The sequence below is a fragment of the Ranitomeya variabilis genome, chromosome 2 (assembly GCF_051348905.1).
Source record: "Ranitomeya variabilis isolate aRanVar5 chromosome 2, aRanVar5.hap1, whole genome shotgun sequence".
NCBI classification, from domain to species: Eukaryota; Metazoa; Chordata; class Amphibia; order Anura; family Dendrobatidae; genus Ranitomeya; species Ranitomeya variabilis.
In genome coordinates this window covers 332,533,719-332,822,076 of record NC_135233.1, presented here as the reverse complement: position 1 = coordinate 332,822,076, position 288,358 = coordinate 332,533,719, and the positions used below count along the sequence as shown (strand labels likewise).

Here is a 288,358-nt window from a genome sequence, read left to right as displayed (position 1 = left end):
TTTTGGCTCAGACATAGGACTGTGAACAACAAAATCCTGAATGCTTTGCACCCTTGCAGCAAGATGATCCACACTAGAAGTCAGACTCTGAATATCCATGTCTGCGGCTGAACTCAAAGCCACCCAGAGATTAAGGGGATGAGAGAAGCTGGACAGACTGCAGCAAAGGGAGAGGAAAAAAAAAAATTGTACTCAGGACTTCTCTTATCCCACTTCTGCGATGCATTAAACACTTTTTGGCCTGCTGTACTGTTATGATCCTTTGTGGCTGAGGATCACAGAATGGACTAGCTAAGTTACTGAACATAGAACAAGCTCTAGGGAGGTGGTTACTGGACTGACCGCAACCTGATCCTAACAAACACACTAAAGGTAGCCGGTGAACGTGCCTAAATTCCTGGACGTCTCGACGCAGCCTGAGAAACTTGCTACCCCTATAGAGAAAATAAGACCTCACTTGCCTCAGAGAAATGACCCCAAAGATATAGGAAGCCCCCAACAAATAATAACGGTGAGGTAAGGGGAAAATACAAAACGTAGAAATGAAAACAGATTCAGCAAATGAGGCCCACTAATACTAGATAGCAGAAGACAGGCAGGGAACTGTGCGGTCAGTAAAAAACCCTATACAAAATATCCACGCTGAGAATTCAAGAACCCCCACACCAACTAACGGTGTGAGGGGAGAAACTCAGCCCCCTAGAGCTACCAGCAAGCAAGGAAATCACATATTAGCAAGCTGGACAAGGACAAGTAAATAACCAAAAAACATATTGAACACTGATGAGCAAAAAATAACCAAACAGAAAACTTAGCTTCTCTTGGAGAGACTGATAGCGAAGGAATTCAGGAGAGATCAAAATAGCACTGAATACATCGACAGCAGGCAAACACTGAAAGTCCAGGTGAGCTAAATAGGAAACCAGCTAACAGATAACGAGACAGCTGATCCAGCCTCAGACCTGCAGAATGACACAAAGAGCCACCAGAGGGAGCCCAAAGACAGCACTCACACAGTACCACTTGTGACCACAAGAGGGAGCCCAAAAACAGAGTTCACAACAGTAACGGGTCAACTGTTTGGAGCGGCTCTGAGAGAAGTGAAGTCCTGGCCCGCTGCAGATAAGAGAACTGCACAGCAGGTCTTTGCAAAGCTTAAAACCACCTTTGACACCCGCACCGCTACAGAAATTAAATTGACATTCTATGGGTGCAAGCAGAGGCCGCAGGATAGCTTACGGGACTATGCCCTTAATATTCAGGAGGCACTGCGGGCAATCAAGCAGGATGATCCAAACAGCATGCAAGATGAGGATAAACTCTTAAAGGAGCGGTTCATTGAGGGGCTCCTGTGCAGTCACCAAAGGGCCCAACTGCACCTCCTGGCCATGCAGAATCCTGACCTGACCTTTGTGCAATTTAAGGACAAGGCCATCCAAGTGCTACAGGAGCGACAGCTCAGCCGTGCAGTACTTCCCAGGCGTCAAGCCCTCACGTACCACCAGGAGGTGGCGCCAAATGCTCAAGTTTCTGCCGAGGCCGATGCCCAGATCCTGGAAGACGATTCCCCTGCAAGACTATGCCTCCAGATGCAGGAGCTGACCAAGAGCATTGCTGCCTTAGCTCAGACTGTGCAGTCCCTACAGAAGGCCCCCAAGGAGAAGATCAAGCTGGCTTCCAGACCGGAGCATGTTCCCTGGCAACGACAGAGGAGGATCCCACAGACCAGAGGCAGAGACGATGATCGCTTTCATCAGGATGGACGACCCATCTGCCGCCGCTGCAACCAGGTGGGCCACCTTGCAAGGTACTGTCATTTAAACGAGCAACCCCTGGGGCAGAGGGCCAACCCCCAGGAGTAGGATGACCAGGCCCGCAAAACTGGAGAGCCAAGTACATTGGAGGATGACCTGTTCTCCCCATTGTAATCGACGGTATTCCCATGAACACTCTGTTGGACACATAGTTCTCCGGTGACAACTATGCCTTACATCCTTTATAAACGTTATTTGGAGGACACCGACATTACTCATGGCCCTGATGATGATTTCACCATAATAGCCAGTAACGGTCAGCCATTGCCACAAGTGGGGTACAAAGAGGTCACCATTAAAGTGGGGCGGGTAGAATTGAGGGCCCAAGGAATTGTAATTGTTGATATTGACCGACGTGAATGTAACCCCATGATGACCATTGGTACTAATGTCATAGAAAATTGTCTTGCAGAGGTTATATTCTTGTTACAGCAGGTGGCAGAAACAGCTGGTTACAGTGAACAACGTGCCCTGCAGAAAGAAATCAGAGCTCTGATGCAGAGACAGCAGGTAGAACTGACTGGTGGAGAAATTGGCCGTGTCACAGTGAGTGATTCAATCCCTATTGCAATACCCCCCAGGAGTGAAATGTTTAATGATGTACTTTGAATAAAATTGAGGACAAAAGGAAGTTGGAAGAAAGATACAGTCTAGCCTGTAGTGGAGGTGAAGCCTGTTCTGCATTTCAATAAAGTGAACCCGTAGGGGTTAGTGAGTCCTCCAGAGAGCCATAGATAGATGGTTAATAGACTTTGCACTTAGAGAAGAATAAAGAAATGTTAATTTATTGTTGAGATAGCACTTAGTTTTTAATAGGTAGAATACATGTATGGGTAATTGGTTCTAAAGATAGATAATAACTGTTTTCAATCTGCCTTTTGCACAATGTAAATATGTTCTTGTTTGTAATGTTCAAGTGTCCTCACCTCCCATAAAGGGAAGCACTGTTAAATTAATTTGTTTACAGCTTTCCAAAAATTTTGTATGTCTTTTGCTAACATGCATTGTTGTTCTTCTTTTCCCAGTCCTGGAGTACTGGATTTAATGGGGGGGGGGAGTGCAGTGCCCCAGAGTCCTGGTTGCTGCAGTAATGTTGCTCTTCCACCAGGGGGAGTGATATTACGTCTGATGGTATTAAAGGAGTTCACCTTGCCAGGTATCACAAGTCACACACTACACTTCACACTCCAGTCCACCAGGGGGAGCCTTGCTTCTATCTATTAGGGCACTCCTCACACACGGGTAAAACTGGTGGGTTGGATAGGAAGTCAGTCAGAAGCTGCCTGGGTTTGACCCAGGGAGGACCTGTCAGACAGACAGGGGGAAAAGGAGGAACATCTGAGCTGCAGACAGAGGGTCCCTGTCAGGGGTGGAATCCTGGCAGAGGCCTAGCAAGAGATAGAAAGCTACGGAGCTGCGCCTGCCCCACGTGCAGCAGCAACCTAAGAAAGGACACGAAGAGAAGTGCATTGTGGGGAGTGAGAAGCGAAGTCACAGCACAATGAGATAATACCGGGAGGATTTCTGCCCGAAGATCGGCAGCCTCCTTCTGAGGCGTGTAGCCGGTGGCTGGAACACCGAGGGAGTAATTGACTCTACACATTACTTCAGAGACCAGCAGGACAGTCAATTCCAAGTTGGCTGCCAGACCATAATACCTAAGAAGACACGGTGGCAAATTGTGGGGGTCGGGGCGTCTCTAGGGTCCCTACAAACAAGCCCCAGGCTATCCCAGTCATACGGGTTGTCCTATCCATACCATCTGGGGGACAGAGAGGAAGAAATAACAACATCCAGAACATCTACAAGAGTTGTGAGGACCTTACCGAGAAGCTCAGCAGGGAGGTACTACAACACACAGGCGCTAGTAGGAAGGCTACTGATTTCCACCTGGACAAGGGGACTCTGGAATTGCTTTCAGACCGACCGGACTCTGCCTGCCCTGTCATCTGGCTCTCCGGGCTGAGGATACCATCTGAAGTCTTCAGTAAACAAGGTAAAAGACTGCAAACCTGTCTCCTCGTTCTTTATTGCACCTTGCCCATATATAAACTCTTTTACTGGACACCCCTGAGGGCCACAGACCGGGTCAGCCACCGTGACATCCCCCGAACCGGAGGACCCGGTACGAGTACCCCTTTGCCCTTAATGTGGGGGCGATCCACACACATTATTTGAAGGAACGCAACAGGGAGGTGGTACCAAACATCTTGGAAAACTGACCACAGATCTTCTGTGGATGTTGCTTAGGTAAATCCTTCTGTCTCTTCATGTAATCCCAGACAGACTGAATGATGCTGAGATCAGGGCTCTATGTGGCGGTATCATCACTTCCAGGACTCTTTGTTTTTATTTGTGTTGAATATAGTTCTTAATGACATTGCCTGTATGTTTGGGTTCTTTTTATTGCTGCAGAATAAATTTGGAGCCAGTCCCTGATATAAATAAACATTGTATATCTGCCTATATTACTCAGCATTGAGGACAACATTAATCTTGACCAAATTCTCAACTCCATTGGCAAAAATGCTGCCCTAAACTTACAAGGAACCTAAATACTTCTCAATCATGACTTCAAGTGACATGTGAAGCTCCCCTAAAAAGCCATCTGAGGTGCCAGCTGCCTGAGGTGGCCACTGCCGTTACCCATCTTAATAAACACTTCATGCCCCGGCCTAAACATTCACAGTCCAGTCTTGCTTCATTTAAATTCTTGCGATCACATCAGTATTTGCAGAGCAGAATCGTTTTGCATTAAGGAGAACATACTAATTAGTGAATGATTTAAGAGATCAGTTTGTTAAAGGGACTCTGTCACCCCCTCCAGCCGTTAGAAACTAAAAGAGCCACCTTGTGCAGCAGTAATGCTGGATTCTGACAAGATGGCTCTTTTAGTTATTGGTGCAGTCAAAGCAAAAATAAAGCGTTTTATAATTTCGCAAAAATACCTGTCTTTAGCCATGGAGGCAGGTCTTAACCCCCCTGTTGCACACGCCACACTGCCATCATTCAAGGCTTCTTCGGCGCCGGGCGCCGCCCCCTCCGCGCTGTTTTCAAATCAAATGCGGTGCCTGCACTGTTTTGTTCTGCCTGGGGCAGTCGCAGTGAGCGGTAACTACAGGTCACCCTGCTTTCCTTTCATTCCCCGGGGGTTTTACAGGCACGAGCATTGCTTTAGCAGAGCTCCTGGCTGTTAAATTATTTAACCCCTTCAGATGGATTTACTTCGTGGAACTTGACCTGAGCGATGGAAGGTATGAGATATTGTTGTTTTTTTATTTTTCCTTTGTTACAGAACGAGGGTCTTCAGGTGGACTGCCAGTATAATAAAATATTACAACAACCTGTGTATTTATTTCATTAAAATACTTTTAAATAATGTGTGTGTGTTTTATTAACCATTTCGTACTATTGGATTAACCCCTTCCTGACATCGGACGTACTATCCCGTCGAGGTGGGGTGGGCCCCCATGACCACGGACGGGATAGTACGTCCAGCGCGATCGGCGGCGCTCACGGGGGGAGCGCGGCCGATCGCGGCCGGGTGTCAGCTGCCTATCGCAGCTGACATCCGGCACTATGTGCCAGGAGCGGTCACGGACCGCTCCCGGCACATTAACCCCCGGCACACCACGATCAAACATGATCGCGATGTGCCGGTGGTGCAGGGAAGCATCGCGCAGGGAGGGGGCTCCCTGCGGGCTTCCCTGAGCCCCCCGCAGCAACGCGATGTGATCGCGTTGCTGCGAGGGTCTTACCTTCCTCCCTGCCTGCTCCAGACCCGGATCCAAGATGGCCGCGGATCCGGGTCCTGCAGGGAGGGAGGTGGCTTCACAGAAGCCTGCTCAGAGCAGGCACTGTGAAGCAGCCTGCACTTCTCTCAGATCGGTGATCTGTCAGAGTGCTATGCAAACTGGCAGATCACCGATCTGTATTGTCCCCCCCTGGGGCAAAGTAAAAAAGTAAAAAAAAAATTTTCCAAATGTGTAAAAAAAAAAAAAAATTCCAAAATAATGAAAAAATAAAAAAAATATTATTCCCATAAATACATTTCTTTATCTAAATAAAATAAAAAAACCAGTAAAAGTACACGTATTTAGTATCGCCGCGTCCGTGACGACCCGACCTATAAAACTGGCCCACTAGTTAACCCCTTCAGTAAACACCGTAAGAAAAAAAAAAAAAAAACGAGGCAAAAAACAACGCTTTATTATCATACCGCCGAACAAAAAGTGGAATAACACGCGATCAAAAAGACAGATATAAATAACCATGGTACCGCTGAAAGCGTCATTTTGTCCCGCAAATAACGAGCTGCCATACAGCATAATCAGCAAAAAAATAAAAAAGTTATAGTCCTGAGAATAAAGCGATGCAAAAATAATTATTTTTTCCATAAAATAGTTTTTATCATATAAAAGCGCCAAAACATAAAAAAATAATATAAATGAGGTATCACTGTAATCGTACTGACCCGAAGAATAAAACTGCTTATCAATTTTACCAAACGCGGAACGGTATAAACGCCTCCCCCAAAAGAAATTCATGAATAGCTGGTTTTTGGTCATTCTGCCTCACAAAAATCGGAATAAAAAGCGATCAAAAACTGTCACATGTCCGAAAATGTTACCAATAAAAACGACAACTCGTCCCGCAAAAAACAAGACCTCACATGACTCTGTGGACCAAAATATGGAAAATTTATAGCTCTCAAAATGTGGTAACGCAAAAAATATTTTTTGCAATGAAAAACGTCTTTCAGTGTGTGACGGCTGCCAATCATAAAAATCCGCTAAAAAACTCGCTATAAAAGTAAATCAAACCCCCCTTCATCACCCCCTTAGTTAGGGAAAAAAAAATGTATTTATTTCCATTTTCCCATTAGGGCTAGTGTTGGAGCTAGGGTTAAGGCTACAGTTAGGGTTGGGGCTAAAGTTAGGGTTAGGGTTGGGGCTAAAGTTACGGTTAGGGTTTAGATTACATTTACGGTTGGGAATAGGGTTGGGATTAGGGTTAGGGGTGTGTCAGGGTTAGAGGTGTGGTTAGGGTTACTGTTGGGATTAGGGTTAGAGGTGTGTTTGGATTAGGGTTTCAGTTATAATTGGGGGGTTTCCACTGTTTCGGCACATCAGGGGCTCTCCAAACGCGACATGGCGTCCGATCTCAATTCCAGCCAATTCTGCGTTGAAAAAGTAAAACGGTGCTCCTTCCCTTCCGAGCTTTCCCGTGTGCCCAAACAGGGGTTTACCCCAACATATGGGGTAGCAGCGTACTCGGGACAAATAGGACAACAACCTTTGGGGTCCAATTTCTCCTGTTACCCCTGGGAAAATACAAAACTGGGGGCTAAAAAATAATTTTTGTGGGAAAAAAAAAATATTTTTTATTTTCACGGCTCTGCGTTATAAACTGTAGTGAAACACTTGGGGGTTCAAAGTTCTTACAACACATCTAGCTAAGTTCCTTGGGGGGTCTAGTTTCCAAAATGGGGTCACTTGTGCGGGGCTTCTACTGTTTAGGTACATTAGGGGCTCTGCAAACGCAATGTGACGCCTGCAGACCATTCCATCTAAGTCTGCATTCCAAATGGCGCTCCTTCCCTTCCGAGCCCTCCCATGCATCCAAACGGTGGTTCCCCCCACATATGGGGTATCAGCGCACTCAGGACAAATTGGACAACAACTTTTGGGGTCCAATTTCTCCTGTTACCCTCGGGAAAATACAAAACTGGGGGCTGAAAAATAATTTTTGTGGGAAAAAATTTTAGTTTTATTTTTACGGCTCTGCATTATAAACTTCTGTGAAGCCCTTGGTGGGTCAAAGCGCTCACCACACATCTAGATAAGTTCCTTAGGGGGTCTACTTTCCAACATGGTGTCACTTGTGGGGGGTTTCAATGTTTAGGCACATCAGGGGCTCCCCAAACGCAACATGGCGTCCCATCTCAATTCCAGTCAATTTTGCATTGAAAAGTCAAATGGCGCTCCTTCGCTTCCGAGCTCGGTCATGCGCACAAACAGTGGTTTACCCCCACATATGGGGTATCAGCGTACTCAGGACAAATTGTACAACAACTTTTGGGGTCCATTTTCTCCTGTTACCCTTGGTAAAATAAAACAAATTGGAGCTGAAGTAAATTTTTTGTGAAAAAAAGTTAAATGTTCATTTTTATTTAAACATTCCAAAAATTCCTGTGAAGCACCAGAAGGGTTAATAAACTTCTTGAATATGGTTTTGAGCACCTTGAGGGGTGCAGTTTTTAGAATGGTGTCACACTTGGGTATTTTCTATCATATAGACCCCTCAAAATGACTTAAAATGAGATGTGGTCCCTAAAAAAAAATGGTGTTGTAAAAATGAGAAATTGCTGGTCAACTTTTAACCCTTATAACTCCCTAACAAAAAAAAATTTTGGTTCCAAAATTGTGCTGATGTAAAGTAGACATGTGGGAAATGTTACTTATTAAGTATTTTGTGTGATATATCTCTGTGATTTAAGGGCATAAAAATTCAAAGTTGGAAAATTGCAAAATTTTCAAAATTTTCGCCAAATTTCCATTTTTTTTGCAAATAAACGCAGGTAATATCAAAGAAATTTTACCACTATCATGAAGTACAATATGTCACGAGAAAACAATGTCAGAATCGCCAAGATCCGTTTAAGGGTTCCAGAGTTATAACCTCATAAAGGGACAGTGGTCAGAATTGTAAAAATTGGCCCGGTCATTAACGTGCAAACCACCCTTGGGGGTGAAGGGGTTAATAATGGATAGGTGTCATAATTGACACCTCTCCATTATTAATCTGGCTTAATGTCACCTTACAATAGCAAGGTGACATTAACCCTTCATTACCCCATATCCCACAGCTACACGGGAATGGGAAGAGAGTGGCCAAGTGCCAGAATAGGCTCATCTTCCAGATGTGCCTTTTCTGGGGTGGCTGGGGGCAGATGTTTGTAGCCATGGGGGGGCCAATAACCATGGACCCTCTCTAGGCTATTAATATCTGCCCTCAGTCACTGGCTTTACCACTCTGGCGGAGAAAATTGCGTGGGAGCCCACGCCAATTTTTTCCGCCATTTAACCCTTTATTTCACAAGCTAAAGTGCCCACATTTTGCACATACACACTACTAACATTAGTAGTGTGGAATATGCAAAAAAAAAAGGGATATGAGATGGTTTACTGTATGTAAACCATGTCTCATATCCTGTCGGGTTTGGGAAGGAGAAATGAAAAGCCGGCAATTGAATTACCGGCTTTTCACATATCTCGCGCTGAATTAAATATAAATACAGTATATATATATATATATATATATATATATGTGTGTGTCTCAATGACATATATATATATATATATATATATATATATATATATATATATACATACTGTATATATGTTTTAACGAACATTTGAGCACATAAATCCATTAGATGTCGGTTTTGCAAGCCTGCGAGAAAATCTCACAGTACGGATGCCATACGGGTTACATACGGAGGATGCCATGCGCAAAATACGCTGACACACCCTGCCTACGGATGACATACGGATCACTATTTTTGGAACATTTATGCGTATTACGGCCGTAAAATACAGACCGTATTTTCATACGCTGAGTGTGACGCTGGCCTTAGGAACAGATCCAGCAGCAATCTGTTGATAAAAAAAGTTGTGCAGATACAAATCTTTATTCCAGTGGAAAACATTATTTCAACTGGATCCATTTTTTAACTTTGAATTCTGTGGAAAACAGATAAGTTAATTAGCCATCTGTTTTTCTCCCATGTCAAAAGAATCCATCTTTTCTGTATCCGGCAGCTAACTTCAGTGTGCCAAAACGGGCAGGGTATGATGTCACTGCTATGCACTGCTCGTGACTGGCATGAAGCTGCAGGTTCCCCCCATAGGTGATTGTGTCAACAGGCACCCTCCAGCATGAGCAGCAATCTTTAGTCCCCTGCTGTCAACCATTATAGAAATACTTCATAGGTGCATGCATTGAGGGAATGTGAGGTGAGGACAGTGTCGGCTGTAACTGATGGAGTGCAGGATATATGATTGTCTATCATACTTTTGCAGTGGTGCCATTTTATCTGCCTTGCTTATTTTATGCTATGGGCCATCAGTTTCAAGCACTAGTAGTGACTATAGTTCATGACTTTTATACAGTTTTTTTATATAATTTTCAAATAGCTAAACGAAGATTTCCAGTAATGCTGTAGTTGAACTAGGAAATAATTCAGTAATATCCCCGATTTGTTGTGTGAGCAGGACACATCAGACATCCTGGTAGGAAAGGCTCATGAACACGTCAACCTCTCACTGTGTTCCAAATGGAATTCTACAGTAAGAAGCCTCTGGGGAAATAGTGTGCCATTGAAATCCATTGATCTCTGTGCCGTGTCCAGACTGATAGCATTGATAGATATGTGACACAAGGGTCATTAGAACACTTCTTACGTCTGTAGACGTCTTGGTGTTTGTTCCGCTAACCTCCCGTTCTAACTTATGAACAAAGCATCATGTATACAGTACATTCATACATGTGTATGATATCTAAAATAAACTTCTACAGACTATAAAACATTCTAGTACCCCATGGAAAATCCATATGTGTTGCTTTTGGCATGATATGAGTACTACGTGGTGGGCACATTACTTTGCCACACCTTTATCTCATTGTTTTTAGCTTAAAATGATCCTGTTGTTGAGAGTAATACTGCGGAATATGTTGGCGCTATATAAATAGAGAGATTATATATATATATATATATATATATATATATATATATATATATATATATATATATATATATATACACTGTATATCCCGATTCCCAATTGCATAGGTACCTTTTTGTTTTCCAGTTTTTGGTGTTTTGCGCCTTTTCTTTTTTGCACCAAATTAATCTTCCCACTTGCGCTTTTTTAAGTCTATTTTTATACTAGCTGTTTCCAGCCAGCTAACGCTCGGCACGCTCATTGCTTTCTAATTAACGCTGCTAGTGATTAAACTAAAGTAAATAATGACAACATTCAATAGCGCTTACGCAGGTGGTAAATTAACTTAAAATGAAGTTAATAACAATAGTGTGGTAATGTGTTGGGGGCGGGATTATGTGTGGTGATGTGTTGAGGACGTGGGATTATGTGTGGTAATGTGGTGGGGGGAGGGATTATGTGTGGTAATGTGTTGGGGGGTGGGATTATGTGTGGTAATGTGTTGGGGGGCGGGATTATGTGTGGTGATGTGGTGGGGGGCGGGATTGTGTGTGGTAATGTGGTGGGGGTGGGATTATGTGTGATGATGTGGTGGGGGCGGAGCTACTGTGCAGGGGGCGGGATTAGCGAGTAATCACGATGCCTCTTATATATATAGATGTGTTGTGTTGCCTGATTCTTTCTTTTTTTAGTTCACCACTGTGGGCAGGGTTTCCCAATATTTTTCCTTGATACATCATTGAGGTTTTTCCAGAAGTTGGTCTCAAATGGCTCCAATCACTCATTGGAGTTTTTTGTTTATTTTTTGCCAGGGATTTTTGCAAATGTTTGGTGACTTTTGAAAAAGATCTGACCTTTTTGCTCTCAAAGTTGCAAAGTTGCAACTTTGTGCAAAATTAATTAACCGCCTGCAACATTCTGATGAATTTAGTGCAATAAATATCACTGAATACCATAAGGCAACATAAGAAAAGGGACTTAAACCCCCCAGCAAATCATGAACCAGTCTCATACTGTACACATATAGGGGCTCAATTCTTGATTACATTTGTGCCCTTTTTTGAGTAGTTTTTCCTTTTTTTCACGCTGTTTTTTGTTTTGCATTACACTTTTTCCTTTAAGTTGTGCTAATTTTATTTTGGAGTCTGTTTTCTACTTGTATCTTCTTTTTTCTCTTTTAGCCATTTTGGGCATGTTTTCTGGAATCCACTTTTAGTCCTCCTCTGTTAAGTGATTTTTTTTTTTTGCTCCAAAAAGGGACCCAAATGTATAAAACAAAAAATAAAGTACATTTTTTATTTTGAGCAGAAAGCTTGCACTCGTATGCGCCTGTGTTTTGTTGTTTCAATACAATCAGCGTTTTCTCAGAAGGAGATTATCATTACAGGACAAATTGACACTTCCAGAGTAAACTGTGATTCTATCATAACTGCTGCACCCACTAAACTAAGTGATACATTGCTGGAATCGGCGTCTTTGTCCCTACATTATGATGCTGTCAGATTACATAACAAAAACCCACAGACAGTTTCCCTTCAAGATTTGTATGTTGCTTGCCCTTCTTAATGAAGTAAGGAGTCAGCTGGAGAAGCTGGAATAGGATGCATCAAATGTATTAAGAGTTATGCTTCTTTATGAATTTGGCGCACCTTACAAATGGCGCCAGAAACGTTACTCCAGGCAGGGCTGACATACGTTTCTGGGATAATTTATGCAAATTTTGATTAATTTGAAGGGCAGACTTTGCCTCTCCCCAGTTTCTACTGCCATCTAGAAGTAGAAAAGTTCTGAAAAGGTTTATCTTGAAGCTTCTAAATACTTAAGAGGACTTCTATCTATTATATACCATAATACAGGTGTTCTGCCCTTCCTAATGAAGGACAGGGGTTCGTCCAAGCATTAAAGTTTCACTGCTATAGTTTTGGTTTTGCTGTGTTATAGCACCACCCAGTGGTGGATAAATTTATTACCTGTGTTTTTCTTAGTAATCATTAGAGTGTTGCATTCTGGGTTGCACCAAAGCATCATGGGATAGGGGAATCCCCCATTTTTCTCTCTGTGTATTTTCCTGTACACTCGTGTTAATCTGCTGTGTTGGAACTACTTCACTTACTTGCCACCCTGGTTAGTTTATCCGGTAAGATTGCTATCCCTGTTCCTGCAATATAGTGTTCTATAGAATGTGATTACTGTATAGCAGCTAGTACCTGGGAAATCTATTATCTGTGAGTTACTGTATGTAGTTGCATGTAGAAGTTGCATCATCCTGTATGCTTTCCCTGCTAGTTATAAGTATCAGTTGTGCTGTTATTTGCCCAATACTTACCCAAATCATTTGTATTCTTATAGTTTTACCGCATTTCAATACCTGTTACCAATAAACAAGTTAGACTACAGAGAACGGTCTGCTTCTTTTGGAAGACAGAAGTGGTTTATGCTGTATGTTGGATCACACACCGTATCAACGTGTATGAAGATAGAACAGTAAAACGGAAGCTAGACGCCGGGATGACAGTAAAGGGAGGCTAGACGCCAGCGATAGCAAATACCACTTACGCAGCCGCTTGTACCACACCGCACTGCCTGCAGATACCGCAGCGGCCGCCATACAGTCACAAGTACCAAGAGTGCAGCCCACCAAGCACCACACGTCTCAGTCCACGCTGAAGTCACCCCTACCCGCTCTGAGACATCCTACAGCCTGCAAACGGACATAAAATGTCTGCAAGTCAAACATCTTCACTCAGGACGAGGTCCCAAACAAGCCGCTCTAGCAAGTCTTCCTCGAAAAGGTCTGTCACCCTCGCCCGAGCGGAAGCTGAGGCGGCAAAAATAAGATCCTCCTTCGCCGCACAAGAGATGCAGTTAAAGTTAAGACAAGCAGACCAAGAAGTAGAAAGCGCTCGCCAAGAAGCAGAAAGAGCCCGCCTGCAAGCAGAGCAAGAAGCAGAAAGAGCCCACCTGCAAGCAGAGCAAGAAGCAGAAAGAGCCCACCTGCAAGCGACCTTAGAAAGGCTTTCCGCTGAAAAAGAAGCAGCAGCCGCAATAGCCAAAGCTGAGTTCTTAGAAGCCGTGGAGTTTCCTGAATCTGAGCGTGACAGTGACGTACGTGGACCAGACCTTGATCGTCAGGACCCTGCTCAACGCGTCTCAGAATATGTCCGCCAACATCCCAAAATAGAAGACAACTCTGATCCGATACACCAACCAGCCTATACAGATTACCAAAGATCCTTCCTCCAAACACCGTACTGGAAGCAGGAAGGTATACTGCGAAACGACATTGACCACCACTACCGTCTTACGGAACAGAAGGTACGGCCTCTGCCCAGACTGACAGGGACACCCTTCGCCACTGAACGGGTTTATACAGACTTTCCTAAGCCAGAAGCTCCTACCAGGTATGAGGATGCACCACATACACCGCATGACAACAGCACACCAGCTCACGTTGGCACTGACTCAGCCACTATGAACTTTGCAAGGTTCTTTACCCACCAGGAGCTGGTGACCAAGGGACTTGTAAAGTTCACTGATCGAGCTGAAAGCTACAGAGCATGGCGAGCCTCTTTCCAGAATGTTACCAGAGACTTGCATCTTTCCAGTAGTGAAGAGTTAGATCTACTGGTTAAGTGGCTTGGGAGCGAGTCAGCTGAACACGCCAAAAGAATCAGGAACATTAACATAAAGTACCCACACACAGGACTTCGTATGGTGTGGGAGAGACTCGAAGAATGTTATGGGTCAATAGAAGCTATAGAAAATGCTTTGTATAAATGAATTGATGATTTCCCCAAGATAGCAAATAAGGGTTATCAAAAGCTCAGGGAACTGAGCGACTTGTTAGTGGAGGTACATGCTGCTCAGGCAGAAGGTGATCTACCAGGGTTGGCATTCCTGGACACTGCCAGAGGTGTCAACCCAATTGTCCAAAAGCTCCCTTACAACTTACAAGAAAAGTGGGTCAGTCACGGGTCCCGTTACAAACAGGCTCATAAGGTACCATTTCCTCCTTTCAGGGTGTTTGTAGACTTTGTTGCTCAGCAGGCTAAAGTTAGAAATGACCCTAGTTTCGATTTCCCTATGTCATGTACCACTGCCTCTGGTGTAAAACCCAGTAAAACACCAGTGGCAGTCCACAAAACTAATGTTACCTCCACAGGTTTTCCTTACAGGGCAAGTAAGTCTTCTCCAGAAGAGGACAAACCGCAGGATCTCAGCAAACACTGCCCCCTACACAAGAAACCTCATCCTCTGCTAAAATGTAGAGCCTTCAGGGAGAAGTCTCTAGAAGACCGTAAGAGTTTCCTAAAGGAAAACAAGATATGCTTCAGATGCTGCGCGACAACCTCACACTTCGCCAAGAACTGTGAAACCAGTGTGAAATGCACAGAATGTAGTAGTGTGGAGCACAACACGGCCTTGCATCCTGGACCACCTTCAGGGGTATCATCGCGAGTAGAAGAGTCTGCCGAAAAACAGATGGACACTGACATGGACACCCCAGTGGTCACCTCTCAGTGCACAGAGATCTGCAAGGAACTCGTAGCAGGAAGATCCTGCTCAAAGATCTGTCTTGTCAGAGTATTCCCAGCGAGCCAACGGGATAAGGCAATCAAGGTATATGCAATCTTGGACGATCAGAGCAACAGGTCTCTAGCTAAGTCCTTTCTCTTCGACACCTTCAACATTGCTGGTCCCGGCTCTCCGTACTCCTTGAAGACATGTGCAGGTACTGTCGAGACAGCGGGGAGGAGAGCAACTGGATTCAAAGTAGAGTCTATGGACGGTCAAACCTGCTTATCCTTGCTATCAATACTGGAGTGCAACCAGATTCCCGACAACAGGTCTGAGATACCTACACCAGAGGTAGCAGCTTATCACACCCACTTGAGATGTATAGCTCACCTGATACCAGAGCTTGACCAAGGAGCTCCTATCGTCTTACTTCTCGGAAGAGACATACTACGGGTCCACAAGGCTAGAGGACAGATCAACGGCCCACAAAACGCCCCATACGCTCAGAGACTTGACCTAGGATGGGTCATTGTGGGGGATGTCTGTTTGGGTGGAGCACACAGGCCGACATCAGTCAACAGCATGCTCACCAATACCCTCCAGAATGGACGCCCGTCTCTCTTCCAGCCATGCGAGAGCAGTTTCCTGATTAAAGAATTGCCACACCACACCCCTCCACCTTGTCCATTAGCTGATCCTTCCTGTGAAGACCATGCATGCGACGGTGAGCAAAATCATATAGGGTGCACAGTTTTCCACAGGACAAGAGAAGACAACCAGGTAGCAATGTCCATAGAGGACAGACTGTTCTTGGACATCATGGAGCGAGAGATAGTAAGAGACGAATCAAAGAGTTGGGTCGCACCTTTACCATTCAAACCACGGAGGCAACGCTTACCCAACAACAGAGAACTTGTCTACAGTCAATTTGTCTCCCTTACACACAAACTGCAGAAGGCACCAGAAACAAAACAACACTTCTTTACCTTCATGGAGAGAATATTCCAGAGTGGCCACGCAGAATGTTGCACCTGTACTTCAAGATTCCGAGGAATGTTGGTACTTACCTATTTTCGGCGTGTATCATCCGAAGAAACCAGGTCAGATAAGAGTGGTATTTGACTCAAGTGCCAGATACGAAGGTGTTTCTTTAAATGACGTCTTCCTGTCCTGTCCAGACCTCAACAACAGACTTCTGGGAGTACTTCTTCGTTTCCGCAAAGATGCAGTAGCATTTATGGCCGACATACAACAGATGTTTCACTGCTTCCTTGTTAAGGAAGAACACAGAAACTACTTGAGGTTCTTCTGGTACCGCGATAATGACCCCTACAAGGACATCGTGGAATATCGTATGAAGGTACACATCTTCGAGAACAGCCCTTCCCCTGCTGTCGCTATCTATGGCCTTAGACATGCAGCCAGAGAGGGTGAAGCAAAGTATGGATCGGATGTAAGATCTTTTGTGGAAAAGGATTTCTATGTAGATGATTGCCTGAAATCCACACCCACAGAGGAGTCGGCAGTCAGTCTCCTGAAAAGGGCACAAGAAATGCTCGCTTCATCCAATTTGAGGTTGCACAAAATTGCTTCCAACAGCCAGAAACTAATGGCAGCCTTTCCCTCTCAAGATTACTCAACCGATTTAAAAGACTTGGATTTAAGCACTGACTCCCTTCCCATGCAGCGGAGCCTGGGTTTACTCTGGGATTTGAAAAAGGATGCATTCACCTTCCAGATCAGCGAAGAAGAGAAACCCTTCACGCGTAGAGGCGTCCTGTCCGTTGTGAACAGCTTGTACGATCCTCTGGGATTTGTAACCCCTGTGACTATCCAAGGTAAAATGATGTTGAGAGACTTCACCCGAGAGACGTCCGATTGGGATGATCCGCTTCCCAGCGAAAAAAGAGACTTGTGGGTAAGATGGAAGAACTCTTTAGAAGCCTTGTCAAGTCTCTACGTGGCACGACCATATGCTTCTGTGCCATCAACAGAAATCAAGATGCAAAGGCTTTGTATCTTCTGCGATGCCTCAACCAAAGCAATTGCGGCAGTGGCATATTTGAAAACAACTGACATCAATGAACAATGCCACGTAAGGCTTGTTATGAGCCGGACAAAACTGGCCCCACTCCGTGAACACACAGTACCCAGACTGGAACTCTGTGCAGCTGTGCTAGCAGTAGAGTTAGCTGAGCTTATCTCGACAGAAATGGACCTGGAAATCAAAGAAGTCGAGTTCTACACTGACAGCAAGGTAGTGCTGGGGTACATTTGCAATGAAACTCGTTGCTTTTATGTCTATGTCAGCAATCGGGTGCTAAGGATCAGGAGACTCACCGAACCTAAACAGTGGCACTATGTGTCCACAAACCACAATCCTGCGGACCACGCAACCAGATCCGTTGAAGCAAGTCACCTTAAGGACACGACCTGGTTTACTGGCCCTACATTCTTATACCGTTCGACGCCATACATGGACGAGTCAAAAATCTTTGAACTGGTAGATCCAGAGGCAGATGAGGAAATCCGCCCTCAGGTATCCGTTCTACGTACGGTGACTAAAGACAATCACCTCAAATCCCACCATTTCAATAAGTTCTCAACTTGGAACTCGCTTGTTCGTGCCCTCGTTTGTTTGATTCATGTGGCTCGGTCCTATAAGTCAACGTCACCCGCCATTCAGAAACCTTGCAAGGGTTGGCATCACTGCAAGCTTGCCTTTACCGTTCCAAACATGGAAAATGCCAGACCATTGACTTCGCTTTCTATTGACTCTGAGGATCCAACCATTCTCACTCCTGCCATGTTACTTACTCAGAAAGCCAGCGTTCTCAGCGCTCTACCTGGAGAATTTAGCAACAAGGACCTTTACAGACGGCAACGGAGACAAGTCCAAAGTCTCTCCAATACCTTTTGGGACAGATGGAGGAAGCAGTACCTCTCCACCTTACAACCAAGGAAGAAGTGGCAGACCGACAGACCAAACATCAAAACCGGTGATGTCGTTCTCATGAAAGACAGCCAGTCTCACCGTAATGAGTGGCCACTAGGCCTCATCACTAAAGTTTTCCCAAGCAAAGATGGAAAGGTCCGTAAGGTCGAGGTCAAAGTAGGCAAGTCCGGGGAAAGTAAACTATTTCTCAGACCGGTGGCGGAACTTGTCTTACTGTTTTCGCCAAAGGAACCTGTAGGTGGCATCGGTTGATGCCAAGCGGGGAGTGTTCTGCCCTTCCTAATGAAGGACAGGGGTTCGTCCAAGCATTAAAGTTTCACTGCTATAGTTTTGGTTTTGCTGTGTTATAGCACCACCCAGTGGTGGATAAATTTATTACCTGTGTTTTTCTTAGTAATCATTAGAGTGTTGCATTCTGGGTTGCACCAAAGAATCATGGGATAGGGGAATCCCCCATTTTTCTCTCTGTGTATTTTCCTGTACACTCGTGTTAATCTGCTGTGTTGGAACTACTTCACTTACTTGCCACCCTGGTTAGTTTATCCGGTAAGATTGCTATCCTTGTTCCTGCAATATAGTGTTCTATAGAATGTGATTACTGTATAGCAACTAGTACCTGGGAAATCTATTATCTGTCAGTTACTGTATGTAGTTGCATGTAGAAGTTGCATCATCCTGTATGCTTTCCCTGCTAGTTACAAGTATCAGTTGTGCTGTTATTTGCCCAATACTTACCCAAATCATTTGTATTCTTATAGTTTTACCGCATTTCAATACCTGTTACCAATAAACAAGTTAGACTACAGAGAACGGTCTGCTTCTTTTGGAAGACAGAAGTGGTTTATGCTGTACGTTGGATCACACAACGTATCAACGTGTATGAATACAGAACAACAGGTACCTTCTAAAGTTGTAGAGGGTCCTTTAGACCCCTTTAGGTACCAGGACACACTTGGGATTAGCACCTTTGCACTCTCTGATTTACTGAGACTCACACATATCATTGATGTATATAAAACCCAATATGTCTTCAGATACTTGTATCTCACAAGCTGCTTTTAAATAATAAGCCCAAAAAGATTTTACTCTGAGATTTGTTCTCCGTCCAATCTCAGTGAGTAAAAATACACAATAACATCAACCACTTCACTTCCTTCCAAATGAACAGATGAGATGCGGGGACGGTGAGGAATCATCTGTGTGTATCAGGTTGATACTCGTGGCTTATTTCAGGAAGATTACGGCGACAGCTCAGTAATGCGCCATTCTTGTCCCATCAATATATCTCTAATGATGTATTTTGCTGTGAGCTCCATATTCCCTACATGAATCCTCCTCACTTAACGTTGTATGATGAAAAGCAGGAGCGGCTTTAAAGATAACTGCTGTTTTACAACGTGCTCCCAATTAAGGACTAATGGTTCACAAAACCCGAACATATATTTTAGATGGCTGACAAAAGTAACATCTGTCGGAATGACTAATGGCACATAAATTATGCCGTTTTGACGTAATATTGGAAATATTAAGTACCGGTATCTTAGTTTTCAAAAGTTTCTGTATCATACAAACTTTAAAATGGACAGTAACAATTTGAAGTGTATCATGTGCAAAATATAGAATGATTTCATAACTTGTAACCGTCTATATTGAGCAGGAGAGGATCAGTATTTAGGTATTTAGCCAATGTTCATGGCACTGCGCTGCAAGCATGGGGGGAAAGGCAAATATTGTGCCCAATCAACCACTAATAATGCCCCCCATGTGACCTTTTTAAAAGTATGCCCACTTAGTGCCACCTTAAAAATTACTGATTCTCCCTGAAAGCCCCCTTAAAAAGTAATGATGCCCCCTGATTACCCTTTCCCTCTTCTTTGTGCCACCTAAGCAGGGCAGGTTCAGGCGAGGAATGAGATTATGCCATTGCACTGTCAATTATAGGATGGGATATACTCTCACAAATAACAGAGGTATTCACCAGGGTGTGAAGAATGGGGGAAGAAAATAAGGCAGGTAAGGATGAGGAATTTCCAAGCATACAAACCAAGCAACAGTAGAACAATAAACTTCTCCAGCTCTCCAAACACCAGCTCCTCACTCTCCAGGTCTATCTAGCAAGTGCTAACTCAGACAAGGATCTGGTCATAAGGCCTAGCTTTTATAGGAGAGAGGAGTGGCTAACTGAGCACAGCTGAAAGCAGGGATTTCCACATGGTCGATAAACCCCTGCCCCGCTAAAAGAAAACAAACACATTTAATACACTGGAGAAGTGCTACTTAGCGGAGAAGCAGGAGCCATCAGACGCTGTGGTCTTCTGGCACTGCTTGGTTGTGGTAACTCCATGACATGCACCATCTGTGTCAGGTGGGACACTGACATCTTGTAAGCTTGTGGCTAACAGGACAATGATTGGAGGGGTAGAGAGACTATGACTCCCTGCTCTACCACAGGATCTAACATTATCAACATTATGTTGCGCTGATATTGGCGCTCGACTGGAGATTAGGGGACCCTGGCCCCAGGTTTTGGGCATGAACATTACACCAGATATTAGGTGCTAATGTAAGGTGCCAGAGGGCGGCTGCCATGGTCGAGCTTCTGTTCAATAATGCCCTGCCACATTACCGTGTCTCAGTCACAGTGTGCTGTCTAATGAAGGGTGCGTTACACTCACTTGAAAGCCACAGGGCTCTGCTGTTTTCCATTCTCCATCTTCAGGAACAGCTGCATTCATATTAGTGGACACCCATTCAGTCCCACAGTATATCCAAGATCCATTACCTTTCCCTCACTCTGTTCCACATCCATCTCCTGCTGTACAAAAGGGATCAAGGTGCTCTCTATAGCACATGTATCGAGTTGTTAGCTCCAGTCGTTGCAGTAATGTCCATAGGGAATCTTGTAAGATCTCAAACTGCCCAGAACACTTTGTACTTTCGTCTGCTATCAGCCCACTGCACCTTAAACTTCACCCCACATATTTTTTTTCATATATTTATTTATTAGGTTAAACAAGCCTAAAAAGCTGTTTAATAAACTCCACATGAAAGGCATTAAAGGGTACAAGTTTATAATATGTAGAGGGCTTATGAAATTATACATCTGCAGGACATCTATCTATTCTATGTATCTATCTATCATCTATCTATCTATCTATCTATCTATCTATCTATCTATCTATCATCTATCTATCTTTATCAATCTATCTATTCTATGTATTTAACTATCTATCTATTCTATGTATCTATCATCTATCTATATCTATCTATTCTATGTATCTATCTATCTATTTATCAATTTATCTATCTCATATCTATCTATCTATCTATCTATCTATCTTTTCTATGTATCTATCATCTATCTTTATGTAAAATAGCTTCATTATTTTTGCCAACTAGCCTTAAGTTACATAGAGTAACATAGTATGTACAGTAAAAGATGATGTTAAAATGCATTGCATATGGATTGCATACTCATGTCATACAGATGCTAGGCGAGAAAAAAAATGCAGACTAGCATAGCACACGTATGACAAAATGTAAACCATATGGATTCCACTCATCCAACTTTTCAGGATGAACGTTGCAGTGGTTTTTAATACTGTACATTGATATGCGTGAACCCAAACTTTGTGTCTTTTGGTGAGAGCAAGCTTCGACAACTTTTTGAAAAATTGCGTAAGTGACACAAAGTTACTAGTTGATGACCGGAGTACATTTCTTACCCTAGCACACTATAGCGGCATCAAGTACCAAATTAATTTGGACATACAGGTAGGGCTTGTCTTAAGAAAGTCAATGCAATTATTGGTCAGTCTCCACAATTCCTATCTAGCACTGGGACAAATATTAATAAGGTAATGAGAGTGGATTAGCGTTGCAGACTTCCCTTTGTCTCCCCCTTGTAATTAAGCTAGTTGGGTGGACTGCTGTTTTGAAAGCGTGCCTCTTCCAACTAGAAGGATTCTGATCAATTGTTTCTGTCGCTCCTCTTGTTATTGTATAATTCCTCATTGTTCTTCTGATGTTGTAGGCATTTCCTTGCCTATTATTTATATGACGGCAAAACCCTTGCTTTTATTCCAAAATTGATTGCCGCCATTTGTGCACCTGATGTTGTAGCGCGAGCGAACTGCCGGAATCTGTTTATCTATTGCTACTATCAAAGGTCCTGCTGCTTCGAGTGATTTACATTTATGAAATGCTGCTAGAGAAGAGCATTGTTATTTGATGAACTGAGACGTACAAGCATTCAAAATATGAACAAATCATTTACAGACGCACTAACACTACTGCTGAAATTGACCTATTTTCCCTCAAATAGTGTGACAGCATATTCATCATCCTTAAATCATCAACTCGCGCTGAAGTGCAATGTGTGTGGGTCCCCGGCATTTGTTCTCTTCAAGGGCCTGATAATAGAGTTTTGCAACTGAGTCAGCAGATGAATGATCAGTGGAATCCATGAGACAAAGGTATAGCTTTCCTGATAGCCAGGTATAACAGCACAACAAAAAATATAAAGAAAAAAATGACTAAAAGGAACACAGTATATAACATAAGCCAGGGCTCACGACTGCTCTCAGTTATCACTATTTGCATTTTACTCGAGAGGATAAATTAATCAGAAAGTCTTTTTCTACTACTCTGAATCCAACATTGAAAAGAAACTTCTTGGTATCAACAGTCTTCTGTGTCCCACCTTCTCCATCTAAAGGACATGAGATGGGTTGCCTGGCTACTTATTTTTAGGGCTCAGAATGGTGCCAAATAATAAAATAGTAACACGTGCCCGTTTTATTCAATCACTGACTACAACGGTGATCAAAACATTTCTGCCATAGGAAGTTATTGGCTGCAATATCCATACGTTATTCAAGACAGATCAACAAGTAATGAGCCAATCTCAGTTCTTCCTGCTCCATCTAGACTAGACATGTGGATATACTATGGTCAATGGTTATGTATTACCTGGTTAGGTTGATCCTCAAAGCCAACTACAAGGTAACTACAATGGGTGCAGGGGTTGCAATCGCATCTGGGCCCTGGAGCCTAGGGGGACCAAAAAGTCCCTTTGGCCTATATAAAAAGACCAATACTATTAAAGACTTGCAATAATTGGTGCTTTTGCATTTGGACCACAAGCTTCAATTTACACCACTGCTCAAAGCTTTTAGTATAGATGAGAAGTTCTAATGCAGCATGGACACTTGGCGTTGGTGCACCATGATTCCCTTTGGAAAAGCAGAGGCATAGGTAACTGGAGAAACCAAACTTGAACCAATGGAACCAATGAATAGAAGTATAGCATTAAACACAGGGACGAGTGTTTATTTCCACTAGTTGCACAGTACTGAAAGCAAAACTAAAAGCATAAAATCCCTAGCCTTGCCCAGGCAATAACAAAACAACATAGACCCTGGCTACTTAGATGCCGCTCAGTTAGCCCCAGCTAAATTCTAGGGAAGAATACCTGCATTACGTGGTACCACGTGGAACATTACATCTACAATATGGCCCGCAGATGCCAGCTCCTATTTTCACCTGGATGTGCGTCCGATGACGCACATTCAGCTGAAACGTATTGTGGTGCAGAGGCCTGCCGCCTCCCTACACTGCAATACACACTACCTGCCAATCAAAGGCTCACAGAAGGGGATACTGCACATCGTGGGAGTGGGAGGGAAGGTAAGAAGAATCTTTTTTTTTCTTTCTTTTTTTTAAATATTCTGTAAAAGAGCAGCAGGATGGAGGAAATTACTACTGAAAGGGGCCCAGGATGGGGAAATTATTACTCAAAGGGGACTAGGATAGGGGACATTATTACAGGAAAGGGCCCATGATGGGTGTCATTATACCAAGAAGGGGCATAGTAATGCTAAGAAGGGGACCAGGATAGGGGACATTATTACTGGAATGGGCCTTGGATGGAGTCACTATGACAAGAAGGGGTCCAGGATGGGTGACATTATAACAGGAAGGGACACAGGATGGAGGACATTGTTACAGGAAGTGACCCAGGATGGGGACATTATTATTTGAAGTGGCCCAGGATTGGGGACACTATTACAGTAAGGGACCCATTATGGAGGAGGACATTAATACAGGATGTTTGACATTACTACATGGGGGGGACAAACACATACAGTATGTCTTGATAGGATCTAGTAATTGAATGAATATAAGTTCAGCACTCCTAAGAGAAGCAAACATTTCGGTTTATGTACAATGGGCAATCCAGAGAGGTGAAAGTCTATTATTCAGACCTTCATCATCCAATAAGTTGCCTAGGAACATAATGTCAAGCGCAAGAGTATGCCAGCAATGTCCACCGCTATGAGGAGAGTGAAAGCGCTACAATAAGATCTAGAACACTACATACATCTGTCCACTGTGCAGGTTGGGGCCCAGATACAAATTATACACAGGAAGCATGGTGTATGGGGCACATTCCCTAATTCCAGTGGTGTATCTTACTAGGCTGCTTACTGCAGTTTTGGTAAAATCACAGTTTTATCTGCTGCAGATTTAGCAGTTTTCCGAGTGATTGGCTCTGTACAACCCCGCCCACTGCTCTGATTGGTTGCTTTTGGTGTACACAGAAAACTTCCAATTAGTGGTAGGGGCGGGGTTATACATGAATGTGGTGAACTACATAGCAACTAGACCTCTAGAGATAATTTCCTGCTGATAAAACTGTGATATTATCAAAACTACAGCAAGCAGCCCAGTAAGGGTACCGTCACACAGTGAAATTTTCATCGCTACGACGGCACGATTCGTGACGTTCTAGCGATATCGTTACGATATCGCTGTCTGACACACTACTGCGATCAGACATCACGCTGAGAATCGTACGTCGTAGCAGATCGTTTGGAACTTTCTTTCGTCGCTTGATCACCCGCTGACATCGCTGGATCGTTGTGTGTGACACCGATCCAGCGATGTGTTCGCTTGTAACCAGGGTAAACATCGGGTAACTAAGCGCAGGGCCGCGCTTAGTAACCCGATGTTTACCCTGGTTACCAGCGTAAACGTAAAAAAAACAAACAGTACATACTTACATTCCGGTGTCTGTCCTCCGGCGTCTCAGCTTCTCTGCACTGTGAGCGCCTGCCGGCCGGAAAGCGAGCACAGCGGTGACGTCACCGCTCTGCTTTCCGGCTATGGTGCTTACACAGTGCAGAGAAGCAGAACGCCGGGGGACAGACACCGGAATGTAAGTATGTACTGTTTGTTTTTTTTATGTTTACGCTGGTAACCAGGGTAAACATCGGGTTACTAAGCGCGGCCCTGCGCTTAGTAACCCGATGTTTACCCTGGTTACCCGGGGACTTCGGCATCGCTCCAGCGCCGTGATTGCAAAGTGTGACCGCAGTCTACGACGCTGGAGCGATAATCATACAACGCTGCGACGTCACGGATCGTGCCGTCGTAGCGATGAAAATGGCACTGTGTGACGGTACCCTAAAAGAATCAGGAACTCTGTCTCTAAACCATCAGATTAGGTATCTCCATTTCCTTTTACAAACTGAAAATATTGGCTGCTCTAATATACATTTACTAATAGGATGGGATGGAAAACAGGAATAAGATCACCTACACAATATTAGTGAGTAATATCTTCATATATATATATATATATATATATATAGTATTTTGGAGCGTGATCACAACAGAACAATTAGAAGTGTGTTTCAGATCTACATGTAGCACCGATTGCCAAGTAGCTGAGTAGCTGAGATGCAAAGTAGCATCATTAGCATACAATAAAAGCATGATTACGGTATACTTGGTCAGGTACCATCATCTCCAAATTGGATTCATTGTCTATTTTAATGATAGATTCAAATTAAAGTGGAGTGGTGACCTGGTGAGGTGCCGGGTAGGATGAGAATTGGCAGCGAGCAGCAAGAGATTTATGTATGAAGCTTAGAAAGCTCATTTTAATGATTTTTCATAGCCATTCCTTCAATTTTGCAAATAAATAAAATGCATTTAAATTTATTAAAAACTGTTTGTGTGCACTGTATGGCGGTATTATATCCCAATAGACATTATTATACAGCCCCGAAACGTTTTATGTAGTCTATGGCAGTAGCGGTACACAGCGATATTATATAAGCCCAATATATCAATATTATGTCGATATTGTATAACAGCATTACATGGACAGTGGTGGATCATATCATTATCTAGCTACTAATGATGAGCGAGCGTGCTGTGATAAGGTGTTATCCCGCTATGCTCAGGTGCTAATCGAGTGTCTCCAGCGTGCCTGAAAAATATGTTTGAGTCTCCGCTCCTGCATCTGTTGTGGCTGTCGAAGGCTAAGAGCGGAGGTGCGTATGCTTCTTTTTAGTTGACTGATGATTCTGACCTCTAATGGCCAGAACTAGACTAAAATAATACGATTGGATGCTACTCGCCCTACCTGGTTCTGCCACCCTTATGGTCTCTGTTTTCTTGTTGTAACGGTGATGTCAAGACTACAGCTTACTTCACCGCTGCTGCCAATCACTAAGCTCAGCAACTCTGCAGATGTAGACAGCATGTGCTGTTGAGCTCAGTGATTGGCTGCAGCAGTGATGCACGCTATAATCATGGTGTTACTGCTTTAGTAAAATTACAAATGAAGCTGTTACTCACCTTCCCCCCAGCTTGAGCTACACGTCTCCATCTGCACAGGCGACGTCACGACTACAATTAATAGTTCAGCCTATTGATTCGGCCCTCCACAACAGTCCCAGCGTCTCATGTGGCCCCTTTGGAAAATGTATTCCTCACTCCTGCTACAGAGAAATATTATATAAAATAAATGTTGATTGTCCATGACTTTATGATAAATTGACAAGAGAAAAAAAACCTGATTGTGTGGATAAATAGGTTTGTTGGAAAGGGTTCAGTTTAGGCATGTTTTATAGATGTCGGCACATCCAACGAGTTTTCCCAGTTAAGTCGCTTAAGGAAAACATAGGCGGTCAGTTTCTTGAACCCGCTTCGCTGTCGTTCTTGCTCCACCACTTTCATCTTTTACTTTATACTGTCAAGGAAGCCACCCAAAGAATGATCAAGTCACTTTGTTTAACCATTTCAAGGTTTCTGAACCCTTAAGCGGTTAAAAGAGGTGATAGAAGACAGAACATGTGCACAGCAATGTTGTTTTGACATTGCTGTGGACTATGTTCATTTTCCGAGGCACATTTGTAGAGCCTAATCACTTGGATTCCAGTCGGAATCCGTCTCATTAAGATGCTGTGTGCACAGAGCCTTAACTTGTATTTTACGCATTGAAATCCCTGGTGTTTGAATGCATATTAGTCCAGGAGGCGGTCCTACTTGTGAGTGACAGCTCTCTCTGCATCATACTATAGGGAAGACTGTCAATCACTGATTAAGACCGCCTACTGGACGCCTATGGATACAAACATATAAACAATATATAACTCTGATCAGCTCCTCCTGCTCTAAAACATCCTGCCTGCAGATAAGAGACCATTTTCAACTTGACAGGTTCTCTTTAATTCAATTTCCTTTATGACATAGACATTTTTTTTCCCTGGAAATGCAGTATGATAGTCCTGTTGGCAAGCATGATAATATCCCTGCGTTTTATGTTCATTTTTCTGCACAACTCTTATATTTTTAGAGATTATTTATATATTCCTTTCTTGTTTGGTGAAGTCCTATTCTCTTACATCACATGGATTACATGATGTACGACCACTAGCGTTTAGCGAGCGTGCTCGGATATAGCGTTATCCAAGCATGCTCCGGTATTATCCGAGTATCGCGAGGGCTTGAGTAATATGTTCAAGTCTCCACGGCTGCATGATTCTCGGCTGTTAGACAGCCTCAACAGATGCAGGATAGTCTAACAGCCGCGGGGACTAGAACATATTACTCGAGTACCCACAATACTCGGATAACACCCCAGCTTGCTATATCCGAGCATGCTTCATTAATGGCCACCCTTGTGTTGGTTTCCCCGAGTAAGTCTCCGTTCACATTTCCATTGGAGACTTTGTCAAAATGCCTTCCGGTTTAATGAGAAGAGGTTGCCAAGAGCACAATTCTTCTTCAAACTCGAAGGATACCGTAAAGATCCAAATGACGGACACGACAATGGAAACCAACAGTCTTATAAATCAAAGAGCTCTGTCATACAATGGCTCCAGCACAGTCTTATGGTTTCCACTATAAACAGAAACCATGATGTAAGTGTGAACACATTACATTTCTAGCAGAGCAAATCTAACCATTCGAGCCGATATGTACGTCCCAGTGATTAACTTTTCTTAACAAACCAGTGAATCTCATCAATAAAGCTTGACCTGGATCTCTCATGTTCATTCAAGAGCAAAACCGAACAGAGCTTTCAATTAGATAAATTTCACCTTCATGTAAAAATGATAAAGTTCAATTTGAATGGTAAAATGATCAATGAAAAATTAATCAGTGAGAGGGAAGATGAGCTACTGGTGTGTACTGGAAATGTGTGGATAATGCGGAGAGAAGAGAAACCACTTTCACAGCTCAGTAGTCGACTACTAAAATATTTCTGTTGAGGCTCTTTAAGATACTGGGGTAAACTTGCTAGCCACTTTAGAAGATGGGAAAATCACTTTAAAATAAAAAATAACAATAAATACAAATATACTGTTACAGCGTATGGACATCGCAGAGGGTGGTCCACACATGAGGTCCCCTCTGTTGGGCAAAGAAGAGAGTGTCTAGAAAAATTAGCTCTTGGAAGACTCAACATGTTCAAGTGATATATAAACAGCCATTGATTTGAGTATCATGTTATACTGTATACTCCCAAAAACAGCAGCAATCTAAAGCTTCTCTTACACAGTATAGAAAAGGGATTGTCCTAAATGTGGCTTATCCCTAAAGAGGACCTGTCACCGGGTCAGTTCTTGCTTTAATTTTATTCCTGCTTATCCCCTGTGTAATCCATTTTTTTTAATTTATTTATTTATTTTTTGCAAACCCGCAATACAGTCCTACAGATATGAGCCATTTGTTGTTTTTTTTTGGTTTGGTGCTAATTTTTGTTTTATTTACGTGGCTCACAGGGTAATAATGCAGAACAGCCTAAACACATGCCCCAGAGGATCCTGTAAGCACCTCCCCTTTGGAAAAAAACTATAAAAATTATCACTAGATAAAATTACCCATATCTCTGGAATCAAATGATGAATTTACCAAAAAAAAAAAGTGGAACAATCAAGGGAGCAGCAGAAAAAAATACGATAAAAATCTGGAAACTTTTCACCTGGTGACTGGAACGTTTTAAAAGGACTGTTTCCTTTTAGTTGACCCCTAAAAGACTGAAAAGCAAAATTAAAAATGAAAGCGCTGCAACAACATACAGCATCTTTCTGGAGGACCTGTGTTGTGCTACATAAGCTCGCCTTGTATAACATAGAGCCTGGCTTAAGAACCTTTTCTCAGCTGCTTTGCTACTCAGTCTAGAAGCTTAGTCTGTGGGTCGCATGTATGAACTGGCTCCTGGTCTCTTAAAGGTCGAGCACATGCCAAACAGTTTTTGTCTCCAATAATGACTATTCTCTCTTGTTTCTTAAGGGCAAAGCAGCCTGGTTTCTGTGGAGTGCACAAGTGTTAACTTGTTTGGTTGGTTTTGACCCAGCTAGTTTTTCGAACACATACTATTTTTTGCAACTCTTTTGGGCCGCGACCTGTTTCTTGTTTGCACTGGACTAAAAGTGTCCTGTCCTGTGCCCATCTGACCACGACCCTGACCATTTTCTTTGACTCCATTGCCAAGAGAAATCATTCAAGCTAACTACCTGGGGATCTTCTGTGGGGAAGTCTTGCAGGGGATAAGGGTCAAGAACGTACTATTTCTTAAACTCTGGTCCTTTATTTTGCCTTTGCGAAATCCAGTAGGTTAACATCATCTTCAGTTGACTGCTTAGCGAAATGACCAGGACTCTCCAATAGAATATCATTGTTTGATGCTAGACCTCCAGTGCACCAGGTATGAATACTAAACACAGGATCATAAATCACAGGACACGGATCAACCAGGGACAAGATATTTTACCATCGGATTAGAAGGGATCATGCACTGCACAGTTTAATGTTTAACGGTTCTACATCAATGCTCACTGCAGCATCAGGAGGTGAGTGCTGACGATGATGTTAGGTTGGTAGATGCCTGCTAGGACTTGTGCACAATCGGAAGTATTAAGCACATGTCTGTCATTTTGTGAAGAAAAAGTGAGCGACTCTGGATAAGCCTGTAATGATTTATGGGATTGACACTGGATATTGCATGAGGTCAAGGGGCACAACCTTTTCTGACCTGAATCCCACAATGGATTAATATCTGAGACCTTTATAGCCTATTGAAAGTAAATGTCTAATCGATGCTGCTTCCACTTCTAAGACCCCCAACTATCATGTAAGTGGGGATCACCTTCTCCCTTAATTGCACTGCAGAACACACTACTCATACATATGGCATGTGGCTTTCTTCAGCATAGTTAATTTGAGTTGATGAAACAGATGTGCGTTTACTAGTCTCATAAACTACGATGAAGATTGCTACTCTCATGTATGGCCACTTCCCCACCTCAAAAAATTCTTTCTAAAGTACTAGAGTCAATCCCGAGTTTCTACACAAACTGTATCAATGCATCCCTTCTCTTTTCTGGAGATGTAATTCATCACAGGGGTTCCATTTTTGCTTATCTTGGGATTGCACCCTAATCAAGTCATTTTGAACAAACATGCAATTTCTGATTAAGCAGGTTTTTAACTTAGAGGTATCTCTAGAACCCAAGCTTTACTTATCTTCAGGGCCAGGGTTAGGGGCAGGCAGACCAGGCAGCTGCCTAGGGCCCCCGCTCCTCCAGGGTGCTAATAGTGGCACATCACGCGGCCGCGGTGGGGCCCGGCGCCGTGACACCCCCCCCGCATTGTGCATTCGACTTATCGGCATCATAGATGCTGATACAGTTGAAAGCAGTGATGGAGGAGAGAGTGTCAAATGACATCACTCACCCTCTGCTTCTGGCTCAGTGGGTGCATAATGATGTAACGCCATCATGCGCCCCAGTGAGCCAGCAGTGGAGCTGGTGAGACCGCAGCAGACCCTGGAGCAGCGCAGGGAGCGGGGAGGAGAGGTGAATATCGTATATGTGTATATGTGTACTGTGTGTGCGTGTGTGTGTGTATATGTATGTGTATATATGTGTATGTGTGTACTGTGGGGGCTGCATTATACTATGTGCGTGTATTGGAGGGTTGCATTATGCTGTGTGTGTGGGGGGAGCTGCATTATACTGTGTGGGGGGTGCATTATACTGAGTGTGTTTGTGTGGGGGGCTGCATTATACTGTGTGGGGGGAGCTGCACTATACTGTGTGTGTGCATTATAGCATGTGTGTAGGGGGCTGCATAATACTGTGGGTGGGGGGCTGCACTATACTCTGAGGGGGCTGCACTATACTTTGAAGGGGCTGCACTATACTCTCAAGGGGCTGCATTATACTCTAAGGGGGGCTGTGGTATACTCTTAGGGGTCTGCATTATACCCTTGCAGTCCTTCAAGCTCATGAAAGTCACACAAATATTAAATATAACTCTAATAGCACCACAACTTCATTCACCAATGTTATGCAACATATATTTGTATTTTAAGTTAATTATTTATTTGAATATCACTTTAATTTCTGTGGGTGACAAAACTTTTGTCTTGCCAAAATCTGACCATTCTATGTCCTTTAACTGATCAATATTTCTGCATTGATGCCAATTTATTTTCTTAATCTAAACCACATTTCGGAGGGTTTCAGCTTTCAAAAGAATAATAATTTATTCAACTAATGGATGAATTTAACGTCAGGTTTTAAGCTTTTATTTACATAAAATGGATAAGCCACATAACTTCTGTTAGGGAGTGTATATGCTAGGATTAAATATATCAGGCATTTTGGATACTGTACTGCTTTGAACGATAACATAATTGGGATACCTTTTGGGTCCTTCTCACTATTTAATATAACATACAGTATGAGTTTTTCTTTACAATAGGTCATCTACTCCTCTCTACTTTCCATCCTTTCTACCCTCCTTTCTTCCCTGGCCTCATTGTCTCCTTGTCAGTCTGTTGTACATCTCCTTTTTTTCACTCTCTCCTATAAATGATCTACCGTATTTATTATAGGATTAAGACACAATTATTTCATAAGACCTGTTTAATGTTTTGTCACTGAAATGACACAATAACATGTTTAATTTTCTGTTAAAAAAATAAGATTTTTCAATAAAGATATCAATTTATAAAGTGCCCACAAGGGTGAGGACAATTAGCAGAGGTGGTAATCTGCGCTGCCGATGTAGGATTCAAGATACCAAAGGACGCTAAGTGAATTTGCAGATGAAGCAGTTGGTAGAAGTTGGTTCAACTTTAAAACATGTAGAGAATAAACTGCTTGGTCAAATTCTCTTAGCGTCCTTTGGTTTCTTGAATCCTACATCGGATGCACAGACTACCGCCCTACTTGATCCTCAGTTGGGGGTTAAACAGCCCTATAACGGAGCAGCTCCCTTTCCCTCATCTTGATCTTCCTTCTCAGGATAAGATCCTATTGCTCTTGGTGTCCTTTTTCCACAGGGGTCAGGAGACTTGCATTCTGCTAATATATGGAGGGTCCAAAGATGGCCATATAGCATACTATCAATGTAACACCGGCGTCTCCGCACTCTGCCTCCCTCCCCTGGCAGAGACCCCAACTCTCTCACCCCCGTGTGTTATGATCCTCAGTGGCTTAGGATCACAAATCTAACCAGCTAAGTCAGAGATAATAGGACGAGCTCTGGGGATGTGGTAACTGGACTGACCGCAAACCTGATCCTAACCACACACACTATAGGTAGCCGTGGAACGTTTCCTGAAATCCTAGACGTCTCTTCACGGCCTGAGAAACTGACTACCCCTAAAGAGAAAGTAAGACCTCACTTGCCTCAGAGAAATAACCCCAAAGATATAGGAAGCCCCCCACAAATAATAACGGTGAGTTAAGAGGAAAAGACAAACGCAGAGATGAAACAGGTTAAGCAAATGAGGCCCGCTAACACTAAATAGCAGAAAATAGCAAGGGATCTGTGCGGTCAGTAAAAAACCCTATACAAAAATATCCACGCAGAGAATGCGAGAACCCCCACACCAACTAACGATGAGGCGGGAGCAACTCAGCACCCCAGAGCTACCAGCAAGCAGAGATATCACATATTAGCAAGCTGGGCAAAACTCATCATATTCTAGGAAACATATTGAACACAGATGAGCAAGAATAAGCAAACAGAACTTAGCTTCTCTTGGAGAGACTGATAACGGATGTAGACAGGAGGAATCAGAATAGCACTGAATACAACGACAACAGGCAAAGAATGAAGGACCAGGTGAATTAAATAGGAAACCTGACTAGCAGATGACGAGACAGCTGATCCCAGCCAGAAACCTGCAGAATAACAAAAAGAGCCACCAGGGGGAGCCCAAAGAGAGAACTCACACAGTACCACTCACAACCACAGGAGGGAGCCCGGAAACAGAGTTCACAACAGTACCCCCCCCTTGAGGAGGATTCACCGAACCCTCACCAGAACCCCCAGGGCGATCAGGGTGAGCCACATGGAAGGCACGAACCAAATCGGCCGCATGAACATCAGAGGCGACAACCCAGGAATTATCCTCCTGACCATAGCCCTTCCACTTAACCAAATACTGAAGCCTCCGTCTTGAAATACGAGAATCCAAGATCTTCTCCACCACGTATTCCAATTCTCCCTCAACCAGCACCGGAGCAGGAGGCTCAACAGAAGGAACCACAGGCACCACATACCTCCGCAACAAAGACCTATGGAACACATTATGGATGGTAAACTTTGCCGGGAGGTCCAAACGAAATGACACAGGGTTAAGGATTTCCAAAATTTTATAAGGACCGATAAAAAGAGGTTTAAACTTAGGAGAAGAAACCTTCATAGGAACATAACGAGAAGACAACCACACCAAATCCCCCACACGAAGTCGGGGACCCACACAGCGACGACGGTTAGCAAAGCGCTGAGCCTTCTCTTGTGACAACATCAAATTGTCCACCACATGGTTCCAAATCTGCTGCAACCTATCCACCACAGAATCCACCCCAGGACAGTCAGAAGACTCAACCTGACCCGAGGAAAAACGAGGATGAAAACCAGAATTACAAAAAAAAGGCGAAACCAAAGTAGCCGAACTAGCCCGGTTATTAAGGGCAAACTCGGCCAATGGCAAAAAAGTCACCCAATCATCCTGGTCAGCAGAAACAAAACATCTCAAATAAGTTTCTAATGTCTGATTAGTTCGCTCGGTTTGGCCATTCGTCTGAGGATGGAAGGCCGACGAAAAAGATAAATCAATGCCCATCTTAGCACAAAAGGAACGCCAAAATCTGGACACAAACTGGGATCCTCTGTCAGACACAATGTTTTCAGGGATGCCGTGCAGACGAACCACATTCTGAAAAAATAGCGGAACCAAATCTTGGGAGGAAGGCAACTTAGGCAAGGGCACCAAATGGACCATTTTAGAAAAACGATCACAAACCACCCAGATGACAGACATTCTCTGAGAGACCGGAAGATCCGAAATAAAATCCATGGAAATATGCGTCCAAGGCCTCTTAGGAACCGGCAAAGGCAAAAGCAACCCACTGGCACGAGAACAGCAAGGCTTAGCCTGAGCACAAATCCCACAGGACTGCACAAAGGAACGCACATCCCGCGACAAAGAAGGCCACCAGAAAGATCTAGCCACCAAATCTCTGGTGCCAAAAATCCCAGGATGACCCGCCAACACCGAAGAATGGACCTCGGAAATAACTCTGCTGGTCCATCTATCTGGGACAAACAGTCTCTCTGATGGACAACGGTCAGGCCTATCCACCTGAAATTCCTGTAACACCCGTCGCAAATCTGGGGAAATGGCAGACAAAATTACCCCCTCTTTGAGGATACCAGCCGGCTCAGAAACTCCAGGGGAGTCAGGCACAAAACTCCTAGAAAGAGCATCAGCCTTCACGTTCTTCGAACCAGGAAGGTACGAGACCATGAAATCGAAACGTGAGAAAAACAACGACCAACGAGCCTGTCTAGGATTCAACCTCTTGGCCTACTCAAGATAAATCAAATTTTTATGATCAGTCAAGACCACCACACGATGCTTAGCTCCCTCTAGCCAGTGTCGCCACTCCTCAAATGCCCACTTCATTGCCAACAACTCCCGATTACCAACATCATAATTTCGCTCAGCCGGCGAAAATTTTCTTGAAAAGAAGGCATATGGCTTCATCACAGAGCAATCAGAGCTTCTCTGTGAGAAAACAACCCCTGCTCCAATTTCAGAAGCATCAACCTCGACCTGGAAGGGAAGAGAGACATCTGGCTGACATAAAACTGGAGCCGAAGAAAACCGGCGCTTCAGCTCCTGAAAGTCCTCAACGGCCGCAGGAGACCAGTTAGTCACATCAGATCCCTTCTTGGTCAAATCCGTCAAAGGTTTAACCACACCAGAAAAATTAGCAATGAAGCGATGGTAAAAATTAGCAAAACCCAAGAACTTCTGAAGACTCTTAACCGATGTAGGTTGAGTCCAATCATGAATAGCCTGGACCTTGACTGGGTCCATCTCAAAAGAAGAAGGAGAAAAAATAAAGCCCAAAAAGGAAACTTTCTGGACTCCGAAGAGACATTTGGAACCCTTCACAAATAAGGTATTGGCACGCAGGACCTGAAATACCATCCTGACCTGCTTCACATGGGATTCCCAATCATCTGAAAAGACCAAAATATCATCCAGATACACAATCATAAATTTATCCAGATATTCTCGGAAGATGTCATGCATGAAGGACTGAAACACAGAAGTGGCATTAGAAAGTCCAAAAGGCATCACCAAGTACTCAAAATGGCCTTCGGGCGTATTAAATGCTGTTTTCCATTCATCGCCCTGCTTTATACGCACAAGATTACACGCACCGCGAAGATCTATCTTGGTGAACCAACTAGACCCCCTAATCCGAGCAAACAGATCAGACAACAATGGTAAGGGATACTGGAATTTGACTGTGATCTTATTTAGAAGGCGATAATCTATACAGGGTCTCAACGAACCATCCTTCTTGGCCACAAAAAAGAATAACGCACCAAGAAGGGAAGGGGAGGGGCGAATATGTCCCTTCTCCAAAGACTCTTTTACATAGCTCCGCATAGCGGCATGCTCTGGTACAGACAAATTAAACAGTCGTCACTTAGGGAACTTACTACCAGGAATCAAATTTATAGCACAATCACAATCCCTATGAGGAGGTAGGGCACTGGATTTGGGCTCATCAAATACATCCTGGTAGTCCGACAAAAACTCAGGGACTTCAGAAGGAGTAGAGGAAGCAATTGATACCAAGGGAGCATCGCCATGAATTCCCTGGCAACCCCAACTCAACACAGACATTGCTTTCCAATCCAGGACTGGATTATGAGCCTGCAACCATGGCAGACCCAACACGACAATGTCATGCAAATTATATAACACAAGAAAGCGAATCGCCTCCTGATGTGCAGGAGTCATACACATGGTCACTTGAGTCCAGTATTGAGGTTTATTCTTGGCCAATGGTGTAGCATCAATTCCCTTCAATGGAATAGGGAACTGTAATGGCTCAAGGATAAAACCACAGCGCTTGGCAAATGACAAATCCATCAGATTCAGGGCAGCACCTGAATCTACAAACGCCATAACAGAGTAAGATGACAGAGAGCAAATCAAAGTAACAGACAAAATGAATTTAGGCTGTACAGTACCAATGGTGACAGATTTAGCGAAGTTTTTTGTGCGCTTAGAGCATGCTGAGATAACATGAGCTGAATCACCACAGTAAAAGCACAACCCATTCTGACGTCTATGATTTTGCCGTTCAATTCTGGTCAGAATCCTATCACATTGCATAGACTCAGGTTTCTGTTCAGAAAACACCGCCAGATGGTGCGCAGGTTTGCGCTCCCGCAAACGCCGATCAATCTGAATGGCCAAAGCCATTGACTCATTCAGACTCGCAGGCATGGGGAACCCCACCATAATATTTTTAAGGGCTTCAGAAAGACCTTTTCTGAAAATTGCCGCCAGGGCACACTCATTCCATTGAGTAAGCACTGACCATTTCCTAAATTTCTGACAATATACCTCCGCTTCATCCTGACCCTGAGAGAGGGCCAGCAAAGCTTTTTCTGCCTGGTCCTCAAGATTAGGTTCCTCATAAAGCAATCCAAGCGCCAGAAAAAATCGCATCCACATTAAGCAATGCAGGATCTCCTGGCGCCAGTGAGAAAGCCCAATCCTGTGGGTCGCCACGTAACAAGGAAATAATAATTTTAACTTGCTGAGCAGGATCACCCGAGGAACGAGGTCTCAAAGAAAGGAATAACTTGCAATTATACTTAAAATTCAAAAACCTAGATCTATCACCAGAAAACAGCTCAGGAATAGGTATTTTAGGCTCTAACATAGGACTATGAATAACATAATCCTGAATGCTTTGTACTCTTGCAGTAAGATGATCCACACTAGAAGTCAAACTCTGAATATCCATGTCTACAGCTAAATTCAGAGCCTCCCAGAGATTAAGGGGAGGAGAGAAGCAGGACACACTGCAGAGCAGAAAAAAAAAAAAGAATTGAACTCAGGATTTCTCTTATCCCACTTTTGCGATGCATTTAACACTTTTGGGCCTGTTGTACTGTTATGATCCTCAGTGGCTTAGGATCACAAATCTAACCAGCTAAGTCAGAGATAATAGGACGAGCTCTGGGGATGTGGTAACTGGACTGACCGCAAACCTGATCCTAACCGCACACACTATAGGTAGCCGTGGAACGTTTCCTGAAATCCTAGACGTCTCTTCACGGCCTGAGAAACTGACTACCCCTAAAGAGAAAATAAGACCTCACTTGCCTCAGAGAAATAACCCCAAAGATATAGGAAGCCCCCCACAAATAATAACGGTGAGTTAAGAGGAAAAGACAAACGCAGAGATGAAACAGGTTAAGCAAATGAGGCCCGCTAACACTAGATAGCAGAAAATAGCAAGGGATCTGTGCGGTCAGTAAAAAACCCTATACAAAAATATCCACGCAGAGAATGCGAGAACCCCCACACCAACTAACGATGAGGGGGGAGCAACTCAGCACCCCAGAGCTACCAGCAAGCAGAGATATCACATATTAGCAAGCTGGACAAAACTCATCATATTCTAGGAAACATATTGAACACAGATGAGCAAGAATAAGCAAACAGAACTTAGCTTCTCTTGGAGAGACTGATAACGGATGTAGACAGGAGGAATCAGAATAGCACTGAATACAACGACAACAGGCAAGGAATGAAGGACCAGGTGAATTAAATAGGAAAACTGACTAGCAGATGACGAGACAGCTGATCCCAGCCAGAAACCTGCAGAATAACAAAAAGAGCCACCAGGGAGAGCCCAAAGAGAGAACTCACACAGTACCACTCACGACCACAGGAGGGAGCCCGGAAACAGAGTTCACAACACCCGTGGCCGTGCACTGCCTCATCTGTCTCCTGCTGCTTCTGCCCAGGGTCTGCGCACTACTTGCAGATCCCAGGGCACTGTGCTTAGGGAGTGCGTGGTCCCACCCTCTTAAAGGGCCAGTGCACCATCCTAAAGTGTCATCAGATAATAGCTGGGAAACACTTATTACTTAAGACTTGGCCCTATCCTAGATCTCGTCATCTCTAACAGACCGAACATTCAGTGTCTCCCTCTCCCACACCACCTTCTCACCTCGCCCCCTGTCTGTCGGTGTTCCCTGTTGTGAATTTGCTTTTTGCTCCCTCTAGTGGTTACTAGTTTTTTGACTCTGGTTTTTCTGTCATTCCTTTTATCCGCACCTGGGTCGTTAGTTAGGGGTGTTGCTATATAAGCTCCCTGGACCTTCAGTTCTATGCCTGGCAACGTAGTTATCAGAGCTAGTCTGCTGTGCTCTTGTCTACTGATCCTGGTTCCAGTTATATCAGCTAAGTCTGCCTTTTGCTTTTTGCTATTTGTTTTGGTTTTGTATTTGTATTTTTGTCCAGCTTGTTCCAAATCTATATCCTGACCTTTGCTGGAAGCTCTAGGGGGGCTGGTGTTCTCCCCCCGGACCGTTAGACGGTTCGGGGGTTCTTGAATTTCCAGTGTGGATTTTGATAGGGTTTTTGTTGACCATATAAGTTACCTTTCTTTATTCTGCTATTAGTAAGCGGGCCTCTCTGTGCTAAACCTGGTTCATTTCTGTGTTTGTCATTTCCTCTTACCTCACCGTCATTATTTGTGGGGGGCTTCTATCCAGCTTTGGGGTCCCCTTCTCTGGAGGCAAGAAAGGTCTTTGTTTTCCTCTACTAGGGGTAGCTAGATTCTCCGGCTGGCGCGTGTCATCTAGAATCAACGTAGGAATGATCCCCGGCTACTTCTAGTGTTGGCGTTAGGAGTAGATATATGGTCAACCCAGTTACCACTGCCCTATGAGCTGGATTTTTGTATTCTGCAGACTTCCACGTTCCTCTGAGACCCTCGCCATTGGGGTCATAACAGTTTGCCAGGCCAGTATTAAATGTTTAATGCATTGCAGAAGAGGGATTATAAGAAAGAAGATTCTGAGTTTTTTTTTTTCTTTTTCCCCTTTACCTCAGAGTGGCTATGCTTGCTGCAGACATGAATGTCCAGACCTTGATTACAAGTGTGGACCAGCTGGCTACTCGTGTGCAGGGCATACAAGATTATGTTATCAGAAATCCTAGGTCAGAACCTAAAATACCGATTCCTGAACTGTTTTCCGGAGACAGGTTTAAGTTTAGGAATTTCGTGAATAATTGTAAATTGTTTTTGTCCCTGAGACCCTGTTCATCTGGAGATTCTGCTCAGCAAGTAAAAATTGTTATTTCGTTCTTACGGGGCGACCCTCAGGATTGGGCTTTTTCGCTGGCGCCAGGAGATCCGGCATTGGCTGATCTTGATGCGTTTTTTCTGGCGCTCGGTTTACTTTATGAGGAACCCAATCTTGAGATTCAGGCAGAAAAGGCCTTGCTGGCTATGTCTCAGGGGCAGGACGAGGCTGAAGTGTATTGCCAAAAATTTCGGAAATGGTCCGTGATGACACATTGGAACGAGTGTGCACTGGCCGCTAATTTTAGAAATGGCCTTTCTGAAGCCATTAAGAATGTTATGGTGGGTTTTCCCATTCCCACAGGTCTGAATGATACTATGGCACTGGCTATTCAAATTGACCGGCGGTTGCGGGAGCGCAAAACCGCAAATTCCCTCATGGTGTTGTCTGAACAGACACCTAATTCGGTGCAATGTGATAGAAAAACCGCAAATTCCCTCATGGTGTTGTCTGAACAGACACCTGATTTAATGCAATGTGATAGAATCCTGACTAGAAATGAGCGGAAAATTCATAGACGCCGGAATGGCTTGTGCTACTACTGTGGTGATTCTACACATGTTATCTCAGCATGCTCTAAACGTATAGCTAAGGTTGTTAGTCCTGTCACCGTTGGTAATTTGCAACCTAAATTTATTCTGTCTGTAACTTTGATTTGCTCACTGTCATCTTATCCTGTCATGGCGTTTGTAGATTCAGGTGCTGCCCTGAGTCTCATGGATCTCTCATTTGCTAAGCGCTGTGGTTTTACTCTTGAACCATTAGAAAATCCTATTCCTCTTAGGGGTATTGATGCTACACCATTGGCAGCAAATAAACCGCAGTATTGGACACAGGTTACCATGTGCATGACTCCTGAACACCGCGAGGTGATACGTTTCCTGGTTTTACATAAAATGCATGATTTGGTTGTTTTAGGGCTGCCATGGTTACAGACCCATAATCCAGTCCTGGACTGGAAGGCTATGTCAGTCTCAAGTTGGGGCTGTCGTGGTATTCATGGGGATTCCCTGCCTGTGTCTATTGCTTCCTCTACGCCTTCGGAAGTTCCGGAGTATTTGTCTGATTATCAGGATGTCTTCAGTGAGTCTGAGTCCAGTGCACTGCCTCCTCATAGGGACTGTGACTGTGCTATAGATTTGATCCCAGGCAGTAAATTTCCTAAGGGAAGACTGTTTAATCTGTCGGTACCTGAACATACCGCTATGCGTTCATATATCAAGGAGTCTCTGGAGAAAGGACATATTCGTCCGTCTTCTTCCCCTCTTGGTGCGGGATTCTTTTTTGTGGCAAAAAAGGACGGATCTTTGAGACCTTGTATTGATTATCGGCTTTTAAATAAGATCACTGTCAAGTTTCAGTATCCTTTACCGCTGTTGTCTGACTTGTTTGCCCGGATTAAAGGTGCCAAGTGGTTCACCAAGATAGACCTTCGTGGTGCGTACAACCTTGTGCGCATTAAGCAAGGTGATGAATGGAAAACCGCATTCAATACGCCCGAAGGTCATTTTGAGTACTTGGTGATGCCTTTTGGGCTCTCCAATGCGCCTTCAGTTTTTCAGTCCTTTATGCATGACATTTTCCGGAAGTATCTGGATAAATTTTTGATTGTTTATCTGGATGATATTTTGGTTTTTTCTGATAATTGGGATTCGCATGTGGAGCAGGTCAGGTTGGTCTTTAAAATTTTGCGTGAAAATTCTTTGTTTGTCAAGGGCTCAAAGTGTCTCTTTGGTGTACAGAAGGTTCCCTTTTTGGGGTTCATTTTTTCCCCTTCTGCTGTGGAGATGGACCCAGTCAAGGTCCGAGCTATTCTTGATTGGACTCAGCCCTCGTCAGTTAAGAGTCTTCAGAAGTTCTTGGGCTTCGCTAACTTCTACCGTCGTTTTATCGCTAATTTTTCTAGCATTGTGAAACCTTTGACGGATATGACCAAGAAGGGCTCCGATGTAGCTAACTGGGCTCCTGCTGCCGTGGAGGCTTTCCAGGAGTTGAAACGCCGGTTTACTTCGGCGCCTGTTTTGTGCCAGCCTGACGTCTCACTTCCCTTTCAGGTTGAGGTGGATGCTTCGGAGATTGGGGCAGGGGCCGTTTTGTCGCAGAGAGGCCCTGGTTGCTCTGTTATGAAACCTTGTGCCTTTTTCTCTAGGAAGTTTTCGCCTGCCGAGCGAAATTATGATGTGGGCAATCGGGAGTTGTTGGCCATGAAATGGGCATTTGAGGAGTGGCGTCATTGGCTCGAGGGTGCTAAGCATCGTGTGGTGGTCTTGACTGATCACAAAAATCTGATGTATCTCGAGTCTGCTAAACGCCTTAATCCGAGACAGGCCCGCTGGTCATTGTTTTTCTCCCGCTTTGATTTTGTTGTCTCGTATTTACCAGGTTCAAAGAATGTGAAGGCCGATGCTCTTTCTAGGAGCTTTGTGCCTAATGCTCCTGGAGTCGCTGATCCTGTTGGTATTCTTAAAGATGGAGTTATCTTGTCAGCTATTTCTCCGGATCTGCGACGTGTGTTGCAGAGATTTCAGGCTGATAGACCTGAGTCTTGTCCACCTGACAGACTGTTTGTCCCGGATAAGTGGACCAGCAGAGTCATTTCCGAGGTTCATTCCTCGGTGTTGGCAGGTCACCCGGGAATTTTTGGCACCAGAGATCTGGTGGCCAGGTCCTTTTGGTGGCCTTCCTTGTCAAGGGATGTGCGGTCATTTGTGCAGTCCTGTGGGACTTGTGCTCGAGCTAAGCCTTGCTGTTCTCGTGCCAGCGGTTTGCTCTTGCCCTTGCCTGTCCCGAAGAGACCTTGGACACATATCTCCATGGATTTCATTTCTGATCTTCCGCTATCTCAGGGCATGTCCGTTATCTGGGTGATATGTGATCGCTTTTCCAAGATGGTCCATTTGGTTCCTTTGCCTAAGCTGCCTTCCTCTTCCGATCTGGTTCCTGTGTTTTTTCAGAACGTGGTTCGTTTGCACGGCATCCCTGAGAATATTGTGTCAGACAGAGGATCCCAGTTCGTTTCCAGGTTCTGGCGATCCTTTTGTAGTAGGATGGGCATTGATTTGTCGTTTTCGTCTGCTTTCCATCCTCAGACTAATGGACAGACGGAGCGAACTAATCAGACTTTGGAGGCTTATTTGAGGTGTTTTGTCTCTGCTGATCAGGACGATTGGGTGACATTCTTGCCGTTGGCTGAGTTTGCCCTTAATAATCGGGCTAGTTCCGCCACCTTGGTTTCGCCTTTTTTCTGCAACTCTGGTTTCCATCCTCGTTTTTCTTCGGGTCATGTGGAGCCTTCTGACTGTCCTGGGGTGGATTCTGTGGTGGATAGGTTGCAGCAGATCTGGAATCATGTGGTGGACAACTTGAAGTTGTCACAGGAGAAGGCTCAGCGCTTTGCCAACCGCCGCCGCGGTGTGGGTCCCCGACTACGCGTTGGGGATTTGGTATGGCTTTCTTCCCGCTTTGTTCCTATGAAGGTCTCCTCTCCCAAATTTAAACCTCGTTTTATTGGGCCTTACAAGATATTGGAAATCCTTAATCCTGTATCTTTTCGTCTGGATCTTCCTGTGTCGTTTGCTATTCACAATGTATTTCATAGGTCCTTGTTGCGGCGGTACATTGTGCCTGTAGTTCCTTCTGCTGAGCCTCCTGCTCCGGTGTTGGTTGAGGGCGAGTTGGAGTACGTGGTGGAGAAGATCTTGGATTCTCACCTCTCCAGGCGGAGGCTTCAGTACCTGGTCAAGTGGAAGGGCTATGGTCAGGAGGATAATTCCTGGGTGGTCGCCTCTGATGTTCATGCGGCCGATTTAGTTCGTGCCTTTCATGCCGCTCATCCTGATCGCCCTGGTGGTCGTGGTGAGGGTTCGGTGACCCCTCACTAAGGGGGGGGTACTGTTGTGAATTTGCTTTTTGCTCCCTCTAGTGGTTACTAGTTTTTTGACTCTGGTTTTTCTGTCATTCCTTTTATCCGCACCTGGGTCGTTAGTTAGGGGTGTTGCTATATAAGCTCCCTGGACCTTCAGTTCTATGCCTGGCAACGTAGTTATCAGAGCTAGTCTGCTGTGCTCTTGTCTACTGATCCTGGTTCCAGTTATATCAGCTAAGTCTGCCTTTTGCTTTTTGCTATTTGTTTTGGTTTTGTATTTTTGTCCAGCTTGTTCCAAATCTATATCCTGACCTTTGCTGGAAGCTCTAGGGGGGCTGGTGTTCTCCCCCCGGACCGTTAGACGGTTCGGGGGTTCTTGAATTTCCAGTGTGGATTTTGATAGGGTTTTTGTTGACCATATAAGTTACCTTTCTTTATTCTGCTATTAGTAAGCGGGCCTCTCTGTGCTAAACCTGGTTCATTTCTGTGTTTGTCATTTCCTCTTACCTCACCGTCATTATTTGTGGGGGGCTTCTATCCAGCTTTGGGGTCCCCTTCTCTGGAGGCAAGAAAGGTCTTTGTTTTCCTCTACTAGGGGTAGCTAGATTCTCCGGCTGGCGCGTGTCATCTAGAATCAACGTAGGAATGATCCCCGGCTACTTCTAGTGTTGGCGTTAGGAGTAGATATATGGTCAACCCAGTTACCACTGCCCTATGAGCTGGATTTTTGTATTCTGCAGACTTCCACGTTCCTCTGAGACCCTCGCCATTGGGGTCATAACAGTTCCCCAAGGCTCAGTCCTAGGGCCCCTGCTGTCCTCCATCTACACCTTCGGCCGGTGACAGCTCATAGAATCCCACGGTTTGCAGTATCATCTCTATGCCAATGACACGCAGATCTACCTATCTGGACCCGGCCTCACATCCTTACTGACCAAAATCCCACAATGTATGTCTGCTATTTCAGCTTTCTTTTCTTCTCACTTTCTAAAACTGAACATGGACAAAACAGAATTCATCATCTTTCTCCCATCTTACACTGCCCCTCTACGAGACCTATCCACCAATGTCAATGGCTGCTCTCTTTCCCTAGTCCCGCATGTTCGGTGCCTTGGGTTGATCCTTGACTTTGCCCTCTCTTTCAAGCCTCATATGCAAGCCCTTGCCTCCTCCTACTCAAACTCAAAAATATTTCCCGGATCCATGCATTCCTTGACCATGAAACCACAAAAACGCTAGTGCACGCCCTTATCATCTCCTTCCTCGATTACTGCCACCTCCTACTCTCTGGACTCCCCTCTAGCACTCTGGCACCACTCCAATCCATCCTACACTCTGCTACCCGACTAATCCACCTGTCTTCCCTTTATTCCCCAGCCTCTCCTCTCTGCCAAGCCCTTCACTGGCTTCCTATTGTCCAGAGGCTCCAGTTCAAAACCCTAACTATGACATACAAAGCCATCTACAACCTGTCTCCTCCATACATCTGTGACATGGTCTCCCGGTACTTACCTACACGCAACCTTCGATCCTCTCAAGACCTCCTTCTCTACTCCCCTCTTATCTCCTCTTCCCACAATCGCATACAAGACTTCTCCCATGCTTCCCCTATACTCTGGAACTCTCTACCCCAACACATCAGACTCTCGCCTACCATGGAAACCTTCAAAAAGAACCTGAAGACTCACCTATTCCGACAAGCCTACAGCCTGCAGTGATCCTCAACCTACTGAACCGCCGCACGACCAGCTCTACCGTCTCCTAGTGTATCCTCACCCATCCCCTGTAGACTGTGAGCCCTCGCAGGCAGGGTCCTCTCTCCTTCTGTACTTGTTTTGCTCATGTTATTGTGCTTGTCTATGTCTGCCGCTTCACAAGTAAAGCACCATGGAATAAATGGCACTATAAAAATGTATAATAATAATAATAATAATAATAAAAATACAACTCCACCTGATGGGAGGTGCCTGTGCAACATTGCATACTGTGTCTCATACATTTGCTAGTTCTCAAGTCACAGTGCTTGTATTCTTGTATATCTGCCTGTCTATCAGCTGTGCCCACCTGCCTGCTTATCAGCCATGCCTGCCTGCCTATGAGTCATGCCCGCCTGCCTATCCGCTTTGCCCGCCTATCTATCAGCCCTGCCTGCCAATCAGCTGTACCCTCCTGCCTGTCTACCATTCTGGGTCTTTCCTGCCTCCTGTCCCTTGGTGGTCAGCTGCCATCAACCCGAGGTCAGTCCTGGTGTAGCACCTTGTCCCGCTTCCCTCCTCACATCATGGTATCGTCTGCCTCTGTGCACTCGAGGTCGGACTTTGTGAGCAGCATAGTTACGCCCATGCAGGCTCTCCATGGATCACAGCACACACCACCGTTGCAACCAGTACTTATTTATTCCTTCATCAGAGATACCTTTCACTTTTTTTTTCTAAATTTGCCTTCCACTAAAAAACCCTTAGACTTCTGCAACAAGAATACAAAAACTGGTGAAGAACTATGTATGCACTATAGCACGCCACCTATTCTTCCCCAAAACTTCCAGCATGATTCATAGAGATTCCTCATGTCCATATCTCCAGGAGCGTCCCGCATGTTATGATTCACCTGACACAAAAGATATCATCACCCAGAGCACCTGGAAAATGTTTTTTCCATACTGACAAGTGTGGATTGTGTCTCCCTGCACAGGAAAGCCTCTGTAACAGCTCCTGACTCTCCCAGACCACACAAAAAGAGCAGTCTCCTGACTAGATCAGCACGTCTCTTCTCGTACGTCTCCGGGACGTATGCTTCTCAACGTGACTGTCATTAATTTGCGAAAACAACTCGTCTCGAAATCACGTCAAGAAAACAAAATGCTTCTTCTCCAGCATTCACACAGCAGAGGAGCATATGCTTCTGCTTCACAGTGGGTAGGAGTAAACTGTACATTAGCACATCATTACAATGACTATTTCCACTACATCTAGAAGGGCCAATCATGAGAGATCTGCCCCAAATAGGCTGGATGTGACTTATAGCTTATGGGATGGATTATGTTGGACAGGACTCCTCCATTGTGTTAGCTTTGCCGCATTTAGTAAAAATCCCCCTGGGGTGCATGTAACATCTTTTAATGAGCGTAGTTTGATGTAATTTAAGCCTCTTAGATGGCTAAATTCTCCCTTTTCTATATCCCCCGCTATCATAATAGTTACAGTATAGCCATTTTATGCTATTTACTTCTTGTTACTGAAGACACCTGCAGACAAAGAAGCTCAATAATGCACGTGCAATGTGCCAACTCAACTTCACTCCTAGGAAAAGTAGCGCCGCATCTTCGTCTTCTTCATAGTTTTTTATTCATTGATTTAACTTGATTGCCCCCTAGTGGAAAAATATAAGAAAAACATGTAACATTATAGTTTGTCTACTCCATACAAATTTACTTGCAGTTTTTGATCATTAATTAATTCTTTTTAGCTTTTAACAAAAACTAGTAAAAGAAAAATCCACCAATATTAAAATCCACAAATTATGTTATTAGCAAACAGTGAGCACGACACTCATGTTGACTTTCAATTTGACACATCTAATTGGCATCAATGATTTCTTTAAAAAAAAAATGCAAACACAAAGAAATGTGCTTCATAAAGATACCGCTCATTATTACAGGTTCTTGCAGAGCAGACAGTGTGCACAATAATGTAACAGTTTTTTTTATGCACTTCGAATAACAATGTGCAAAAATGTGAAAAAAAAAAATAAAAAAAATGAGACGCTAGGAACGTTTGAATTAAAAAGTGTTAGTACAAAGTCACATTTGTCTGTAATTTATGTTGTTATAGGCAAATGTCACCTAACTCATTCTCAGTCATTTATAAAGGGGTATTTGTGTTTCACATTTGCTAGGAAGTAAAGTAAAATATTTTGTAATTGAAAATAAAAAGAATAATTGATAATACTGAAGATGTCTCCTTTGACCATGAGGTCTGAAACAGGAAGGTCCTGAATTTTAAAATCCACCTCTGTTACTTCTTTGGTTTTCTATCACTTTACATATCATGTAAAAGGAGCCCCGACCAAGTATTGAGTGCATTTAGTGAACATACATTTCAGTAGGGCAACATTTTGGATTTTAAAATCATTTTTCAAGCTGGTGTTATAAAGTATTCTAATTTACTGAGATAATGAATTTTGGGTTTTTATTGGCTGTAAGCCATAATCATCCACATTACCAGAAATAAACTCTTGAAATAGATCACTCTGTCTGTAATGACTCTATATAATATATGAGTTCACTTTTTGTATTGAAGAACTGAAATAAATTAACTTTTTGATGATATTCTAATTTAGAGAGAAGCACTTGTATATTTGACAACAAGGTATCAGTTTGGGGGAACTGCAGTGGGGAACCTTCAGGCTCCCTCTTATGCAAATTTGCTCCTGGGCTGGTGGGAGAACACTACTGTTTTCCAGGAGAAGAATTGAGTCATAGACGTTATAGTCTGGGGATGAATGCTCCTTCAGAAAGTTTGTTGGTGACCTCAAGAGAAATGATAATCAGCTGAGATTACATGAGGGATTAATCAGGATTCCATCCTGGATGTTAGAATATAGAGAGAGGTTGGGGAATCTAGAGACGAAAATGTATCGGAAACCAACATGTACCAATAACTTGCTCCAATGGGAAAGTCACCACCCATGTTGCCTAACAGAAGGAATTCGAAAGACATAATATTATAAGTAACAAACAAACAGCATAATTAGAATTTTTTGTGACAAATCACAGGAGATTAAAAAGATCCTGGCAGCCATTGGGACATCCTTAAGGCGGACCTGGATCTCAGTCATATTATTCAATAATATCCCTCGGCAACATACAGGAAAGGAAGATCAATTATGGATCATTTAGTTCACACTATGTACACAGATAGAAGGCAGTCTGGGACGTGGCTCTATAACATAGCTATGGGAACTCATGTTCAGTTATATATATTTTTCCCTAGTGGCATTAGATCAATATATGATTTTTGGAGGTGCTGTCCATTCTCTTTTTCAGCATATTGCATGTTCTGTCCTTTTTTTCTTTGGATGTGCACTCCTCCCATTTGGCACAGGTGATTTTAAATTAGCAGGAAACTGCAAAGTAAGGGGTCTGGTCCATTTTTGCTGTCACTGGAGAGCTTGAGGAAGGTGTGTTTCAATGCTGCTTTCATTTGGTGTGGGTACTATGTGGCGGCCATTGTTGCTGTGGTTTTGTGCTGGTGGGGCGGCGTGGTCTGGAGTCATGGGGACTCAGTCTTGCAGCATGGGCGCTGTGAGGCAGGTGATCAGCGCACGACTCCACTTCATTAGGGCGATACGGACTCACTAAGAGGTTCTCCATGATATGGTAGTGTGTTATGATCCGGTGACCTTGGAGCCGCATGAAAACTTTCTCTGGAGTTGGTGGAACCTGTACTGACCGCAAATCCTGAACTAACACCACAACTAGAAGTAGCCGTGGGGTGTGCCTAACAAACCCTAGACACCTCGACACAGCAGGAGGACTAAATACCCCTATAGATGGAAATAGGAATGCTATCTTGCCTCAGAGCAGACCCCCAAAGGATAGGCAGCCCCCCACGAATAATGACTGTGAGTAGGAGAAGAATAGACACACGCAGGTAGAAAACAGGATTTAGCAAAAGAGGCCACTCTAGCTAAATAGGAAAGGATAGGACAGATTACTAGGCGGTCAGTATTAAAACCCTTCCAAAAATATCCACAACAGATAATACAAAAAGTTCCACAATCTAACTAAAGACATGGAATGTATATCTGCCACTCCAGAGAATCCAGCAAGACTGAGAAAATACTGACACAATCTAAGCTGGACAAGAAAACACAAAGAATAGCACTGAATTGTGAAGCACATAGCATGTGAGCATGTCAGCAGACACACCTGACCAGGACTGCAACCCAGGGACAACTGCATTACCACCTACTACCACCAGAGGGAACCCAAAAGCAGAATTCACAACAGTACCCTCCCCTTGAGGAGGGGTCACCGAACCCTCACCAGCGCCCCCAGGCCGATCAGGACGAGCCAGATGAAAGGCATGGACCAGATCAGCAGTATGGACATCAGAAGCAAAAACCCAAGAATTATCCTCCTGGCCATAACCCTTCCATTTGACATGGTACTGAAGCCTCCGCCTCGAAAAACGAGAATCCAAAATCTTCTCAACCACATACTCCAACTCCCCATCAACCAAAACAGGGGCCGGAGGATCAACAGAGGGAACAACGGGCACCACATATTTCCGCAATAAAGATCTATGGAAGACATTATGGATAGCAAAAGAGGCCGGAAGCGCCAATCGAAAAGACACCGGATTAATAATCTCAGAAATCCTATAAGGACCAATAAACCGAGGCTTAAACTTAGGGGAAGAGACCTTCATAGGAACATGACGGGAAGACAACCAAACCAAATCCCCAACCCGAAGCCGGGAACCAACACACCGACGATGGTTAGCAAAACGTTGAGCCTCCTCCTGAGACAACACCAAATTGTCCACCACATGAGCCCAAATCTGCTGCAACCTGTCAACCACAGAATCCACACCAGGACAGTCAGAAGGCTCAAACCAAAATTACAAAAAAAAGGCGAAACCAAAGTAGCCGAACTAGCCCGATTATTAAGGGCAAACCCGGCCAATGACAAAAAGGCAACCCAATCATCCTGATCGGCAGACACAAAGCATCTAAAATAAGTCTCCAAAGTCTGATTAGTTCGCTCGGTCTGGCCATTTGTCTGAGGATGAAATGCAGAAGAAAAAGACAAATTAATGCCCAGCCTAGCACAAAAGGCCCGCCAAAACCTAGAAACAAACTGGGAACCTCTGTCGGACACAATATTCTCCGGAATACCATGCAAACGAACCACATGCTGAAAAAACAACGGAACCAACTCTGAAGAGGAAGGCAATTTAGGCAAAGGCACCAAATGAACCATCTTAGAAAACCGGTCACAAACAACCCAGATAACCGACATCCTCTGGGAAACCGGAAGATCAGAAATAGAATCCATAGAAATATGCATCCAGGGCCTCTCAGGGACCGGCAATGGCAAAAGTAACCCACTAGCACAGGAACAACAAGGCTTGGCCCGCGCACAAGTCCCACAGGACTGCACAAAAGAACGCACATCACGTGACAACGAAGGCCATCAAAAGGACCTACCAACCAAATCTCTGGTACCAAAAATACCAGGATGACCAGCCAACACAGAACAGTGAACCTCAGAAATCACTCTACTAGTCCATCTGTCAGGAACAAACAATTTCCCCACAGGACAGCGGTCAGGTCTATCAGCCTGATATTCCTGAAGAACCCGCCGTAAATCAGGGGAAATGACAGAAAGGACCACCCCTTCTTTCAGAATGCCGACCGGTTCAAGGACCTCAGGAGAATCAGGCAAAAAACTCCTAGAAAGGGCATCAGCCTTAATATTCTTAGAACCCGGAAGATACGAAACCACGAAATCAAAGCGGGAAAAAAACAAGGACCATCGAGCCTGTCTAGGACTCAGCCGTTTGGCAGACTCGAGGTAAATCAAATTCTTAATTCTTATGATCGGTCAGGACCACAATACGGTGCTTAGCTCCCTCAAGCCAATGTCGCCACTCCTCAAACGCCCACTTCATAGCCAACAACTCCCGATTGCCGACATCATAATTGCGTTCAGCAGGCGAAAACTTGCGGGAGAAGAAGGCACACGGTTTCATCAAAGAACCAACAGAATCCCTCTGAGACAAAACGGCCCCTGCCCCAATCTCAGAAGCATCAATCTCAACCTGAAACAGAAGAGAAACATCTGGTTGGCGCAACACCGGAGCAGAAGTAAATCGGCGTTTAAGCTCCTGAAAGGCAGAGACAGCCGCAGAGGACCAATTCGCCACATCAGCGCCTTTTTTCGTCAAATCAGTCAAGGGTTTAACCACGCTGGAGAAGTTAGCAATGAACCGGCGATAAAAATTTGCAAAACCCAAAAATTTCTGAAGGCTCTTCACGGATGTGGGTTGAATCCAATCATGAATGGCCTGAACCTTAACCGGATCCATCTCCATAGATGAGGGAGAAAAAATAAAGCCCAAAAAAGAAACCTTCTGCACCCCAAAGAGACACTTAGACCCCTTCACAAACAAAGCATTGTCACGAAGGATCTGAAATACCATCCTGACCTGTTCCACATGAGACTTCCAATCATCGGAAAAAATCTAAATATCGTCCAAATATACAATCAAGAATTTATCAATATAAGTCCGGAAGATATCATGCAAGAAGGATTGAAAAACAGATGGAGCGTTAGTGAGCCCGAATGGCATCACAAGGTATTCAAAATGGCCTTCGGGCGTATTAAACGCAGTTTTCCATTCATCACCCTGCTTAATACGAACAAGATTATATGCCCCCCGAAGGTCAATCTTCGTAAACCAACTAGCCCCCTTAATCCTAGCAAACAAATCGGAAAGCAAAGGTAAAGGGTATTAAAACTTGACCGTGATCTTATTCAAGAGGCGATAATCAATACAAGGTCTCAAGGAGCCATCCTTCTTAGCAACAAAAAAAAAACCTGCTCCCAATGGTGAAGAAGATGGCCGAATATGCCCTTTCTCCAAAGACTCCTTAACATAACTCCGCATGGCGGTATGTTCAGGCAATGACAAGTTGAAAAGTCGGCCCTTAGGAAACTTACTGCCTGGAATCAAGTCAATCGCACAATCACAGTCCCTGTGCGGTGGAAGGGAACTGGACTTGGGCTCATCGAATACATCCTGAAAATCAGACAAAAACTCTGGAATTTCAGAAGAGGAAGAAGAGGAGATTGACATCAAAGGAACATCATTATGAACCCCCTGACAACCCCAACTAGTCACAGACATAGATTTCCAATCCAACACAGGATTATGTACCTGCAACCACGGGAAACCCAGCACGATAACATCATGCAAATTATGCAACACCAGAAATCGACAATCTTCCTGATGGGCTGGCGCCATGTGCATGGTCACCTGTGTCCAAAACTGGGGCTTATTTTTAGCCAAAGGTGTAGCATCAATCCCCCTTAAAGTAATAGGGTTCTGCAAAGGCTGCAAGGGAAAACCACAACGCCTGGCAAACTCAAAATCCATTAAGTTCAAGGCGGCGCCTGAATCCACAAACGCCATGACAGAAAATGATGACAATGAGCAGATCAAGGACACCGATAACAGAAATTTAGGTTGTACAGTACTGATAGTAAATGAACTAGCGATCCTTTTTGTCCGCTTAGGGCAGACTGAAATGACATGAGAAGCGTCGCCACAATAATAACACAACCTATTCTGACGTCTGTGTTATGACCCCAATGGCGAGGGTCTCAGAGGAACAAGTAAGTCTGCGAAGTACAAAAATCCAGCTCATAGGGCAGTGGTAACTGGGTTGACCATATATCTACTCCTAACGCCAACACTAGAAGTAGCCGGGGAACATGCCTACGTTGGTCGCTAGATGTCTCGCGCCAGCCGGAGGACTAACTACCCCTAGAAGAGGAAAACAAAGACCTCTCTTGCCTCCAGATAATAGACCCCAAAAGTTGGATACAAGCCCCCCACAAATAATAACGGTGAGGTAAGAGGAAATGACAAACACAGAGATGAACTAGGTTTAGCAAAGAGAGGCCCACTTACTAATAGCAGAATGTAGTAAGATAACTTATATGGTCAACAAAAACCCTATCAAAATTCCACACTGGAAATTCAAGAACCCCCGAACCGTCTAACGGCCCGGGGGGAGAACTCCAGCCTCCCTAGAGCTTCCAGCAAGGTTAGGATACAGATTATGTACAAGCTGGACAAAAATGCAAACAAAAACAAATAGCAAAAAGCAAGAAAGCAGACTTAGCTTAATCTAGCAGGAACCAGGATCAGTAGACAAGAGCACAACAGATTAGCTCTGATTACAACGTTGCCAGGCATTGAACTGAAGGTCCAGGGAGCTTATATAGCAACACCCCTGAACTAACGGCCCAGGTGAGCATACAAGGGATGACTGACATACCCAGAGTCAAATCACTAGTAACCACTAGAGGGAGCCAAAAAGCAAATTCACAACAGTACCCCCCCCTTAGTGAGGGGTCACCGAACCCTCACCAAGACCACCAGGGCGATCAGGATGAGCGGCGTGAAAGGCACGAACCAAATCGGCCGCATGCACATTAGAGGCGACCACCCAGGAATTATCCTCCTGACCATAGCCCTTCCACTTGACCAGGTACTGAAGCCTCCGCCTGGAGAGACGAGAATCTAAGATCTTCTCCACCACGTACTCCAACTCGCCCTCAACCAACACCGGAGCAGGAGGCTCCGCAGAAGGGACCACAGGCACAACGTACCGCCGCAACAAGGACCTATGAAATACGTTGTGAATGGCAAACGACACCGGAAGATCCAGGCGAAAGGATACAGGATTAAGGATTTCCAATATCTTGTAAGGACCAATGAAGCGAGGCTTAAATTTGGGAGAGGAGACCTTCATAGGAACAAATCGAGAAGACAGCCATACCAAATCCCCAACGCGAAGTCGGGGACCCACACCGCGGCGGCGGTTGGCAAAACGCTGAGCCTTCTCCTGTGACAACTTCAAGTTGTCCACCACATGACTCCAGATCCGCTGCAACCTATCCACCACAGAATCCACCCCAGGACAGTCAGAAGGCTCCACATGTCCCGAGGAAAAACGAGGATGGAAACCAGAGTTGCAGAAAAATGGCGAAACCAAGGTGGCGGAACTAGCCCGATTATTAAGGGCAAATTCAGCCAACGGCAAGAAGGTCACCCAATCATCCTGATCAGAAGAGACAAAACACCTCAAATAAGCCTCCAGAGTCTGATTAGTTTGCTCCGTTTGTCCGTTAGTCTGGGGATGAAAAGCGGACGAAAACGACAAATCAATGCCCATCCTACCACAAAAGGATCGCCAGAACCTGGAAACAAACTGGGATCCTCTGTCCGACACAATATTCTCAGGAATGCCGTGCAAACGAACCACGTTCTGGAAGAACACAGGAACCAGATCAGAAGAGGAGGGCAGCTTAGGTAAAGGAACCAAATGGACCATCTTGGAGAAACGATCACATATCACCCAGATGACAGACATGCCCTGAGACACCGGAAGATCAGAAATGAAATCCATAGAGATGTGTGTCCAAGGTCTCTTCGGGACAGGCAAGGGCAAGAGCAACCCGCTGGCACGAGAACAGCAAGGCTTAGCTCGAGCACAAGTTCCACAGGACTGCACAAATGACCGCACATCCCTTGACAAGGAAGGCCACCAAAAGGACCTGGCCACCAGATCTCTGGTGCCAAAAATTCCCGGGTGCCCTGCCAACACTGAGGAATGAACCTCGGAAATGACTCTGCTGGTCCATTTAGCAGGCACAAACAATCTGTCAGATGGACAAGAGTCAGGCCTACCAGCCTGAAATCTCTGCAACACACGCCGCAGATCAGGAGAAATAGCTGACAAGATAACTCCTTCCTTAAGAATACCCACAGGTTCAGCGACTCCAGGAGCATCAGGCACAAAGCTCCTAGACAGAGCATTGGCCTTCACATTCTTAGAACCCGGTAAATACGAGACCACAAAGTCAAAATGGGAGAAAAACAATGACCAGCGGGCCTGTCTAGGATTCAGGCGTTTAGCAGACTCGAGATACATCAGATTTTTGTGATCAGTCAAGACCACCACACGATGCTTAGCACCCTCGAGCCAATGACGCCACTCCTCAAATGCCCACTTCATGGCCAACAACTCCCGATTGCCCACATCATAATTTCGCTCTGCCGGCGAAAACTTCCTGGAGAAAAAGGCACAAGGTCTCATAGTAGAGCAACCAGGGCCTCTCTGCGACAAAACGGCCCCTGCCCCAATCTCCGAAGCATCCACCTCCACCTGAAAGGGAAGTGAGGTGTCAGGTTGGCACAAAACAGGCGCCGAAGTAAACCGGCGTTTCAACTCCTGGAAAGCCTCCACGGCAGCAGGAGCCCAGTTAGCTACATCAGAGCCTTTCTTGGTCATATCCGTCAATGGTTTAACAACGCTAGAAAAATTTGCGATAAAACGACGGTAGAAGTTAGCAAAACCCAAGAACTTCTGAAGACTCTTAACTGACGAGGGTTGAGTCCAATCATGAATAGCTCGGACCTTGACTGGGTCCATCTCCACAGCAGAAGGGGAAAAAATAAACCCCAAAAAGGGAACCCTCTGTACACCAAAGAGACACTTTGAGCCTTTAACAAACAAAGAATTTTCACGCAAAATCTTAAAAACCATCCTGACCTGCTCCACATGCGAGTCCCAATCATCAGAAAAAACCAGAATATCATCCAGATAAACAATCAAAAATTTATCCAGATACTTCCGGAAAATGTCATGCATGAAGGACTGAAAAACTGAAGGTGCATTAGAGAGCCCAAATGGCATCACCAAGTACTCAAAATGACCTTCGGGCGTATTGAATGCGGTTTTCCATTCATCGCCTTGCTTAATGCGCACAAGGTTGTACGCACCACGAAGGTCTATCTTGGTGAACCACTTGGCACCTTTAATCCGGGCAAACAAGTCCGACAACAGCGGCAAAGGATACTGAAATTTGACAGTGATCTTGTTTAAAAGCCGATAGTCAATACAAGGCCTCAAGGATCCGTCCTTTTTGGCCACAAAAAAGAATCCCGCACCAAGAGGGGAAGAAGAAGGACGGATATGCCCCTTCTCAAGAGACTCCTTGATATATGAACGCATCGCGGTATGTTCAGGTACCGACAAATTAAACAGTCTACCCTTAGGAAACTTACTGCCAGGAATCAAATCTATTGCACAGTCATATTCCCTATGAGGAGGCAGTGCACTGGACTTAGACTCGCTGAAGACATCCTGATAATCAGACAAATACGCCGGAACTTCCGAAGGCGTAGAAGAAGCAATAGACAAGGGCAGGGAATCACCATGAATTCCATGGCAGCCCCAACTTGACACCGACATTGCCTTCCAGTCCAAGACTGGATTATGGGTCTGTAACCATGGTAAACCCAAAACAACCAAATCATGCATCTTATGCAGAACAAGAAAACGTATCACCTCCCGATGTTCGGGAGTCATGCACATGGTAACCTGTGTCCAAAACTGCGGTTTATTTTTTGCCAAAGGCGTAGCATCAATACCCCTAAGAGGAATAGGATTTTCTAATGGCTCCAGAACAAAACCGCAGCGCTTGGCAAATGACAGATCCATCAGACTCAGGGCAGCACCTGAGTCTACAAACGCCATGACAGGATACGATGACAGTGAGCAAATCAAAGTTACAGATAGAATAAATTTAGGTTGCAAATTACCAATGGCGACAGGACTAACAACCCTAGTAAGACGTTTAGAGCATGCTGAGATAACATGTGTAGAATCACCACAGTAGTAACACAAGCCATTCTGGCGTCTATGAATTTTCCGCTCATTTCTAGTCAGGATTCTATCACATTGCATTAAATTAGGTGCCTGTTCAGACAACACCATGAGGGAATTTGCGGTTTTGCGCTCCCGCAACTGCCGGTCGATTTGAATTGCCAGGGCCATGGAATCATTCAGACCTGTGGGAATGGGAAAACCCACCATCACATTCTTAATGGCTTCAGAAAGGCCATTTCTGAAATTTGCAGCCAATGCACACTCATTCCACTGAGTAAGCACGGACCATTTCCGAAATTTTTGGCAATACACTTCAGCCTCGTCCTGGCCCTGAGACATAGCCAGCAAGGCTTTTTCTGCCTGAATCTCAAGATTGGGTTCCTCATAAAGCAAACCGAGCGCCAGAAAAAACGCATCAATATCAGCCAATGCCGGATCTCCTGGCGCCAGCGAGAAGGCCCAATCCTGAGGGTCGCCCCGTAAAAAAGAAATAACAATTTTCACTTGCTGAGCAGAGTCTCCAGATGAACAGGGTCTCAGGGACAAAAACAATTTACAATTATTCCTGAAATTTCTAAATTTAAATCGGTCTCCGGAAAACAGTTCAGGAATCGGTATCTTAGGTTCTGACTAGTGTTGAGCATTCCGATACTGCAAGTATCGGGTATCGGCCGATATTTGCTGTATCGGAATTTCCGATACCGAGATCCGATACTTTTGTGGTATCGGGTATCGGGTATCGCAACAACATTAATCTAATAATGTGTAAAAGAGAGAATTAAAATAAAAAATATTGCTATACTCACCTCTCCGACGCAGCCTGGACCTCAGCGAGGGAACCGGCAGCGTTGTTTGTTTAAATTTCGCGCTTTTACTTGGTTACGTGAAGTCCCGGCTTGTGATTGGTCAGGGCGGCCATGTTGCCGGGACGCGGACCAATCACAGCAAGCCGTGACGAAATTACGTCACGGCTTGCTGTGATTGGTCTGCGTCCCGGCAACATGGCCGCCATTAAGCAATCACAAGCCGTGACGTCACGGGAGGCTGGACATGCGCGTATTTTAAAAAGCGCGCGTGTCCAGCCTCCAGTGACGTCCCGGCTTATGATTGGTCACGGCGCCATGTTGCCGGGACGCGGACCAATCACAGCAAGCCGTGACGAAATTACGTCACGGCTTGCTGTGATTGGTCCGCGTCCCGGCAACATGGCCGCCATTAACCAATCACAAGCCGTGACGTCACGGGAGGCTGGACATGCGCGTATTTTAAAAAGCGCGCGTGTCCAGCCTCCCGTGACGTCACGGCTTGTGATTGGTTAATGGCGGCCATGTTGCCGGGACGCGGACCAATTACAGCAAGCCGTGACGTAATTTCGTCACGGCTTGCTGTGATTGGTCCGCGTCCCGGCAACATGGCCGCCCTGACCAATCACAAGCCGGGACTTCACGTAACCAAGTAAAAGCGCGAATTTTAAACAAACAACGCTGCCGGTTCCCTCGCTGAGGTCCAGGCTGCGTCGGACAGGTGAGTATAGCAATATTTTTTATTTTAATTCTTTATTTTACACATTTATATGGATCCCAGGGTCTGAAGGAGAGTTTCCTCTCCTTCAGACCCTGGGAACCATCAGGAATACCGTCCGATACTTGAGTCCCATTGACTTGTATTGGTATCGGGTATCGGTATCGGATTGGATCCGATACTTTGCCGGTATCGGCCGATACTTTCCGATACCGATACTTTCAAGTATCGGACGGTATCGCTCAACACTAGTTCTGACATAGGATTTCTGGTAACATAATCTTGTATGCCCTGCACACGAGCAGTAAGCTGGTCCACACCTGTAATCAAGGTCTGGACATTCATGTCTGCAGCAAACACAAGCCACTCAGAGGTAAAGGGGAAAAGAAAAAAAAAATGAGAAAAAGAAAAAAAAAACTCAGAATTTTCTTTCTTATAATCCCGCTTCTGCAATGCATTTAACATTTAATACTGGCCTGGCAAACTGTTATGACCCCAATGGCGAGGGTCTCAGAGGAACAAGTAAGTCTGCGAAGTACAAAAATCCAGCTCATAGGGCAGTGGTAACTGGGTTGACCATATATCTACTCCTAACGCCAACACTAGAAGTAGCCGGGGAACATGCCTACGTTGGTCGCTAGATGTCTCGCGCCAGCCGGAGGACTAACTACCCCTAGAAGAGGAAAACAAAGACCTCTCTTGCCTCCAGATAATAGACCCCAAAAGTTGGATACAAGCCCCCCACAAATAATAACGGTGAGGTAAGAGGAAATGACAAACACAGAGATGAACTAGGTTTAGCAAAGAGAGGCCCACTTACTAATAGCAGAATGTAGTAAGATAACTTATATGGTCAACAAAAACCCTATCAAAATTCCACACTGGAAATTCAAGAACCCCCGAACCGTCTAACGGCCCGGGGGGAGAACTCCAGCCTCCCTAGAGCTTCCAGCAAGGTTAGGATACAGATTATGTACAAGCTGGACAAAAATGCAAACAAAAACAAATAGCAAAAAGCAAGAAAGCAGACTTAGCTTAATCTAGCAGGAACCAGGATCAGTAGACAAGAGCACAACAGATTAGCTCTGATTACAACGTTGCCAGGCATTGAACTGAAGGTCCAGGGAGCTTATATAGCAACACCCCTGAACTAACGGCCCAGGTGAGCATACAAGGGATGACTGACATACCCAGAGTCAAATCACTAGTAACCACTAGAGGGAGCCAAAAAGCAAATTCACAACAGTCTGAATCCTTGTCGTTCCGTTCTAGACAAAATCCTATCACACTGCATTGGCTCAGGACTTTGCTCTAAGGACGACGCCACAGCGCGCACAGTTTGACGCTCCCGCAAACGCCGATCAAACTGAATGGCCAGAGACATAGAATCACTCAGACCGGAAGGCGTGGGAAACCTCACCATAACATCTTTAACGGATTCAGAAAGACCATTTCTGAAAATTGCCGCCAAAGCATCATCATTCCATTTAGTCAACAGAGACCATTTTCTAAATTTCTGACAATACAATTCTGCCGCCTCTTGACCCTGAGACAGGGCCAACAAGGTTTTCTCCGCTTAATCCACAGAATTCAGTTCATCATATAATAATCCTAAAGCCTGAAAAAAGGAATCTGCATTAAGCAAGGCCGGATTCCCAGATACCAGGGAAAATGCCCAATCCTGTGGATCGCCACGCAGCAGGGAGATGACAATTTTAACCTGCTGAATGGAATCACCGGAGGATCGCGGTCTCAGAGCAAAAAACAGTTTACAATTGTTTTTAAAACCCAAAAATGTGGCCAGTTGTACTGTTATGATCGGGTGACCTTAGAGCCGCATGAAAACTTTCTCTGGAGTCGGTGGAACCTGTACTGACCACAAATCCTGAACTAACACCGCAACTAGAAGTAGCCGTGGGGTGTGCCTAACAAACCCTATACACCTCGACACAGCCGGAGGACTAAATACCCCTATAGATGGAAATAGGAATGCTATCTTGCCTCAGAGCAGACCCCCAAAGGATAGGCAGCCCCCCACGAATAATGACTGTGAGTAGGAGAAGAATAGACCCACGCAGGTAGAAAACAGGATTTAGCAAAAGAGGCCACTCTAGCTAAATAGGAAAGGATAGGACAGATTACTAGGCGGTCAGTATTAAAACCCTTCCAAAAATATCCACAACAGATAATACAAAAAGTTCCCCAATCTAACTAAAGACATGGAATGTATATCTGCCACTCCAGAGAATCCAGCAAGACTGAGAAAATACTGACACAATCTAAGCTGGACAAGAAAACACAAAGAATAGCACTGAATTGTGAAGCACACAGCATGTGTGCCACAGGAAAAAAACCCCAGACACTTACCTTTGCTGATTTGGCAGAAAGACAGGAGGAACCAGGCAGAGGTCCACACCTCCCAACAACAATTGACAACTGGCAAGGACTAATGAATCCTGCACACCTAAATACCCCAGTCAGAACTGCAATCAGCAGACACACCTGACCAGGACTGCAACCCAGGGACAACTGCATTACCACCTACTACCACCGGAGGGAACCCAAAAGCAGAATTCACAACAGTAGTGGGCTTCATACACACTGATTTGAATGTTAAATTAAGAACGTCATGTTCAGTTATATATATTTTTACCCAGCGGCATTAGATCATTGTATGATTTTTGGAGGTGCTGTCCTTTCTCTTTTTCAGCACATAGCTATTGGAACTTTTAAATTTTGTAAATTCATTACGATCACGAATATATCTTCTCTGGTGAGACCTCAGGAAGTATAAGTGACTGCCAGCCATTTGGGAATTGTAGACCTCAGGGTTCACCTGTCTTTTCAAATATGCATGACCATTAGATCATGTAGGCAAACCCAAAGGAGAAATACGAAAGAACATTGGAGATCATATTAGGCATGCACAGGACACCTCCAGTTCGAGATGTATCAGAGATTATGTATAATAGCCTGAATATATTTATACCATTATTTTAAGGTACTTTGATGTAGTGTCTGAATTGAGACTTGACCTGCTATTAAACATTTATCTGGTCTGGTGGTTGTCTAGGGCTCATTACCATTAGTGGGGGAGCTAGTGTAGGGCACTTGCAGAGCTAGTCAATGGTGAGCAGGGGCACCATTTGTTGTATACTTTATGGTGCCAACTTCCATGGTTAGGTAGGGATCAGGAATAGGACACAATAGGGTCTCTAATGGTTTGTCTTTTCTATATGATTGGTTGTCCACTGTTAAGACTAAGCATTCAAAGAATATGTACCTGTAGATTTGTGAATACAGAACATCTATCCTATAGGATGTGAGAGAAAATGCTGGATTCCTGCCACACTAAATGTGAGGTAGCTGTCTGGCTACTTAGGAGTTCACAATCCTTTATGATACAAAGAACTTGGCTCTCAGAATAGAATGGAATACATTTATAAACCATCCACATATACAGTTGAAACCAGAAGTTTACATACTCTATATAAAAAGACACATCTGCATGTTTTATCTCAATATCTGAAATGAAATTAGAATAAACCTTTCCCCTTTTTTAGGTCAATTAGGATTACCATAATTATTAATATTTGCCAAATGTCAGAATATTGAGAGAGAGAGTGTTTTAAGGCATTTCTATTACTGCAAAGTCAAAAGTTTACATACATTTCATTAGTATTTGGTACCATTGCCCTTAAAATGATGACTAACGATAGACCATCAATGTTAAAGTCCCAGACAACCCCTTTAAGCATGATGGCTGTCAGTGCTATGAGGGCATATGCAATCATTGTTTCTTCAATTATTTACCGTGATCACTGATCGCCATCACCTATTATGTTCCTTTAAAAGCCAAGCTGTGACTCGTCAACCATAGGACCCTGTAAAGCTTCTCTTCAGCAGTTTTGCCCTTGTTTATGTCAGGTTATTGAGATATTGGACACCTCTGGTGGACTCAGATCCAAGCTTTAGATTTGAAAAAAGGGAATAATACCTACATAATATGGAATTCAATGGAAATGTGTAAATCTGGAGCCAAACAGAAAAACATGTTCAGTATAGACCTACAGGGTTCTAAGGTGCCATATAAAGGCCTTACTCATAGAAAGAAAATGTTAAAGTGGCTGCAACTCTCCTCAAAACTGGTAAACCAGGTGTCCCGCCTGATTTTCAATGTAATTCAAAAAATTTCCCATGGCCCGAGCTGCATTAGTCCATATGGTTCGACAGAATGCCAATGTAATAATCCACTACGTATAAGACTAAAAATAGATAAAACTCTATTGTAGCCAAGTGTATACACATAAAATATATAGAAATAATGACATTTATCTTGAAAAGAGTAAAGGAAATTTCCACTGACTACATAGGCTGTACAGTTGAATGGCGCGCAGTCCATGTGTCCTTATATCTTTGCATGCTTCATGCCGCTGCACATTTTAGAAAAGGTTTAGTAATGAGGTATGACCAGATTTAATGGCTTTGAAAAGTAAGACCATCAGATCGTTGGTGCACAGAGGTATGTCATCCCACATTCTCACGAATTTACTATTTAATCTCCTTTCTTTCATGTGTAACACTGGAGAAACCACAAAAACTGCCAAGCATAAGAAAGGGACTACAAGGACACAGTCAGCTGTGATCAGAGCTGTAATAAATATAACTATCGGCACAGTAGTGGGCACAGACAGAAGAGACCCCTGTGCAAGAGCAATATACGGCCCTTTGCAATCCAAAAGCTCCTCATAATGCACAATCACACCTGCTTTGGAGGTGGAAATGGGCCCTCTCACCTCTCCTCTTGGGCCCCTGTGTCGCCACAAAGGTTGCACCAATGATATGTTCCCCCCTGTATTATCAACAACTACGAAATTATTTTATAATTTCCCTCAATGAACAAACTTTGCATAAATCAGATGAATATATAAAACTTTGTAAAGTGTCTTATCAGATAAATTTGCTTTTCTCTACTTGTGAGTCACTTCTTCTCCCCACGCCTTCTGAATTTATCATTCACTCTGTAAAAACATCTCAAATCTTGCTCAAAGCAAACAGGACTGCCAGTACAGTGAAGGATCAGATAACACCTCCTATTATAATCTATGAAAAATGGAATAGGGAAGGAGGTGTGAGGAGCAGAGTGGAAAAAAAAAACAAGCTGAGTTACAAACAGGCAGCTTGTGCTCCAGCTATTGAATGATTTAGCTTATTCTGGAGCTGGATTACCAGCTACAGTGCTCAGTAATATTGCATAATGGCCTATGTGCTGCTTCTGAACGTGTCGTAAACAGAATAGAAGCAGGAATCACTCAGTTTCTTTGTTCTGTGTATGAGACATCACACAGTCTTCAAATACTAATTCAGAGGAAACTGAAATTGGAGATAAAGGGAGCGATTCATGATTCATTAAGGTGCAGATGAATCAGACCAGTGTACGCCAGTAAGCGCTTCTTTAAAGAAGCACTCCCACCTAAATTTTATCCTCCTAATATATTGCAATTACTGATGATCGAGTGCTAAAATGCTTGTGTGCTCGGTACTCGAATTGAGCAGGTCGGACACTCGAACGGACTCAACTTGAGCACTGAGTGTAATAAAAGTAAATGGTGAACTCAGGCATTTTTCCAGAAGACCCTAACACGAGGGCTGGGAAGGCAGGAATAGTGCTGAAATGGAAGGAAGTAGCGCTCAAATGAAATGGGAACAACATGGGGAAAACGCCTGGATGCATCTCTGCCTCCCAGGTCGCTGCTGGGAACAATGATGTCAGAGTATTACACCACTTTTACAGACTGACAATAAAACATACAAAACCGAAGATAAAAATGGATTTTACAGGAAACATTTTATCTTGTATAATAACATCAGTTATCAATGTCAATAACTTGTATATAAGGAAAATTAAAAAGAGGGGAAAAACTGCCTCCTCCACCCCTTAGGCTGTGTGTCGATGATGAGTCTCATTTGCTTTCTGGATGCAGCATATTTTTACAGCTTCCAAATTGCTGCATTGTGCCGTACAAGAACAGTGGATGGGATTAATAGAAATATTATGCCCACTGTGCTTCTTTTTTACACTGTGTAAAATCACCTTCGGTGCGGGTGTCCAGGTCTCAGCATGTCAATTTTTCTTGCGGGAACGCTCAGTCTTCTGTGTGGAATTTCCCCATAGACTAGCATCAAATAAGGTAAATCCACAGTTGAAAACAAAGCACATACATTTTTAGTGCATTTAAGCAGGTGTTTTTAGCCTGGTTTTAAGAAATAATCTTAAAAAAGGACGTAGGCTCCCCCCTATTTTTGATAACCAGCCAAGGTAAAGCAGATAGCTGCAGGTCTATATCATAAGGCTGGGAAGGTCCATGGTTATTAGTAGTGATGAGGAATATACTCGTTACTCGAGATTTCCCGAGAACACTCGAGTGACCTCCGAGTATTTTTTAGTGCTCGGAGATTTAGTTTTCATTGCCGCAGCTGAATGATTTACATCTGTTAGCCAGCATAAGTACATGTGGGGGTTGCCTGGTTGCTAGGGAATCCCCACATGTAATCAAGCTGGCTAAGAGATGTAAATCATTCAGCTGAGGTGAGGAAAACTAAATCTCCGAGCACTAAGAAATACTCGGAGGTCACCCGAGCGTGCTCGGGAAATCTCGAGTAATGAGTATATTCGCTTATCACTAGTTATTAGGCCCTTTTCAGCCTAAAAATACAAGCCCACAGCCGCCCCTGAATTGGCGCATCACGTGAGATGCTCCAATTCTGGTGCTTTGCCCAACTCTTCTCGATTTCCCTGGTACAGTGGCAATCAGAGTAATGATAGTTGGGGTTGATGGCTGTTATTTGTCAAAAATCACAGCGGTCATCAACCCCAGGGGTTAGTAATGGAGAGATGACTATCAGACACCCCCATTACTAAGTTGGTAATAAAAAATAAAAATACACGCGCAGAAAAAACACTTGATTTGAATAAAGACCCCCCCACACTATACCTCGTTCACCAATTTATATAAAAAAAAAAATTCCATGCAGGTTCACTGTAATCCACTGAATCTGAAAAATGGAAGCCTGAAAAATATAAAAAGCCAGAAATAAAAACAATAGACACTCCCTCTTTTGCCAATTTAGAACTCAAAATGTTACAATGCAGTTCTGGTTTAGTCCACATTCCTCGAAGTCTCTTGCATCTGTGAATAGCAGTAAAGTGATCACCATTCACAGGCACAGGGAAGAAGGTTTCTTGTTGGGGTCATATATTAGCCCTGCCATAAACATCCAGTCCAGACCGATGAAAGTATTTTTATGAAAACTTAAATTGCTACGCGTTTCGGAGCAGTTCCTGCTCCTTCTTCAAGCAAAGCACATTCTTGGGCAGCGCTGATAGATGACCCCCAACATGAAATCTTCTTTCCTAACGTGTTCTGGACCCTGTGGAGGATCTAGTGGGTGGAGCAGCAGCCCCATTGACTCATATGCATGCGACAGGGTTGTGCTTGCATGCACAACCAACAAAGGTGAGCATCTGACTGACCTTCTAACATTGGTGGTCTTGGTTGATGTGCATAAGGTGCGCTTTCTCTTTTTCTTTTATAATTCACAGCACAGGGTAGTGAAGTCAATGCTCATTATCGTCACTGTGTCTCGCTGAGCGCATCGTGATTTGGCGGCTCTGATGAGCTCGAAGTCACTACCCAGCCCCTGTGAATAGCACCTAGGACATTGAGTAGCGAGCATACCCGAGCACCCCAATGCTCGGTCGAGTATTGAGCAGTGGCGAGTACGCTCGCTCATCACAGATTGCAATCATTACATTATATAGCACTGTGTACTTATAATTGCTTGCTTTGCCTTTCTACAAAGTTAATTCTTCTTTTTTCCATTAGGTCTATGATGGGATTAACAACAGACTAACTGAATCCTTCTAAGCTGTAAGTAGAAACAGGAAGTCTCTTTTCCGTGCATGAGTCAACCCTCTTCAACTTATGTCCCAGCTGCTCCGCTCTTCCCCCTGCTAGGGACTTTTGCAATGAACACTTATGCAGTAAAAAGAGACTTCAGGATTCAGCTGGTCTGTTTTAATCACACTATGTCCTAGACCTAATGGAAACGAGATGAATTAACTGGGTAGAAAGGCAAAATGAGCAATTGTACGTACACAGTGCTATATAATATGATGACTGCAATTCATTAAGAGAATAAAAACTTGATGGAGGGGTGTTTCTTTTTGACTGGTGGGTGGTAGCCCTAAAAAATCTCCCCAAAAGTTGGCAGGATACAAGTCATGTAATGGACAGAAATGGTTTCCTTCCACATGCCTGCTGCAGCTATTTACAGGCCCTAGTGGCCAGATGAGCAAAAGCTAGAAGCAGTGCTTCTAGTCCTAGTGAAAAGCAGGTGCCTTGGTGTCTACGCTTGGGATCAGAGCCATGAATAATAAGTGTTACTATGACTTATTTATAACTTTGTATCATTATATGCCTTTGTAGACACTTTTTTTTATTGCACACCTCCTTTAACATAATAGCCATTACAGATTTATCCTACACTCAGGAATGTAAAATATTTCTTTGTGTTCAGTCATCTCGGAGTTGGGGATGTATTACTGGATACCAAGGAAAAACAACAGTGTATGATAAAATCCATGTTTATTTGGTCTTCGTGCCTACAAAGCAGCAATGTATAAGGCTGATATTGACAGCAACATAAATCACATGGTCAAAGATCATAGTATCACCATGCTGCAACGCACCATGATAAAAATGAATGTGGTCACAGCAACCAGGTTGCATGAAGTTTTGAAGATCTGGATTCCTTGCAACCTCTGTATCATTGTCACTGCTACTCGGTATGTGGTCATACATGGTTCCTCACCTGTCGCTACTGAGTCGGGCACCACTGAACTTGATAATCAGGTCACCAAGACCTTGCTCTTTTGATCCAACACTTGGTGCTCAAACCTAAGTAAAAGCAGCTGCACAGTATGAGCAGCGTCCAAACATATTTCACAATTCAAGACATCCGCTCTCATTCAGCATGTGACACAATCTTTCGTGTCAATAAAAAAAATTCTACTGGCAGCAATATCTGGTCTAAATCCGTTACAGATGACTAAACCCATTAGTCTATGGCCAGCTTAATTATTCTATCCACGTAGAGCTATGTCACATGTACACTGCAGCACTAACAACCCCTGCATGATCTATAATCTTACTCTGACAAATAAGACTCTATTTCCAACAGGGCCACTCGATGGAAGGGTCACTATTGCAAAATTCAGGACTCAATAAGATCTCATGTGTTAAAATTTGGTGGCTATTTTTGCAACTTGTAAATTATGAGGACATTTGAGATATGTTCATGATTCATGAATGACTCATTGGAAAGGGACTTTTAGCCATTAATTTGAATCCCAGCACTTCTTTCCTGTACTTTTAGATTTCAGCCAAACTGAAAATTCAACTTTATTATGTTTCTTTAACCTTCCTAGTTAAAATAGCACAGAACTATCTAGATTCTTTTTTCTTGCTATCCCCAAATGCTCTTCAAAATGAACTTTAGCAGTGTTTTAATAAAAAATGGACAAATACATTCAAAGCCAGGACATTTTGGTACCCCAGGCAGATGAAGCTAATGCCCCGCCACTCCAAAGTAAAGGAATGGGTCAGAGACTAAGGTAACAGGGCCCCTAATGCACCTCCTCCTCCGATGGGTTAGGTAGCAAACTTTTATAACCATTTCCACTAGAATTGTTACCTTTTTCATAAACAAATTTTATCAAAAGTGGAAAAAAATGGTGTACTTTAGGGATGTAACTTAACAGGAAGTACAATATCAAAGTTAGATACAGAAACTATCATTTTTTCAGATCATTTACACAATATAGGGAAAAAATAGTGATATTCATCCCTGATGACCTATATATTACAAATTTAGAGCCCAAGGATAGTTATAGAAACTAATTAAGTGTAACTACAATAAGGGCTGTTTGGTTTCATTAAAGGTGTCCAGCATTGGGCAGGTACCCTAATGGAAAATAAACAGACCCCCATTATAGATAAAGGGATATATCTGATGGTTTTTTAATCCATTGTGCGACAAATGCAGCTTTCACAAAACTGATGGTGATTCTGGTGATGTATTCATGCAAAGTTGGTGGTTCTGGAGACGTATTCCAGTTCTGCTGACATATTCATGTAGTGATGGTTGTTCTGGTGCTGTATTCATGAAGTGATGATGATTCTGGTGATATATTCATCACCAGAACCATCATCAGTACATGCATACAAAGCCAAAGTCATCAATAGTACATAATTAGAGCACCAGAGTCATCAATAGTACATGAATATGGCACCAGAAACATCATCAGTAAATAGTAAATAAATAAGCAACAAGAACTACCATCAGCACATGAATACATCATCAGTATTACCATCAGTACATAAATACATCAACAGAATCACCATTAGTACATGAATACATCACCAGAACCACCATGAGTACATGAATACATCAACAGACCCACCCTCAGTACATGACTACATCACCAGAACTACAATCAGAAAATTGATACATCATCAGAACCATCATAAGCACATGAATACATAACCAGAACGAAAATTAGTTCAATGCAAGATCCAAGCTTAAAACAGCGATCTATTGCAACATCAAGTCAGCCCCATATACAATTGTATCTAACATCCAGGTACCTTATAGATTATATCTTCTCTGGAGTCATCTCTTGTCTAGATGACTTTTCATATCCACAGCTCATCTCTGCAGAACTTCCTCTTCTCTGGTCTTTTACAGCACATCCCCACACAGTGCCCTTAAAGATAAGAGCTTTATTAAAATGCCCTCTGCATAAAAATATCTGTTCAGATTGTAACCTAAATAAGCCTCCTATGATATGTGGCCTCCACGCTCTCTACTATTATCAGCTATAATCGCCACATCTTCCACCCTTATAAACCACAGCCTATACCATGGCTGTCTCCTCTCTAACTTTCCATTACATTTTTGTTATCTCCACACTGTCCCCCCACCATTCTGCTAGCCTCTCTTGATATTGTACCTCTATTCCACACTGCCCCTCTCCATATCCATTTTGTGCCCCCTCTTCACACTGTGCCCTCATATGTAACCACTCCTTGCGCTGTACCCCTACTCAGTATGATGGTCACCACAGCTGCCCAAGATGTATGATATCCACAGCAAACCGCCAATATATAATATGGTAACCACCACAACCACCCATATATAGTATGATGTCCACCACAGATCTCCATAAATAGTATCATGTCCAAAACAGCCCCATGTATAGTATGATGGCCCCCACAGCTCCCCATACAGCATTATGGCACAAAAACAGCACCTCAAAAAGTATCATATTCACCACAGCCCCCTATCTAGTATGGTCAACACAGTCGCCAGTATAATGTTCTCCACAGACCCACATACAGTATGAAAATGGATAACGTATGCACTACCGAAGGGGGTGCCAAGCTAGGTTCCCACACCGTGTATCAATAAAGTAAATAAAACCTGGCACTCAACTTGAGTGCCAGGTTTTATTTACTTTATGGATATACAGTATGGTCACCACAGATCCTCATATACTTTGCTGTCCCCCCACACAGCCCCACATGTCATGGCACAAATGCACAGCCCATCATTTCATGGCATGCCACACTGCATCTCATATCATGCCTTCCTGCACATCTCTTCCTCTTATGCCCCCTGTGAAGGATCCGCACCTCGCCACCCCTACTGACATCAATATTACATCAGCGGTGGTAAGGTTTCCCAACTTGTACCAAAGTGACATTCCGCACCACCTCGGGACATGTAAGGTCAGTTTGGTGCCGTTTTAGACAGACCCCCTGTCCACATAGGCCCAGGAAGGCACAGGGAGTGAGAGGAGGTGGCCCATTCAGTCACTGACATGGCACCACACTCGCCTGCCACCCTGATGGGCTAAGAGACCCCTTTCACTAGCCCCAGTGAAACAGAACCGTATCAGCCTGGTAGAACTGCCACCAGTTCCTTGTTCGATACAAGCCCGTTCTGTTAACAGGATTATATTGGGTCAGAAACCAGCCCTGGTAGCATGGGAAATTAAACCAAGAAATGTACGTTTGGATTTGTGGATTGAGATAAAAGAGCAGCCCAAGGTTAAATTATATATTTAATCACCTTAAGGGCACACTAGACAATACACAATATACACACCTAGTGGTCAGATATGCAAATACAGGTAAACTACAACAGATATAAGCAGATATTAAGAGTTAGTTATCAGTCAGATGAAAGATCTGGCTTGCAGTGAAGGGGCTGCCACATGGAACGCTTGTGGTTCCCTCTGTTGCTTGACTTCTCCCCACATGATATGTCATTGCGACCTCCCCAGAGAAAAAGCCCTATGCCATGCTTTACACAAGTATTTAGCCCCTCTGAGTTACTCCCCTCCTGCCCTGTGGGCTGAACCTAAATCCTCTCCCCTTGCCTCTGCAGCTGCAAACTCCAAACCCTATGAAAGATAATAACTCCTTTCTGGAGGGTCCTAGGACGGCAGTTCTGGCACCATCGGATCCAGCCAGGTCTCTGCTAATCATGAAACACAGCTTTTTTTATCTGGTTTCTACTGGCTGTTCTAGGTATCTCTATGCTCATGGGTGCTAGAATGAATCAAGACCCAGCCGGGCATCTGCCATGTTCTGGGGATCTCGGATATAAAACCGGTGTGTCGCCAGGACATATGATGAGCTCATATTCTCCTTATGAAATCCTAGTTGTCTGAAAAAAACAATAAAGCAGACCGCATGGTTTGAATCCACATGGGGTCTTCCTGTAGAAGCTGGATTCAACAGTTAGGGTATGTGCACACGTCAGGATTTCTTGCAGAAATTTTCCTCTCAAAAACCGGACATTTCTGACAAAAATCCGCATGCGTTTTTTCATGCATTTTTGACGCGTTTTTTGTGCATTTTTTCCAAATGCATAGAATTGCAAACGCAGAAAAACGCAGAAAATCCGCAAAATTAATGAACATGCTGCTTTTTTTTACCGCGATGCGTTTTTTTCCCGGAAAAAAACGCAGCATGTGCACAAAAACATGCAGAATGCATTCTAAATGATCGGATGCATAATGTATGCGTTTTTAATGAGTTTTTATAGCTTTTTTATCACGAAATACCCTGAGTATGGAAAGGATTCAGACCCCTTTAAACTTTTCACTCTTTGTTTCATTGCAGGAATTTTGTAAATTCAAAAAAGTTCATTTTTTTTCACATTAACGTACACTCTGAACCCCATCTTGACTGAAAAAAAAAACAAATGTAGAAATTTTTGCATATTTATTAAAATATTCTGGAATGCTATATATAAGTTCCCAATCCACTTTGCAAGACAAAAGAAAAAAGCTTTTATTATACATATTATACATATATAATATTATTAAGATACACTGCGGTCCTTTCTGATGGGCGCCTCTGGTCTTGATCCAACTTCTCCTCTCTACTTGCGATCACGATGCTCCTTCCCTGCTTTGTGTGGATGACGGATCCTACAGTTGTGGGAAAAAGTGTGTAATGCTCGCGCCCTGACTGGTTGGCATGAACATGGTAGTGTGGCCCCACTGTGCCACAAACCAGACTACCCTGGAAGGGACATGACTAAGCAGCTACCTTGGTGTTCACTGGAGCCTCTGATAGTGAGGTCAGACTTGTGTGGCAGGTAGCTGCAAGGTACCACTCCAGGGTGGTGTCTGTCTATGGCTGCTGATCCCACTGGGGGACGGAACACTGGCAGGCAGGCGGGTACGACTGAGACACTGGCAGGTGGGCATGTCTGAGACACTGGCAGGCGGGCACAGCTGACACTGACAGGCAGGTGGGCACTGCCGAGCCACTGGCAGGACAGGCGGACACAACAGGTACTGACTAGGTAGGGACTGGAATACAGGCAGGTATATGGAAACAGGTAGGGACCTGTTCAGACAGTAGGGTATATGGGAACAGGTAGGAAGCTGACCCATAGGTTGCAGAATGGAACTAGGGCAGGACCGCAAGGAGCAGATGCAAAGCAGAACCACAGGTGGCAGAGCTAAGGGCAGAAAAGTAGGATGCAGAGCTAAGAACAGAACTGCAGGAGGTGAAGCTAAGAGCAGAGCTGAGGGAGGCAGAGCAAAGAGCAGAAATGTAGGAGGTGGGGCTAAGAATAGAGCTGAGGGAGGTGGAGCAAAGAACAGAACCACAGAAGGCAGAGGCAAGAGCAGAGCTGAGGGAGACAGAGCAAAGACCTGAACCGCTGGAGGTGGAGCCAAGAGCAGAACCGCTGGAGGCGGAACAAAGAGCTGAACCACTAGAGGCGGAGCCAAGAGAAGGACCTCTGGAGGCGGAGCCAAGAGTAGAAAGGCACAGAGCCACAGGTTGCAATGAGCAGAGAGGTGCAGAGCCACAGTTTGCAGTGAGCAGGGCAGAGAGGTACACAGCCACAAGTTGTGGCATGCAGAGCAGAGAGGCGCAGAGCCACAGGTTGCAGCAGGCAGAGCAGAGCCACAAAGTGAGCAGCAAAACAGAGCAAAGCTGCGGGTTTGCGGTGAGCAGAGCAGGAAGACACAGAACCACAGGTTATGGCAAGCAGAGCAGAGAGGCGCAGAGCCACAGGTTAGGTGAGCAGAGCATGAAGTAATTTAGACAAGGGGATGCACAGCTGAGTGGGAAAGGCAACAGACAAGGAAACAACAGGAACAGATATAGACCAGGGTACAGACAGGGACAAGGCACAAAGACAAGGATTCAGGCCAGGGTACAAAGCCCCACTGGGTGGCTGAGACAAGACACACAGGTTCAGGCCACGGTACAAAGCCCCATTGGGTGGTTGAGACAGGACGGGACCTGGCAGCTCAGTAGCTAGACACTAACTGATGGAGAAAGTTGCTCAGGCATCCTCCAATGGATGGGGATGCCTTAAGTATCAGAGGCCTCTTGGCAATTTGCCCAGGACACCTTAGGAAGGTGCACACAGTCTGAATAAGAATCAGGGATTGCCAGCCCCGCCCTCTATGCACACAGCCAGGAAGCATGCACAGAGCAGGCAGGAGACATGAGGCACACGGCATGGAGCCGGCAGAAGAAAGAACTCACAGCATGACCCGAAGTAGTGAGTAAGTTTATGTGTAAGGCATGTGGGGGATGGGAGGCCATGCAGTGATGCCAGCAGGGTTGTTACAAAGTGTTTGCTCCCTTCCTGATTTCTTATTCTTTTGCATGCTTGTCACACTTAAATGTTTAAGATCACCAAACAAATTTAAATATTAAACAAAGATAACACAAGTAATCACAAAATGCAGTTTTTAAATGAAGGTCTTTATTGTTAAGGTAAAAAGAATCCACAGGACCCTGTGTGAAAAAAGAGATTGCCCCTAAACCTAATAATTGGTTGGGCTACCTTAGCAGCAACAACTGCTATCAAGCATTTGCGATAACTGGCAATGAGTTTTTTATGATGCTCTGGAGGAATTTTGGACCACTCATCTTTTCAGTATTGTTGTAATTCAGCCACATTGGAGGGTTTCTGAGCATGAACCACTTTTTAAAGGTCATGCCATAACATCTCAATCAGATTAATGTCAGGTCTTTAACTAGGCCACTCCAAAATCGTAATTTTTTTTTTCTTAAGCCATTGAGAGGTGGATTTGCTGGTGTGTTTTGGATCATTGTTCTGCTGCATAACCAAAGTGCGTTTCAGCTTGAGGTCACGCTCAGGAACAGATGGCCGGACATTCTCCTTCAGGATTTTTCGGTAGACAGCAGAATTCAGAGTTCCATTTATCACAGCAAGTCTTCCAGGTCCTGAAGTAGCAAAACAGCCCCAGACCATCACACTACCACCACCATATTTTACAGCTGAAATGCTGCGTTACTTCTCCATCAGATGTAATGGGAAATACATCTTCCAAAAAGTTCAACTTTTGTCTCGTCAGTCCACAGAGTATTCTCCCAAAAGTCTTGTGTATAATCAAGATGTTTTCTGTCAAAAATGAGCCTTTATGTTCTTATTGCTACATCAGTGGTTATCGTCTTGGAATTGTGCCATGCACACCATTTATGCCCAATCTCTTTCTTATGGTGGAGTCATGAACACTGACCTTAACAGAGGAAAGTGAGGCCTGCAGTTCTTTGGATGTTGTTGTGGGATCTTTTGTGACCTCTTGGATGAATTATCACTGCCCTCTTGGGGTAATTTTGGTTGGCTGACCAATCCTGGGAAGGTTTACCACTGTTCCATGTTTTTGCCATTTCTGGATAATGGCTCTCACTGTTGTTCGCTGGAGTCCCAAAGCTTGAGAAATGGCCTTATAACCTTTTCCAGACTGATAGATCTCAATTACTTTGCTTCTCATTTGTTCCAGAATTTCTTTAGATCGCGGCAAGATGTTTAGCTTTTGATGATCTTTTGGTCTTCACTTTGTCAGGCAGGTCCTATTAAAGTGATTTCTTGATTCAGAACAGGTTTGGCAGTAATCAGGCCTGGGTGTGGCTAGCAAATTTTAACTTAGCTTCCCAAAGATGTGATAATCCACAGTTAATTTATGTTTTAAGGAAAAGGGGGTCAATCACTTTTTCACACAGGACCCTGTAGGTTTGGATTTATTTTTCCCTTAATAATGAAGACCTTCATTTAAAAACTGAATGTTGTATTTCCTTGTGTTATCTTTGTCTAGTATTTAAATTTATTTTCCTGGCTGCCGCACATCATGTCCTCAGAACTACCAACCCTTATCCTGTGAGACTTCAACATCCCCATTAACAGCCCACTTCCACATCTGCATCCCAGCTTCTATCACTAACCACTTCTCTAGGCCTCTCACAGCTCTCAACCTCTGAAACACACAAAGACTGTAACACCCTTGACCTGGTCTTTGTCCAGCTCTGTTCAATCTCCTACCTAGATAACTCACCGCTTCCTCTCTCTGACCACAACATTCTCACCCACCCCAGCACACTCCTACCTACCACAAATTCAGAAATCTATATGCTATTAACCCTCATACACTTTCTGACTCCCTACACTCATCACTGTCCCCAATCTCCACTTTTTCCTGTCCTGATCTGGCTGTACATCACTACAACAACACTATTAGAAGCACCCTTTACCAAGTAGCTCCCCTCACCCTCAAAACCTCCAAACACAGAGTAAAACCGCTCTGGCTCACATCGCAAACCTGATTTCTCCAGCGATGCTCTAGGTGTGCTGAACACTTATTTAGGAAAACTCGCACACCAGAAGACTTCATGCACTTCAAATTTATGTTAACAACCTATAATTCTGCCCTTCACCTCGCCAAACAGACCTACTTCACCACCCTTATCTCCTCACTATCCAACAACCCCAAGAAACTTTTTGACACCTTTCACTCCCTCCTCAGGCCAAAAGCACAAACCCCATGACATACATTTGTGCTGATGACTTGGCCTCCCACTTTGTAGAGAAAATAGATAATATCAGTCAGGAAATGAGCTCCCAGCCACCAAATGCAGTGACTCCCATCCCTCCCTGCATTTGCCCTGGCTCACTCTCCACATTCGATCACAGAAGAAGAAGTCTCCAAGCTCCTCTCTCCTTCTAGTCTGACTACGTGCACTACTGTCCCCATTCCCTCACATTTCCTCCAGTCTCTCCAATCGTCATAACTCACCTAACTACAATCTTTAATCTCTCCCTCTCCTCTGGCATTTTCCCCTCCTCCTTCAAACACTATCATTACTCCATTACTAAAGAAACCCGCCCTCGACCCATCCTGCACAAACAACTACAGACCAGTCTACAATCTCCCCTTCATCTCTAAACTCTTGGAGCGCCTAGCCTACTCCCGCCTTACCAGTTACTTCTTCACTCACTCCCTCCTAGACCCTTCACAGTCCAGTTTCTGCCCCCTACATTCGACAGAAACTGCATTCATCAAAGTGACCAGCGACCTTCTGACAGAAAAATGTAACGGCGACCGCTCTCTGCTCAGTCTTCTCAACCTTTGGACACTGTTGACCACCCTCTCCTGCTCTCTAGGCTCCAGTCACTATGTATTAAGGACACTGCTCTCTCCTGGTTCTCTTCCTATCTTTCTGACCGCTTCTTCAGTGTTCTGTTCGCTGACTCCACTTCATTTCCTCTTCCTCTCACTTTTGGGTACCTCAGGGCTCAGTCCTTGGCCCTCTTCTCTTCTCCCCCTACACGGCCCCAACTCGACAGACCATCAGCAGATTTGGCTTTCAGTACCATCTTTATGCTGATGACACACAACTATACACGTCATCCCCTGACCTTACCCCCGCTGTACTACAGAACGTCAGTGACTGTCCGCAGTCTCCAACATCATGTCCACTCTCTTTCTGAAACTCAACCTTTCCAAAACTGAACGTCTTCTTCCGCTGTCTACTAACCTGCCTAAATCTGACTTTTCCCTCTCTGTTGGTGGCACCATAATAATGCCCCAGCAGCAGGCGCGCTGTCTGGGTGTTATGTTTCACACCAATCTCTCCTTCACCTCCCAATACAATCTCTTGCCGCTTACACCTAATGAACATCTCTAGAATCCGCCCTTTTCTCACCATGGAAACAACAAAAACCCTCACTGTCTTCCTAATCCACTCCTGCCTGGACTAATGTAATGCTCTATTAAATGGCCTCCCCACTTTCCCCTCTCCAGTCCATCCTTAATGCAGCAGCCAGGGTCATCCATCTGGCTAATCGTTACTCGGACACGTCCGCTCTTCGCCAGTCGTTACACTGGCTGCCCATTCATTATAGGATCAAATTCAAAGTACTTGTTCTCACCCACAAATCTCTCCACAGTGCGGCACCCCCATACATCTCCTCCCTCAATTCTGTCTGTCAGCCTAGCGAACCGCTGCGCTCTGCAAACGACTTTCGACTAACCTCTGCACTAATCCGAACCTCCCACTCCCGACTCCAAGACTTCTCCCGCATTGCGCCAATCCTCTGGAATGCTCTACCCCAAGATATTAGGACCATCCTTGCACAGTTTTAGGCGCTCGCTCAAAACACATTTGTTCAGAGCGGCCTATCACGTTCCCTAATCAAAGTCATTTTATGTGTAAGTGTGTGCGTGTGTAGCCCATTCACTATCTCCACCTATCCCCCACCCCCTGAAGATGGCTGGACCTTCACTGTAAATAAATCATTGCAAATACACACCTGTACATTGTATTTCCCCACCACATTGTAGATTGTAAGCAATCATGAGCAGGGTTGTTTTATTTTCCTTTAGTTATATTATTGTTAAAGCTGTTATTTATGACTGTTGTGTTTGACTGTAAAGCGATGCGGAATATGTTGGCGCTATATAAATAAAGATTATTATTATTAATATTTTTATTTGCTTGAAAATATGAAACATTTAAATGTGACAAACATGCAAAAGAATAGGAAATCATGAAGGGGGCAAACACTTTTTCATGCACCTGTAAGTCTTCCCCACAGTGTCCCCCATCGCTGTGCTGCATAGGTGCACTTCTCTCTGCAGTACCTTAGTAGCAGACACTATTTATAAACTGTCCTCTATCAAATGTAATAAAAAAGAATTATACCAAGAAGTAATATTGTCAACCTTTTATCTACCATCTAGAAAATGAACATCACTGTTCCATACTGAAATGAACTGCTGTGGGCTGACCTTTCTCCTTATTCAGCTAATGGCCCTTTATTACAAATTCAATCATCCATTTTATGTGTTGTTAAAGTAAAAATCAAAGTCAATCCATATGTTCAGGAGGTGTCAGATCATCCGAGGTTTAAAAAAAATACTGGAATTTGGATGGAGTTCAGATATAACAGTTTCCAATTGGGATACAAAAAAAAAAACAATTTAAAATATCTATTTTGGTCCATTGTGGAGATTATTAAAGGTAAAGCATCAACGAAGATTCCATTGGGGCTGTCAAAAATGTCCAGAAGAGAGCATATTCTCAGTTAAAAAGAGGATGTGTCAATCATTCACTCTGAGCTGAAAATGATTGTGATTTGCTTTTTCCTTGGCATAATTTCTTGCGTCTTCACATTACAAAGCATCTTTTATGCAATATCTGTCAAGCTCCAATGTCAAGTCAACTTATAGAGCAAGATTTGGGCAAAATGGAATACGCTATTCTGAACACCTGGTAACAGCAACTTCCCTATCACTATAGGTTTGTTAGTATTCGGAAGGTAGATGAGGATTGTAACTTGAGTAAATAGTTTTTAATTTACATTTTTACAATGTGTCTTTCGTGTTTTTTTTCTGCCAGAATTTCTAACATCCCAGGAAATCCCTTGGGTATTGGATGCTTAAACTTCAATGCATATGTAACTTTTTGAGAATTTCTGACTTAGCATTACAAAAAAAGGAAATAAATCTAGGACAGTAACAAACATAAATAGGACATCACTAGGGAGTTCTATTCCCTCATCCATATGGATGTTTTTGGTGGTCGCTTCCTCGGTTTCTTCTCCTATCCATCTGTCCCTTATGCTTCATAGCCCCCAAACATCATCTCGTCAGTTAAGTTATACGCCATTACAATTCAGGAGCCACAGTCATACAACTGTGTGCCACAGAAACTTCTGCAGATACATGCTGTACCCAAATATGTTTTTACCTTTATCACATTTTCAAAAACTAAAATAATGGAAACCTTGTCAGGACAATCTTGTGTGCTCAGCCTGAGAGCCCAGAATTAGCCACTTATATTACACTCGTATCTTAATTGTAGTCTTCAACAGAGACTGTTCCCACGTTAAGACAATCCCATAGTCCTACACAGTGGTGACACCTTGTTTTAATTAGCCACCATTGTATCCCTAAAAAAAACTACCCACAGTGTAATTACTTCTCCAACAGTTACATCATAAACCTCTCGACCATGGCAAAGGACGTACCAATGTGCCAACCCCAATGCCCCGAGTGCAATAGGACCTACACTTCTGTCTTCTCTAGCTGGGAACCTATATGGGAGCAGCCAACCAACAGCCACTTGAAAGTAGCTATATCTTCATGGACCAATCTCTGCAGAAAAAAGTACATTTGTTTTATTTTTAGACAATGCGGGAATTGAGGACTATCTCACTGAATTCTGGCATGGATTTAAACGGTCTATAGACACATAAAACTGCGCAATGGCCCCCAGAATTTTATATCTGAAGATACCATAGGAGATGGGGGGATGAGTTGCAGGTTCAATTGTAAGAAAGTCATCCATCTCTCTAGAAACTGAACTGAGAGATAAATAAAAGTTTCTTTAATGACTTAAAGGGAATCTGTCAGCTGTTATATTTTCTATGTATTCTGACAGCAGCATGAAGTAGGGAAAGAGACCCTGTTACGAGTGATTTTTTTGACAATTACTTTTGGTCCCTTTAAAAACAGGGTGGCACATGTTAAGGAGCTGAAACTCCTAAACCCTTCATCCAATTTTAATGTGGATACCCTCAAATGAAAGCTGAAAGTCTGAACTTCAACCGCATCTGAATGGTTTTGTTTAAAATTCATTGTGGTAATGTCTATAACCAAAATTAGAAAAATGATGTCTCTGTCCAAATATATATGGATGTAACTGTACTTGCATTAAAAATACTCTATTTTTCCAAACTACACTATCTACTTGCTTTTCTATTTTTTCTCCAGTTCCTCTTTGTAGATGCCTCGTTTGAGAATCCCATTGCATCCTGAGATACTCAAATTAAGCGTAATTGGGGGCAGAGGTTGTGACATCTGCCGCTGCCTCTGCGCCCTCACTGAAACAACGCATCAACAGTGATGCTCGTTTCAGGGGCTGGGCTAGTCCCTCCACAATATGGGATGTGCACAATGGCAGCACACTCTCATTGTGGCAACAAAGTGATGCCACAATGCCTGGTGTGCAGAGACCAGTGATATCACTTGCGAGGGCATTGCTGGTCTCTGCATGCCATGTATTCTAACAGCGCTCTGTTTCCAGCTCATTACTGCTGAGCCAGAAACAGAGAACGTGCTATCATTGTGCATATCAGAAAACCACAGTGTATATCATACAGGGACTAGCCCAGCCCCTGAAACAAGTGTCACTGATGACACTTCATTTCAGGGAGGGGCTGGGAGTGACCGCGGCCTCTTTCCCCTGAGGATGCTTCGTTTGAGTATCTCAGCATGCACTAGGATTCTCAAATGAAGCATCATCAAAGAAGAAGTAGGGAAAAAGTAGAAAACCAGTTAGATAGTATAGATAGGGAAGGATAGGACATTTTTAATGCAAGTATATTGCTAAATATTTTAGCTTGTGGCACTAAATAGATAGGGATTTAGAATAAAAACTACTTTGCCTTCGGACCACCGCTTTAAATGTAAATGGGTGTCAGACACATCTTTAAAGAATCTAGAATGCCACATGGGCCTATACGTCTGACCAACATGCAGGTGTGGGCCAAGCCAAAAGTTGCACCAGGGCCCATCGGACTCTAGTTATGCCACTGTATCTTCCATTATGCCACCCAAAACATAGGCTGGAATGGAGGTCTGTGCTTTTCAGTGATGAGTCCCACTTTTGCCTTGGAAGCAATGATAGCCAGAGATAGGTCTGAAGACCAAGTAGGCAACTTCATGAAGAGGCCTTCACGAGGGAATATCACACCACATCTACTCCTCGGAGTATGGTGTGGGGAGGCATAATATGTGTGTTTATATATGGCATCACTACAAAATATAAATATATTTTAATGGTATGTATTTATACTCTAAATATGTAAAAACGTGCTCTTAATATTTGATTCTTCTACATCCCACCAATTTTCATGTTTGGTTCCAATAAATAATCTTTCATTCCTGGTTCCATGTTCTTAAAATCACTAAATACCACACAGGAACGTATTTTACTTGTGAACATGTCACCTCCCTTTGCGACCTTGATATTTAATATCGGCTCTTTCTCTGTCTGCATTTCTGTAGTAATTGCACCGAATACCACACTTCATTTTTTTTTCTCAGAAAAGCCACCAACAAGATTGCTTTCTTGAGACTAAAGCATGCAACACATTTAGAAGAGAAATTGCACCTGTCAAGTAGCAGTGGGTATGAATGCCTGCGTAGTTTTACTTTTCACCTAGTAAATATCAAATAATTATTTTCCAGAATCAGCCTTTCCAGAATTCTAATCTGTTTCCATTAATATCAAAAGTTTGAAAGGCTAAGGAAACAGGAAGTAACAGACTGAAAGCAGATGCTGTTCATTAGTTTGCTAATCACATTCTCCAACACAGCTTAAGTTAAGGTCAGGGAGAGACTGTGAAGAAAACAAAGGTTTTATTTCCTTAATTTCATGGTAAGATGAAAATTTATTTCCATGACATACCATTTAGTATACAGTAGTGTAGAATGCATTTTTGAAAAGTCAGCAAACACTAATTTTAGCTTGGATGAGTCAAACCATCCGTCTACAAGGTTTAAAGAATTTAAAATGCCAATCTCCTGTTCCTTGGTGGTCCTTTCTAAATTCTTTTGAAATTCTGACTACATATAGAAAATATCAACAAACAGCCAACTGTTTTTACTTCCAATTATGCCCATTTGGGTCTTGCCTATCTGTAGTTTTTATGCGATCATCTTATTGTCATTTACTTCTGCATAGTATTTATTGATTCTGCTATTTGAAGTACCCGAGCTCGGTGGCTTTGAAGCTGCCCAAGATCAGGAGCTAACAAGTGCCTACCAGCAATACAGGACCGGCTTTTGTTCAGTGCCTATAAACCCTATTGAAAAAATATATAAACTGTCCTTATCTTGAGAATAGATATGAATTTTAATAGCAAATTAATTACAAACTTATTTGTTTTTAGAAGCACTTTGCTTCTATATAGGAATAACCTATACGGTGCCATAAATCTTTGATGCTGAAAAGCAGTGGGAAATAGCATAGTGCTTTTGAATTAAACCTGCCGAATACTTCTAGGGAGTCTGGAGGACTCCTTACACACCAGATCATTAGCTGATCCTGCCAAAATAAGCAGGTGTGGCTGATTTTTTTAATCTGATATATATATGAAAGCCATTAGACCTATAAAGAAATCCAGTTATGTCTTCAAACACTATTAACCTGCAGATACAGGGTTAATCTGCAGGATAATAGCGTTACAATGCTGTCCAGCAGCCTTACTGAAAGCCTGGCTACTGGGTTAAAATGATCTTTATTCCTCCCCAGAACCGCCGGCTTTCAGTCACCCAGTGCCCACAGCAGTTACAGTCATCACTCACAGCACTGAGAGCTAAAGGTACCTTCACACTAAACAACTTTCCAACGAGAACGACAACGATCCGTGACGTTGCAGCGTCCTGGATAGCGATCTCGTTGTGTTTGACACGCAGCAGCGATCTGGATCCCGCTGTGATATCGCTGGTCGGAGCTAGAAGTCCAGAACTTTATTTGGTCGTCAGATCGGCGTGTATCGTCGTGTTTGACAGCAAAAGCAACGATGCCTGCAATGTTTCTTCATGGAGCGAACTGGAGCGAACAACCAGCGAGAACGATAAGTACGTCACTGGATCACTCCTGCATCGTTCTGCTGTTGCCGGTGTCTGACGTCTCCTAGCGACCTAAACAGCGACGCTGCAGCGATCGGCTCGTTGTCTATATCGCTGCAGCGTCGCTTAATGTGATGGTACCTTAAGGCTTTAAGCATACCCCGTCACTTTAATTGACAGATCTCTCTGCACAGTAGCGCTGCAGAACAAGCTGTCAATCAATAGCAAGGGCGTTCTTATAGCCGCCTCTAACAGCGGTGACTGTAGCTGCTCCAGGCATGCATCTATGACTGAGAGCCCTGGGGCTTCTGAGAGGAGAGGAAATAAGGTTTATTTTCCTCCTGTAGCTGTGCTTTCGGTACTGCAACCGGACAGCATTAACCCCATATCTGTAGGTCAATAGACTATATTTTCTGGTAATAGTCTTTGAAAATTTCCAATTCGTGCCTTGGTGACAGCCCAAGGACACAGGAAGATCTGTAACAAAGTCAAAACCAATATGCTGCCAAAGAGCCGAGGGCCCAGGGAGTGGTAGGAGTCACTCAGACAGGAGTTGCCTAGGAGTTTTGTTATGGGCACAGGAAGGGCAGGCGGAAACAAACTCCTTGATTTCCTTATGTATGGTAAACCACCAGTAGTGACCAGTTAGACTTCACTCCAGGTGAAATCCAGATGTCACTCCAGGACGGACCCATGGAGCCATGGCAGCTGACTCCCAAGGGGGACAGGGAAATATGGCTGGCCAGGAACTGGCTAGCTGGATGTTTTGGCTGGAAAATCGGTGTTGGATCAGGCACAAGCAGGACTGGTGTAGCAACATGGAACGGCCACAGATACGGGGTCACAGGGGCAGGTTCAGATTGGGCAAGTGAAGTTAGTGGCACAGGTGCAGGTCAGACAGATCAGGACTAGACACAGGCAGGGTGGATTCGGGTATGGATTCAGTAGGATGGACTGGAACAAGTGTAGACAGGGCGGACAGGATCAGAGAGCATGGGTTCGGGGACCTAACAATTAGCTAGCAGGATACACACTGAATAACTAAAATTGATAAAGGCATGACAGTGCATTTTCCCACGGTCCATAGTTCACCGCAGTTCAGGCGGTGAGGGAGCGCAGCTTCAGTGACGTCACCGCTAGTCACTGAAGCTGCTCTCAACAGCTCATTCACCAGTGGTTTCCAGGTGGGATGGTAGCATCTTGGCACCGGCCAGGTTGAAAACTATATTCCCCAGATATGATTACTGCATGGGACACAACGAAAGACAGGTATGGTGTTGTTGGTTTGTGATTTTACTTTTATTACAGGAGATCGAGGGCTTCGCAGAAATTAGGTGTGGTTGTAAGTATGGTTTAATGAAGAATAATAAAGGAGTCTGTGTGTTTCATTCAAATAAAGGACTTTATTCTGGCTGTCTTAATTTACCATACAAATATAGGATTAGTAATGGATAGGTGTCTTTTAGACACTTCTCCATTACTAAGCCCCAGCTATTACTCCACTTGCCACAGCTACATGGCAAGTGGGAATAGCGAGGCTAAGTGCCAGAATTGGCGCATCTCGGAGATGCGTCTTTTCTGGGGCGGCTGAGAGCTGATGTTTTTAACCAGGGGTGCAGTATCCATGGCCCCTTCCTAGGCTACACTAGAACTACTGATGGAGTCATTTTGACTCCTTTCGTTTTTTATTTCTCTTCTGTGACTACATTTTTCAGAATTCCGGCTTGAAACTCGGTGACTTTTCCTCAAATATTATGTGAAAAAAGATTTTGTGAGAATAAATAATTTTGGTAAAAAATTTGCGCGTTTTTTTTCAAAATTTACCAAGAACTACTGAAGGGAGTCATTTTGACTCCCTACTATATTTTGAGGTCCTTTTGTCACTAAATGTTGCTATAAAGTTTTGTGCATAATTTTTTCACTCTGTCTTAGTTACCCTGATGTTCATATAGATGTAGTTCAATTTACATGTCAACTTTTCACATTTTCCTTGTGTTTTACCTGCTTGTATTAGGGTACCTTCACACTGGTCGATTCTGCTACGATTACGACGCATTTGCGTCATATTCGACATCGCAGTACGAGCTCGTAGCCAGCGGTCACACTCTACGATGTTAACGCTTTTTCTGACGTAGTTGCGATGTGAACGTCACGCGTCGCAATCGTACGCTACCCTTCACACCGCCATAGTCCTACGACTCCGAGCGTGACGTATTACCAGCATGGGCGTGCTAAAACGTCACGCCCAATCAGGAGACAGGTATGCGGAAGCCCAACCCACGTAGTCGCATTACGAGCTCGTATGACCGCCGTCACATACTACGATTTCGACCGCCACAGCGGGACATTTACGACGAAAGAAAGTTCTGCTCTTTCTTTCACATCGTACGATGCTGGGCTGCGTCGCAAATCGTAACGCCATGTCACACTTTGCAACCTCGGAACGAGGACGGATAAACGTCACAAATCGAACGCTCGTTCAGACTTTGATTGCACAGTGTGAAGGGGCCCTTACTGTGTAATGCTGAACAAAATAGCTTGTTTACTCTAGGCTCTTATCTTATGCTAATGATGGGTGGTGTTTTTCTAAGGTCCTAGCAGGAGACAGTATTCTGGATAGTAACTTTACTTTCAGTTCAGCTGAAGAGACAAAGAGAACAGACGCAGACATACGAGCTCTGAAGACTCATACAGGTATGAATTGTTATGAAATAGTTTAGCTGTCTGTCAACTGATTCAGCCCACCTACTTTTGAAGGAGGAGCTAGATGCATTCATTGCGATATTCTATGCTCGTGGAATATCTGGCACGAACCGTCACTCGATTAGCAGTATTTGGTGTAATGACTGGGGAATACCGTTTTGCAAAGCGACAATGTCTAGGGACCGCTTTGTTGAAATTATGAGGTTTCTCAGATTTGATGAGAAATCTACTCGATCGGAGAGACTGCAAAGGGACAAGTTTGCTCTATTTTCTACTGTGTGGGACAGGTTTATTGAAAATTGTATTGCGTGTTACAAACCTGGCCCATACATAACGGTGGATGAGCAACTTTTCCCAAGCAAAACTAGGTGTCCATTCACGCAGTACATGCCTTCCAAACCAGATAAATATGGCCACAAATATTGGCTAGCTGTTGATAAGGAGAGCAAATATCTGGCAAATGGCTTCCCTTATCTAGGCAAAGATGACACACGCCGTGCTGAGGACCATTTAGCTGACCATGTGGTAATGAAGTTATTGGACCCGTTTTTGAAAAAAGGTCGCAATGTTACAACCGATAATTATTTTACTTCAGTAAAATTAGCTAAACAGCTAAAAAGCAAAGGAACAACCATCGTGGGAACACTGAATAAGATAAGGCGAGAAGTGCCTAAAGAAATAAAATCCATGAAAGAGGAATTGTACAACACTAAAGTGTTTAGAAATGAAGACAATTTTACACTTACAGTATATCAAGGAAAGCCCAACAAAAATGTTGTCATTTTGAGTTCCGTCCATCCAGATGTTGTTGTTGCGTCTGATTCCGCTAAAAAAACTCCAGAAACGGTAAAGTTTTACAATGAAACAAAATATGGAGTAGATGTAGTGGATCAGATGGCACGAAAATATACCACACGAACATCCACAAGGAGATGGCCTGTTCATGCATTTGAAAATGCCTTAGACTTTGCGGGTATAAATGCATGTATAATATTCAAGGAGATTACCCACCAAAAAATGTCACGCAAGGCATTTTTGCAAACGCTTGTGAGAGAGTTGGGTGGTCCTTATGTCACAGATAGGGAAAAGGGTTCCACGTCCCAAGTTTCTACATGTTCAGAAGTGATGGTTCAAACAAAATTTTGCCAGATCAAAGAAAAGTGCAAGAAAAATAGATCTGTCGGCAATTGTAAGACTTGTGGTAAGTCTTTGTGTGGGCAATGTACTGCCATAAATCAAAGGCAATGCCTAAAATGCGAAACACCAAATGTTTAGAAGGTGAATTCTGCGCCATATTTTCATTTTTATGCTCCTCCACCTACATTTTCTCTGCTTTTTGTTCTTCAGTTGTTGTTTATATGTGTGCACTTGAATAAAAAAAAATGTTTGAAAAACGTCTATTATAATTATTGTTATTTTCTGTAGAAAAATAAGAAAAGCAGAAAAAAAACAATCAAAAGCATTACTGTTGGATCTCACAATAATAATACATTACAAAAAATATAATTATTAATAAATAACCACAAATGAAACTCTAAAAATAAACGAAAACAAGCAAGGAGTCAAAATGACTCCTTTCAGTAGTTCTAGGCGGGGTCACGAGTCCAGTAGTCCTAGTGTTAATATCAGCCCGCAGCTGTCTGCATAGCCTTTGCTGGTTATTAATTATGGGGGACCCCACGTCATTTCTTTTTTGGTGTCCCCCATTTTCATAGCCAGTAAAGGCAAAGTATACAGCTGTGAGCTGATATTAATAGCCTGGGAAGCTCCATGGGTATTGCCCACTTCACAGGCTATAAACATCTGCCTCCAGTTCCTGGTTTTCCCTCTACTGGTTTTGAAAATTGCGCTGGAGCCCATGCCATTTTTTCCCGAAAAAAAACTTTAATTAAATACATGTACAGTAATTTGCACACACACACACACTGTACTAATTGTATTTGTCACAGACATCTATATATCTACCTATTATATATGTATTTACTGTATGTAATCCATCTCTTCTATCCTGTTAGCTCCTGCAGTGATTATAAATAAATATATATATATATATATATATATATATATATATATATATATATATATATATATATATATGTATTATGTATATATCTATTCTAACCTGTCAGTGTGATTTCACTGTACGCACACAGGAATTGCCGGATACATACATACATACACACACAGTATATATGTGTGTTTTGACTAATATTTCCTTTGAAAACGATGTGTAAATGACAGAACTGCTGTATGTAAAAGCTCATGTTAAAATCGCATCGGATAGCAATCGCAATGCACTCGGATATATAAATCGGATGCTAGGTGTAAAAATCGCATTGTACTCACATGACACTCACATGTCACTCGTCCGTTTTTTCGGTCCTGATATCGGAACTTTTTTTTTCTCACATATGGGTATGAGCCCTAAGAAGTGGAAGTAGCCATGAATTGCATCAGCGTGCTGAATGGTATCGCTTTTCTCATAGACAATGCAAAGTAAATACTAGGGTTGAGCGACTTTTGCTTTTTTAGGATCGAGTCGGGTCTCGTGAAACCCGACTGTCTCGAAAGTCGGATCGTGTGAAATCGGCCGATTATTGTGAAAAGTCAGGGGCCAACCGAAACACGAAACCCAATGCAGGTCAATGGGGATATTTTAATTTTTTTTTTCTCTCTCTCTCCTCCATCCCTGCAAAGTTTGTGTTTCACTGTGCAAATCGCTATGTCCCAAACGTTAAGATGGCGGTTTTACCCCCTGTGACGCCGCACAAAGCAAGCCGGAACCTATGTCATCACGCTGCCCACACTCCTTCATTGGCTGAAAAAATGGCGGGGAAAGCGTCATATGAAACGCGACTTTGGCGCGAAGATCGCCGACCGCATGGCCGATCCCACAGTGGGATCGGGTCGGGTTTCATGAAACCCGACTTTGCTGAAAGTCGGCGACTTTTGAAAATGTCCGATCCGTTTAGCTCAACATTAGTAAATACCTTTGGAGTGGCTTAAATTTTGGGGGTCTTCATAGAAGGAAACTAAAATGTATAAGATGAGAACAGGTATAAAAAGGTATAAACAATATATAAAATAAAAAAATGAGTTTAAAGCTCCGTACACAGGCATTGTAAAATATCTTCTTTGGGAATCCACCGCTGATGACAGAAAATGAATAAAACCATGGCAGAAACATTGGGATGTGCCTATTAAACAAGCAAAGGATGAGGCTTATGTCAGACGTAGTACATGATGAGACCTGTGGGATAGTAAGTGCTTAGCCATCCACCCACTCACAGACTGATACGCACTGGGAGACACACATTGTCTGCGTTATGCAGGAAATTGGCCTCATTCCTTTTTTTCCTTTATATTTTCTCATGAATATCTCAGAAGTTTTTGCTTTATTATTATTTTATTTATTTTCCTTTTGCACATTTCTTTTTATGAAACATTTTAATGATTTCTGGTAGAGGTCATGGGAAGGTGAAGAGAGATTGAGATTTTTTCCTGCCTCACACTTTGCACGTGTTACAAGTTTGTGGGAATTTTTCACATATGACTGAACAACTTCCTCAGTTTTCACCTTTGACTGCAGCGTGCATGGGAAATTGACTTATCCATATTAAAACTGCCCCATTTGATACCTTTGCAAAAAAAAAAAAAAAGAGCAGACTTTAGAAAAGAAAATGTAAGAAACTGCTGATAAAATAAGGCATTTTGTGGCCTGCCGTGGGGACAAAAAAATATATCTATAATTTAAGCAGATATGGGAAATGGGGCAAATCTAAAAACTAGAGATGATTGAATATATTGAGTGGAATGAAATTCTACTTGAATTTAAAAAAATACATTTACCAAAATGTGGATTTTTTCATAATCCATTTCAGCACAGAATCAGCAAAATGACAGACTGGCCGACCTTTTTCTGAGCCGTAGAGGACCGTCAAAAGTTTAGAAAGTTAAAAAAAATCTTAGTAATCACCTTCCCGCTCAATTCTCCAGCTCCTTTGTTCCTCACCATCATCTGTCTGGTCCTCGACCATCCACATGACTCATTTTGAAATTACTAGACCTCTCATACTAGGCCGGGACTTCTGGCTCTGATGAACCCTGGCACGGCAAGGTCATGTTGCATGTTGTGACATCATGATTTATTGACCTTTAACTCGTTTGTGCAAAACTGTCCTAGGCCTCATTAGAGCCAGAAGTCTCAGCTTAGCACGAGAGGCAGAGAGTGGATTTCAGCACGAGTGGTGGTCATCAGAAAAGGTGGCAAGGTCCAGAAGGGAGAGATAGATAGATAGATAGATAGATAGATAGATAGATAGATAGATATAGACAGGCAAATTCAAATTTACCAATAAAATGATAATCTCTTCATTTATATAGAGCCAACATATTCTGAAGTGCTTTATAGTTTGCGCACATTATCATTGCTGTCCCCGATTGGGCTCACAATCTAAATTCCCTATCAGTATGTCTTTAGAATATGGGAGGAAACCAGAGTACCCGGAGGAAACCCATGCAAACACAGGGAGAACATACAAACTCCTTGCAGATGTTGTCCTTGGTGGGGTTTGAACCCAGGACTCCAGCGCTGCAAGGCTTCAGTGCTATCCACTGAGCAACCGTGCTGCCCCAAAGTTTGGGGCTCATCTCTACTATAAACCCAGTCCAAAACTTGATATTTTGAGACAGAAGGTTTCCATAATATTACCAGCATCATTGGAATTTATCAATGATAAAAGGGTTCACCCTGAAGTGCGATGGATGCACACAATTTTTTATACTGTTTTATTAACTAAATTATTGCATTTTATTTTTTATGAAATTACCATTTTTTGAAATATGGATCATTTTTACTGTCTGGGCTGGAAGTATCTTGGTTGTGTGACTTGAGAACTGATATTCTGAGAAGATAGGAGAGGAAGAGCCTTCCTCTCCCCTTATCTTCAGTTCCTCCAGATTCCCTCAGTGTGAATGACCTTTGGTCACATAATCATGATATCACCAAGAGTCCTTCTAGACATCTAAACTTGGGGACACTGCATTGATAATTCAGGACTTGCAATATCAGGACTTGCAATATCAGGGCAGATTTTGGCTTTCAAAGTCTGTGGCCCCTTTTGGAGATGGGCAATTGTCTGGCTTGCTCCTCCAACCCTGGCCACAGTGAAATGTCCTCATATGCGAATTGACTTTGTGTCACATTCTGTGAAATTTGCAGATCCTGGTGAATTTGTTCAATTTGTGATTAAGCTTGTGCGAGTGCCGGATGCAATTTTACACATTGCCGATAATCGCATCAGCCATCAAGAACTCGCATGACCTCAGGTCCAGCCTTCCCCATTATCCCTTGCAGCTATCACATGACATGGTATAGCACAGCCAATCAGGAGGCACTATTCAGAGTTACTACCTGTGCTACTATAAAAGTTGAGGCAAGGAGTACAGCAGCCATTTTGAGTTGTAGCAGCCTGAGAGAGCACAGCTCAGCATTAGAAATAAGAGAAAGGGCTAAAAGATTGGACAATAATTCCATACAGAATGTGGTATACAGCAGAGCTGAAGATATAACAAGGGAGTAGTAGTCTGTGAATTATACATACATGCTTTTGATAGAAGGAAAGAGATGGGAAAGGTGCAATTAACAGCAGACTCAGTGATTGATCGTTGATTGCACATATTTTCTTGATTCTTCAAGTACTAGAAATGACGAGTTAATGGAGCTGAATTATGCCTGCAGGCCATAATATATAACTTCACCTATATTTCTATCATAATGCGTGTACATGTATAATCTTTAAATTGTACCATCCTCATTGCTTTGGTACAAATGTAGAATTTGCAGAAAAATTCACAACATGCTCAATTTTCCCAGTCTGTTTTACTGAAACTTGAGCTTTCTAATTAATTGTTGTTTAATCCTGTCTGTAAGTACTCCTCTGCCTGAAGGCAGGATTTGAGAGAATTCCTAAGTGACTACAGGTGCATTAAAGTAAACGGAAAATCAATGTTTTTCAACGATGTCCTCAAGTCAAACTCTGAACTGGTTGTAAATCACATCTAATGCAGCCGACATTGTTACCAAACAAGTAAGTGAAAAAGAGCAGCAAGCACATAGCAAAAAGGAGGATGCCAAACTGGTTTTAACTTAGAAAAGGGAAAAATTGGGGCTGAGACATGCTTCATAGTTATTTAAAAAAGTATTAGGCCATACCTTTAAGGCTGATCAGTGGCAGAACCTTTGTCCTTCTGGCGATTCTTCTATCCATTTGAATGGTAGTCTTCCACGTCTCTCTGGTTTGGCTTTCCAATTTAAAGCATTGGAGATCAGTTTAGCTAATCAGTCTATCATTGTCTGCACTTATTTATAAGTTTTAGCCTCTCCAATCAACTTTTTAATCAAAGTGCGCTGTTCTTCTGAACAATGTCTCTAACGACCCATATTTCTCAGGGTTTTCAAGGAGACGCATATACAACATGTCCTGGCTTCATCCTTAAATAAGGGCAACCTGATTCACACCTGTTTCTTCACAGAATGATTGACCTCACTAGTTGAACTGCACACTTATTTTGAACATACCTCCTTTCAATTAATTATTCTAATACTCCGACTGAAAACCCTGCAGATCATGAATGCCCAGTCTGTTGTTTTTCTTAGAATCTACTGCACCTACTGGTAAATTGTTTGACATGTGGTAATATAATTTATACCAAAAACCGTGATTAATCTGGTCAGTCATACTGGACTGCTATTATTTTGAACACTACGGTACGATTCTATTTATATTCCATTCTTCTCGCATAGGCACCTTGTCACTCAGATGTTGGTGGAGTGGTTATTTGCAATTTTTTCTTGGCAGTTGCTCTCAGCTTTGGATTTTCCATACCAGACTACTTATTGCAAACATCCTCAAGTTTCCCGAGACTGACAAATCTCTCCGATATGTGTATATAGGGAGAAGCCTCGGACTTGACATATGGGAGGCAAAGACCCTGGCCAGATAAGATTGTCAAAGTTTGTTTTCACTGAAAGTGACTTGGTTTTAGAGTAAAACATGCACGGCTGCAATAATGCTATAGGTTTCCAATTTTTGATGCCTGTGGCTCCGGCAAAATGAATCTACTGTCAGGTTCCCTTTAAAATAACCTTAATCCAAGCCCAAAAACACAAGTGTTGCACAACAAGTTTTTACTTGCTTTAACTTCATGTAAAGAAGTTTGTAGGAAGCTGTCGTGTAAACTGACAACTCGTGTATAAAAAGGCTCAGCACCACTCCTGCATAAATACCATCTCCCAAGCTTTGGGAGAGGTTGAGAGTGCAGGAGTGTTATTGATGGAATAGAAAGTGTTTATAAAACTTGTTAGAACTGGGTCACGCAGCTGCACAGCGACTTTCTCAACACCGCCCCACCTTATACTTCTCCAGCAGAAGACTTCACTTGGGATGGGTAACAAAAAAAAAACCTGCCTCCCAGAAGAAACATGCCATATTTCTCATTTATCCTAGCTTGTAATATGGTGATAGTTGTAAAAAAGCAAAACAAAAAAAAAACAGACCTGTCCTGAGATTGTTTGCCCTGGCTTTAGACTAGAAAGTCTTCCTATGCAGGAAATCTTCACAGTGGCTCATTCAGTCTGATAAATTTTGCACTCCTTTAGTATATCTAGTGGAAGTTTACAGAATGTATAGGTTGGCTTACCTCTTTCTATTTAGTTACACCAAATTTTGGTGAAATTTTGACATGTGGGATAACAATCTAAGGGCTTGTTGACAAGACCATTTAAATTGGACGAGTGATATCTATGGTTTTGACATGTAGCATATAACTCATAGATGCTATTTTTTTTAAATCCCAAATGCTGAAACCGACCACTAATAAAAACCAAAAAAAAAAGAAAAGCAGAATGTACACTGCACAATTTGCTTCAGAGAATAGGATGGCATTCAAGTCTATGGGTCCGTGAAAAAAAAGTCAGATAGCTCTCTGATGACATCTGCGTGAGGTCTGATTTTACGGACTGACAAAAAATTGTTTTCCCTCCACCTCTGAGAAAATCGGACCCCACTCCAATCAACTGGATCGTTTTTCTCGGATAAAGAGAAAATGATTGTGTTACCCTATAGCCTCAGTCACACCCATTGTCGAGCATGCTGAACATTAAAACATAATATGATGCAATACATTTTTTGTGAAAATTCGGCTAGCTGCACGTGGCTTTCTAAATCAGACCTGTTATGTATTTGCGTTTTACATAAGAATTTATTTTTCCCTAAAGTGACAATTACCTCAAAATGGCAGAACTAAAACAAAATAAGGTAGGAAAAACAAAAACTTAAGAGGTTTTTCTAAATAAACTGTTTAAATCCACCCCAAGTCTAATATGAGTAGTACCGTATACAAGGTCCATCTATACCATGATGCTTGAGCAGTAGTAGAAAAAGGCATATTTTTGCTATAATACCATCAATTTTTATTTCAATCTTTGGGCCCAATTCATTGTATCAGCACCTTTCTCTATATAGTGGTTTGTGTCTTTGATCTGAGCCAGGGTTTTTGTTTCAGAGGTTTGTGACAGAATCATCATTTGCAATATTTTAATAAGTTGCACACTTTTTGCACAAATGTACTACAAATATCCACCAAAGTGGTTATATAATCCTGTATCAACTTTGTAACATTTCACTGAACATTCTACTTTTTTCGGTTTCCATGCCTACTTAGAATCTCCAGCTAATGTGTTTAGCGCTCGAAAGAAGAAGTGGCTTCTAATGCGCCAAGCCAGCTCTTATGCGCTGGCCTCTACAAAATTGGTAATGACTCTGGTGTCCGTGTACAAAAGGTCAGAAAGACAGCAGGAGAGGCTGGCATTACGCTATTGGTCATGTGTAACCACCAGAACTGGACAGAGTATGTGGTGTGGATGTTCTGAGAGGAAACAAAGTACAACACAGGGCGCCCCAATAATCATATTTTGGTGATATCTACACAAGTATTTTACTTTACGTGAATCAGTCAACTTATTGAATTCCTCCAAACTAATTACATTTGTGTAAGTTGTAAGAACACAAGTAAATCCATGCTTTTATTAAACAAAAATGTTGCTCTGTTGCAGAGATCAACTTTAGCGGTGATATGCAAATGAGACTCAGGGCGGTAACAAAGTGCTTCCATGAAACACTGTCAGGTGTACAGACTTGCTGCATGTCTCCATACCTAAATTCAACACCCTCATATATGCCTAAGAAAAGGTGTAGACTAGCAAATTTTTGTTCGGTGCGTAATCCAACTAAACATTGAATGGCACTTGGACCAATGTTGGCCTATATGACCACACAATGTCTGCCGTTTTTTAGCTATGCTCCGACTGATCTGTTTGCTCAGATTGGGACGATTATGCAAATGACACTCTCTCGGATGAATCGATCTTTCAAGTTTGGGTCAGACCTGCACATTTTCCATGCATCAGTTAGCACTTATGCAACATGTCAATCACCCAGTTTAGAGCAGATGTAGGGCTGCCACAGGACAAGCGTATGAGAAACCGTCCAAGTTTCATCCAGAAAACTCAGGGGTTTTTTCCTATCAAATTTTCATCCGTGTGTCTGTTTTTAATGACCGGGCAACATCCGTATGTGACCAGTTTTCATATAACTACATTAGAAAAAATGTACATGATCATATATGTTTCCATTCTAATCCTAGGAAACTATATCAGTAAAAATCAGACGCTACAAGGATGTTATGTGCGGGATTTTATTTTATTGTATTTTGTTAAGCACCCATAGCCTTGAGTTGGTGCATAAATAGGAGTCTGATCTAAACCACGAAAGTGCATGCTGTGATTTTTCTTTTTTATTATCCTGGACAATCAGCCCAAGCGAAAATCGTTCATCTGAAGAGCCCATAACAGTCCATATGGAGCAGTGCGCTGTCCAATCAAAAATCGTCCCATCTTTTGCCTGCATCAGTCCTTAAGCAGAGAGTGAACCTAGGAGCTAAAGAAGTTGAAGTGTTCTGCCCCACCTGCCCAGAGCACTTCCAGACTAATTTGCATATAACTGCTAATGTTTATTTCTCTGTTTAATAAAGGTATGACTTTACATGTGTTCATGTGTACATATTTGTAATCAGTTTGAGGGGTAGAATGGGCTAACAGTTCCCTTTAAGTGATTTGAATTGAAAAAACAGATGACTTGTGTAGTTTAAAATTCCTGGTGCTCCCTGAAGTATGCGAACATACAGATTTTTTTTTTTTAAATCTGGTCATAAGGTTTCAGAGATATGGGCCATTTTTACCTAGAGATAATTTTTATGTCAGTGGGTGTTGCTCACAGGCTGATAATGCAAAATAGACAAGCACCACCCCAGAAAATCCTGTAACTGACACCACCTTGTAAAGATCATAAAAATTAGCAACAAATAAAAAGGCCTATGTCTCTGAGACTGTACATTTGATTTAAATAACTGCATCAAGGGGGAAGTGGCAGTAAAATAAGATTAAAAACTGGACCCCTTTTGGTCTGGTGACAGGTCCTGTTTAAATATATATATATTTTATTTAAGCATAACTCTTTACATGACATTTGCTCGCTACATTGCAAGCTCAAGATTGCTGTACTAAGTTAGGTACTGTATTCATGTACAGATGGTTGTTCTGGTGCGGTTTTCATGTTCTGATGAAAGGTTCCTGTGTAGAAATCATGTACTGATTGTGGTGTTGGTGCTGTATTCCTACAGTGATTGTCTTTTGTGAAGAAATACCACCGTTTTCTACATATAAAAAACTAAATTAATGAATACAGTAACCGCAAACCCTAAAAAACAAAATTAGGGAATGGACTTTGTTCACTGCAGATTCAAATGGATCTGCAGGGAGGGGTGCCATTTAAATTTTCGCCTCCAGCAGCAGAAAAGCTATAATTGACCCTGTACATAAATTATTAAATATATCTCATATCTAAAAGCGGCTGATGTACTGATTTTGTAAAAGGCTTATTCAGAGGGATATTCTAACATGGTGTTTCAAAGATCACTCCAGCTCTATATTAAAATAAAACATTTTATAAAGACCTGTTACAACTGGACTCGAAAAGGCTCATACATAATATCAGGCAAGAAAATGTAACATTGCTAGCCACTGGTTTTAAACGGGAAATTTTTAAGCAAAAATGGTATTAACTTAGCGGGAATCTGCAGGTTAATACAGTTTGAAGCAAGGTTAGCTGTTTAAATGGAAGAGCTGCAGCAGGGCGAAAATGAAGTTATATTCTCCCTGCAGCTGCATCGCTTCAAATCATCATGGTGGTGCAAGGGGCATAAAATTAAAGCCATATTCTATGTATGGTTAGAGTGGATGTAATCACTTCCTATGCACCTCAACTGACAGCCTGCTCTGAGCAGACACATTGCAGAGCAGGCTGTCAGTCAAGGTGCTCATGAAGTGATTAGAGCCACTAACTATTATGAGTGCTGAATACTACAGCCACCTGCACCTCCCCAATGACTGGGTGCAGGGAGAATGTAACTTCATATTCTCCTAGTAGCCACCTTTCCATTTAGAAAGATGAACATGTTTTAAAATGCCATTTGTCTGCAGATTACCGCTACGAGTGCAGGTAAATATGGTTTTATTTTTTGCTGCCAAGTTCGTTTTAAAGTTAGATGTCTGCGTGCTGGAGTCTGCTATCCTTGGTTCAGGGAATGTGTCTAAAATGTTTGAGCGGTGCAGATTCCTTCCTGAAGCAATTTCTCAAAAGTAGACAAATTATAGTTTAATTGGAATATTATGTAATAACTGAGTAGTTTAAGCCAAGATACAATACAAAAACTGATTTCAAGCATGATTTCAGTACAAAGTCATAAAAAAAGCATTTATAATGTTAGCAGTGTCATAGCTTCTATCCCCAACTGAGCTTCTCGGAGCCAACAAAAGCATAAACAGAAAAAAAGAAGGAAAAAAAAGCACCACACAGGAGGAAAATGTATTTCCGTTTATTTAATTCGATCTTTTGGAGCATAATGTCCAGGTGTTTAATGCCAGGAACGTTTGACAGTAAAAACAGATTGTACAACATGCACATTATAACTGAAAGAGACACAACCTAAACACTGAAATGCCAAAATAAATGGGAATATGCAACAATCTGTCCTATCTTACTCATATATTTATATGCAATGACTGTACACATAAAACACATTTTCTGAAAGTAGAATTTCTGATGAAAAATATATTCAAACTGGTTGAGTTCTCTAATAACACGAGTATGAAATACAAAAAAACAAAACAAAAATCTTCCAATTGGCAATATACCTTTTTTGCATTTACTGACACTCCTATAAAATACAATTTATGAATTTGTGTTCATTTAGCCACGTAGAATTGAATTTTCTCAAATTGGAGAGCAATTAAAAAAAACAAAGTAAAAATTTACATTTGACCAACAACCATCCACAACTTAAAAAAAAAAAATTATAATAATTGAAGAACATTTTTTTAGACAAGTTAATTAGAATTATATATGAAATGAGTGAAAACATTAAAAATTTCCAGATTTTCTAACGCAACCCAAATATACTTACACAGAGTTGAAATAATTTAGAAAGTACAACTGTTTAATCGAAACACCACAAACTCCTTGGCACATACACTTGGCTTCCAATAAACCGAAATACTTACAAAACCCTGAAAAAGGCTGACAGTCTTCCTTTGCTAAATTATTTTATAGTTACTAAGTAACTGTGTCATGTTTTGGTATGTGCAAATAAATTCGGCAAAAGTTGATTCCACTGTGTACAGAGTGGGGGGAAAAAAAACACACAAGGAAATTCAACTTGTCATAGTTAGTGCATGTACATAAAAATACATGGGAAAGCAAATGGTGGTATTGGATTTATCCAAATAGTTCAGGTGTGGTTTTCCAAACATCTGTAAGATATTAAAAATAAAAATGATTTTGTACCAAAAATAGACAGATTTTGGTGGAAAAAAACTAAAATCAAAAAAAGGTCAAGCTAAAACTAGCATGGCTTTAATAGTGAGCCACAAATGCGTGTGTGGCACAAACATTTGTACATGTTTAATATATATATATATATATATATATATATATATATATATATATATATATATATATATATATATATATATATATATATATATATATATATATATATATAAAAAAAAAATATCTTTCCTGTTTTTTTTTTTTGTTTTTTTTTTACACTTTACGCAACATAACTGCCACAACAAAAGCACGTTTTATACATGTAAAAGGCACATAAAATTAACAAAACACACATTTTAGGCAGAAAGATCAATTAATCATGATCACCACCCAGTTACTGACTAAACAGTCAGCAACATCCACCACCTCCTGATAGCGAAGCAGTCTGAGCAATGAAGGATAAAAACAAACATTTATAGATATTTTGTTTGATCATACATACATAAAACGACTCGGATTTAAAATATTCCACTAAGGTGAAAACTAGAGAAGTATAATGTTACGTGAGGACTAGTGATGAGCGAATATACTCGTTACTCGAGCACGTTCGGGTGACCTCCAAGTATTTTTTAGTGTTCGGAGATTTAGTTTTCATCGCCGCAGCTGAATGATTTACATCTGTTAGCCAGCATAAGTACATGTGGGGGTTCCCTAGAGAATCCCCACATATAATCAAGCTGGCTAACAGATGTAAATCATTCAGCTGAGGTGAGGAAAACTAAAATTTCCGAGCACTAAAAAAATACTCGGAGGTCACCCGAGCGTGCTCGGGAAATCTCGAGTAACGAGTATATTCGCTCATCACTAGTGAGGACCTATTGGGTGAAAAAAGAAAATCCATCACACCAAAATTATATTTTTGGATGAAATTCTAACCAAAGTACAGCCTGTATTTTCCTTCAGGTGCTCAAGTTTCGTCACCTGATGTTAATATAAATAAAAAAAATTAAGAAATTACTTGATTGTTCATTAAATTGACCTTACACCACAGCATGGAAATTAAGTTCTAATCTCCACTAGGCCAGGGGCCACTGAACACACACAATTAGTGATGAGCGCAAGTGCTAGTTACTCGAGTTTGCAGAGCATGCTCGGGTATGCACCGAGTAGCGCCGATGCTCGAGTGAGATGTTAGCGCCCCCGTGACTGCATGTTTCGTGGCTGTTCGCAACAAAATATTTGGGGATTGCAGGGGTTTGTCAGGTAATCCCCGCATGTTTTGTGGCCGTTTACAGCCGTGGGAATGCGAACATCTCCCTCGAGCACCTACGCTACGGAATGCATACCAAAGCACCCTCGGCAAACGAACACTTGCGCTCATCACTAAACACAATACAATCCTGTATTAATGGATTTATATTAATAATGGATATTTCCAAATTTATTAACTCACCCCCCAAAAAAATTACAATTTGATTTTTAGATTTAACATCGCAGATTACCCAATGGAATAATATTGTTTTAAATCCAGGTTAGTTGATAATATGTACGTATCTCTGGATTACATTTCTTAAAATTATATTCACACCTAAATTTATTATAGATTAATATACACCTACGTATACTTTCCTTCATAGCTTAAATAAATAGAAGCAGAAGCAGACAAAGATATGAGACATACGTCTGCGTTTGCCTTTTATTTCCAGGATCGGCACCTGCTGCCATCTTGAAATTCTCATGGCTAGCAAAATATTCCAGGGATTATATAGGGAATAGAGGACACCTTAACCATTAGAAATTTGTTGTTTTAAATCTGTATTTAGAAATTTTTATTTGCTCGACTATGTGAAAAAAAAAAATAAAATAAAATAATGAGTACAAATGTTACAATTGTGTTTTATCATCTGTATATTATATTCTACTGAAAAAAAAAAAGGTACCATTTGGTAAACAGACTTTCGGCAAGACTGGTAAAGCAAAAAAGTTGTTAAAGACCATAACAAAAATATATATACCGTATTTCCATTGACTTCAATAATAAGGATTTTTTTCCTATATTTGAAGTGTTGTATAGTAAGTGGATATCCAATTGAGGACATTAAATTTTCATAAAGCCGTTGGCTGTGCTAGAAGGGTGACAATACTTCGTTAGACTCCATTTTATTTATCTCAGCCTAAGATTGTACTCTTGAGAAATGTTTAAAATTATTTAAGATGTCACTTTTTTGTAGGGGAAAAAAAAAAATAAAATCAGCTATTATACATTTCTAAAACTATATTAAGACAAATATATTTGGGTGCTATTAACACTAACAGATAGGCAAAACGTGTACAGCCCCCAAAAAAAAAAAAGTTGGAAAAAATTTGAACAGCTGGAAAGAATTCAGGGTTGTACGTGAAAAGAAATCTAACTAGGCCTATAGGGATAGCTCTAGTAGTTCTAATATGGAGACCAGACTCCCTCCTACTAAAACTAATAGCCCTCAGAGCAAAAACGGAAATTCCTCAGAATTGAGGTAGTTATTACTAAGTATTAGCACACTTTCTCATTCTCCCATCTTAAAGTTATTTACAATGTCTTCACCAAATATTTTTGTCGTTTTCTCTTTTCGTTTGTTTTATTTTAAATCAGAAAAAAAAAATCTAAAAATTATCCATGCTATGAAGCAGTTTTAATAAATAATGGGTTAACTTATGATCAAAATCCCCCCCCCCCCAAAAAAAAAAAAGAGATAAAAATAAAAAAAAAAAGTCAGATGGCAATAGCAATGAATGTTCGAAAAGAAACCAAGTTGGTAAATTACTCACGGCTGAAAAATGTATATAAATTTGTTCCTGTTTATTGTAGACAAACTTACAAAGATCAGACTCCTCCTTATAACAGTAGGTATTAACTAACTTTGTACAAAAAAAAAAATTATATATTTATAAAAATTACATCCCCTTTGCTGCGGGTCACAATTTACATTGACAGATCCTATATTTGAATATTTTAATTTATATAGACAAGTATATAAAACTTCCTCACTGAAAATAGTAAAAAAAAAAGTAATACTTGTATTGCTTGATGTACCATTAAAACCAAGTAATCCAGGGCGAAAAATTATATTCAAACATAGAACATTTGGATGTTTAAAAAAAAAAAATGTATACAATTGGATACATTCCTAAAAAGCTTAAATAAAATGCCTAGCGGTGTATAAAAGATCATTTTCTAGGGGTGGAAAAAAATAAAAATAAATTGTTGAAGCCATTTTCTTTCATCTCGATCCTCAACGGTCTACGATATTTGTTAATCAGATTTTTATTTTCAGTCAATAAACCTCCAGCGATCACCAACTAGCTGAAGACATCTAATATGAAGAATTATTGTAGCGGTGTCCAAATAAATTCACTAAAAGCCAGATGTAATACTGCATGAATGTACAGTAAACGTTAAGCATGGGCCACTTCTAACATGCTGACCAAGCGCCGATAGGCAACATTTGCCCTTGCTACACAACAGGTTACATACACCAGACCAGTACAAAGGGTCAGTGTTAAAGAGTCAAAAATAAAAGGAAAAAAACAAAAACATTTGTAAATACTGTAATAGCAAAAAATAGTTTGTATTGAAATATTTTAAATTTTTTTTTTTAAACTGATTGAAGCGTCTTGACGTAGAAATAGTAAAGATGATCCATCTTAATAAAATGCTTTAACATATGAGACCTAGAAAAAAAAAAATGGACACTTGATCGACGTACCAAACACATCATGGCCTATAACACTACCTTAGAGAGAAAAAAAACCTATTCTGTAAATATATTAAAACAATGGCATAACAAAAAAAAACAAAAAAAACAAAAAAAAACTTTACTTGGTTGGTCAATTTATCCCAAATTAGAACAAGATAAATAAAATTAGCTTCTGTACACGTAAAAAGAAAAAAACCTAGATGTGACACTGGGATTAATGACATGGAAAGGTGATATAAAACACTAACGCTCAACTACCTACACATCTGTATATACATGCCTGTTTGCCACACTAATCTTAATGGGTCCACGTTTTCCAGCACAGCGAGGAATAAGAATGAATCCAGCACTTGACTCGGTGGCACCGTGTTAAAAAATAAACCATAACACCTTTGTCCGTTGACGTACAAAGAGATAAAAACTGTTCGATGGATTTATAAAGGAGGAAAAAGGTGCATTTCCATTTTGATTAAAAAAGTCTTTATTTTTTTTCATTATTTTGCTAAAAGTGTGAAAAAAAAACTTCCATTATCTCCAAAGTCTCACCAAAAGTATGATACTTGGAACAAGAAGTGTAAATGAGGCAGTGTTGGAATGGGCTCCACTTCCTGGGTTCACAGCTTTATCACTATTCCTGTTGATTGGTTTTATTTTGCCTGGGTCGTCTGTAGATTTGAGGACAAAATCATCGGGGGATTTTCGTGGGTCGCCGTCACCGCTTCCACTACCTTCTCCGCTGTTCTCATCACCTGTGTGACCAAAGCAGACATTTTTTTTTTACTCATTTGTAAAGCAAGCACATTATTGACAAAACGGATTTAAAAAGGTGCATTAAAGACAGGTGAAACTTCACTGTCCACAGGGGTATTCTTGAACATACAATACTGAAAGGGCCACGTTTTTAGATGTGAGGGAAATAAGGCAAGCCTTTGGTCAAAACCTAGTTTATGAACTATTTAAAAAAAAACAAACAAAAAACATCCTACCCATCGTATCTTAACCCTATAATCAGAATTGTATACACCATTATTATCCATGTCAAAACCAAAAGAAATCTATGACGGAGGCTCAGAATGGGGCATCCAACACAGATGGGAACCTTCGACTGTGCACAGCTCTACAATCAAACAGGCCATAATATCTGCCACCGTAAAATGTTCTAAGTGGTATCTTTGATGCCATGAGGTTATTTTAAACTTTTAACAGTCTAATAAAAGGCGAGACGCTCGATCTGACTCTGTATTGGATGGCTGTCATCTAATACAACATGTCCGCTGCAAAGGCTGCTGCAAGGGTAATGTTTGGCTGGCCATAACTTCCCTCGGCTAATTGTAACAGTAGTTTTGAATCAGATGCATGTCAATTTAAAGCACCACCTGTGTTTCTTTTATTATTTCAGTGCTGGAGTAGTGTCACTAACCGGAGTTTCCTGCCTCTAGTATTATACTCACCACCAGCCATCTTTATCTCTTACGAGGCGCCGCTTCAGTCCTGGGACTGCAACTTCTGACTGACCGGAAGTCAGAGGTAGCAATCACAAGTTCTCCGTGTAAGTCAGTGACATTGCTCTGGCTCTCAGACTTACACCGAGTTCCGACTTCTGGATCGCCCAGCAACCATTGGAGCAATCCGGAAAGTCAAACTGCTGGAGACTGACCGGAGCGGAACTGATAACAGCAAAGAGGGCGGCTGGTAAATATGAGACTAGGGACAGGGGAACTTACACTAGTGGCACCACTCCAGCATTAACCCCTTTCAAGACGCAGCCCTTTTCCGTCAATATGGTCATGTGAGGGCTTATTTTTTTGCAGGACGAGTTGTACTTTTAAATGACACCATTGGATTTACCATATCTTGTACTAGAAAATGGGGAAAAAATTCCAAGTGTGGTGAAATTGCAAAAAAAGTGCAATCCCACACTTGTTTTTTGTTTGGCTTTTTTTCTAGCTTCACTAAATGCTAAAACTGACCTGCCATTATGATTCTCCAGGTAATTACGAGTTCATATACACCAAACATGTCTAGGTTATTTTTTATCTAAGTGGTGAAAAAAAATTCAAAACTTTGCTAAAAAAACAAACAAAAAAAAAACGCCATTTTCCGATAACCGTAGCGTCTCCATTTTTCATGATCTGGGGTCGGTTGAGGGATTATTTTTTGCGTGCCGAGCTGGCGTTTTTAATGATACCATTTCGGTGCAGATAAGTTCTTTTGATCGCCCGTTATTACATTTTAATGCAATGTCGCGGCGACCAAAAAAACGTAATTCTGGAGTTTCTAATTTTTTCCTCGCTACGCTGTTTAGCGATCAGGTTAATGCTTTTTTTTTTTATTGATAGATCGGGAGATTCTGAACTCGGCGATTCCAAATATGTGTAGGTTTGAGTTTTTATTTATTGTTTTATTTAGGATGGGGCGAAAAGGGGGTGATTTAAACTTTTATTTTTATTTTTTCATATTTTTAAAAACTTTTTTTTTTTACTTGTGCCATGCTTCAATAGCCGCCATGGGAGGCTAGAAGCTGGCACAACTCGATCGGCTCTGCTACATAGCAGCGATCATCAGATCGCTGCTATGTAGCTGAAATGCAAGTGTGCTATGAGCGCCGACCACAGGAGGGCGCTCACAGCAGGCCGGCATCAGTAACCATAGAGGTTTCAAGGACCTCTATGGTTACTGTCCTGACAAATCGCAGACCCCTGATCATGTGACGGGGGGGTCAGCGATGCGCTCATCTCCGGCCGCGCGGCCGGAAGCGGTTGTTAAAAGCCGCTGTCAGCGTTTGACAGCGGCATTGAACAGGTTAATAGCGGCGGGTGAATCGCGATTTCACCCGCCGCTATAACGCGCACATGTCAGCTGTACAAAACAGCTGACATGTCGCGACTTTGATGTGGTCTCACCGCCGGAGCCCACATCAAAGGGGGAGACACGACATGCGCAGTACTAATACGGCGCATGTCGTGAAGGGGTTAATATAAAATTGCTGGAGTGGTGTTTAAAGTTGAATGAAACCAACAAAAGCACAATATGGTTTTCACAATTTCTTATTGGCCAATAACAAAAAAAAATTACTTACTAATGTCGATGAAATTTACATCATTCCCATTGTAAGCATTCCTCATTCTGTTTGTCATGGCACGAAGCGCTACCTTCTGACGACGAATCGCGATGTCTGGATTTGTGGTATCCACGTGCACATCAGGATTGTTGACCTGATTTTCCAGACCATTGGCCAGTACTGCATACATATACCTGGAACATAAAATGAGAGAGTATGAAAGGTAGAAAAACAAGAAAAAAGAAGAACTAGGACTTCAACTTTTTTTTCCGCTTTGAGAACTTTGATCACTGGGAACTGCCACCTGGAAGAAAGTTTTAGTGCATGTGCACACTACGTATTTTGGCTGCCATGACCAATCCCAAAACTTCCTGAAGAAGTGGAAACAAAACGCTGTGAAGAATAAACATTTGCATTTTTATGTAAAATGACATGCTGTTTATATGTTCAATCTTGTGAATTTTTTTTTTCATTTATTATTATTATTTTTTTTTTTAACTGCTTCAGGTTTCCAAAGACACCAAGCAGTTAAAAGAAGTGATCTAACTAGTCTTCAGGTGTGTTACCCGCTGGTAACAGTGGGAAGGCTTAATACACGCCCGGAAGACAACCAGATGTCACGCATTTTTGCTTTAAAAGTTACTACTAGTTTCTCCATTGATTAAAAGAAGGAAAAAAAAAAAAAAAAGGCCAGTGCAGAAGATGCCCCCCAAAAAGCTGGAAAATAAAAGTGAAAAAAAAAAAAAAAATAAATAAAAAGCCAGCAGTCTAAAACATTGAAAAAGCGCTCAAAGCATGACAAAAGAAAAAAATGCTTTAGGTTTAGAGAAGGAAAGGAGAGTTTTCTGCAGCATTTTCCACTTTAAAAATGGACGAATTTTGGTCACCTGCAAAAGACATCGTGCCCATCGAGAAGAGGACAACACAAACCTGCTTTTATCGCTTCCATTCCAGCAGTCATCTTCAGTTACACCTGACGTCCAGTTGTTTTTGCAAATGTTATTTGGCAGAGAGGACCAAAACTTTTTGGAAACCTTCAACTTTTGTTTCACATCTGACACCTACAAGCAGAAATTTTCAAGATAAGGGAACATTTTCCAAGCAAATGTAATTTATTTTTTTTTCACGGAATTTGGGTTTCTAAATTTTTACCATTCCCAACAAGTCTTTCGACAGAAGCCTCAGATTATTCAATAATGCATTTGGTGTATGAAACAGAGACAGGCCTACAAATTCTATGGTCTCTAACAGTCTATATAAAGTGCATGCTGAAATCTACCTAGCAAATAAATCAAAAGCTCGTTTTACACCGCTGCCCCTTGAGGTGCTTAGCATGGCTGGAACATACGGACTTAAATCCTCATCACAGACGCGGATTCTTTACTGTAAGGGTATCTGCACACGTCCGGATTTCTTGCAGAAATTTCCTGAAGAAAACCGGAAATTTTCTGCAAGAAATCCGCATTTTTTTTTTTGCGTTTTTTTTAGCATTCTGCAAGCGTAATTAGCTTGCAGAATGCTAAAGTTTTCCAACCGATCTGTAGCATTGCTTGGAACACTGACTGACAGGTTGGTCACACTTGTCAAACATAGCGTTTGACAAGTGTGACCAACTTTTTACTATAGATGCCGCTTTTGCAGCATCTATAGTAAAAGATAGAATGTTTAAAAATAATAAAAAAAATAAAAAAAATGCTTATACTCACCCGCAGACAGCTGATCTCCTCAGCGGCGTCCGTTCCGTATAGATGGTGTGTGCACGCAGGACCTTCCATGACGTCGCGGTCACGTGAGCGGTCACATGACCGGTCTCGACCAATCACAAGATGGCGACGTCATCGGCAGGTCCTTCACCGCACACCCGCTCCAGGAACCGAAGCGGCAGCATGCAGCTGAGAGGCGGGAAGACATCGAAGGTGAGTATAGGACTATTTTTTATTTTAATTCTTTTTTTTTACCAATTATATGGTGCCCAGTCAGTGGAGGAGAGTCTCCTCTCCTCCACCCTGGGTACCAACCGCACATAATCTGCTTACTTCCCGCATGGTGGGCACAGCCCCGTGCGGGAAGTAAGCAGATCAATGGACTCCTAGGTGTGCGGAATCCCCTGCAATTCCGCATTTTAATGAACATGTTGCTTTTTTTTCCGTGATGCGATTTTTTCGCGGAAAAAAAGGCTACATTTGCACAAAAAATGCGGAATACACTGAAAATAATGGGAGGCATATGTTAGCGTTTTTTTCGCGTTTTTATCACGTTTTTATAGCGAAAAAACGCGAAAAATACTGAACGTGTGCACATGGCCTAAGAGCAGCGAGACGATGGAACTCTCTGCCACATGATGTAATGGTTGATTCACTACAGAAAGTACAAGGAGATCTGGATGCCTTTTCTCATTAACTATAATATTACAGGTTATGAGTTCTAAAGATCATAAGAAAATTATCAGTTCATCTCATTGGTGTAGAAAATGTATTGAAGGGCACGAAGGCATCAGGCTGGCTCCTGAGCTGAAACCATGGAAGGGTAAAGTGGAAATATCAAAACAAATGTGATGTTTTATATATGAATAAAAGTTTTTTTTGCAGTTGCTGGATTTTTCCACTATGTCTCCTTTGGGTTCTAAACCTCTGGAGATGGGGTGTTGATCCAGGGTACTAGTTTGATTGCCATGTCGAGTCAGAAGGAAATTATTCCATTAATATGGGGCAATTAGAATCTGTCTCATGATGGTTTTGCCTTCCTCTGCTTCAATATGTTAGGTTATAGGTTGAACTTGATGGACTTGTGTATTCATTCAACCTTAAAACTATGACTGTTGATGGTTTTATAAACCTACCTTACTACTTTGTCATGCACATGCAATAGTCATCAGCTTAGCCCTAGTGATGACCGAACATGCTCAACCGAGTATCTTCAGCGTGCTCGAATAATATGTTTGAGTCCCCGCGCCTAAATGTCTTGCAGTTGTTGGACAGCCGAAACACATGCATGGATTGTCTGTTAGTCAATCCATGCATGTGTTGGGGCTGCCAAAGAGCCGTGAGACATGCAGGCGCAGGGACTTGGAACATATGTTTCGAGCACATCGATACACTCGGTCAGCACCTGAGCATGCTCTGATAACTTATCCGTGCACGTCTGCTCATCACTACTCAGCACCATTTGTTTTTTTATGAATACTGTGCCACCTTGGACTTCTGTGCACCTTAGGACTAATTAGGAAAGCAGGACTGATTTTCTTTTGTATTTGAACAGAGGTAACCACAGAATGATAAATCAAGGAAATCAACAGGAGAACAAAATCTGAAATATAACTCACTAGTCTATCCAAACTTGTCCCAGCCGCAGTAGTTGGTCTTTCTTCTGGGCTGTACGATCTAAACCGATGATTGATGTTACTGTCTGATATCGAACGGGAAACCCTTGAAGGAGGGAGTGGCTTGGGTGGGCCACATCCTTGAAAAACCTATAGAAAAAAATAAAAAATAAAAAAAAAGGCAATTGTAAAGCAGGCTTGACTTATAATGTTACAAGCCACCTATTTGCTAGGAAGAGGAAACGGAGAACCGTGGATTTGACTGCTACAGCATTTACCAGACACTGATGATAGAGCTATTTGAAATGCCATAAACGCTTTTAGTGAAAAAAATAAATCACTATCGCACTCGTGCCAGTTTGTCAAATTTTTGATGTCTTGCACCAAATTCATCTTTCCATTTGTGCAGTATATTTTATAGGTGAAAAAAAAAAAAAGCGCCCTAATTCAAGCCTTTTTTTGTGTGCAATTTTAATACTACGCTATTACCCCCTCCAAGGACTGGTAGGCTGTGACTGGTTGTCTCATCTGTCATTTGCATATGTGTTGCCTCCATATTTATTCAGTGGGTTTGCATTAGTTTAGGTCAGTGTTTTTCAACCAGTGTGCCGCGACACATGGTCGGGTGTGCCGCGGGGAACGGGAGTCAGCTGTTCTCTGTGCCGACTGTCAAGCTGACAGCCGGCACAGAGAAGCTGCAGCGCGCCGGCTCCCGAAGATCAATTGTACTCGCAGACATCTACCAGCTGCGAGTACAATTGAGGCTCTGACTGCCGGGTCAGAGCGACGCCAGCAGCGTGATCAAGTCATGTGATCACGCTGCTGACGTCACTATCCGGCGCGCAGGAGAAAGAAGAGACTTGGTGGTAAGTGCTCCTGTGCTGTGGAGCTGAAGACACCGAAGATTCAGCGTGGGGTGGGTTTATGGGGAGTATGTGGGGGGATTTATTAAGTGTGGGGGGATTTATTCAGTGTGGGGGGGGGGGATTTATTCAGTGTGTGGGGGGATTTATTCAGTGTGTGTGGGGATTTATTCAGTGTGTGTGGGGGATTTATTCAGTGTGTACGTGGGGGGGGGCTGGAATTTATTTAGCATTTGTGGGGCAGGGTGCATTTATTCTGTGGAAGGGGATGGATTTATTCTATCGGAAGGGCAGTGGATATATTCTGTGGGGGTGAGTGGGGAGATGGGGGTGGACACAGTAGCGAGGGGAAAAATGTGTGCTGACAGTACTGGGAGCAACGGTGATGGGATGTGTGAGGACAGTATGGGGAGTCGGGGGAATGTGTGAGGGGGGAATGTGTGAGGAGGAAATATGGAGAGAGCAAAGGGGTATGTTAGCAGGGGGGGGGGGGGATGTACAGGAGGAGGCTATTAGAAATGTGTGCAGACAGTATGGGGGGATGAAAGTGTGAGTGGACACATAATAGATACTGAGTAGTGTGAGGGTAACAGCCAGGAGGAGACAGTATGCCAAGTAGGAGGAGTGTAATGAAGGGGCACAGTAGAGAGACTGGGCTCTCTATGAGGGACACCGTATGAGAAGGCAGTGTGAAGTATGGAAAAGAGAGAGAGGGTAGTGTGGATGGCATGTACCATAAGAGGGACAGTGAGGGTCATATGTGCTGGGAATAAAGTGAGGGGCAATTATTTACTCAGAGGCTCAGCCTAGGGCAGATATTGTTATTCCGGAGCATTATAATAACACTGCTATCTTTAAGGGTGTTGTGTCGGGATGTGCTGCAGAAGACAGGAGAAGATGGAAGTCTGCAGAAACGAGCTCTGCCGGTGGATGAGAAGAGTCATCATGGCATCTGGACAAGGTGAAGATGAAAAGAAAGAGGCGACTCCACAAACAACGTCATCTATCAGGTACATGGATGTAAATGTGTTTTTTTTGTGATACTAATTCTCATTTTTATTTGTTAGGAACATTAAAGGGGATGTCCAAGCTTGTGATGAGTCTGCAGTCATACTATGTGACTGCAGACTTCTGAATTCTCACAGTGCACACTGCTATCATAATTCTCTGATGTTGGTGATTTACATACATGCGGTCACGTGCTGACTAGACATGTGTGGCCTCATTCAATGAAAATGAATTGACTGAGGCCGGACACGTCTAGTTAGAATGTGACCAGAAGTATCCAAATCACATACTTGTGCTGTCATGACCGTCCACTCTGGCCACCGGCAAGGGAGAATCCTGAAAGTGTGCAGTGCTTGCGCTGTGAGAATTCAGAAGCCTGCAGTCACATAGAATGACTGCAGACTTTCATCTCAAACCTGGACGCACCATTTTGTGCCATTTTGGTTGGTGGTGTGCCTCGGGATTTTTTAAGTATAAAAAGTGTGCCGCGGCTCAAAAAAGGTTGAAAATCACTGGTTTAGGTGACCCTTTTTTTTAAGTCTTTATTCCTTATATTTTATATGTGATTGCTTGTTTTTTTGTTTGCTTTTCTTTTAGTTTGCCACTGAGGGCAGAGTCTAGGGTTGTCCAGACGCCTTTGAATAATTCATTGTGACTTTTTAAAAATGTGCTAAGTTTGTCACAATTGTACTCCAACCCAATGTAGAACATTTTGATGAATTTGGCACAAAAAAAATAATAAAAAAAAAAATCTGCGAACACCACAAGATGTAAAAATCTTTAAATTATTAAATCAGATCCTAAATATCTAAAAGGTTCATGTTTAACAGATTTGTGTTAATATATATTGAAGAGGCTGTTCCAATCATGTCCTAATGCCATCCTAGGGTCATATGGACATTATACGGAGATCTCTGCTCAAGATCACACCAGACCGCCATACTAGAGAAGTCGAATTGACAAGTGGCTAACAAAAAATGGTTTTCACCAAAAGGTGACTCCGCCAGAATGGGGAAAAATATCCAGATGGCTGTGGCCCTTAGGAGACAGAAATATAGCAATTATATGATTGTCGCAGTGGATTTTATAAGAAAGGGACTTTGTCAAGTGACTGGGACTGTGTCAAGCGACTGGAATATTGCCTGGAAACAAACCTTCTGAGATACTTGATTGCTGTTTTCCTGCATGTTCATTATAGCCTCTGAAATTTTGACATCAATGGGATCCATGACAGTTTCTATATTGAATGGACCCTCCAGTCGTTCAGCTACCTGTAACATGGAATCTAAAAGAGAAAGAGAAAAAAAATAAAAATTAACGCCAGGTAGCTGCAGGTAAAGCATTTTTATTCATTCAATTCTGTTATTTCCACCGTTACGGATGGCAAGTTCACAGTAAAGCTTTATTTTATTCTAGAACTGACCGTTATTAGAACACATTTTGCTAACATTTGAGAAACAGTTTTTGCAATGTTTGCTCTTCAACTGAATTCATCCTTAAATAAGGCTGATCAGTGTATATTTTCCAGTGAAAGGACACTTTGTGAAGTTTTGGTACTAGTATTCCAACGCAAACTGTACATTTTGTTACAGCAGGAAATCGACACTGGCAGAATGTCAGCCATTAAAGCAGCCAAGACCATGAAGGTTTGTTGGAATTTTTAACCAGAATGAAAAAGGTCAAACCCATTACCCAATCTAACTCGCTAAAGTATTTTCAAAGAGAAAGGTTTGGACAATTTTAGAAAGAAATTTGATCAGTAAGTATTTTGTATCAAACCATGCAAAGCTGAACCTAGAGGGGATAAAAAAAAAAGCTAGACTACTAAAACAGAGCAAATCCAAAGTAAAATTACAGTAGTTGTACAGAAGGTTCCCCCCCACCATGTTCCTGTTTAATAGCAAAGATATAGAAATCCATGAGAAAAATTGCGGGATGGAGAATCTAAAGCCATATTATGGAACTACTCTTTGCTGCTAGCCCCATGGTCACTCACCGACCTGTAAAAATGATCTATTGGTCTTTTCTATATCCGTAAAACTCGATTATCAAGACTTACAAATGGAGGACACACATAGAAGACATGGCGGGAAAAATGTATCACTAAGCTTTAACTTGTCCCGACCTTACTGACGTGATGCAACAGTAGGTCACAAATCAGGCGCTGGCTGTGTTACACAGTTGACACCTTTCTGAAAAATTATCAACTTTTGGGTAATTGAAACAATGAAAAACATGAGCTAATGGCTAACCATTTAAATGCTACTGTCAATCACTGACAAATAGCAGGCTCCCATCAAATGCATGTATCATGATCGCGAGGGCAGGGGAGATGTAGCCAATCAAATGATCGAGGGTTCATGTCCTCTTAGGGGATTACAAACAATGGAGAGAAAAAGTAAAACTAAAAAAAAGAATCATGATAATAAATATAGAAAATTCAAAATCAACACTTGTTTGCCGGAAAAATGATTTGATATCACATCTGTATAAATTCAATCTTTCAAAATATAAATTTGAACAAAACGTATGTTATATGCAGTAAAAACAAGAAAAAAAATAAAAATTACAGAACGGCCAGTCGCCCAAAATAAGATCATTAAAATCAGCTTTGCCATGCAAAAAATAAGCACGCCGTTCCATTAACAAATGTTTTATTTTAAAGTTAAAAAACAATTTTTGATTAAAAAAAAAAATCAGATTATTTTTTCAACGCTTAAAAACAAAAAAACGCATTTGGTAATACCTTAATCTGACAAATCTGGGAAATCATTTCACTAGGTCATTTTTAACGCAGAATGAAGCCCGTAAGAACAAACAATACAGAGGGTTTTATTTGCCATTTCATCACACTTAGGCCGGCGTCACACTAGCGAGTTTTACGGACGTATGAGAGGTGCAGAAAATACGGATTGCATACGGTACAATGATTCTCTATGGCCCAGCTCCTATCTGCCGTATTTTACTGATCCGTATTATACGGTCTTGTACGGCCGTAGAAAATCGCAGCATGCTGCGTTTGTCACCGCATTGCGCAAAAAAAAAAAATCGCCAATGAAAGTCTATGGGGCGAGAAAATTACGGATTACACATGGACCATGGACCAGCAGTGTGACTTGCGAGAAATACGCAGCGGTGTTCTATAGAAAAGCTGGTAATTCAAATGCCGGCTTTATCTTTCTCCTTCACAAACCCGACATGATGTGAGACATGGTTTACATACAGTAAACCATCTCGTATCCCTTTTTTTTTTTGCATATTCCACACTACTAATGTTAGTATTGTGTATGTGCAAAATTTGGGCGCTGTAGCTTGTAAAATAAAGGGTTAAATCGCAGAAAAAATTGGCGTGGGCTCCCGCCACTCCGCAAGAGTGGTAAAGCCAGTGACTGAGGGCAGATATTAATAGCCTAGAGAGGGTCCATGGTTATTGCCCCCCCCCCCCGGCTAAAAACATCTGCCCCCAGCCACCCCAGAAAAGGCACATCTGGAAGATGCGCCTATTCTGGCACTTGGCCATTCTCTTCCCATTCCCGTGTAGCGGTGGGATATGGGGTAATGAAGGGTTAATGTCACCTTGCTATTGTAAGGTGACATTAAGCCAAGTTAATAATGGAGAGGCGTCAATTATGTCACCTATCCATTATTAATCCAATAGTACGAAATGGTTAATAAAACACACACATTATTTAAAAGTATTTTAATGAAATAAAGACACAGGGTGTTTTAATATTTTATTATACTGGTAATCCACCTGAAGACCCTTGTCACCTGAAACAAAGTTAAACAAAACAAACAACAAAATTCCATACCTTCCGTCGTGCAGTCAGTCCCACGATGTAAATCCATCTGAAGGGGTTAAATCATTTTACAGCCAGGAGCTTTGCTAATGCATGTGTGCTCCTGTCTGTAAAATGTTTTGAATGAATGTAATGCAGGGGAATGTGAGGGATTACTGTATGTAAACCATGTCTCATAACCTGTCGGGTTTGTGAAGCAGATCGCAAAAGCCGACAATTGAATTACCGGCTCTTATGATATCTAGCGCTGAATATAATAATAATAATAATAATAATAATAATAATAATAATAATAATATATATATATATATATATATATATATATACACACACACACACACACACGTACACACATACATATACATACCTACCTATATACACACATATACTGTATATATGTTTTAACGAACATTTGAGCCAAAAAATCCATTAGATGTCGGTTTTGCAAGCCTGCGAGAAAATATCGCAGTACGGATGCCATACGGATTACATACGGAGGATGCCATGCGCAAAATACGCTGACACACCCTGCCTACGGATGACATACGGATCACTATTTTGGGAACATTTCTGCATATTACGGCCGTAATAAACGGACCGTATTTTCATACGCTGAGTGTGACGCCGGCATTAAAGTGTTTTTGTATGTTGTATTGTAAAATGTATGGGGGTTTCAAAATATCAACTTGTTGTGCAAAAAAATAGAAACTGCTGATATGGCGACAAAGAAAAAAAAAAAAAAAAAGTTATGGCTCTTGAAAGAAAAGGAGGAAGAAATGCAAATTAAAAAATTAAAACGGTCACAGTCAACCATTCCTTTATATTGCCGCAATGCTACCAATATTTACAGGGGCATGCCCATCTCCAAGATTTTATCCTAATAGGTAGTCTGGGTAATAATAATAATATTAGCAAATACCTCCAATTGGAGGGATACAGTGTGGAGGATTACCTCCTGTCACTGTATCACCGGGAACCCCTGGAGAGCGGTCACATCTGCCGATGTGACAGCTCTCCATGGGAGATAGTCATGGGACACTCGTTATTAAATGGATTACATGGGATCGGAGTCTATTGGTTTTTTTTTTTGTTTTTTTTTTTACAGGTAATCGAGGGCTTCAGGGACTAGGTGATTGGCGAGTACTGCATGTACTGTATGTCTATATGTGTGTGTGTGTGTTTTGCTTTTTTTTTTTTTACACTTAAACACAGTAGCCTGATGATGGAACTACTGCTGTCCCATCATCAGGCTAGCTGTCACTGTAGCAGGCATAGTCGGATGGGACTAGTAGTTCCATCGGACGATGCCTGCTTACACACACGTGCGCAAGCACACACATACAGCCCCGCAGACACAGATACACAGACACCCGCACATTGTCTCCGCACACACACTCTTCCCCTTCCCGATCTGCGCTTCTCGCAGGCACATCGGCAGATCTTTTTCACACCTGCGGTTTTGCAGCGGATGTGCCTGACTTAATGGTAGTCAATGGGTGCAGAAACGCTGTAGATCCGCAAAAAGAATTGATATGCTGCGGAAAATAAAATGCTGCATACCTGTGCCGATTTTTCCGCAGCAAGTGCACAACAATTCTTCATTTCACATAGAATAACATTGGTTGTGCATGACACTGCGGATTTGATGCAATTCCGCGAGTCCAAAAAACGCTGTAGATCCGCATTAAAATCCGCAACGTGTGTGCCCATAGCCTTAAAATTTTGTCTGCAGTCTGTAACCATGTACCTGCATACATATAACAGCAGTTTAACATGACTTTATTGGAGCAATACAAAATCCGCATATGCAAAATATGTACCCAAAATACAAATGCAAAATACGTACCCTTTACCTAGAAGCCCAGCAGAGTCACATGCACCGAGAACTGCTGAAAGATTTCCTCAGAAAAAGTGCAATTTTATTTTCCCTCTTCAAAAAGTTTTTAACCTCTGAGCCCTTCATGTCTACCTTCATATTCGAGTGCAACCTAACCAGGAATGTTAAATCTTAAAAACAAAGGCCAAAAATTAGAAAGCTAAAAAAAAAGTTGTGTTTTTTTATTTTGGAAAGAAAATTCCCAGAATCAGATTTCAAAACCAAAATGCCCCTTTTCCTAACGTATCACCAAATCGTAATCAGAATGACAATACCTCTCACTAATGGAATTCAATTGTCCCAACCTAGAGACAGGAATCTGGCTAAATGCATATTTTGTTGAAAGCAAGAAAATACAATAAAACAAAAAGGAGTCAAGACTTTTTTTTTGTGATGGCCTTTGGTAAAGAAAAAAAAAAGTTGCTTTAAATCCCTGCGCAAATGCCATTGGCATGAATATACCATTGTGATACAGGAGGAGAGAAATCCCTTTGATGTGTCAGTAAATGAGACTTGGTAAATAGAAACGCACAGGCCAAACTAGCTCGCTGTTGTTACTTATCCACACCCCCCAAATAAAATAAAAAAATCTTGGCATTTGACAATGTGACAGCCTTGGGGGTGGGTGGATTTTTTATTGATCATCATAAATGTGCCAGGTACAAATCGAGGTCTTTTTTTTCCACCTCCCATGTCAGCTATGAGAGCAAATTATTTAATCTTGTAACTTTGTATTCCCTTAGGGGCCACAAAAGGCCCCAGATTAATAATGTGTTAGTGAGAGCCTGAAAGGAAACACAAACCCCCGATTCTTCTGGCTGTTTGGTGTCTTTGTAAACGTGGAGTTATCCAGGCCATACACAAGAGCATGGGAATTGTGTATGAACTGGCTCTTTTGTTATTCCCGATGCCATGGCAGTACATGTATCACAGCTAAAGAATGCAAGGTTTTTTCTTTCCTCCCTCCTTTTGACTGTTGATACAGCAAATGCATTTGGCCTCCAGCTGAGCTCCTAAAGTAAGCTATAATAGATAAGAAAGTCTAATAATTGGCTCACAAGAATATACTCAACTGTAGCAGATAGGCATTGATAGTGTAAAAGTGGAGGAACTCATTAAAAAAAAAAAAGTATAGTATGCACCTAGGAGAGTGGATTTTTGAATATCTAGGACTGGAATTTCTGACAAATACTACTATTACTCACATTAGCACAATGTGAAAGCTTTAAATTATACCAACTAAACACAACTTGACTCTGAAATTAGCAAGAAAACTGCTATACGGAATAGCAAAGGTATGACTATATTGGATCGACAACAAATGATTGACGTGACTTTACGCTGCCCCCTCGCTCTACTCCGCTATACTAAACAGCCAAAGTCCAGGAGTCATTTACAAAGAAAGATCTTCGTGAACACACGCTCCTACAAATGCTTGTTCACGATAAGCTCGGCTGCTGATCGACAAATGAGTAAGACCCCTTCCATTTCTTACAATCAGTCACAATCCGTTGAAAAGACGGACCCTGTGCAGATTGTAAAAAACGGATGCACTGGGTCCATTTTTTTGACGGATCCGTCAAGGCTATGTGCACACGCTGTGTATGCGTCTTCGCAGCGTTTTTCTGCTGCGAAAAAACGCATACACAACACAACCCAGGTTAAAAATAATTTTAAAAAAATCATGATATTCTTACCTTCCGGCGTCGCCTGCAGCCTTCCCGATGCTCGCGATGCTGCCAGCAGCTACCGTTCCCAGTAATGCCTTGCAATACAATGACCTGTGATGACGTAGCGGTCTCACCAGGATCCGTTTTTTTTTCACAAAACGACACATTGTGATGGAAAAAGAAAGACGGAAGTGCGAAAGAGGCTTAAGACACTCATCATACCTCGGTAAAATGATCTTTTGTGCTGCAGCAAGATCATCGTTCTCGGCAGCGCATCGTTATGTGTGACCAAGACTCGCACAGCTGACAACCATCATTCAGGGTGTACCTGAAGCTGGGTTGGCCTGTGCAAAAAGGCTACTAAACCAACGTGTACCCAAAGCGCATTTCAGATGCCCAGATGAAGCAGGGTCGGAACGCAGGTCCGGATCTGTTGAGAAGGCCAATGTGGTAAAAGTATTATTCTTTTGGGTATGTCTGATTATAAAGTATCTTGGTGGTCCCCAGTTCGAGGTGCTACGCACTCTCCAACGCGCGTTTCGGAACCAAGTCCTTCATCAGGGGGTGTTATATAACGGGCTTTACCCAGACATTCCTGTTTACCCTTGCTTATCTGATTGTTTTGCACCTTAATCCAGTATATAACATCTCTTCTTTAACATCCTTTTTGTGGTCCCCCATTCGTTTATATATCAAGTGTATGTTGTACATAGTTGTCGCCTTTTATTGTTCCTTGTATTTTATCTTCCAATAGTGCGGGCACTATTGCACACAGTGCCAACCTTGGCCATTCATCTTTCAATAAAGGCATTTTTATACCATTTATATTATTGTCCCTATACATATTTTCTGTTTCAATCCATGCTCAGTGGCTTCCTCGGTTTCCCTATTCCCGAATGGTCTGCCATTCATTACTCAGGACGTACATACTATTATTATTCATGGTTGATGTTCAGATATGGACTTCCTCTTTATTTAAGTTATGTCCACTTTTTCTGTTTGTGCCATCAATTCTAAGAGAACCTGTCATGAGATTCATGTCACCCAGACTATGGGGAGCTTCAATCAGAGACTCACTGTTATTGCAGCCATGTACGTTCTCCTCTGAAATGCTGTGACGCAAAAAAAAAAAATTTACAATGAAAACCAGGTCGTAGGCTGTGGCCCAGATTCATCAAGACAGGTGTTTTTCACGCTTATCTTGAGGAGTGGAGTATGTTAGAATCAGAGGCGCCTGATTCAATAAGGTCACACCTTTTCATGAAAAGTGGTGTGCGCCACACTTCAAATCTTCAGTCAGTGACTGGAGTAAGATTTCTAGAGCAGTTTGCCATGAATTAATCGACTTGTGGCGTCACACCTCGGTTCCGTCTTATGAAAAAAGTTGCAACATTGCATTGCACAAAAGTTGTGACATTTTAAAGTGATATGCAAATTGCCTATTCAGAGAAGAAAAGGACTAAAACTCTAGCGCCACCTATTGGAAGTAGCAATCCTAAAAATTCAATATCAACTCTAACAGGCCTTGCCATAAGACTTAGGATAAAAGTCAAACTACAATCTCAGTTTGCAGACATGGTGTTTCGGCGTGTTGCCCCTCCTCAGTGCAAAGCAAGAGATCTCAGTTGACTGTACGAAGGACCTCTGATAGGGTTCTAAGGGGTAACGTTTCTCCTTGTGGAGAGTGCATGCCTGACACTCCAGGGTAAGGAGACTTATAAGCCATGCAATGCTCCTCCTGGAAAATATGAAAATTGCCTCTTTTTAAAGAGATGTGTGTAATTACTCCAATGAATCAATTGAGGTCTTCCAGTGATTCCAGTTTAGAACAGTCAGCAGACTACTAATGATTAGTAACATTTCATGTCTATCTAGTCAGCGTTATCAACTTATAATTTCAACTAAAATCTGAATTCCACGTACCCCAGGAATGAAAATCACATTCAACCCATTAAAAAATATATTTTAGTACTTTCCCTATGACATGTCAGCTCCTTTCGAATTCTAGTCTGTAAGACAATGCCCTAGTTAAGCCACAGTAAAACGAGTTTTGCAATCTGTTGGTTGACTACAAACCGGTTAATATGTGCACCCCTCAGGAAGTATGCCACATTCCTTGAAAATGTATTTAATTAGTTACAAAAAAAAAAAACTACTTAAGAGACAAAAGGCATAAAGAAAAGATCTGAAGTAATAAAGTAAAAAAGGGCGAAACTCGGCAAGCGAAGCACTGATTAATTAAAGCATTTTGTTAAATTCATGACATGGTTCTGGGGATTAAAGCATTGTTCAATGCCTTAGGCGTCTGAAACCTGACGTGCATTAAGTAACAAGAGTATACACCAACCCAACAGGGCAGCAAAAATACTTCCACACAGACATCATCTAAGAGAAACGCCTAAATGAAACAGACCGTTGGCTATGAGATTACAGTATAAAGAAAAATGAGGTTATTATTACAGTATCCTCCACTTCAGAAAGATAAATACAACTCAAAACTACTCCGTAGCGACAAATGTTGACAAAAACAAAGATGAGATCTAATCCGTAACAACAAAGTGCACACACCTAAGCGTCACAGTTAATGTGAAAGTATCTGCTTGTATGAGATTGCATGACAGCATTCTTTTAGAAATCGTGCCACTCTTACCCATGGGCTGCATCTAGTATTGCAGCTCTACCACTACGAGTTGGACTTGCTGTAGTAGAATTGTGGCAATACCACAACTTTAACATTGTACTTTGGGTACCATAGTCATGTCCAAAAGTTTTGAGATTAACACATTTTGGTTTTCACAAATGTTGCCGTTTCGGAAGTACAATTATCAGCATTTCATCAGTTTTTAAAGACTCAATCTTTACAGTGCGGACCCTTATTTTTCAAGGCTTCTGCAATTTGTCCTGACAGCTGGATAACAGCTTCTGGTCCAAATCCTGACTGATGAAGGGCCATTTTTGTCTAATCAGTATATGGATATTCTCACAATGTTGTTTATGTGAAGGTACCGTCACACTCAGCGACACTGCAGCGATATAGACAACGAGCCGATCGCTGCAGCGTCGCCGTTTAGGTCGCTGTAGAGACGTCGAACACAGCAGCTCCAGAACGATGCAGGAGCGATCCTGTGACGTAGCGGTGACTCACTTATCGTTCTCACAAGTCGTTAGCTCCATGTAAAACATTGCTGGCATCGTTGCTTTTGCTGTCAAACACGACGATACACGCCGACCTGACGACCAAATAAAGTTCTGGACTTCTAGCTCCGACCAGCGATATCACAGCGGGATCCAGATCGCTGCTGCGTGTCAAACACAACGAGATCGCTAACCAGGACGCTGCAACGTCACGGATCGTTGTCGTTCTCGTTGTAAAGTTGCTGAGTGTGAAGGTACCTTAAGTCTGCCCATCTTTTGAGGACTGGCCACAGGTTTTTAATGGGATTGAGATCTAGGGGTTTTCTTAGCTATTGACCCAAACTTTAAATGTTTTGTTCAGTGATCCACTTACATACCACTTTTGTCTTGTGATGTGGTACTTCATCATACTGGAAAAAAACATTGTTCATCTCTCACCAATACAGGAGCATTTTGGTGAAGTTGCTCTTGGAGGATGGTTACATAGTATTCTTTATCCATGGCAGTGTTCTTAGGCAAAATTGTGAGTGTCCTCACTCCAAGGATGAAAAGCCCCCACACAAGAATGGTTACAAGAAAGATCTCAACATGCTTTATTGTTGGCATCACACAATCTTTTAGTAGATCTCACCTTTTCTTCTGTGGACAATCATGCTTTCTGATTGTCCTAAACAGCCTAAGGAGGCTTCATCAGAAGAAATTAAAAAAAAATACACACTACACTTCACCCCAGTCCTCAGCAGTTCAATCTCCGTACTACCTGGAGAATGTCAGTTTTTGTTTTGTTTTTTTGAGAGAAGTGTCTTCTTGGTATCTCTTCTTGACACCAGGCCAGCCTACAAAAACCTTCGCCTCATTGTGATGGATATGCATTGACACCTGCCTGCTGCCATCCGAGATCAAGCTCTGCACTAATGTTACACTGGTCCATCGGCTGAATGAACCCTCTTTAGAAGATGGTCTTGGAAGTTGCTTCACTTTTTAGAAAGCACTGGAGCCTTCTTAACAGCAACTTAACTTCTCAATTTGACACTCTTAATGATCTGATCAATGGCTGATTTAGAGACAATCTTACATAAGCAGAAATGTCCTAGTCTGTAAAGCCTTTTTTCATGCAAGGCAATGATGACTGTTTCCTTGGAATTAACAAGTTAACAAAACACAACTATGCAATTTTTTAAAATTCACTTGATCACTCTTCATAAATTTATTAAATCAAGATGAGCTATTGTAAATTGCCACTATAAAACTGAAGCAGAAAGCTTTGTGAAAACCAAAATTTGAGTCACACTCAAAATTTTTGGCAATGACTATCACAGGCCAACTACTGAAAAAGTCTGACCAATGGTAATGAAAATATTTTACAGAGACTTTCAAGAACAGCACTGGCTTGCCTAAAATAATCAGTGTCTGCATATAAACCTCAGGCAAACCAGGACTGTCAATGACCAGTGATAGAAGCAAGGCATGCAAAACCAGTGGGCAGAATGGTGCGTTGAGTCTTTTAGCCATGGGTTCAAAGCCATGTGCTTAGTTTATACTATTAAGACAAACTCTAAAAAAAGCAAACAAAAACCAAACTTTTCTTCACATACTTTACTTTAGATGGTATCAAAACCTCCAGGGCAGCCATTTGGCTTTTACATTCTTATATTTAGGAGTAAAAGGAAAGCTAGTGATTTTCTAGCCTAGAGCACTGTATCAGTAGTATGGAAAAAGAGATGCTATAATTGCTAGTTATTACGAGAGTAAGGAACCAGAGGGATCGTCTAAAGGGAAATATATGGAGAAGATTATACATTTTCAGTAAAGGCTCTATTTTTGTGTCTCCTGAAAAACTTCGTAAAGAATTTTTGCTTTTTCAGTAGTGTCAATAATTAACTTATTAAAGCCGACATCTATTAATGCTACTACATAACACAAAATAAGCTAAACAGTCACCAAATATAGCAAACAGACCACCTAAATCTGTAAGGCTCAACAGTCATTACATGTATAAAACGATTTGAAGTTATTTAAACTTTTTATCTTTATAGTTGAGACTTTATCATTCGGGCTAAATAGGCAACAGATATTCCACCTGAGGGCGATAATGTTCTGTACAGTGAAGGAAAAAAGCATACAAAAGGAACCAGAGATTCCCAATCCTCAGAAAATATATAATTGTCCCTGTGTACGCACATTCCTACAATACTCAGCTATTCAGCTTTAACAGCTGAGGTCTTCGAGAAAATGAGAAGCGACTCATTACAGATAATGTGAAAAGGGAAGGTTACATAACATCAACCTGTTACTCCTCAACGAAAAGCAGCAATTATGTCCGACAGGCTGATGAAGTAGCAGAAGACAATTTTGGATGCAGTTATTAATGGTGTTCAACTGTATATCATTTTATAATATTTCTAGATGGCAGGACTGCAGTCAGATATTATTCTTAGATCGGATCTAAAACAAACAAAAAAAAAAAAGGCAGTAAAACAGCTCTATAATATAGTCATACTATACTATATAGTCAGATGTTTTTCTTACCTTTTCAGGTTACATCGGGGGCTTATCTACAGCATTACAGAATGCTGTAGATAAGCCCCTGATGCCGGTGGCCTTAGCTCATACGATTTTTGGGGTGACAGATTCCTTTTAATGCTATATTAAAGTATTTTTGATAGGAGAAAGCAAAAAAATAAAATAAAAAAAAATAACGCAATCTGTTTGGAGTAATTTGCACATGAGAATTGTAAAGGTGCCTCCTGTGTTGGGGTCACCAACAGCAGCCCCACTTCTAGTCTAGCTAGGTCACTCGCTGGAATTGCCCCATCATGCCGGAAACTTCTGGCCATAACAAGGGCAAGAATAGAAGTCCACAATGTACTGAGAATGAGATGAGCACTACGATTAGACTTTCTGGACAATTCAATGTTCAAGTAACGGAATTTCATTGCAAACCTAAGTTTGAAAAATGGTGAATCTACATCAATAGAATATCAGGCCACAAGCATTTGTAGGAACCCTTGTTCCCAATTATCGGCAGGTATAAAAGGTCAGCAATCACCTGACAAATGAGCAAAGAATGAGCAAATTGGGTTATCGAGTCATTTATACCAGCAAAAAAAAAAATTGTTACTGTCGCAATAGTGATGGTTTGGTTTCCATTATTTGTTGTCAATCTTCCCTTGTTAATGGCGTGAAGGGCCGAAATCGGGACATCTTATTGCACCAATAGGGCTGTCAGACGGCCATATAAATCGGACAGAGATTGGAATGCAGTGCACAGACTGGCTGGTGGCTCTTCCAACCAGAGGGAGATGGCATCATATACTTCTAGGTAGTGGTCATGCTCTGGTCAGAAATGCTGCTGATCAGTCTGAACTGTGGTCTGATCTAGGTCCGATTTATATGGCTGTCTGATTCCGCCCTTAGGGTGATTTGTTGTCTTTTAAAATCCTATCAAATTAAGAGCTCTGTGATGGATCTCAAGGAGCTTCTTGGACACGTTCCTTAGATGCATACGTCAACCATAAAAACAGTAACCAAATACTGCACTAATTAAACTCATGCATACATAATAATTGAGACTTCTAGATCAAATGTTACTCACCTATAAAGTTGTTCCAATCAGCATCTAGATCCCCAGGGTTGGCCAGGCAGCCTCTCAATACATTCAGACAGTAGTTGTTACAAGGCTTGACTGTAACAAGTCCCCGGCAGTGAGGACAGTACGTCATCTTCATCATTGCTCGTACACAGTGAGGGGTGGGGTTTACCTAAAAAAGAAATGGACATTTTTCTAAATGGTGTAAAAAGTAAGCAAAAAACCCAACACCTCTTAATATTATGAAACATGTAAAAACTAGAGAGGATTGAATCGTTTTGATATTTGAACTAGCCAGCTACGGCAAACTTTCCCCAAAAAATTTATATGCAGAGAATAAAATCACTTCCAGGTGTAGGTACTCCAATTGCCCTGAAGAGACATGTATAACACACTCCGGTCTCCTAGGACTGTATATAAACTCTTTTGAATTCTTTAACGCAATTACAGCCTTAGTAATGTCAAAATGACTTCAACATATATGGCTATGGGTAAACACATGGTAACCTTTATATTCTGCTCTTCTGCCCAACACTCAAAATCTATACAGTTTATTCAGTTTTTGGCCTTTTCTTCATATATTTCTATTGTTAAATTATTACATCCTCACATTAAACAGATTCACACTACATTGCTGCTGCATTCCTTGCCTTGCCTTTTATACAGGCTGTCCTACACAATGTGATGTCCTACACAATGTGATGTGCTATACTATCTGATAGCCACAAGGCATTATTGGGAAGCCAGTCCGAGGGTCATGTGAGCCTTTTCTGGCTGTAAAAGGGAAGAAAAGAAACTATGCTTTTACAGGCATATCCCAAAATGAAAAAAAACAACCACCAAACACGGAAAAATTAAAACCTGCACAAAACCAAATGTGTCACAATGAGAATAACAGTCTAAGCTGAAATAATGAGACAAGAGCCTCCCTCATGGGAAATATCCGTATCCGCAGTACATCATATATTACACACATACAATAATGTTAAAAGTACCACAGCATCAAATATTGCATGGGCAGCACCAGTAATAAGAAATGTTAAATTGGATAAATACTAGTCCAGGGGAGAGGATAAGGGAGTTAAATTTGGGACAAAAATTAAGATGCGTATCGCCGAAACTCAGCTTCCTCAGGGGGTAGCTTCTCTGGCTGATTCAGTCTTTTGCATTGTGTAAAATAATGTCAGTTACTTCTTTGCTATTCCTGTGGATCAAACTGCAAATTAGTCTTGCGAATTTCCTAAAATTTGATTCACATCGAATCGCTTCTCTCCAGTAAGTTAATTAACCCCACATGCGCTGTGCGACAAAGGATTACAGCAAATAACATACTTGGTAAATTACATATAAATGATGGGTTCACTGCAACGCCCATCACTGATCTGTATGCTATCCCACAGCTGGAGGGCTGACGGCTTACACGTCTAATGTACAGTATAACACCCTTTACCCTAAACCCCTTACTATGGCAACGGCTGTCACTTGTGCAGAGGCTTCCGAGATCTGGAACTGCTCGTGAGCACAATGCATTTTACTCGGTCGTGTCGCAGTAACCAGGGGCAGCTGAAAACAGCATTGTGCGATACAGGAATAGATTAACATATTTACTGATCAGATTATCATGCCATACTTCATCTGTATGCTTACCAGGAATTTGACTTTGGAAAGCATGACAAGGCTGTGACAGGACAAAGGAGAACCCATAGATACCAAGTGCCATATTAGTCACAAGCCCCGGGATGCCGGTAATGTCGCTGCCAAAAATGGTTTACATGAGAAAGTGCCACAAAAAAATATAAAAAGACTGGTTTGGTTTGAAAAGTTAGTGTAATAGTATTTCCTGGAGAAATGCATTATTTTGTGAGAGCCTGTTAAAATTCTGGGGAAAAAAAACTAAATAAAAATGTATAATTTGTCTCCCATGTGTCACATTTGCAAGAAAAACGAACATAGTATAGATCTGTTGCCAGATGGACACCAGTTTGGTTGTATGACTGCAATGCTACAAAAAAGTTAAAAGCGAATTTCAGACAAAGGGGAATTAATCAAGACAGGCGTTTTAGTCTTGGACCTATAGATTCGTAATAATTTGTAACCATGTTTGACTTGTCGGCGTGCCAGAAAATGTATCATAAGCCACATAAACTGGGGTAGATTTTAGCTACAATGTCCGCTAGTCTCCTGGCATATACGACAGAAAATTTATCGTGTTGGGGCAGGCCACGCTCCCTCCTACTAAGATACGATCACTTTTTTTCACTTCAAAATAGTGAGTACTGATAGGGAAAAAAATGCTAAATTAGTGTGCGCCATGACTTGCAACTTTTCTGTAATGTGGCCGATTTAGAAAAGAAAAAAATAATTTCAAAACACGTATGTATGTATGTATGTATGTATGTATGTATGTATGTATGTATGTATGTATGTATGTATGTATGTATGTATGTATGTATGTATGTATATATATATATATATATATATATATATATATATATATATATATATATATATATATATATATATATATATATATATATACACACATACATACATACATATATACACACATACACACACACCCTCTAGCTGAAGAGCCCGGCGTTGCCTGGGCATAGTAAATATTTCTGGTTAGTTATAGCACCTCACTTCTCTTAATTTTCCCATCACGCCTGATTTTCCCCCTCACATCTCATTTTCTCCCTCACTCCTCTCATTCCCCCTAACACTTGTCATTTCGACCTCACATCTGTCATTTTCAGATCACTCCACTATTTTCCCTCACTCCTCTCATTTTGCACTCACACCTTTTGGCTATGTTCACACTTTGCGGTTTTTGCTGCGGATCCGCAGCGGTTTTGACGCTGCGGATCCGCAGCAGTTTTCCGTGCAGGGTACAGTACAATGTTACCCTATGGAAAACAAAAACCGCTGTGCCCACATTGCGGAAAATCACGGAAAAAAACGCGCGGAATTGCTGCGGAAAAAAAGAATGAGCATGTCACTTCTTTCTGCGGATTCCGCAGCGGTTTTCAACATGCACCAATAGGAAAGTGCTGTTGAAAACCCGCAGAGGAAACCGCAGAAGAAACCGCAGGAAAATCCGCAGTGAAAACCGCAGCGGTTTTGCACTGCGGTTTTTCCAAATCCGCTGCGGAAAAATCCGCAGCAAAATCTGCAAAGTGTGAACAAGCCCTTTCATTTTCACCTCACACCTCTCATTTTTCCCTCAGTATATACATGTTTGTCATCTCCCTTATATATAGTATACACCTGTATGTCATCTCCTGTATATAGTATATACCTGTATGTCATCTCCCCTGTATATAGTATATACCTGCTGTATGTCATCTCCTCCTGTATATTGTATATACCTATGAGTCATCTCCTCCTGTATATAGTATATACCTGTATGTCATCTCTTCTGTATATAGTATATACCTGTATGTCATCTCCCCTGTATATAGTATATATGTGTGGGTCATCTCCCCTGTATATAGTATATACCTGTAAGTCATCTCCTCCTGTATATCGTATATATCTGTGTGTCATCTCCTCCTGTATTAGACCTCGTTCACACGTTATTTGGTCAGTATTTTTACCTCAGTATTTGTAAGCTAAATTGGCAGCCTGATAAATCCCCAGCCAACAGGAAGCCCTCCCCCCTGGCAGTATATATTAGCTCACACATACACATAATAGACAGGTCATGTGACTGACAGCTGCCGTATTTCCAATATGGTACATTTGTTGCTCTTGTAGTTTGTCTGTTTATTAATCAGATTTTTATTTTTAAGGGATAATACCAGACTTGTGTGTGTTTTAGGGAGAGTTTCATGTGTCACGTTGTGTGTGTTGAGTTGCGTTTGGCGACATGCATGTAGTGACTTTTGTGAGATTGAGTTGTGTGGCGACATGCGTGTAGCAACTTTTTGTGTGTCATGTTGCATTTGACAGGTTAGTGTAGCAAGTTGTGTGCAGCAAGTTTTGCGTGTGGCGAGTTTTATGTGTGGTGCGTTTTGAGTATGTGCAAGTTTTGTGTGAGGCAACTTTTGCATGTGTAGCAACTTCTGTGCATGTGGCAATTTTTCCGCATGTGCAAGTTTTGCGTGAGCCTAGTTTTGCATGCGGCGAGTTTTGCACGTGGCGAGCTTTGCGTGTGGCGAGTTTTGAGCGGTGACTTGTGTTTCGACTTATATGTGGCGAGGTTGGTGTATGTGTGGTGAAATGTGTGCTGAGGGTGGTATATGTGTTCAAGCACGTGGTAGTGTGTGGCGCATTTTGTGTGTGTGTTCATATCCCCGTGTGTGGAGAGTATCCCATGTCGGGGCCCCACCTTAGCAACTGTACGTTATATACTCTTTGGCACCATCGCTCTCATTCTTTAAGTCCCCCTTGTTCACATCTGGCAGCTGTCAATTTGCCTCCAACACTTTTCCTTTCACTTTTTCCCCCATTATGTAGATAGGGGCAAAATTGTTTGGTGAATTGGAAAGCGTGGGGTTAAAATTTCGCCTCACAACATAGCCTATGACGCTCTCGGGGTCCAGACGTGTGACAGTGCAAAATTTTGTGGCTGTAGCTGCGACGGTGCAGATGCCAATCCCAGACACACACACACACACATTCAGCTTTATATATTAGATAGATTATATATTAGATATAAGAAAAAAAAAATTATATATATATATATATATATATATATATATATATATATATATATATATATATATATATATATATATATATATATATATATATATTATATATATACACAGTGGGGCAAAAAAGTATTTAGCCATTCAGCAATAGTGCAAGTTCCACCACTTAAAAAGATGAGAGGCGTCTGTAATTTACATCATAGGTAGACCTCAACTATGGGAGACAAACTGAGAAAAAAAAATCCAGAAAATCACATTGTCTTTTTTTATCATTTTATTTGCATATTATGGTGGAAAATAAGTATTTGGTCAGAAACAAAATTTCATCTCAATACTTTGTAATATATCCTTTGTTGGCAATGACAGAGGTCAAACGTTTTCTTTAAGTCTTCACAAGGTTGCCACACACTGTTGTTGGTATGTTGGCCCATTCCTCCATGCAGATCTCCTCTAGAGCAGTGATGTTTTTGGCTTTTCGCTTGGCAACACGGACTTTCAACTCCCTCCAAAGGTTTTCTATAGGGTTGAGATCTGGAGACTGGCTAGGCCACTCCAGGACCTTGAAAAGCTTCTTACGAAGCCACTCCTTCGTTGCCCTGGCGGTGTGCTTTGGATCATTGTCATGTTGAAAGACCCAGCCACGTTTCATCTTCAATGCCCTTGCTGATGGAAGGAGGTTTGCACTCAAAATCTCACGATACATGGCCCCATTCATTCTTTCATGTACCCGGATCAGTCGTCCTGGCCCCTTTGCAGAGAAACAGCCCCAAAGCATGATGTTTCCACCACCATGCTTTACAGTAGGTATGGTGTTTGATGGATGCAACTCAGTATTCTTTTTCCTCCAAACACGACAAGTTGTGTTTCTACCAAACAGTTCCAGTTTGGTTTCATCAGACCATAGGACATTCTCCCAAAACTCCTCTGGATCATCCAAATGCTCTCTAGCAAACTTCAGACGGGCCCGGACATGTACTGGCTTAAGCAGTGGGACACGTCTGGCACTGCAGGATCTGAGTCCATGGTGGCGTAGTGTGTTACTTATGGTAGGCCTTGTTACATTGGTGCCAGCTCTCTGCAGTTCATTCACTAGGTCCCCCCACGTGGTTCTGGGATTTTTGCTCACCGTTGTTGTGATCATTCTGACCCCATGGGGTGGGATTTTGCGTGGAGCCCCAGATCGAGGGAGATTATCGGTGGTCTTGAATGTCTTCCATTTTCTAATTATTGCTCCCACTGTTGATTTCTTCACTCCAAGCTGGTTGGCTATTGCAGATTCAGTCTTCCCAGCCTGGTGCAGGGCTACAATTTTGTTTCTGGTGTCCTTTGACAGCTCTTTGGTCTTCACCATAGTGGAGTTTGGAGTCAGACTGTTTGAGGGTGTGCACAGGTGTCTTTTTATACTGATAACAAGTTTAAACAGGTGCCATTACTACAGGTAATGAGTGGAGGAAAGAGGAGACTCTTAAAGAAGAAGTTACAGGTCTGTGAGAGCCAGAAATCTTGATTGTTTGTTTCTGACCAAATACTTATTTTCCACCATAATATGCAAATAAAATGATAAAAAAAACAGACAATGTGATTTTCTGGATTTTTTTTTCTCAGTTTGTCTCCCATAGTTGAGGTCTAACTATGATGTAAATTACAGACGCCTCTCATCTTTTTAAGTGGTGGAACTTGCACTATTGCTGAATGACTAAATACTTTTTTGCCCCACTGTATGTATGTATGTATATAATATATATATATATATACACACACACACACACACACACACACACATATATACATACACATACACACACACACACATATACATATATTAGACACGTCACACTAATATATACCTCTATTTATCTATACGTTTATCTATATTTGTGTTGGTTTTGCCAGTTCTCGCCCACATTCCAAAACTGTGAGTCCCAATGGGGACAGTGCCGATAATGTCTGTAATGTGCTGTGGAATTAATGGCGTTACATAAGCGAGTAAAATAACTAAATTGAAAAAAAAACAAAACTAAAAATATGGGGGTGAAGGTTGGAGGAATTTTATCTTGAGGCCCGGAAGTTTTATAAAACTAAAACATGCCCTACTACACTAGTTTTCAATATTTTTTGTATTAGATTTAATAATTAAATACATTTTCAAACATAACTTAAAAAAAAATAAATAAATAAATAAAGGTATAAAACAGACTAACCGAATTAGAGGAGACAGAAAGAAGGAAGGAAACAGGAAAAGCAGTGGAAGAGGGGGAAGAAGGGAAAAATGGCGACATCTACACTATCTAGTCGCCTGGCAATTAGCGTTGTAGAACACTATTAAATGCAAAAAAAATAAAAATAAAACATTACCAATCAAATTTCCAACAGATCTGTCAGCACCAGGGACGCTATTTACACGTAGATTTCTTGGCCGAACAAGAAATGATATACGGTAAGTCAATCGGCGGTTCTTTTTAAGGCCCCATTACACAGTTCTATGAAAACTGTAAGGGGATGAATGATTAGCAATATGCGGTAATTGCTTCATCCTTATACAGTTTGCATTACATCCGTAATGGAGAAAGGGAAATGTGCCACGGTCTGTGATTTTGTGTCCTGCATAAGCCCTGTGATCAGGCTTGTTCGACCATGTTTAGGTTAAGCCAAAAATCAGTAATGCGAGTGATTATAGGCCTATGTAAAAAGGGCCTTAAGGGCTTACGCATGCCCCAATTCTTCAGGAAAATTTCAGTAAACAATGTATTCACCTGAATAGGTGACTGGATTTCTGCAAATAAAAATTGCCATGTGAACATACCCCATGTCGGCCCCCAATGACCGTTATAGCATGTACTGCATAGCTAGTCTTGTACATGAATATATACAGCCATCCAAGCCAAAAAACACTGGTATTTCATGTCTTTTTCCCTTTCCTGACCATATACTATAATAGTACTAAATTTTCAACACCTAAAGCCAGATAAACATTGGTTACCTTGCTGCAAAAGTTAACAGGAGAGAGATACCAGGTTTAACCTTTACCATGTTGATTCAGGGGAAGGCAAATAGAAACCCATTTGTGCTATCCACGACCTTGCGTCAGGATGACAAAATTCCCAGAATGGCTGATCACACTCTTGATTAGCTCCTCTCAATAATTGGCATGGACTAGAGGTACCGTCACACTAGGCGATATCGCCAGCAATCCGTGACGTTGCAGCGACCTGGATGGCGATATCGCTGTATTTGACACGCAGCAGCGATCTGGATCCCGCTGTGAAATTGCTGGTCGCTGCTAGAAGGTCTGCACATTATTTGGTCGCTAGGTCGCCGTGTATCGCCGTGTTTGACAGCAAAAGCGACGATACCAGCGATATTTTACACTGGTAACCAGGGTAAACATCGGGTTACTAAGCGCAGGGCCGCGCTTAGTAACCCGATGTTTACCCTGGTTACCAGCGTAAAAGTTAAAAAAACAAACAGCACATACTCACCTGCGCGTCCCCCAGCCTCTGCTTCCTGACACTAAAGCGCCGGCCCTAAACTGAAAGTGAAAGCACAGCGGTGACGTCACCGCTGTGCTGTTAGGGCCGGAGCTCAGTCAGCGTCAGGATGCAGAGGCTGGGGGACGCGCAGGTGAGCATGTACTGTTTGTTTTTTTAACTTTTACGCTGGTAACCAGGGTAAACATCGGGTTACTAAGCGCGGCCCTGCGCTTAGCAACCCGATGTTTACCCTGGTTACCCGGGGACCTCGGCATCGCTGGTCGCTGGAGAGCGGTCTGTGTGACAGCTCTCCAGCGACCACACAGCGACGCTGCAGCGATCGGCATTGCTGTCGCTATCGCTGCAGCGTCGCTTTAGTGTGACGGTACCTTAGGAGCTAAACACATAGTAAGGGCTTATTCACACATCAGTATTCGCTCAGTATTTTGCTTTAAGGTACCTTCACACTAAACTTTCCAACGAGAACTACAACGATCCGTGACGTTGCAGCGTGCTGGATAGCGATCTCGTTGTGTTTGACACGCAGCAGCAATCTGGATCCTGCTGTGATATCGCTGGTCGGAGCTAGAAGTCCAGAACTTTATTTGGTCGCTAGATCGGCGTGTATCGTCATGTTTGACAGCAAAAGCAACGATGTCAGCAATGTTTTTACATGGAGCGTGAACGATAAGTGAGTCACCGTTACGTCACAGGATCGCTCCTGCATCGTTCTGGAGCTGCTGTGTTTGACGTCTCTACAGCGACGCTCCAGCGATCTAGTTTAGGTCAGATTGTTGTCTATATCGCTGGAGCGTCGCTTAGTGTAACGGTACCTTTAGTCTTTGTATGCCAATACCAGGAGTGGGACTTACAGATAAAAGCTAGAACTGAAAAACTGACATCTGTTCTGTGTTTGGAGACTCTCCTGGTGTTGGCATACAAACACTGATCTGTGAATAAAGCCTAAGTCAGTGTTCACACACAGTAAATGCTGTGTTTTTATTCTTCCATATATTCTGATGGTGTCCCCATAGAACACACTATAATCATATAAACCTATAAAGAGGGCACTATAAATAAATGCTCAGCCATCAAAATATATAATAAACCAAGAAAAAGATGGACTCCAAAAGCTAAAAATTACAGTTTATTCAAGAACCATTAAAACAATACATACAAATAAAGTATATGATAAAGACAAAAATTGTAATAAGTGAAAAGCGACACTAGTGCCGCATACACATGTATCCTGCTCTGAAGATAATTAAAGGGAAGGGAAATATACCATAACTCAATACAATAAATATTTCAATGATATTATAAAGTATATATCATGATACACAGCCAATAACCTGTCATTTAGTAAGGTAATAGTTCACATATAAAAAGCAGGTATAAAAAACAAGGCATGTGATCAAGAAAACTTAAAGTAATAAAGGTGCCTAATGTAAGTTAAGTATGGCAGAAAAGCCCTATATGTGAGACCTAATTATCATATCTGTATGCAAATATATTGGCAATAGTAGCGTGACAGTTCACACATGGGGAGCAGGTACAGAGGGACAATAGGTGTGCATATGAGTCACAGGGGATAATAAAGTGCCTCATGCATATTTTGAAAGCGAATCATAGTATCCATGCCTAGGTGTAATAAGGGAAAAATCCCAAGCATATGCATCAGTCAAAATGTAGTATACTTACAGATGAAAGGGTATATGCACACGTAGAGTCACCCTGTAGCGATATGCGGAAGAGAGGAGCCCCGACGCGCGTTTCGCAAATATTGCTTCCTCGGGGGGCGCTGTGCTGTGCTTTCACTTTACGGCCGGCAGTCAGCCAGTGCGGGAAGCAGACGGCAAGGGACCTGACGGACACCGGAATGTGAGTATGTACTGTTTGGTTTTTTTTTACATTTACGATGGTAACCAGGGTAAACATCGGGTTACTAAGCGCGGCCCTGCGCTTAGTAACCCGATGTTTACCCTGGTTACCCGGGGACCTCGGCATCGTTGGTCGCTGGAGAGCTGTCTGTGTGACAGCTCCCCAGCGACCACACAACGACTTACCAATGATCACGGCCAGGTCGTATCGCTGGTCATGATCGTTGGTAAATCGTTTTGTGTAACGGTACCCTGAGGCTCCCCTAAAGCAGGGCATACACACAGATGGCTGTCGTCTGAACAATGGTTTGGCTGACTGTTCACCAACAGCCATCTCAGTCGACTCTCCCATACACACGAGTGCTCAATTGGTTGAGCCAACCTGCGTTTTCTATCAGAAAGCCACCGGCTGACATGTCGGCTGGCAGATTATCTCAGGCAGAACAATGCAATCGGTAATCTGAAATCAGACATGTGTGATTGACATCTCTCCGACCCATCAGTTATCTGTAGCCCACATACAGGTTAAAACAGTCGGCCGAACCAGTTGATATCGGCGACAGTTGTATGGTGGGCTTAAGACTGGAGCAGAATGAGGCAGAAGAATGATTGGACAAAATCCTCATGATTACTGAGCCTATATCTGCATGTAAACGTGAGCCGTCCATCTTGATTGGCGCTCATTACAGACTATCTGGACCTTGACTTTGTACATATTACGCCAATTCTATCCACTTACACATTTACAATCTGAGCAGGAGAAATGGTGGGGCTATTAACCAATGTAACAAAAACACAAGTGAAGGGTCATAAAACAATGCGGGATTGAAGTCTGGCACAAAGGAACATCTCAGATGTGAATGTCTCAATCAGCTAATCTTATCTACTCAGACAAAGGAAGGAAAGCATAATGTGTCCTTTGCCTGTTATCAATATAAACTACTTACTACGGTCATTAGGGAAAGCCTCGCCTGCCCAAGGCTCCACAGCAGACAAACAAGTGAATTGTTTGACCAGTCTTGTCAACCACTTCAGACGAATCGTTAACTGGATAATAAAATGATTTTCTGGACAAAGCATGAGTTAACATAAGCCATTTACATAATACATAGTTTGGCTAGCCTCACTTTTCCTTATCAAAAGGAAATATTTTGTACAAAATGGGGGCAGTTCGGATGTGGTTGAGGGGTAGCAAATTCTGTCCCCTCGCAAAAAGCTTTTAGGGTATATTCACATGTAGCAGATTTCTTGCACAAGTATCCTGGCTTTCTTTTGAACGGAGCTTTCTAAAATCCTGCACTTCTGCAAAAACGTAACTATTCAGAAGATCTTAGCAGATTTTCATTGACAGAAATCTGAAAATAATCTGCTGTGTGAGAAGACCCTTATTGCCCCCTCTAACCCAACTCCCCTCAAGTTGACTTGTTATTAACAAATATATGTCCTCAAAACAACTTGCTCAAGTTTCATGGATCTGGTGGAGTTCTCAAAAATCTGAGCTCCCTGCTAATATACAGTAACTTTTGAAAGTACTAAGCCCCTTGTTTGCTTTTTTACCTATTTTGTTACATTACAGCCTGGATTAAAATATATTTTTGTAATCAGATTTGTGTGTAATGAATCAGCACTAAAAATAGTCTAAATTGGTTAAGTGAAATGAGAAAAATATATCCAGAAATTAAATTTATGGGATCTAAAAATTGGCATGTGCATATTTATTCATCCCTTTTGCTATGAAGCCCCTAAAAATATCTGGTGCAAGTTATTATCTTCTTAAGTCACATGCTTAGTGACAGGAAGTCCTCTTGTGTGCAATCTAAGTGTCACATGTCGGTCAGTATATGCACTTTACCTTTTCTGAAAGGCCACAGAGACTGCAACACCATTAAGCAAGAGACACCACTAACCAAACACCATCACAAAGCCCAATAAGATCTCCAAACAAGTCAGGGACAAAGTTGTTGAGAAGAACAAGCCATGGTTGGGTTATAAAAAATATCCCAATCTCTGATAATACCCGAAGCACCATCAAATCCATTATCATCAAATGCAAAGAACATGGTACCACAACAAACCGGCCAAGAGAGGGCCGCCCACCAAAACTCTCAGCTCGGGCAAGGAGGGCATTAATCAGAGAGGCAGCAAAGAGAAAAGGTAACCCTGAAGGAGAAGCAGAGTTCCCAAGCAGACACTGTTCATACGACCACAATAAACCATACACTACTTAGAGGTGGCCTTTATGGAAGAGTGGGCAGAAAAAATCCTTTTACTTATACACAAAAATTGTAAGACTCATTTTGAGTTTGCCAAAAGAAATGTGGGAGACTCTCCAAATGTATAGAGGAAGGTGCTGTGGTCAGACGAGAACAAAACGTATACTTTCTGTCACCAAGGTAAACTTTATGTCTGGAAGCAAACCAATATGGATCACCCCAAGAACACCATCCCCACAGTGAAACAGTGGCGGCAGCATCATGCTGTGGGGATGTTTTTCTGGAGAAGGGAAAATGGTCTGAATCGAAGGAAAGATGGATGATGCGATATTCAGGGATATTCTTGAGCAAAACCTGTTTGCCTGTCATTGATTTGAGACTGAGAAGGAGCACATTCCAACAAGACAATGACCCAAAGCATACTGCTAGAGCAACACTCGAGTGGTTTAAGGGGAAACATGTAAATGTTTTGGAGTGGCCTAGTCAAAGCCCAGACCTTAATGCAATTGAGAATCTTTGGTAAGACTTGAAGATTGCTGTTCACCAGAGGAAACCAACTAACTTGAAGGATCTAGAGCAGTTTTGTCTTGAGGAATGGGAAAAGATCCCAGTGATAATCTCGTAGAGAGACTTATCCAAAGCGTTTTGCAGCTGTGATTGCCACAATAGGAGGCTCTACAAAGTACTGACTGAATTTTTCAGTTATGTCCTATTTGTGGTTTGATTCACAATTTAAAGATAACGAAATGCTCACAATTGTAGGCATGTTCTTTACATGAACTGTTACAAACCCTCAAAAAAAAACACAAGAAAAAACAACAATGAAATTCCAGGTTGTGAGCTTGCAAAACATGAAAAGTGCCAAGGGGGGGGGGGGGGGGGGGGGGGAGAGAGATAGAGATACATTTGCCAGCAGATGTATATAGTACTATCCTTTTAGGCTGGGATTTTCGTTGAGCGACCACAGTCTGGTAACATGTTAGATGATCAGTGGTTGTTTATTACAATTTAGAGACCGAGCGACTGCACTTCAGAGGTGTGCAAAGCAATAATAGATCGTTCATAGGCTGCCATTATTCTCGGCAGCGCAGGAGCTATGGTATTTACATAGGATGAGATGCAGAGAAAAAAAATCTTATCCAGACAAAAGATCATTTCATGAGCCAATTTACGCTGCATGATTACGGTTCCTAGGAATGCTCGTTCATGATAATCATAAAGTGTCAATACACCTCTAGTCACATATAAGACCAATTTTCATACAGTAAACCACCTACTACTAGGTATCTGGTAGCTTAACCATAACTACAAGAATAAGTGTGCATTAACATTGGCCGAAAGCTGCTACCTGCAAGCCGGGGTGGCCAGGTCATCGTTTAATAGGCCATTTAGACAAGTCAACCGTACTTTCATGCGCACAGAATGATAGTCTTGTGTATATAGATTATCAGTCCCTGTGGCACATATCCCCATTTATACAGTACGATGTGCTGTCGAGAAGAATCATTTCACCTGACGAACAAACGTTTTGCTCATTTGATGAGTGATTGGAGGCCTATTTACAAAGGCCAAAAATATGGGAGCGGGCGTTCAAAAGGAGTGCTTTTTCCAAATTATCTACCAGTCTAAACGCACCCTTAATCATAGCCATGTACCTCAACAAGTCTTTCTGTGGTAACAACAGAAGTCACAGAACAATCACCATCACATTTGTGGTCATCTTGGAAGTGCACTGGGTGCCTCACTACAGAAGCCACCAGGTTAGAGGCAGCTCTGAAGACTCCCGCCCAGAGACCATTGATTAACAACTCAGCTGCTGGACCGAGTCCTGCAAATCGATTTGCACCAAACGTGAGAAAGAATAATTGCTTATCAATTGCCATGGAGATTTATAAGTCTGCATAAAGCTGTAGACCCAAAACAGGGATTTTTTTTTTTAGTAAGACCCAATGCAAAGCCAATTCATTTTTATATTGTATTTAATACAATTTAAAAAAAAAATTGTTGTTACCTATCCATACCATTTAAAGCATATAAAGTGGTCTTAAATTATTTTCTACGTGAACTCACACCTACAATAAATTTTATTTACCTGCATGAATAGGTTTTGAAACCTTAGTGACAAGAGACATATGACAATTTCATAAATTTTTGTCCACCCTGGCAGACATTATAGATATGTTTGAAACCAAATGATTAATAGTCTCAAGCATGTGACCTTAACCCTTACCAGAGGGCCACTCATTCAGGCCCAATACTCACTGATAAATGGACTTTGTTCTGAGGCTGATATGACATAAGAATGTTCAATACACATGCATCCAATGTATATTCCTCCTATGTTACGGTGATGGTTCTTGGTGGGAAGCTACGGTGATTCTGAAATCAACACACAATCTCTGCAAAGGGGAAGAATCTGAGGTTACGAGGGATTGTAGTCATGCACCAAGACAAGCATGCAGAATGGAAGGCCAGTGGTGGGCTTTGTAATCCGTTTGTAAACCTAACATATTCGATAGACTTTTTGCAGTCCATGCTGGGCTCATGTCTTCTCAGACAGCCCAAAGACACATTCTACAATAAATTGCAGAATGCCTACATATGGAGTTGATTTAGCCTCTTCAGCACTTTCGTCATTATAGAACGCTTGTTTTGCTAGGAAATTAGGGAGGGGGAGAGCCAGAAACACAAAGAATTCAAGAATGATCATTAAGTGGAATTTATGCGCTGCGCTGGAATTTAAGACATTAACTCTTTATCTGCCACGCGAGAAAAAAAAAAAGTTGGGAGACTTGAGGCCAGGCAGACATTGAGCAGTCGGGGTCCCCAGGCGATAGAGTGTCTCATTTGTCTATGCTGGTTGTGACGTGCAACTCAACATATATCCTATTATACATGTACTGCCAAGTGCTCAGCTCCATTGCCGTGGAACAAGTTTAGAGATCACATCCAGTCTAGACAAAGTCAGGACTTTCCAGGCTGGATGTTACATGGTTCAGAAACTAGTTTAAATTCGTTGTGTAGATATTTTATAGTGAGCCTGAAAATGACAACAATCAGGGTTTCGAAGATGGACAACAAGCAAAAAGTCAGGATCACTGGCAAATATTGGGGCCAATGGTGCGACACAAACCATGGCAATATCGGCAGAATGTTTTCTTGTCAGTTTCATGCACCTACTCTGTTTTTCACTTGCCAGAAGTATAACTAGATAGGCAGGCTTCTTAAAAGGAACCTACGTTTTTGCAATGTAACCTGAGAGCAGTACAATGTAGAGACAAAGACCCCCATTTCAGCGATTAGTCCCTTACTGTGCTACTTGCCGTAGTCTTATTAAAAATCAGGAGATTATTACTACAGGACTACTAAACATGCTACCCGATAGTTCTCCATATTAATTCGCTCTGTGTAACCCCCCCCCCCACCACCACCACTGATTGGCAACGTTATGCCAATGCAGAGTGTACACAGAAAGTTGCCAATCAGTGGTGAGGGTGGGGTAATACAGAGCTCAGCGTTCAGAGAACAGATAGTTCTGCAACACATAAAACTGTGATTTTATTAAAAAAAAAAATCAAATACCATATATACTCGAGTATAAGCAGAGAATTTAAGCCCGTTTTTTTAGGCTGAAATTGCCCCTCTCGGCATATACTTGAGTCATACCCTGGGGTCGGCAGGAAAGGGGGAGCGGCAGCTGTGTAATAATACTCACCTGCTCCTGGCGCAGTCCCTGCCGTCCCTGGTTCTCCGGGCGCTGACAGCTTCTTCCTGTACTGAGCGGTCACATGGTACCGCTCATTACAGTAATGAATATGGGCTCCACTCCCATAGGGGTGGAGCCGCATATTCATTTCTGTAATGAGCGGTACCATGTGACCACTAACTACAGGAAGAAGCTGCCGGCGCCAGGGAACAGATGTCCAGGGACCGTGCCAGGAGCAGGTGAGTATAACGCAGTGCGCTATATTCACCTGCTCCACGTTCCACCGTCAGTGCCGCTGTGTCTTCTGCAGTGATGCTCAGGTCAGAGGGCGCGATTAGTGTGTGCCGCCCTCTGCCTGAACAGTCAGTGCAGAGGACGCGGAAGACACAGCGGCGGCCGTCAGTGGAACGGGAAAGGCGAGTATAGCAAGTGCCGGGGACCTGAGAGGTGAGTATGATTTTTTTATTTTTTTAATCGCAGCAACAGCATATGGGGTAAATATCTGTATGGAGCATCTTATGGGGCCATGTGCAGCATTATATGGGGCAAATATCTTTATGGGGCATCTTATGGGGCCATGTGCAGCATTATATGGGGCAAATATCGCTATGGAACATCTTATGGGGTCATAATCAGAATTTATGCAGCATTGTATGGGGCAAATGTCTGTATGGAGCATCTTATGGGGCCATAATCAACATTTGTACAGCATTATATGGGGCATATTTTAATATGGAGCATCTTATGGGGCCATCATGAACTGTATGGAGCATTATATGGGGCTCCTGATTCAATATGGATATTCAAAAACACTTAACCTACTGATATCTCAATTTTACTTTTATTGGTATCTATTTTTGTTTTTGAAGTTTACCAGTAGCTGCTGCATTTTCCACCCTAGGCTTATACTCGAGTCTTTAAGTTTTCCCAGCTTTTTGTGGCAAAATTAGGGGGGTCGGCTTATACTCGGGTCGGCTTATACTCGAGTATATACGGTAAATAATTCCACATGTGTTAATGCATAGTTTTGATGCCTTCAGTGTGAATGTACAATTTTCATAGTCATGAAAATACAGAAAAATCTTTAAGTGAGAAGGTGTGTCCAAACTTTTGGTCTGTACTGTACATATATCAAAGTAGGTGAAGCTGAGGTTCTAAATAGGTCTTGGCAAAGCCTGACTGATACATTCATCAAAAGTTGTAGCCTAACTAACATCAGAAATGTTACACCAGTCCCGAATGGAGTAACATTTCCTGTGGGATGCACACCAGTGATGGTACGCACCAAATTCATTAAGTGGAGAACGCCTCTTAATGAATTAGGAGTAACTTGCTCCCACACGCCCATCATCATATCATACGCCAGTCTTAATGCATGTGGTTTACAGTATGAGCATCCACTTCTAAGACACAAACCTAATTCTTACATACTTTATAAATCACATCTAGAAAATCTAGAATCAAAACTTATTTGCCAAGACTCTCAAGCACTACAAAAGTGTAAGGGTACTGTCACACAGTACCATTTTGATCGCTACGACGGCACGATCCGTGACGTCGCAGCGATCGTATGATTATCGCTCCAGCGTCGTAGACTGCTGTCACACGTTGCAATCACGGCGCTGGAGCGATGCCGAAGTCCCCGGTAACCAGGGTAAACATCGGGTAACTAAGCGCAGGGCCGCGCTTAGTAACCCGATGTTTACCGTGGTTACCAGCGTAAAAGTAAAAAAAAACAAACAGTACATACTTACATTCTGGTGTCTGTCCCCGGCGTTCTGCTTCTCTCCACTGTGTAAGCGCCATAGCCGGCAAGCACAGCGGTGACGTCAGACGTCACCGCTGTGCTCGCTTTCCGGCTGGCAGACGCTCACACAGTGGAGAGAAGCTGAGACGCCGGGGACAGACACCGGAATGTGAGTATGTACTGTTTGTTTTTTTTTTACTTTTACGCTGGTAACCACGGTAAACATCGGGTTACTAAGCGCGGCCCTGCGCTTAGGCTACGTTCACACTAGCGTTGTGCGCCGCTGCGTCGGCGACGCAACGCACAACGCACGCAAAAACGCGGCAAAACGCACGCAAAAACGCTGCGTTTTGCGACGCATGCGTCAGTTTTTGCCGAAAATCGGACGCAAGAAAAATGCAACTTGTTGCGTTTTCTTGGTCCAACGCTTGCGGCAAAAAAGACGCATGTGTGGCACAACGCAACAAAAAAAAACGCATGCGTCCCCCATGTTAAGTATAGGGGGCGCATGACGCATGCGTCGCCGCTGCGTCGCCGACGCAAACCCGACGCACATTAGCTTAACGCTAATGTGAACGTAGCCTAAGTTACCCGATGTTTACCCTGGTTACAAGCGAACACATCGCTGGATCGCTGTCACACACAACGATCCAGCGATGTCAGCGGGTGATCAAGCGACGAAAGAAAGTTCCACACGATCTGCTACGACGTACGATTCTCAGCAGGATCCCTGATCGCTGCTGCGTGTCAGACACTGCGATATCGTAACGATATCGCTAGAACGTCACGAATCGTACCGTCGTAGCGATCAAAATGGTACTGTGTGACAGTACCCTAAGGCTACGTGCACACGTCCGGAATTACCGCGGAAATTTCCGCGGCAATTCCGCAACTCCCTGCTGCGGGTAAAACACATGCGGAATTTGCATGCATTTTCCCACTAAACACTAGCGTTTTACAAGCGTAATTAGCTTGCAGAATGCTAGTGTTTTCCAAGCGATCTGTAGCATCGCTTGAAAAACTGATTCACAGGTTGGTCACACTTGTCAAACAGTGTTTGACAAGTGTAACCAACTTTTTACTATTAATGCTGCCTATGCAGCATCAATAGTAAAAGATCTAATGTTAAAAATAATAATAATAATAAAAAAAAATCGTGATATTCTCACCTTCCGGCGTCCCCGGCAGCCTTCCGGCTCCTCGCGATGCTCCCGTTCCCAGTAATTCCTCACGGCAATGACCCCAGATGAAGTAGCATCACGTGAGACCGCTACGTCATCACACGTCATTGCCGCAAGGTATTACTGGGAACGAGAGCATCGCGAGAAGCGGGAAGGTTGCCGGGGCCGCCGGAAGGTGAGAATATCACGATTTTTTTTTCAGGTATATGGTTCCCAGGGCTTGTATGAGAGTCTCCTCTCCTCCACCCTCGGTACCAACCGCACTTGATCTGCTTACTTCCCACATGGTGGGCATAGCCCCATGTAGAAAGTAAGTGGATCAATGCATTCCTATGTGTGCGGAATCCCCGCGATTCCGCACAAAGAATGAACATGCTGCGTTTTTTTCCGGAATGCGATTCTGCTACAGAAAAAACACTGCATGTGCACAAAAAATGCACAATGCATTCTAATAGGAATATAGGATGCTTAATGTATGCTTTTTTTTAGCTGTTTTATCGTGCTTTTTAATAGCAGAAAACCGCTGAAAATACGCAAAAAATCCTGAAAGTGTGAACACAGCTTTAGATGTTCATATCTGCATGTTTAAATCGGTCTCGTCATAGGAGCAAACTATCCAAATCAATAAGTCAGCAGTCACTGTGTGACTGCAAACTTCTGAAACCCCCCAGCGCACACACTGTTTCCGACCCGGGACCAGAGAGTATGTAGGAGTTATACATGCTCACTCTCATACACCTGTATTGAGCTGAAGCCGCGCCGGATCTAATGACGCGGTTGACCAGTGGCCACGGCCAACTAGAGTGCGAGGCCTTGCTCAATACAAGTATATAACTCAGTATGTAGAACTCATACTTGCCCTACAGTCCTGGGTTGGAAACCGGTGAATCCCTGACTGCAGACTTATTGATTGATACAGGACAACCCCTTTGCAACTTTGTAATTTACTCACTTAAAAATCCTCTGCGTTCTCAAGAACAGAAAGGATTTTTAATGCCATTGTTTGCTGCTCTTTGTCTAGGTAACACGCCACTTCTGAAATCTATAAGTGGTGGCCATTCTCCTAGGCAAGAATCGCAGCATTTACAAGTTTATTTCAAACCACTTGCAAGCTCTACAAAAAGGATTCGTTTTCTGGATTCAGTCCTCTTTAGTAGCACTGCGCTTCTTTAACAGTTTGGGCAGGCTACTCTACTGGTCCTAACTATTAAATCGGATCGGGGATGAATGCACCTCACCAAGCAGCATGCCAGGACATAGAGGAGCAATGTGCTCCTTCAGATGGTGTTGAGACTTTTTTTTTTCCAAAGAAATGCTGGATATTTGACATGGTCACCCCAGTGACTTTAATAGGGTCTATCAAATTTTTCCTATAGTATCCATCATGTCAGAAAATTTTATTTCATAAAATCATCTCCAGAGAGGACATATCACCCTCACATTCAACACATGGAATTAATGATAACCGGGGAAGTGAGAGAGCTGACACTTCAACTTCCATGAAAGTAGGAGCCCCCAGCAGTGACCAGGTAATTACAAGAAATCTGAGAACCTGCCAAAATATGAAATATTTTTGGTGTCATCGCAAAAGGACAAACATAACGCATTAACTCACATCACCATAAGGCAATTCTAACCCCTCTAACTTAATATCAGTCCGAAAGACGATGCTATCCACGCCATGTTCCACCTCTATAGAAAGGTAAAACCGCAATAGGAAACATATCTAGCACCTGGGACCTCCAGGGGCGAATATTATTCTGAAAGTTAGGAATCTCATAATTCTAACAGACCTAGCATATCCCACTAGTAGCCCCCACGTGAGCTCACCATGGCGTAACCTTGATCTAATAAAAAAAAAAAAAAAAAAAAAAACACAGAGGTTGGGTGTCTGTCATTATTCATTCCTGGAAGTTCGCTACAAGTGTCCCATTTTCCTAATCAAGAGAGTGTTTCTTCAGCTTAGCTCTGAACAATTTCCGTGACATCAGGTTTAGAAATTATCTTTCGTTATCCCTTTTTATTTTATGCAATTGTGTATATTGTATTGTCTTGTTCCCATTTTGTATAATCTTTGTATTTTATTTACCGTATTGTATTTTATATAAACACTGACCATCTTTCTGTGTTAAATATTTTAAAATGTAATAGCTCTGTTCCTCTTCCTCTGTAAACCAGACCCATGAAGTCATACGCTACCTGTAAAGGGTGGCCAATCGGCATGTATAAACGTTTGGTGGTGACAGCTAGTGGTTCTTTGCTATTGTGGAGTTGGAAGTGACCGCCGTACCAGTGTTTGTGTAATACATATTTTCATATTCCATGCCCTGAAATCGGCAGTGTATATACCATACACTCTCTGGGAGTTCTCCCAACTGCAGCCTCGTCCGTCACTCAATGCCAAAATTGTTCTGACAACTGAAGACACTGGAGTTGCGCCACCCTGACAAACTGGTCGCAGTGGTGGGATCTGAGCGAACCTCCGGGCAGTCATTGTTGATACATCATTTAAAAGGAAATACTACAGCGAGAAACCCCCTTTTTTTGCCGCTTTGGACAAAATCTGTGATTGTGCCTTTAACACATGTAAAACGGTGGCTCAGTGGTTAGCACTGTTGCTTTGTAGCCCTGGACTCAAACCCCACAAAGGACAAGTTCTCCTGTGTTCGCGTGTTTCCTCCTGGTTCTCCGGTACCCTCCACATACATACTGATAGGGAATATTGGTTGTAAGCCCCAATGGGGACGGCGGTGATGTCTAACATGCTGTGGAATATAATGGTGATATCTAAGTAATGCATAAAAAAAAAAAAAAAAACAAGAAGCAAAAAAAGGCCTGCAAATAAACTCATACATCCCAAAGATGGTAAAAAAAACTCCTTAACTTTTAGTGGTTTCAGTTTGAAGTCAAAAGGTGTCAGACTTTTAGAGAGGGAGGTATTAGGTAAGGCAATTTAGTGTGGATTTACACAGGATGTTTCCCTGGTGACTCATTGGTCTGAGTCACACTGTGCAGAATTTCAACACCTTGCCCCATGACTGGTCTACATGTGGGAACAAAGGGAATTGACTAATTATTACTTTGGGCAACAGGAGGCATAATCATTAACTCCTTCACTTCCCAAGTAACAAAATTAAAAACCAAATATAAAAAGGAATTGAAGGAGTTTTATAATTAAAAAAAGGCTAAATAAGTTTTACAGGATGGTGAGCTTTTAATGCAGGATAATTAACATTTGTAAAGTTAGTGACTAATCTCTTCCTAAAACTAAAGTCGTTTTTATGTAATTTCTCTTTAAATTAATTTTTACAGGATTCATAAAACACATGGGTTTTAATTAACATGCTATTTAGCTACAATTAGCGGGTCACAAAAATTAACTATAAATTGATGTAGGTTGAAGGTTATTTGGTAAATGCTAAAAATTAATGCCATTCGCAGATTAATAAATGTATCACTGCTTGTGGAGGTGTAATTGTTATATAAACTTCTCAGTTATAGAGATCCTTTCACATTCCCCAATTACAAATCTTACCGCAAACGTTAGTAGAAGGCTTTCATGGATGATGGTGTCCAAACATTGCCATGCTCACTGGTTAAAAATAAAGAGGTGCAGATTTTCACTTCAACCAACAGGGCGTCTTTCACAGGACCTCTCGGTGGGCATAGCCGTGGGTTTTTTTCCCCTCTGTTGTCCAATCAAAAGTAAAATTTTCAGAGGAGCTCTGTAGCATATGCCCAGTTGGTTGAAGGGACAATGTGAGCCTTTATGATTGAGGACGGAGGAAGGCAGAGGGGCATAGCTTTGGGATGGAGAGCCAAAAGGAAGAGAAAAACTGTTCTAGAATCAGTGGAGCAGCACCACCATCTGAAGGAAATGTTCAGGAGAAACTTAGGAAAAAAAATCCAGCGAAAGGTCCTCTTTAATTTGCATGGTGGTGTTCCCACGCTTCCCCTAAGGGCTCCTACTCACTTGACAGACTCGGATGAGTCTCGCACGGCAATACCCCGGCACTGCACCTGGCACAGAGGAGTATTCCTATGCGGCCGCACGCGCCGATCTGAGTGCCGGGTGCAGAGCCGGGTTTTAAAAATGTGAGACTCATCAGAGTTGCTCGCAAGTGAGTAGGAGCCCTAAGGGCGATGTCGGGGGTCAATAATCATCAGACATGTTTGAGGTCAAGAAGTTCAAACCTTACTTTTAGGGGAGAGAATCCACAGAAAGGTGTCTAGCAGCATCTTACTCTACGCCTTATGGACAACACAAGTATGCTCAATCAAGGACATTGTGTAGGTGAATGATTGGGTTGAAATGGGAGAAAATATAATGAAACTTGGAACAGCTACACATGATGTAATGCCATCTTTATTAACTATTCACTAATGAAGGGGCCACTGAAAAAAAATAAGAGATCACAATTTTATTTTACAGCATCCTGTAAAGTCCCCATACACTTGGTTGTTGGCAGAATAAAGGTTTTGCAGCTATTTCATCCGACTTCTCCATACACAGGAGCACTCGTTTGGCAAAGCTTTTCTGTATCCTGTGCCCTCTACTATAGAGTTGCTCAGGCAGAGGCTAATCTTTGTAAAAGGATGGCCAGTCTAAAGTCCATCACGCTAGAGTCTCAACTCCTACCGGCAATTATCTGTCGGGAGCAGAGTTTGGGGTCCCCTCCATGACCTTTAGATTATTGTCTGGGCCCACAGATATAAGCAGGTTCACATGATGATAGTATAATGTGTATGGGGCGCTTAAGACAATTTTCCCTGAGCATTTGGCCAACATTGTAAATTTTTCAATAAATGATAGCTGATCGCTAGGCCTCGCACACATTATTCAACCGTTCACGAACCCCATTAGGACACCAACACTCTTCCTCAACTTCCTTCACTGTAGCAAGACTAAACCAGCCATACATATTAAAATTGATTAAATCTGACCATTCCTGCTGATCATCTAATGTGTATGGGCAAACTTAATTTTGCAACAACTGACCAATTTTTCCAAACAAATAGGGCACAGCCGAATGTTCATACATAGGGTGAGGGGCATTAAGGATGGCTGTCATTCAGCTGACAGCAATCTTAGATTTATGGGCACTTTCAGACTTCCAGCACACCCTGAAGGACATTCTCCCTATAAGACATGTGGATTTAAGGGGCCAACACTTCGTTACATAGCCAATCCAGGCTCTTGCCAAAAGACAGTCCCCATTCCTCCTGTATAGAATAGTGTCTGGATATCATCCATTATATGACCTCTAGCCTTCTACAGTCATGTAGTGTCAATGATGACCTCAAACAGACGGGAAAGAAAGGCATATGAAAAGTCACAGAACAGCAAGAAAGTACAGAATTTCCTGTTTCATGCAATTTTGGAGTGAAAAATCTCAACAAGACAAGTTTGCTGACGGAGGTCAAGCTCCATTTTGCTTGGCCGAAACAGGCCTTCACATCTGTCAAACTTAAAAAGTCGTGGACGACTATACACGAGTCATTCAGTTCTCATTTACTGGCCTGTACAGATGACATATTCAGAATCAAAAAGGGGGCGAATATGTAGTATCCGGTCACAGCCGCTTTTCTATCAATAGAGCCATGCAGTATAGTGCGACAACTGAACAGTTTCATCCATCTGACACCAGGAACAGCTGATTGATGGGGTGCAAGGTGTCGCAATATGCCATTAATGTTAAAATCCCAGAAAACCACTAAAAAAAAAAAAAAGTTTCATCCCCACCCCACATTTGAGGCAGTATTTCCCTGATTTACACTACTCAGGTCTCTTCATCAGGCATACAACACCACAAAATCTGAAGAATCACATGTTTATGCACAACAGGAATTGGGAATGATGCAACAGATAAGACAAGTGACATGAAGCAGAACTATCAATATGAGAGAGGGAGAGACACTTAGGCTATGTGCACACGTTCAGGTTTTTTCGCGTTTTTTTCGCGATAACGCTATAAAAACTCATTAAAAACGCATACATTATGCATTCTATCATTTAGAATGCATCCTGCATGTGTTGTGCACATGGTGCGTTTTTTTTTCCGCGAAAAAAACGCATCGCGGTAAAAAAAAAAAAAGCAGCATGTTCATTAATTTTGCGGTTTTTCCGCGACTATGCATTTGGAAAAAAAACGCACAAAAAACGCGTCAAAATCGTGTCAAAACGCGGTAAAATCACATGCGGATTTCTGGCAGAAATGTCCAGTTTTTGTCAGGAAAATTTCTGCCAGAAATCCTGACGTGTGCACATAGCCTTATAGACAAATACTGAAACAGTTCCTAGATAAGGAGCACAAAACTTTTATTGTCCTGTGATTGAGGTCTGGCCCACAATTGTGATGCCCCCAAATGATCGGAGGAGCACATTCCTTAGTTGATATAAAAAGGCATAAATCCATGTGACACATCATTCCTGCATTGAGTGTGTCAAGGCTGCCATGAGTTTGTACTCCCAAATTTTTTTGTCTCTCTGAGATTTGAAGTTACATTTTAATACAAGTAATTTTATGTCCATAATGCTGTGATCAGGGATACAAAAATGTTTGGCCACCAGTAGATCCAGAAAGTTAATTTTAGTACAGGAGTAGTGTAGTGTAAGAACATGTGCCGCATCAGAAACGCATGAAAACGCTTAAAAAACGCATTCCCATGCAATCCTATGGGATTCCGCAGTTGCTGTGCCCATGCTGCGGATCTTCCTGCTGCAGAATCGCATAGCGGTAAAATCCGCAGCATGTTCATTATTTCTGCAGAATCGCAGCGATTCCGCAGCCATAGGATTGCATTGAAACGCTCACTTTACGTATGTGGCTATGCCCACCATGCGTAAAGTGAGCGCTTCATGTGTGGATGGTACCAGAGTCTGGAGGAGAAGACACTCTCTCCTCCAGGCCCTTGGGAACCATATTTCTGTAAAAAAAAAAAAAAAGGAATTAAAATAAAAAATAAGGATATACTTACCTTCTGATGGCCCCTGAAGTCCTCCCGCCTCTCAGTGGTGCACGCGGCGGCTTCCGTTCCCAGGGATGCATTGCGTGAATCACCTGGGATGACGTCGTGGTCACGCGACCGTGACGTCACAAAGGTCCTTCACACAAAGCATCCCTGGGACCGGAACGTACCAGGAGCGCCGCTGAGGAGATCGGGGGACATTGGAAGGTGAGAACAAAAAGAATTAAAAAAATTAAAAATATGGTTAACATTCTATCTTTTACTATTGATGCTGCATAGGCAGCATCAATAGTAAAAAGTTGGTCACACTTGTCAAGCACTATGCTTGATAAGTGTGACCAACCTGTCAATCACTTTTCCAAGCGATGCTTCAAATCGCTTGTAAAACGCAAGCATTCTCCAAGCTAAAAACGCTTGCAAAACACTTGTGTTTTGTGGGAAAACGCATGCGAATTCCGCATGCGTTTTACCCATGGCAGGGAGTTGACATTTCCGCAGCATTTCTGCAACGTGGGCAGGTAGCCTAAAGATAAAATTGATTAACGTGTTCATGGAACATCTTTAGCTGTTTCTCAGAAGACCAGAGTAGTCTCGAAATCTTGCAACTTGTTACCTTTTAATGACCAAGTGAAAAGATGGTATAAACCGCTGCTGACTCTAAGATCTTAATTTTTTTCCTATCTACTGGCTAACACGGTACAAAGATCTATATTTTCCTGATTTACACATGATTCATATAATTGCAATATTATATGCAATTTCAGGGGCTCAGAAGAGCCACACTGCCTTATTTATCATTATAAATTAAAATATGTAGACCTAAAACTCATAACTTCAGTTTATCTGGCATTCTCAACAGCAGGGCTGTCCTGGAACTAATTTATTCAGCAGCTGTTGTGCAGCATAAATACTGTTCTCAAATATTTTTCTAAGATTGATATGAATACGTGGTATCATTCAAATGTTCGCAATGTCTGCAGTAATGGGAGAATATTAGATCATAATATTATATACAATTTTCCGGTATGCTGTGCTTAAAGTTATCATAGGAAGGAGGTAATATTTGATGAGTTACTTACAGATGCCAAGTAAATGGTTGATGCGACTTAAATTAAAGCACTTCTTTAGGGTTCCTAAAAGAAACTCAAACAGATGCAAGAGAGGAGGTTTGGGGTACGTGGCTCAGGCTTAAAGAATTATCACTAATGGGCAAACTCTTCTTAAAGCAAACCTGTCAGCAGGATTTTGCTAAGTAAACTACACGCATTGTCAGTTTGGCGTTGTCAAACCAATTAAAATGATACCTGGAGTGAAGAATTCAGTCTTGTGGTTCTTGTGTAATCAGTGTTAGAAGTATTCAGTTAACGATATGCTCAGGCGAGTCTGTGGGCAGAGTTAAGGTACCTTCACACTAAACGACTTTGCAGCGATAACGACAGCGATCCGTGACATTGCAGCGTCCTGGATAGCGATATCGTTGTGTTTGACACGCAGCAGCGATCTGGATCCTGCTGTGATATCGCTGGTCGTTGCTGAAAGTTCAGAACTTTATTTGGTCGTCAGATCGGCGTGTATCGTTGTGTTTGACAGCAAAAGCAACGATGCCAGCAATGTTTTACAATGGTAACCAGGGTAAATATTGGGTTACTAAGCGCAGGGCGCAGGGCCGCGCTTAGTAACCCGATATTTACCCTGGTTACCATTGTAAAAGTAAAAAAAAAACACTACATACTCACCCTCTGATGTCTGTCACGTCCCCCGGCGTCCGCGCTGCTGCTCAGAGCTTCCTGCACTGAATGTGTCAGTGCCGGCCGTAAAGCAAAGCACAGCGTTGACGTCACCACTGTGCTTTAGGGCCGGCGCTTACACAGTGCAGGGAAGCGGACGCCGGGGGACGCGAATGTAAGTATGTACTGTTTGTTTTTTTACATTTACACTGGTAACCAGGGTAAACATCGGGTTACTAAGCGCGGCCCTGCGCTTAGCAACCCGATGTTTACCCTGGTTACCCGGGGACTTCGGCATCGTTGGTCGCTGGAGAGCTGTCTGTGTGACAGCTCTCCAGCGACGCTGCAGCGATCGGCATCGTTGTCGATATCGCTGCAGCGTCGCTTAGTGTGAAGGTACCTTTATCTTCCTGCTCTAAGCCCCGAAGGTAATACATACAGCTCTGGCAAAAATTAAGAGACCACCACATCAAAACCCTGTCATGGGCAGCCCAATCTCCAGACCTGAACCCCGTTGTAAACCTCTGGAATGTAATCAAGAGGATGATGGATAGTCACAAGCCATCAAACAAAGAAGAACTGCTTACATTTTTGCGCCAGAATCCATGTGAAAGACTGGTGGAAAGCATGCCAAGACACATGAAAGCTGCGATTAAAAATCATGGTTATTCCTCAAAATATTGATTTCTGAACTCTTCCCGAGTTAAAAATATTAGTATTGTTGTTTCTAAATGATTATGAACTTGTTTTCTTTGCATTATTTGAGGTCTGAAAGCACTGGGAGTTTTTTGTGTTTTTTAAATTTTGACCATTCTTCCTTTTCAGAAAAAAAACAATTTATTGCTTGGAAATTCGGAGACATTCATCAAGTATATTCATCTTCCGATCCAGCGACTTCAGGCTGTGTTGGCTAGAGCTCACGTGACATTGTTATGTCACATGAAGGCTCAAGCTCATCAGTGGCCATGATTTTACATCTGCTAATTGGATCTAAGGGGTAGGGTTTCTCCTTGTGGAGAGTGACATACCAGGTCTGGCACACCATTATGAGGAGGCGTAAACGCCATGCAATGCTCCTCTGGGAAATTAAATATGCAAATTGCCTCCAGCTATTGGAAGCAGATACCCTAATAATCAATATAGACTCTGACGAGCAGTGAAATATGACTTAGGATAAAAGTCAAATCAGAATCTCAGTTTGCAGACACTGTTTCAGGGTATTGTGCCTTGCCATTGCAAAGTATGATTGACACCAGAGAGGCCACTCAGACCCCACCGCTTGCCACCAATTGTCAAAGATCACCTTTTAGTCACAAACATCCCTCTGCTGTCCCTTATAGTCAGAACTATTATACAATTGGCAAACGATTAAAGGGAACTTGTCACCCCCCCCAGGTTCGTTTTTAATAATGATGAGCGAATATACTCGTTACTTGAGATTTCTCTAGCACGCTCGGGGGTCCTCTGAGTATTTTTTAGTGCTCGGAGATTTAGTTTTCCTTGCCGCAGCTGAATGATTTACATCTGTTAGCCAGCTTGATTACATGTGGGAATTCCCTAGCAACCAGGCAACCCCAACATGTACTTATGCTGGCTAACAGATGTAAATCATTCAGCTGCGGCAAGAAAAACAATCTACGAGCACTAAAAAAAATACTCGGAGGACCCCCGAGCATGTTCGAGAAATCTTGAGTAACGAGTATATTTGCTCATTACTAGTTTTTAAGTAAAAGAGCCACCTTCAGCAGCACTAAGGCTGCATTCTGTTAAGGTGGCTCTTCTATTTCTGATCCCTAGTAACACTGAAATATTGACTTTAATAAGTTGCGCCCTATACCTGTATTGAGTCCCAAAGGTATGGTGTCTCCCCGTTTCAGCCGCCTCCCAGCCGTCCATCCCCCTCTTGAGTCTGTGTGCCGCCTTCTGTGATGCTGTAACATGCCCGGCGCCTGCCCCACCTCCATCCTCCTCTCTTTCCTCCCTCGGCAGCGTCTGATGAGCTGACCTGCCGGTGAACTGCGTGTGGGGAGCTCAGCTCATAAGACGCAGCCAAGGGAGGAAGGAGAAAGAGGTAGATGGGGGCAGGCGCCGGGCATGTAACAGCAACACAGGAGGCGGCACACAGACGCAAGAGGGGGATGATGGACGGCTGGGAGGTTGGCTGAAACAGGGAGAGACGCCACACCTCTAGGACTCAATACAGGTATGGGGCGCAATTTATAAAGGTCAATATTTCAGTGTTACTAGGGATCAGAAACATAAGAGCCACCTTCACAGAATGCAGCCTTAGTGCTGCTGAAGGTGGCTTTTTTACTTAAAAACGCTCTGGGGGGGGGGGGGGGTGACAAGTTCTCTTTAATGGTTGAGGCTGTCAGTTCTCCAATAATCGGTCACGTAGTGCCAACCTTGAGCCTTAAATTCCAATGCATAGAAAATATAATATATCACACACACAAACAAACACACCCCCTAGTATGGTGTTCAAGTCCTCTTCCTCTCTGGGAAATTAAATATGCAAATAGACTCCTTAGAGGAGCATGCAAGACATTTAAGTCTCCTCATACTGATGTGCCAGACCTGGTATGTCACTTTCCAAAAGGAGAAACCTTACCCCTTAGATCCCAGTCTTAGCCCCTCACTTAGCCAAATCAGATCTCATACTTTGCACTGACGAGGGGCAACACCCTGAAACACAGTGTCTGCAAATTGAGATTCTGATTCGGCTTTTATCACAAGTCATGTGACAAGGCTCGTTAAAGGGTTGATATTTACTTCCAACAGGTGGCGCTAGAGTTGAAATCCTCTTCCTCGCTTAAGAGGCAATTTGCATATCTGCTGATTAGGTTGCGTGAACACCAGCAGACAGCTCTGGCATTGTTGGAATGGTGCTGGTCTGGGTGGCAGGAGTATGTTTTATTTTATTTTTCTAACATTTTATTTAACATGGGGCACTTTGGCTTTTAAGAAGATTTTTAGAGGGACAAACTCTTTAAAGGGCTTTTCTGACTTGGGGGGTGGGGAGAACAGTATTCATCTGTACTTCGTTTAAACAACACACAAAAAAAACGCAAATGACAATATTGTGTTCCTGGTATGGTACAGCTCTAAAATGGGTAACACTCCGCTGTTTAAACCATGTGGCCACAGCAGAGCCTGATCACAAAATTTCATTGGAACAGCGCCGAAACAAAAGGCTAGTATATACAGTCATGGCCAAAAGTATTCACACCCCTGCAATTCTGTCAGATAATACTCAGTTTCTTCCTGAAAATGATTACAAACACATTCTTTGGTATTCTTATCTTCATTTAATTTGTCTTAAATGAAAAAACAGAAAAGAGAATGCAGCAAAAAGCAAAACATAGATCATTTCACACAAAACTCCAAAAATGGGCCAGACAAAAGTATTGGCACCCTCAGCCTAATACTTGGTTGCACAACCTTTAGGCAAAATAACTGCGACCAACCGCTTTCGGTAACCATCAATGAGTTTCTTACAATGCTCTGCTGGAATTTTAGACCATTCTTCTTTGCCAAACTGCTCCAGGTCCCTGATATTTGAAGGGTGCCTTCTCCAAACTGCCATTTTTAGATCTCTCCACAGGTGTTCTATGGGATTCAGGTCTGGAATCATTGCTGGCCACCTTAGAAGTCTCCAGTGCTTTCTCTCAAACCATTTTCTAGTTTTTTTTTAAGTGTGTTTTGGGTCATTGTCCTGCTGGAAGACCCATGACCTCTGAGGGGAGACCCGGCTTTCACACTGGGCCCTACATTATGCTGCAAAATTTGTTGGTAGTCTTCAGACTTCATAATGCCATGCACACGGTCAAGCGGTCCAGTGCCAGAGGCAGCAAAGCCACCCCAAAACATCAGGGAACCTCCACCATGTTTGACTGTAGGGACCGTGTTCTTTTCTTTGAATGCCTTTTTTTCTCCTGTAAACTCTATGTTGATGCCTTTGCCCAAAAAGCTCTACATTTGTCTCATCTGACCAGAGAACATTCTTCCAAAACGTTTTAGGCTTTTTCAGGTAAATTTTGGCAAACTCCAGCCTGGCTTTTTTATGTCTCAGGGTAAGAAGTGGGGTCTTCCTGGGTCTCCTACCATGCAGTGCCTTTTCATTCAGACGCCGACGGATAGTAAGGGTTGACACTGTTGTACCCTGGGACTGCAGGGCAGCTTGAACTTGTTTGGAGGTTAGTCGAGGTTCTTTATCCAACATCCGCACAATCTTGTGTTGAAATCTCTTGTCAATTTTTCTTTTCCGTCCACATCTCGGGAGGTTAGGCTACGTTCACATTTGCGGTCAGCGCCGCAGCGTCGGGCGCCGCAGCGGCGCCGCATGCGTCATGCGCCCCTATATTTAACATGGGGGCGCATGGACATGCGTTGTGCTGCGTTTTGCGCCGCATGGCCGCAAGCGTTGGACGCAAGAAACGCTTCAAGTTGCATTTTTTTTGCGTCCAACTTTCGGCAAAAGGACGCATGCGGCGCAAAACGCAGCGTTTTAGCGTGCGTTTTGCCGCGTTTTCGTTTGCGTTGTGCGCTGCGGCGCCGACGCTGCGGCGCACAAGGCAAATGTGAACGTAGCCTTAGCCACAGTGCCATGGGCTTTAAACTTCTTGATGACACTGCGCACGGTAGACACAGGAACATTCAGGTCTTTGGAGATGGACTTGTAGCCTTGAGATTGCTCATGCTTCCTCACAATTTGGTTTCTCAAGTCCTCAGACAATTCTTTGGTCTTCTTTTCTCCATGCTCAATGTGGTACACACAAGGACACAGGACAGAGGTTGAGTCAACATTAATCCATGTCAACTGGCTGCAAGTGTGATTTAGTTATTGCCAACACCTGTTAGGTGCCACAGGTAAGTTACAGGTGCTGTTAATTACACAAATTAGAGAAGCATCACATGATTTTTCGAACAGTGCTAATACTTTTGTCCACCCCCTTTGGCTTTAGAACAATTCTTTGTGTTTTTTCATTTAAGACAAATTAAATGAAGACAATACCAAAGAATTTGTGTTTGCAATCATTTTCAGGAAGAAACTGAGTATTATCTGACAGAATTGCAGGGGTATGAATACTTTTGGCCATGACCATCGCTTAGGTCTATAATTTGGGTCTTGTAGGGGCCACGAGTCAAATCCACGGCAAAATTACAGTACAATAAATGAGGATGGGGCTCTGAAAATATCAAATTTATACTTGGTGGGATCACTGGGGAATCTCTGCAACATCTGCACGTGGCAAAATTATTCTGCCAGATCTTGGCTCTCCCTAAAAAGGTGCAAGTTAAGTCTGCAAACCACTTAAATACAGAACGTCTTTCCAGACAGACACATCCTGCACTTGTGCCCTGAAGCAGCAAACAGGCTTGGATTTAGACTTAAGTAATGTTTAATTAGTAAAGTATGGGACATGTTCCCGAGAACACGGATGCCATAGGTGCGGTCTGTGCAAACTGTACACAATTAACTGGAATGTTGTGATTTTTACGGTAAACACCCGCATTAATAAAATCCATTTCCAATATACAGTTACACAATGGTCAAAAAAAAAAAGAGCATACATTATGCAGCAGTGTTAGCTGTCAAAAATGGAAGCATTATCCAGTGCAGGCAAGAATTCATGCACTGATGCCCACTAGGACATGGCTATCCAAACAAGATTATAACTTCAGTCCTGCAATTCTAGGAAAGGATGGTTGGATGACCAAATTGTCTCTCTGCAAACATATTTTGAACAGAAATTTGCGTAAAATGTTCCAAAAGACTGGACTCTGATCTTGTAGCAGATTCGATGCCAAAAATCAGCATCAGATCTGACTACAATTGCAACCCTAATCAAATATAGCAGAAAATTTCTTTGCAGGTTTTTGCAACCTCTGAAGAAAATAGCCTACGACACACATCAGAAGCACTTTACTTATTTTCATGGATTTTGAGAAGAGCCAAGGATTAATCTAAATGAATGATAACGGGGCTAAACAATTTATTAGTGAGGAAGTACACGACTAGCGATGAGCGAGTATGCTTGTTACTTGAGTTTCTCAGAGCATGCTCGGTGGTCTCAGAGCATTTCGGAGTGCTCGGAGATTTAGTTTGTGTTGATGCAGCTGCATGATTTGCGGCTGCTAGACAGCTTGAAAACGTGGGGATTGCCAGTTTGTTAAGCAACCCCCCCACATGTATTCAAGCTGTCTAGCAGCCGCAAATCATGCAGCTGCGGACAAAATCTCCGAGCACCGAAATACTCGGCGACCACCCGAGCATGCTCGTATAAACCCAAGTAATGAGCATACTCACTCATCACTATACACGACGTCTCACCCAAACAATGATGTAGGTCACATTTTACAGATATTTCATGCAAAAGGGTAAATTTATTGTGTCTCCTTGCTGCTTCCATTAAATAACCTATTTGGAGAAGGAAAAAACAAAAAACAAAAAAAAAAAAACCCCTTTCTTCCATAAATTACCCCCCTTCAAAAAAGTGAGTGCCATTTCATGCTGCCATGTCTCACAATAACTTGGAAAAATTCAGCAATACAGAATCTGCCTTTGGGCACAAATTTCCTTTTTGCTGAAACTGGCATAATATAGGTGATGAGCGTGTGTGGTCTCTCTAGATCCATGCCAGGCCAACTTAATTAACCCGACAATTTGTGCACAGTGAACCGGTCACACAATCCCATGAGTCAATCCAAAATCTACCAACACATGCAAAATGCCAATAATTAAAAGCTGTCAAAGTAAGGAAAAAAAAATAAAATCTCTTACCATGGAAACCTTGTTGATTACATCTCTGGCCATAGCTAAACCTTGTGCAAAGGTGCGGGCTGCCACAAAGGCGCGGGTAACTTGGAGCTTAAGTTTCCGTGGTACATCTCCAAATGGTTTCAGTTGGTCGATGTATCTGCTGACACATGCCAGGTAGTCATCGGTGAAGTGATACTGTGGGTTTAACAGTGGGAACATGCGTTCTAGCAGCTGAGCCCAAAAGTCATTCAGCATTTCTTCCAAGTTTACATTCCCAGCGACGTAGTATTTTCTCAGCTCCACAAAGAAATTCTTAAAAAGTTCTGAATTCTGCATGTACAATCGCCCATAAGTCCTCACAAACATGTCATTAAGAGAGGTTTCAGCATTCTTCAGAAGTTCTTTAAAAAACTCTAAGAAAAGAAGAAATACATTTAGAAAAACTAAATATTTAAATACTTGGTCAAAGCAAAGTAATCAAAGAACGGTTAAAGAAGCATTTCCAATAATTATTACCGTATGTTAGCTAAACCAATGTAAATGTTTTACTATACTTGCCGATCGGTCTTCCCCAGTTTCCAGCGCAGCTCCACTTTTCTTCTCAAGGTCAAAAGGGGTCTTTTTTTATGACACTAAAACATCGCACATTTGTCAAATGGTGCAAAAATTGAGCCAAAATACTGATGTACTACAAATGTACCAGAAGGGATCTGGAGTTGCGTTGCATTGAATGGTGAGTTTTTAAGTGTGCAGATAAAAGCACAAAAATATGTTGTGCAGAAAACAGTTCGTAATAAGAGTGACGTCTGGTTATAAAGGAGTTAAGACAGGTTATGCTATATCCTTTGTAAGCAGAGATCAGTAAATCCTGGCAGATACCAAAATCTACCCAATTCCTTATATTTCTGAAGGCCAGAATAGCCAATGCAATTTGTTGACTCAAAATATCTGAAATGCTGACAAATGGCAAAAATGCCAATGAAAACTGTCTGCCATTCAGAATTTGGTAGGGAAGCCGCTGATTCACCAGCTCTGGAAAATGTATCCGAGGGCTATAAGTTTTCTCTCGAATGAAGGCCAATTTCCGTTGAGCACTAAAAGGGTTCATTTCAGCGCCAGCACGACCGCCATCAGCACCAACACAATTGTGAGCCTGCTGACCCAACTAACATCATCATAGGGATCTATTGTGCTGTCAGTTCGGGCCAAAAGACTTGCGGTAGTTCGTTCTGGGACATAAGCCAGTTTCAGACAAGTAGTAATATGGTCACAAGTGTATCTCCTCAGGTTTGTATGACTGGCCCAGCACCAGAGCTCGGGTGCTTCCAGGGAAAAAATAACCCGACATGAAGCAAACAAAGGTTCTCCCTTCACTGACGGTGAGGAAGGATAGTGGAAAGGATTAGGATTTGAAACAAAGGATATCGGAAGACTGTATACTTTCGCAGAAACAGAAAACCCTTTAAAAACCACGTGATTGCCCACATTCAAAAAGCAATAATAATTTCCCACCACATTCATCAGAACGCAAATTGCATAAACTAAACTACAGGAAATAACATTCCTTCCTGTCCACATGAAATTAAGATAAATGAAGGTATACCAATAAAACGAAGCGGCAGTTCCTGTATGAAGGAGGAATTTGGGGTTTCTTGCTGAATGTCTGGAATTTGCTGCGGCAATGCATTTTAATGTGCAAATTATCTTATATCAAAAAGGCAGCCACATGATTCCTAGTTAACCATTCAGTTCAGAGCGGTGTGGTTTACAAAAAATATTACAATCATTTGTGCACATATATTTTAGCAATACCACCTTTGCCCTGTCAAATGTGAAAGGGTGGAGGGTACATATTGGGAAGGCAAAATGCTGAGGAGGCTTTCATTTTCCATGGCAAAAGACCTTTGTGGTCTCAAAACTTCTTGAATAAAGAGCTAAAGGAAGTACATAACCAACGTGAACGGTGGGTGAGGCATTAGGTCACATGATTTACATATTTTATATTCAAAATTATATAATATATATCACACACACAGTGAAGGAAATATTTATTGGATCCCTTGCCGATTGTGAGTTTGCCCACTGACAAACAGTATAGACATGAACAGTCTACAATTTTAAGGGTAGGTTAATTTTAACATTGAGAGATAGAGTATCAAAAATAAAATCCAGAATGTCACATTGTATAAATTACATAAATTTATTTGCATTTTGCAGTGAGAAATAAGTATTTGATCCCATACGAACCATTAAGAGTTCTGGCTCCTACAGACCAGTTAGACGCTCCTAATCAACTCGTTACCTGCTGTCTTACATAGTCACCTTTATAAAAGACTCCTGTCCACAGGCTCAATCAGTCAGACTCTAACCTCTACAACAGTGTTCCCCAACTCCAGTCCTCAAGGGCCACCAACAGGTCATGTTTTCAGGATTTCCTTAGTATTGCACAGGTGATCATTGCGTCACCTGCACAGGCAATAATTCCATCACCTGTGCAATACTAAGGATATCCTGAAAACATGACCTGTTGGTGACTCTTGAGGACCGGAGTTGGGGAACACTGCTCTACAACATGGGCAAGACCAAGGTTGGAATGGGCTACAAAACCATACGTAAGATGCTGGGTGAGAAGGAGACAACTGTTGGTGCAATAAGAGAAGAAAATGGATGAAATACAAAATGACTGTCAATAGACATCGATCTGGGGCACCATGCAAAATCTCACCTTGTTGGGTATCCTTGATCATGAGGAAGGAGAGAGATCAGCCTAAAACTACACGGGGGAACTTGTCAATGATCTCAAGGCAGCTGGGACCACAGTCACCAAGAAAACCATTGCCAACACATTAAGCCGTAAAGGTTTAAAATCCTGTAGTGCCCGCAAGGTACCCCTGCTCAAGAGTACACATGTGCAGGCCCGTCAAGTTTGCCATTGAGCATCTGGATGATTCTGTGAGTGATTGGGAGAAGGTGCTTTGTTTAGATGAGACAAAAATTGAGCTCTTTGGCATTAACTCAACTCGCTGTGTTTGCAGGAAGAGAAATGCTGCCTATGGCCCAAAGAACACTGTCCCCACTGTCAAGCATGGAGGTGGAAACGTTATGTTTTGGGGGTGTTTCTCTGCTAAGGGCACAGGACTACTTCACTGCATCAATGGGAGAATGGATGGAGCCATGTACCGCAAAATCCTGGAGTGACAACCTCCTTCCCTCCGCCAGGATATTAAAAATGGGTCATGGCTGGTCTTCCAGCAAGACAATGACCCAAAACATACAGCCAAGGCAACAAAGGAGTTACTCAATAAGAAGCACATTAAGGTCATGGAGTGGCCTAGTGTTATGATCTGGTGGCCTAAGAGCAGCATGGACGTACTCTGGAGAAGGTGGAACCTGTACTGACCGCAGACCCTGAACCTAACACCGCAACTAGAAGTAGCCGTGGAATGTACCTAGCGCTCCCTAGACATCTCGACACAGCCGGAGGACTAATTACCCCTAGAGATAGAAAAGGGAAAACTATCTTGCCTCAGAGAAAATCCCCAAAGAACAGGCAGCCCCCCACAAATATTGACTGTGAGAGGAGAGGGAAAAAACATACACAGACTGAAATGAGAATTTAGCAAAGGAGGCCACTTCTAGCTAAATAGAAAGGACAGGACAGAGTACTATGCGGTCAGTATTAAAAACACTAGAAAATATCCACCACAGAAAATACAAAAACTCCACAGCTAACTAAAGACATGGAGGGTATATCTGCATCTCCAGAGATACCAGCTTGGCTAAACAAATCCTTATACAGACCAAGCTGGACAAGACAAAAACATGGAAAAGAACTGAACAATAAGACCACAGCATGTGGACAGCAAAATCAAGGCCAGAACTTATCTTTGATGAAAAGAACTGCAAAGCAGAAGAGACCAGGCAGGGATGTGAATCCTCCAGGAACAATGGACAAGTGGCACTGACTAAAGGGTGAAGCAAGACTAAATAGCCCTGTCCAAATTGCAAAAAGTGAAAACACCTGACAAATGCTGTGATTCAGACACAGCAGCGCTACCACTTACAACCACCGGAGGGAGCCCAAGAGCAGAATTCACAACAGCCGCCCTAGCCAGTCTCCAGACCTTAATCCCATGGAAAACTTATGGAGGGAGTTGAAGCTCCGAGTTGCCAAGGGACAGCCTCAAAATCTTAATGATTTATTGATGACCTGCAAAGAGGAGTGGACCAAAAATCCTTCTGACATGTGCGCAAACCTCATCAACTACAAAAAATGTATGAATGCTGTGCTTGCCAACAGGGGTCTTGCCACCAAGCATTAAGTCTTGTTTGCCAGAGGGAGCAAATACTTATTTCTCACTGCAAAATGCAAATAAATTTATATAATTTATACAATGTGATTTTCTGGATTTTATTTTTGATATTCTATCTCAATGTTAAAATCACACTACCCGGGGGCGTGGCTATGGAGTAAGTGAAGGAAGACGTGTTTTGGGAGAGCTCCTCAATATCCTGCTACCATTCTGTCTATTGGACCCCTAAATAAGCACATACCTCACCGCTACCGAGGCCCCTGGAGGCATAGAGGATACCGGCCCCTGGAGAGGGCTGAAGCGGTGACTGGAGAGCGTCGGTGAGGGAGAAGGATCAGTGGCATGGTGAGCCCTGCATGTGACGGTGGCCATCTTCCCGGCAGACGCTCCTCTGACACAGGGAACGGCGCTGCAGGTAACGGCGGCTGAAGTTCCTCCTTAGCTTCTGGAAAGCGGTGGACGCCAGCAGGTGAGAGCTGCGGGGCCCTGGTCCGGCGGGAGAGAAGAGGAAGCTATACTGGTGGTGGGGGTGGCTGTTTGTGGCGGCCATTGCTGAGGTGCGTGCCCCTGCAGCAGAGGGGGCAGCGAAGCTCCTCATTACCACAGCGCGGCTGAGCAATGCACATCAGCTCTCCATAAACTCAGGGACAACGTGGTGTGAGCTCTGAAAGATTGAGCCCCACGTTCCCCCATAAGCAACAACTCAGCCGGCTGTACTTCTAATTGGAGACCTCCGGGTCCCCCCCTAACCGCTATTATCGCTACTTAGGACTTTCCCTATTGCAGGGACTGCCGTTAATTTTTCAATCTACATTTCTTGATAATACATCAGCGCGCCTCCTGGTCATAGAGGCTTCCAGCAACATTACATACTATATACAATAACTCTGGTGTGGCCGCTAGGCATTGCTGAGATTCTGATTTGGACTACCCTGCTGCGTCACTTACTTGTCAATCATGCAGCGTACAAAGAATACATCTGCAGCTGACAAACTAAGAGTTTGCTAGGAGTGATGCCCAAGATAATGCAAGATCTCTTAGGAATAGCTCCTCACAAGCCCAGCGGGGGAAAAACCGTCCTTCTGATAATATTGATGAGGTTGAGCAAGATGAATTGACTCTTACGCAAGCATCTGTGCAATTAATGCAAGCTATATCTCTGACTAGAACGTCCCTTTCTGAGCACATAGAGGATGTGCACACTGAGGTGGGACGTCTAAGACAAGACATGCAAGCTATGAAGGGACGTATGACGGAAGTGGAGACAAGGGTGTCTCAGGTAGAAGACACCATTAAACCTATGGAGGCAAAATTGGCAAAAGTTGCTGGTTCCACGAATGCCTGGAAGCAAAAGGCTGATGATTTAGAAAACAGAATGCGTCGCAATAACATCCGCATCATAGGTCTGCCGGAACACGTGGAAGGCCAGCAGCCTGAAAAATTCTTGGAGGACTGGCTTAAGTCCTCGTTGGGAGACACGTTCTCCCCAATGTTCTCGGTGGAAAGAGCCCATAGAGTTCCCACCAAATCTCTTCCTCCTGGAGCTCCGCCCAGACCTTTCCTGGCGCGTATCCTCAATTGCAAGGACAGGGATTGCTATCCTGCGGCTGGCACGACAAAAGAGTCCCATCAAGTTCGACGATGCTACAATCTCAATATTTCCAGACTTCTCCGTTGAGCTCCAGAAACAGCGGGCAAGATTTGTAGATGTCAAGAAGCAACTTCGAGATAAGAACATTATTTACTCCATGATCTACCCGGCGCGTCTGCGGGTTGTCAGCAATGGTTCCTCCCTGTTCTTCACCAACCCGTCAGAGGCAGCGGACTGGCTGCGCTCTCGTGGGAGGTCTAATGGAGCAGAACCCTGATAGGTTCTCAGCTGATTTACAATTATTTAACTGTTGAATTGGAGCTCTCCCTGCGAGCGTTTGATACACCAATAATACCGGACCAGAGACACGGCCAAATATGTACAGAAGCCCTGGGTACAATGGCATGCGCTCACGCATTTCACACTAGTTACTCGAGAGGGGTGTCATTATTAGTACATAGAGATGTTCGATGGGAAGCCCAGACGACTCGACGGGATTTGGAGGGACGTTTTGTTTTTGTCCGTGCATTAATTAATTCCCGCGAATATGTCATATTGTGTATTTACAACCCTCCTCCGGCCAGTACCTCAATACTTAAGATGGCAATGAGCTTTGCGGTAAATTACCCAGACGCGCATGTTATCTGTATGGGTGACCTCAACCTAATTATGGGCAGTGATCTCGATAGAATGAGATTGGGAGGTGGATCTCCTGGGGAACCCCTGCCCTTCCCCCCTTCTTCGGCCCCGACTCAGCTGGCACTATTCATAGAAAATAGCGACTGGGTAGACCTATGGAGGATGCGCCACCAGGGGGAGAGGGGATATACCTGTCACTCATCCACTAAACGTTCTCTCTCGCGTAGACTATATTTTTGGATCCGGCAACTTGGTGCAGTGGGTGGATGGTGTGGAACACGGTAATAGAGGAATCTCGGACCACAGTCCAATTATACTTAAACTCATGTTTGGGAAAATGAATAATGGTAGAATATGGAAGTTAAATCCCTTCTGGCTCAAACTAATAAATTCAGATGATCGGACGGTTGATCAGTTGAACTGTTACATCCAATCCCACTCAGATCTTCAAAATATTAATTTATTTTGGGATGCACTTAAGGCATATTTAAGGGGCTGTCTATCTTCTACAATCTCTTATATCAAAAGGGTAACGTCAAGGGAGGATGATGAGGTTGAGCAGCGTTTGAGAAATGCTGAGGCCGTATATACAGCTGACCAGACTAATAACAATAGGATTGAATGGCTGACTCTACAAAGATTATATACCCAACACTTGGATACTAAATCTAAGCGTAAACTTTTTTTCACGCGTCAATTGTACTTTGAAATGGGGAATCAGGCGGGAAAATTTTTGGCCTACTTGGTGCGTCAACACAACGCATCCAACATGATAATACAAATTCGCTCACCAGATAACTCATTAAAATCCACTACTGAGGAAATTCTTCAATGTTTTTATAACTACTATAAAGGATTGTATGAATCTAAGAGTGGTTTTAACGTTTCTGATTGTCTAGGTTATTTATCCGATATAGCGTTCCCCACACTAAACCCCACCCAGCAAGCCTTTATGGACGCTGAATTTACTCTCGAGGAAGTGGAGCAAGCTATAACGGATATGGCTTCAGGGAAGGCCCCTGGGCCGGATGGCTTCCCTATAGAGCTGTATAGGAGATACCGGGAGATACTGGCTCCGCTTTTGCTGAAGGTATTTAAAGAGATATGGGAGGGTGGATGTCTACCTGATACTTTTTATGAGGTGCATATTATCGTACTTAAGAAGGAGGGGAAGGATCCTTTGGAATGTGGATCCTATCGTCCCATATCGCTGGTAAACGTGGATTATAAGATCTTTACTAAGATACTGGCTACCAGGTTGAACTCCATTATATTAGATATTATACACCCAAATCAAACAGGCTTTATGCCTGGTAAAAGTACATCTATAAACATTAGGCGGGTTCAATCAGTGATCCAATATAGCTCTTTACTACCAGATAACAGTTGGGCGCTGGCGTCGCTGGACGCGGCTAAGGCGTTCGACTCTCTTGAGTGGCCCTTCTTGTCTGCAGAGATATGGCTTTGGGGATAAGTTTTTGAAATGGGTTGGTGCATTATACGTGAAACCTAAAGCCCGAATAATTGTAAACGGTTCCATGTCTGAGCCATTTTCGCTACATAGGGGAACCCGTCAGGGGTGTCCCCTCTCCCCAGCCTTGTTTGCTCTAGCGATAGAGGCATTAGCTATACGTCTACGCTCTGCCCCCGATATTGATGGTATCAAAATAGCGGACCGCACTGACATCATTGGTCTATATGCTGATGACATGATAGTATTCATGGATAAGGTAGAAGAAACGTTGCCAAAGGTAATTGCTACCATAGATAAATTTAGTGGGTTCTCAGGCCTATATATTAATTGGGATAAATCTGCCCTATTACCTCTGTCCCAATCCCCAATATCTAATCTTAACGCTCTTTCCCCGTTACCTGTAGTATCTGAATTTAAGTACTTGGGTATTTATATGTCCCGATGTAGCGGATCGGATCTACAGCTCAATGTCTTCCCCCTGTTAGAATACGCCAATCGAAATTCACATCTTGGAGTAAACTTCCACTGTCTGTAGCAGGCCGTATTAATCTCATAAAAATGATTCTGCTCCCTAAATTCAACTATTGCCTTCAGCATAGCGCAGTAACTGTACCAAAATTCTTTTTCACTAACTTAAATTCTTATGTTGCTTCGTTCGTGTGGGGGAAGGGCAGACCCAAACTTAAACTGACGACTTTGCAAAGACCTAAGCAGGGGGGAGGAGCGGCATTGCCAGATTTCTTTTTATACTATTTGGCGGGGCAGGCCAAAGCACTTTGTAAATGGATGCCTCATAATTATCTCCCTAATTCTGAAAGCCACCTGGTTAGCTCTGTTGGTGCTAAATGTCCACTGGGTCTTCTAGAGTCAGAAAAAATAAATGCCCCTCGATTGTTGCCCATGATACGATTGGCGCGATCCACTTGGAAGAAAATTAAAAGGGTCATTGGGTTTGGGGATATTGTGGCTGAGATGCCTCTATGGGATAATGGTTATTTCCCTGCACTGGTGAACCACCCGTCTGCAAACTTTTGGGTTTCCCACGGAGTCCTGTCAGTGGGAGATTTATAAGATCAGGGGGTCTTCAGATCCTTTGAGCAGCTACAAGTTAAATATGATCTTCCAAGATCTCAATTTTTCCGATACTTGCAACTCAGATCTGCCATTCAATCATTTGTCAGGAGTGTGGGAGCAAACCGTAACATTTCATCTTTACCCTTGATAGGTATTCTTAAGTCACAGGGACCTCAGGGCCTTATCTCGTCCCTATACACATACCTGCTATCAACGGGAGCGAATTCTGCTATGGACTCGGTGAGAGGCAAATGGGAGGGGCTTATCACAGATATGCAGAACGAGGAATGGGAGGATATTTTGGGCTCCCCCCCTCAAAGTCTCCCCGTCGGTCAATAATAGGATGACTCAGCTATATATACTCCACCAGTCATATTTGACTCCGCTGAGACTCTTTCGGATGGGTCGATACTCGACGTCAGAATGTTTGCGTTGCCACTCACCAGACGCTGACTTTATACATCTGATATGGCAGTGTCCCATTGTTCTTCACTATTGGAGGGAGGTAACGTCACTATTGGCTTCTGTACTATCAATCCCGGTTCCTATGGAGCCTTTAGTCTGCCTGTTTGGTATATGGGACGAGGAGGCTTGGGACCATTATGTGGGGATCTTTCTACGTGAAACTCTGTTTTTGGCACGGAAGTTGTTAGCTCTACGATGGATGGGGAATTCACCCCCCTCCATTAGGTCCTGGGTCGAGTTGGTGAATGCAGTTGTGCCTTATGAGCGCACTCTTTATCAAAATAGGGGTTGCCCGGGTAAGTTCAACAAAATCTAGGATAGATGGAACGCCTCTCATCTCACCTTGTGACATGACTAATTGACAAAGACATGGTTTATCTGACTTTTGTTCTGCACGTACTGCGCAGTGGAAGGGGGAAATACTATTCTGCTATCGCTTAATGGCGGCTTAATAGTTTCAGAGGCTTAGTTTGGTTGCAGTTTAAGAGTTTTATGTTTGTAACGTTATGTCTGATTGTTTTATAATTATACACATATGTTTTCCCTCTGTTAAATGATTGGCATATGTATGTGCTGTCCTTACCATCCTTTGTAAATGTAACCATGCAGACTAATGACCAGGACAAATATGTATGCTATATTTTATTTGTGTTTGGAAATAAACGAATAAAAAAAAAAAAAAAAAAATCACACTACCCTTAAAATTATAGACTGTTCATGTCTTTGTTAGTGGGCAAGGGATCAAATACTTATACACACATACATATGCACACACACATACTTCTGTGTGCCGATATAAACTCTCCCCCCCCCCCCCCTTGGTTTTTCTACCACTTTATTACCAACACAAATTAGATTTGTACATTTTTTAAAGGCGCAGTCCTAGGCCTCCTCCTCTTCTCTATACACCATCCCTACTGGACACACCATCAGCAGACTTGGTTTCCAGTACCATCTCTATGCTGATGACACTTAATATAACTCTTCTCCTGTCCTTCACTACCTTAATAAAAAATACCAGCGATTGTCTGCTGTGTCCACCACCATGTCCTCTTTCTATTGAGAAACAATCGCTCCAAAACGGAACATCTCATGTTTCCACCCTTTACCATCCTACAATTTCCTTGGGTGGTTAATCCGTAACTCCAAAGTATCACATTTGGTCTTGGGGTCATATTTTACATACACCTTTCCTTTATTCCTTATATCCAATCACTCATTTGCTCATATTACCTGCATCATAAAAAACATCTACAGAATATAACTTTTTCTCATTTTTGTAACTGCAAACTCTTAAGGTACCGTCACATTTAGCGACGCTGCAGCGATCTAGACAACGATGCCGATCGCTGCAGCGTCGCTGTGTGGTCGCTGGAGAGCTGTCACACAGACCGCTCTCCAGCGACCAACGATGCCGAAGTCCCCGGGTAACCAGGGTAAACATCGGGTTGCTAAGCGCAGGGCCGCGCTTAGTAACCCGATGTTTACCCTGGTTACCATTGTAAATGTAAAATAAAAAAACACATACTCAAATTCCGGTGCATGCGTCCGCTTCCCTGCACTCCTCCTGCATCCTGTGTAAGCGCCGGCCAAAGCAGAGCGGTGACGTCACCGCTGTGCTCTGCTTTACGGTCGTCCGGCGCTAACAGGATGCAGGAGGAGTGCATGGAAGCGGACGCCGGGCACCGGAATGTGAGTATGTGTTTTTTTTATTTTACATTTACACTGGTAACCAGGGTAAATATCGGGTTACTAAGCGCGGCCCTGCGCTTAGTAACCCAATGTTTACCCTGGTTACCAGTGAAGACATCGCTGGATCGGTGTCACGCACACCGATCCAGCGATGTCAGCGGGAGATCCAGCGACAAAATAAGGTGCTGGCCTTCTAGCTCCGACCAACGATATCACAGCAGGATCCTGATCGCTGCTGCGTGTCAAACACAACGATATCGCTATCCAGGACGCTGCAACGTCACGGATCGCTAGCGATATCGTTGTTTTGTGAAGGTACCTTTACTGATGCTCTTAATCATACTAATCAGGACTATTGCAACTCTGTACTAATTGGTCTACTTCTAACCAAACTTTCGCCTCTACAATCCATCCTAAATGCGGCAACCAACTTGTATTTCTGTCCAGCCGCTACACTGTGTGCCAGGTCATCACACTGGTTACTTATCCACAACAGATTACATAATAAACTTCTCTCTCATCCACAAAGTTCTCCACAGTTCTGTATCATTACTCCCTGATCTGTCGACTACACAACCCATGCTCTCAATTCTCCAACTGATCCAAGGCGAACAGCCTCCATAATCCAAACCTCCCACTTTCAACTACAAGACTTCTCTCGTCCTGCACCAGTTTTGTGGAATGAACTACCCCAATCAATACCTAGCACCCTCATTTTTCATCATGCTCTAAAAACACATCCTTTTAGTCCAGCCTATCACCTAAACTCACTAATCTTACTCTTCCTTGTTTTCCCTTTAAATTTTCCTCAAACTGGTCCCTCCTGAATTTGTCTCCATATTCTCCATGCTACTCCCAATTGGTGGCACTAGAGTTCAAGTCATCCTTCTCTCTAAAGTGACAATTTGCATATTTAAATGTCCCAGAGGAGCATGCAAGTTGTTTAAGTCTCCTCATACTGGCATGCCAGACCTGGCATGTCACTCTCCACAAAGAGAAACCTTACTCCTTAGATTCCATATCCTTCATGCACCCAATACTACTTTGTAACTGGGCTTAGACAGATCCTGGCTGATGACCGATCACGCAGCTTATTTGGAAATCCCCATTTATTAGAATGATGGCTGGACCGTACATAACTAGCACATTTTTACCTTTTCACCATTTCCTTATAGATTATAAGCTTGCGATATGGACCCTCACTCCTCCTGTAACAATTGAACTATGTGTTATTCGGTCATTTGCTGATTGCCTGTACATGGCCCCACAAGGCCCATTCATTCAATAAAGAGACCAGAGACAATAAGTGGAAGAAATGGCCGTGTCATTTATTTTGAGTAACTTTAAAATTCATATCACACATTAATCCATCTTTAAATTATTAACTCTTAAATAACCGACAAATTAATCACGATGTAACCAATCCACCCGAAGGGCGATTTTCCTCACGAAATAAATGAACACGACAGGGAATAACCATAAAAAGGGGAAGGGTGGGCGGGATCTTCGGTTCTTCCAGGATAACCGTTGAATGACAGGAAATTCAAACTGCAGGGCTTTTATACCTTCACAAAAAGCCCGCCAAACTGTGAACCACCAATGAAAATACTTGAATTTGACCGCCAAATTCAAGGATAAAACCGGGTAAAACTTGCTCTTGGCTTAATTAGCCAAAGCTTACCTCAGGAATCACAAAGTTTAAACATTGCTTACAAAAACCTAACCAGCTTAATTTCAGAGCCTGTGAGGCCATGAGACCCCCCCTATAATGTAAAATTATGGACGGGGGAGGGCTAACATGGCCCCACAAGGCCCATTCATTCAATAAAGAGACCAGAGACAATAAGTGGAAGAAATGGCCGTGTCATTTATTTTGAGTAACTTTAAAATTCATATCACACATTAATCCATCTTTAAATTATTAACTCTTAAATAACCGACAAATTAATCACGATGTAACCAATCCACCCGAAGGGCGATTTTCCATAAGCCAGGACTCAAGGAGACCTGGCCCCCCCACCAAAGCACAGCCATCTTTCCACTATTGTCTGAAGGTCTAAATTAAAAATGTCCAAACCTATGTCAGAGAGATGGACTAAGTCGTTTCGGTATAAACCCGGTAAAAAACCTTCCAGCTCGGCATGTCTAAAAGAGAAGCCATTAATCATTGGTAAAAATTTACACATACTTCTGTTGACTCTCTTCCGAATTCTTTCAAGAAAAGAAAGTTCTTTCGTAGACCAAATGAACCTGGGGATGATTTCGGAGAAAACAAAACAAGTGAGAGGAGAAAACTGCTTAAAGTAGACAAAATCGGATCTCATAAAGGATAAAAGCTCCAAAGTTTTTGTTTTCCCGATATCATTACCCCCTAGGTGAAGGATTATTAGATCCGGATGAGGAAATTTGACAAAACATCTGTTCAGTTCATGACTTAGATTAAACCAGTATAGGCCTCTTAAACTGTGCCAAAATACTAAAACCGAGTCCTGGTTAAAAGAAAGATTCTCAGAATAAAAACGTTGTTTGGCTCTCTTCTGAGCCCAATAAACATAAGAGTTTCCTACGATCCATACCACCTTGACACCTGAAAAAAATCAAATTTAGTTATCATACAGGTCATGTCTCACATAAAGTCTAAACCTTCCCGACTCCCATCTTCCCAGCTGCATAATTTGAGAATTATGTAAACCAGCTCTCGCTGCCTCCGTCGCTGCACCTATACGGAAAGAATGTGAGGTGAATTTTAAATGATCTTTTTTTAAAAATTGTAAGCATTTTTTCAAAACTGAATTAAATTGGAAAATTGTCGCTGGGGACCCGTCTAAATGCACGAATAAAGGCCCGGGGACAGAAGGTCTCACACGAAGCCAGTTAGTGGTATTAGATAAGGGGCAGAAGGATTCTCCAGGTTTAGCCTCTATCTTTAATCTAACACCCCTTCCTAGCTGATCAGTTTTGGAACGTCTAACAAATAAAAACAAATGCGGGTCCGTAATGGACACATCAGAAACCATAAGCCCAAAGGGACTACATTTTTTAGCCGAAACTAATTCTCCGACGCGTAACGCCCCAAAATAAGCTAAGGAAAATGCCGCGGAAAACAAAATAGCTTCGAATGAATTGGTGCAAACTTCGTGAAGCGATAAGCAAAGGTCTTTTAAAAATGGGAGGGAGATCGGGCGTCTATTGTCTGGTTTGAAACTTGACCGTTTAAATCCTTTCAAAAATTGTTTGATAGGAAATAATCCAGTCAAAGGGTTTTTACCAAGGAGCTTTAAAAAAAATGAGATACCCGCTAGCGATTTAGCCACTGCCGAAAAGGATAAACCCTTGTTACAAAGAAATTCAAGAAACCTTAAACCAGAAATAGGACTGGATATGCTGAAATTAAAATTGTTTAAGTTACAAAAATTAATCCATTGTTGCCATGCGGCCGAGTAATCAGCCCATGTTCTAGGTGACAAAGAGTTCTCGATAAAGTGAGGAATTAAGTCAGAATTAAATCCCAAATCTGATGAGGACAAGCTGTTGGATCCAGATCCGCTGAAGGAACCTGTTGGCGAAAAATATGCCAATGTTGGAAGCAAATGGAATCAGTAATAACCGCTAAGCTACTTGTTCCGCTTTTTGCCTTCAGCCAGATATTTAACTTTAAACAAAGTAAAACTAACTGCCTTAAAATTTTCATGGCCCAAAAATTCTTAGATGACAGGGTGTTAATCCCAAGAATAACGCCCGGATTGTTTGACAAAATCAAAATCCTGTTATCTCTCAAAAGGTGCCCCCACAACGTTAGACCAAGAAAAATTGAAAAAATTTCCGGAACCATAGAATTCTTTAGTATCCCGTTCTGGATCCAAAGATCCGGCCATTCGAGGAAGCACCAATGAGGAGAAAATAGGACACCACAGCCCGAATCAGCTTTATAAGAAAAAGCAAAATTCAAAGTATCAGAAAGGGTAAAGGCAGATTGCCAACAACTTTTGCCGTTATAACTTTCTAAGAAAGTCCGCCAAATCCTGGCGTCTTCCTTTAAGTCAGCTGACACTCTGATATGCGATTCCTGGGAAGAAATTCCAATGGTAGAGTCATACAAGCGTCTGGGAAAAATTCTACCCATTGGAATCACCCGTAGAGCAAAGTTCAAGAGGCCCAAAAGGGATTGGATTTCTTTGAGCGTCACTTTCTTACTCCGTGAAAATTTATCCAAGGCTGTACAAAGTTTAGCAATCTTTACTTCCGGAAGTCTAGATTCCATCTGAACCGAATCTAGGGTAATACCCAAAAATTCAATGACATTGGTGGGTTGGCAGGTTTTGTCATGGGCCAAAGGAACCCCAAATTTGTCACACATTGAAGAAAAAGTATTCAAGGCTATCAGGCAAGCTTGCGAAAATGGTGGACCGACAAAGAGGAAGTCATCTAGGTAATGTAGAATCCCAGCATTTTGAATGCTGGATTCTATTACCCAATGCAAAAAACATGAAAAGCTCTCAAAATAAAAGCATGATAACGCAAAACCCATGGGTAAACACTTATCGAAATAAAATTGTCTCTCAAAGTGAAAACCCAGGGAGTTAAAACCAGAGGGGTTAACTGGAAGGAGCCTGAATGCGGATTTTATATCTGCTTTTGCCATCATGGAGAATCTGCCAAATTTCTTAAGTAGATCTATAGCAGAATCAAATGATGAGTATGAAACGGAACAATCAGCTTTATCTACTTCATCATTCAGGGAGGAACCTGAAGGGAAGGACAAATGATGTATTAAGCGATAACTCCCAATTTCTTTCTTGGGAACAATCCCAAGGGGTGAGATCCGAAAATTAGCGAAAGGGGGGTTCGGAAACAGGCCCGCGATCCTTCCTAAAACAAATTCCTCTAAAATCTTTTTACTCGCCACTTCATGGTAATGGATCAATGAAGAAAGGTTCCTAACAATTGTACAGCCATGTCCCTTAAATTGAGGGACATCAAAGCCAAAACAGAACCCATTAAATAGAAGTCTACTAGTCTCCTGTTTTGGGTACAAGTTTAGCCACCACAGCATTTCTTGAAGATTCACTGGCGTCTGCGCTTTTAGGAATGGGTTCTTTGGATGACTGTCTACGAAAACACTTAAATAAGGGGTGAGAGTTCGCACAAAAGGAGCATTCGTGGCGAAACTTGCACGAATTTCCCCATTTGCATGCGGACTCGTTGAAGGCGAAGCAGACGCCCTTTCTTGAAAAGCTGGAAACTGTTTGTTTATTAGGGTAATGCCTTTGTGGCAGCATCAGATTTAACCACAAGCCTACATCTTTAACCCCCCAATTAATATCTGGATGGACAGCTAATTTTTGCCTAAAGGCCTCGTCATAATGCAGCCATGCTACACCTCCAAAGTTACGATAGGCCTCCAAAATAATATCGATGTGCTGGAATAATTTAGAACACAGACCAGGAAACTTTTCACCTAGAACAGCTGAATAGATCGAAAAGGCCTGAATCCAATTATTAAAGGACTTAAAAGAGCCTCGTTTAGACTCCTCACTTTCAGGCTTAATTTCTCTCTCAGATCTATTCAGCTGATCCTTGCGGGGGAGTAAAGAAAATAAGTCCACGTAAGAATTACTCCAAATAAGGTCTTTGACTGATGAGCTCAAGTGAAATCCAAGTGGAGAGAGATCACAAGTCAAAGCCTCTTTAAATGTATTCTGAGGTAACAAGTTAACTTCAGGGATAATGGATGGGGAATCAGAGGTTTTTTGTACACTACCAGCTTCCCCTAAGGATTCAGCTAAGACGCTTTTTATAATATCCCTGAGTTGATCAGGATACAGACAAGGGAACATTAACAATCTCACCCCTTGCTTGTACAACACCTCCGGGTATCTGGTCAGAATGAGGACCGACGCTCGAGCCTACAAGGGGAGGCGAGCATAGCTGAGGGTTTCCTGGAGCAGGAGATAGTTGAATGCAGACCGGGTCTTCTGTCACTAAGTTGCTGGATGTCGCTGAAGTCTGGTGGCTAAGGTTCCAGGATGAGACCGCTGCCTCAGCCTGGGTAAAAGGTGCCGCCGTAGCGCTTTTACGGCTGGCGGCGGTGAGCAAGATGGCGGCGCCTGAAGATGAGGTAGACGGCGCTTCAGAGTGCTGAGGTAAAGAATCTCGCGCGACGCTGCGAGAGCCGCTTGATGGACGGCTCCGCTTCCTACTCACATCAGGCGCCCGGCTATAGGGAGTTGCCGGCGGAAGTGACGGAGATATCGATCCCCGGGGCGTCTTCCTTCTGGAACGGCCCGGAGCGCGCGCTGTTACAGACGCCGCTGTATCGAGGAGCGGAGGCTGCGATTCAGATACCGGAGGATCCGAGGGAATGGTAACAGCAATAGCTGGTGAAGGTAATGGCTCATTGGCAAGGCAGCTTCTTAGCCAAGCCTCCCCATCCTCTTTGCCCGCCCTTAGAAGCAGCTGCTGCATAAGGTTGTCCATCTTCGGTTCTTCCAGGATAACCGTTGAATGACAGGAAATTCAAACTGCAGAGCTTTTATACCTTCACAAAAAGCCCGCCAAACTGTGAACCACCAATGAAAATACTTGAATTTAACCGCCAAATTCAAGGATAAAACCGGGTAAAACTTGCTCTTGGCTTAATTAGCCAAAGCTTACCTCAGGAATCACAAAGTTTAAACATTGCTTACAAAAACCTAACCAGCTTAATTTCAGAGCCTGTGAGGCCATGAGACCCCCCCTATAATGTAAAATTATGGACGGGGGAGGGCTAACATGCCCCCGCTTAATTGTAAAGTGCTGCAGAATATTTTGCGAAATAGAAAAAATATTTTACACTTTTTTTCCTTATACTAAACAATCAAAAGGTCGAGTGAAATATTGTTAATGCTTTTAGGAACATAACCTTCAACTAGGAGTTCTTTTCTGTAGGACACTCAGACTGACTCAAAGAGCAGCTTAAAATTCTTCGCTTTGCCTGAAGAAATAGATGTAGGGTTTATTCCGTCTGGACTTCTCGGTTCCATAAATTAACACCTATGCTGCAAGTCAGTGGAACAAAGTCCTACACACAAACATACACAGAGGATTACTTTCCTGTTTGGCTGTGCTGTAAAAACATGTTTTATAGCAGCAGGACAAATACACTACACTCATTAAATCACTACATCAACACAAGTTCAATGTACGACTGTCACACTAAGAACTCTAGGATGACAAACCATTCCGCACTGCACTCTCGGGACAACGGCAAAAAACTCACAATGCAACAATAGGTTATTGTTTAGAAAAATATAAGTGCAGACTAATTTTATTTCTTTTTTTTGCATTCGCTTTGCAAAAGTGAAAACAAAGACTAAATTATACTCGGGTCGTTTGGCGTGTGGAAAATTGGGGCAAATGCAAATCAGCTGAAAAAGGTGTTGACCAGTTCCAGCACGAATCTTATATCGAAGAGCCAAAGGTGGAAAGGTCAGTTAACGCTCTACTTATTTGGCAGATTAATACAACAATCTAATGTCAGGAATATGCGCGCTCCGCCAAATTGGGTATGCAGGTTTATTGGGAACATTTGGAGGCAGAGCCAGTTGCACAATTGAGTAAATTGAAGGGGATTTCCAACAACTAAAAAGTAACTATTGTGTTAGATCACAAAATGATTCCAACTGAAATGCGTCTATAGTTTTTCATTATTTCATTTTCATAGTGGCCCCTGTTGTCTTTCGTGTTCGCCTAATGTGTCCAATGCTTGTTAGAAGCCTGCACAATGGCATGAATCACAAGAAGTTGCATGCCGCATGGCTGAGCCACTGATCATGTGCAACCATCAGCACTAAACAAGGAAGGTGGACATTCTGAAAAGTTATTAAAATATATGGGGAGATCTATAGAACGCATGTACTGGAAAAATACACAGAAACCAATTATTCCAAACGGAGAATGCAATATTCTGGATGACAGATCAGTAATCGTGCACATTCAAAAATTAGGCTCCATGAAAAGAGGAGAAAGCGGCACGGCGCTGCCGCGAAACGCGCGTCGGGGTCCATTCTTCGGCTGTTTTTCCACCCTGCACATGTCTTTGGTAAGTCTGGCAGGCACTAATTATCAGACCCCCTTTTATGTGTCATGGGATGGAGTTACATTTAATAGACTTCTGCGAGGTGTCTGTATATGGGGCCGTGGCTAATTTTATTTAGACTCTTACTCACAGCACGTGTAGCATTTGACTTTATTAGACTATGGGGCCTTTTGGTGTTCTCCTTGTGGGGACACCATTTGAGTGTTTTTTTTTGGGGGGGTGGTTCAGCGTTTGTAGGCATTATCTTGTGGATTACTGTATAATATCAATCAATTTTAACAAGAACTATTTATGAAATAAACTGTTATTTTGTTCATCGATGCTCCGTATTTTCTCCTATTTCACATGATGTTTTTTGGAGCGGATTAAGTGAGCTCAGGGGTGGGTGCTATTGCTTGTCACACTCCAGACCTCACAATATGTATTTGGGAATTGTGTTATCAGTTTATTAACCCTTCGGGTGCTTTACAGAAATTAATGGATTGTGGAGAAAATGGACCACACAATTTGTTGTGCAATTTGTCCTGAGCATGCTGACACCTTATATGTGGGGGTAAACTACTGTTTAGGCGCACGGCAGGGCTTAGAAGGGAATGAGCGCCATTTGACTTTTTGAAAGCAAAATTTGCTGTAACAATTAGCAAGCACCGTGTCGCGGTTGAAGAGCCCTTGATGTGCCCAAACAGTGTAAACCCCCCTCAAGTGACCACGTTCTGCAAATAGACTCCTCAAGGAACGTATCTAGATGTGTGGTGAGCACCTTAAACCCCCAGGTGCTGCACAGAAAATTAGAACATTAAGCGGTGAAAAAAAAAAAATTCCACACAAAAATGTTCCTTTAGCCCCGAGTGTTGCATTTTTCCAAGAGTAACAGGAGAAATTGCACTATAAAATTTGTAGAGCAATTTCTCCCGAATATGTCGATACCCCATATGTGGGGGAAAACTACTATTTGTGTGCATGGCAGGGCTCAGAAAGGAAGGTGTGACATTTTGGAACGCAGACTTTGATGGAATGGTCTACGGGTGTCATGTTGCATTTTGAGAGCTGCTAATGCGCATAAACAGTGGAAACCTCCCACAAGTGACCCCATTTTGAAAACTAGACCTCTCAAGGAATTTAACTAGATGTGTGGTGAGCACCTTGCACACACAATTTTACAATGTTGACCAGTGAAAATTAAAAAAAAAAAAATAATAAAAATTCCCACAAAAATATTTTAGCTCCAATTTTTTTCATTTTCACAAGGACAGCAAGAGTAAATGGATCCCAAAATTTGTTGTGCAATTTCTCATTACACAGAAAGGGAACACAAACAACGCAATGTAACTCCAAGTCAATCACAGTTCTGCGAAATGAACCTATGAAGAAACACAGATTGTGAATCAATTTCTACTGCTGTTGTGCAAATGGAACAGACAACAGGTCACCCATAAATTAGCGGGCTCTCATCGCTACAGCAATGTCAAACATGTGGACACTAAATATGGTTTAGGTAGAATGGGGCTAAGAAGGGCGAGGGGCATTTGGATTTGGGAGAGCAGAATTTTCTGGATTTCTTTTTGGGGACGGGGGGAGCATAGCACTTTTCCAGAGACTTTGTGCTACCCGTAATGTGAAAATCCCCTATATTTCCGTTATCAGATGGACCTGAGTGAGAGCTTGCTTTTTTGTGGATTAAGTTGAAGTTTTTATTGGGAACATTTTACAAAAATATTTGGGATCACATTTATCATCCGGCACGCTACACTGAGCACTTACTTTGGGGTTTCCATCTAAACCTCCTAGTGACAAAATTCAGATGAAACCCTCGAGGGATCCATTAACTATAATGAGGCAGCAGAGTTAAGGCCCCGTCACACACAGCGACGCTGCAGCGATACAGACAACGATGCTGATCGCTGCAGCGTCGCTGTGTGGTCGCTGTGTGGTCGCTGTGTGGTCGCTGGGGAGCTGTCACACAGACCGCTCTCCAGCGACCAACGATGCCGAGGCCCCCGGGTAACCAGGGTAAACATCGGGTTGCTAAGCGCAGGGCCGCGCTTAGTAACCCGATGTTTACCCTGGTTACCAGTGTAAAATGTAAAAAAACAAACAGTACATACTCACCTTCGCGCCCCCCGACGTCCGCTTCCTGCACTGACTGAGCGCCGGCCCCAACAGCAGAGTGGTGACGTCACCGCTGTGCTGTACTTTCACTTTCCGGCCGGCAGTCAGTCAGTGCGGGAAGCAGACGGCAAGGGACCTGACGGACACCGGAATGTGAGTATGTAGTGTTTGGTTTTTCTTACATTTACGATGGTAACCAGGGTAAACATCGGGTTACTAAGCGCGGCCCTGCGCTTAGTAACCAGATGTTTACCCTGGTTACCAGTGAAGACATCGCTGAATCCGTGTCACACACACCGATTCAGCGATGTCAGCGGGACCTCAACGACCAAAAAAAGGTCCAGGCCATTCCGACACGACCAGCGATCTCGCAGCAGGGGCCGGGTCGCTGGTACGTGTCAAACATAGCGAGATCGCTACTGAGGTCGCTGTTGCGTCACAAAACTTGTGACTCAGCAGCGATCTCGCTAGCGATATCGCTATGTGAGACGGGGGCTTTACTCTGGACTCAGTCTGGCCTCTGTTTAGCGGTGTCCTTTTCAGAAGTGCACAAAACTGGCCAACCGAGCTTTTATGCATGGCTAAAAAAATGGACACCTCCGGATCACAGACCAGACGGCGTCAACAGTGCTTGCATCTGCCTCATAGGCAATCTTCCATCGAGGGTTCTGTCTTTATCACGTATTTCAGAGATTTACACAGAAACCCCGGTGTAAGAGCTCATCCTAACTGCGATCTTTTAGAGACTGAATGAAAAAATAGAAATCAGTAGTAGGTGAAAAATTGATTCCATGCCGTTCCTCCTGTAGTATATGTGATTAGGCGACTTTTTCCTTCTGGTCGGTGCGATTACAGCGATACCAGATTTATAGCGGGTTTTTATGTTTGGCTGCGGTCACACTAAAAATACGCTTTTTATTGCAAAAAACAGTTTTTGCATCACCATATTTTGATAGCTATAATATTACATATTTCAGCTGACAGCCATGTGAGGGTTTTTTTTTTCCGGGATGGGCTGATGTTTTTATTGGTACCATTTTCTGGCACTTGACATTTTTTGATCGCTTTCTATTCTGATTTTTGGGAAACAGAATGAAGAAAAACCAGCAATTCAGAATTTTTTATTTTAAATTTATTCTGCTCCACATGTGGTAAAATTGATGACGCAGCTTTATTTTTCGTGTCAGTATACATATAGTGATAACACATTTAGATTTTTATATATATTTTGTTGCAACTACACAAATACTTTTATAGAAGAAAAAAAAAAAATTGCACTGCTTTATTCTGAGAGGTATAACTTATTTTTCTGCTGATGGAGCTTCATGGCGGCATGTTTTTTGCGGGACCAGATGACGTTTTCAGAGATACCATTTTTATTTAAATTAGTCTTTTTGATTGCGTTTTAATCGCACTTTTTGTTCGTTAGTATGATGATAAAGAATTGTTTTTTGACTAACTTTTACGGTGTTCACTGAAGGTGTTAACTAGTGGGGCAGTTCTGTAGGTCGGGTCGTTCCGAATGAGGCGATATAGATGAATATTTTAATGGAAAAAATACACATTTGGTATGAACAAAATTCTAATTATTTTTATTGTTTTGAGAGTTATTATTACCATTAATTTTTTATTTTTTATACTTTTGTTTACTTAGTCCCTCTATGGGACTTTCACTTGTTTAAACTTTGATGGCCTCTGATCTCTAATAAAGCAATGTAGGAGGGCTGACACAAGCTTGATACACCATGCTTTGCGCATGATGCAACAAGTTTGCTAGCTCCATTGACCCAGATATTGCCATGACGACAGAGTCACCATGACACCATACAGCCCCTCGCGATAACTCTGTCTGCCTTCTAAATACTGCGATTGGTATCGATCCCAGCATTTAGCTGGTTAAATTGCTTCCTGACAGTGGGTGCCGGGTGTCCGCTGTCGTATCAGCCATGACGTATAAATACACTGCATAGGTCGGGAAGTGCAAATACTGGAAACGTATTAAAGCATATCTGTCATTTTAATTTCATACATACTACACATGAAAATAAGTACCGTAAGTTTGTAATATATCTTAGAGGAATCTGCTTTCATTTCCTCCCACATTGATATTTTACTCTAATTCAGGGGTACAATCTGTATTCAGTGAGCTTAGCACTTCCAATCACTGAGCTAAGCAGGGACAATTGGTGCTTTTAAAATTCTATGGAGCGAGGAGGAGCTAGAGGCAGACATAGAACTCTATGAGCACCAACTGTCATCTCCATTCTTAGTAATGGGAAAAATCTGTCTTCACTGAAGACTATTTAACAAGTGAATTGAGAATAAAAATTCAGTCCAGGAGGAGAAAGAAGCAGATTTTCTCTTATAAGAGATTTCTTATTTTCACATGTACAAATGATTTATGAAAAATAAATTAGGAATAAAAGTGAAATCCCAGCTAATATGGAGGCAATATTAAAATTGTAATAATTTCAACATATGTAAAATTAAAATGAGAACATCTGCTGTGACATACAGATTCTTCACCCCCTATATACGGTGCATACAGATACTCAACCTCCAAGGTGTGACCCGTTACTTAGAGATGCATTCATACATATAACACATCCATATTGCAATTCCTTGGATATTGTGTGTGGACATGTGCAGCCCTAGTTTTCCCAAGGGACAAGGTGTATGAGAACTTCACTCCACCCCACAGCTGGCGCTACATAATAAAACATCAAATAGCAGCTTGAACTGGGCAGATTAAAGGGAAACTTGAAGGGAAGACGGTAACAAGACACCAACGTTGGGGTGTTTTTTTGGTTTCGTGTTGCAGTTACACAACCTAAGACACATGCATATGCCGGTAACTGAAAGATAGCGATAATCAAGGGTGTTTTTTTTTTTTGTTATTTCTATGTTGTCTTTTAGGAAGAATATGATCCTTATTAAGAAACGCTCCAAACCATGAAGGAAAAGACTTGTTGCACGTACAATACAAGATAAGGAGATAATAAACGGTTTATGACTTCATGGGAAGCGCGGTGTAAGGTGCCATATAGATTAATGTAACCCCTACATGGAGTTGGATCTCCACCATAAATCCATATTTAACAGTCCAAATTTTGCCAAGGAAGGGAATAGGAACTCATTTTACCCTTAAGTGGAATCGTAATGTACATACGGCCCCCTCCGCGGTCACTTCTACAATACGTCCCACCAGCTGCCGAGGTCACATCTATACAGATGCCCATTATGGTCTCCTGGCACCTTCAGGTTTAAGGTTTTATGATCAGGACATTCACTTTTTTTTTTTTTTTTTAAAGAAATCCATTCTTTGGTTGGAAGCAGAATTTAATTTGGTTAGTTAGCAATTAAGGGCACTTAAAAAGTTGGTGACAGCAAGGGAAAAGGTCAGCAGGCCCCACATGAAAGCTCAATTGCTACACCAGACGTTTGGGGGAAGAAAAAAGAAAGGCCTTCGCATAAAGAATGCTTGGGGCTGTAAAACCTCAGATCTCTGGCAGACCACAACACTTGAATAAGGAGGTTAAAAAAGCAAAGGCTGATGTGACAGATGTGAACACAGCCATATGCACAGATATATGAACTACACCACAGAATCAGGGAACGAGGAAACCTTTACCTACAGGACAGAGAATTTTCTCTTATTGGACCTGTCAACCAGGGCAAAAGAGGCCAGAATTTTCCTCACTTCACTCACACTGCTTATTTTTTTATCCCCACCAAAATGATTCCAGAGATGTGTTTTTTTATTAACTGATAATTTTTATGAAGTTTATTAAAAAGGGGCAATGCTCACATGCCCACAAAGGAATACCGTATTTTTCGGATTATAAGAATCACTTTTTCCCCCCAATTTTTTGGGGAAAACGGGGGGGGGTGTCTTATAATGCAGATATACCTTACAGGCCGAGGTGGAGCAGGGTTCCAGGGTCGCTGCTGGAGGAGGCAAGAGTGGAGGGCTGCTGCAGGCCGGGATGAGGGGTGTTTGGATGTGTGGTGCACCGCTGCGGGTGTTCGGTGCTGCGGGGGCTCTGCCGACATTTTGTGAAAGCCCAGAGCCTCCGCAGTTACATGGTTTCCTATGCGGCAGACTCCAGGAAAATGGCCTTTATGATTCTCCAGGTCATTACGAGTTCATAGACACCAAACATGTCTAAGTTCTTTTTAATTTAAGTGGTGAAAAAAAAAATCCAAACTGAAAAAAAAAAAAAAAAAAAGGCGCCATTTTCCAATACCATTAGCGTCTCTATTTTTCATGATCTAGGGTTGGGTGAGGGTTTATTTTTTGTGTTCCGAGCTGTCGTTTATTTAAATATACCATTTTGGTGCCAATATGATCTTTTGATTGTCCGTTATTGCATTTTAATGCAATGTCGTGGCAACCAAAAAACGTAAGTCTGGCGTTCTGACTTTCTCGCTGCGCCGTTTATCATTCAGAATCATCCGATCTATCAGTAAAATAAAGGATTAACCTGAACGTGGCGATACCAAATATGTGTGTTTGATTTTCTTTTTATGGTTTAATTTTGAATGGGGCGAAACAGGGGTGATTTGAACTTTTATATTTTTTTTATTTTTTATATTTTTAAATACATTTCCCCCCCCCCCACACACACACACACTTTTGGCATGCTTCAATTGTCTCCATAGAAGCTGCCATAACCCGATGAACAGATTGCCTGTATGTAGAATTACTCACTTGCTATGAGCACCGACCACCGGGCGGCGCTCATAGCAATCTGGCAGTGACAACCATAGAGGTCTGCAGGAGACCTCCGGTTGTCCTGCCAACCCACCGGTCACCCGCAATCACATGATGGGGGGCACCGATGGGCGAATTTCCGTCGCGCTTGCCGGAAGCGGGTTAAAAGCCACGGTCAGAGTTTGACAGTGGCATTTATCGGGTTAACAGCCACGGGAGGATCGCAATTCCTCCCGCGGCTGTTAGGCTCGGTTCACATAGCGTTAATGGCAATGCACTGACAGCATCCATTACATAGCGGCACTAACGCTATGTAACGGATGCGTTAGCGCACCCGTTGACTGCAATTATGTAGCGCATCGCTAACGCATGTCATAATTGGCATGACTTAGCGATGTGCCGTCATTTTTTGATGGCCCCGCGGACGCAGTCTGCAGCGTTTCAGGGTCTGTCACCGCTCGGGCGATCGCATAACGCGATCTTTAACGGCACTTGCGTTAACGAAGTCAGTTTATAGCATGCGTTGAACGGACTGCCCTAACGCAATATGAACCCTGCCTTAGTGGCACATGTCGGCTGTTCAAAACAGCTGACATGTGCCGTAAAAGATGTGGGCTCCGGCGGTAAGGGAGGGAGTCCGACATCAACGTATTATTACACCTGATGTCGGAAAGCGATTAAAGAAGTACTCCAATCAAAATTTTTATCCTTTTTATACAATTACTCATTTTTGCTTTTCTACCCAGCTAATTCTTCCTTTTTCCATTAGGTCTGTAACATCACATTATTAGGGCTGGAATCAGACGAGCGTATAGCATCAGATGTGAGATGCTAATGACACTCAGCTCCAGCTCTGCTGCCAGCGTGATCCGAGTGTCAGGGCTCTGCACTCCGATCTTCTCACATGAATCACAGCACAGGTACGGAGGAGACAGAGAAAGTAATTTCTCCATTGCCTGTCTCGGCGCATGTTGGACTTTAAAATTGTACACTAACAGTACTGCACAAATAAAGTCTTCATTTTATTCTATTGGGTCAGTACGAATACGGTGATTCCAAATTTATAGTCTTATTGAAGTTTATTATTTTGTACAATAAATACACGCTTCGAAATATAAATTTTCATTGTATTGGTCAACACGGATGCGGCAAGTAAAAATATGGGTTTGTCTTTTCTATAAAAATAACCGGTAAAAAGCAATAAATTATACATTTTATTTCTACTCTTAAAAATATTCTCTCTTTTACAATTCTAACTAGTCCCAGAAGGGGACGTGAAAATGTGACCCAGTGATCGTATTGATCGGATACTGCGAGACTGGCAGGATCTGATAGGCTGGGGTTTATGGCAGACATGGAGGCCGATGTTAGGGCTCCATGACGCCCTCTGTATAGATTCTTTGCTTCCACAGTATAAATGACTGGCCAGTCTTTGTGATGTACGCGTTGCCACTTGGTAGTTGATCAGGAGATCGTGATCAACCACTTGGCTATCCTGGGTATAGAAAATGAACCACTAGATCAGGTTTGATTCAAAAACGTAGAAGCAAAAAGTTATATCAAGTAATCAAAGACTCTTTACATAAACCGAGCACATTATCACTAATAAAAATCATTAATATTCCCTTACCATCAAACTTGCTGTATCTGGAAGAAAATACATTCTGCAGCGTGCTACATGGCTCTGTGACCGCTGCCTTGAAATCATGTTTACTTTGCTGGCTGTATTTCTCTTCCATCGCTTGAGAGCAACATGTATGTCCCGGTGAACAGACTTTCAGATGGTCACCTAATAGAGGGGAAATACAAAAATAAAGAACATGAGAATACCATTCTGGATGGAAAACTGTGTGTATAAAACTAGAGTTTCCCCAAATACAATTCCATGAAGAGTCCAACATGCAGCATTAAACCGTCACCGATCTGTAAAACATTTTGTGATCCGGCGGTCTGCTAATAGCCAGTTTACACAGACAGACCGCAGTAAACATTGGGGGGGGGGGAAAAGTTTGCATAAGCTGCCATTTTTTCTTACTGCAAGAGTCACGATACTGCACTGTTGAGCACAATGATCATTTGCACTGCACAAAAGATCATTTTACCAGATGAAAGAACATCTGGCACATTTGTTGGGTGATCGGCCGTTCTCGAGAACGCTTGTTCAAGATGATCATACAGTGTGCATTCACACACCAGTGTGATTTGTCCGTATGCGGTCTTTTTTTTTTTTTACGGATCCAGTGAATAAAATGCATCCATTCAGACATCCATTAAAATGATGGATTCGAGAGCGAGATCAGGGAGCAGGTCCTAATCTTAGCTAATTTAAGGATCAGAATAGGACACACTCAATGGGTCTGTGTGCAGCTGTCACAGAAAAACAAAACAAAAAACAGCACACTGACACTGCCCACAGATGTGTGTCTGCAGTCTTCGTGGTTTTATGGTCATGCGGAGTCAAAATACTGAATCGTGTATAGCCAGCCTCAGGCCGGGGTCACACTTGCGAGTGCAATGCGAGAAACTTGCACCTCAATACCCGGCACTGCCGCCGGCACTTGGGACCGGAGCATAGAAATACATGCAGCACACACCCCGGTACCGAGTGCCGGCGGCAGTGCCGGGTATTGAGGTGCAAGTTTCTCGCAAGTGTGACCCCGGCCTAAGATTCTCCCTCACACTTAGATATTTTTCCTTTAGTAAAGCTGGCCACATTTCTAGAATACATGCATTCCGAAAGGGTAGATGACACCCTAAAAAAGAAAAACAAACGGATTGTGTATGTTTCAAGTAAACATGCACAATCCTTCATTCCCCCTCCCAAGACATCAGCCATTTGCCAGGTTCAGTCAACATTAATCTACAGACCGTGGATCAAACAATTTACAAAACATTCCTAGTTGTCTTGGCTCCGGGAACCCTACAATACTGCTGAATAAAAAAAAAAAAAAAATTATATTTATATTATATTTTATATATATATATATATTATCATCTAGGAGATGAACAGACGTTTTAGTAGTTATCTACATTTGGTGGATCAGGGCAAAGGTTCATTCAATAAATAGAAAAAAAAAAAAAGACAGCAAGCATATTTTTAAAGTCACGTCTCTTGGTTAGGGGGCAAATTGAGAAATCCTCACTCAGCTGTTCAGGGCTCTCAAAGGATCATTTGTGCTGGTAATTGGCAGATTCACTGTACAGACAGACAGTGACACGGTCAAAGGAGAACAGTCCGACTGCTACTGAAAAAGTGCATTTTCTAAGGGGGGGCTGTTCACGTCAGGACAACACATTATTAAACCTTGTAGTCATGAGGGCTTTCCAGATTGACCAAGTCCTGATGGCTTGCCTGAGTGTAACCCCCCTATCAAAATAGTCGAGTAAAAACCTCATTTCTTCCTATACTTAAACCATACATATAATTGACTTATTCATGTGTGTCAGCCATGACCCCACACAATTATCTAAAAAAAAAAAAAAATTCCATGAACAACCCATGGTAACTAGGATTTCAGGAATGGCAATAAAAAAAATTACAAAAAAACATTTTATAATTAAAAGTTATGAGTAACTAACAGCCCAAATCATCAAAAATTAAAAAGCATTCCAACTTTGTAAAAACAATGAAAGGGATCAATATAAAGTGATTTGCATACCATACATTGTCAACTTTCTACAGAAGGTTGCAATGGCCGGCCAAACTTGCAGCTCCCGGCTGCCTCGCTGCACTATGTCCCACCCCTGGCACTGGACACTCATTGTCCCCCAATACTAGGGCAGAGAGTGCGTTGGATAAAATGGGAGCATGACCGTATTTTCGCTGTGCGTGGGAAAAAAATATGGCAAACTTCATACTAATGTTATTCAGTAGGGCTCTTCAGATGGCTTTTCCCCCCCGAATATCCACGCGAAACAATATCACAGCATGCACGAGTTTACTCTTAACATCGGATGAGAGCGTACATTTAATGTTTTTTTTTGTGTGCATAGACTGGTGTACCACACGGATCAACAGTACAGCATCTGATTTTACAGATACATTTTATTCACTGCGGATACAAAATGAATGCCATGCAGATAACAGTACGGATGAAAAATCTGTCTTGGATTTTAAAAAAAATAAAAAATTTGTGTGTATGTGTATATATATATATATATATATATATATATATATACATATACATACATACATACATACATACATACATACATACATACATACATACATACATACATACACACATACACACATACACACATACACACTCGTGTGAACTCAGTCTTAGGCCTTATTCAGACGACTTTTTCACCGGTTTTGTGTTTTTGACAGATGGAAAACATACCCAATATAGTCTCGTACAGTATCATACTCTATGGCAGGGGTGGGGAACCTCAGGCCCCAGGGCCCTTTACGGCCCTCGATGACTTATCAGGCCCCAGGGCAGATTCTCAGCGACAGCATTCTTGGGCCGGTTTCACACGTCAGTGGCTCCGGTACGTGAGGTGACAGTTTCCTCACGTACCGGAGCCACTGACACACGTAGACCCATTAAAATCAATGCATCTGTGCAGATGTCATTGATTTTTTGCGGACCGTGTCTCCGTGTGCCAAACACGGAGACATGTCAGTGTTCATGGGAGCGCACGTATTACACGGACCCATTAAAGTCAATGGGTCTGTGTTAAACACGGACCACACACGGACCTTCTCCGGGTGCAGTCCGTGTGGCGTGCAGGAGACAGCGCTACAGTAAGCGCTGTCCCCCCCACATGGTGCTGAAGCCGCCATTCATATCTTCTCTGCAGCAGCGTTTGCTGCATAGAAGATATGAATAATAGTGTTTAAAAGAAAGATCTATGTGTCCGCCGCCCTCCCACCCCGTGCACCCCCCCCCCCCCCCGCTGTTCTGAAAATACTCACCCGCCTCCCTCGCAGTGTTCTGTGCTGGCCGCCCCTTCTACTGTATGCGGTCACGTGGGGCCTCCGATTAGAGTCATGAATAGGTGGCTCCACCTCCCATAGGGGTGGAGCCGCCTATTCATGACTGTAAATGAGCGGCCCCACGTGACCGCATACAGTAGAAGGCACGGTCAGACCAGGAAGCATCGACAGCCAACGAGGGAAGCGGGTGAGTATTTTCAGAACAGCGGGGGGACGCACAGGGGGTGGGGGGGGCGGCGGACACATCTTCTATGCAGCAAATGCTGCTGCACAGAAGATATGAATCGCGGCTTCAGCACGATGCAGTGTACCACACGCGTGGGTACCACACGCTCCGTGTGGTACCCACTCGGCACACGGGCGGCACACGTGTGCCGCACGTATGGCCTACGTGAGCTCACGGACACGGATAACTCCGGTACCGATTTTTTCCGTTGCCGGAATTATCTGGACGTGTGGGACAGCCCTCGGGCAGGGAGGTGTATTTTGATTGCCACCAGCTCAGTAATTTCTTCTTGCCCTGTTAGCACACACACGCAGTGTGTTCACTACTGAACACTGAAGGGCATGCAATGAAAGATTACATCCTGACAGTATAAATATCCAAATGGCCCTTGGCAGAAAAAGATTCCCCACCCCTGCTCTATGGAGGTGTGTGTGTGTGTGTGTGTGTGTGTGTGTGTGTGTGTGTGTGTGTGTGTGTGTGTGATATCACACATGAGTGTACCCCTGCTCTATGGGGCTGTTCACACGACCGTGTGTGTGTGCGTGTATCACATGTACATGTACACATGACTGTCTGATAAGAATCAGGGCTCAAAATCACTCCTAAGTCTACAAGTCTAGGCAATATCCATGTGCTGAAACATTATAATAGGTACAAAGATATTTTAATTATATTTTTTTAGTTTTTTTATTTTATTTTATTTTTTTGCATACGAGAATATCCCAGATGGTAAAAACGGACATCGTGAACACTGATGAAAATAGCTGTCTGAATGAGGCGTAAAAGGGGACAGAGGCAGATTGATTTTAGTACAACAGCACATTGCATTACCATAAATCTTCTACCGAGAGCCCCGTTTGCCTTTCCACAGCGTGATTTCACCAGAATCGGCAGAGGCAGTGTGCGATAGAAGATTAAGGCCATGTGCACACGTTTAGTATTTTTCGCGTTTTTCGTTATAAAAACGTGATAAAAACGCGAAAAAAACCGCTAACATATGCCTCCTATTATTTACAGTGTATTCCGCATTTCTTGTGCAAATGTTGCATTTTTTTCCGCGAAAAAAAATCGCATCACGGAAAAAAAGCAACATGTTCATTAAAAATGCGGAATTGCGGGGATTCCGCACACCTAGGAGTGCATTGATCTGCTTACTTCCCGCACGGGGCTGTGCACACCATGCGGGAAGTAAGCAGATCATGTGCGGTTGGTACCCAGGGAGGAGGAGAGGAGACTCTCATCCACGGACTGGGCACCATATAATTGGTAAAAAAAAAAAAAAAAAAAGAATTAAAATAAAAAATAGTCATATACTCACCCTCTGATGGCCCCCGAAGTGTTCCCGCCTCTCAGCGCTGCATGCTCTTTCTTCCGTTCCTATAGATGCTCTGTGTGAAGGACCTGCGATGACGCCGCTGTCTTGTGATTGGTCGCGTGACCGCTCACGTGACCGCGACGTCACCGAAGGTCCTGCACGCACCATCTATAGGAACGGACGCCGCTGAGGACATCAGCTGTTTGCAGGCGAGTATAACCATTTTTTTTATTTTATTTTTTTATTTTTAAACATTCTATCTTTTACTATAAATGCTGCATAGGCAGCATCTATAGTAAAAAGTTGGTCACACTTGTCAAACACTATGTTTGACAAGTGTGACCAACCTGTCAGTTTTCCAAGTGATGCTACAGATCACTTGGAAAACTTTAGCATTCTGCAAGCTAATTTTGCTTGCAAAATGCTAAAAAAAAAAAGCGAAAAAACCGGGGGGAAAAAAAACGCAAAAAAAAATGCGGATATCTTGCAGAAAATTTCCGGTTTTCTTCAGGAAATTTCTGCAAGAAATCCTGACGTGTGCACATACCCTTACAGTAATGCAGTGTGCAGCGCAGCAACGACAGAGCTACTAAAATTGAAACAATGCGTACAGACTTATTAGGGCTATCCTCCATTCCCACACACCACCTCCACCAAACGGCGTTATCACGAAACCTCACCGTTTAGAGCAGAGTTCTGTAGTAGGAGATGTGCAAGGAAGAAAACACTGAAGTACAGTAGGTAGAATTCCCAAGATGGCAGAGATAAATGGAAGGCAAAAAAATTAAATACGTTTCTTACATTTTTGGGGATTTGGGAAGCTTCATACTTTTTTCCTAAAAAGGTTACTCAGGAGGTATATATTCCTAAAATGTGGTATGAATTCGGACTAATACCAATACCAGCAACCTCTGGGGTTTTTTAACCCCTTCATGACCCAGCCTATTTTGACCTTAATGACCTGGCCATTTTTTGCAATTCTGACCAGGGTCCCTTTATGAGGTAATAACTCAGGAACGCTTCAACGGATCCTAGCGGTTCTGAGATTTTTTTTTTTGTGACATATTGGGCTTCATGTTAGTGGTAAATTAAGGTCAATAATTTTTGCATTTATTTGTGAGAAAAATGGAAATTTGGGAAAAATTTTGAAAATTTTGCATTTCTCAAATTTTGAATTTTTATTCTGTTAAACCAGAGAGTTATGTGACACAAAATAGTTAATAAACAACATTACCCACATGTCTACTTTACATCAGCACAATTTTGGAAAAAACTTTTTTTTTTGCTAGGAATTTATAAGGGTTAAAATTTGACCAGAGATTTCTCACTTTTACAACAAAATTTACAAAACTTTATTTTTTTTTTGTATTTTTGTATTTTTTTATTTTTTATTTTTTTTTTTTTAGAGACCACCTCACATTTGAAGTCACTTTGAGGGGTCAATATGGCTGAAAATACCGCAAAATGACACCATTCTAAAAACGGCACCCCTCAAGGTGCTCAAAACCACATAAAAAAAGTTTATTAACCCTTCAGGTGCTTCACAGCAGCAGAAGCAATGTGGAAGGAAAAAATGAACATTTAACTTATTAGTCACAAAAATGATCTTTTAGCAACAATTTTTTTTATTTTCCCAAGGGTAAAAGGAGAAACTGGACACCGAAAGTTATTGTGCAATTTGTCCAGAGTACGCCGATACCCCATATGTGGGCGAAACCACTGTTTGGGCGCATGACAGGGCTCGGAAGGGAAGGAGCGCCATTTGACTTTTTGAATGAAAAATTGGCTCCAATCTTTAGCGGACACCATGTCGCGTTTGGAGAGCCCCCGTGTGCCTAAAGATTGTAGCTCCCCCACAAGTGACCCCAATTTGGAAACTAGACCCCCCCCCCCCAGGAACTTATCTCGATGCATAGTGAGCAATTTGAACCCCCAGGTGCTTCAAAAATTGATCCGTAAAAATGAAAAAGTACTTCTTTTTTCTCCAAAAAAAAATTTCTTTTAGCCTCAATATTTTCATTATCACATGGGCAACAGGATAAAATGAATCCTAAAATTTGTTAAGCAATTTCTCCTGAGCACACGGATACCTCACATGTGTGGGTAAACCACTGTTTGGGCACACGGCAGGGCTCGGAAGGGAGGGAGCGCCATTTGACTTTTTGAATGAAAAATTAGCTCCAATCGTTAGCGGACACCATGTCGCGTTTGGAGAGCCCCTGTGTGCCTAAACATTGGAGCTCCCCCACAAGTGACCCCCATTTTGGAAACTAGACCCCCAAGGAACTTATCTAGATGTGTGGTGAGCACTTTGAACCCCAAAATGCTTCACAGAAGTTTATAACGCAGAGCCGTGAAAATAAAAAATCATTTTTCTTTCCTCAAAAAAAATTTTTAGCAAGCAATTTTTTATTTTCACAAGGTTAACAGGAGAAATTGGACACCAATAGTTGTTGCCAAGTTTGTCCTGAGTACGCTGATAACCCATATGTGGGGGTAAACCACTGTTTGGGCACACGTCGGGGCTCGGAAGGGAAGTAGTGACGTTTTGAAATGCAGACTAAGGGTATGGCTCCACGGTCCGGAGGGGCGGCGGTATCGCCGCAGCGGCGAAGCCGCTCGGCGCTAAGCCCCGCCCCCTTCCTGGGACGCGATCATGCCGGATGTGTACAGTACACATCCGGGATCATCGCACCCCTCGCCATAGGGCCCTGTGATATGCCTTGCGGGGACGCTGCGTCCCCGCAAGGTGTACGGACATGCTGCGATCTGAAAAGACGCGCAGCATGTCCGGAGTCGCAGGGCCGCCGCGTGCGGGTTTCCACGCATAGTGGAGACGGGATTTCATAAAATCCCCTCCACTATGCTGGAACATCTGGACGCTGCTTGTTTGACGCTGCAGCGTCAAACAAGCAGCGTTTACTTACCGTGGAAACATACCCTTAGATGGATTGGTCTGCGGGCGTCACGTTGAATTTGCAGAGCCCGATGTGCCTACACAGTAGAAACCCCCCACAAGTGACCCCATTTTGGAAACTAGACCCCCCAAGGAACTTATCTAGATGGGGGTTCAAAGTGCTCACCACACAAGTGCTTCACAGAATTTTATAACGCAGAGCCATGAAAATAAAAAATCATTTTTTCCCCACAAAAATAATATTTTAGCCCCCATTTTTTTTTTCCTCAAGGGTAACCGGAGAAATTAGACCTCCAAAGTTGTTGTGCAATCTTTCCTGAGTACGCTTATGCCCCATATGTTTGGGTAAACCACTGTTTGGGCGCACGTCAGGGCTCGGAAGGGAGGGAGCACCATTTGACTTTTTGAACGCAAGATTGGCTGGAATCAATGGTGGCGCCATGTCGCGTTTGGAGACCCCTGATGTGCCTAAACAGTGGAAACCCCTCAATACTAACTACAACACTAACCCCAACACACCCTTAACCCTAATCCCAACTCTAGCCATAACCCTAATCACAACCCTAACCCCAACACACCCCTAACCACAACCCTAACCCCAACCCTAACCCTAACCCCAACACACCCCTAACCCTAATCCCAACCCTAACCCTAACCACAAGCCTATCCCTAACCCCAAACACACCCCTAACCCTAATCTTAACCCTATTTCCAAAGCTAACCCCAATTCCAACCTTAAACCTAAGTGCCCACGTTGCAGATTCGTGTGAGGATTTTTCCGCACCGTTTCTGAAAAATCCGCATGTAAAAGGCACTGCATTTTACCTGCGGATTTACTGCGGATTTCCAGTGGTTTTTGGGTGGATTTCACCTGCGAATTCCTATTGAGGAACAGGTGTAAAACGCTGCGGAATCCGCACAAAGAATTGACATGCTACGGAAAATACAACACAGCGATTCCGCGCGGTATTTTCCGCACCATGGGCACAGCGGATTTGGTTTTCTTTAGGTTTACATGGTACTGTAAACATGATAGAAAACTGCTACGAATCCGCAGCGGCCAATCCGGATTGGGGTGCAGAATTTTCTGCACAAAATCCGCATCTCCTGGCAGGAAATGCAGGTGCGGATTTGACGCTTTTTTAAAGTGGATTTTGTGCGTTTTTGTTGGGGATTTGATGCGGATTTTCTGCGTTTTTTTACCCCTGCGGATTTCTATAAAGGAAGGGTTCAGAAACGCTGCAGTTCCGCAAAAATGTGGTGACATGCTACTTCTCTTGATCCGCAGCAGTTTTCATGCGGATTTTCCCGCACCATTAGCACAGCTTTTTTTCTATTGATTTACATTGTACTGTAAATCACTTTGCGGAACTGCGGCGTTTCTGCGCGGAAAAAAACGCTGAGGATCCGCACAAAATCTGCATCGTGTTCGTGTCTTTATCTATATATTGGTTTTCCAGCAGGTCTCTTTGGCCTCTTTTATATCTCAATACATGCAACATGATGGACGGCTGCAACACTGAAATTGATTATGGACATCTCTTTGCATCAACGCTGACCTTCTGCCACCCATACACAGATGTGCAATGTGACTTAAAAATATTGATACAAGTGTATTGTGCTGAAAAATGATATGGATTTATTTAATATATGATTTGTGTGCACTGTGTATGAGAGCGCTGGCTCTGCGGTCTATAGCTAATGGTAGATGTTCCTTCAGTTTTTGAGTACACTTTGGCAGCCCCTTTCATTATGTGCATGGATTTGCCTTTATTTGCGCCCAGGTGGGAGCGCGCATGCGCTCGGACACTCTGTGCTGCCGATATGCACCGGCGCGTCTTGTGCCTCCCTCGCACGTATGGGGTTAAATTTCTATTTTATTTTTTTTTCCCCTGCTTGCGTAGGGATGTGTGACGCTCTGGTGCATAGTACGGGGCCTAAGCTGGGCGGGGCGCATGCGCCGCTAATAACCACTCTCATTGGCCACCCGGACATCACATGTCCGGTCACATGGCCACTTAAGGTCCTGTTCTTCTGCTAAACCTTACTTCCTCTTGACAAAGCGGTGCTTTTGCACGCGAAACGCGCGTCGAGGGTCTCCTGCATCTACACCTTGGGTCCCCCAGCTCTGCCCCCGGTAAGCTCTGCCCTTCTGGCGATGTTTTTGTCCAGCGGTATTATTGATTTCTACATGACTACTGATGGCAATCTTACCATAGTACTGTCACTTTACTTAATGGATTGATATATCTACTTACATGGGTATGTGCAATGGTGGACTCTTCAGGGCATATCTGTGTCTACCCTGGTCTTTCTTCTATTGTGGTGTTATGATTTTTGTACTCACTTGAGATTATTGTTAATAAAGTATATATATTTTTTACCTAGTTTCTCCAGCTTTTCTCCTTCTTTGCATGATTCTGGGAGCGGGTATTCTACCGCTGCTGTGTATGGGGAGGTGGTTCTCACCCCCTTTTTTATGACATCTAGAATGTCACCGAGGTTCTGTTTTGCATCGTGTGCACACAGCCTAACCCTAATTGCAACCCTAACCCTAATTCTAACCCTAACCCTAGCTCCAACCCTAGTGGAAAAATAAAAGTAAATATATTTTCTTTATTTTATTATTGTCCCTACCTATGGGGGTGAAAAGGGGGGGGGGGGGTGAGATCAGAGCACGGGTGGGGGGGGGGGGGGGGAGTGAGATCGGAGCACGGGTGGGGGTGGGGGGGGAGTGAGATCGGAGCACGGGTGGTGGGGGGGGGGAGTGAGTTCGGAGCACTTTGTGAGATCGGAGCACGGGTGGGGGGGAGCGAGATCGGAGCACGGGTGGGGGGGGGGGAGCGAGATCGGAGCACGGGTGGGGGGGGGGAGCGAGATCGGAGCACGGGTGGGGGGGGGGGGAGCGAGATCGGAGCACGGGTGGGGGGGAGCGAGATCGGAGCACGGGTGGGGGGGAGTGAGATCGGAGCACGGGTGGGGGGGGAGTGAGATCAGAGCACGGGTGGGGGGGAGTGAGATCAGAGCACGGGTGGGGGGGAGTGAGATCAGAGCACGGGTGGGGGGGAGTGAGATCAGAGCACGGGTGGGGGGGAGTGAGATCGGAGCACGGGTGGGGGGGAGTGAGATCGGAGCACGGGTGGGGGGGATTGGGATCGGAGCACGGGGGGGGGGAGTGGGATCGGAGCACGGGGGGGGGTGGGATCGGAGCAAAGGGGGGAGCGGACAGGAGGACGGAGGGGAGCAGAGGACAGGACGGAGGGGAGCAGAGGACAGGACGGAGGGGAGCAGAGGACAGGACGGAGGGGAGGAGATCGGTGGCAGATCGTAGTCTCCAGCCATGGCCGATGATATTGCAGCATTGGCCATGGCTGGATTGTAATATTTCACCAATTTTCATTTGTGAAATATTACGATTGCTCTGATTAAAAGTGAAACAGTCACTTTCAACAGCCAATCATAGCGAGCATAGCCACGAGGGGGCGAAGCCACCCCCATGGGCTAAGGTACCACTCTCTTTGTCCCTGCAGGTCGGGTGAAATTACAGTTAACCCTTTCACCCGATATGCAGGAACGCGATCATTCCCACCACTCCACCGAAACTGCCCTGACAAAAATTACTAATGACTTACTCACAGCCAAAGCTAACAGACAGTTCTCCATCCTCCTCCTTCTTGACCTGTCCTCTGCTTTCGACACAGTCGATCACTGCCTACTGCTACAGATTCTTTCTTCCCTTGGCATCAAAGACCTTGCCCTGTCCTGGATTGCCTCATACCTTTCAGACCGCACATTTAGTGTTTCCCACTCCCACACTACCTCCTCATCCCGCCCTCTCTCTGTTGGAGTCCCTCAAGGCTCTGTCCTAGGGCCCCTACTTTTTTCCATCTATACCCTTGGCCTAGGGCAACTCATGAAGTCCCATGGCTTCCAGTACCACCTGTATGCGGACGACACTCAGATCTACCTCTCTGGCTCAGATGTCGCCTTTCTTCTGTCCAGAATCCCGGAGTGTCTGTCAGCCATATCCTCCTTCACCTCTCGCTTCCTAAAACTTAATGTAGACAAACCAAACTCATCATCTTTCCCCCATCTCATGTATCCCCCCTACCTGATCTATCTATTATGGTAAACGGCATCACGTTCTCTCCCGCACCTGAAATCCGCTGCCTCGGGGTAACTCTCGACTCTGCCTTGTCCTTCAAACCGCACGTTCCAACTCTTGCCACCTCCAACTCAAAAATATTGCCAGAATCCGTCCCTTCCTCACCCCACAATCTACTAAGACTCTTGTGCATGCCCTTATCTCCCGCCTCGACTACTGCAACACCCTCCTCTGTGGCCTCCCCGCTAACTCTCTTGCACCACTCCAGTCTGTCCTCAACTCTGCTGCCCGGCTAATCCACCTCTGTCCTCGCTACACCCCTGCTTTTCCCCTTTGCAAATCTCTCCACTGGCTCCCAATACCCCAACGAATCCAGTTCAAACTACTAACACTGATCTACAAAGCCATCCACAACCTGTCCCCTCCCTATATCTCTGAACTAATCTCCCAATACCTTCCCTCACGTAATCTTCGATCCTCCCAAGACCTCCTACTCTCCTCCACACTTATTCGGTCCTCACACAACCGCCTCCAAGATTTCTCCTGAATATCCCCCATCCTCTGGAACTCCATGCCTCAACACGTCCGACTATCCACCACCCTCGGATCCTTCAGACGGAACCTGAAAACCCTTCTCTTCAAGAAAGCCTACAGCCTGCAATAACCATTCTGCCGCCTCGCCATCGCCAGAGCAGCCACATCACCACCGCCAGAGCTGCTTCACCTCCGACCTTCTGTCTCTTCCCCCACTATCCCATAGAATTTAAGTCCGCAAGGACAGGGTCGTCTCCCCTCTGTACCAGTCTGTCACTGTAAACTTGTTTACTGTAAACGATATTTATAACCCTGTATGTAACCCCTTTCTCATGTACAGCACCATGGAATTAATGGTGCTATATAAATAAATAATAATAATTCTGTGACAGCATATGCGTCACAGGTCGGATTGGCACTGACTTTCATGACGCATATGCTGTGTCACAGGTCGGGAAGGGGTTAAAGGGAACCTGTCACCCCAATTTTTCGATATGAGATAAAAATGTGGTTCAATAAGGCCTGAGCTCTGCTTTACATTAGTACCTTTCATATCCCCCAATTCCCCACCTTTGCAGAGAAAATACCTTAGTAATCTCTCTGCTTTCGTCAGTCAATCACCCCGGTCCGATGGGCGGGGCCTAATCGCTATCTCTCTCCCCCCGCTCCTCAGTGTGTCAGACGTAACTCGATCTGTGAATAGCACAGATCCCGGTCATTTTTTTACGGTTGCGCATTGCATTAGCCTCTAGCGCGTGCGCAGTATGCTTTGACCAACTGTGGGCAAAGCATGAAATCATTATTGCGCATGCATCCGCATTTTCCTTAACGTTCTGTGCCCCGGAAGTCTTTCTATGCTTCCGGGGCACAGAGCATAGGGTCAAAAGCCGGCGCATGCGCAATAATGATTTCATGCTTTTCCCACAGGTGGTCAAAGCATACTGCGCACGCCCGAGACGCTACTTCAATGCGCAACCGCAGAAACTGACGTTAAAGAAAGGAAAGAAGATTCGTAGAGCAAAGCCGGAGGTGGGGAGAATCGGCGATTAGGCCACGCCCATCGGACCGGGGTGATTGACAGACGAAAACGGAGAGATTACTAAGGTATTTTCTCTGCAAAGGTGGGGAATCGGGGGATATGAAAGGTACTGTAAAGCAGAGCTCAGGCCCTATTGAACCATATTTTTATCTCATATCAAAAAACCGGGGTGACAGGTTTCCTTTAATACTCCAATGAAAAAACAGGCGTAAGATGTTGCATGATGGAAAAAACAAAAATAGTAGTAACTTTAATAAAATATACAAAGAGATATTTCATTGAAATCAGTAGTATGAAGGTTACTTAAAGGGAACCTGTCACCAGAAAAAATGCTATTAACCTGCAGATATGGGGTTAACCTGAAGGTCAATAGCATTATTAACCTGCTTGGCTCCTGCACATAGCCTAACGCTGAGGAGAGAAAATGAACTTTATTCTTCCTGGCAGCATTCAGTTTCAGTCACCGCTCTGGGTATACCAAGCGGTGGCTGTAACCGCGCCCCAGCACTGACTGACAGCCAGACTTAATGCAGAGCCAGTGTCAGTCAGGGCCGGGGTGTGGTTACAGCGGCCGCTCTGTATACTGAGAGCGGTGACTGAACCCGGTAAAAACTCTGCCACCATGACTGAAAACGAATGCTGCCAGGGAGAATAAAGTTAATTTTCTCCCAGCATTGTTCAGCTACATGCTGGTTTGTAACACTATTAATCTGCAGATTAACCAGGTTTTTGCTGGTGACAGGTTCCCTTTAAGGTTGTAATATAAAAGAATATTTTCGCTTTCACAATCTAATGACTCAAATTTAATTAGGATAAACATACACAGACTTCCTTCCTACCATATGGAAGAAAACAATGATACATTGCGCAATTATTAAATCACTAACGCTATGTGTACATGCTGAGTATTTGCAGCGTATTAATCTGCACCAAACAGTGCTGGCAGGAAAAGCGCTGCATAAAATACACTGATTACATTTTTCCCCCTTATTTAAATGGGTGTAAAATGTTGCAGAATGCTGAAGGAATTGACATGCTGCAGATTTGAAAAGAAAAAAAAAATTGATGTGTGAAATCTGCAATGAAAAAATAGGGAGCATGTAGGTGCACAAGATTTTGGATAACAAGCTCACCTTCGCTGCATTCTTCTTGTGGCAAATGCAGTGTGTGAACAAGCCCCAACCCTCAGACATACTTCTTGCTTACCATAGCAAATCTACAACTCCCAGGGCAAACACGAGCTAATGTGCATCTGGATGGATGGATGGATGTAATATTATATATATATATAAAATTTATTCTCTTTTTGTGGTGAATTAGCCATGGGAAATGCAGATTTCCGATCATAACCAAATGTGTCTAAAGACGCGTGCATTTTATACGAAACAGACACACGCACATCTTATAAAGCCTTCTAAATTTTTACATTTCTCTATACTACCAAATTACATTTAGGGGTGTATGGAAGACCCCATGGCAGTTCCTTTATTTTCAAAACATTCAATATAACCTACAATCTAGAAATTAAAATCATGTACTATCATTGTATTCTATTTATAGGGAGACAAGCAAGGGAGTCAGGAATCTGATGCATACAAATAAAAAAAAAAAAAAAATACAAAATCTTAAAAAGGCATCAACAAGTGCAATTTGTCCTTGTGAATAGGATATAGTTTTTTCAGCTTTGTTCTTAAAGACACCCAACTCTCGGGCAAGTGAATAACTAAACCTGATCTCCCAGCTGTGTAACTGTGTAGAACCATAAGTATATGGTGTAAAACCTCTTCCCTCAACTCCAACAAAACATTTTCTATTAAGGCAATAGCTCTGTATGTCCAATCAACTCCCAGGGCAATTACAATATTAATTGTCTAATACAAAATGACACTGTTCAAAGAAACCCAACTCTTTGGGAAAAGGTTTTCTCATGGGTTGGTAACATGAGCAGCGATGTGTTCTTAAGGATTTAGAAATTCTAATTTTTCCAAGGGGAAGCAAAAGAAGAATACATTATAAACCGCCAGGCAGATTATTTTCAGATGGCAAAAATAATAAAAGCCCTCCAAAAAACGGGATGTATATTTTGGCCGAATTAGTATTTTATAAGTGATATGTCAGCTGGACGATACCAGCAACACCCTTTCTCTAATGCTGCATCATCCATATTTTGTTATTAGAGAGCCAATACAAACACTGTAGAAAAACCATTGGTCCAAGGAAGCATTAAGAAAGACCATTAGAAGCGATTTACACGATTACCACAAACACAGATCCTCTCCAACACACAAGAAAGGCTTTCAGTCAAATGGCTGCTAGCTGGATAGGGACGTGAGAAATATTTGGTTTCATAAAATGGATTATTTGCTGAATTCAAATGAAAAAAATAGTTAAGTCACAACTTGTCTAACTGTAAATACACAAAGCACATTTTTTTCTGAAGACAATTAGCTTCTGATAGAATGCCTCCAGTTTCAAACAGAGATCCAATAGAACCTCATAAAAAGTTTGTGGGCACCATAATATGACCCCGCACAACCGATGCTCCAGTTCATAAGGCACAATTTTTTTTTTAACTACCGTATATACTCGAGTATAAGCCGAGATTTTCAGCCCAAATTTTTGGACTGAAAGTGCCCCTCTCTGCTTATACTCGAGTCACGGTCGGCGGTGGGGTCGGCGGGTGAGGGGGAGAGGGCGCTGAGGCATACTCACCTAGTCCCGGCGCTCCTGGCGCTCCCCCTGCCTGTCACACTGTCTTCGGGTGCTGTAGCTCTTCCCCTGTTCAGCGGTCACGTGGGACCGCTCATTAGAGAAATGAACATGGACTCCACTCCCATAGGGGCGGAGCCGCAAATTCATTTCTCTAATCAGCGGTGCCGGTGACCGCTGACAGAGGAAGAGCTGCGGCACCCGGAGACAGTGCGACAGGCAGGGGGAGCGCCAGGACTAGGTGAGTATTTTATATTCACCTGTCCACGTTCCACCCGCCGGGCGCCGCTCCGTCTTCCCGTCCTCTGGCTCTGACTGTTCAGGTCAGAGGGCGCGATGACGCATATAGTGTGCGCGCCGCCCTCTGCCTGATCAGTCAGTGCAGAGAGACGCCGGGACGGGACGCTGAGGAGCTGCAAGCAAGAGAGGTGAGTATGTGTTTTTTTTTTTTTATTGCAGCAGCAGCGTTATATATGGCACAGATTTATGTGGAGTATCTATGGGGCAACGGTGCAGAGCACTATATATGGCACAGATTTATATGGCACATCTATGGGGCAACGGTGCAGAGCACTATACATGGCACAGATTTATATGGCACATCTATGGGGCCATAATGAACAGTGCAGAGCATATATGGCACTGCTTTATATGGAGCATCTATGGGGCCATAATGAACGGTGCAGAGCATTGTATATGGGGCATCTATGGGGCCATAATGAATGGTGCAGAGCAATGGCACAGCTTTATAAGGAGCATCTATGGGGCCATAATGAACGGTGCAGAGCATTCTATATGGCACAGCTATATATGGAGCATCTATGGGGCAATAATCAACGGTATGGAGCATTATATATTGCACAGCTTTATATGGAACCTCCTTTGGGGCAATAATGAACGGTATGGAGCATCTATTTTTATTTTTGAAATTCACCGGTAGCTGCTGTATTTTCCACCCTAGGCTTATACTCGAGTCAGTAAGTTTTCCCAGTTTTTTGTGGCAAAATTAGGGGGGGGTCGGCTTATACTCGGGTCGGCTTATACTCGAGTATATACGGTACCTGTTAAATAACCAATAGAGTTAATCATTGCACCACAGAAAGGAAGCCTTATAGCGCATGTAACCAATTTTCATTACATTGATTATAGACAGACATTGCAATATATTATGGAGACCGCAACAGATTTTGAAACAATGATGTGAAATAATCTTATCTTTTTTATCCAAGAGCCATAAACATTTAGGGTATGTTTCCACGGTTAGGGAACGCTGTGGATTGGATGCTGCATACATCCGCAGCGTCCAATCCACAGCATCCAGATGTTACAACATAGTGGAGGGAATTTTATGAAATCCCATCTCCACTATGCGTTCAAAGACGCAGGTGGCAGACCTGCGTATACACACATGCGGTGCCTCTTTATAGACTGCAGGACGTCTATTTATCTTGCAGAGACGCTGCATTCTATGTATAGAATGCGGTGATTCCACATGTGTTCAATGAACACATGCGGTATCACCGTGCGTACAAAAGCTGGCAGCGCTTTGGGCAAAGCTGCATCCAAAGCACTGCAAACACTGAACGTGGAAACATACCCTTAAGATAGGATGATCTCAAAGAGCATACATGATGAAAAACTAAGAAAAAAGTTAGATAATTAATCAGCAGACAACCATCCTATGAACTGCAAGAGTTAACACTGATGAAGCATCGGCATCCTCAAGGGATGGGACATTCCCCTGATGACGCCGATGCTTTGGTGAAACAAACGGGGACTTAAGCGGCTTGTTTGATGTTTAGTAATCTAATATTTTCCTCATTTCTATTGATGGTACCCCAAGGTGCTTTCACTTACCGTATATAGGAAGACAAGCAATTACTATTGAATATATACTATTATAATCTATCAATAGCAATATGGATTATAATTTTAACCTAATACAGTAAAGGTTAAGTTTTATTGACCTGTTAGACAGGGGTAATATCTAGTGAGGCTTTGCCCGATTCAGCCTTTTTAAAGTATATTACCACTCTCTTCCCAAGACATTTAATCTCCATTTGTGTTTATCAAAAACTCAATTTAAAGAAGTCGTCCACTACTTGGACAGCCCCTTCTAAAGACTTGTCCCCCGATAAAATAAAAAAAGCTCATACACACCTCCCATGCCAGCACAGTTCCAGCTTTGTCGGCAGTCGCGTTTCCGGGGCTCTCGTGAAGTTATTATGATACGTGACCCCAGCGCCCAATCAGCTCTCACGTCACTGTGTCCGCTTTCATACAACTAGGTAATTAACAGGAAGTGAGCTGCGGCTGCACTAACTCCCTATTAATTACTTAACCATACGAAGGCAGACAGGGACATCAGTGTCAATTGGGAACCAAGCCTACGAGTCATAACTGCACCAGAGCCCTGGAAACATGAGTGCCAATAAAGCTGGAACGGTGCCGACACTGGAGGAGAGCGTAAGCTTTTTTTTATTTCATCAGCGACAAACATTTAGCTCAAGAAGGGGTTGTCCCAATAGTAGACAACACCTTTAAGATCCATTTATACTGCAAGATCATCATGAACGAAAGAATGCTCATTCACAATATCCTTACAGATACATGCTTGTTCGTTCATGGGGTGAACTAATCTTTTGTGCAGTAAAAAAAAAGATAATCACAAAGTGCAGCAGCCTGTTTAAATATGACTCGAGCAACGGTGATCGGCAAACAAGCACATTTTTCGCTACCCCAGGTCAGCCCCATGGCCTTTAAAGCCCACCATACACATGAATGGATTTTGGCCAAGTGATACTTCAGCTGCCGGATGGCTATCAAACAGGATGGCACTTTCGAATAAGCGATCATGTGTTCTCTATGGGAGATTCACCACTAGACATGTCTTGTGGCAGATTCTCAACAACAACAAAAAAAACAAAGATTGTCAATCGAAAATCTGACATCCAGGACTGACGTCTGCCAGAAGAATAAATTGCCACACGTTGTTGGTCAAACCAGTCGATTGGCAGGTCCAGTCGACATAAATCTAAGGTGTATGGGTGGTTTAAGAGCTAGTTAAGACCCCTTCAAGGAACCGGAAGATAAGAACACCTACAGAAAAATATAGATTACATTTTAGGCAGAGGCTCTTCAGATCTTAGGTGTTGTACGGTCAACTTCATATTCAGAGATAGTTGCAGGACAAGAGTTAAATTTAGAGATGTCTGAAACCCAACTTTGTCAGTACATCAAACTGTAACGTCTACATGGGTGTGCTACATACAAGCTTGGAGATGCCGCTGCCTAGACAGGACCTGTCAACAAGTCCTTTACTATATTTAATTTGTGCAGTCTTCAGCAGGTCACTATCTCAGACTTTTCTCCTGTAAAGTTTGTTTTGCAGACAGTATGACTAAAGGCCCCGTCTCACATAGCGAGATCGCTAGCGAGATCGCTGCTGAGTCACAAGTTTTGTGACGCAACAGCGACCTCCATAGCGATCTCGCTATGTGTGACACGTACCAGCGATCAGGCCCCTGCTGCGAGATCGCTGGTCGTGTCAGAATGGCCTGGACCTTTTTTTGGTCGTTGAGGCCCCGCTGACATCGCTGAATCGGTGTGTGTGACACCGATCCAGCGATGTCTTCACTGGTAACCAGGGTAAACATCGGGTTACTAAGCGCAGGGCCGCGCTTAGTAACCCGATGTTTACCCTGGTTACCAAAAAAAACAAACAGTACATACTCGCCTTTCGGTGTCCCTTGCCGTCTGCTTCCTGCTCTCACTGACTCCCGGCCGTACAGTGAGAAGTGAGAGCACAGCAGTGACGTCACCGCTGCGCTCTGCTCTCACTGTACGGCCGGATCTCAGTGAGAGCAGGAAGCAGACGGCAAGGGACCTGGACACCGAAAGGCGAGTATGTACTGTTTGTTTTTTTTGGTAACCAGGGTAAACATCGGGTTACTAAGCGCGGCCCTGCGCTTAGTAACCCGATGTTTACCCTGGTTACCCGGGTGCTGCAGGGGGACTTCGGCATCGTTGAAGACAGTTTCAACGATGCCGAAGTCGTTCCCCTGATCGTTGGTCGCTGGGGAGAGCGGTCTGTGTGACAGCTCCCCAGCGACCACACAGCGACTTACCAACGATCACGGCCAGGTCATATCGCTGGTCGTGATCGTTGGTAAATCGCTTAGTGAGACGGGGCCTTAAGGGTACTGTCACACAGTACCATTTTGACCGCTACGACGGTACGATTCGTGACGTTCTAGCGATATCGTTACGATATCGCAGTGTCTGACAGGGATCCTGCTGAGAATCGTACGTCGTAGCAGATCGTGTGGAACTTTCTTTCGTCGCTTGATCACCCGCTGACATCGCTGGATCGTTGTGTGTGACAGCGATCCAGCGATGTGTTCGCTTGTAACCAGGGTAAACATCGGGTAACTAAGCGCAGGGCCGCGCTTAGTAACCCGATGTTTACCGTGGTTACCAGCGTAAACGTAAAAAAACAAACAGTACATACTCACATTCCGGTGTCTGTCCTCCAGCGTCTCAGCTTCTCTCCACTGTGTGAGCGTCTGCCAGCCGGAAAGCGAGCACAGCGGTGACGTCTGACATCACCGCTCTGCTTTCCGGCTATGGCGCTTACACAGTGGAGAGAAGCAGAACGCCGGGGACAGACACCGGAATGTAAGTATGTACTGTTTGTTTTTTTTACGTTTACGCTGGTAACCACGGTAAACATCGGGTTACTAAGCGCGGCCCTGCGCTTAGTTACCCGATGTTTACCCTGGTTACCGGGGACTTCGGCATCGCTCCAGCGCCGTGATTGCAACGTGTGACCGCAGTCTACGACGCTGGAGCGATATTCATACGATCGCTGCGACGTCACGGATCGTGCCGTCGTAGCGATCAAAATGGTACTGTGTGACAGTACCCTAAGCCTTGAACAGAATACCCATTCTGTGATTTAGTACATTAATTAGTTCCCATTAATCCAAGCCATCCACTGCACGTCTCTGCTATGGAATTGGTTTGATACCCCAGACAGATCATTAGGAAATATTTAAATATTTGCCTTTCAGGAAATAAAGACCTGTCCACTTGAACAATATCTTTTTAAAAAAATTTTTAATTTAAAAAGAAGATTGGAAGTTTTTGCACACCTGTTACTAGCCCATCGATGGTACAATAACCCGTAGAGCAGAGATAAAGATATATTCTTGGTTTGAGGAGTAAATATGATTTTCCTATGTATGTCCAGCTATCAAATGACAAATTCTAGAAGGATTATAAATTCCACCACACTCAGCATGATTACATCTGGAGCAATGTTATTTTTTTAATATAAATAGGGAAAAAAAAATATCTACATGGTCAGAAGTTCAGAGTATTTGGTGCATTGGCAGAACACCAGTGCTGACATTCTGAAAGTTATTGCATCAGCATTATAAAGGCATGAGAGCAGAATGCTTGGCTAACCGCTTATCTTGTTTTATTAATTCATCCATAGAATCTGCAACGCATGACAATTTAGACGGTGATGAACATTTACCAATACTGTCCGGTAGAGAATTCTGCCCAGAATCCTCCTGAAAAAGCACCATCATAAAACGAACATGATGCACACTAATGTCAAAACACCATTGTTGTGCACAACACTTTCCACCTTGTGTCACTTTTATTCACTTTAGGGTTTGGAAACCCTGAAGAGGTTAAAACAAGTTACCAGCCACTCTCTATACTTGAAGGTACAGAGTAAAAAGACATGTCGGCAGCAGAACCACTGCGTGAATAATGGCGAAACCTCCGACAAAGAAGCTTTAGTAAAATTACCATCGGCTCAGCAAAATCACGCGAACAGCTCCATAGATTAATGGATTAATATTCCGTGAATAAAAATCACACATGGAGCACATACATGAAAAATGGATGTCTGAATGAGCCTTAAAGCCATGTTCGAAAAAATTTTTTACTGCAGGCAAAACCTGCTCTCTTGGCAGTAAAAAAAGTTGCTTAGAAAAAGCTCATACCTGCGTTTTTTGTACTTACTCATTGATCTCTATGGGTGAAACATTGCTGAAAGGGACACGCTGCAGTTATCAAAAATACGGCAGGTTAACAATTCAGGAAAAAAATGAAGTGGGTGCATGAGATTTCTGAAATCTCAGTTTTTGCTGGTACTGTAAAATGCAGCACAAATAAAACGCAGCAAAAATGGAAACACTCCGTAACCCACCTGAAAAGTGCTAAAAAAACCCCAAAAAAACGAACATATACATTGCAATGTAAAAAAACTTCTTGTGCATATATTTTATATTTTAAGCGCTTTTTTTTGTTTTGCTTTTTTTAAACTGCTTCAGGTTTCCAAAGACATCAAGCGGGTAAAAGAAAAAACAGATTTATGCTTCAGGCAGCTCCTGTATGGAAGTCGCTCATTAGTTTATTGAATATAATTTAAATTTAAAAAGTTGGTGGTCTAAAGATGTCGGAAAAGTGATTAATTCAATAGGTGCAAAAAAACAAAAATAAAACCCCACACATTTAAGGACAATGACACCAGCTAATCTTGAAGAGTCTTAAGGTACCGTCACACTCAGCGACGCTGCAGCGATATAGACAACGAGCCGATCCCTGCAGCGTCGCTGTTTAGGTCGCTGTAGAGACGTCAAACACAGCAGCTCCAGAACGATGCAGGAGCTATCCTGTGACGTAACGGCGACTCACTTATCGTTCTCACAGGTCGTTAGCTCCATGTAAAACATTGCAGGCATCGTTTCTTTTGCTGTCAAACATGACGATACACGCCGACCTGACGACCAAATAAAGTTCTGGACTTCTAGCTCCGACCAGCGATATCACAGCGGGATCCAGATCGCTGCTGCGTGTCAAACACAACGAGATCGCTATCCAGGACGCTGCAACGTCACGGATCGTTGTCGTTCTCGTTGCAAAGTTGCTGAGTGTGAAGGTACCTTTAAGCCTGAAAACTTTTCGAGTTTGCAGATGTCTTAAAGATGTTGTGTGCACATACCCCTAGGCTGGAAACATGAAGTTGTCTTTGACAGTTTACTGAACCAAAGCCAGGAGTGGATTTAAAGAAAAAAATATATATATATTGGAAATATAAGAGATGGATCTTTGCTTTGCCTTAATGCATGACCCCTTTCTGGCATTGGCTCAAAAAACTGCATCAAAACAATATCTCAAGTGCATTTCCAGTCTCGCAGTATAATGAAGCAACAACAGTGCTGGAAGGAAGAACAGGAACATGGGGCGCCATGGCAAGACAAGACGCTGTATGGGACGTACCATCAACAGATAATGGAGGTAGCTGATATGGGAAAATCTTACCAATGGCTGGAGAAAGCTGGACTTCAAGATTAGTATGGAGGCACTAATCATAGCGGCACAAGAACAGGCACCAAGTACCAGGTCCATAGAAGCAGGGATCTACCACACAAGACCCATGGTGCAGACTATGCAAAGAGGCCTCGAAAAACCGTTCAACAAATAATGGCAGGATGCAAAATGGAACAGCATATACCGAACGCCACAACCAAGTAGCGGGAATTGTATACAGGAACATCTGCCCAGCATATGGGCTGTCCTCCTAAGTTCAGGTGGGAGACCCAGAAAAAGTGGTGGAGAATTAAAGGGCTAAAATCCTATGGGACTGCAAGATCCAGAAGGATAAGGAGAGGTCAGCTAACCAACCAGACATTGTGATAGTAGACCAGGATCAGAAGACAGCAATGATAATAGATATGGCAGTGCAAAGTGACAGCAACTTCAGAAAGAAGGATTATGAGAAGCTGAAGGAATACCAGGGCCTCAAAGGAGAACTGGAGAAGATGTGGAAGGTGAAGGCAACAGTGATTCCAGTCGTAATAGGAGTGCCTGAAGAGTGATCGCTAAGTTGGAAGAATGGCTACAACAGATCCCAAGAGCAACATCTGAACTCTGTCCAGAAAAGCTCAGTGCTGGGAACAGCTAAGATCCTGTGCAGAACTCTCAGACTCCCAGACCATTTTTGGTCTCAGGCTGCATTCACACATCCATTTTATCACCCTGCAATACAGTACAATATCCCGTAGAGTTTTATCAGAAACATTCACATATCGTTTTTTTTTTGTTTGTTTTTGTAAAAAGGATGCACGTGAGTATGCTTCCTATTCTCTTAGTGTTTTGATAATCGGGCTCAGCCTTGCAAGTCTATGGGGATCCGTCAAAGACGGATTCAGTCTACCTCCTGCAATTTTTAAAAATGGATTTAAAAAAAAAATTACAAAGTGACGACACATGAATTTACGAACAGGTGTGTGAATGCATCCTAAGGCCGGGTGCACACAAGCGTATTTTACAGTCCGTATACAATGCCGATCTGGCAGCACATCTCCTGACCCAAACTTTAACGCCCAATGGGATCTGATATGTAGCACAAATAATTTTATATGGAAGATCTTAATGGCTGCAGCTTCATTAGAAGGCTTTGACTGACAGTGTTTATGACAGTGGCTCTGAGCATATGGCTATGAACAAGACAATGATTTAGTATTTTGAAGAAATGAGTATGTGACTACCAGAACAACAACAAAAAAAAAAAAAATTTACGATAAGGCTGTGTGCACACGTTCAGGACGTGCATCCCATCATTTATAATGCATTCCGCAATTTTTGTGCATATGTTGCGGGTTTTTTTCCACTAAAAAAACGCATCGTGGTTTAAAACACAGCATGTTCATTAATTTTGCGGATTTTTCGCATTTTTAACACTATTTAACTGCATTGCGAAAGCTCCGGAAAAAAAAAACCGCAAAAAAAATACGCTGTAAAAACGCGGAAAAAAACGCATGCGCATTTCCTGCAGAAAAAGTCCAGTTTTGTTCAGGAAAATCCTGATGTGTGCACATACCCTAAATATTTCATAAGCGTCTGTATGTGCCGTCAATTTACATTCTATTTACCAAGTCACCACAACATTAGCTTAGTTGATTATTTTCCTGTGCATGTCTGCGGAAACTCATCAATTGCACACCTGAGATATTTTCCCTGGCATCTTGTTAACAGATCATTGAGCTTTACATATTCCTTATAAATAGTTTGTGTTGAGTTTATGAATCTTGACTAGAGATGGGCGAATCCGAACAGTAAAGTTCGGCGTCCATATTGCACACCTACCGTTCAGGCACGAACACAGACTTCGCCAGTAAGTCCATGTTACTGTTCAGGTTCGGCCCCCCCTGAACACTGAGCGTTTGTCACGCTGTCATGTGCATGAGGGCACGGCAAACACGGATTCTGATCGGCGGTAAAATCATTGAGAATGACTGTTTGTTATTGTATTGTTTTGTTTTTTTTTGTTTGTTTGTTTTTTAAGTAAAAGTGTGTTTTGTTTTATTTCAAATAAAAAACTTTGTTCTAGCTGTGTCTTTACTTACAAAGTAACTATAGGATTAGTAATGGATAGGTGTCTTATAGATGCTTCTCCATTACCAAGCCATGGGCTTGATGTCACCAGACAATACAAAGGTGACATCAACCCCACAAATATGAACCCCATTTGCCACCGCTACGGGGCAAGTGGGAAGAGCTGGGAAAAGCACCAGAAATGGCACATCTAATAGATGCGCCTTTTCTGGGTGGCGGTAGGCTGCTACTTTTAGGCTGGGGGGGGGCAATATCCATGGGCCCCTTAACAGCCTGAGAATACCAACCCCCAGCTTCCCGCTTTAGCTTGGCTGGTTGTCAAAAATAGGGGGGACCTCAAGCCGTTAATTTAAAAAAAAATGTAATGTTTGTTTTGTTTTTTTACAGGAAGATATTAATGATACGATGGAGCCACACAAACAAGTTCAAAAGCAAGCCCACCTTATGGACCAACTTGAAATCTAGCAAGTAAATATGGCCAAGACCAGTAAGGACAGTAACTTTTGCAATTAAGCATTTTTTGTTAAAGTCACTTGTATTGTACATTGAATTGTCTACCATAAACAGAAGTCCATAAATTAATTTACTTATCGTTACTTTAAAAACAAGTTTTGAATCTTCAGCAGAAAGCATGAATGGTCTTCGGGTTGAGAACCCACCATTCTATTTTAATATGGGAAACTCACAAAAAGCCCTTTGACACAATTACACTCTGTAAAATGAAAAACAATTCCAGATCTCGTTTTACATTGAGAATGGAATTCCGCTGAAGCATTGACCAGGAGAGATGTTCTTTCTAGATCACAGTGTTTGAAAAGTGAGCTTGCAGCAAAAGGGAAGTCTAATTACTTTGTGAAGCAGAGCAGAAAAATGATAGGAGATCCAAGCATACTTAATTAGCTATGACACCGAAATTCCTTTATTCCTTTTGTGGCCCTGCAAATACAGAAAACTCAACTAGAAGGCAAGGTCAGAACAAGCGCCGATCAAGTGGTCGGTGTCGCCAATGAACACTTATTCAAAAAACTGTTTTTGTGTTTCTGACAATTACGAGAGAGAACAAAATAAATATTTGGATGTTTAGTTTAGCAAGGAAGGAATGTTCATATGACCTCGAGGATTCTGAGGCAACAATGGCCTGGTGAAAGGTAGTAAGCTTCACAAAGAAAAGATTTACCGGTACTTTAGGGACATCTCTACTCACAAGTATTGCAGGTACAGGAAAATGCTTCCAAGCAGGTCAAGTAAAATGTACAGTGTGGCTGTCAGTCTACGGTCATCCATGTTGTCTATGAAATTAGATCCCAAATAGATTCCCGAAATGTTACCCAACTTACCAATAAACAAGCACAATCAACACGGCCAAGCACAAATGAAATCTCAAAAAAAAAAACGTAAAAGGATATGGATAGACACTGATAGAAATCCTCACCTCCACCGGAAACCCACGATTGATTCTATTGTCAACCGAGCGAGAATATCTATTTCAATTGGGAAAGGAGAACTATCCACTTTATTTCCTGGGAACAAAGCATCGGCATATTGCCCCACCATTAGGGCCAGTATATGCATATGAGCAATATTCATTCTAGCGCATATTACTGAGCCCAAGGGTACTGGTTCACAAATTTCAATAGATTTGTTGAGAGGCAAAGATTTTTAGATGCAATTTTTTTTTTTTTTTAAACTGCAATTGACTGCAAAATTTGCCCAGCTTGTTTTAAAGAGGCTTTCAATTTTTTTTTTTTTTTTTTTTTTTAAAAGGGAACTTCAGGCATTTTTAACTAAAAGAGCCACCTTCTGCAGCACTAATGCTGCATTCTGTCAAGGTGGCTCTTATATTTGGGGTCCCTTCCAAAGCTGCAATATTCGGTTTTTTAATTAGCCCGCCATACCTGTAGTCTGTCTGGGGGGCATGTCTTTCCCCCCCCCAGACACAAATGCCTCCCAGCCATCCCTCAGCCCCTCCGTGCGCCGCCTCCTCTGCAGTCATTAACGTCCCTGGCACCTGGGCTATAAGTTCCCATCATGTAATGGGAGTTGAAGGGCAGCGCAAACTGCGCATGCCCGAAGAAAAAACCAAAAAAAAAACACTTACAGCGCAGGTGCCACGGATGTTAATGACTGCAGAGGAAAAGAGCCACCTTGACAGAATGCAGCATTAGTGCTGAACAAGGTGGCTCTTTTAGTTAAAACCGCCTGGGGGGGGGGGGGGGGGGGGGTTAGGACGAGACAGGTTCCCCTTAAGTTCGTACAGGGGTTGTCACTGACTGTAGACTTGTGAATCTTTCAACATCACACACACTGTCCTCTATGAGCATTCTCGAGTTGGCACATGACCACAAGTGTGTGATTTGCATACATGCAGTCACATGCCAACTAGACTTTCCCAGCCTCAATTAATACAAGCATCTCTAATTGGAAGAGCAAGAAATATGCAAATCGCATACTTGCCTTCACATGAATGCCCACAGCATCATGTGAGGATTTACAATTCTGCAGTCAGAGTGACTGCAGACTTGTACTTTAAGGCCAGACAACGCCTTAAACGGGTTGTCCGGTCCAAATTAATAAGCCTACAGTCACAATGTGCGCTGCGAGAATTAGCTGGTTTCTGAGCCGGGATCTAAGGGTATGTATGCGTTTCCTGCCTCCTCTTTCTTCATTAGCGTCCCCGGCGCCTGCGTTTTTTTTTTTGTTTTGTTTTCGGGCATGCGCAGTTGCGCTGCTCTTCGAACTTACAGCACAGGCACTGGGGAAGATAATTAAGGAAGAGGAGGCGGCGCCCGGAGGCCATGAGTGACGGCTGTGAGGCATCTGGATTAGAGGGGAAAGACCTGTCCCCGTGGCGATTTCGAGGTGTGAGGGACAAATTTCATAAACGATTATTTCAGCAGTGGCAGGAACAAGAACTAAAAGAGCCACCTTGTCAGAATGCAGCAATAGTGCTGCACAAGGTGGCTCTTTTAGTTACAAACCCCTTGGGGGGTGACAGGTTCACTTTAAAAAATAAAAAATAAAGATAAAAAGGTGAAAGTGTCTTAAAATCTACAGAACGCCCCAAAACCTTTCAAAGACTTGTCCATTCACAAGTACGGTGTTCCTGCTCTACGTGTATTGAGTGACTGTAAAAATTTTAGCAGTCTCCTAGAGCTGGATTTGTTACCATATATTTTATACACAGGCAACTTTCCAGACAAAATTACATGCAAGTCATTCAAATTGGATAATTACCATGATGTTCATTATCGTTTGCACCAGACCAATACGTGTTCTTTGTACAAAGGCCTTTGGTAAGCGGTCTATACATTTCGTACATGACAAGTCTGCACTAGAGGCTTCTTCATAGTTCTGGCAGCTTCTTCTACATGCTGAACATATGACTTTCATTATTGACTCATGCACATTATATGCATTCCGGCACAATATCGCTGCTCAACTTTCATGTAGAAAAGGCAAAGCCCAAATGGGCTCCGCAACACAACTACAAAAATAAATACCGTATACTCAAAGAACGAAAAAATGCCGGAGACTGATGACAAACAGATTTATGAGTATAGGAGACATAAGAACTGAGATTCGTGGCACACAGACAGATTCTGAACCTCAAGACAGTTGCTCTCATTACTAGGAACAAATAAGGAATGATTTGCCAGATTTCTAGAGGCTGGGGTCACAAGCAAAAAAAAAGAAAAGAAACCCTCTAAACTGTGCTGACATTTCCCAAAGAACAAGTGATTTCAGTTTGGGGAAACAAATGACACGTTGTGACATTAATATGTGTGTATTTCCCCAATCACACAAGTTTGACAAGACTAAACCTCAAAAGAGGATCTTCTCATCTGCACCTTCTCCCTAAAGACTGGCACCTCATCGTTCACACATATAAACTGGCAGCGCACATCAACATGAAGTCTATACACTGACGGGATGTTTTGCCTTTGAGCCATTTTACTTCAAGATATTACAAATCCATGCTCTCCCAAGGCACGCATGTTGATAGAACAATTGTACTTTATTTCTTGTCTGTGGGAATTTAATCATCAGACTTCGAGCGAGAAAAGGTTTGCAAGTGGCCAAGTTATCTGAGGACAAGAAATTACCGTAGGTTTCCATCATGGAAATAAAAAAAGTAAAAAATAACTTACAAGTAAAAGAAATTGTATGCACTACAAGAGCAATAGTTCTTACCGTATTGACTGAGTCTTTAGTCACCCGGCCACCAAGACTACATACAAATAGAAGACTACAGTGAGTGTTCTTCTCCACAACACTTTTTGTCAAGCTGTGAAACATCCATCTTACTGCCCATCTATTGCACCTTCTTTGCCTACATGGTTACTACCCAAGAATTAACTCCTTTGCTGGGTACCGAATGTCCACATGGCAGCCACAATGCACAGTCAGGCATCTAAAAACGTGAGCACCTTCAATTAAGTATTCATTTTTGTATAGGAGGGCAGAGACTAAACTACAAGAATTAAAACTTGTGCAAAAGCCTAAGCAAAAAAAAAACCATTTAATGTATAATAAAATTAACTATTGAGATATGAATGAATGAATGAATGAAGTTAAGGGCCCACAAGACAGACTAAAGATTCTTACACATATTAGAGGCAGATACTGTCCATAGGGTTACAAGGGAGGCCAAAAAGAATGTGTTCCCGACCCTATAAGACAAAAGCCACTACATGTCATCCATTGAAAATATTCTTCTAACATATATGTTAGCTATTTTTTTTTCAATGCATACTTTAACCTTGGGCCATAAACAGGATGTCAACAGAGACTAGAGTTGCATAGCTCTTAAAAAAGACAAGTGAGAAGTCATCTGGTCAATAGCCATCCCTCCCGATTCCCCAGAAGGTATACATACTTGACCACTGGTGTTGACTTCTGTCATGGGTAAAAAAAAAACAAAAAAAAAACAACAGGCCCAATCCTTCTATCATCCAAGATCATCAGTGGGGGAAGAGTTAAGAGGAGGTCCACATAACGTACACATTATTAGATAGTCTAAGACTCTACAAAAAGGTCAGGCTTGGCTGACTTTAATTTTGTATTACCTTACTGTTCAAACCAAGCACTGGTGATCAGCGCACCCTTGGTATAGCCACTGCATCATCTCAACTGCTCTGCTGTGCCAAGTGTGCAATGAGCGCCTGGTGCTTGGTTTGACCAGTCGTTGTGTGCTGACCGACTCACTACTAGTCACTATTAAATCTGAAATTTTTTATTTTTTTTCCTCTTTCATAGTATTCCGGCTTTCAGGTACAAGGGAACAAATACACAACCAAAACCAGACAGATACAAGAACAGGCACACAAGACACGGCACACATGTTCCAATGTAATGCATGTGTTGAGCAAGACACTACTAAAAGAAATACATAAACACTTTCCGCTACAGCTGGATAATCACATGTCTTTCACATAAAAGGAAAAAAAGAAACTGATAAAGTATACATGTCAAATGATGCAAAACATAAAACACAATCCTCCACATGAAAAGTCTGCAAAGATAAACATGTGGTCCCAAATAGAATGAAGCCACAATATTTGAAGCTATGCATAAGTCACTTAAAGAAGATGTGTGAGCTCTCCTGATAGGAATACTTTAATTGTGGAGCATTTTTTCCTAAAACTCTGTTTTGTGCTTTTCTTATTAGAAACGCATGAATACATTTACAGCTGGGCAGTACTGGTTTGGAGGGAGTCCCCTACATTGTCACTGTCCAATCAGTGCTAGGATGTGTAGACATGCACTGTCGACAAGTGACAATGGTAAAGCCCAGTTGCATAATAAATATTCTGGGGAAAAAGGAGATTGGGGAAACAAAAATTTTGAAGTACAATTGTATAAAAAAATCAAATATTTACTAAAACGAAGGGGTTTCAACAGGTTTTTTTGTTTAAGTTTTATCTCCTCTTTTAAGCGGAAAAGTAACTTGCTAGTCTTTATGCACTCAAGATTTTTAAACTTCAGAAAAGTAAAAAACTTCTCAATTAAAGCACCACCACAGCGTTTGTTTTTATTGCACTGCTGGAGTGGCGCTTTAAAAGTTATTCTTTTTCTGCCGTCTTCATCATTTTCCAGCGTCGCTCCAATCGGTCTCTGGCGAAAAGTAACCTGCCGGCAACTCCAGCGTTTCATGGGAGGTGACTCTTCAATACAAGTCTATTAAAGCCTTGTTCTATCTCTCAGACTTGCACTGAGAGCTTGTGATGTAGCTTTTGACTTCCGGACAGTCAGAAGCTGTGCTCACAAGACTGTGCCGAAAACCGGTAAAGATGCCAGAGGGTGAGTATATGACCACGGGCAGGGGACTTGAATTTAAAAGCGCCACTCCAGTGCTGGAAAAAAAAACTGCTGGAGTGGTGCTTTAATACATAAACCCCAACTGAAAAAAAAAAACCTCAGCCGAGAACTGTTTAAGAAGTAGTCCCAACTGCTCTCATTGAAAAAATTCTCAATTTCTTTTTCCTTACAGCTTTATCAATTTCACAGACCATGAACAAAGCATAGATGATGCCACTGACCTCAGAGGCAAAGCTATTGAGTTCAGTTCTCACAACCAGGTATGCGTCCTATCTATGGGACACCTTGGATCTCGCCTTTCTGGGAAACACACTTTGCACATCTGAGAAAATGTAGCTAGTAGCACAACGCAGCAGTGTTAAGGCTCTGAAATAGGAACCATAGCTTTATCACCCTTGTTCTTCAGCAGGAGCCACACATGTATGGCTTAGGTCTTAAAATAAGCTCCCTAGAAAGAAAAGGGAGAATGGTCTCTAGGACGTAAATGCTGAAAAACCATCATACAATTCCAGGGCTAATCTAAAACATATAGCCATCAAAAATACTTCTCACAAACTAGTAGATGAGTGGAAATTTCCAATTTCAAACCACATATCAAATTATGGCAGTAACGTCATTGGCTTCTTTCATCTTTGGAGTGATAGCTCCAAATGACGATACAGAACTGCTCTAAACTCGAACTTGATATTTACTAAATCTTGAACCTATTAAGGACAAGTCAACAAATTGAAAACTAAAATGTTAACATCTTTATGGTCCTGAAAATAAAAAATGCAAAAAGGTGCACACGTGTTAAACATACGAGTCTCTACCTAAAACCGGGTATAATGTAAATGCTCAGAAAGGTGGACTTCAAAAGTACAAGTGGTGCAGATAGGGCCATATCTTTGTGCTGTAAAGTTGTGAATCAACTCAGTGACTGCAACAGAATGAGGTTACTCTGGTCCAACCCTGGCATGGACCTTTATCCGAAAACGTCATAACTGAGAAGTCTCAAGAGGGTGATGACAATATCCAGCAGTGAGAATACAGCACAGACAGACATTAGGAACCTACAGAGATACAAGTAGATGGGCCAGGACATACCAGACTTGTAATGGCATCCAAAAATAATTGTCAAGTGAAAGTTAATCTCTGGTCTCCGCTGTGACAGATGGTTGAAAATATCAGAGTAAGCACTTTGAGTTAGTTACTTTTTGCAAATGAACGCAAGCTTAACATATACTTTGGGTCTTCTAAGCCTTTAGGGGTTTAAAAGGAACACTAAATGTAGAAAATGCACAAACGCCGTCCAGAAATTCATCCTTTACAAGAGGTTGTCCCATTTAGGCTACCGGTATATCAAAGCCACAGCAATCAAATGACCATTAATGGAGGAAGCTGAGGACAGAGACATCACCCCTACAGTGGTCGCTAAAATAGAAGACAAGGCATGAAAGTATGTCTAAATAAAAACAGACAGTTGTCTGGAACAATAACTACCGTACATGAAAACAAAACTGTAAGAGGACAAGAGTGCCAGATGGTCATGCATCACACCCTGCAACTTAGTGTCAGAGGCATTTATTTTTGGAAAATATATGACAACAGGCAAGGCCTCCCTTTTTGAGCTAGGCATTTCATCTATATAGCTTCCCATGAGCAGGTGTCTGAACACTCGGGTCCCTGTCCTGCTCTGCCCCATCTATACTGAGGTCGTCTGACACATGGTAAAGTTCTTACACTAGAGACAGGATAGGACCAACCCGATTGGGTACAATTTTTCGTGGTGGGATGGCTTTTACACTTTGGTCTATCAAAATAACGTTAGCGAAGTATCCTATCTTATTTACATATACTATTACTATATACTTACTGCAGGGTATATGCTCATTTTGGGTTTTTCTTGGATATTGTCTGTGAAATGGCCAATGAACATGCACTCACACATTGCACATATACTAACTTTTGCGCTAGCTCATTTCTTTGGTTTCGTTGTAACAGTAACTTTTGTAGAACACTTGTGTTGCCTTTTAATTGCTAAATGAAAGCTATCAACCAGAGAGGACTCAAATTTTTACCATTTTATTCCCTCTACTGGATAAAAAGATTTTGGTGCATTTCCAGATGTTTGGATATTTTGTGGTAGCAACTGGTTTACAACGACTTCCAGTCCTGGATATAGTAAAAGAAAATTGCTATTCTGTAGTCAATGCCAGCATTTGTATATATTTTTACCTAATCTTTGGCATCCGCATCCCTGAACTTGGAAATACATGACACTTGCCTCTTGACGCAACTGCGTTGATAATGCGGACTAAGAGAGGACTACTCCATCAGGAATTCTGCAAAGTTAATGTTGAGCCAAAAAAGGAAGCCAATGTGGCCGTTTGCCAGGTACAAACTTATAATAAACTTTGATATACGTAGATCAGGAATGAAAACGCCGCAGGGATTTCTGTAATTTTACATAAATTAAGGAATTTGCTCTTCAGACCTCCTGGGTGCATCACAACAATGAACAAAATGTGTAAAAAAAAATAAAACAAAAATCGGTAGACAAGAAATGTTTTCCCAATCCTCATCTATGAGCTGCACCAATATTTACCGTCACAAACGTTTCTCCCTTACATCACTTATTTATTGTGCTATTCCTATGTCCTGTTGTGTATACAGATGTGACTGCAGATATTGTGTTATACCTTTGTCTGCGGAAGAGACCTCAAGTAGTCTCGAAAGCTTGCTATATATCATCTTTTTAATAGCTAATTGAAAGGCATCAACCACTGAGTACTCTCAATTTTAACTATTTTAGGAGATTTTGAAAACCACCTAGTAGGTTAATATTTATGGGGTTGCAGACATTGTGTTCTACAAAGTTAAAATAAGACAGGCACCAAAAAAATAGATGAGACACTATGCCAAACTTGTATATAATGGCAGAATTTGACAGTTCATGTAAAATACAACTAAAGATACCAATAAACCCCTTTTATGCCCATCCTTAAAGAACAAGACATGTAGTCCATGACCTCCTTGATAGAATCATGCCCCAACAAGTTTCTGGCTTTTTCAGAGTTCTTTATCTTGTATTTCAGAAAGTCATACTTTCCAAATCAATAATCCTGCTGTCCAAAATGTCTCAACAACTCTTCATTATGGCATTCATAAAAAGGTCAGCAGCATCTTTGGTGGGATTTGCTTAACATATGCGATGACCAGAACTTCAACAGAGGACTAATTGACAGAAGAAAAAAAAGTTACTAAGTTACCTGTAAAGCCTAACCTAGTACTCAGCTATTAGTAAGGATAGTTTCCTTTCACCAGTTTAATTAATTAGAGCAAGTTGGAAAAAAAATAAAAAATCTAAATCCATGTTGACAACATGGTCACTGGTGAATCTACCAAAACACCTAGTATATAGCTGAACCCGAAGAGACTAATTGCTATGACCCTCAGGGTCCACCATTCGCCAAAGACTTCTTATACATAGATTACCTAGCTAAGGGTACGTGTCCACGGTCAGGATGGCCGGCGGTATCGTCGGAGCGGCAAACCCGCTCGGCGCTAAGCCCCGCCCCCTTCTGGGGCGCGATGATGCCGGATGTGTTCATTGTACACATCCGGGATTCATCGCAGCCCTCGCATAGGGCCCTGTGTTATTCCTTGCAGCGACGCAGCGTCGCCGCAAGGAACACGGACATGCTGCGATCTGAAAAGACGCGCAGCATGTCCGGAGTCGCAGGGCCGCCGCGTGCGTGTTTCCACGCATAGTGGACACGGGATTTCAAAAAATCCCCTCCACTATGCTGGAACATCTGGACGCTGCGTGTTTGACGCTGTGGCCCCACGCAGCGTCAAACACGCAGCATTTCCTGACCGTGGACACGTACCCTAATAAAGATACACAGTACAGACCAAAAGTTTGGACACACCTTCTCATTTAAAGATTTTTCTGTATTTTCATGACTATGAAAATTGTACATTCACACTGAAGGCATCAAAACTATGAATTAACACATGTGGAATTATATACCGTATATACTCGAGTATAAGCAGAGATTTTCAGCCCATTTTTTTGGGCTGAAAGTCCCCCTCTCGGCTTATACTCGAGTCATACCCAGGGGTCGGCAGGGGAGAGGGAGCGGCGGGCTGTCTAATAATATTCACCTGCTCCTGGCGTGGTCCATGCAGGTCCCTGGTTCTCCCGGCGCCTCAGCTTCTTCCTGTACTGAGCGGTCACATGGTACCGCTCATTACAGTAATGAATATGCGGCTCCACCTCCTATAGGGGTGGAGCTGCATATTCATTACTGTAATGAGCGGTACCATGTGACCGCTCAGTACAGGAAGAAGCTGAGGCGCTGGGGAACCAGGTACTACACCGCGCCAAGAGCAGGTGAGTATAATGGGGAGGGGGAGCGCTGTGCGATATTCACCTCTCCTTGTTCCAGCCGCCACTCCGTCTTCAGCGTCTTCTGATGTGAAGCTCAGGTCAGAGGGCGCGATGACGTGGTTAGTGCGTGCCCTCTGCCTAAACGTCAGTGCAGAAGACGCTGAAGATGGAGTGTCGCCAGAACGAACTCAGTTGAATATTGAAAGTGCCGGGGGCCTGAGCGACAAGAGGAGTATGTGATTTTTTTTTTTATCGCAGCAACAGCAAATGGGGCAAGTGTCTGTATGCAGCATCTTATGGGGTCATAATTAACGTTTGTGCAGCACTATATGGGGCAAATATCTCTATGGAGCATCTTATGAGGCCCATCATAAACTTTATGGAGCATGATATGGGGCGTATTTTGTATGGAGCATCTTATGGGGCCATCATGAACTGTATGGAGCATTATATGGGGCGTATTTTGTATGGAGCATCTTATGGGGCCATCATGAACTGTATGGAGCATTATATGGGGCTCCAGATTCAATATGGATGTTCAAAAACACTTAACCTACAGATGTCTCAATTAATTTGACTTTTATTGGTATTGCATTTCCCACCCTAGGCTTTTATTCAAGTCATTAAGTTTTCCCAGTTCTTTTGTGGCAAAATTAGGGGGTCGGCTTATACTTGGGTCAGCTTATACTCGAGTATATATGGTACTTAACAAAAAAGTGTGAAAACTAAAATTATGTCATATTCTAGGTTCTTCGAAATAGCCACCTTTTGCTTTGATGACTGCTTTGCACACTCTTGGCATGCTCTTGATGAGCTTCAAGAGGTAGTCACCGAGAATGGTTTTCCAACAATCTTGAAGGAGTTCCAAGAGATGCTTAGCACTTGTTGGCCCTTTTGCCTTCACTCTGCGGTACAGCTCAACCCAAACCATCTCGATTGGGTTCAGGTCTGGTGAGTGTGGCGGCCAGTTCATCTGGCGTAGCACCCCATCACTCTCCTTCTTGGTCAAATAGCCCTTACACAACCTGGAGGTGTGTTTGGGGTCATTGTCCTGTTGAAAAATAAATGATGGTCCAGCTAAACGCAAACTGGATGGAATAGCATGCCGTTGCAAGATGCTGTGGTAGCCATGCTGGTTCAGTATGCCTTCAATTTTGAATAAATCCCCAACAGTGTCACCAGCAAAGCACCCCCACACCATCACACCTCCTTCTCCATGCTTCACAGTGGGAAACCAGGCATGTAGAGTCCATCCGTTCACCTATTCTGCGTCGCACAAAGACATGGTGGTTGGAACCAAATATCTCAAATTTGGACTATTTGGACTCATCAGACCAAAGAACAGATTTCCACTGGTCTAATGTCCATTCCTTGTGTTCTTTAGCCCAAACAAGTCTCTTCTGCTTGTTGCCTGTCCTTAGCAGTGGTGTCCTAGCAGCTATTTTACTATGAAGGCCTGCTGCACAAAGTCTTCTCTTAACAGTTGTTGTACAGATGTGTCTGCTGCTAGAACTCTGTGTGACATTGACCTGGTCTCTAATCTGAGCTGCTGTTAACCTGCGATTTCTGAGGCTGGTAACTCGGATAAAATTCTCCTCAGAAGCAAAGGTGACTCTTGGTCTTCCTTTCCTAAGGCGGTCCTTATGTGAGCCAGTTTCTTTGTAGCGCTTGATGGTTTTTGCCACTGCACTTGGGGACACTTTCAAAGTTTTCCCAATTTTTTTCGGACTGACTGACCTTCATTTCTTAAAGTAATGATGGCCACTCGTTTTTCTTTATTTAGCTGCCTTTTTCTTGCCATAATACAAATTCTAACGGTCTATTCAGTAGGACTATCAGCTGTGTATCCACCAGACTTCTGCACAACACAACTGATGGTCCCAACCCCATTTATAAGGCAAGAAATCCCACTTATTAAACCTGACAGGGCACACCTGTGAAGTGAAAGCCATTCCTGGTGACTACCTCTTGAAGCTCATCAAGAGAATGCCAAGAGTGTGCAAAGCCGTCATCAAAGCAAAAGGTGGCTACTTTGAAGAACCTAGAATATAAGACATAACAAAAAAGTGTGAAACATCTGAAATTAAGTATATAATTCCACATGTGTTAATTCATAGTTTTGATGCCTTCAGTGTGAATGTACAATTTTCATAGTCATGAAAATACAGAAAAATCTTTAAATGAGAAGGTGTCCAAACTTGTGGTCTGTACTATATAAAAACACAAGACACTAACATACATGCCCAAACTATAGATCGTAATGAACCAGATAGCAATAAGGAGCAGGAGTATAAATTCTCAACAATATTTTAAAACAATCCATAGGTTGAAATTGCCCAAATCTGTACCCAAAGGCTATGTTAACACGCTGAGTTATTGCAGTTTTATTTATGCCACGTTTACGCTGCATTTTTTGCCTAAATTTTGCTGCAGTTTAGGTATGGTTGTCAGGGTACATTTTTGTCTCTTGTGCATGCTGATAAAGTTTAGTGCATAAAGAAAAAAAAATATATGATTCAACTTTTTGGCACCAAAACCAGATTTCTGCATTTCTTGCACTACCCATTGCTTTCAATGGGTGAAAAACGTTGAAAAAACGCTGAGAAGCGACATGCTGCCTTTTTCCAAAAAACAAGCTCTTAAGACCAAAGAGGAAAAAAACTAGATGTGTGAATGCGATATCTGAAATCTCATTGCCTTTGCTGGTACTGCAAAAAGCTGCTGAAAGTTTTCCTTAAAAAATGCTGGAGAAAAAAAAAAAAAAACGTTGCAAAAACGCAACGTGTGAACATAGCCTTAAGCCAATTTTGCTATTACTGGAAGAGGCAGATACACCTAACAAAATACAATCGATTTGCAGAATTAAGTAGCCAAAGGGTGGTGGGCTAATGATTTTCAAAAAATGGGTAGAAAAAATAAAAAATAAAAATTGTACATATACAGTTTTCTTTGCAGGAATAAATCTCGCTCCTCAAATCAAAATCTTAAACAATGAATAATGTCCACCAAATTCCGTGTAGTTTCATTCAAGATCGAGTGAGAAAAAAAAAAAAAAGTTAGGTTAGCCAAAAATGCAGCCCTTCTGTACTAGACATCACCAATATGAGCACTAGAAGAGACACCCACACAGAAGCATTTACCCATAAACGACGACATCCCATTAGTATGAAGTTCGTTATTTAGCCGCTTATTTGAAAAAAATGCCAACTGAGCGCCAACCAATTTCACCTTCAACCAACAATCTCATGACTATCTATTTTTGTGTTTGCATATACAAATATGTTCCTCAATAGCAAGAGTTTTATCGCCAATTGTTGAGTTGCTTTATCCATTTAGATTATTGACTGGATTCCGTTTTGCATGCCAATCTCAATCAATTAGGGGCTTCTTTCTCCAGAGATCCCTTCATTAAGAGGTACACACCACTTAATGAATAGGGCTCATTTTATAATAGCTGTGTGCTTTTGTGCCCCTTGCCAAAACTGTTACTCTGGTCAACGAATTGGGTACATTTATCGCTAAAATTACGCCATGAAGGTGGTATAATTTTTTTTTTTTTTTTTAAATTTCGGGCGGGCTTCGCCGTGTCCAGGCCCAGCTCGCCAATTTTGGTGAAGCTGACAAGGACTGGCGTAAAAATATCAAGTCAAAAAGTTTTTATGCAAACTTCTAGTTCTGTAACACTAATTTGTAGGCGTTTTATGCCAGAAAACTAGAGAAAACTCCTTGTTGAGTCGGGCCATATGTGTAATGAAAAAGTTTATCAACTGTTTGTAATGAAGATCTGTATACAGAATGCAGCTGTGAGCTATAATACAGTCTGTTATAAAGGTTCAGATTAAGATAAATACTAGTGATGAGCGAATACACTCGTTACTCGAGATTTCCTGAGCACACTCGGGGGTCCTCCGAGTATTTTTTAGTGCACGGAGACTTAGTTTTTCTTGCCTCAGCTGAATGATTTACATCTGTTAGCCAGCATAAGTACATGTGGGGGTTGCCTGGATGCTAGGGAATCACCACATGTAATCAAGCGGGCTAACAGATGTAAATCATTCAGCTGCGGCAAGAAAAACTAAATCTCCGAGCATTAAAAAATATTTCGGAGGACCCCCGAGCATGCTCGAGAAATCTCGAGTAACGAGTATATTCGCTCATCACTAATAAATACTTGTCACACCGATCCCCCCCACTAGTTCTGTTTAGACACTTCCTGGTTTTCCCACTGATCCATACTTCCTGCTTGATTTGGATTAATGTGGTAAGTAAAGATGAGCGAATATCTTCGGATCCCTCGTTATCCGAATGGTCATAGCGTTTACCGAAGAAGCTGCAGCTGGAACCCAGATACCTGGAGCACTCACGATAATCAGCTGTTCGGCGCCGCAGCTGCATGCATGTGTTGTGACTATCACACAGCCGTGACATTCAGGTGCGGTGCCGGACACCTGATCATTGGGAGCACTCCAGGCATCCGGGTTCTTCGGTAAGCCTCATAGCTTTCAGAATAAGTAGGGAGCCAAACATTCGCTCATGTCTACTGGTAAACACCTCCCCACTGCTACCAGTCACTGGCGGATATGGTCACATGTCTATCGAGATGAAGCAGGAAGTAGAGAGACATGTGAACACTGCAGTCAGTGATTAGCTACAGTGTTCACACGTTCATCCAAAGCAGGAAGCAGAGAATCGGTTGCACAGAAAATTGTGTACTAAGAGGGGCAAAGGATCTGTAGGGTGAGTTATCATTCTTTTACCCATTCTGAACATTTATTTAAATATTTTTAAGAGGTTGGACAATCTCTTGAACCGTTAGAGTGACCGAGTAAACGAGAAACCATGTTCATAACAAAAAGCTGAACTTCTCGAACCATCAAATGACCAGACTCCTAGATTAACCGCTGTCGAGATTCCTTTCCCTTTTACTGATATCACAACACTACTACATTAGTTCTGCCCTGTTGGAACGTCCAGTTCGGCAAACCGTGCTCAACAACCAGTTACCTGGCAGCAAACGGACAACTCATGGCAGAGCCTCCACAAAACTAGGGGAAAAGAAGGGGCCAAGAAGGCATGACTGAGCACTTTCTTCTTACATATTGTTAACTAACGATATCCAAAAGTATACAAAAAAACCCTGTTTGGGAAAGAACAGACAAATCGCGGCGCCCTAAGTGCGTAAACACAATATTATAGTCTTTAAAGGGTGCACAATTTTATGCACTCACCTGATAAAAGACTGAAATGGCTTTAAATTATGTATCCTCAGAATTCCCTCTGAGATACTTTTCAATATACAGGGCTTGCAGCTTGCCTCGGGTGGATCCAAGTGAAAGAGCCAGAGTAAGGCTCACACAGGATGAGTAATTCAAGAAAAGCACATCCAGCCCATGAATGGCAGCGCTTCCCAGGACTCACATTCAAAAATGATATTTCATATTTTTTTATTTCATAACTTAAAATAGAAGAGATACAACGCGTTTCGGATACAGTATATATCCTTCTTCAGGTATCATAAAAACACAGTACAAATCCTACTAGTATAAAATTCAATTACACTTATATATAGTATCAAACCTTTTATCCCAGCCTCAGAAACTTGATTTTGGGTTGTGGACCAAGTTCAGGAAAACACCCACTAATTGATACAGCCTTGTTAACATTGATGCAAGAAAGAGAGGAAGGAAAAAAAAAAAAACCAAAAAAAAGCAAAGGGAAATAGGGAGATATCCAAAAGTGATATAAATGATGTATTCTAATTGGTGGGAATATACAGGGGCAGATAGTGATTGTGTACACGATCCACTCTCGAGCTGTACTTTGCGAGGTCACAAATGATATGCAGACGTTTGTTTACTGTGAATTAAGCTTGTCAGGACAGAGCGCGCCGCACCTACATAATTGGGATGTTAAAAGTTTTAGTGTCATTGATCTGAATTGATTTCTTTTCTTGAGCTGAATACACAAAAGAATGAATTAACTGCCAAAGCTGATAATGTCAAATATTCACAGCCAACACAAAACATACAGATAGTACTAAAGAGGAGATGCCTGTCCAAACACGCCAACATCTCCCTGTATGGTGCAGTAAGAGCACAAGACGAAAACTTAAAAGCTGGAACCGACATTTCTAATTACCGCCTTTAAAATTCTTGATACATTCAAGAAACTAAATGGTGGCCACACACACATTAGGAATCAATCTGAAGGCAATTTGACCACGTGCAAATCATCAAATGAACACTTCACTAGGTACAGGGCCATTGGCCAAACATCCAGACAGTAATGAAATGGCAGAGGTCATCATCTAATGTATCTTCAGCCAAGAGCACTTAAAATATAAAAGTTCGTCATCAGGTGTCTGGCCTTCTGCTGCAAAGTCCATTACAGAGATAATCACTCAAAGTACTTTGCAATTTGTTCTTTTCATTAAACTTTTTGTTTTTTTGTTTATCAGAAATCCACCTATTGTTTAGATCAAATTATAGGTTGAACTTTTTAAAAGAAAAATAATGTGATGTTCCATATCCCTATTAAAAATAAATTTCATGCTGCAATTCTTACTCTAGCCACTTATAGAAAAAAAAAATAATAATAATAGATCCTGTCTGGACAATGAATGGTAATGCATCTCTAGAACAGGATACAGCACTGATGGTCACAGCTCACCTCCTCCCACTCTCTGCAGATCTGCAACATTCTCAAAAGTCAGATAACATCTACAGATCGGTACCCATGTCAATCTTGCTGCTGGAAAGAATAACTCTGAAGACTCAAAAGGGAACCTGTCACAATTAGAATTCAGTCCAATCTGCAGGCACCGCGTTATAGAGCAGGGGCAGCTGAAAAGATTTATATATATTGTTTTGTGAGAAAGGATTCAGAATAATCTGTATTTTAATACATCTAAAACGTTGCAGTTTCTGGGATTTTTGCTCCAGTAGGCGATCCCATCTGTGATTGACAGCTACCTCTTCACGCACACTTCTACAAAGAAAGCTGTCAGTCACTGGTAAGACCGCCCACTGGACTACAAAACAAAAGACACAAATAGCAGAAATTTTCATGATTAAAACACAAGTTACACTGAATCTTTACCTACAACACTACAGCTCTGGAAAAAATTGAGACCACTGCAAGATGTTCAGTTTTTCTGATTTTTCTCTTTATAGGTATATTTTTGAGTAAAATATAAATTGTTCTTTTATTCTATAAACTTCTGACATTTCTCCGAATTCCCAACAATAAATTTAGTATTTTTTTTCTAACAGAAAAATGGTCAAAATTAAAGAAAAACCCCCAGTGCTTTCAGACCTCAAATAATGCAAAGAAAACAAGTTCATAATCACTTAAAACATTAGTATTGTTGTTTCTAACTCAGGAAGAGTTCAGAAATCAATATTTTGTGGAGTAACCATGATTTTTAATCACAGCTTTCATGCGTCTTGGCATGCTTTCCACCAGTCTTTCACATTGCTTCTGGAGCAAAAATGTAAGCAGTTCTTCTTTGTTTGGTGGCTTGTGACTATCCATCGTCCTATAGATTACATTCAAGAGGTTTTCAATGGGGTTCAGGTCTGGAGATTGGGCTGCCCATGACAGGGTTTTGATGTGGTGGTCTATTAATTTTTGCCAGAGCTGTATATATCAAGCTACTCCACTCCCCCGGCTCTAGAACATGGTGCCGGCAGATTGAACTGAATTTTCATGGTGACAGATTCCCTTTAACAAAGATCAGGCAAGATGGCTGCTCTCAAACATTTATTACAGAAAAAAAAAAAAAAAAAAAAAAAATTATATATATATATATATATATATATATATATATATATACTGAGGATAAGATGAAGGAGAGAGGGCACTCACCGGTCTTCTATAAAATCACTTCTTTATTATAAACTTGACATCCAGAGTAAAGGCAGGGGCCGGGGGAGAGAGAAGGAGCAGTGGTGGTCCACCCCTGCTCCTTCTCTCTCCCCCGGCCGCTGCCTTTACTCTGGATGTCAAGTTTATAATAAAGAAGTGATTTTATAGAAGACCGGTGAGTGCCCTCTCTCCTTCATCTTATCCTCAGCATTTCCATACAGACTTTATTTTCTCATGAGGAGCACCGTGGTCACACTGGTTTATGCATTAAGGGGTTCCTACCCGGGTTTCCCCCACAGAATGGTCTGTCTGTTTTTTCAGTAAATGGGACAGTGCCGCTCATGTTTCTTCTTTTTGCTGCATTGGATATATATATATATATATATATATATATATATATATATATATATATATATATATATATATATATATATATATATATATATATATATATATATATATATATATATATATATATATTACAAACAGAAAAGAAAAATTACAATTTTGGTGTCGTTCAAAGTTGACCTTTTCTCTCCCTGTTTTTAAGTACAATATATGGAATGGTTAATGACATTCAAACATGCTTGTCCAGCAAAAAACAAGCCCCATACAGCTTGATCGACATAAAAATAAATACGTTCTGGCTCTTGCAAAAAGGGGAGGAGAAAAAATTAGACTGCTAAATCAAAACTGGCTGTGTTACTGGGGGTTAAAAAAGTTCAACTTTTCAAATCTCACATAAAATGACATCATTGTCTCTACCTATAATCCATATTTGCAGCAGCTTTGAGGCAAATAAAAAAAAAAAATTTAATTAGTGCAAATTATTTAAAAAAAAAAAAAAAAAAAAAAGGCAATGACACTGTTTGGATTTTATTACAACTTTATGCTTATATGGTTGTACATATTTCCAGAACACCCTCTTAGGGACTTTAGGTTCCACTTTGCATTACTACTAGTACCCACTAAAACAAACGAAAGCTACAAAATACAAGTACAAAGTTCTACTAAACAATAAAAAGAATAAACATAAAAACTCGGGAGACAATGCTCCTGGAGCAGAGAATTCTTTTACTCCTTAGATGGGCAGCCAGGCATGTTCAAAGATTGACCTAGAAGACCAACATCAGACTGGCAACCAAGACCCATTAATGCATTCCAAGAAATCCAGGACTTCTCCCCACATTCCACAACCTGAAAGCTATAACGGACTAAAAGGAAAACAGACTCCTCCACCTCCGAGCTCCTGGACAACAGCTATTATATCCAACCTCTGCTCTGCAGTCACAGAACAGTCGAGAATTGTATCAAGTAAATTAATCTCAGATTCCCTGGCAGCCTAATCAAGCATTCTTCCATTATCTTCACATTGACATCCACCGTGGATATAGAATTTCAATCTGTGTCATTGAGAATACTAAAGGTACAGTCACACTCAGCAACGCTGCGGCGATCTAGACAACGAGCCAACCTAAACTTTATCGCTGGAGCGTCGCTGTTTAGGTCGCTGTAGAGACATCAAACACAGCAACTCCAGGATGATGCAGGAGCGATCAAGTGACGTAACGGCGACTCACTTCTCGTTCTCGCTAGTTGTTAGCTCCATGTCTGGCATTGCTGGCGTCATTGCTTTTGATGTCAAACATGACGATACACGCTGACCTGGTGACGAAATAAAGTTCTGGACTTCTAGCTCCGACCAGCGATGGCACAGCGGGATCCAGATCGCTACTGCGTGTCAAACACAACGAGATCGCTATCCAGGACGCTGCAATGTCACGGATCGTTGTCGTTCTCTTTGCAAAGTTGCTGAGTGTGACGGTACCTTAAGGTCTACTCACTACTCTATGGAGAACTCAAGAGTGATAATTTAATTATCTAGTTTCACCATCCAAATGTCAAGTAATGTGACAGACACGTATGATTTGAAGGAATTACTGTATGCAAATTGGCTATTCTCCAGAAAAAAAAAATTACACAGCCTCTTTATTGCCACCGATTGAAGGTTGCTACCCTAAAGGCCAAACGACTCAACGAGTCTGGCACATTCTAAGTCACATTACAAAACTTGTTTAATGGTCGAAGGCTTACTTGATCATCGGTCTGAACTCGGAACACAATGCACAGCCTGACCTCGAGTCTCCAAAACGGAGTGTGAGCCTCAAAAAATATATGAAGTGGTCAGACTCGGGTTGGGAGACACGAGGTCAGTCTGTGCATTGTGATCAGAGATCGGACTGATGATCACGGACGACGTCTGAAAGAGCCCTAAGGCTGCATTCACACACCTGTGTAAAGTGTTGGTGTGCTGCCCAATTTCTTTTCTCCTACAGCACACAGGCCCATTCAGTAGGTCCTATTCTGATCCTCCAAGTCATACGAGAATAGGACATGCTCAGAGTTTCACGGTTCTGATTCTCAGATCTGTCATGTTCATGGATATCTGGATAGAACTATTTGGCTCAATGGGTCCATGTGCTGTCCAGTATAAAGGAAAAAGAGATAGGCAGCACATGGACATATCACGAGGATGTGCAAATACAGCCTAAAAGGGTAGCACAAGAGACACAGCTTTCTTCTGGAAGAGTGTTAGCCAATAAAAAGTATAAAACTACTGAGAACTCTCAAATTTTGCTTAGTTTTCTTGAAGAGAAAAAGTTTCCAAGTCGAATTACACCAGTTCTATATCGAGTTAGCAATCTCAACAAGGTGAAATATTACCACCTAGACCCTTTAGGAAGTAATATCAAACCAATGGGGTGTTTCCCAGGCAACAGAACTGACCAAATATAAAAATTCCATTATAAAATTACAAAAAAAAAAAAAAAGGAAGAAAAAGGATTGCAACTGGATCTGTTTAACATTTAAAGTCTATGAAAACCGGATCCTATAAATGGCCATCTGTTTTTCTTCCATTTGAAACTGCTCCATTGTTTGTCTACTAGATCAGTGTCAAATTAATGATTACTTCATTGTCCACATGTCCAATAGTCATCTGTTTGAAACTGATCCAGTAAGCAAACGGATGGCTATTTAACGGATCCGTTTTCCATAAGCATCAATGTTAAAAAAAAAATAAAAAAAAATAAACATAATAAAACTGATCCAGTTTCAATCAGTTTTTTTTCAACCAGACAAAAGTAGAGTCTGCACAATTTATTTGTCCTGCTAAGATAAAGGATTTCTATTGGATCCGTTTCAAAAGGATGATTACTGGATGTGTGACCCAAGCCTTATCCAGGGAACCATCCTAAGTCAGGGTCACCAGCAGTAAGGAGAGCACAGGGACTAGTAAAACGAGGGCTTCTGCAGTCACGCATAGAAGGACAACATGTCACTGCACCAAGATGGAAAGAAAGTGCTGAGAGACACTAATGACCAGAGGTTTAAATAATAATCATTTTTATTATGATTTTTATTATTATTGTACAGTGGGTTGTGGTTTTTTTTTTTTTTTGTTTTTACTATGGAAGTAATTTTTGGGGGGTCAGAACATAAAGAAACCGAATCATCCCATCTGTTCCCACATATATTACCATCTCTTTCTTGTATTTAAGTGTTTGCAAAAGCAAGAGAAATCATTATATTTCATGGCACAAGGTTTGGCCGTGAAAAAGAATAAGCCGCAGCGGTACAATCCATAAACTTCAGCTGCACTTCGTAATGTCTGTTTAAAAGGGAAATAAACTTAGGGAACACTGCCAATTTTTGCTCCTGATAAAAGTGAAATTCCAAGCTGTCAGCCATCTTGTTATCGTCAGGAACCGCTGATGTGACTTTGGCCAGAAGAGTAAATGACTATTGCTTTGGGTAATAGAAGAAAGTAATCATTTCTCCCAGGCATTCACTTTCAACACAGAAAATCAGAACCGTGCTGTAAAAGCCGCATGGATTTCTAGTGTTGGCGTCCCCTAAAGACAACCCAACCTCATCACAAAAGATCTCCTCCAAATGTAAGAGACAGGGGCAATGATTTGTAAGCAGGGCGAAGCCATAAATGGCCCATTTGCATTTCCCTTCTGAACTGTGAAGGACCCATGGAGTGTTGTATGTGAAGTACAGACTAAGTACTTGCTAATTATTTGGAGGGCACAGCCAGCATGGTATCACCTGCAAACTTCAAAAGAAAAAAAAAATAAACTTTAGGAAAAGAAGCACAAGACAGGAAAGTGCTCATTTTTTGAGCTTACGAGAAGTTCTATCACAAGCTGCATTTATTGAGAAATTCACAAAATAAAATTCATCATGACGGCAGAAAGGGAAAATTATAAATGTTCATTACAACAAATATTCCAACCGCATGAGGTTAATTAATATTATTTACACTGTTTGACTATTTAAATATCACTAGAAGGTCAGCGGGGAAATATCTACTGTATCGGAGTAAATGTCACATTTAATACTATTTAGTAATAGACTTAACTCAACCTCAAGCAAATTGGATCTCAAAACAGGGTTCAAGGCCAAAGACATAAGGCGAGAAAGGGAAAATATTAAGGATTTTGATAACCTGTACAAAAGATTAAAGCGCTGGTACAGAAAAGTCAAATAATAAAAAGTAGCCGCAGATAATGTTATAGTCAAACCAGACTATTTTGGTGGGACAACTTTTTGCTGTTTAAACCAGAATTGAATGAATCCTATGGAAACATGATGCAAATACACCTGGAAAGTTACTGCCGGCGATCCATTTTTGGATTTGTTATGGTCAACACTTGTTCTGCGACATAAATCTACAGGTACAACTATAGGCTGTTGCAAAATTGTATATTAATGAAAAGCGTTGCAAAAAGAAAAAAGAAAAAAAAAAAAAATGAAAACGTAGGGTATTCACACAGAGGTTTTGCAGTGAATCATGCAACATTTTAACAACCCAGCAAAGTGATTTAGATTCCTGAAATCTTGTGCATATGTTGATTATTATTTCCTTGAAGAAGTTTTAAATCTGCAGTCATGTCAATTATTTCAATGTTTTTGCAGTGTTTCTTACCCATTGTAATGCATCAGGGGATTAAAAAAAAATAGTGTGTTTTTCCTGTCAAGCGACACTTTTTTTATGCAAAATGTCTGCAAACACTTAACGTGTGCACATACCCATAAGGGCGCAGCCAGACGGACTTATAACATGCACGACAATCGCATTGTAATACTTGGACTTGCCGGCAGCTCTCCTGAACAGAGCGTGACAGCATGTATTTCTGTGCAGTGCGGCAATTATCGTTCAGGAAACCTTCAGGATTTGCTGCTGATTGGACGCTGCATACATTCGCAGCGTCCAGATGTTACAGCATAGTGGAGAGGATTTTATGAAATCCCGTCTCCACTATGCGTGCAGGGCTGCATCCGGTAGCTCTGCGTAACCAGACATGCGGCGTGTCTTTCCAGACCGCAACACGTCAATTTATCTTGCGGAGACAGAGATAAATAACCCAGTCTATGAATACGATGTGGTGATTCCGCATGTGTTCAATGAACACATCCGGAATCACCGCGCGTACAACAGGGGGAGTCGATTTGGGCGGAGCGGGGTATCCGCTGCGTCCACAGCAGATTCCAGAACGTGGAAACATACCCTTATACAGCAGTCTGCCTCGGAAGAAAAAAAAAATGCTGTGGACCGTAGGAAGTCGACAACAGGAGCTTTTAATGGCATCTCAGATAAAAGTAGCTCTGTGGATAACTTTCATAATATGGGCATGGATCTTCACTCCTGTGTTTTTTTAATATATGGTAATTATTATTCAAAGTTCAAAGATTAATAAGCTCATTAGATTTACTAAGCATAGGTAAGAAGATGTTCAGTTGAAGACTACACTGGTAAGATTTGTTAAAAGAGGAATTAGTAGGAATAAAAATGGTCTGGCGTCTTCAGTGTCTCCCCCACTTACAAGGCCAATTACAGCTAAGGCCATGTGCACACATTCAGTATTTTTCGAGTTTTTTCCGCGTTTTTCGCTATAAAAACGCTAACATATGCCTCCCATTATTTTCAGTGTATTCCGCATTTTTTGTGCAAATGTAGCCTTTTTTTCCGCGAAAAAATCGCATCGCGGAAAAAAAAGCAACATGTTCATTAAAATGCGGAATTGCAGGGGATTCCGCACACCTAGGAGTCCATTGATCTGCTTACTTCCCGCACGGGGCTGTGCCCACCATGTGGGAAGTAAGCAGATTATGTGCGGTTGGTACCCAGGGTGGAGGAGAGGAGACTCTCCTCCAAGGACTGGGCACCATAAAATTGGTCAAAAAATAAGAATTAAAATAAAAAATAGTGATATACTCACCTTCAATGTCTTCCCGCCTCTCAGCTGCATGCTGCCGCTTCGGTTCCTGTAGCTGGTGTGCGGTGAAGGACCTGTGATGACGTCACTGTCTTGTGATTGGTCGTGACTCGTGAGCGGTCATGTGACCGCTCACGTGACCGCGACGTCATGGAAGGTCCTGCGCGCACACACCATCTATACGGAACGGACGCCAGTGAGGAGATCGGCTGTCTGCAGGTGAGTATAAGCATTTTTTTTATTTTTTTTATTATTTTTAAACATTCTATCTTTTACTATAGATGCTGCAAAAGCAGCATCTATAGTAAAAAGTTGGTCACACTTGTCAAACGCTATGTTTGACAAGTGTGACCAACCTGTCAGTCAGTTTTCCAAGCGATGCTACAGATCGCTTGGAAAACTTTAGCATTCTGCAAGCTAATTTACGCTTGCAGAATGCTAAAAAAAAAACGCGAAAAAAACCGCAAAAAAAAAAATGCGGATTTCTTGCAGAAAATTTCCGGTTTTCTTCAGGAAATTTCTGCAAGAAATCCGGACGTGTGCACATACCATGTCTAAAAATGCAGAGATCCTATCTGGAGGACACAAGACGGCTTAAACATTGATCACTGCGTCATGACTCATAAATCTTCTTTTATTGTTTCTCCCAAATCTCTAAGTAAAACCAATCTATTGCTGGTTGGATGAGAGAATTACACAAATCAAGGGCTAATTTGTCATAGATCAATGCCTGAAAGCAAGAGACACTCCAGCTAGGGCTTTGTAATCCACTTTGCACCTAGGCTGCTTTCGGATGAAAGAAATGACCACACAGATGCAGAGACAACCAGACTGAAGTGCCTACTGGACTTAAGGTACCGTTACACTAAACGATTTACCAACGATCACGACCAGCGATACGACCTGGCCGCGATCGTTGGTAAGTCGTTGTGTGGTTGCTGAGGAGCTGTCACACAGACAACTCTCCAGCGACCAACGATGCCGAAGTCCCCGGGTAACCAGGGTAAACATCGGGTTACTAAGCGCAGGGCCGCGCTTAGTAACCCGATGTTTACCCTGGTTACCATTGTAAATGTAAAAAAAAAAAAAAAAAAAACACTACATACTTACATTCTGATGTCTGTCACGCCTCTCGCCATCAGCTTCCCGCACTGACTGTCAGTGCAGGCCGTAAAGCACAGCACAGCGGTGACGTCACCGCTGTGCTCTGCTTTTACTTTACGGCCGGCGCTCACAGTCAGTGCGGGAAGCTGACGGCGAGGGACGTGACAGGCACCGGAATGTAAGTATGTACTGTTTGGTTTTTTTACATTTACAATGGTAACCAGGGTAAACATCGGGTTACTAAGCGCGGCCCTGCGCTTAGTAACCCGATGTTTACCCTGGTTACAAGCGAACACCACGCTGGATCGGTGTCACACACACACACCGATCCAGCGATGACAGCGGGTGATCCAACGACGAAATAAAGTTCCGGACTTCTAGCTCCGACCAGCGATGTCACAGCAGGATCCTAATTGCTGCTGCGTGTCAAACACAATGAGATCGCTATCCAGGACGCTGCAACGTCACGGATCGCTGTCGTTCTCGTTCAAAAGTAGCTCAGTGTGACGGTACCCTAAGCCTTGCAGGAAATCAAACATGAAATGCAGCAAAAAAAAAAAAAAAAAAAAAAGCAAAACTAAAGGTACCGTCACACAGTGCCATTTTGATCGCTACGACGGTACGATTCGTGACGTTCTAGCGATATCCATACGATCTCGCAGTGTCTGACACGCAGCAGCGATCAGGGACCCTGCTGAGAATCGTACGTCGTAGCAGATCGTATGGAACTTTCTTTCGTCGCTTGATCACCCGCTGACATCGCTGGATCATTGTGTGTGACAGCGATCCAGCGATGTGTTCGCTTGTAACCAGGGTAAACATCGGGTAACTAAGCGCAGGGCCGCGCTTAGTAACCCGATGTTTACCGTGGTTACCAGCGTAAAAGTAAAAAAAACAAACAGTACATACTTACATTCCGGTGTCTCAGCTTCTCTGCACTGTGAGCGCCTGCCGTCCGGAAAGCGAGCACAGCGGTGACGTCACCGCTGTGCTTTCCGGCTATGGCGCTTACACAGTGGAGAGAAGCAGAACGCCGGGGGACAGACACCGGAATGTGAGTATGTACTGTTTGTTTTTTTTTACGTTTACGCTGGTAACCAGGGTAAACATCGGGTTACTAAGCGCGGCCCTGCGCTTAGTAACCCGATGTTTACCCTGGTTACCCGGGGACGTCGGCATCGCTCCAGTGCCGTGATTGCAACGTGTGACCGCAGTCTACGACGCTGGAGCGATAATCATACGATGCTACGACGTCACGAATCGTGCCGTCGTAGCGATGTAAATGGTACTGTGTGACGGTACCCTAAGAGGAGAGATCGCAAAAGCTAAAGAGCCAGACAATCCCTAAATCAGAAGGGGGACCCACAGAAGAAGACAGGTGCAGACAAAATGAAGGCCAACAGCCACAACACCACTAACTTAAATAACCACCTAAATATCGAGAGCAAAGAAGAAAATAACCGAGAAATACAGAGTGGGCCATAGCCAGACATCCTCATACCCCCAAATCTAGAAGGACAGCAGGCCACTACGACATGACGGAAGCAGCCAATCGCCACGTCCTGATACAGTCCAAATACCTCAATACCAGGTGACTCTTCCAGGAAAAGGGGGGGGGGGGGGGGGCTCCAAAATCTGCTGCTCAACTATAGAACAAGTAACAACCATAAAACAATAATGCATATTTCACAGACCCAAACCATATCATCATACATAAAGGCACCAACAACCTTCAGGACAATCGTGCAAACTGTGCCAGCAAAGACCACGTGACAGAAGTTCCCCAGCTGTAAGACCATCCTGTCATCTCTGCTGCCAAGAAAAAATGCCCCCAAGAAATAACCGAGAGCTAGCAGCTAAGATCACCTCAAAATCACTCTGGCACAACATCCAGCCATAAGGTTGTGTGTCCACATTGCGGTTTTTAAGCTTTTTTTGCCGCAATTTTCTGCGGCGGAAACGCTTACAAACAGCATCCCATTACTTACTAATGCATTCCGCAATTGAGGTGCCCATGCTGCTTTTTTTTTTTCTCCGCAGCGGAAATGCATCGTGGAAAAAAAAAAAAAAAAAACATAGCATGTTCATTATTTTTGCGGAATCGCAGCAATTCCGCACCCATAGACATGCATTAGAATAACGTAAAAAAAAAATATATATATATATATATATCTCACGCAAAACGCGTCTAAAACGAGTCTAATACGCGTATAAATCCGCATGTATTTTTCCTGCCAAGGGTATGCAGAATTGAAGCAGAAAATTCTGCAACGTGGACACATAGCCTACCGTCCATTACCTGTATGATGATAAACATCTCAACAACCAAGGAGTCAAAAGGCTGCCTACTGGGGGAAGAGGAAAGCATCGCAATATGTCAGTGCCTGCCAGACTAAGAGGAGCCTGATGTGCCATGGACCCCTATACCCCAACCCTGCGTGAGTTCCTATCCCCATCCCCCCAGTATTTTACTACTTGCTTTGGCAATGCCAACATGTACTTAGTTCTGCCAATAAAGCCCAACTGAATTGAATTGAAGCAGGATTCAGTTCTTATCAAGGCAATTATGACAATGGGCAAAATTTGACAATACATTGGAGTGAATAGAACAACTGCTTATTCTGCCCAAAGCATCTCCGCTTCCTCTGAAGTGACTGCCAATGAAAACTAGACTCCCACTAACTGGACAAATGAAAGCCGTCACTGTTACCCATACGATTAACACTGCCGCGTGTGAGGATTCAACCATTACCCAATCAAATACATTGCAACTCTGAAAACACATCCTCAAGAAACATCCTTCTATACAAAGCAGGAAAGATAAAAAGATAAAAACATAACAGAAAAAAAAAAAAATGGAAATGCTGATCAGATAGGTCTCCATATTTTAGAAGACCTGATTTGTGAGATAATTGCTTTCACGGTCAACAATACAATGTGACTAGAGGAGACAAGTGACAAAGTCTTTAACCAATACAAGACAAAAAGGTAAAGGAAAACAAGGCAAGGATAGAACACGTAAAGAAGAAGGTCACTAATTATTAATCAGAAGAAAATAAGCCAGGTAAGGCTTTTACACTAGCGTCGTACTCGGCCCATCGCGCTGCGTCGGGCCGATGTACCGACGCTAGCGTTGATTGCGCCGCACAACGGGTGCAGCGGATGCTGTTTTTCCACGCATCCGCTGCCCCATTGTGAGGTGGGGGCGGAGTTCTGGCCACGCATGCGCGGTCGGAAATGGCGGTCCGTCGGCAGCAAAAAACGTTACATGTAACGTTTTTTTGCAGCCGACTGTCCGCCACAACACGGCGCAACCGTCGCACGACGGTTGCGACGTGTGGCAATGCGTCGCAAATGCGTCGATAATGTTAGTCAATGGGGAAAAAACGCATCCTGCAAGCACTTTTGCAGGATGCGTTTTTTCGCCAAAACGACGCATTGCAAAAAACGCTAGTGTGAAAGTAGCCTTAGGCGCTTCCTTTTTGTCTTCAACAAAGGAACAATTCTCAACTTTATAACTTATGTAACAAGCTAAGTAAATATTGCCATTTTCCAAAGTAAATTATTTTGAGAAACATTGAAAAGTGGCACTTTTTTTTTTATTTATTTTTTTTTTTTTAAGGGATTGTCCACTATTAGGACATCCACTTCTTAAAGTAAATATTGGGCCCCGATAAAATAAAACCTATACTCTGCTCCTGTGCCGACACTGTTCCCGTAGTGTAGGCACTCACTCTCCCCTTGGCTGTAAAGCGTTGTTAAAAATAGGCTACAAACCTGACTTTACGATTTCCAATATACAAATATGTTACAACTTTTATGCTTATGTTTTGGAGGGGAGTGATTAATATATTCTGCCAACTCTACAGTGCAATCCACAGTAGATGTTCAGATGCTCAGGATGGGAACGTGAAGACAATGTTGTGTTGAACATTAGGACGCCAAACTGATGAACATGGATACAAGGAAAGTTCTGTATTCAGGTACTAATGGTCTAAGGAGGGGAAGGGAGGCAGGAAAACTATGAAAGTCACTTGCAGAGAAGGCTGCGGATGTACTAATTGATCAACTAAATACTCAAACAGATTACGGTAGGTTAACGTTAGCAGCCAACCAATTCCAGCGGGATCGTTCCTTCATCTAATGTGTATGGGGCCAGTCTCCTGTCTCCCTGCAGGGTGGGGGAGATGATCTCTCTACTAGAGAACACAAGAAAAAAAAATCTGAGCGTTTTGTATAGCGGAGTGAGGAAGGATAGCCGTCTAATGGAGACGAGGTCGTTTTTTTTCCCCATTCAAAAGGAGACTTGTTTTCGTTTTGTTTTTTTTCATTTTCCTCTATCAATAGGTCGGAAAAAAAAAAGTTTTAAAGTTAAAATCAGGGATGTGGAATCGGAATCTATTTTGGTGGAGTCAGAATAAAATGCACTGACTCCTTAAAACATAATACCAGTAAATTGGGTACATTAATACAATATAGGATGGGTTGTAAATGTTTTCATAATAATTTGATATCTTTATTTCCTATAAATGTTTGTTCTGTTTCTGATCTGAGGATCTCGGCTTTTAGTTGAGATGAATCTGCACTTTATGTACATGCTCAGTAGTGACCAGTGCTGTGGAGTCGTAGTTGAGACGAATCTGTGCTGCACTTTATGTACATGCTCAGTAGTGACCAGTGCTGTGGGGTTGTAGTTGAGATGAATCTGTGCTGCACTTTACGCTCAGGTTCAGTAGTGAGGAAGGGCTGTGGAGAGGGGAGTCAGGGAAATTGAGATTTGGCCTACAGACTCCACAGTCCTGGTTAAAAAGGTTGTCTTTTTCTAGAAAACTTGACACCATGTGCTGTGATATTAAACAAAAAAAAAAAAACAAAAAAAACAAGCATTATTAATTACCCTTTTATGCTGCAAGATGACTCAACGATTATCCTTGCCATGTAAACCAGCTGCTGACCACCCAATAAACATGCAAAAAAAAAAAAAAAAAAAATGTTCGTTGGATGAAATGATCTTTTGTGCATCACAACAGATCATTCTTCTCAATGGTACAAATCCTTGTAAACCGGACTCGTGCTACCTATATGCACTGGGTGATCTATTAGATAGCTCAGTGTGCATAATTTACTTTGGTCGCCAGTTTAGATAGCCATCCAAACGAACACCTGTCTGTAAAAGATAGGGTATGTGCACACGTTGCGGATTTTGCTGCGGGTCCGGATTCGCAGCAGTTTTCCATGAGTTTACAGTACCATGTAAACCTACAGAAAACAAAATCCGCAGTGCACATGCTGCGGAAAAAAACGCCCGGAAACGTAGCGTTGTTTATTCCGCAGCATGTCAATTCTTTGTGCGGATTCCGCAGCGGTTTACACCTGCTCCATAATAGGAATAAGCAGGTGTAAAACCGCAGGTGGAATCCGCACAAAATATTGCGGTAAATCCGCATAAGTCCGTGGTAATTCCGCAGTGCGGATTTACCAAAATCAGTCCGGAAAAATCCTCACCACTTTCCGCAACGTGTGCACCGTGGCCTTTCCGCTGTTGCCCTGATGCCTACTCTCTGCAGCGGTGATCTCACAAGCAGCGATGAAGCCAAACTGAGTGGCTCTGCTCATGTAGATGGCATGAGCTGCTGATGTTAGCAACTGGCTGAAGCGCTGTTGATGCAACATCACAGCAGCATCAGAACAAGGCAGACAGGAGCAGTAGTGGAACCCAAAGAGGGCAAATAGTGCTCAAAAACAAAGTTGCAGCTTATGGTATAATGCTTTCAAGAAGGGAACAACCACTTTGAAGTATACTCCTTCCCCTTTACCACATCTGCTCCAATCCTTTGGTTGAGCATGATGGACAAGTCTTCTTTCAACCATACTAAATTAGGTAGCTCTATTACTTGTGGCCATGTCAAAAAACATTTATGGTAAGTACTTCTCCACTGTTGCCTCTCCTGACAACACAACCTAACAAGTACGGTGCATGTGTCCTAATCTGGGCCAATGAACAGTACAGCTTGCATTCACATCCTTCCATGATTGATCTGAAGATTGGGAGGGAGAACACTGGAGGGTCATCAACTCAAAGTTACATTTACAAAACACAGATAAAATTTATCATGGATGATGTATGAAGCTTATGCCAAATGTTATTTTTACTGGGTCACATCTTGGTCAGTTTGTTTTGTTTTTTTACTTTAATATCTGGCCTCAGATGTTAATTAGCTAAGCCAGGGGAGAGAACAGTTTATATTCGGACGACTCTCAAAGACAAAGTTTGGTTTATATCACGACTTTGTTTCAGTTGCCATAATACAATCTCGTAGATAAAATTAAGTAGAAAGGGTGGGGAAGTGTTTGACAGTTCACATGAAATCATTATGCTCCAACCGTAGAAATATGAACACTTTTCTTGACAAATTTATAGAAAGTGAAGCTGGGCTAGTACTCAAGTGTGAATGACCGAAGAATAGAAATGAAATATTACCCATGTTAGTCCATCAGTCCCCTAACCTACCTCACATTGAAACCTTAATAATCTTACTAATATTATTTGCACTCCTTCATCTCCTTTTAATTGTGCCCTTTGGAATCCACGTTCTGTATGTAACAAGCTTCCTTTCATACACAATTACTTTCTGAAAAACTCTTAATCTGTCCTCAAGGAAACCTGGATTCAGGATTCAGACACTGTCGCTCCTGCTGCCATTTCCCAAAGTGGCTTACAATTCTCACATTCCCTAAGACCCACAAAGAGACAAGGTGGTGGAGTCGGCATACTCCTGTCCTGGAGGTCATCCCCCCAGCTCCATCACGCTCATTCCCTTCTTTTGAGTCCACACCATCAGGCTCTTTCGTCCTCTCTCCCTCAGAGTAGCGGTCACATACCGGCCCCCAGGCTCGCCCAATTCACTTCCTGGCTGCCACACTTCATGTTCTCAGAACTACCAACCCTTATCCTGGGAGACTTCAACATCGCCACTTCAAGATCTTCATCCCAGCTTCTATCACTAACCACTTCCCTAGGCCTCTCACAGCTCAACCTCTGAAACACACAAAGAAGGTAACACCCTTGACCTGGTCTTCGTCCGGCTCTGTTCAATCTCCTACCTAGATAACTCACCGCTTCCCCTCTCTGACCACAACATTTTCTCCTTCACACTCACAATTCCTCACACCCAAGCACACTCCTACCTACCACACATTCAGAAATCTACATGCCATCACCACACACTTTCAGACTCCCTACACTCATCATTGTCCACAATATCCCCTTTTTCCTGTCCTGATCTGGCTGTACACCACTACAATGACACTCTTAGAAGCACCCTAGACCAAGTAGCACTCCTCACCTTCAGAACCTCCAAGCACAGAGTAAAACAGCCCTGGCTCACATCACAAACCCGATTTCTCCAGCGATGCTCTAGGAGTGCTGACTGCTTATGGAGGAAAACTCGCACACCAGAAGACTTCATACACTTCAAATTTATGTTAAAAACCTATAACTCTTCCCTTCACCTAAACAAACAGACCTACTTCACCACTCTGATCTCCTCAGTATCCAACCTCCCCAAGAAACTTTGACACCTTTCACTCACTCTTCAGGCCAAAAGCACAAGCCCCTATCACAGACATTTGTGCGGATGACCTGGCCTCCCACTTTATAGAGAAAATAGACAATATCAGTCAGGAAATCTGCTCCCAGACACCAAGCACAGCGACTCCCATCCCTCCCTGCATTTCCCCTGGCTCACTCTCCACATTCAATCCCATCACAGAAGAAGTCTCCAAGCTCCTCTCTTCTTCTCGTCCGACTACATGCACTACCGACCCAATTCCCTCACATCTCCTCCAGTCTCTCTCTCCAGTCGTCACAACTCACCTAACTACTATCTTTAATCTCTCCCTCTCCTCTGGCATTTTCCCCTCCTCCTTCAAACACTCTACCGTATCATTACTCCATTACTAAAGAAACCCACCCTCGACCCATCCTGCACAAACAACTACAGACCAGCCTCCAATCTCCCCTTCATCTCTAAACTCTTGGAGCGCCTAGCCTACTCCCGCCTTACCAGTTACTTCTTCACTCACTCCCTCCTAGACCCTTCACAGTCTGGTTTCCGCCCCTACATTCGACAGAAACTGCACTCATCAAGATGACCAATGACCTTCTGACAGCAAAATGTAATGGTGACCACTCTCTGCTCATTCTTCTCGACCTTTCTGTAGCTTTCGACACTGTTGACCACCATCTCCTACTCTATAGGCTTCAGTTACAAGGCATTAAGGACACTGCTTTCTCCTGGTTCTCCTATCTTTCTGACTGCTCCTTTAAGGTACCTTCACACTAAGCGACTTTGCAGAGAGAACGACGACGATCTGTTACGTTGCAGCGTCCTGAATAGCGATCTCATTGTGTTTGACACGCAGCAGCGATCTGGATCCCGCTGTGATATCGCTGGTCGGAGCTAGAAGTCCAGAACTTTATTTCGTCGCTGATCACCCGCTGTCATCACTGGATCGGCGTGTGTGACGCCGATCCAGCGATGTGTTTACTTGTAACCAGGGGAAATATCGGGTTACTAAGCACAGGGCGGCCGCGCTTAGTAACCCGATATTTACCCTGGTTACCATTGTAAAAGTAGAAGAAAAAAAAAAAAAAAAAAAAAAAAAAACAGTACATACTCACATTCTGATGTCTGTCACGTCCCCCGCCGGCGTCCACAGGGTTACGCGCTGCTGCTCAGAGCTTCCTGCACTGACTGTCAGCGCCGGCCGTAAAGCAGAGCACAGCGGTGACGTCACCGCTGTGCTCTGCTTTACTGCCAGCGCTGACACATTCAGTGCAGGAAGCTCTGAGCAGCAGCGCGTAACCCTGTGGACGCCGGCGGGGGACGTGACAGACATCAGAATGTGAGTATGTACTGTTTTTTGTTTTTTCTACTTTTACAATGGTAACCAGGGTAAATATCGGGTTACTAAGCGCGGCCCTGCACTTAGTAACCCGATGTTTACCCTGGTTACCCGGGTGCTGCAGGGGGACTTTGGCATTGTTGAAGACAGTTTCAACGATGCCGAAGTCGTTCCCCTGATCGTTGGTCGCTGGAGAGAGCTATCTGTGTGACAGCTCCCCAGCGACCACACAACGACTTACCAACGATCATGGCCAGGTCGTATTGCTGGTCGTGATCGTTGGTAAGTCGTTTAGTGTAACAGTACCTTTAGTGGTCTGTTCTCTGGCTCCACTTCATCTCCTCTTCCTCTCCCTGTCAGGGTACCTCAGGGCTCAGTCCTTGGCCCCCTTTCCCTTCTCCCTCTACACGGCCCCAATTGGACAGACCATCAGCAGATTTGGCTTTCAGTACCATCTTTATGCCGTTGACAGACAACTATACATATCATCCCGACCTTACCCCCGCTGTACTACAGAACGCCACTGACTGGGTGTCTGCAGTCTCCAACATCATGTCCGCTCTATCTGAAACTCAACCTCTCCAAAATTTAACTTCTTCTGCTCCCGCCATCTACTAGCCTCCCTAAATCTGACATTTCCCTCTCTGTGGGTGGCACCATGATAACACCCCGGCAGCAGGCACGCTGTCTGGGTGTTATGTTTGACTCCAATCTCTCCTTCACATCCCATATACAATCTCTTGCCCGCTCGTGCCGCTTACACCTAAAGAACATCTCTAGAATCACCATGGAAACAAAAACCCTCACTGTCGCCTTGATCCACTCCCGCCTGGACTACTGCAATGCTCTACTAATTGGCCTCCCCCTTACTCAACTTTCCCCTCTCCAGTCCATCCTTAACCCCTTCATGACCTTGGGATTTTTCGTTTTTCCGTGTTCGTTTTTCACTCCCCTCCTTCCCAGAGCCATAACTTTTTTATTTTTCTGTCAATTTGGCCATGTGAGGGCTTATTTTTTGCGGGACGAGTTGTACTTTTGAACGACATCATTGGTTTTACCATGTCGTGTACTAGAAAACGGGAAAAAAATTCCAAGTGCGGTGAAATTGCAAAAAAAGTGCAATCCCACACTTGTTTTTTGCTAGGTTCAATAAATGCTAAAACTGACCTGCCACTATGATTCTCCAGGTCAGTACGAGTTCATAGACACCTAACATGACTAGGTTATTTTTTTACCTAAGTGGTGAAAAAAAATTCCATTTTTCATGATCTGGGGTCGGTTGAGGGCTTATTTTTTGCGTGCCGAGCTGGCGTTTTTAATGATAGCATTTTGGTGCAGATACGTTCTTTTGATCGCCCGTTATTGCATTTTAATGCAATGTCACAGCGACCAAAAAAACGTAATTCTGGCGTTTCAATTTTTTTTCCCGCTACGCCGTTTAGCGATCAGGTTAATGCTTTTTTTTATTGATACATCGGGCGATTCTGAACGCGGCGATACCAAATATGTGTAGATTTGATTTTTTTTATTGATTTATTTTGAATGGGGCGAAAGGGGGGTGATTTAAACTTTATTTTTTTTATTTTTTTCACATTTTTTTTAACTTTTTTTTTTTTTTACTTTTGCCATGCTTCTATAGCCTCCATAGGAGGCTAGAAGCTGGCACAACCCGATCACCTCTGCTACATAGCAGCGATCTCATGTTCGCTGCTATGCAGCAGAATTGCAGGTGTGCTGTGAGCGCCGACCACAGGGTGGCGCTCACAGCTACCGGCGATCAGTAACCATAGAGGTCTCAAGGACCTCTATGGTTACTATTCTGAAGCATCGCCGACCTCCGATCATGTGACGGGGGTCGGCGATGACGTAATTTCCGTCCGCCCGACCGGATGCGGTAGTTAAATGCCGCTGTCTGCATTTGACAGCGGCATTTAACTAGTTAATAGCGGCGGGTGAATCGCGATTTCACCCGCCGCTATTGCGGGCACATGTCAGCTGTTCAAAACAGCTGACATGTGCCAGCTTTGATGCGGGCTCACCGCGGAGCCCTGCATCAAAGCAGGGGAGCTGACCTCGGACGTACTATCCCGTCCGAGGTCAGTAAGGGGTTAATGCAGCAGCCAGGGTCGTCCATCTGGCTTATCGATAATTCAGACGTGTCCGCCCTTCGCCAGTCGTTACACTGGCTGCCTATTCATTACAGGATACAATTCAAAGTACTTGTTCTCACCCATAAAGCTCTCCACAATGCGGCACCCCCTTACATCTCCTCCCTCATTTCGGTCTATCGGCCTAACAGACCGCTGCGCTCTGCAAACGACTTTCGACTAACCTCTGCACTAATCCGTAGCTCCCACTCCCGACTCCAAGACTTCTCCCGTGCTGCGCCAATCCTCTGGAATGCTCTACCCCAAGATATTAGCACCATCCACAATTTGCATAGTTTTAGGCGCTCCCTCAAAACACATTTGTTCAGAGCGGCCTATCACGTTCCCTAATCAAAGTCATTTTATGTTTGTGTGTGTGTGTGTGTGTGTGTAGCCCATTCACTATCTCCATCTATCCCCCACCCCCTGAAGATGGCTGGACCGTCATCGTAAATACATCATTGTAAATACTCACCTGTACTTTGTATCTCCCCCACCTCATTGTAGATTGTAAGCTCTCACGAGCAGGGTCCTCTTATTTTGCATTAATTATTGTATTGTTAACGTTGTTACTTAACTGTTCTGTTGTGTTTGAAACTGTTAAGTTGTAAAGCGCTGCGGAATATGTTGGCGCTATATAAATAAATAATATTATCATCAGCGTTTACATACATAGATATGGCTGCATGCATGAGGCCCCCGTTAAGTACCACAGTGGGACATGGGGGGGGGGGGGGGTGTTATAAACTATTGCTATAACACCTTACAAAGCTTTCACAGCTGCTTTATATCAGACAATACACACCCTATGTTCCTTAAACTGAGAAAATATGGTTGATGTGATGAATAAAAGGACATCCCCCCATTAAGTCTCAAACTCTACACCCGCATAATACGGCACTGTTAAATATTCAGAAATATGAACAGGGCTCCTTTCAATAAGTTAACAACAAGGCAAAGTCTTCAGGAGCTCTAAATTAATATTTACCAAACCTCTAAAAGAAGACGACTGTGTACTGCCAAAGCCAGGAGAACAAACAACCCAACACTTTAAAAGATTCTAGGCGCTTGGCATCAGAGATCTTCATTTGGAAAGACATTTTCCCCAGTAGATTTTGGCATGGATAGACAAATATATATTCACATTACGTTTAGCTGAAGCTACCGTGTGTCGGTGTAAAAAGAAGTTTGGGCCAGATATATTTGGACAGTGACAAGTTGTCATTTTAGTCGTTTACCAAAACACATTTAGGATATAGTTATATAATCAATATGGACTTAAAGGGTAGACTTTCAGCTTTAATATGAGGGTTTTTACATCCTAGTTGGAGTAAGGGTATGTGTCCACGGTCAGTAAACGCTGCTTGTTTGACGCTGCGCAGAGCTGCAGCGTCAAACACGCAGCGTCCAGATGTTCCAGCATAGTGGAGGGGATTTTATGAAATCCCGTGTCCACTATGCGTGGTAACACGCATCCGACTTCCCTGCGACTCCGGACATGCTGCGCGTCTTTTCAGATCGCAGCATGTCCGTGCTACCTACGGCGCAAGTAATATCACAGGGCGCTATGCGAGGGTGCGATGATCCCGGATGTGTACAGTTAACACATCCGGCATCATCGCGTCCCAGAAAGGGGGCGGGGCTTAGCGTCGAGCGGCTTCGCCGCTCCGGCGATACCACCAGCCATCCTGACCGTGGACACGTACCCTAAGGGTTTAGGTAGCTCTTTAGTAAGAACCCAACTCTTTCAAAGGACTGAAAGTAATTGGACAATTATCTCAAAAGCTCTTTTTAATAGGCTGCATGGGCTATTCGCTCATTAGTCCATCATCCATAACTAAAAAGGTCTGGTGCTCATTCCAGGTGTGGCATTTGCATTTGGAAACTGCTGCGGTGAACCCACATGTGAAATGAGCCATCAATGGATCATCATACCATCATTAGGCTGAAAGAAAAAAAAAAAAAAAAAAAAAGAAATCCACCAAAGAGATAGCAGAAATATCAGCAATTGCCAAATCAACAGTGTGGTGCATTCTGAAAATAAATAAATAAAAAAGGGTGTACTGTAAAGCTTGTTAACTCAAAAAAGCCTGGATGTCCATGGAAGATAACAGTGGTGGATGATCGCAAAATCCTTTCCACAGTTTAGAAAAACTCCTTCACAACATCCACCAGAGCAAAGAACACTATCCAGAAAGTAGATATTTCAAGTTCTAGGGCAACGTTCACACTTTCAGTATTTTGTGACTTTTACCTCAGGGTTTGTAAACCAAAACCAGGAGTGGGACAGTCAGATGGAACGTATAATAGAAACACGTCACAACTTCTGATTTTCGCTAACAAATGCTGAGGTAAAAATTTACCAAATACTCAACATGTGTATGTGGCCTAAGTGTACCATAAAGAAAAGACTTCATGAGAGCAAATACAGAGGGTTCACCACAAGGTACAAACCATTAATCAGCCTTAAAAGGGTTGTTACACAAACCGAGTACATTTTAATTAATAGATAATGGAATAATAATTTCCAGAATTAGATGTGTTTAAATAAAATGTTCCTGTGCGGAGATAATCTTATAAATGTGTCCCTGCTGTGTACGGTGTAATGGCCGTGTACAGGAACATGGTATGATCATACCTCAGCTCCTGGGCAGGGGAGGACACAAAGGAGTATACAGACATTACAGCATGGGATCAGGAAACGTTTTACTTAAAAAAAAAAAAAAATCCTGTCAGTATCCTCTTGCTTCCCCCCCCTGCCCAGGAGCTGAGGTATGTATGATCAGACCATGTTCCTGTACGGTCAGAGACAGCCATTACACAGTACACAGCAGGGGCACGTGTATAAGATTCTCAGCACAGGAACATTTTTCTTCAAAACACATCCAATTGTGAAACTTAATATTATTCCCAGATCTGTGTTTAACATGTTGGTTAAAATTAAACTTGTTTGTGAGGAAAACACCTTTCAAAATAGAAAGGACAGGTTAGATTTTGCCAAAAACCATCTAAAGCAGCCAGCCCAGTTCTGGAAAAGCGTTCTATGGAAAAGCGGATTTAACACAAATACGTTTGATCGTGGACACGTCCAGTTCAGCCAGCACCCCCTCCCCTCTACCAGCTGTGTGCGCTTCCTTTCTATTTATCTATCCATCTCGAAATGAACAATCTCAGGATAACTAATAGCCAATGAGAATAAATGATAAAGGGGTTGTCCGGTCCAAATCGAGAAGTCTGCCGTCACTCTGTGTGACTGTAGACTTATGAATCCCCCCCGTGAATACACTGCAGGGATTCGCCGGTTTCTGAGCCGAAACCGGAGGGCATGTATGACTTATACATGCTCCCGGACAGTGGGTATGGCCTTGCTCCATACACTTGTATTGAGCCGAGGCCACGACCCATCTAGTGACAGGACTGGCCAGTGGGCATGTCCGAGTAGAGGGTGCAACCTCGCTCCAGACAAGTATATGGATAGTGAGGATGCACCCACTGGCCGGGGATATATATATTACTCACTGGTCCTGAGTCTGAAACCAGCAAATCCTTTCAGCGCACAATGTGTGCGCTGGGGGAATTCATAAGTCTGCAGTCACAGAGTGACTGCAAGACTTATCGGTTTTGATTGGACAACCCCTTTAAGGCCCCTCTTGCACATTAGACTAATGTCGGCTAAACCCACAGATATTAATGCATCAGGCACACAAACTAAGTGATATATTGCTGGAATCGGGGTCTCTGCCCCTGCATCATACTGCTGTCGGATTACATAGGGGGAAAAAAAAAAAACTGCAGAGATTCCAGTTATGGATTCGGCAGTCAGATTTTTGCTGTTCACAGGTGGATGATAGGATAGGCCTGTGCAGAAATCAGGACAAGCAAGAAACAAGCAAAGTTTTGAACAGCCTCAGGCAGCCAGTGATATGTGCACTCATAAATTATCACTGGGCTGCACAGCACACCTCACGACTTAGGAGGAAGTGTAATGCAAATGCTGCCTGCAAAGACAAGCAATGGAGAATTTAAAAAAAAAAAAAAAAATCAATGAACATGTGCCAACTCTGAGCAGATGGGAACAAACAAGACATATGTGCAAAAAAATACCATCCATGTAACTAAAAATACCAAATGTTCTGAGAGAATAAAGGGGTTCTTACTTTTTACAGTATCACAAGGGGGTAATCATGAGAAAAATTGTCTTATGGCAAAATGTGATTGTACCGAGTCCGTGGAAGACTTCGGCCCTTGGATGTCCGCTTTGGATTTGAGGGCTGCACACTGCATGGTTTCCATGCGGAAACTGCTTCAATTTCTGATTAGTCAATTTTTTTAAAGTGGAACTGACATCTGCTGAGGGGGTGGGCAGTCTGTGGAATCACCATGAAAGGGAATCTTTCTGCAGGTTTCTGCTATGTAATCTGAGAGCAGCATAATGTAGAGTCAGAGACCCAGATTGCCTCGAGATGTCACTTACTGGGCTACTTGGTGCAGTTTTGATACAAATCAGTTCTCTCTGCTGCAGATCTAGCAGTTCTCTGAGTGCTGAGCCCTGTATAACCCCGCCCACACCACTGATTGGCAGCTGTGTACACTGTGCATAGGCAGAAAGCTGGCAATCAGTGGTGGGGTTGTAAATGAATATGGAAGGCTACATGGTAGAAGGTATACCAGTTCTCTGAAGATAATTTCCTGCTGATAAAACTGTGATTTTATAAAAATTACGACGAGGAAGCCCAGTAAGTGACACATTTCTGCTCTCAGATCAGATGGCAAAACACCTGGTGCCAGACTTCCTTTACAAAGAGGGGACGCAGTTTGTGATTTGTTTTGATCTCGGAAGTCTTGCCGCAATGAACGTGGAAAAGCGACATGAATAGAATTTAATAGAAAGTAACAGGGGCTCGCTCGTGGATTTAAAGGGGTTGTCCACTTCTCAATCCATATGATTGCCCCTTTAAATAAAAAAATATACTCCCTTCCGATGCAGTTCCATCACTGTCTCTCCCAGTAATTCGGGAACAATATGCGAACCATGTGACCAATCAGCGTCCGCTTTACACTCCCTGCCTTCTGAAAAATCACTAACATCCAGAGAAGTGAGCGCTGCTGGTTTCCCGGGCCGGGGTGAAGCGGCCGCTGGCGTTTCTGCGCTAAAAGCTTATTTAACAGATAAATTAAACAATGCAATAATCAGTACAAATTTCTACTGCATATTTTGTAGCACGTATCTGCAGGGAAAAAAAAAAAAATTTCTGTGGAACAAGCAACTTTTTTCACCACTTTTTGGTAACAATGCAAAGTTCAGATTCAGGCGTGATATTTAGTAGAAATCATCTATGAAATTTTCTATCATATGCCTTGAAAAAAAACGCAAGAATTGTAAAGAATAATCTATTTTCTAGTCTCATACATCCAAGTCAAAGTTTTTCCTAGGTTTATTAAATGTAACGTTTACCGAAATGTCCGCATACGAATGTGACTGGTGATATTTCGGGTGCGGCTTTGCTGTGGAGCGCGGGGCTGACGACGCTGTGAGGAGTCACATACACGAGTCATACCAGTAGCCCTAAACACTTCTTCTCCGTTCTATTTTCGCGGCCCAGAGGTATTTGCTCGGGTCTGTCTGTGTTGTGACAGTGTTCTGGACGTAGATGAATGCTTCCACCACTCCACGTTTTTGGACTATTCAGTCATGCATTTTTGTCATTGTTGAGCGCGGTGCGGCGTTGCACTGCATGAGCTCAGAGTCCTTGGTGGTCTCCGAAGGTTTCTGGCTAAAAAGGCATCTCTTTTGTTATGGGAGATAAAGCCATCCAGTAGGTCATTGAATAGCCCAAATAAAGGCAGCGGCAGCCTTGGGAAGGAGATAAAGGATAGACAAAAACTCAAATATTGGGTGAATACATTAGTCACAATTTATAGTCATTAGCCCAGGTCTCCAGCGCACAGGTAACAATGTACAGGATTTACCATATGGTCCGATCTGCTCCACCACCATAGACGATATCAACCACTATCACCACGACATACTAGAAACTGTCCCATCCACCCCCGAATGCAAAGCGCCAAAAGTGAAACATTAGTAAATGTCTTGTGCAGGTACGAAGCCACAAAGCCAGACAAGCAAATAGCTGAGCGCGGCCCAAGAGGAATCAATCGCTGCATTATGAAGCAGGAAAGACGGCACCAGACTTTCCACTGCTGACGCATCCCTTGGTATGAAGGGAGCCGTCCAAAATTCTAAAATATGACCGAGAATGTAAACGGTTCTTTTAGACCAGGATTTCCTGAGAAGAGGGGAAAAAAAAAAGAAAGAAAATAAGCTTCAATTAACACAAGATGTGGATGCGACAGAGCCAGCAAACATCTCTAGATCTCTGCTCTGCCATTCCTGGAACAGGAGGAGGGAAAAAAAATGTTTCCCAGGTGTGTGTGAAGAGTTTGTAGGTTGTCAACTATGTTCACGTTACACATTAAAAATGGAAACGGAAAAAGGCTACATCAGGATAGCAAGAGTTACAATTCGCAAACAAGAGAGAAAATGCAGGTCGAAGAGACCGGTGGGGACGGCTAATAACTGACAGTGCGCCTGTCTAAGAAAGTTGTGTGTGTAAGGAAAATATTAGGAGTCTGAACCAAGGTGCATCAATAAAGTCCTCCTGATAAATTGTATTCATGGTTACTAGTGATGAGCGAACATGCTAGTAGATAAGGCGTTATCTGAGCATGCTCTGACTTCGGCATGCTTGAAAAATATGTTTGAGTCCCCGCGGCTGCATGTCTCTCGTCTGTTCGATAGCAGCAACACATGCAAGGATTGCCTAACAAACAGGAAACCCCATGTGTTGCGGCTGTCGAACAGACGAGAGACATGAAGCTGCGGGGACTGGGAACATTTTTCGAGCACCCCGAAGACACTCAGCTAGCACCCGAGCATGCTCAGATAACGCCTTATACTCGCTCGCCACGAATGGTAAACACAAAGTCTTGGCAATAAGCAGAGCGCCAACAAAATGTGATTGTCCAATGCAAAGGCAATGAAAAAGGTACAAGTAACCTAATTTACATAATAGGTGCAGAAATACCTCACCAAAAAGCTCATCGTGGGAACGTAGCCTAAAAGTGCACATCTGGAGCTGTTCCAGTCAACGGAGGGAGAAAAAAAAAAAAAAATCCAGTAAGCAGAGTTCTAAGGCTATGTTCACACACAATTTTTCCAAGATTTTTTTTATTTATTTTTTTACATGACCTTTGAACCGGATCTGCTCCAAAAAATCACACTTCAAATACTCTTTGAAGCAGCTGTTGGAGAAGATCTGATACAAAATCCTCACCAAAAAACTTCAAGTGTATAAGCACTTCACAGACAGTGGATCAATAAAAAACTATGCCACCATATTATACAAATGTACAACACAGATCTGTAATACAAATGTGTGTGGTCTTTAGCTTGCAAAATCGGAAAATAGAGAAGTTACCAGACAGAAAAAGTGGCAAAAACTATTCAAACATTTTATAGAAATTTAGGAAGGTAAGGATCTAGCATTGTCATCAATTATCTCCTTTCGAAATTAGAATTTTTCGACCATAAACTTATGGAAAATTGTCTCTGTAGATGGTCTTCAAGCACAACACTTGATCCGCCTGGTTTATACACATGCAGCAATTGGGATCATGGGTTGTTCATTAGTAAATCCATGGCAGCATTTACTGAATTTTATATTATGTCGAACTAATAAAATATTCAGCACTGTGTTTTTTGAATCATGGTAGATGTGGCAAGCTGGGTACTGATGGGGGGAGGAAGCAGCAGAGTTAACGGGCCCTGGGGGAAGGAGGTCAACAATTAAAGTCCAGACCTGCCTTCCAACTGATCAATGACTTCCAACATCCTAGAGATCCAGCCTGCAATAGCAACTTATTAGCGCCACTGTGCACACCATTTATGACCAACAAATGTCCCCAAATATTTCCATAAACGCCTCTGATCTTCCAAGAACAGAATGTTACAAAAACAAAGACATAACTAAATAAACTCATACAAACAAACTGAATGAAGCAGAATTGCTGAGCTCATCACTGGAGCCTGCCTTCATTTCCATTCCTATCTCCAGACAAAGGAGTTTAAGATTTCCAGTAAAAACAAGTAAATTTGCTGACACCTAGAAAAACAGTGATAAACATTTAGTACCAAACATACAAATGACCCGAGCCAACAAGATAAAGGTCCATTTACAACAGTACTGTTACATACTTAGGCAGTTAACTGGTTCATGCAGCTTTACATGAACACCCGAGCCTTACACTATGGCTGGTCCAAATAAGTAAAGCAATTGTTACCATCCACCTCTCGTCTCCCCTTTTTCCTATACTTTGTAAGCTTGCGAGCAGGGCCCTCACTCCTCTTGGTATCTGTTCTGAACTGTGATTTCTGTTATGCTGTAATGTCTATTGTCTGTATAAATCCCCTCTATAATGTAAAGTGCCGCGGAATATGTTGGCGCTATATAAAATTATTATTAATTATTAACAGTCATCATTCCACAAATGAGTTTGTAGGAACGATCGGTCCAGACTGTCTGACTGAAAAGGCCAGAACGGTGTTTCATTGGGGAAATTAATAATAAGCAGCGCCCACTATCCAAGACGGACAGGTAGCCACTTCACTCCCTTACAAAGAGCATGCATCTTTAGTCATGATACTCACCTAACAGAGGATCTGTCATCACCAGACAAGTCAGTTTTGGTAAATATGTCTATCCCGCATGGAAAAATTCTGGACGTTTTTTTGTTTGTTTGTTTTTTTAACATTCTACTGCTCTTCCGTTATTCCTGTATGAATTGACAACTGGGTTGGTACCATTAATAACAGTCGATTATCCTTGTTAGGCCGGGGTCACACTTGCAAGTTAAATGTGAGAAACTCACACGAGTCTCTCGCATCAAGTCCCAGCACTGCTGCTATCACTCGGGACCGGAGTGTGCGGCTGCATGTATTTCTATGTGGCTGAACGCTCCGGTCCGAGTGCCTCCGGCAGTGCCGGGTATTGATGCGCGAGTTTCTCGCATTCAACTTGCAAGTGTGACCCCGGCCTTAGTGCGCAGTCAGACGGATGTATAAAATGGTTGGGACCGCATTGCATGGACTGGCCAGCGGCTCTTCTAACCCAAGCGTGACAGCCGCATATATTTCTATGAAGTTGTCGAGCTTGAGTCGAGACCGCCACAGCCAGTATGAGCATTGCAGGCAGATTTATACGGCCGACTGTAAAAACACACCCTTTTAAGGGCGCGAGTGACTGGGTACTGTGAAAGTGTGCACGTACGTACCCCAACTCAGACCCAGCGTTCAATTTATTAATACAATTTCCAGGAGGTACAATGCAGGAACAGCATAATGTAGAGTCCTACGTAAAGATGCGCCAGGGGAACAAAATAGTTTACTAAAACTGAAAAGATCCTCTTCAAAACTGCTAGTGTGCTAGAAAGGTCTAGTTGATTTTGTTCGAGTTTCACTTTTGCGGATTCCTCCCCCCCGGGGGGAATAAAAAAAAAAAAAAAAAAAAAAAAAAAAAAAAAAAAAACACACGCCATTTTACAGTACCTGCAAAGTGAAGTTTGTGAAATCTTATGCACATGCTGCTAAAACCAAAGTAATTTCTCAAGTTTGCAGCATGTCCATTCGTTCAGCGTTTTTCAGCCATAAATTAACAAAAAAAAAAAAAAATCCCCTGTAAAATACTCAAGGTGTGCACATACCCTTAGGGCTTGTTCACACGTTCCTTTTTTTGCTGCGGATTTTTCAGCTGCGGATTTTGAAAAACCGCAGTGCAAAACCGCGGTGGTTTTCACTGCGGTTTTTTGTGCGGTTTCAACTGCGGATTTCACTGCGGGTTTCCAGCTGCACTTTCCTATTGGTGCAGGTGGAAAACCGCTGCGGAATCCGCAGAAAGAATTGACATGCTACTTCTTTTTTTCCGCAGAAAATCCACGCGGATTTTCAAGCGGAAAAACGCAAAGTGGGCACAGCGGTTTTTGTTTTCCATAGGGTAACATTGTACTGTACCCTGCATGGAAAACTGCTGCGGATCCGCAGCTGCAAATCCGCTGCGGATCCGCAGCAAAAACCGCAAAGTGTGAACATAGCCTTACACCGCTTTGGCCTTAAAAAGGGGTTGCCCAGTTCATGAAGAAAAGTCCGCAATCACTATGTAATTGTAGAATGAATGTCCCCCCCATCAAGGTGGGCAGTCGTATGAACACATGCAGACATTGCATGCTAGCAGTCATGTGCCAACTAGACCATCCTCCACTAAAACATTGAGAAGCAGTGGGGAGTTTAGTTGGCATGTGACTAGAGGTGTGCAAAAATCACATACAGCCGGTCACAAGAATGCCCACCCGCAGGGCGAACACATGGGAACGTGCACAATGTCATGATTCAGCAGCATGTAGTGACAGACCGTCTGCATACTTTTCTTCTTAGACTGGACCACCCCTTTAAATTGTGTAATGTGCAAAAAATACTTTGTATATTTATAGGTTTCTTGTGTTAGGCAAAGCTTACACTGGAACTATGACACCATGCTGGAAATAGTAGTAGAGGCATGAAGGCGAGTCCACATCTGTCAAAAACAAACGTTGCAGTCAACCCTCAAGCAAATAATATAGGAAGGCGTAGTAATTAGTGAGGAGTGAGCGTGCTTAGATAAGGTGTTATCCGAGCATGCTCGGGCACTAACCGAGTGTCTTCGACGTGATAGAATAATATGTTCGAGTCCCGGCGGCTGCATGTGTTACGGCTGTCCGGCAATCCCTGCATGTGTTACGGCTGTCCGGCAATCCCTGCATGTGTTACGGCTGTCTGGCAATCCCTGCATGTGTTACGGCTGTCTGGCAATCCCTGCATGTGTTACGGCTGTAACAGCCGGAGACTCAAACATATTATTTGAGCATGCCGAAGTAATTCGGATAGCACCTTATCGCAGCACGTTTGTTCATCACTAGTAATATCAACCTGCTGAAATATGCAACCTCAGACGTTTCAACTTTAGCATCCATTAATGTTATACTGAATTTCCCCAATTTGGTCAATGATCAAAAGTTAGTCTATAACTGCCTGTTGAAATCTCTTCTTGCATAGAGAAGCCAATTATTCACAAGTCCCTTCTTGGCCAAGTCCTTTAACACTAGAATTTCATATCCTTACCAAACCTCATTTAAAAGTCTGGAAAGTGGACATTTAACAGACTCCTAGAACATCTCATATGTAGCATGTCACAAAAGCTTCAAAACCAAGTCACATTTCAAAATTAAAATATTACGTCCAACCATTCTAAATCTTAAAAAAAAAAAAAAAAACTATTAAACAAAAAGCACAAAAAAAAAAAAAAAAACTTTAGGGAAAAGTCTAAAACAAGAACAAATGTCAGTGGTCTCCCCCCCCCCCCCCCCCTCTACCACCACACTTCGCTCAAAGTTAAAATTCTATGCACATTTTTCTCATTCTGAAAGGTACAAATATTTCTGGTGGCTCAGATCATATTTCGCCTGGAGAAATTCAGTCTTTCCGGCCGTCTTTACAGAAACAGACAAAGCTAGAAAAAGAATAAAAATGGTAAGGAAGGCCGCTTGCAACGTTTATGGGGCATAAAGAAATGGTCTAAAAAGAACTGAAAATGTTGGAATATGTACACAATGACAGTCATAACTTGCAGAATTACATTTCTGATGCAAATGATTCAACTAAATGAGAAGAGGGCACATGGTCAAGGGAACCTGTCAGCTCAGCAGCCCCCACTACACCACCACCACGTGATACAAGCCCCATCCTGAATTATAACAAGGTCTTTCATATACCATACACTAATTTCTATGTCTGAAAAATCAAAATATAAATCTGTCTTGCAGTACGTAAAATATCCACGACTAGTTCGGTGGAGGGGGCAAAGTCCCCCAAAGTTGCACCGTCTCAGATTTTGTAATCATGCTCCACACTGGATACATGTCACCATCAGGGCTCAACTATTCTCTCTGCTTTTCGAAGCCATCAGCAATGAAGCTGGGTGACTGCTCCTTGGCTTCATCGAAAAACTGCTCATGCCAAGTGGGGCCATTAGTAACAGCGACTGCTTGGCTATGTCTGGATGTAATGTGAGATCGGCATCACCAATACCTACCTGCCAGGAAAGCAGAACATCACGTTAATGCGTAAGAGTTGCCAAGCCTGAAGGATGAGGTCACCTGTGTGGTGGACAGTAATTGCAACCCCCTGGGCATGATTACAAGTTCCAAGAGAGTAATAGCCTGAGGGAATCGGCACCCCACAGGACTAGTCCTGGATGTTTCATACTTAGAAGGTCCTTCGTGTGCCATACACTTATTTCTAATAGTCCAGGAAAGGGTTTATATAAAGTTATGGTGGTGGCTTAGGAAGGGCCCAGGAGCTGACATGTTCATTAAAGGGAGTCTGTCAGTGCAAAGTGACTATTCAAACCAAGCCCCGACGCGCGTTGCTCTCTTAGTGTGGACAACCCGTTCAGTGCACCTATCTGCTTTCGATCACCATGCACCTTATTCTCTTTCTTGAATGACAGTTTTGGCTTTCCAGGAGCTAAAGAACGGACGGAGATAGAGCGAAAACAAGAAGAAGGTGCACTGTACCGCTCAGCCACACCAAGTGCCTGGGCTTGGTTTGAACAGTAACTTTGTGCCAACAAGCCCTCAAACAATGATTTATAAATTCAAGCCATACATTGTCAGTTTAGACAAAAACATAATCTACTTGACAGGTCCAAACCCACAAAATACCCCTTGTTATAAGCTATTAAACAGTTGACGAGGCCTTTGACAGCAACACTTTTATAAGCTTCCTAAGTTACATTTAGCAAGGATGGAAAATCTCCAGAAGCAGAGTAGCTGACAAAACTAGAAGATTGTTTCAGCAGCATAACTTTTTTTGCATACGGTTGTTTGGGACGGCCTTCTTAAACTACCATACTATAAAGCCATATGTACTCCGACCCACTTGTTGAGTTTGGAAGGACTGGATAACTATCCTGTGGTGGGTGGCCCAACTTTCCCTGTAAGGGTCCCTTTCCACTTGCGAGGAAAACGGACGCGTGCAATCCGATAAAAAATCGGATTGCACTCGGACCAATGTTAGTTAATAGGTGTCTTTTGATTTGCGATTTTTTTCTCAGCCGAAATCGGACTGAGAAAAATCTGGATCGGCTGAGAAAAAAATCGCAGCCTGCTGCGTATTGCTGCGATTCTCGGACGAGACTCGCCAATGCAAGTCAATGGGTGCGAGAAAAAAAATCGCACAGCACTCGTACCATGCGAGTTCTGTCCGATTATTACGCACCAGTGTCCTTTGAAAAGCCGGTAATTCAGCGCGGTGTACAGTAAAATCACACTGACAGGTTAGAATAGAGTAGATATATACACATAGAATAGGTATATATACATATATATATGTCAGTGAGACACCTATATATGTATATTTATATTTAATGCAGCGCTAGATAGCTTAAAAGCCTCTAATTCAATTGCCGGCTTTTTCCTTCTCCTTCACAAACCCGACATGATATGAGACATGGTTTACATACAGTAAACCATCTCATATCCCTTTTTTTATTACATATTCCTCTTCACTAATGTAACAACTGTCTGTGTGCACAATTTGGGGGCTCTAGCTGTTAAATTAAAGGGTTAAATTGCGGAAAAATTGGCGTGGGCTCCCGCGCAATTTTCTCCGCCAGAGTGGTAAAGCCAGTGACTGAGGGCAGATATTAATAGCCAGGAGAGGGTCCATGGTTATTGGCCCCCCCGTGGCTAAAAACATCTGCCCCCAGCCACCCCAGAAAAGGCACATCTGGAAGATGCGCCTATTCTGGCACTTGGCCACTCTCTTCCCACTCCCTGTAGCGGTGGGATATGGGGTAATGAAGGGTTAATGCCACCTTGCTATTGTAAGGTGACATTAAGCCAGATTAATAATGGAGAGGCGTCAATTATGACACCTATCCATTATTAATCCAATTGTTGGAAAGGGTTAAAAAACACACACACATGATTTAAAAGTATTTTAATGAAATAAACACAGCGATTGTTGTAATAATTTATTGTTCTCGCAATCCATCAGGAACACCCTCGCTTGGAAAAAATAATAAACGCACAAGATACATACCCTCAGCTGAACCGTCACGTCCCACGATGTAATCCATCTGAAGGGGTTAACTAATATTACAGGCAGGAGCCCTGCAAATGCAGCTGTGCTCCGTGCTTGTAATTCCCCAGCGAATGAATGAAATGTAGGTCATTGACCTACATTTCCTTCAGTCGCGGTGATGCGCCCCCTGGTGGATGTCCTCATATGACCTGGAGCGTGGGAAAAAGTTCCCAGGCTGCAGTTCATGAGAACATCCAGCAGAGGGCGCCTCACCGCGACTGAAGGAAATGTAGGTCAATGACCTACATTTCATTCATTCGCTGGGGAATTACAAGCACGGAGCACAGCTGCATTTGCAGGGCTCCTGCCTGTAATATTAGTTAACCCCTTCAGATGGATTACTTCGTGGGACGTGACGGTTCAGCTGAGGGTATGTATCTTGTGCGTTTATTATTTTTTCCAAGCGAGGGTGTTCCTGATGGATTGCGAGAACAATAAATTATTACAACAATCGCTGTGTTTATTTCATTAAAATACTTTTAAATCATGTGTGTGTGTGTGTGTTTTTAAACCCTTTCCAACAATTGGATTAATAATGGATAGGTGTCATAATTGACGCCTCTCCATTATTAATCTGGCTTAATGTCACCTTACAATAGCAAGGTGGCATTAACCCTTCATTACCCCATATCCCACCGCTACAGGGAGTGGGAAGAGAGTGGCCAAGTGCCAGAATAGGCGCATCTTCCAGATGTGCCTTTTCTGGGGTGGCTGGGGGCAGATGTTTTTAGCCACGGGGGGGCCAATAACCATGGACCCTCTCCTGGCTATTAATATCTGCCCTCAGTCACTGGCTTTACCACTCTGGCGGAGAAAATTGCGCGGGAGCCCACGCCAATTTTTTCCGCAATTTAACCCTTTAATTTAACAGCTAGAGCCCCCAAATTGTGCACACAGACACTTGTTACATTAGTGAAGAGGAATATGTAATAAAAAAAGGGATATGAGATGGTTTACTGTATGTAAACCATGTCTCATATCCTGTCGGGTTTGTGCAGGAGAAGGAAAAAGCCGGCAATTGAATTAGTGGCTTTTATGCTATCTAGCGCTGCATTAAATATAAATATACATATATAGGTGTCTCACTGACATATATATATGTATATATACCTATTCTATGTGTATATATCTACTCTATTCTAACCTGTCAGTGTGATTTTACTGTACATGGCGCTGAATTGCCGGCTTTTCAAAGGACACTGGTGCGTAAAAATCGGACAGCAATACGGATGTCATACTGATGTCATACGGATGGTGCGATTAAAAAATCGCATGGCACTCGCATGACACTCGCATGACAATCGCATACGTTCCATCCGTTTTTTCGGTCCAGATTACGGACCGTTTTTTATCTCGCAAGTGGAAAGGGACCCTAAGGCAAGTATCAGGCATGCTAGATTTTAACACGCCCAATTGTCTGTTCTCAAGGGAGATAAGCCTCTACTTGACACCTCCGGCACAGATTATCAGCTGAATTGGGAATGCATGCTCAGCTGAACTGAGTATCCATGTGTATGGGGAGGTCATATGAATGCAGATGTAGTCTATAGTAACCTGTCCACTCCCAGCGTTTAGGGAACCTTCTGCAGATTACTGGATAGAACTTATAATTAATTCAGCAAAAAGAGTAATAAAACCCAACAGAAAAACATCTGCTTTAACCTCCAAAAGAAAGGGGGTTACAGAAAAATCACTGAATTTCCTTTTACATACAGGTATCCCAAATTGGACCCCAAGCAGCTAACATGAACTGAAGGATTCAGAAGTCATTATCAGCTACAAAGTATACAACTGTCCTTACTTCTAGCACTTTGGTTATTTTACAGAGCCTTTGGAATATTTTGTTTAAATAGAACTTGGCAAACTTGTTGACACAACGTCAAAAAAAAAAAAAATAAATAAATAAAGTGTACAAAAATGCCAAAATAAAAAGATACGAGGACGTCAAAATATACAGTACTGCTACTGTACACTGGAGTGTTGGGGGGGTTTAGTGTCACATACGTTGGAAGTTAACATAACCGTATGCTTAAGAAAATAAATAAATAAATAAATGGTAAGATGAAGTGCAGAAATAAACAAACCAATTGAGCAACACTTCCCATTTTTCCAACAGCGTCTATTTATTGCCAAATGATGTCCCTGGGAAAAAAAAAAAAAAAAAAAAACACGGGAGCCTACCAGCTGCTCTGAAAAAGCACACCTACAGAGGAGAACACTGGAGGATCTGTGCACGCCTCACTTTAACATAACCTACGTACTAACTGGAAGAATTGAGACAAGTTTGGCTTCAGTAGTCGTTAGACATGTCCCATTTCCTTGGACAATTAAGAGTCCTAATCTGGACAAAACAATAAAGACTTAAGGAGCAAAAAAAGTTCTTTCACAGCCACCAATATAAAACCTCTCCAAAAGTAAAAATAGTAAGGGCAACTTTTTAGGCACACTGACCCAACGGTGTTCTGAGGTTTGGCCAGTCCTGCAATGCTGTACCATAGCTGACAGATGCATACTCAGCCAAAATAAGACTAGTTCTGCAAGTAGGTCTATGACATCTTACAATATTCAAAGTAGCCTTTGTGCTTCTCAGAGGTGAAAGTTTCTGAAGGACTAATGACAACCATTACCATCTATAGGCGTTGTCACCAGCCTTCCGCAGACTATGAATAGCATGTACATCACCATTGTTATGCAGAATCATATTACATAACAATCCAGATATAAAGGCTATCAAGGGTCTTATGGAAATTTGACTCAGGACTGTCACAAGGAGTTGTTACCATATGTTACTGGCAAAGAAAATATAAGTCTTAAAAGCAGGAGGACAAAGAAATGGAAAGTAAAAAGGTTTATGGGTGTATACAGCCCAAGACACACATGGGAAAAAAAGGACTAGCACCTAAGCTGCAAGATACATATACTCCACTATTTTTATTGTTATGCTTTGCTATTATATAGTGCCAGCATATTCCATAGCGCTTCATAGACATAGTTTGTAACATCACAATTCACATTGGGGCTCAAAATCTAGATTCCCTATCAGTGATTAAACACACAAAAACAAGGGGAGAACATACAAACTCCTTGCAGATGTTGTTCTTGGTGGGATATTAACCGAGAACACAGCGCTGCAAAGTAACAGTACTACCCACTGAGCCACCACTCTGCCCTGTCCTACAGGTATGAGGTCTGCTATATTACACAAAAAGACGAATCAACTCCTGGGCAACGGAATAGAAAATGACCGGAAATGTAACCGGTAAATCACACTTGATGTCTGGGTATCCTGACTTGAAACTACTAAAATATATTCACACTCCCTATGACTTTGGCAGAGTTTGACCTAGGAAGAAAAAAAATAGAATACGTGCCGATGTTTTGGCAGCAAAAAAAACTAATATTGAATATGCAAAGCCTAAAAATTCCCTGTACTGTATTAGTCATACCATTGCTCCAAGTCCAGACTCGACGGCAATATTTTCAAACCAAACATTTTGAAAAGGAACGAGAAGGTGCCAGACATAACTTCTCAAAAGACCATCTGTAGAACTGAAAGGGTTATTGTGCGGCGATGTCTGATTAACCCTTAGGAAAGAGGGGGAAAAAAAAAAAAAAAAACACACCCTTACAAGGTCCCAATGCAGAGAAACAGTAAAATACACAATCATAAATAATCTGTAAATATTTACACTTTAACCTATTGAGAAACAAGAAATGAAAACTTTGTGACAACGGAATCAGCTCCTTGTGGGATCTCCTCAGCAGATGGCTACCACCTCCTCACAAAAAGTATAAAGCACCGAACAGAAGTATACAGGAGGGTAGAGCAAACAATGCAGAAAGCCACACAATGGGAAGGAGCGGCCAATAGGTAATAAGGTAGAGAGTGAGGAAATCCTGCCCCAAGGTGCCATTACAGTGAGTGAAGGCTGGAGCACACCATGGCTGCAGAACACAGGCCTGACGGGACACTTGGGTGACTGAACCCAATCCAGACCCTGTTTCCGGTGTCTGAATCACTACAGCCGGCCCTAAACCAACCACATTTTGTACAGTTCACCGCACACCCTACAACAATATGGTCAACTAGAAATGTTAGAAGGGGAATTATCCGAAAAGTATTGTGGACTGGAAGTGACACTGGATTTACAAAACGGAATAATTACTTGGATTATTTATGGGACAGTGTTAAATAAAAAAATATATATTAATGGTTCCCTCGTTTCCCTACTTACCTGGCCCCACAGCCAGGACAGAGGTGGGGTGAGGATTCTGCCACGACACCCTCTCTAGTGCCATCAGAAGTCACTGGTACAATGCCCCCTCTTCAGGGGACACCAATGGGGGACACCCAAGCTCGTCATATGGGGAATCACAATGTACAGACCAGTCTGCTCAAAATCTCCCATATAGGGCCAGATTGGCACCCAACTGGACCCCACTAGGGTAAATCACAGCACGTTTTTCCACAGACCCTCCCCCAATATAGGACACCCAAGCTCGTCATATGGGGAATCACAATGTACGGACCGGTCTGCTCGATATCTCCCATATAGGGCCAGATTGGCACCCAACCGGACCCCACTAGGGTAAATCACAGCACGTTTTTCCACAGACCCTCCCCCAATATAGGACACCCAAGCTCGTCATATGGGGAATCACAATGTACGGACCGGTCTGCTCGATATCTCCCATATAGGGCCAGATTGGCACCCAACTGGACCCCACTAGGGTAAATCACAGCACGTTTTTCCACAGACCCTCCCCCAATATAGGACACCCAAGCTCGTCATATGGGGAATCACAATGTACGGACCGGTCTGCTCGATATCTCCCATATAGGGCCAGATTGGCACCCAACCGGACCCCACTAGGGTAAATCACAGCACGTTTTTCCACAGACCCTCCCCCCAATATGGGACACCCAAGCTCGTCATATGGGGAAATCGCAATGTACGGACCGGTCTGCTGAATATCTCCCATATAGGGCCAGATTGGCACCCAACCGGACCCCACTAGGGTAAATCACAGCACATTTTTCCACAGACCCTCCCCCCAATATGGGACACCCAAGCTCGTCATATGGGGAATCACAATGTACGGACCGGTCTGCTCGATATCTCCCATATAGGGCCAGATTGGCACCCAACCGGACCCCACTAGGGTAAATCACAGCACACTTTCCCCAGAGACCCACCACCACCACCCCATATAAACTCACCGTTGATTTCATGGGCTGGAGCATCATTCATGTTGAAGCCTTTGGACTCGTAAAGTTTCCGGACCTCCACACAACTTTTGGTCTTGTCAGCCAGGACACTCAGGCTGCAGACGGCTAAGGTGCAAAGCAGCAGAGGGGAGCAGGATATCCAGAGCATGATGCCGGCAGAGGACAAAGAATGCACAGAGGGGACACAGATGAGGCGCTGGATACAAAGTCTCTGCTCCGCTTCCTTGTGGCTCCCGGGGGCGGCAGCTCCCTCTCTCCTACCGGTCGCACAGGCAACTTTCGCTTGGCAACAGAAGTTTGCGGAGTGCAGTGTGCCCGTGGCTCTGCCCCTGCTGCCGCTCCGGAGTGATTGGCCGCAGCACTGCGCTCTGCTCACTCGTCCCCCTCCTCCAGTCCTATGTCCGGGGCGCACTGCGCAGGGATCTGGCACTGGGCGCAAAAGGACGCATGCGCAGATATGGGAGCAAAAAGCCTGGAATGCTGGAGGGAGGGCGCTCAGCTGTTTAACCCCTGCAGGGACTCGCTCTACGTGTGTGCAACACAATACGTGTAGTGTTTAACACATCCATCAGGAATGCGCACTTAACCCATTCACTTTTGTGCGCCATGGAGATTTTAACACCTGCGAGGCTGGAGTGGATTTACACTGATTGACTTTTTGACTTTTTTTTAATTTTTAGATTAAGATTGGAGGTTAGAGCTAAGAAGATTTCTGGGCGATATATTTAGCTGCAATATTTGGGAGACTGTCAAATATTTGAAATAATTTACAGGACTCTTGCATCTTTTGATATTTTAACATTACTCAGATGCCATGCCACCATGCAATCCTCTAACTCCACCATGGATGGTGTCCATCAGGAGCGCCACCGTGCAATCCTCTAACTCCACCATGGATGGTGTCCATCAGGAGCACCACTGTGCAATCCTCTAACTCCACCATGGATGGTGTCCATCAGGAGCACCACTGTGCAATCCTCTAACTCCACCATGGATGGTGTCCATCAGGAGCACCACTGTGCAATCCTCTAACTCCACCGTGCAATCCTCTAACTCCACCATGGATGGTTTCCATCAGGGGCGCCACCGTGCAATCCTCTAACTCCACCATGGATGGTGTCCATCAGGAGCGCCACCGTGCAATCCTCTAACTCCACCATGGATGGTGTCCATCAGGAGCACCACCGTGCAATCCTCTAACTCCACCATGCAATCCTCTAACTCCACCATGGATGGTTTCCATCAGGAGCGTCACCGTGCAATCCTCTAACTCCACCATGGATGGTGTCCATCAGGAGTGCCACCATGCAATCCTCCAACTCCACCATGGATGGTGTCCATCAGGAGTGCTTCCGTGCAATCCTCTAACTCCACCATGGATGGTGTCCATCAGGAGCGCCACCGTGCAATCCTCTAACTCCACCGTGCAATCCTCTAACTCCACCATGGATGGTTTCCATCAGGAGCGTCACCGTGCAATCCTCTAACTCCACCATGGATGGTGTCCATCAGGAGTGCCACCATGCAATCCTCCAACTCCACCATGGATGGTGTCCATCAGGAGTGCTTCCGTGCAATCCTCTAACTCCACCATGGATGGTGTCCATCAGGAGCGCCACCGTGCAATCCTCTAACTCAACCATGGATGGTGTCCATCAGGAGTGCCACCGTGCAATCCTGTAACTCCACCATGGATGGTGTCCATCAGGAGTGCCACCGTGCAATCCTCTAACTTCACCATGGATGGTGTCCATCAGGAGTGCCACCCTGCAATCCTCTAACTTCACCATGGATGGTGTCCATCAGGAGCGCCACCCTGCAATCCTCTAACTCCACCATGGATGGTGTCCATCAGGAGCACCACCGTGCAATCCTCTAACTCCACCGTGCAATCCTCTAACTCCACCATGGATGGTTTCCATCAGGAGCGTCACCGTGCAATCCTCTAACTCCACCATGGATGGTGTCCATCAGGAGTGCCACCATGCAATCCTCCAACTCCACCATGGATGGTGTCCATCAGGAGTGCTTCCATGCAATCCTCTAACTCCACCATGGATGGTGTCCATCAGGAGCGCCACCATGCAATCCTCTAACTCAACCATGGATGGTGTCCATCAGGAGTGCCACCATGCAATCCTCTAACTCCACCATGGATGGTGTCCATCAGGAGTGCCACCGTGCAATCCTCTAACTCCACCATGGATGGTGTCCATCAGGAGTGCCACCCTGCAATCCTCTAACTTCACCATGGATGGTGTCCATCAGGAGCGCCACCCTGCAATCCTCTAACTCCACCATGGATGGTTTCCATCAGTAGCGCCACCCTGCAATCCTCTAACTCCAACATGGATGGTGTCCATCAGGAGTGCCACCGTGCAATCCTGTAACTCCACCAAGGAAGGTGTCCATCAGGAGCGCCACCATGCAATCCTCTAATTCCACCATGGATGGTGTCCATCAGGAGCACCACCGTGCAATCCTCTAACTCCACCATGGATGGTGTCCATCAGGAGCGCCACCGTGCAATCCTCTAACTCCACCATGGAAGATGTCTCAGGAGCGCAACCATGAAATCCTCTAACTCCACCATAGATGGTGTTCATCAGGAGCGCCACCGTGCAATCCTTTAATTCCACCATAGATGGTGTCCATCAGGAGCACCACCATGAAATCCTCTAACTCCACCATGGATGGTGTCCATCAGGAGCGCCACCATGAAATCCTCTAACTCCACCATAGGTGGTGTCTCAGGAGCGCCACCATGAAATCCTCTAACTCCACCATAGATGGTGTCCATCAGGAGCGCCACCATGCAATCCTCTAATTCCGCCATAGATGGTGTCCATCAGGAGCACCACCATGCAATCCTCTAACTCCACCATGGATGGTGTCCATCAGGAGCGCCACTGTGCAATCCTCTATTCCACCATGGATGGTTTCCATCAGGAGCGCCACCGTGCAATCCTCTAACTCAACCATGGATGGTTTCCATCAGGAGCACCACCGTGCAATCCTCTAACTCCACCGTGCAATCCTCTAACTCCACCATGGATGGTTTCCATCAGGTTCTCCACCGTGCAATCCTCTAACTCAACCATGGATGGTTTCCATCAGGAGCACCACCGTGCAATCCTCTAACTCCACCGTGCAATCCTCTAACTCCACCATGGATGGTTTCCATCAGGAGCGCCACCGTGCAATCCTCTAACTCCACCGTGCAATCCTCTAACTCCACCATGGATGGTTTCCATCAGGAGCGCCACCGTGCAATCCTCTAACTCCACCATGGATGGTTTCCATCAGGTTCTCCACCGTGCAATCCTCTAACTCAACCATGGATGGTTTCCATCAGGAGCACCACCGTGCAATCCTCTAACTCCACCATGGATGGTTTCCATCAGGAGCGCCACCATGTAATCCTCTAACTCCACCATGGATGGTGTCCATCAGGAGCGCCACCGTGCAATCCTCTAACTATACCATGGATGGTTTCCATCAGGAGCGCCACCGTACAGTCCCCTAACTCCACCATGGATGGTGCCCATCAGGAGCACTACTGTGCAATCCTCTAACTGCACCATGGATGGTTTCCATCAGGAGCGCCACCCTGCAATCCTTGCAATCCTCTAACTCCACCATGGATGGTGTCCATCAGGAGCACTACTGTGCAATCCTCTAACTCCACCATGGATGGTGTCCATCAGGAGCGCAACCGTGCAATCCTTTAACTCCACCATGGGTGCTGTCCATCAGGAGCGCCACCGTGCAATCCTCTAACCAGGCCCGGTTTTAGATAAATTGGGGCCCTAGGCAAAATTCAAAGTGGGGCCCCCCCATGTCCATATAAAACACGTACATGTTACACTGATATCGGTGTCACCAGTGTTTTCAGTCAGTGTGCCATTCATGTGCCATCCCTGTTTTTCCAGTATGGATAATGGAAATTAAATTACAAAGCTTCTCATATACTTTCCATGTTAGGCCTCTTTCACACTTCCGTCTTTTCAGATCCGTCACAATCCGTCTTTTTTGAGAATGCAGGATCCTGCATTTTCCCATAGACTTGTATTAGTGACGGATTGTGACGGATGGCCATCTGTTTCACCCGTCGTGCACTGGATCCGTCGTAAAATTGCGGTCCGTCATGCAGAGAAAACGTTCATTGTAACGTTTTTTGTGCATGTCGGAAAATCTTTCAGCGACGCATCCTGCGCTGACCGTCACACACAGGAATCCAGCGACTGATCCAGTTTTTCCCTTCTGAGCATGCCCGGAAGGATTTTCATGTCTGGGAAAAAATCTCTGTCTCTCTCTTTCTCTCTCCATGAGTGCAGCACCATAGTTCAAATAGGGTACACGTGGCATCTGTGAAAAACATGATACACAGTTGTGTGAAGGGGCCCATACAGTCACACAATAGAAAACAGCGGAATTGCCGTCTTTTTCTACATCCTACCTCACAAACAGCAGAATAAAAAGCGATTAAAAAAAAAGGTCCTACATGTCCCCCAACCTACTCTGCTAAATCCTCTCTGGCATCATGGCCGATGATTCAGGGTCCCTGATGGTTATTATTCACTTTGCAGCTATAATATATGGTAAAGGCACAAGACCCCTGCAGCCCAGTGCTGAGACTGGCATAGACCCCGGAGCCACAAGACCCCTACAGCCCAGTGCTGAGACTGGCGGAGACCCCCGGAGCCACAAGACCCCTGCAGCAAAGTGATAAGACTAGCGGAGACCATGAAACATCAGTGCTGGCAGGGGTGGATTAAGGGTAGCCAGGGCCCCGGGCTGTTCAGACACTGTAGGCCCCCCCGGTCATGTGACGGGGGTCAAGTGACGGGGGTCATGATATACCTGAACTAGATTATTCCAGAAAAAGTCTGGGCCCTACTCTACTGCAACCTATTAAATATTTGTTAAAATATGCAATACAATTTAGGTATATTTTGATTTATTTTTCAATTTTTAAAATGACCAATATCACATACAAGGAACAAATACCACCGCACCATGACCAGACCACAAATTACAACCACAGTGATCGAATAATATCACATACAAGGAACAAATACCGCTACACCAGGGGCGTGTCCTAGCTGGCCATGTGAGTGGACACAGGAAAGAGTGCTCCCGCTGCTAAAGGGACAAATATCCTGTGCAAACATTGATTACCGAACTTTTTTGCCACAAACCAGTTAGCTGAAGGTCTGGGGAGCAAAGCGGTGCTGAGTGGTGGATCCAGCATCAGAGGTAATGGCCAGACGGAGGCAGAAGGATGCAGGTGCTGGCGATGCAGGAGCTAGCCAAGATGGCGCCGAGGTCAGAGGAGAAGCTGACAGGGAGAACGCCGCATGTCAACGGCGTATGGAGGTGGTGGCGAAGCTTCAGCAGTATGCCAGAGTGGAAGCTGCGGAGGAGGCAGAGCAAGGAACCGGAGCTGGAGCTGATAAGGAGGATACAGTCTTGGCTGCAAAGCATGAGGTACATGAGGGGGAAGGAGAGAGGCAGCATGGCGGGGGCAGGAGGGGGGCCTGAAGTCTTAATGCAGAAAGAGGAGCCGACCCTCAGAGACGTTGTTGTGCTGATATCCTCGTGCCAGCAATCCTTGAATTCCCTAGCCCTGCAGATGCAGGAGGTAAAAGGGGACACAGCACAGATTAATGCAGCCCTGCAAAAGATGGACAGACGTATGGGAGCAGTGGAGGAGAGGGTGAGCACGGCAGAAGACCACATAGTTAAACTGCAAAAAGCTGAGAAAAAGTTTGCCCAAGCAATATCAGAGCTCGCTGCCAAGAATGAGGATCTGGAAAATAGATCTAGAAGGAATAATATACGTATAGTGGGGCTGCCTGAAAAGACTGAGGGGAGAAACCCCACTGAGTTTGTTGAAAGCTGGCTGCTGGAGAAAATTGGGGGCACAGTGCTGACAAAAGTATTTGCTGTTGAAAGAGCTCATAGGATCCCGCCGCAGCCCCCTGCCTCAGGAGCGAATCCCCGTACCATGCTTGCGAAAATAATAATCTTTATTTTTATATAGCGCTAACATATTACGCAGCGCTTGACAGTTTGTACACATTATCATCGCTGTCCCCGATGGGGCTCACAATCTAAATTCCCTTTCAGTATGTCTTTGGAATGCTGGAGGAAACTGGAGTGCCCGGAGGAAACCCACGCAAACACGGAGAGAACATACAAACTCTTTGCAGATGTTGTCCAAGGTCGGATTAGAACCCAGGATTCCAGTGCTGCAAGGCTGCTGTGCTAACCACTGCGCCACCGTGCTGCCCGTACTGAACTACAGGGACAGAGACATTATCCTCAGAAAGGCTAGAGAAATGGAGGATCTGACGGCTGGAGGTCAAGAGATTGCCATCTACCCGGATTACTCTGCTGCAGTTCAGAAGCAACGGATGAAATTCACTGGGGTTAAGAGACGACTGAGGGAATTAGGAGTGCAATACTCTATGCTGTTCCCCACAAAGTTGAGACTGGTGGCTTTTGATAAGACCCACTTTTTCCTGACACCAGAGGACGCTACCCAGTGGATTGATACTAATGCGAAAAAACTTAAAGGAAAGGGTGATTGACATCTTGGCGAGATCCGGACGGGAGTTGTTTCTCTGTTGCTGGAGGAGGGATTTGCGTTTAATGGCACATTGGTTAAAGGGTTGAGCAGCGGTTGAGGGCTCGGCTGTGCCATATTGAGTAATTGACCGGAGGGGATAGTAACGATTAATAAGTATGGGGGAGGTGGGTTATGCCGGGTACTGCAAAGTGGTTTGGTAATTTCTCTACATGTTTATTTAAGTTGGAATGTTGGAAAAAACAAAAACTGGGGGAAATTCGGATTGTTATTGCAGCGGGAGGCGCATGGAATGGGCGGTGGAGCCCCACTCTTGATGAGAGGAAGAATGCGTTGTATTGGGCGGGTTAGGGGGGCAAGTTGGGAGTTGGTAGGGGGGGTGGGAGGGATTAGACAGCTCATACTTGGAAAAGTGGATACTATGGAGGATGATGAGCCGTATGATGGGGGACCGCATTAAAATATTGAGTTGGAATTTAAGAGGCCTAGCGGATAAAACTCGGCGTGCGGCAAGTCTGCAGTATGTTCGAGAACAGAGAGTCTCAATGATATGCCTGCTGGAGACACATTTAGTGTGGGAAAAGGTGGATGTATTGAACAGGCGCTGGATACAGAGGGCATACCATTCTACCTTCTCTACCTTCTCTATGTACTCTAGGGGTGTGTTGGTGTTGGTTCCTGTGGGAGTGCAGTATGAAGAGGTGATGGTACAGGAGGATGTGGATGGTCAGTATGTGGTAGTGCAATGCAAAATAAATGGAGTGTTGATGTGTATAGCGGCGATGTATATTCCGCCTCTGGAGCGGCCCCTAAACGCAGGGCAACGGGGTACTCGGTACCGGGTCTCTCTCTCTGTTCTGGGGATGTCACGGTGGCCTGACCCGGTCCGTGGCCCTGCTAAGGGGCGCCCAATTAAAGATGTAGGTGACGGTGTAGGTCGCAGTAAATAACGAGGACACAGGGTTGCAGTCTCTTTACCTCTTTACTGAAGGCTTCGGCATCCGCAATCCAGAGCATTGCTAACAGGGCTGGCTGAGACCGGCCGGTCCAAAGACACATCCAGAGTTCCCTTTACAGGTGGAAATCAGTGACCTTCCTACCAGCGCCTGTGTGTTGTAGTACCTCCCTGCTGAGCACCACGGGATAGTCCTCACAACTGTTGTGTATGTTTCTGTATGACGGGGTAGGCCTGGAGTTATTTTATAGGGACCCTAGGGACGCCCCTCTCCCACAATTGCCTCCGTTGTCTTCGTTAGGTGTAAAGGTGAGACAGCCAACCTAAAGTTAACTGCCCGGCCGTAGTTCAAAGTAATGCGTAGAGTCTCTTCCTCGACGTTCCGGCAGCCGGCTACGCGCCTCAGAAGGATGTTGCTGATCTTGAGGCACGACTCCTTCTGGTTCTATCTCCTTTGTGCTGTGATCCCGTTTCTCACTTCTCCACAATATGCTTCGCTTCGTGTCCTTTCTTAGGAGTCTGCCGCTATAAGGCACAGGCACGGCTCCGTAACGATCTGTCTGTGCTAGGCCGCTGTCAGGATCCCACCCCTGACAGGTCCTCTCTCTAACTCTCCCCAGCTACTTTCTGTCTAACTTCCTATCCAACCACCAGTTTTACCCATGTGTGAGGAGTGGCCTAATAGATAGGACCTTTTGCTCCCCCTGGCGGCCGGAGTGTGAAGTGTAATGTGTGTCTGTGATACCTGCAAGGTGAACTCTTTGAGTGCAATCAGACGTACCATCACTCCCCCTGGTGGAAGAGCGACGTTACTGCAACGACCAGACTCTGGGGCGCTGCACCTCCATACTCAAGTAAGAAAATTAGAGAGGTGCTGGAGAGGGTGGAAAGCTGGGGCCCGATACCATTTCTAATTATTGGAGATCTTAATAATATATTTGACTTTTGGGATAAAAACAAAAACTCCCAGAATAGGACAGTGGGACACATTACTACATTTGGGACTTATATTCGTGAAGTGGGTATGATTGACCTATGGAGAGTTAGGCATGTTGGGGAAAGGGGGTATTCATGTTATTCACCGGCTCATGGTACTCTCCCCAGAATTGATTTGGCACTGGGCTACCGTCTGTTGGACACGATGGTAGGGGATGTGAGATATTTGCCTAGGGCCCTCTTGGACCATAGTCCAATTGAGGTGGAGTTTCGGCCGATGGGGACAGGGGCCATGAACAGGAGAGAGAGGAAGATTCACCCTAACTGGCTGCACAGTATAGATCTAAATAAGATAAAACGGGAGTTGGTGGAATTTTTTGAGCTGAATGATGGGAGTGTAAATGCTCTTACTGTATGGGAAGCCATGAAGGCGTACTTAAGAGGGCTGCTATTTAGAGACATTAGTAGATGTAAGCGGACGTCGAGAGAGGCAGAGAAGGCAGAGATTGATGGGTTGAGGGCAGCGGAGGATGAGATGGTGACACTGGGTACTCCGGAAGCTGGGAAGAGATTAAAGGCAGCTCAAAGTCATCTGGAAGAAATTTTGCTGGGTAAAGCTGAAAGGAAGCAAGAATTCATGAAGCTGGCTTATTATCAGGAGGGTGAAACTGTAGATCACATGCTGTCGCTGGTGGCTTCTGCACAGAGAAGTACTTCGTTTGTCCATTCTCTGGTTTCCAGAAGTGGTACGAGTGTCTCTGAGACTCCAGAGATTTTGGAGGTTTTTGCGGATTTTTACGAGGACCTATATTCCTCTCGGGTGGATGGGATGGTGGGAGACACAGTGGCATTCCTTGAGGGACTGGAGCTCCCGAGGTTGAGTGATGCAGATAGAGAGGACTTGGAAGCTCCTATCACAGAGGAGGAACTGGGTCGGGCATTACAGTCTATGGCTAATGGGAAGGCGCCTGGAGTAGATGGGTTTCCTGCTGAGATCTATAAACATATGGGGGAGGTGCTAATTCCCAGATTAAAGGCGGTCCTAGAGGAGGCTAAGACTAGGGATTGTCTGCCTACATCCATGAGAGAGGCCATAATAGCAGTAATTCCTAAGGAGGGGAAGGACTTGGGGCAACCTGAGTCATATCGGCCAATCTCCTTGTGTCATGTCGGACGCTGTTCAGACCAGGTCGTTCGACAGACAGCGGTAATTCCGCTTTTGACCACTATTTGCTCATTGGTGTCGGCTAGATTTTATCTAGCTGTTCCGGGGTTAATTTACCTGATCCTCGGATTGGAAGGTGGGCCATGCCCATTGCCTTTAAATAGTTCTCCTGATCATTGGGCGTCGCCGATTATAGCTTCTGTCTTGTGCGTTGTTATCTCGGTCTGGAGTGGAGAGCTGGTTGTTGGAGATTCGTTGCTGGTGGTGTATTATCCTTAGTCTTATTTACTCCTTCCTATATTTGTATTTATTTTGCCCTGCACATTTATAGTGTATTCTTGAGTGACTGCGGCATGGTGTATATTTTCCTTTATCCTTGTCTGTGCTTACTGTGGGTATTGGTGTATTACCTCTTCACTGGGTGGTGGACGAAGGTTTCAGCCTAGGGTTGAAACAGGAGACAGGGTGAGGTTCGAGGCCTGGACATGCACACCATCAGTGTAAACTCCAGGTAGAGGGTCAGTCAGGGTTTCCCTAGTCTGAGGGAAACTGCAGGGGCCCGGGTTATTAGCTCTCGCTCACCTTGTCTCCCCGTGACACCTTGCTCACTATAGATGTCAAGATTCTGGCCAAGGTGTTGGCGATGAGGTTGACGAGTGTAATCTCCGGCCTGGTGAACCCAGACCAATCTGGCTTTATGCCTGATAGATCCACGGCGGTCAACCTACGGAGGCTATTTATGAATCTGCAGCTTAGGTCTGATAACTGTGGCCAGAGAGTTATTGCATCTTTAGACGCCCATAAGGCGTTCGACAGTGTGGAATGGGGATATCTCTGGCAGGTGTTGCAATATATGGGGTTTGGCTCGCGGTTTGTGTCCTGGATTCGGCTGCTGTATTCGCAGCCGATGGCCAGAGTCCGGGTGAATGGGGAGTTATCACGGACTATACAATTAGCTAGAGGGACAAGGCAGGGATGTCCGCTCTCTCCTCTTTTGTTTGCTCTGGCCGTGGAGCCATTGGCTGCTAAACTTCGACAGTCTGACGAGGTGTCTGGGTTTAAATATGGGATGATTGAAGAGAGGGTGGCGTTGTATGCGGACGATATTCTACTGTTTCTAGCTGACCCGGTTGCTTCCTTGTGGGGGGCTATTGGGATTATTGAAAGATTTGGCTCACTGTCAGGACTGACGATAAACTGGAGTAAGTCTATTTTGTTTAAAGTGGACGACTTAGGGGAGGAGGGAAGTGAGCTGCTGGAGGATGGGCGACTGAAGGTGGTAAGTCAATTTAAATATCTTGGGATATGGGTATCTATGCCGGTTACGGATTACATACATAGGAATCTGACTCCGATCTTAGGTGTTCTTAAGGCAAAAGTGGATGCTTGGGTTAAGCTGCATTTATCTGTGGTGGGCAGGGTGAATCTTATCAAAATGATTTTGATGCCAAAGATTCTGTATGTTCTTCATAATGCGCCAGTTTGGATACCGCGCGGGAAATTTCGGCAGATTAACTCCCTGTTCAGGAATTTAGTATGGGGAAGACAACATCCACGTATCAGACTGGAGACACTTCAGCGACCCAAGGAAGATGGGGGCTTGGCATTGCCTAACCCTGAAGTATATTTTCTTGCAGCCCAGAGTCAGCATTTAAAGGGCTGGGCGCATGAAGGGTTGTCCGGGGCGGTACAGCAATTAATAGAAAAGTGTTATGATCCCAATGGCAGGGGACCTCAAAGATTACAGCAAAGTCTGCAAAACATAAATACCAGCTCATAGGGAAGTGGTAACTAGGCTGACCATATACCTGATCCTAGCACAAACACTAACAGCAGCTGGGGAACGTGCCTACGTTGGTCCTAGACGTCTCGCGCCAGCCGGAGAACTAACTACCCCTATCAGGGAAAATAAGACCTCTCTTGCCTCCAGAGAAAAGACCCCAAAGTAATACAAGCTCCCAACAAATAATAACGGTGAGGTAAGAAGAAAAGACAAACGTAAGAATGAACTAGATTTAGGAAAGAGAGGCCCACTGACTAATAGCAGAATATAGTAAGAAGACTTATATGGTCAGCAAAAAACCCTGCAAAATATCCACGCTGAATATCCAAGAACCCCCAAACTGACTGACGGTGTGGGGGGAGAATATCAGCCCCCCTAGAGCTTCCAGCAATAACAGGAATCACATATTGTACAAGCTGGACAAAAATATGAACAATGCAAATGATCAAGAGTACGAAAGCAGGACTTAGCTTATCTTGCAAAGAACCAGGACCTGAAGACAGGAGCAAACAGAAGTGAACTGATTACAACGATGCCAGGCACTGGACTGAGAATCCAGGAAGTTTAAATAGCAACACCCCAAGCCTAACGAAGCAGGTGAGCACCAACCTGGTAAAAGACAATCCAAGTGCCAAATCACTAGTGACCACAAGAGGGAGCCAAAAAGTATAGTTCACAACAGTACCCCCCCTTTAAGGAGGGGTCACCGAACCCTCACCAAGACCACCAGGGCGACCAGGATGAGCAGCGTGGAAGGCACGAACCAAATCGGCCGCATGAACATCAGAGGCGGCCACCCAGGAATTATCCTCCTGACCATAGCCCTTCCATTTGACCAAATACTGGAGCCTCCGTCTAGAGAGATGAGAATCCAAGATCTTCTCCACCACGTACTCCAACTCGCCCTCAACCAACACCGGAGCAGGAGGCTCAACAGCAGGAACCACAGGCACAACGTACCGCCGTAACAAAGACCTATGGAACACGTTGTGAATGGCAAACGACACCGGAAGATCCAAACGAAAAGAAACCGGGTTAAGAACTTCCAAAATTTTATAAGGACCAATAAAGCGAGGCTTAAACTTAGGAGAGGAAACCTTCAGAGGAACATACCGAGAAGACAACCAAACCAAATCCCCAACACGAAGTCGGGGTCCCACACCGCGGCGGCGGTTGGCAAAACGCTGAGCCTTCTCCTGTGACAACTTCAAGTTGTCCACCACATGATTCCAAATCCGCTGCAACCTATCCACCACGGAATCCACCCCAGGACAGTCAGAAGACTCAACATGACCCGAGGAGAAACGAGGATGAAAACCAGAGTTGCAGAAGAATGGCGAAACCAAAGTAGCGGAACTAGCCCGATTATTAAGGGCAAACTCCGCCAATGGCAAGAAGGTCACCCAATCATCCTGGTCCGCAGAAACAAAACATCTCAAATAAGCCTCCAGTGTCTGATTAGTTCGCTCCGTTTGACCATTAGTCTGAGGATGGAAGGCAGATGAAAACGACAAATCAATGCCCATCCTAGCACAAAAAGATCGCCAGAATCTGGACACAAACTGGGATCCTCTGTCGGACACGATATTCTCCGGAATGCCATGTAAACGAACCACATTCTGAAAAAACAAAGGAACCAGATCGGAAGAGGAAGGCAACTTAGGCAAGGGTACCAAATGGACCATCTTGGAAAAACGATCACACACCACCCAGATGACAGACATTCCCCAAGACACCGGAAGATCAGAAATGAAATCCATGGAAATGTGCGTCCAAGGCCTCTTCGGGACGGGCAAGGGCAAAAGCAACCCGCTAGCACGAGAACAACAAGGCTTAGCCCGAGCACAAGTCCCACAGGACTGCACAAATAACCGCACATCCCGTGACAAGGAAGGCCACCAAAAGGACCTAGCCACCAAATCTCGGGTACCAAAAATTCCCGGATGCCCTGCCAACACCGAGGAATGAACCTCGGAAATGACTCTGCTGGTCCATTTATCAGGAACAAACAGTCTGTCAGGTGGACACGAGTCAGGTCTACCAGCCTGAAATCTCTGCAACACACGTCGCAAATCCGGAGATATGGCCGACACGATCACTCCCTCTTTAAGAATACCAGCTGGCTCCGAGACTCCAGGAGAGTCAGGCACAAAGCTCCTAGAGAGAGCATCTGCCTTAACATTCTTCGAACCAGGCAGGTATGAGACCACAAAGTCAAAACGAGAGAAAAACAATGACCAACGAGTCTGTCTAGGATTCAGGCGCTTAGCAGACTCGAGATACATCAGATTTTTGTGATCAGTCAAGACCACCACACGATGCTTAGCACCCTCGAGCCAATGACGCCACTCCTCAAATGCCCACTTCATGGCCAACAACTCCCGATTACCAACATCATAGTTCCGCTCAGCAGGCGAAAACTTCCTAGAGAAAAAGGCACATGGTCTCATCACAGAACAACCAGAGCCTCTCTGCGACAAAACAGCCCCAGCACCGATCTCAGAAGCATCCACTTCAACCTGAAAGGGAAGTGAGACATCAGGCTGGCACAAAACAGGCGCCGAAGTAAACTGGCGCTTCAGCTCCTGGAAGGCCTCCATGGCTGCAGGAGCCCAATTAGCCACATCAGAACCTTTCTTGGTCATATCCGTCAAAGGTTTAACAACGCTAGAAAAATTAGTGATAAAGCGACGGTAGAAATTAGCGAACCCCAAGAACTTCTGAAGACTCTTAACAGACGTGGGCTGAGTCCAATCATGAATAGCTCGGACCTTGACTGGGTCCATCTCCACGGCAGAAGGGGAGAAAATAAAACCCAAAAAGGAAACCTTCTGCACTCCAAAGAGACACTTTGAGCCCTTCACAAACAAAGCGTTATCACGCAAAACCTGAAACACCATCCTGACCTGCTTTACATGAGAATCCCAATCATCCGAGAAAACTAGAATATCATCAAGATACACAATCAAAAATGTATCCAGATACTTCCGGAAGATATCATGCATAAAGGACTGAAACACTGAAGGGGCATTAGAGAGCCCAAAGGGCATCACCAAGTATTCAAAATGACCTTCGGGCGTATTGAATGCAGTTTTCCATTCATCTCCCTGCCTAATGCGCACAAGGTTGTACGCACCACGAAGATCTATCTTGGTGAACCACTTGGCGCCCTTAATCCGAGCAAACAAGTCTGACAATAGCGGCAACGGATACTGAAACTTAACAGTGATTTTATTCAGAAGCCGATAGTCTATACAAGGTCTCAAAGACCCGTCTTTCTTGGCCACAAAAAAGAATCCCGCACCGAGAGGGGAAGAGGATGGACGAATATGCCCCTTCTCCAAAGACTCCTTGACATAAGAAGCATCGCGGCATGCTCGGGTACAGACAAATTAAATAATCGTCCCTTAGGAAATTTACTGCCAGGAATCAAATCTATAGCGCAGTCACATTCCCTATGAGGAGGAAGAGCACTGGACCTGGACTCACTGAATACATCCTGATAGTCACACAAATACTCAGGAACTTCTGAAGGAGTAGAAGTAGCAATAGACACCGGCGGAGAATCGCAATGAATTCCCTGACAACCCCAACTTGAGACAGACATAGCCTTCCAATCCAAAACAGGATTATGGGTCTGTAACCATGGCAGACCTAAAGCGACCAAATCATTCATTTTATGCAGAACAAGAAAACGAATCACCTCCCGATGTTCAGGAGTCATGCACATGGTCACTTGTGTCCAATACTGCGGTTTATTTTCCGCCAGTGGCGTAGCATCAATTCCTCTGAGAGGAATCGGAACCTTTAAAGGTTCCAGGACAAAACCGCAGCGCTTGGCAAACGACAAGTCCATAAGACTCAGGGCAGCACCTGAATCCACAAATGCCATAACAGGGTAGGAAGACAATGAACAAATTAAAGTCACAGACAAAATAAATTTAGGCTGCAAATTACCAATGGTGACAGGACTGACAACCTTGGTTAGCCGTTTAGAGCATGCTGATATAACATGTGTAGAATCACCACAGTAAAAACACAGCCCATTCTGACGTCTATGATTTTGTCGTTCGGTTCTAGTCAGGATTCTATCGCATTGCATTGAGACAGGTGTCTGTTCAGACAACACCGCCAGAGGTTTAGCGGATTTGCACTCCCGCAAACGCCGATCAATCTGAATAGCCAGCGCCATAGAATCATTCAGACTTGTAGGAATTGTAAAACCCACCATCACATTCTTAATGGCTTCAGAAAGGCCATTTCTGAAATTTGCGGCCAGAGCACATTCATTCCATCGAGTAAGCACGGACCATTTCCGAAATTTTTGGCAGTACACCTCAGCTTCATCCTGGCCCTGAGAGATGGCCAGTAGAGCTTTTTCTGCCTGAATTTCAAGATTAGGCTCCTCATAAAGCAATCTGAGCGCCAGAAAAAACGCATCAACATCCGCCAATGCAGGATCTCCTGGCGCTAACGAGAAAGCCCAATCCTGAGGGTCGCCACGCAAGAAGGAGATAATAATTTTGACTTGCTGAGCAGAATCTCCAGATGAACGAGGTTTCAAAGATAGAAACAATTTACAATTATTCCTAAAATTCCTAAATTTAAATCGATCTCCAGAGAACAGCTCAGGAATAGGTATCTTAGGCTCTGACATAGGACTGCTAACAACAAAATCCTGAATGCCCTGCACACGTGCAGCAAGCTGATCCACTGATCCACACTAGTAATCAAGGTCTGAACATTCATGTCTGCAGCAAAGCTTCAAGCCACTCAGAGATAAAGGGGAGGAAGAAAAAAAAAAAAAAAACCTCAGAACTTCTTTTCTTTTAATCCCACTTCAGCAATGCATTAACTATTTATTGGCCTGGCATACTGTTATGATCCCAATGGCAGGGGACCTCAAAGATTACAGCAAAGTCTGCAAAACATAAATACCAGCTCATAGGGAAGTGGTAACTAGGCTGACCATATACCTGATCCTAGCGCAAACACTAACAGCAGCCGGGGAACGTGCCTACGTTGGTCCTAGACGTCTCGCGCCAGCCGGAGAACTAACTACCCCTATCAGGGAAAATAAGACCTCTCTTGCCTCCAGAGAAAAGACCCCAAAGTAATACAAGCCCCCAACAAATAATAACGGTGAGGTAAGAAGAAAAGACAAACGTAAGAATGAACTAGATTTAGCAAAGAGAGGCCCACTGACTAATAGCAGAATATAGTAAGAAGACTTATATGGTCAGCAAAAAACCCTGCAAAATATCCACGCTGAATATCCAAGAACCCCCAAACCGACTGACGGTGTGGGGGGAGAATATCAGCCCCCCTAGAGCTTCCAGCAATAACAGGAATCACATATTGTACAAGCTGGACAAAAATATGAACAATGCAAATGATCAAGAGTACGAAAGCAGGACTTAGCTTATCTTGCAAAGAACCAGGACCTGAAGACAGGAGCAAACAGAAGTGAACTGATTACAACGATGCCAGGCACTGGACTGAGAATCCAGGAAGTTTAAATAGCAACACCCCAAGCCTAACGAAGCAGGTGAGCACCAACCTGGTAAAAGACAATCCAAGTGCCAAATCACTAGTGACCACAAGAGGGAGCCAAAAAGTATAGTTCACAACAGAAAAGGTGACCAAAAAAAGGCCAGCAGTACAATGTCTGGAGGATGGCTTCCTGGGGGTTTTGGGGAAATTGTATCCGACTATGTTATTGATATGTAAGCTGTGGGGTAGACTAAAACATATACGTGGGATTACGGGTCTGACCAGATTCTCCCCACTATGGCATAATAATAATTTAAAGGAGTTTGTGGCAATGGGGGTACTACCAGAATGGCAGGCCAAGGGGATTCAATATGTCTATCAGATAATTGAGCAGGGAGAGTTGAAATCCCTTTCCCAATTGCAGGTGGAATTTGATCTCGGGCCTGCGGGGGAATATCAATATTTGCGGATGAGACACGCATTTGGAGCTCAGAATAGGGACGGAAGCATCAGAATTCAAAGGGATATAGTGTTAGAGTATGTGTGTGGTGAAGGGACTACTGGGGGGGTTATTTCCACTCTTTATAAAGACTTGCTGCACACTTTCCTGTTAAAGGGCCACTGTCACCCCCTCCAGGCGTTATAAACTAAAAGAGCCACCTTGTGCATCAGTAATGCTGCAGTCTAACAAGGTGGCTCTTTTAGTTTTTGTTTCTGTTATTCCCACAATAAATGTATTTATAATTTTGCTGAAATACCTCTCTTTGTACCTGGAGGCGGGTCTCAAGCCTCCTCTTAGAAGCGCCCAACTGCCGTCAGTCATCTCTTGTGTTGATTTTCGCCGCCCCCTCAGCGCTGTTATTGTGTGAAATCCGGCGCCTGCGCTCTGCTCTTCTGCCTTGCGCAGGCGCATAGAGCATTTGCCGTCCTAGCGCTGGTGCCGGGTTCCGTTCTGCGCCTGTGCGGGCAGTGCGGCCACCCTGTTACTGAATCCCCACCCCGCACTGTGTTATGCATTATGCACAGTGCGGGGCTGGGATTCCTGGGCATGCGCACTGCACTTGTCAGACGCTCCCCAGGTCCCCCGCCCCCCGGATTGACGTTAGCAAAAAAAAAAACGAGTTCTCCTCACCTGACCGGTGCGCTCCAGCGGCGAGCTCCCTCCAGCAGCGCGCACTCACCAGCAACTGACAATGACGTCAGATGCCGGCGACGTGTGCGCTGCGCCTGCGGCCGACTTCAGCTGCCAGCATCTAATTGGCTGTCGTCTGTTGTTATCTATTGACGTGCGGGCGCACGCCCGCACGTCAATAGGTGAAACTGCCGCAGTGCCGGTAGGGGCCCGGTGAGCAGATGAGAAGGGGCCCGATGCAGGCCCCCTCTCTGCCCACCAGGCCCATACGCCAGTCAGGGCAGTAATGCCCTGATGGCGGCGGGCAATCTGAGCGGTAGCCCAGGGCCCCCCCACACCACTGGGCCCTGGGCTACCGCCCAGATTGACCCTATTATAATCCACCCCTGAGTGCTGGAGCCGCAGGGGATTCATCATTTCATGCTAATTATTTTTACATTCTCAGAAAATCCCTGAGTGCTTGTTCACATGCACCATTTTTGCTGCTGATTGATCTACAGTGTTGGCAGGAAATATTCAGCGTTTGTGCAGCCTTTTCACCTGCATTTTTGTGTCCCATTCATTTCAGTAGGGAAAGAAATGCTGAAAGACAAAAGCAACAGATTTTTAAAAATAAAGTGTCTTCTGGCCGCTGTCCGTGTGGAGCAGGGTCCAGGGGCTCTGCAGGCCGCAGGCTGGGATGAAGGGGTGATCGCATGTGCGGTGCGCCGCTGCGGGTGTTCAGTGCTGCGGGGGCTCTACCGACATTTTGTGAAAGGCCAGAGCCAACGCAGTTGCATGGTTTCCTATGGGGTTGACTCCGGGAAAATGGCTGCCCGGGGCGGCACATGAGCAGATGGAGATCTCGGCACCAAGATCTTGGGAGATGAAATTTCAGTGCCAACATGCAATCCTCTAACTCCACCATTGATGGTTTACATCAGGAGCACAACTGTGCAATCCTCTAACTCCACCATGGATGGTTTCCAATCGGGGTTACCTAACCAGATGGCGGTATGAGCAACCCTGCATACACCCAAGATACTAC

General features: G+C 43.1%; 1 protein-coding gene across 1 annotated transcript; it reads right to left on the bottom strand.

Moving 5' to 3' along the window:
- Nucleotides 1-100,085: 100,085 nt before the first annotated feature.
- On the bottom strand, nt 100,086-269,802 carry GPC4 (glypican 4). Its single transcript, XM_077285338.1, has 9 exons — nt 269,267-269,802; nt 187,235-187,393; nt 159,478-159,869; nt 125,149-125,314; nt 112,227-112,357; nt 109,205-109,351; nt 106,813-106,943; nt 105,901-106,076; nt 100,086-103,570 (listed from the first exon to the last, which is right to left on the bottom strand). The coding sequence occupies exons 1-9, from the start codon at nt 269,421-269,423 to the stop codon at nt 103,350-103,352; spliced, it is 1,680 nt and encodes a 559-aa protein (XP_077141453.1). The 5' UTR covers nt 269,424-269,802; the 3' UTR covers nt 100,086-103,349.
- Between the last annotated feature and the right edge of the window lie 18,556 nt (nt 269,803-288,358).

Excerpts from the sequence above, each read along its gene's own strand:
- GPC4 (XM_077285338.1), bottom strand. The coding sequence starts at position 269,423 with ATGCTCTGGATATCCTGCTCCCCTCTGCTGCTTTGCACCTTAGCCGTC. Across the intron at positions 106,944-109,204 it reads GGACAAGTTTGGATAGACTA|GTGTCAGATGTGAAACAAAA; the intron begins GTGAGTTATATT and ends TTCTGCTTGTAG. Across the intron at positions 106,077-106,812 it reads AATGGAAGCGATAAAAGCAG|GTATATGTATGCAGTACTGG; the intron begins GTTTGTGTTGTC and ends TTTATGTTCCAG.